The 284,774-nt window shown below is 46.2% G+C and overlaps 9 protein-coding genes and 1 long non-coding RNA gene across 27 annotated transcripts; 5 read left to right on the plus strand and 5 right to left on the minus strand.

The window, feature by feature from the left end:
- The first annotated feature begins 634 nt into the window (after positions 1–634).
- On the plus strand, positions 635–19,512 carry Hspa12b (heat shock protein family A (Hsp70) member 12B). Of its 2 annotated transcripts, none has more exons than XM_052723972.1 (14): positions 635–821; positions 6,050–6,111; positions 7,815–7,874; positions 9,574–9,671; positions 10,618–10,742; positions 12,050–12,152; positions 12,425–12,529; positions 12,817–12,933; positions 14,893–15,067; positions 15,764–15,850; positions 16,205–16,309; positions 16,417–16,675; positions 17,091–17,194; positions 18,063–19,512. In XM_052723972.1, exons 3-14 carry the CDS (start codon positions 7,832–7,834, stop codon positions 18,713–18,715), a joined length of 1,974 nt encoding a protein of 657 aa, XP_052579932.1. In that variant the 5' UTR covers positions 635–821; positions 6,050–6,111; positions 7,815–7,831; the 3' UTR covers positions 18,716–19,512. The 2 variants fall into 2 exon arrangements, with proteins under 2 accessions (XP_052579932.1, XP_052579931.1); XM_052723971.1 differs by having other exon boundaries at positions 637–821; positions 11,966–12,152.
- On the minus strand, positions 6,377–16,322 carry LOC128101136 (uncharacterized). The gene is made up of 3 exons (XR_008215001.1): positions 16,187–16,322; positions 11,599–11,692; positions 6,377–6,663 (listed from the first exon to the last, which is right to left on the minus strand). It is a non-coding gene; the product is annotated as an uncharacterized LOC128101136 (long non-coding RNA).
- A 353-nt stretch (positions 19,513–19,865) lies between the features above and the next one.
- On the minus strand, positions 19,866–34,391 carry Adissp (adipose secreted signaling protein). 4 transcript variants are annotated; one of them, XM_052723976.1, is made up of 6 exons: positions 34,262–34,391; positions 27,002–27,118; positions 25,146–25,288; positions 21,764–21,902; positions 20,727–20,849; positions 19,866–20,523 (listed from the first exon to the last, which is right to left on the minus strand). In XM_052723976.1, exons 2-6 carry the CDS (start codon positions 27,018–27,020, stop codon positions 20,423–20,425), a joined length of 525 nt encoding a protein of 174 aa, XP_052579936.1. In that variant the 5' UTR covers positions 27,021–27,118; positions 34,262–34,391; the 3' UTR covers positions 19,866–20,422. The 4 variants fall into 4 exon arrangements, with proteins under 4 accessions (XP_052579936.1, XP_052579933.1, XP_052579934.1 ...); XM_052723973.1 differs by having other exon boundaries at positions 20,727–20,852; XM_052723974.1 differs by having other exon boundaries at positions 20,727–20,852; positions 34,212–34,325.
- Positions 34,392–44,158: 9,767 nt separating this feature from the next.
- Spef1 (sperm flagellar 1) lies at positions 44,159–50,577 on the minus strand. The gene is made up of 7 exons (XM_052723449.1): positions 47,902–50,577; positions 46,338–46,449; positions 45,704–45,860; positions 45,501–45,540; positions 45,319–45,376; positions 45,015–45,138; positions 44,159–44,907 (listed from the first exon to the last, which is right to left on the minus strand). Exons 1-7 carry the CDS (start codon positions 48,008–48,010, stop codon positions 44,800–44,802), a joined length of 708 nt encoding a protein of 235 aa, XP_052579409.1. The 5' UTR covers positions 48,011–50,577; the 3' UTR covers positions 44,159–44,799.
- A 116-nt stretch (positions 50,578–50,693) lies between these two features.
- On the minus strand, positions 50,694–53,358 carry Cenpb (centromere protein B). The gene has a single exon (XM_052723443.1). It carries the CDS (start codon positions 53,281–53,283, stop codon positions 51,457–51,459), a length of 1,827 nt encoding a protein of 608 aa, XP_052579403.1. The 5' UTR covers positions 53,284–53,358; the 3' UTR covers positions 50,694–51,456.
- A 265-nt stretch (positions 53,359–53,623) lies between these two features.
- Positions 53,624–73,754, plus strand: Cdc25b (cell division cycle 25B). Of its 4 annotated transcripts, none has more exons than XM_052723445.1 (17): positions 53,624–53,801; positions 61,959–63,055; positions 63,793–63,905; positions 64,729–64,780; positions 66,716–66,757; positions 66,892–66,928; positions 67,157–67,279; positions 67,371–67,493; positions 67,916–68,050; positions 68,419–68,499; positions 68,584–68,757; positions 68,978–69,070; positions 69,498–69,560; positions 69,724–69,822; positions 70,007–70,140; positions 72,115–72,226; positions 72,382–73,754. In XM_052723445.1, the coding sequence occupies exons 2-17, from the start codon at positions 62,856–62,858 to the stop codon at positions 72,520–72,522; spliced, it is 1,722 nt and encodes a 573-aa protein (XP_052579405.1). In that variant the 5' UTR covers positions 53,624–53,801; positions 61,959–62,855; the 3' UTR covers positions 72,523–73,754. The 4 variants fall into 4 exon arrangements, with proteins under 4 accessions (XP_052579405.1, XP_052579406.1, XP_052579407.1 ...); XM_052723446.1 differs by having other exon boundaries at positions 53,624–53,785; XM_052723447.1 differs by lacking the exon at positions 66,716–66,757.
- Positions 73,755–86,221: 12,467 nt separating this feature from the next.
- On the plus strand, positions 86,222–90,072 carry Ap5s1 (adaptor related protein complex 5 subunit sigma 1). Of its 2 annotated transcripts, XM_052724467.1 has the most exons (3): positions 86,292–86,824; positions 87,408–87,618; positions 88,997–90,072. In XM_052724467.1, the coding sequence occupies exons 2-3, from the start codon at positions 87,443–87,445 to the stop codon at positions 89,421–89,423; spliced, it is 603 nt and encodes a 200-aa protein (XP_052580427.1). In that variant the 5' UTR covers positions 86,292–86,824; positions 87,408–87,442; the 3' UTR covers positions 89,424–90,072. The 2 variants fall into 2 exon arrangements, 1 of the variants encoding a protein (XP_052580427.1); XR_008215081.1 differs by lacking the exon at positions 87,408–87,618 and having other exon boundaries at positions 86,222–86,824; positions 88,997–89,107.
- A 20,151-nt stretch (positions 90,073–110,223) lies between these two features.
- On the plus strand, positions 110,224–139,847 carry Mavs (mitochondrial antiviral signaling protein). Of its 5 annotated transcripts, none has more exons than XM_052724591.1 (7): positions 110,224–110,336; positions 114,695–114,875; positions 116,415–116,592; positions 118,044–118,213; positions 119,252–119,405; positions 121,663–122,156; positions 138,519–139,847. In XM_052724591.1, exons 2-7 carry the CDS (start codon positions 114,759–114,761, stop codon positions 138,759–138,761), a joined length of 1,356 nt encoding a protein of 451 aa, XP_052580551.1. In that variant the 5' UTR covers positions 110,224–110,336; positions 114,695–114,758; the 3' UTR covers positions 138,762–139,847. The 5 variants fall into 5 exon arrangements, with proteins under 5 accessions (XP_052580551.1, XP_052580547.1, XP_052580549.1 ...); XM_052724587.1 differs by lacking the exon at positions 138,519–139,847 and adding an exon at positions 122,875–124,464 and having other exon boundaries at positions 110,225–110,336; XM_052724589.1 differs by lacking the exon at positions 138,519–139,847 and adding an exon at positions 122,875–124,464 and having other exon boundaries at positions 110,247–110,336; positions 114,728–114,875.
- A 12,238-nt stretch (positions 139,848–152,085) lies between these two features.
- Pank2 (pantothenate kinase 2) lies at positions 152,086–189,563 on the plus strand. Of its 6 annotated transcripts, none has more exons than XM_052726059.1 (7): positions 152,086–152,104; positions 165,958–166,310; positions 170,324–170,577; positions 173,979–174,155; positions 179,294–179,417; positions 184,449–184,574; positions 189,322–189,563. In XM_052726059.1, exons 2-7 carry the CDS (start codon positions 166,203–166,205, stop codon positions 189,370–189,372), a joined length of 840 nt encoding a protein of 279 aa, XP_052582019.1. In that variant the 5' UTR covers positions 152,086–152,104; positions 165,958–166,202; the 3' UTR covers positions 189,373–189,563. The 6 variants fall into 6 exon arrangements, with proteins under 6 accessions (XP_052582019.1, XP_052582020.1, XP_052582015.1 ...); XM_052726057.1 differs by lacking the exon at positions 152,086–152,104 and adding an exon at positions 152,718–153,032; XM_052726058.1 differs by lacking the exon at positions 152,086–152,104 and adding an exon at positions 152,727–152,905.
- Positions 189,564–192,040: 2,477 nt separating this feature from the next.
- Rnf24 (ring finger protein 24) lies at positions 192,041–238,570 on the minus strand. Its single transcript, XM_052726061.1, has 6 exons — positions 238,408–238,570; positions 202,281–202,430; positions 201,558–201,600; positions 198,865–198,906; positions 197,947–198,026; positions 192,041–197,324 (listed from the first exon to the last, which is right to left on the minus strand). Exons 2-6 carry the CDS (start codon positions 202,421–202,423, stop codon positions 197,186–197,188), a joined length of 447 nt encoding a protein of 148 aa, XP_052582021.1. The 5' UTR covers positions 202,424–202,430; positions 238,408–238,570; the 3' UTR covers positions 192,041–197,185.
- Positions 238,571–284,774: the final 46,204 nt, after the last annotated feature.

The raw sequence follows: 284,774 nt of genomic DNA on the forward strand, positions 1-284,774 counted from the left end.
TAAGATCTGGAAGCAGCTGGAGCCTTTGTGGGCTCCTGAGAACAGAGGCCCTGATGCGTCCTGGGACAGGACAGGGTAAGTCAGCTCAGGACAGAGCTCCAACAAGCACCTGACTACCACCCATGGCTTCCCCTACTGTCTCCTGACAGTGAAGCCAGGTCCTGGCATCACCGGGAGGTCCTGGGTTGATACAAGAAGACTATGAGCCCCATTTGAAAAGCTGAGGACTTATCCCCACTGAGGCAGAATGGGTGGTCTCTGGCCAAGCATGAGGTCCCAGTCTGGAGACCTAGGTTCTGCCTTCATCCTCTATCCCATATGACCATTGAGGACACCCTCTAGGAAAGTGTTGAGGAAAGAGTGGAGAGACTTCAGAGATCTGGAATAGGGTCACCCTCCGTGGGGACCAGACTCTGGGCAGCAGATGCCAGGGCCCAAACCCAGGGTGGGCAGCTGGGGAAGTGGGAGCAGAAGGCCTAGGAGGGTCTGGAAATCTCCTCCCACCCTGCTCCTCCCCCTCTGCCTTCTCCCATCCCACCCCTTGGGCTGCCCTCCGAGCAGAGGAGGCGCCGCTGGCCCGCAGTGCTGCGAGAAGCTGGGAGGGGCCCGGGACGCGGGACCAGGCTGGGCCCCTGGGCTGAGCTCGGCGCAAGCAGGCCCCGCCCCGGCTCACACATCTGGGCGGTGAGCGCTGCCATCCGGCCTTGGGGGAGGGTGCAGAGACGGGCCTGGCGCACGTCGAGGGCCACAGCAGACTTTGCCGCTGGCTCTGAGCTAGCATCCAGGCGGCCAGACCCGGCGGAGCTGTCCGCAGGGCGGAGGTGAGCTGGGGAAGGACCTCTGGGCTCCCCTGGGAGACGCAGAGGCTCCTCTTTGGGGCTGTAAGCCCATGAAGTCGCGGGCTGGGTGGGAGCAAATCTGCAAGCTCCTGGAGGAGGCGGGCCCGGGCCGGGGGAGGCAACTGAGCTCTGGCTGTGGGACCCTCACCGGAGGCTTGATCTGGAGCGACCCAGTGCATGGGGAGGTGGGATGGGGGCTGGTAGGAGAGCCGCTGTGAACTGGGGCCTGCCCGCTTACCCAGTTGTGGGGGACCTGCTGCCTGGGCTAGAGGTGAGACTGGGGGGGTTGAATATTTGTGTGTCAAGAGGTGCCTCACGAGGCTCCAGTCACTGAGGTCCAAGGATGTGGGAGAGCATCTGAGGGGCCAGTGTGTCAGTATGCAAGAGACTTTAGGCTTCTCTCAACGAAGCCAGGGTGGGGATCCAAGTTGGGTGGGGTCTGGGCTTCTACAGGGTTGGAGGAGCTGTCTGTGGAGTAAATCTGTCCGGTGAAGAAAGGGGAAGGCGGGAACTCTTACTCAGGCTGCCGTGAGCAGATGGGGCCATGGAAAGTGAAAAACTTCACTGGAGACAGTGGGCAGGGGTGAGAGGGCTTCAGGTTTCAGTGGGACAGAGATTGTGAACTAGTTATTCCCACGATGAGTGCCCAAAGGGGTGGTACGTATGTGGAAAGCAAAGCTGAGGTAGAGATTGGGGACATCGGTGGCCATTTCCATCACCCCTAGCCATTACAGGAGGGAGTAGCCTCCTTACTCCACAGCCTTTTCCTGGTCCCCTCTCCTTGAGGTCATCTCCCCAGAACAGGGTGGGGCAGCCCTTTGGGTGACGTATCTGATCCGACCCTGGGCCCCTGGTTGAGTGGTCCAAACTAGCTTGGAAGAAATGTCTGTAACCTCAACCTGTTGACAGTCCTGTTGAAATAAAGGGCCAGCAGGCTGCTAAACAGGCAGCACCAGTCAGGAGAGGCAGGGTATTGCAGGGTCCTGGAAGGCTGAGGCACAGGCCATGCTGTTCTTTCTCCTGGTCTGTCTCCAGCTTCCAAAACCACGAGGGAGCCAAGAGAGAGCCACATACGTGTATCCCAGGTCTTAAGGGTCCCCAGCGGCCACTCAAGGTCATAGGCAGGTGTGACAGTTACCTGCTACCTCACTAGGGGTGGTGCTTCAAGGTCATAGCTAGAACAGCTACCCACTACAGCAGGGTCCCAGAGAAGAGGGACCTGTTAAGATCTGCATGGGTTCTTTGTTCTCATGGGCTTCACATAGAAACAGGAAATCCAGCAATACCACACACCTCCAGGGTTCTGAAGATCATAGGTACCCACCTAACCACCCCACTCAAGAAGAGACCCTTGAAGAATTGTGTCCATCAGGCAAAAAAGTTCTAGGTTATTGTGAGACCTGGGGAAGTCTCTGAGTTCCCACTTGGCAGACCCTGTCCTAGTCTGCCGTGATTGACAGACTGTGCCTATTAGATGATAATCGGAACTATAAGTCAGGGTGAATCTGAAGAGTATGAGCCATGAGGCCAAGAACTAGGAGTCAGCCATAGACAGGGTTAAGGGGTTATCCACAGGTAGAGTAGTGATCAGGCTGGGACCTGGATTTGGCATGCAATTTCCATCCAGAAATGGAGTTACTTTCTGTAAACCAAGTAGTTCTACCCAGTGACTCTCAAACTCAGATGTTACCACCCAGAAATTAGAAGTCCTTGGGATGGGGGTCTGCCTCCATCTGATTCTATCCCTGTACTCTACCGAGACCTAGCTCTTGGGAGCTGAGTTATCCTAAGCTCCTTAGGCAGCAGTCTCCTCAAATGTTTTTGGGTACACATGCATGATATGGTGGGAAGATCACATGTATGTCCCTGTACAGCTGCTAGCCCCTTTACCTCCATCTCTTCGGAATCTGTGGAGACTCCTTTATCACAGTTTGTCTCAGTTCCTACCTCCTTCAAAAAGAACTCAGGGTAGGTACAATAAAATTCTCAATAAGACCCAGTACTAAAGCCAAATCCACAGAGAAGCTAAGAGCACTGTCCACACACACCCAGCTCCCTGCCTTTCCCAGCACTCTCCATACCTGGACTTGGTCCTCACAAACCCAATACCACCCATTGCGCTGAGGTACAGAGAGGTGACACACTCTTAGATGGTACCATAATGGGTCCTGGTGGAGGTAAAGGCATCTGCTTGTGACATGGAATTAAGCCTTAGAGTGACAACTCAACTCTTTTTCCCTTGGAAGTTCAAGGTTATTTTCTGCTATCCAATAAGCTTGGCCCGGAAAATCCATTTATTTATTTGTTTGTTTGTTTGTTTATTCATTCATTCATCAAAGTGGTTCTCAGCACCTAACTCAAGCCTATGACACAGAAGTGCTCAGTACATGTTGTGGAGGGCTTTGATACAGTGGCATGCCAGTAAATACAGTCAGTTCTCTGTTCGCCAATTTCTGCAGTGTAAATACTCCTAGCCACGGCTGCTTTCAAGCTAACATCACATGTCAGTGGATGTAGAATTAAGAGACAGTGCCATCTCTGGAGAGTTTGTGGTACCCAGCTCTAGTTTATCCTTCTCATCTGAGCTAGGCTTCTGCCCTGATCCCAGGGTTCTTACAGGTCCCTCTATTTGCTTTGCCTCTCTTCAACATCATCCCTTAGCTACAGTCAGCCCTCATCCTTTCCCTAATTTTGGCTCCTGGTACAGCCAACTGTGCCTCTCCAGTATCATGGAAGCAAGATTGTATGTGTCTAGAAATCTCCATGGTGCTGGCTACACAGGGGTACCCTGGATGTACAAGAGTCTGGCTGTCCTTCCCTGATGCTGGGTGTGTTCGGATAGTGTGTGAGCAAGGGAGTATCCTTGTGTGTATGGGTGTGCCACTGCCCGGCTCTATGTCTGCTTGTGTTCTGTTAGCAAAACTTCCTGATCAGGCTACAGAGAGGTGCAGCCTCCACCTTTGTTTAAAGGGATAGCCAGGCTCACATGTAAGAGCAATAGCACCCATGATTTGCAGACTACGGAGCAGCGAGAACACTTGAATATGGCTTAATCTATAAGGAGAATCTGAATTACCTTGGGAATCTCATTAAAATACATGTTCTGGCCAGGCGGTGGTGGCACACACCTTTAATCCCAGCACTTGGGAGGCAGAGACAGGAGGATCTCTGAGTTCAAGACCAGCCTTGTCTACAGAGCACGCATTCCAGGACAGCCAGGTCTACACAGAGAAATCCAGGGGCGCGGGGGGGGGGGGGACAGAAAAAGAAAGAGAAGCGGGGAGGGAGAAAATAAAGAAAAAGAAAAACACAAGGTCAGGGTGGAGGAGTCTGAATTTCCACAGCTCTGTGCGGCATGGTGATGCCGGGACTGCTGGACCTGAGGCCACACTTTGAGTAACAAAACTATTGATGAGTTGGAGGCATTTGCTTAGAGCTTGGACCCCAGAACCTCACAAATTCAAGTTCAAACCCCTCCCATGTTAGGAACAAAAACACAGCTAACCTTGGTTTATAACAAACGATCAACTTGAATCAGCAAGCTGGCTCATGGGTAAAAGCACATGCCATGCAACCCTGATGACTGGAACCCACATAAAGGAGGAAAGAGGGAAGTGACTGTCCTCTGACAGCCGCACAAGCACCCTAGATGCCTCCATCGTCAACTTCTCCCCTCCAGTAAAATCATAATTAAAAAATTAAAATGTGTTTAAAAATGAAAACACATGAACACATAACCTTCCTTGCCTCCCTCTGGGAACTTGTACCCACCCTCCTCAGCCAAGCTTCTTTTGCCCAGCTTTACCTGGGTTTATCTGTCTTGGGCCAGTCGGACAGATATTTGCGATCTTAAGGACTTCTTTAAATTATTTTTTAAATTTTGTTTGTATGAATGTTTTACCTGCGTGTCTGTCTGTGTCCCACACGTGTGCCTAGTGCCCACAGAGGCCAGAAGAGGGCTTGGATCCCCTGGAACTGGAGTTGAAAATGGTTGTGAGCCACTGTGTGGGCGCTGGGAACAGAACCCAGGTCCTCCTCTACAGGAACAGCAAATGTTCTTAACTGTTGAGCCATCTCCCCAGCCCCTTTGTTCGAGGACTTCTCAAAATCATCTAGCTTCACCCTCTTCTCTTGCTGGGGTTGTCATGGAACCACAGGAGGGTCCTTGGTCAGCCTACTTCCACCTGCCAAGCCTTTAAATGTCCTTCTCCCTTCCCTCCCATTCCACTTCCTCCCAGACTCCCACGACAATGACTCTCTAATGTATACTCAGGGACTGCTCCCTATCTCCAGACTACACATCTGATGGCTAGTTTGGTTTTGTTTCGACCTCCGCGTGACACAGCATCCACACTCTGCCCGCTCCTGCTGCCCACCTTCCTTCTGTCCTGTCTTCCCTTCCATCCCCCAGCTTAAGTCAGAAGAGTTTCCTCCTAAGGCCCACTTAACGGGCCTGATCAGCTCTGCTGATTTACACTACCACCTCTGAAATGTCTGCACTTGTGTCTGAGGTGCACAGTTCACGGTCATCTCGAGCCTGGAAACCTATAGCGCCCCGCTGATTTCCCACTTCCATATTACTCTCCAGCAATTCACTCTCTCGGGCAGCCAGAAGCATCAGAGTGCAGGCATGGTCGGTCATGCTCCACCTGAACCTGCAACTTCCAAACCTCGAAGATTTCCTGTTGCCCTTCACATAAAACCCAGTCTCAAGGAGGGTCCAGCCCAGCTCTTTTCTCCCACACCGACGCCATCTTCACATCCTTAGTATGCTTGGCATTCTCAAAGTTACTTTCATGCTTGTCTGATCGAGAGTGATCACCTAAGTCCCCAGAATAGGCACAGGTCATTTCCTAAAACATGGCTGGTGATCCCATTGTGAGGACACCTGACTAAGCAGGTAAAATGAAAATTTGGCAACAAGAAGTCTGCTGAATGTTCAATGACCAAAAATGACGTCAAAATCAAAACTTGAATAAATCCAACTGTCTCTGGCAGGGCTAGCCTGTGTCGCGCTTGTGTGGCCCACAGCAGCCTTGGCTCTGAGCACACAACACGGCCCCTTTGCACTGTGCATGCCCATCGACCACGAAATATCCACAGAAGCTGGCAGAAACACCTTAGTTCAGATTTGAGACTGGTCTGTGTTAGGAACTGCCGTGTTTTACTGTACATACAAAATGACGGAACTCTTCTCTGGCTCCTTATAGGAACATGCTGGTTTAACAACGGAGAACAAAGACTTCAATATCCCCCCGCCATTCCTCAACATGTAGGTATCATTGAGTTGTATCATGTTAGAAATTGTTTTGTATTATGTTAGTGGGTTTCTTGTTGTTGTTTTTGTTTTTTTTAAGAATGTTTGATTTTTAGCTGGGCGTGGTGGTGCACACCTGTAGTCCCAGCATTCGGGAGGTAGAGGCAGGCAGACCTCTATGAGGTCGAGCTTGGTCTACAGAGTGAGTTCCAAGACAGCCAGAGTGGTTACACATGGAAACCCTGTCTCAAAAAACCAAAATCAAACAAACAAACAAACAAGAATTTGACTTTTATTTTTATTTTATTTTATTTTATTTTACTTTATTTATGGGTGTTTTGCCTGCATGTATGTCTGTGCACCACTTTCATGCCTGGTACCTCCGGAGGCCAGAAGGGCATCGAATCCCTTGGAACGGAAGTTTCAGTTGGTTATGAACTGATGTGTGGGTGCTGGGAATTGAACCCAGCTCCTCTGGAAGAGTGCTCTTAACCACTGGGCCATCTCTCCAGCCATGAGGATGTTTGATTTTAAAGACTGCTTTTTGAGTTGCTGAGTTGAATTTCACTGAAAAAAAAAAAATTAAATGAATTTTGACTTGAGATTAAAATAGAATTTCCTGAAATTTCTGAAATGGCCCTAGATATACTTCTGTCATTTTGAACTATGTACTTATGTGAAGCAGCATTCTCAGCTCGACCATTATAAAAATCAAAATATCAGTCAACTCTGACAAATGTTGAAGAGATGTTACATTCTGTAATATCAGATATTCATCCAATATTTATTTATTGGTTTTCTTAAAACAGGGTCACATGTATCCCAGACTACCCTTCCTTGTGATATGTAGCCAAGGTTAACCTTGAATTCCTGATCTTGCTGTCTCCACCTCCCAAGGGCTGAGAGTAGAGGCATGAGCCACCACACCTGGCTAAGACTTCATTTTTTAATGTAAAAAAGAAGCAAGCACATCCATCTCACTACTATTCAAATTTTCACCTATCTTTAATAAGTGGGAAAAGTACATATATATGTGTGTGAATTGTTTTCAAAATAAAGTTCTATATGACTTACTATGAATATTTTATTTACATTCCTATTTTATATGATTATAATATCCTGGATTATATACCCTGGATTGCATGTAAAATAGGGTCTCAAATGAAACAAGGTCACAAGGGGAAAGTTTAAGGATCCCCACTGTGGGGCTGCAGAACTTGTTCAGCTGTGAGGGGCCCTGGCTGCTTTTCCAGAAGACCCAGGCTCCCAGCACCCACTTGGCGGCTCACAGCTATCTGTAACTCTAGATCCAAGGAATCTGAGGCCTCCATGGACACCAGACACACACATGTTATACAGGCATGCTCATGAGGCAATAAAAATATTACCAGCACAAAGTGAGCACCAAACACTGAGGAGGGTCGTGGTTCCTACAGAGCCATTTTTGAGCAAGCCAGGCCTGTGGAGACTGAGCTCCAGCTGAGATGAAGGGATTTGGTTAGATATGCTAACAGAATTGTGATGGTGGTTTTCAAAAATGTGACGACATCTTTATCTCCAAGAGAGACACCCTGAGGGGTTTGTAGGTGAAAGAGTGTGATGTCAAGGATTAGCATCGAATGACTCTGGATCAGAGTAAAGAAACAGCACAAAGAACACTCCGGGAAAGAGCCAAGAATGAGTAAGTCTCATTTTGCTTTGTCTGTTCTTGTTGACAGCTACAGAGACTGCAAGGATGCTGACTGTCCCGGAAATGGGCCTGCAAGGGTTGTATATCAGTAAGACCTCTGCTGCCCCTCCCTGCCCACCACCCCACTTGCCTTGGCATGGAGACTACTAGCCACTGCCCCCAATTGCCTCTCTCAGCACAAGTTCCTGAGAACCATTCTATACATTCTACACTCTGTGTGTGTGTGTGTGTGTGTGTGTGTGTGTGTGTGTGTGTGTGTGTGTGTATGGTGTGCACACCTGTGCATGTGTGTGCAGTGATGGTCCGTACACAGAAAGTATCTGTTCAGAGAGCCCTGTGTGTGTGCATATGCTTATCTGTGTGCAAAGGACTTGCATATGCTTTGTGCAAGTATGTGCATGGGACCCTTTGTGCGTGTGTATGTAGGGTCCCCATGCACAGGACCTTGAGTGGTCTGCAGGGGAGCCTGTGTGCACTGATCTCAGCACATCTGCTTTCATCCGGGTGTAGGCTTTGTGCTCTCTGCAGGGTGGGAGACCAGCAGGCAGGCAGGACACTCCTCAGGAAGTCCATTCACAAAGACCTGGTGGGCTGGGCCCTTCCTTCCTGCCTCCCTTCCCAGGCTCCAGCCACAGCAACTGCCTTTCACATTAGAGCTGATAGCAGGGCCTAGTCCATACTGGATGCCCAAGGAAGGGAATCTTGAACTGTAGCTGCCCTGACCCTGTTTTTCTAGTACCCAGAAACACTGCAGCTGCGCCCAGGCACTTCCTATAGACCCTCGAATACATCCCTGGGCTATCCCAGGGCCACTGTCAAGGATCACAGACAAGCTGAGGGAGCACACACAGATGTCCCTGTCCCAAAGTACGGTCAGTCAGACCTGCTGACATGGGCCTTCATGCCAGATCCCACTCTCCTCCTGTCAGCCTCTCTAACCCCATCCATTGGTGTCAGGGTCTCAGTGCCATCCCTTCCCATGACCCTTAGCAAACCTTAGTGTGCTGGTGACTAGTGACTTCGATGCCACCTTTGGGTGTCCTGCCAGTCTGGCCTTCCTGTCCCATGAGTGTCTAATTCAAGCCATACCCGGGGCCCTCCTGGAGGTTGCTCTGTTTCCTAGACCCTAAAGCCCAGCTCAGGCCTAGGCCCTCAGGAAGATCTCAGTGACCCTTCTGCCCCCAATGCTAACTTGAGTGTATGTGTGTGTGCTGGGACAGGTGGTCAAAACTCCTGGTGCTGAGGACATCCCCAGACACAGAGCTGGGTTGGGGATAGGTGCTGCCTTCCCTTTCTGGTCCTGTCTGTGCCCTCTGGGAATGGGGGAACTCCCTCAAGTCCTGATTAGAACCATGTGACCTGACGTAATGGCAGAGAGGAACAGCCTGCCTCTGGGCCACATGTCCCACCTCACAGCCACTTACATCTGTAGCCCCCTCTGGCCCTGCCACAGGAACCCATCTGCCCACTGCTCCTCCTACCCATCTCTAGACTGTCTTTCTACCACAAAATGCTTCTCTGCCTCCTTCTGTTCTCCTGCATGTGCTTAAAGGGGACTTGGGAAACTGTGCCCAGGTGACACACACAAGTCACCATGCAGGGGGACAAGTGCATCTGACTGGTCCAGGAAGGTGCTTAGACTCAACCCTGCGTCGTGCATGTCCTTCCTACTCCCTCCTGTCCCGCTTCCCCTCACAAATGGCCCTTTGCCTCAGCCAGGCTCAGAGAGAACAGATAGACCTGCTTCCCAGATCATTCGAGGGTGACTTGGCCTCTCTTCTCTACAGGCTCTAGCCCAGACAGATCCCCAGTGCCCAGCCCACCCGGCTCCCCGAGGACCCAGGAAAGCTGTGGCATTGCCCCTCTCACACCTTCACACTCTCCAGTAAGCCCTGATTGGGAATTTGGGTGGTCAGTGGCCTGGGTGGTATGGAAGAGGGTGGCCCCTGGCAGAGCTGTGGTGGGGACTGGACTGAAGAAAGGTACAGAGGCATGCCACCAGGCCTCCTACCCCGGGCACACTAGTCATGTGTCCCCATGGCCTTGGACTATAGACGTAGCGATTCTACTGAAAACATAAGCTCCAGGTAACTCACTTCTACTGCTCTCTATAGCAGGATGACTCCCAGGAGCCACTGTGGCTGACCTGCTTAGGCAGGCATACGACTTTTCTAGGTCCTCAAGCCCTGTTCCTGCCAACCAGAGCCCTAACACACTCTAAGTCCTATCTCAGGGAAAAGTATACTGTTTAAAAATATTTAGAAACTTCACAATTGAAGTTTCCAAGCCCTAGCCTCTGATCTCATAGCTTTCCTGAGTTACCTACCCTATATGGCCTTGTCCTGATCATCCAGCTTGGGGTCCCCTGTTCTCAGGGAGCTCAAGTCGAGCTTGGGAGAAGTAGGGACAATTCCACATATGCATTGGGGCCCCTCCTCTCTTCTACAAAACCAGACTCTGGTTTGTGTTACACAAAGTGTGCACATCCGTGTATTAGAAAACCGCCCAGAAAAGCCAAATTGCTCCCAGCTGGAGCAAGGCTAGCAGCAGGCTGTGAAAATGGCGGGAGAGGCAGATGGGCCGAGGGGATCTGGGCAGCAGTCAGGTGAAGTGGAAGCTAGCAGTCATTTTAAACCCCAGCTGCTGTGGCTTCCTGAGAGGCCTTGGACCGTCCAGGCAGGTGGCATGGCCAGGTCTCAGCCTGGAGGAGGTGCGGTGTAAAACCGGGAAGGTGGGCCAGTGGGTCTGGGACAAAGCTGCTTTGGGCCACAGGCAGTGAAGGGGAGGAGTTCCTCTTAGCCGTTGGCTGACGTTAGGTCTTGAACTTGCAGAAGCCAGAGGCCCGTGCCCCACAGCCGGCCTCCTTCTCTGTGGTGGTAGCCATCGACTTTGGGACCACATCCAGTGGGTATGCTTTCAGCTTTGCTAGTGACCCTGAAGCCATCCACATGATGAGGTGAGGCAGCTGGGCTGGGAAGCTGGGCTGGGGAGGTACCTCACATTCTGTACAGGCCTGGCCTTAGAAATAATCACGGGGCATGGTCTTATCAGACTCCCTTACATCTCTAGGACTCCTCACTGGGACGGAAGGCTGGAGAATGGACTTCAGGTCTTGACCTCCAGCCTTATTTGGAGTCCTCTTACCCACGACAGGAATGTTGGACTTAATTTATTTATTTGTTCATCCGTTTATTTATTTACAGTGCTGGACATCGAGCCCAGGGCCACAAGCATGCTACACAGGTGTTCTGGGGTTGTATCCCCAACCAAGGGCTTTATTTTGGGGATGTATGTTTTGATTTTTTTTAAGTGTGTGTGTGTGTGTGTGTGTGTGTGTGTGTGTGTGTGTGTGTGTGTGTATGTGTGTGTATTTGTGCATTTGTACATGCATATTAAGGCCAGAGGTTGATAAGATCTTCCCCTGTCGCTCTCCATCGTCTTATTGAGACAGAACCTCTCATTGAACCCAGAAGAGCTCACCGATTGGCTAGACTAGCTGGCCATGGAGCTCTAGAGATCCACTCATCCCTACTCCCCACCCCGACCCCCCAGTGGCAGGGTTATAGGTGCCACCATACCCAGGCTCTAAAAATAACAGAAAGGAAGGGAGGGAGAAAACAAAGGAAGGAATCACCAAAGACATTGCAGTAATTTGGCCCTGGAAAACAGCCTTGAGAAGTACAGTGCCTGGGCCAGAGATGGCTTCCCTAGGGTCCCAGGGAAACATATCAGGAGGCCAGACACAGGCCGTGGAATAATAGCTTGCTGTTGCTCATAATAATACAGAGAAGAGTTCAAATGGGATACCCTACCCAAAGGTCTCTCAGGGCTCCTTGGATAGAGAGGATCCTGGGGGGAACATTTGTAGAGAGGGATGTAAATTGGCACCATTTCATCTCCATGAAACTGTAAGAGATATGTACAATTATTATTCTGAGGGGTGGGGTGGTGTTTGAGAGATGGTCTGACAATCATCCCACCTCAGCCTCCTAAATGCTGGGATTACAGTCACCACTCCCATATCCATTATTTTCATTTTACAGACGCGGGGGGGGGGGGGGGGGGGGAACGGAAGCTCAGGGAAGTTGTGTCATGCTCGTGGTCACACAACTGGCCCCTGAGCCAGCACCCAACTGTAGGAAGGTTGCCTTTGGCTCCTGACTGCCTTTGTCTTTGCAGGAAATGGGAGGGAGGGGACCCAGGCGTCGCCCACCAGAAGACCCCTACTTGTCTGCTGCTGACCCCAGAGGGTGTCTTTCACAGTTTTGGCTACACCGCCCGTGACTACTACCATGACCTAGACCCTGAGGAGGCTCGGGACTGGCTCTACTTTGAGAAGTTTAAGATGAAGATCCACAGCGCCACTGTGAGCCAATGCGGCCAGGCTCCTGCTGGGGAGGTGGAGCCCAGAAGGGAGTAGGCAGTGTTAGTGGAGAGCAGGACCTATCGAAAAGACCAGAGGAATGGCCAAACTAGGGGCCTCGCAAGGGGTGGGATAATGGAAGTAACAGAAGGTGAGCAAGACTGACTGTGAGCTTGATGTCGAGGCGGGTTAGAAGGCCGTGTGCAGAACTAGAGGATGGCTGTAGTTGGGGCAGAGCTATGGCCTCCCGCAGAGTGGCCCTGTGTCTCTGCCAGGATCTCACCTTGAAGACCCAGCTGGAGGCCGTGAACGGGAAGAAGATGCTGGCCCTGGAGGTGTTTGCCCATGCCCTCCGCTTCTTCAAGGAGCACGCCCTCCAGGTGTGCGGCTAGTCCCAACCCACGGACTGGGGCAGGGACACCCCCTCCCTTCTATTCCCTTCCTCTGCCCTAATCCCACCCTGAGTCCAGAGGATGAGTGGTCACAGGCCATCTCCAGTTCCTGTCCTGTCTGTTAGAACTTGCACTTGGGCCAGCCAGGTGAAAATCAGACTTCTCACCCCAGCAACAGATCTTCCCAAGCGGGGCTTGATGAGTCCGTCCAGCTCCCAGAGGGGTCTGGAATTGCTTCGGGCCAGTTGTTGCCTCACTGTCCTCCCCTGCTGCAGGAGCTGAGAGAACAGAGCCCAAGTATGCTAGAGAAGGACACCGTGCGCTGGGTGCTGACAGTGCCCGCCATCTGGAAACAGCCGGCTAAGCAGTTCATGAGAGAGGCTGCCTACCTGGTGAGGATGTGCAAGTGGAACTGTGCCCCACCCCAAGATGGCCCTGGGGGTAGCCCACACCTCATCCATCCTTCAACCCTGAGGACCAAAAAAAAATCATTGTGTGAAGATAGTCACCCTTGCTGGGATTTGGGGACGCTGCTGTCCCCAGGAGAGGGGGTGGGTCTGCAAGAACAAGGACAGCTGGACAGGGGCACAGGCCATCATAGACAGTTAATGTCCTGTCAAGTTCCTGAGAAGCAGAGCCCGAGATAGGGAGTACTGTGTATACAGTCTGTTGAAGACAGACTCTGGGGACAAAGAGGGTGGAGGACTCAGGACTGGAGAGGGATGACCAAGGATGCGGTCTTGCTGGAGTCGAGCTTCAACTCCGTTCTACAGGAAGCCCCGGAGGGAGGACTGTGGCAGGAGGACTTGGCCACAGGGAGGCGAGGGTCCGTAACTGCCTGCCATTGCTTGCTGGCGGGGTGGGAGGGGCATTTGTCCATGTGAGGTGGGACAGGTGTCTACAGCAGGAGCTGCACAGCGACAGGCAGGGGCCAGGGACAGCCACTTGGGCCCTCGGCAGCACTTCTGCACACCTCCACGCCTGCCCCAGGCCTTGCAGGTTCTCCCCAGAGGAAAAGGACTATTTAGCTACAAAGGGAGATGATTCTGGCCAAAGTGTGATGTCTTCCTACCACGGAGTATGTGGGGTTCAGACGCTACTCTCTCCAGTGGGGACAGGGAGACCTCACAGAGCAAGACAGGCTGCTTGGCTCTGCCCCTGGGGCCTTGAGGAACAGAGACTAGGACATCCAAAAGCTATCCCAAGCCTGCCTTCCGCCTCCTTGGAGATGCCAACATGCCTCCACCTGTGGGTCGGATGACAGTCCCGTGGGTGCCTGTGCTTGTCTCTAGAGGGGGTTGACTTTGAGCATAATGAGCTGCTCTGCCGGGATCAGATGTCCTCAGACAGAACAGACATGCCTGCCCTGCTTTCTCCCACATTGCTCCCTGATGTCCGCTCAGAAAGGGCTGGCTCAGGGCAGGGCTCAGGGCAGGGACCCTCCATGCCTACCTGTCCCCCTCTTCTTAACCCGGTCAGAATGCATGGAATCCCATGAACTCTAAGCTCCCTGGAGAGAGCCTTTGTCCTGCTGCAGGAAATGACAGATTTTGAGTGTTTCTCCCGTACCCCCACTGGCCTGTCGTGGTGCCTGGAATTTCACTATTTCCTTCCTGCTATAGTAGATTCTCTGGGAACAGAGTTCTCCTGGGAGTGGGGCAACCTATGGCCAATATCTGACACCAGCCTGGTGAGCTGGGCAGTGCCCCACCATCCCCTCCAGTCCACGGCACCCACCCCACTGTGCTGGAACACAGGAACTCCACAGCCAGCACTTAACCCCCACCATCCCCTCCAGTCCACGGCACCCACCCCACTGTGCTGGAACACAGGAACTCCACAGCCAGCACTTAACCCCCACCATCCCCTCCAGTCCACTGCACCCACCCCACTGTGCTCGAACACAGGAACACCACAGCCAGCACTTAACCCCCACCATCCCCTCCAGTCCACGGCACCCACCCCACTGTGCTGGAACACAGGAACTCCACAGCCAGCACTTAACCCCCACCATCCCCTCCAGTCCACTGCACCCACCCCACTGTGCTCGAACACAGGAACACCACAGCCAGCACTTAGTTAGCCAGCTCTGCACCTGGAGAGGGAAACTTGCTGTAACCATGCCATTTCTTTCTGCTCGGTAAGCCGTTGGCTCCTTGGCCCTGGCCCTCCCCAGCCTGACCTCACGGCGCCTGTGAGGCATCTTCAGCTGTGTGTAGCATGAAGGGGCCTGGCAGGCCCAGCATGGCTGGTGTGTGATGGGAGAAGAGGTGGGAGGCCCCAGGCCCCAGAGTGCCATCTTACATGACAGTCTATGGTGCTGCCTGGTGCTGGCCACCACCTATCCCCAGGCTGGCCTGGTGTCTCGAGAGGATGCAGAAAAACTACTCATTGCCCTGGAGCCTGAGGCTGCCTCTGTCTACTGTCGAAAACTTCGCCTGCACCAGCTCATGGACCTGAGCAGCCGGACTGCGGGTGGTGGGCGCCTGGGCGAGCGCCGTTCTATCGACTCCAGCTTTCGACATGGTAAGCTGTTCCAGGGTTGCTGCCTAGTGCTGGGTTCGGTGGCAAGTGCCCTTGAAAGGTTGGGAGGTTAGCGATGTCTAGGATGGAAAAGGGGGAGTCACCACCCTGGGGGAAGCTAGGTAGAGTTCAGTGTGAGGAGGACACAGCCCTGGCTCCAGGACCCCAGGTGGAGGACAATCTCACCTTGACCAGGGAAGAAGAGTCTGAGGGTCAGGGAGACAGACTGCCTTGGGACAGGGGCTCAGTGGACACTAACAAGGGAGCAAGCTGGGCCCCAGCCTCCTCTTCAGAGGCTTTTCTTTAAACAGCCTCTCCATCAACTGTTACCCCACATCAACCCTGCCCCGCCTTGCCCCTTGCAGCCAGACCCAGGCACTGAGGCCAAGGACAACTGTAGTCCGTTTTGGCCATCCTCCTAAATGTGATCTCCCTGGCAGGGAGAGGCCCCAAGTCCCGAGATTCCCTGGGACACTTGGAGACCTCTCCCACCCAGATCCTTCAAGGCCTCTCAGGCCTGAATGTGCCAGGACCTGCTCCCTCTGGGTCAAGAAAAAGTCCTGTGTCCAGCCAGAAATGCTTCTAGTGCCTGGGGTTGGGATCAGTATTGCCGCAGTGCCCGGGACAGCCTTGGTAAGGAGAAGAGTTGGGAGTGGTAGCTAGCTCCTAACCTCACTTTGCTGTCGTGCCCAACCCCAGCCCGGGAGCAGCTGCGCAGGTCTCGCCACAGCCGAACGTTCCTGGTGGAGTCTGGTGTGGGAGAACTGTGGGCAGAGATGCAAGAAGGTGAGGCAACAGGGTATGAAGGAACACCCCAATTCCTGCAGGAAACTGCAGGAACTGGGGATGGGTACATCTGTGAAGCCTACATCTTCCCTCAGTCATCCTGTTTACAGCGGCACCCTCTACTCATCCCGCCAGGAGATTCTGTTCCATGTTCAAGCCTCAAATCCGATCCCTTCCACACTCAGCATCCTTATTTGATAGCCTGAGATGAAGCCCTTCATCTCCCTCCCTGCTTCCATACTGTCCCCCAAGGCTAGGCTTGGTGTCTGGAGCAGGGTTGGGGGCTGGCGGTTGGGGGTGCAAGACTGAAGGCGAGAGACGGGCCTTTAATGTTACCTGTATCGACCGGTGCAGGAGACCGCTACATGGTGGCAGACTGTGGGGGTGGCACTGTGGACCTGACTGTACACCAGCTGGAGCAGCCTCATGGCACCCTCAAGGAGCTCTACAAGGCTTCCGGCGAGTAGACCCATAAGTACCCTTGCCACCCAGCTCGCACAGGACCTTCCATCGTCCCCTGGTGGCCTATCTGGCAATGACACCCTCTGTCTCCTACCCTTCTGCAGGCGGCCCTTACGGCGCAGTCGGGGTGGACCTGGCCTTTGAGCAGCTGCTCTGCCGCATATTCGGAGAGGACTTCATCGCCAAATTCAAAAGGCAACGGCCAGCGGCTTGGGTGGATCTAACCATTGCCTTCGAGGCCCGCAAGCGCACTGCAGGCCCACACCGCGCAGGCGCACTCAACATTTCGCTTCCCTTCTCGTTCATTGATTTCTACCGCAAACAGCGAGGCCACAACGTGGAGACGGCCCTGCGCAGGAGCAGGTGTGCCCAGGGTCAGGGCTCAGGCAGCGTTTGCTAATGCGGCCTGCCCTTGCAAGGGAGAGTCGGAGGCCTGGTCAGTTCCACACATACACCATGCCAGCTGAGACAGTGACAGGTGGTGGGGTGTGAGTACTGGGTGGTGGGGCAGGTCCACCAGCGGTCAGGAATCAGCAGTCCAAACTGCACGTTGAGAGTGTCATAAGGGACAGAGGTTGCAAATGCTATCTTCTCCCTGCCCCACCCTGTTACTCAATGCTCTTGGCTCTGCTACGCTGAGTGAGCCGAGCAGACAGCAGGGTGGGATTGAGGATAAGGGCAGGTGTCCACCCTGTGACACGTGAGGACCCCTGACTAGAAGCCGCAGCAAACAGCTGGACTGACCCGTGGACTTGTGTGTCCCCTTCACCACCTGCAGTGTGAACTTCGTGAAGTGGTCCTCACAGGGGATGCTCCGGATGTCCTGTGAGGCTATGAATGAGCTGTTTCAGCCCACAGTCAGTGGGATCATCCAACACATAGGTGAGTACCTGGATGCCCCATTCATCATCAAATCCAGGTTCAGAAATAATTCCTGTCATCTATGCCTGTAAACCCCCACACATCCTTACCTTGGGATGAAACCCAGAATCCTCCATAATACCTGGAGCAAACAACACATGGTGACTATGGAACTGTTTATAGTCCTGCCAGGTTCAAGAAGGGCTGGTGCCTCCATGCCCCCATTTGTAAATGGGACTAAATGAGCTAATAGTGTGTAGAGTGGACACGCTGCCCTGAACAGTGTAAATGCATTCCTGATTCTTTACCCTTCATGGGATGGTAGCAAAGTAGTAGGGTGTTGGGGCTGGCAAGCCCAGTGAGGAGTGCCAGGAACCTTCAGTGAAAGAGCTCTTTTCTATCAATGCCCGGTTTTTAGATGCTTTTAATTAAGAGTATCGGTGGGGCCGGGCACAGTGGCACATGCCTTTAATACCAGCACTTGGGCTGGGCGGTGATGGCGCACACCTTTAATCCCAGCACTCGGGAGGCAGAGCCAGGCGGATCTCTGTGAGTTCAAGGCCAGCCTGGGCTACCAAGTGAGTTCCAGGAAAGGCGCAAAGCTACACAGAGAAACCCTGTCTCGAAGAAAGAAAAAAAAATACCAGCACTTGAAAGAGAGAAAGAGGTAGATCTCTGAGTTTGAGGCCAGCCTGGTCTATAAAGCATGTTCCAGGACAGTCAGGGCTCTGTCATACAGAGAAACCCTGTCTCGAAAGACCAACTCCCCTCCCCCTCCGCCCTCCCCCCAAATACTGGTGTGGGCAGCAGAGCCACTGGTGGCCTTTAGTGACTCTGTCTCCATCCCTCTCTTCCTGAACCCCATCCCACACCGGTCCCTGCCCTGCAGAGATGTTGCTGGCTAGGCCTGAGGTGCAGGGCGTGAAGTTGCTGTTCCTGGTGGGCGGCTTTGCGGAGTCGGCCGTACTGCAGCATGCGGTGCACACAGCGCTGGGCACCCGTGGCCTGCGCGTTGTGGTCCCGCACGATGTGGGCCTCACCATCCTCAAGGGAGCCGTGCTCTTTGGCCAGGCCCCCGGTGTGGTGCGGGTACGCCGCTCCCCTCTCACTTACGGCGTGGGTGTGCTCAACCGTTTTGTGCCCGGCCACCACCCACCTGAGAAATTGCTGGTTCGGGACGGGCGCCGCTGGTGCACTGATGTCTTCGAGCGCTTCGTAGCGGCCGAGCAGTCAGTGGCCCTGGGAGAGGAGGTGCGGCGCAGCTACTGTCCTGCGCGCCCGGGCCAGCGGCGTGTGCTCATCAATCTGTACTGCTGTGCTGCGGAGGATGCACGCTTCATCACTGACCCTGGTGTGCGCAAGTGTGGCGCACTCAGCCTGGAGCTGGAGCCTGACGGCTGCCCGGAGAACACAGGCCCGTCCCCCAACCGCCGTGAGATCCGCGCTGCCATGCAGTTTGGCGATACCGAGATTAAGGTCACTGCTGTGGATGTCAGTACAAATCGTTCTGTACGGGCGGCCATCGACTTTCTTTCCAACTGAGGGCGCCCCTTCCGGTGGGGACACAAGAACATGCTAGCCTTCACAGCAGCGCCCCTTTCTCCCTACCCTGAGCGAAATGTGAAGGACACATGGAGACCAGCTTTGGTATTGGGTCTTGGTCTGCTGACTGGAACACTAAAAGTCCCCTTGCTCCAAGAGAGCACCCAAGAGGCGAGGTGGTATAAGAGATTTCTAAGAGGTTTGTTAGAGGGTGAGCGCCGCTTGGCAAGTGTGTGACCACGAAGACAGACTGCAACAGAGGACTAAACACTGGGGGTGAGGGGAAGGGGAAGGGGAACTGCTGAGGAGCCGGTGAGGTGCAGAACCTGGGCCTGAAGGTTAGAGTTCACTAACTGTTGTGCTTTAGCCACAGGAAGCCAAGAGCAGTTTCATGCGGGGTAGGGGGTTAAGCCCATGCTAAAGGGACAGACAGGTGTAGTAGTACCTGGATGTGTGACTGTTAACCGCGGAGCAGTGGCTGATGGGAGGAGGGTGCACTGCCACAGTGAAGGCAGTTTGGAGGGGATGTAGACACAGCATGCTCTGAGGACCCACGGGCAGCCTATAAATGACCCATTTGCCCCCAACTCAGCCACAGGACAGAGTTATGGGGTGAGGGGCAGGGGGTGTCCCAGCTCTGCCACTTAATCAGTATAGCATACCATTAAGATCAACCATGGGCCTCAGTTTCTCCAAGTGTGAAATGCCAGGCACTTCCAGCCAACCATGGCATAGGACAACTTTACCTGCCTGAGAACTTACCCTAGGTGAAAATAAAGCATTTGTGGTCAAGAAAAGTAGTCTTCTAGAACCACTGGAGTGGGGACCCCCCATAAGTGGGGGCACCGTATGAGGTACAAGTACTGGAGAGGAGCGAGACCGGCCTCAGCTGCACAGATGAAAGGGACTTACTCGGCAAGGAGCTGGTGCTTCCTCGCTGTCGAGCATCAGAGTCCCTGAAGACTGCTCTACGGCCTAGGCAGGAGGCAGCTCCCCACCCAAATTAAGCAGCGAGCCCCAGGCCTAAAAGGCCTCCATCCCCTGACGGTGCCGGTGCTACGGTATCATGCAGTACCCCTTCCTCCTGATGGAACCGGCTCACCTGGGAAGGATGGGATAGTCTGCCAAGCCCAGAGAACAAAGCCCCCACTGGTATCTACTGGAACTTTTATTTATTAAGGTCTCTATCCCAACCAGTCATTTAAAAACCAAGTACCACAGACCTGAGGGGTAGGCGCTGGAAACTGTACCTCCTCACCACATGAACCGCAGTGGGGAAGATGGAGGGCAGCAGAGGTGGGGGGTGAGACGACCGTAGCAGCAGCATGGGGCATCAACGTCAGGAGACAGAGCCACTCCGTCCTCTCCCAGTCCCTAGCTAGAGCCCCTATGGCTTGGGGTAGAAGAGGTAAATCCCACCCCAGGTCCCTCCTCCCAGACAGCCTCCTTGGGACTCAACCCATTTCTTCAGTCAGGAGACTCAGGCACATGGGAGAGGAGGAAGTGGGCGAGGACACCACAGGAGAGGCAGGACGGTGGCAGGAATGAAGGCAGAAGTGGGAGGCGTGAGCAAGGTCTAGCCCTGCCACGCCCACCCAGGGGAGAGGTGAGGAAGCCACACCATTACGCAGCATGTCGGGGAGCAGGTGGAATTTAAGGCTCAGGGGCTCAGGCAGGCAGGTAGGCAGGCAGGCAGGGCCCCAGGCCTCAGTCGAAGCCGTGCCAGTCACTGTGTTCTGAGTCGTACTCCAGCTCGGCGCCCACGCACTTGACACCATCCAGCAGCATGGGTGTACCGTGGTGCCGGTCTGCAAGGCAGGTGCCACAGTTAGTGTGCTGGCTGGGTCCTGGTATCACACAAGGTTGATTCAACAGGGACCTCTCCCTCACACTGGCTGGGGACTCGGGAGGACTCTGCCAAGGAGATGAGAGCCCCCTGCCAGCTTCAAGAATCTCCTGAAGCTAGTCTCGTGCCTCCTTCCTCCAGCCAGACCTACCCACTCTCACTCACCCATGACCCGTGCCTGCACCATCACACGCACACAGGTGCCTGGGTCACCTTCGCAGGCCAGGAGCATCTCCTCTTTGAGGACGCCCTCTTTGTGTGCTGAGTACTCACACTTGATGCTGTAACCTGCTGGAGGACAGGGATGGATGTCAGTCAGTACCTCCCAGAGCTCCTCTACATTGTCCCCAGTACTCACAGTTCCCCACCGGGTAAATCTTGCTCAGCCTCTTCCAGAAAGAGGCCCAGATTCCTCCTCCAGAGACACATCCCCACAAAGCTGGCACAGAACTTCCAGAAACTTCCCATTATTTCAAGTAAGGTCAATGTGTCTCTGGCCTGAGAACTCAGCATGGCTCTAAAGGTGGAAGCCAGGGTCCAGTTTATCCTTCTAAGAAAAAGGTCCCATTGGTGCCACACGGGAAGGCAGGAAGAAGGTGGTGGAGAACAAGGAGAGGCCATCAGAGTGGGCTCTGAGCAGATGGGATGACAAGAGGAAAGGACTTGCTCAGCTCAGTGCTAGGAGGCAGTAGTGGTGGGCTCATGGAACTGAAGCTGGAGCTCAGCAGCATCCCCTGAAACTGACAGTCTAGTCTCTGCCAGGGTAGGGATCAGGAGTGGAACAGGACCAGAAGCCCGCTGGAGAAGCAGCTTAGAGCCCGAGGCCTAGAACTAGTAGGTGCTAGGCATTAGCCATTAGTTCCTACAGCTCCAGCCTTTTTATCCAGGAAGATGAGAGAGAAGGCTGGGGGCGCAAAGACAGTTCTCAGTAGCTCCCATCTCTGGGACCTCTCCCCTGAGGGTACCATCAGCCAGTGGGTAGGTGCAAAACTGCAGTGTGTGTTAATGGAATGGACTTCTCTGTCCAAAAATGGAGGCCCGCGGCTGAAACTGTGTGCTCCCACGCTGTAAACTCAAGGAGGTGCTATGCCCCTGACTTTTGCTGAGCTGCCTATTCACCCTACCTAAGGAAAGGGCAAAGAGCCTCATGTTCTCACTCCCACTCACAGCAGGCCCTCAGGGGTGCCCAGGAGAGGACCTACCTTCAGGGATGGGGGTGACACTGAGGAGCTTGAGGTGCAGGCTGTGGACTGGGGCGTCACGGATGTCTTTGCTCAGCCTGCGCACTGGAGGCAGAGTGAAGGTGATCTCATACCTGTGCAGGATCTTCAGAAAGCCAACCTGCAGCAACGAGGGGAGAGAGAGGCACTCCACTGCTGCTTCTCCTAGGGCATCAGGGTACGCCGCCTGCGCTCCTGGAGGGGCCCAGCAGCTGCTTCCCTAGGAGCCCAACTCTCATTCCTCTCCAGCTGTTCTTCCCTCATGGCTCCAGGCCTCGTAACAGAATTCCTTCCCCTTCAGGACAGCACCATCCCCAGCATCTGTCTCAGAGGCCCCACAGGCCTCAGTGGTCAGTTTTATAGATAAGAATATGGAAGTCAGGAAATGACCACCTAGAGGTCACACTGTAAACTAGAGAAAAGTCCTTCCTAGACCTCTTGGTCACTCCTGTCCTGTGTAGTACACAGGAAGAAACCAGCCAGTGCCAGGGAGAGGAAGCTTATCATCCATGCCTGTCCAGATCCAGCCGCCAGGGTCAGGGATGCTGGTGCTTCTGGTGCTTGACAGCATGGGATTGGGAAGAGGACGGGACTGGAGAAATGGACACTAGGGTTTGGAGTACAGCTCAGTGGTAGACTATGTACTCAACACGTGTGAAACCCTGGTTTTGATCCCAAGAGCCAAACAAAAACCACAGTAAAACAGCTATGGGGGTCCACAGACGGCCACAAGGCAAATATTAACCACTGAACCTGTGATCCTATCTGCTGACACATGATAATGGACGCCTGCCTACCTGCCTACTCAAAGGTACCATGTGACCGGTGACCTCTGCTCATGGCCCAAGCAATTTCTGTTGTCCAGATACACTGCTTGGCCAACCAGTGCTATCCCTCTGGGACAGATGCCTTGGGAAATTTTGGGTGTGAAGGGTCATAAGCTGAAATGGCTGCTGAGCAGCATGGCATTCTGGGAGCTTTGAGCCAGGCACGGTCGATCACATCTACTCCCAGCACTAAGGAGCTGAGGCAGTAGGACTACCACAAGTCTGAGGCCAGTGTGAGCTACCTAGTGAGTTTTAGGTCAGCCCAGCTACACTCTCAAAACAAAGAGCTGGGTATACAGCTCGGCTGGTAATGTGCCTGTCTAGTATGCATGACCCTGGGTTTGATCCCCAGCACCAAATCAAATCAGGCATGATGGAACATACCTGTAACCCCAGCCCTCTAGAGGTAGAGGCAGAAGGACCAGCAGTTCAAGGTCATCCTTGGCTACACAGCCAGTTCAAGGACAGCTTGGAGTACATGAGATCCTGTCTCAAAAAAAAAAAAAAAAAACAAAAAAACAAAAAAAAACACAGTTGTTTTTTGTTTTTTTTTTTAAATTGGGGTTTTTGTTTTTCATTTGTTTATTGAGGGTGATGGGGTGGGCTTAACACACATGCTGTTGTGCTGTGGAGGTCAGAGGACAATTTGTAGGAGTTGGCTCTAACCTCCACTACGAAGTCAAGCTGCACAAGTACGTTTACCTGCTAAGCCATGTCAATGGCCCTCAAAACATGTTCAGGTCCAGTGAGCTGGCACAGTGAGTGGGTCAAAGGGTGTTTGCCACAGCCCTGACAACCTGAGTCCGGCCCCCAGAGCCCACAGAGTAGAACTGACTCTTGCAAGTTGTCTTCTGGCTTCCACATAAATACTATGGTACACCTCCCCCACCAAATAAATAAATGTAAAAAGTTGTTTTTTTTTTTTTTTTTTTAAAAATGGCTTTTGGGGGCTGGTGAGATGAATCAGTGGATAGAGGCACTTGCCACACAGGCCTTGGACCTGGGTTCAGTACACTGTGGAGGTGGAGGGAGAACGGACTCTTCGAAGTTGTTCCCTAACCTCTACATGTACACTATGGCACATGTAGGATGATGTGCACACAGAGTAATCATTTTAAAGACATTTTAAAGACTTTCTGGCTATACTTATCTGCTGTGACCTGGGGCCCAGCTGTGGCACTTACAGAATTTGCCAGGGAAATATTCAGAGATGCTAAGACAATGCTTATCAGCACCTAATTTATAACAGGAATGGAAACAACAGGAACACCCAGGAACACAGAAGCAGCCATGACATATGCCAAATACCAGATGAGGGTGAAATCCCATTGAAAATTATTTCCTAGCAGGCAGGAAACAGTTTGCAAACAGAAGCACGGACAAACCACCATGTCCACTGTGATACTAGCTCTTGGAAAGGAAGCTTTGAAAGCGACCAGGGTCATTTCTGGGTGCTGTGACGATGACTATGGCTACATTTAACTTTCCAGTTAATTTGTTTAGTGCCTTTATTTTGTTTATTTCCCTGGGAACATCAGCTGCAGAGGAGAGAATGAAGACTCTAGAGTTGGACAGAAATAAATGCGAACCTGGGACTGACCTCTCACCACAGGGCACTCCTGCTCAACTCTGGGACCCTGTCTTATTGACCATGCGGAAGGCCTCAAGCCTCATTTTCCCCAACCCAGCCCTTCCAACAATTCCTTCCTGTCCCTTCTAGTGAGCGTGGAACCTAACAGCATCCAAGCAGTTGAAGGGACCACACTGCTGGGTATGTGAAGTTTGGCCGTGAATAAAAGTGCTCCATTAAGGAGAAGATTCAGGGTAAGGCTGACACAGCTCAGTAGTAGTGTGTTTAGCATGCACAAGGCCCTAGGTTCATTTGAGATAATTAATACCACTACAAAGAGGCAAGTCTGGCAAAGAGTAAAAACTAACACCTCATCATCACCATACTTCGCAACATCACAAATGCACATCCTTTCGTTCTCACACCGACTTTGAGGGGCGTGAACACCCAGCTAGTGAGACGGCTCAGCAAGTAAAGATGTGCAGCCAAGCATGAGGACCAGAGTTTGAGCCTTGAACCCACAAAGTGGAGGAGAGAACAGACTCGTGCAAGTTGTCCTCTGACCCCCATATGTAACCATGGCATGCATGCTCCCCCAAAACAATTAAATGGAAGAAACAGAGACAGACAAAGGGAGGGAGGAGATAAATGGGGGCAAACTGCCCAAGGTCACAGAGCCAGGACAGTATGCCTAGGCCTGATCCAGGCCCATGATACCACAGCCTCTAACCAGCCTTCTGTGGCTCTTGTCTGGATTAGGCCACAGTAGCCTTGAGTCAAATGACATTTGTTTAAATCACTCACTGATTCCCTTACCTCCCATTGTACAGATGAAGAAATCAAGGCTCAAGAGAGGCAAGGCTGTGCCTGTGAAGCCAGCTGTGGAGGGGTTATACGGATAGGAGTTTCCAGAAGGCAGGAAAGAGGAAGGTAGAGTGAGGCTGATGAGAGGGAGGAGTTCACGTACCTTGACCAGAAAGCTGTTGTCACTCTCCTGAGTAACCATGACCACTGAGTCATGCAGCTTTTCATCAAAGTGGACATGGCTCTGGGAGCCTTCTGCATCATGGCCTGCTGCAAATCGGATACTTCGGACTCTGGGCTTATTGCCTAGGAAGAGGAGGAGAAGGCTCCAGGGGCTGCTGGATTCCCTTACCACCAGGAAACCCCTCCTCCTCGTTCCCTCCCCGTGCCCAGACTGCTCTTGACATGACCCAGCATACACCGACGAGGGCCCTTCCAGGTAGATACTGTTAATCTTGAGGCTTGAGCACCCCCACCACACACAGCTCCCTGTGAAGTCTCCCCACAAATGTGCACGCGCACACACACACACACACACACACACACACACACCAGCATAAATATAAGAAAGATTCAGGGGCTAGCTGATATGGCCTCTCACTTGGAGGGAAAGAGGCTGGCACCTTCCCTACCAGCATGCAGTGCAGAGATGGACCCTCCACAGCACCACACTCTCCATCCCGGGCATTTTTTCATGTGTGTGTGTGTGTGTGTGTGTGTGTGTGTGTGTGTCTGTCTGTCTGTCTGTCTGTCTGTCTGTCTGTATCTGTCTGAGTTGATATGCATAATGTGCAAAGCAAGAAGGCACTGGATTTGCCAGGTGTAGTGGCACAGATCTTTAATCCTGTGGGAGGCAGAGTCAGGTGAATCTCTGGGAGTTCAAGGCCAGCCAGCACTACATAGTGAGATCCTGTTTCAAAAAAAAAAAGGCAACGGATACTCAGGAACTAGATTTACAGGCGGCTCTGAGCTACCTGATGTGAGTCCTGGAAACTCAACCCAGGTCCTCTGCAAGAGGACTGCTGAGCCACTCCTCAGGTCCTCTGCAAGAGGATGCTGAGCCACTGGGCAGTCCCACTGACACTGTCCTTTTCAGGCTTGTTAGTGTATGCGACAGGCCCAGCCTGAGACTCCTGATAATCCCGACCACCTGGGGTACAGCAATAAGAACGAACTCTAGGGAACCCATTTGCAGTGGGAGAAATAAGGTGGTAAAGTCACACTTTTGAAAAACAAACAAAACAGCTGGCCATTTACAGCTGCCACTCACTATCAATGGTCACTAGTAACTAAGAAGCGGAGAAGCCTCCCAGGCCACCCCACACTGTTTCCTCCTCTGCTAGCATAGATGAGAGATATTAGCTATCACTGTGATGTGATGGGAGTCCTAAGGCCAGAAAGGGCAGGGATTAAGACATACTGAGTGGCTGAGAGATAGCCAAGAGCCTGGACATTCAGCCTATGGGAAAGGAAGGGCATGACCCCAGTCCTCTGTGAGCCTCCATCAAGGCCTTAGGCCTCCCAAGAGTCCGATCCAGAGTCATTTTGGTGGGAAGGCCTGGACTGGCATTGGCCTCGGTTCTTGAATACTCAGCAGAAGCCATAGGAGCCAGTCAGACACAGCCACCATCCCTGTTGAGCCCCATCAACCTGATTCTCATTCCTAACAGGGTTCCTTTGCCTAAAGCCTTCCAGATTCATGCTGAGGTCCTGATCCAGGTCATGACGTTCACCCCAGCACTACATGTCCTTTAAGACTGCCAGCAGTCTAACAGAGAGACTGACATATGGGGACACAAAAGCATATACTTCCACAGGATGGAAAACCAAAGAGCAAGCAGGGGTCCCTGCTAGGACTTGGGTGATCCACTGAACCCAGGACACGCACTGGCATATTCTGAATAACACTGAGACATACCATATTCAGGGCTAAAACAAGCCCAACATGTGACAATACGCCACCTGCCAGGCGCTACTCCAAGAGCTCAGGCAAACTTACAGACCCAGGAAAGCACTTACCTCTGTTGGCTGCAGCCATGGACACCTCCCCTGCCACTGGGCAAGACACACAGCTCCTGCTTGACACTGCCACTCAAGCTCAGTAGCCTGCCATGCTCCAGAGACAGTGGCAGGAACCTGAAGGATGAGGAATAAGGAAAACAGGGGTCAGGACTACCCATCAGCCATGGGCTGGTGGGTAATCAGAGGGCTCCCTTTGGGAGAGACTTAAAGCCTTGTTGCTTTCAGAAAGTACAGGGATATCTACCTGACCCTTGTAGCGCGCACACACACGCGCACGCGCGCACACACACACACACACACACACATGCACGCACGCACGCACGCACGCACAAACATAAGCAAGTGTAATAAAATATAAAAGAATAACCATGAGGCACTCTTTGGAAGCCTCTATGGGTAGGGTGGAGGCCATTTAAACATCAAAAGCATAGTGAGGGCACCTGATACAGCAGACAGACTACACTAAACCAGGACACACACAGAGACTACAGAAAAGGTAGAACGCAATCAAAACAAACCCAAACCCTCCTGGCACCACTGAGGGCAACCGTGCTCAACTCTCTGCTATGGAAACAGGCAATTAAAGAGAAATAATCCAGCCTACATCTTGTAAGTGAACTGCCTTCTTTACAGGCAACTTCCTGCTAATAACAAAGGATCAAATGCCAAGTCATTCTGCACTCCTAAAGAAACAAGTGCCAGAGGCAAGGACACTCAAGATGCTGAACCATGAGACAGTACACAGATGCCCAAGTGGCACTAACAGATGACCTGGGGGTCCTGAGGGAGGACGACACAAGACTGCAATAGGGAGCTATAACATCGCCCCTCGCTCACGGTGGGACAACATTCATGCCTCCTGGTGTGAGAGAGCCTGCATGGAGCACAGCATCGCTGACGAAGAAGACTGATGAAGATGCTCACACTAGACTAACTGAGCCTCTATGCCCAACTTCTTAACATGAAAAACAGGGGATTGTGGGACGAATGAAGTAACTGTGAGCACACAATGAGACCATCCAGAAGGCAGGCTATGCCACAGGACAACTGACCTGTTTCTTTCAAACTGCAAGGGGAGGAAAGGGGGAGACTGCTCTAGATAGGAATTGGGCCACAGCCTTTTTTTGTTTGTTTGCAAATAAAGTTTCACTGGGTCACAATGCCTCTTGTTCATTTGCAGGTCATTTGTGACAGCTTTTGCCTAAAACAAAACTACTTGGAATAGCTGTGACAGAGACCATATGGCCTACACAATCTAAAATGTTTATCTATCATCCTGTGTTAGATTAACACACATGTAAGGCACCAAGAAGGCAGAAAAATCCTACAAGAAAACCGACCCTTTTCACCTCATCAGCTACAAGAAATGGTGGAAGGAATTTCTAACTCCCTATTAAAAGAAGACATTTGGGGGGCTGGATGTCTCAGCAGTTAAATGTACTGCTTTTGCAGAGGACCTGAGTTCGAGTCCTAGAACCCATGTCAGGCAGCTCACAGTTACTACCAGCAACTCCAACTCCAAGGGATCTGAAAACCTCTTCTGGCTTCTCCTGGCACCCGCATTCATGAATACATACTACATACCCCACCCCCCACCCCCCCACCCCCCGAGATACATACATACAAATAAAAATGAGATAAATCTAGGAGGGTGGACATCTGGAAGCTGAATGTGGTGGCATGGCTTTAATCTCAGTACTTAGAAGAGGCAGGTGGATCTCTGTGAGTCTGTGGCCAGCCTGATCTACATAGCAAGATGCTATTGAGAGAGAGAGAGAGAGAGAGAGAGAGAGAGAGAGAGAGAGAGAGAGAGATGAATATTTGGAAACCTGAAGATGTAACTCAGTAGCAGAGTGCCTGCTTAACATCTGGCAAGGCCCCAGCACTGCATAAATTAAATTTAATTAAAAGATATAAGAAGGGCTAGAACAATGGTTAAGAGCACTTGTTGCTCAGCTCCCAGCACACAGCAACTCAAAACCAGGGGACTGATACCCTTCTGACCTCCTCAGCTACATAGAAAGCTTGAAGCCAGTGTGAAATACTGATTTTATTTGGTGAGGTAGTGGAATTGTACTATAAATGTATGTCCATATTTTTCAGAGAAGCACACTGAAGTGTTTAGAGATGAATGACCCAAGAATGACCTTGCATAGTCCAGACAATGAAGAGAAACCACAGGTAGCGTTATAGTCAGTGGCTGGACCTGTCCAAAACATGAACTCAAGGTCCCCTGAGTACTGAGCAGCCCTGGGAACCCCTGGGAATGAAGTTGGCCTTTCCCTCTTCCCTATTGTTGCCAGACAAGTCTACCCAGACCCCCACCATGGTTAGAGTGTTCATAGACTGGGTCTCACGACAGCCCTGGTAGAAAGGCGCCTGGAGAGATAAATGAAAGTCCAAGATTCCAGACTCCGGAATGCAGAAGCAAGCCGAACAGGAACAGTCACCATCAACCTCCCTCACAGAAGCTAGTCCCCAGGCCCTGGAATGAAGAGAGGCAAGCTATGCCCTACTCACCTCTGGTGAGGGTGGCTTGTGGTCAGCTCGCCTCCAGGGAACCTAGCCTTAGAAAAGAGTTAACATTCCAGCCACTTCCTAAAGTGGTAGATTCTAGGCTGTGACAAAGGACCAGGGTATGTGGCCTTCTTTCTCACAGCGGCTGTTCCAGACACACTTTTGCAGCCCTGGGATAGTCACAGTCCAGTGTCTACAAGGTTCTCCCATATCTCAAGATACTTCCTAGAGCTGTGGATGAAACTTGACCAGCAAAGGCTCCAATGAGCCCATTGAACAAACAGTCTGACCTGGAGTAGTCCCCGTCTACCTTTGCTCAGGCCCTCAGCCAGAAATTCCCAACTACCATCTACAGCTAAGCTCAGCCCCAGCCCCAGCATCTTCTTTTTAGGAAAGCAACACACACACCACTCCCAATGCCAGGGAAGGCCTAACAGCTTCCCCCCTCACTCTCTGATGACTTGTTTTCAATCTTTCTTACCATAAAGGGCAGTAATTGTAGCTTTGGCAAACGTCCTCGGTATCCATCAGAGCACCCGAGAGAAAGGTAAATTCAGTCTACATTTGTCGGCTGAATTAATATGTTGATGAATGGCATCCCTAGGGAAGCCCCACCAGGACAGACAATATGGTGTGAGCAGGGCCCCACCAGGACAGATGATATGGTGTGAGCAGGGCCCCACCAGGACAGATATGGTGTGAGCAGGGCCCCACCAGGACAGATATGGTGTGAGCAGGGCCCCACCAGGACAGATATGGTGTGAGCGGGGCCCCACCAGGACAGATATGGTGTGAGCGGGGGCCCCACTGGGACAGATATGGTGTGAGCGGGGGCCCCACTAGGACAGATATGGTGTGAGCAGGGCCCCACTGGGACAGATATGGTGTGAGCAGGGCCCCACTGGGACAGATATGGTGTGAGCAGGGCCCCACTGGGACAGATATGGTGTGAGCAGGGCCCCACTAGGACAGATATGGTGTGAGCAGGGCCCCACCGGGACAGATATGGTGTGAGCAGGGCCCCACCAGGACAGACAATATGGTGTGAGCAGGGCCCCACCAGGACAGATATGGTGTGAGCAGGGCCCCACCAGGACAGATATGGTGTGAGCAGGGCCCCACCGGGACAGATATGGTGTGAGCAGGGCCCCACTGGGACAGATATGGTGTGAGCAGGGCTCCACCTGGACAGATATGGTGTGAGCAGGGCCCCACTAGGACAGATATGGTGTGAGCAGGGCCCCACCTGGACAGATATGGTGTGAGCAGGGCCCCACTGGGACAGATATGGTGTGAGTGGGGCCCCACCGGGACAGATATGGTGTGAGCGGGGGCCCCACTGGGACAGATATGGTGTGAGCGGGGCCCCACTAGGGCAGATATGGTGTGAGCAGGGCCCCACTAGGACAGATATGGTGTGAGCAGGGCCCCACTGGGACAGATATGGTGTGAGCGGGGCCCCACCGGGACAGATATGGTGTGAGCAGGGCCCCACTGGGACAGATATGGTGTGAGCGGGGGCCCCACCGGGACAGATATGGTGTGAGCAGGGCCCCACTAGGGCAGATATGGTGTGAGCAGGGCCCCACCAGGACAGATATGGTGTGAGCAGGGCCCCACTAGGGCAGATATGGTGTGAGCAGGGCCCCACCAGGACAGATATGGTGTGAGCAGGGCCCCACTAGGGCAGATATGGTGTGAGCAGGGCCCCACTAGGACAGATATGGTGTGAGCAGGGCCCCACTGGGACAGATATGGTGTGAGCAGGGCTCCACCGGGACAGATATGGTGTGAGCAGGGCCCCACTAGGGCAGATATGGTGTGAGCGGGGCCCCACTAGGACAGATATGGTGTGAACAGGGCCAGTGACTCTCAGGAACTTCTCACCGTAATCTCTTAGCCAACTCCTGCTCTGGACAGCAACCTCCTCCCCACTGAGGAAGGCTTCCTTCCACCTTTCTTCTGAGGGGTTACGACAGCCAGTTGGTTCCCTGCCCGTACCCACCCTGAGATGAGCAAGCTGCTGAAAGCAAGATCTCCATTTCCTGCAGTGGCCAGAACCTGAAAGAGAGCCATCACCCAGAACTGTCTGTAACCCTAGGAACCATAAGGCAAGTAACTGCAGGGACCCACAAGAGCCTGGAAAAACCAAACCTTTCACAACAGACAACCTGCCAGTGTCTGCCCCATGGGAGCTACACTCATCCACACAAATTCCTCATTAGAAGCAAGAAAAGAGGTCACTGGGCCTCCCCCACTGTAGTCCTGTCCACGGGGAACTGCTGGGCCACCTTACAACCCCTAGCCTTGCCCTGCCTCCAGGTACACCTGTGCAAGCCACATTTCCACTGTCACCCAAACCACACAGACCCCCCAGGAGCAGCAGTCAATCAAATTCAGATTCTGCCCTTGCTGACTGCATAGATAAGCCATTTTATTTCTCAGGGAGTGTAAGCAGTGGCCTGTTCTTCCCAGGACTTGGTGCAGCTGTGCCTACGACACTGTGAAAATGCCCCCACCCCCTACTCTCCCACCTCAACCTCCAATCGCTGCACAACCAAGGCTCTGGGGGCCTGGTTCCTAGAGCAAAGGCAATTTCACTGGAAAAAAGGCCCCAGAAAACAAGCACTTCCGGTCACTCTTGGAGGAGCCCACAGGGAGTTCAGCTTCTCCGAAACTAGCTAAAAGGTTAAAGGGGGCATCTCTTCCCTTCCTTGTTTCCTTTCTTCCATTCTCTGGGCAGTCAAATTCTCAGATGGCTATGGAGAAGCCTGCTGAGCCTTTCCTACCTTAGCCCCCTCATGTGGCAAAGCAGAGGATGTGGTTGTCCTTAGAGGACTGTCAACAAATCAGGAGTGAGAGGAGTGAAAACTGGGTATGGCAGCAGGAAAACTCGGGAAGTAGAGGCAGGAGGATCAGGAGTTCAAGGTTATTTTTGGCTACATAGTAATTCTGAGGACAGTCTGAGCTCTATGAGACAACATCTCTAAATAAATAGACAAAAATAAATAAATAAAACAAAAGCCATGCAAATCTGGAGTGATATCCTGGACAGTTGCAGGATGAGGAAGATTGAAGAGCTGAGGCCCTGGGGGATGTTTTCAGATGCTCTTAGGGAAACTGGAGTAACAGAAAACCCAGACAGAGGAAGGCTGCTTTGAGGCTATATTTCCCAAGAACTAGCATGTGGATAAACAGCTGGGTGGTTACAGAAAAAACCAGGGTCCTCAGCACCCTAAGGCCTTGCCTGAATCCAGTCCTGGCTGCAACTCCAGGCTGCCCTGTTCTAGCGCTCAAGCTCCAAGCTAAGAGCCAAAGATGGTCTATCCATGGCAAAGTGGAGCTCTTGAACTGTGACTCTCTTCTTCCTGAATACATACTTCTTCATCCAGAAGCAGGCCCCAAACCCCAAGGTATCAACAAAGCCAATTTCAGCTTGATCTGTGCTGTGCAGCTGGGAGCACATTCCCAAACCTTTTGGGGCCTCCCTTCTCAATCATTCTTCAGTCACCATTCTCAACCTACTAGGGGCCTTTCTCTATTCCAGACCAGACCCTTCTTCCTATTCTTCTTACTACTTCCTCCCTTACCATCCTGGGACACAGTCACAAGCTCAATCAGCCCAGCAGAAGCACCTACTTTTGCCTCCCCTTAAGAGCTCAAAAAAACAACACCCATTGGAGTCTCAGACAGGGCCACGTGGAGGTCAAACGTGGAAGCAATCTTCCATCAACCCAGCCTTGGTCTGTCTTCAGATCCCCCTTCCCCAAAGCCAAAGATGCAAGGACAGTATGGGTGTTTTTTGTTTTCTCTCGCAAACAGTGGAGGGAAAGGTTGACCTGTAAAAAGGGTGTTACCATGCCTCCTATCTACCAACAAGTGCTGCCCTCCTCTGCCCAGCATCCTCTTCCCACATTGCCCCTGCCCTCAGCCAGAGGAGGATTCCTCTGGCCTCTAGACTGACTGCTCCACCCAAGAAGCAGAGGCCAGTGGATGACAGCTGCTCCAGATCCCCCTCCCACCCACCACCCACCCACACCTCCCCCCACCCACCCCGCACGCTCCCTGGTGCAGAGCAATGCCCCATCTCCGCATCCCACCGCCAAGATTAAAGAGGGAAAGACTCAAGCTGTCCAATGGATCTCTGTACACTAACAAGAAGAGCACTGGTCCAGAACCTAATTCAAACCATTTCTGAGAGGTACTGGGGAGGCTCTGGATCTGGCCCTGTGTCCTTTCGTACCGCCATCTCTGTGGGTGTGGCACTCCCCACCCCACTGATTGTCTTCTCGGGGGACAAGAGCAGCAGGACGGGCCTCAGACGTACCCATACCGAGCGCAAGGCCGGGGCTCTGTCTGTCTGAGATAATGCCCTGCGCTCTGAGCTCGCCGGGCTGACGCAGGAGTCTCCCGAGCCGACACTCCCAACATCAACATCCTCCTCAGGATCGTGCCCAGGCACCGGAGGCTCAGTGGCTACACTCCCAAGGTCACACAGAGACGAGGGGGACCAGGTGGGAAGGGGATGCCAGCCCCATTTACGCCCCTGCCCTCAGGTGCCACTTGTGCCCCAACAGCTAACCGTCATTTGTGCCCAGGACCCCACATCCCCCACCCCATCCCGCTTCTGCAGAGTTCCCCAGGCCAGAAAGCAGAGCCTCCAGCTCCAGCACAGAGGGGGATCTCATACCCGAGAGCCGACTCCGGCGCACTATGTGGAGCCGGGAGGGCCCATCTCACCTTGCGGGCGAGCCCCGCGGCCAGGCGGGCAGGAACCACCGCGGAGACAGCGGCAGCAGCGGAGCAAGCTCTACAGCGCGAGCAAGAGCCCCGCGCCGCAGCAGCCCCGCGCCACGCCTTCTCCTCCTTCATTGGCTGGAGGGGCGGGGAGGGGCGGGGCTATGGCACTTCAGACCAATGAGCTGGTCCTGAGAACCACCAATGAGCGACGAGCTCCCGTGTCACGTGCGCGCGGAGGCTGCGCCCCACGAGTCGGCGTCACCCCAGCCGCACGAGCTCTGGCGGGGAAGCGGGCGGGCAGCTGGAAACCGCTGGGGGAAGCCGACCGGAGCGGCCTTCCCCACGAGGCTCCCGAGCTGCGGCAGTTTTTGTCTAAACAATCATCTGTCCCACACGGCTGAATCTGGATTTCGGTGTCTTCCTTTCCCACCCCATTCCAGATACACATGAGAACAAAGAAGGCATGCGGCGTGGGAGTGGGGGAGGGAGGCTATGCGGGCGCCCCCGGGGACAGGAGCTTCTGCTCTGGATCTCCAAGGAGGCGGTCGCCATGGCAGCGGGATGCGCCTCGACCCGCCCTACCGAGTGTGGGCGTTTACATGAGGCACGTGGGCAAGAGGCACAGCCAAGGGTTTTGGATTTTTGGCACAGGCCCACCTTTCGGTGCATGAGTTTCTCTACTCTTACATACATTGACGAGGACAGGTGACTTACAGTGCCGAAGGAGCAGTCCAGAACACACAGGTTCTCTCTGTCCTACTTAACTAGTGGGGACAGGGCTTGGAACAGTGAGAGCTTGCTTGCTTTTCCGATAGACTGTGGTCCCTGCCTTTGAAGAGTCTCCAAGGTCCCGACTCTCCCCGCGTCTTTATGTCCCTTAACCTTCCGACTGCTATTGTTTTCATAGTTCCCTTGTTGCTTCCGAGGGCCTAGTGCTTCCCGCTGTCTCCAGCAGAGCTTCTCAAACTTTTATCAGTGTTTTGGGTGGTACGTGCGCTCCCTACTGTTGAGAAAATTCTGTCCTCTGCCGCGGACACTGAGAACTTTTCATTCCAATCCCAGCCTACTCAATCCCCACTCTCACCCTTCTATAAGCCCTGTCATGTATTCCATATGTGCTCTTTCCAAGTCAGCAGACAGTGGGTCCAAAGTAGTGTGGCGGGCCACTGCGCCAGGCAAAAGTAGCCTGCAGATGTATAACCTTCAGAGACTTTTATAAATAATTATTCCTCCCGTCCGATTGCCTCTCGTGCTACTTCTTCACGAAGGATTCTGATTTCCAGTCTTCTTTTGAAATATCAGATCTAACAATATATACTCACATTCACATTCCAGATAGGACCCAAAGGCTTTGAGGTAGTGCTCTCTGCCTCTTGGGAAGACATCAGTTTACCATAGTTCCCTCTGATCTCTTGTTTCTTGTGTTTATTTTACTGCCGAGGTTTGTGTTGACTTTCAGCTTCATGATTCCTTTTCCCTCTTGCTGCCTTTCACTTGAAATCTGTCCCTTGGTGAGAAACACGGACTAGTTGATAACAGTTTACTGTCTGGGGCCATTTTTCTAATTGCCGACTCCTTTCAACGTATTTCCTGGATATGTAAGATGAGCAAGTTACTGTGCTAGGCTGCTCCCAGTGCAAGGCACCCACAGCTTACTGTGGGAACACCACACGAAAAGATCTGTGATTTCCTGTTCTTGCCAGCACGCCCCACAGTCCCAGACTCTGAGCATCTTGGCTACCTGGGAAAACCTGTGATATGGAGCTGCCTGTTATTAGGACATGCTACATGCTTCTAGAAAAGGTTACAGATGGTTCTGGAAAGCTTCCTGGAGAAAGTAAGACTTCAGGTGCCACGCGAACACCAAGTTAGAAGTTATCTGGCTGCTTCATTGCTTCTCAGTGGGCCTGCGCAACCAAGAAGAAGGTATGCCAACATCAGAAGTGCCCTGGCCTATAAGATTCCTGCGCCCAGGGCCTTATCCAAAGAACACTAGGCTCTATGGAGTTGAGGGCAGTATATGAGAAGGAATGAGCAACTCCGGGTTAGGAAAACATATAAGGCATATGGAAAACTCCAGAAAACTTTGAACTTCATTAAATAAAAAATTAAACTATAATCACTCTCCTTGGAAAACAGATAATATCTAACAAAGTTGACAGATGCTTGGGGGCTAGAGAAATGGCTCAGTAGTTATGAGCATTTGCTGCTCTTAGAACCAGGATTTGAGCCAGGTGAGCTGTAGTGGCACACGCCTTTAATCCCAGCACTAGGGAGACAGAAACAAGCAGATCTCTCTGTGAATTTGAGGCCAGCCTGATCTACAAAGAATAGCCAGGGCTGTTACACAGAGAAATCCTGTCTCAGAACACAAACAAACAAACCCAACTGGGATTTGGTTCCCAGCACCCACAGTCACAACTGCTTGTAACTCCAGCTCCAGGAAATCTGATGCCCTCTTCTGGTATCTGTGGGCTCTGTGCACATGTGGTACACAAACAGATAAGCCCATGCACACACACATATAAATAAAAATAAATTTTTGATAGATGCTAACAATATTACATTATTTCTCTCTCTCTCTATATATATATATACGTATATATATATATACATATATATATGTATGTACATATAACAGCATTTGTAAGGGGCCCAAATGGAAATAATTCAAATATATATTGACAATAAAGTAAGTAAATTAATTACACTGTATTTATACAATTATATCAGTGACAACATGCTGAATACATGCAACAATATGGATGATTCTATAAGATAATATTGAGCAAAATACACAGAAAAAAGTATACCCTTGTATTTTAGTATGTTTCTTTAGTGACTACATGTATGTATTTCTCTTGAGTTTGCAGCTAGGATTTGCTGGTACATAGCTTGTGGTAGCTTTGTAAAGTGCTACCTAGCAAGCATGAATTTTTCAAATTTCCTTTTTCAAATTCTCTTTCCCATATGTTTTGAATAAGGGTGGGCCACAGCAGACATTTTTGCATGAGATTTAAAGATTGGAAGAAAAATAGCAGCAATATAGAATTTGACATTTACAAGCTCCAAAGAAGAGATTTGTCACCCACACACTTTGTTGATCTGCTGACTTACCTCGCTGACACGGAGTAGCAGCTATGCCTACAAGGACTCTGTGTTTTCCTTATCGTCCTTCAACTCCTGGGTCAGATGACAAAGTGGGCCTGCTGATTCTGTAGTTCACCCACAAGAAGACTGAAGGCAAAGAGAGCTGACATGAGTTCCACTTTGCTCAAGAGCTTTTGCTCTTGGATTCCACTGTACCCCACTTTATGTCCATCCTCCCTTCCCAACTCCTAATCTGTAGGCTTGACACTCCAGCATTAGATACAAAAGCATTGACTTTACTGGGGCTGGGTGCCATTTGGCCTATAATCCCCACTGCTTAGAAGACGGAGGCATGAGGATCAATAGTCATAGGTCTGACAGTGCTACGGAGTGAGTTTAAGCCAGTGCACAAATTAGTAGGATCTTATCTCAAATCTTTAAAAACTAGTTGAGTGTGGGAATATAGATCAGTGCTTGCCTAGCATGGGTAAGACCCTGTGCTCATTCCCTAGTATCACAAAAGAGGTAGAGAAGCCTTACAGAGACTGTTTAATCATCTCCAAAATTATCTGTATTTGAATCCCTGTAAGAAATTCCCAGCCGGGCAGTGGTGGCGCACGCCTTTAATCCCAGCACTCGGGAGGCAGAGCCAGGCGGATCTCTGTGAGTTCGAGGCCAGCCTGGGCTACCAAGTGAGTTCCAGGAGAGGCGCAAAGCTACACAGAGAAACCCTGTCTCGAAAAACCAAAAAAAAAAAAAAAAAAAAAAAAAAAAAAAAAAAAAAAAAAAAAAAAGAAATTCCCTATGATGGTTGGAGACATGGCTCAGTGGTTAAGGGTATGTGCTAGCCTTACAGAGGACCCAAGTTTGTTTACTGGAACCTACTTCAGGCAGCTCACAATAATCTGTAACTCCAGCTCCAAAAGGATCTGGTGCCTCTGGTTTCCACAACACCTGCATTCATGTATACACACACACACACACACACACACACACACACACACACACACACAAACATCCCAGACATGGTGGGGCACACTGTTAGTCCCAGCACTTGGGAAGCAAAAGTATACAGATCTCTGTGAGTTCAAATCCAGCTGGGTCTACATAGTGAGTTCCAGGGTAGCCAGAGCTAAATAGTGAAACCCTGTCTCAAAAATAATAAATAAGCCGGGCGGTGGTGGCGCACGCCTTTAATCCCAGCACTCGGGAGGCAGAGGCCGGCGGATCTCTGTGAGTTCGAGGCCAGCCTGGGCTACCAAGTGAGTCCCAGGAAAGGCGCAAAGCTACACAGAGAAACCCTGTCTCGAAAAACAAACAAACAAAAAAAAATAATAATAATAATAATAAAAAATAAATAATTTGTTTTGGGAGGGGTGGGGTACAAAGAAATAAAATATAAAAAATAAAAACAAATTTCTTCTGTTTTTCTGGTGAGACCCTGACATAAAATAGAGCCATCTGTTTGTAGGAAATCCCCAAACTGTTATCTGAAATGTTTGTCCTTACTGAAACTCCAATTAGCACGGCAAAAGAGCCAGGGGCTTCGCATCCTCATCAATAGAAAAATTGGCAATTTATTTCTTGAAAACACTGCACAGTACAAGCAAACAAAGTAAGGCCGTAGGTTGTCAATATTTGCCTCTGCTATGAGTCAGCTATGCCCTTTTAGGAACAATGTCACTGGGCGGTGGTGGTGCACGCCTTTAAAACCAGTGCTTGGGAAGCAGAGGCAGGTGGATCTCTGTGAGTTCAAGGCCAGCCTGGTCTACAGAGTGAGATCCAGGACAGGCACCAAAACAACACAGAGAAACCCTGTCTCAAAAAAAATCAAAAACAAACAAACAAACAAAGGAACAATGTCATAATATCAGGACTACAGATACACTCATTTATTTTGTTTGAGGCACAGTCTCTCTCCAGCTAGCCTGGGGCTTGCTATATAGACCAGGCTCAAATTTGTGGAGATCATTATGCCTCTGTCTCCAGAGTGCTAGGATTATAGGTGTATGCCACCACACCCAGCATATAACACTCTTTAACCTAGCAACCCCAATTATAACATTTATCATCCAGATAACCCCTTACATAATAGGTATGAGCCTATTCATTGCTGCATTACCATTGTTAATAACAAAAATAGCAAATAAGTATCCAAGTGTAGGATGGATTTAACAAGAAAATCTTATGTAGCTAAAAGAAGAAATTTTCAACATAGCAATGTGGAAGAATCTTGTGTCAGAAAAGCAGAACCGTTTGAAGTCAGCCCAAAAGCAGAACCGAAAGAAAGAGACTGAGTGATCGCTTTGTTATAAGGAGTTGGCTCACACAATTATGGTGGCTGGTGAGTCCCCTGGTCAGCAGGGTGACTTGATAGAGGTACGGGCAAGATAAATGATTCATTCGGTTCCTGTGCAGGTTCCGAGGCTTGAAAACTAGGAGAGCTGGTGGGGTAGTTCTGGTACAAAGGCCAATCGGTTTAGGCTCAAGACTCAGCAAGAGCCAGTATTTCTATCTGAGTCTGAAGAGAAGATGGGTGGGGCTGAGGTGCCAGTTCAAAAGCCGTCAGGCTATAAGAATTCTCTCATTCCTAAGGGATGATTAGCCTTTGTGTTCTACTCAGCCCTTCAACTGATTGGATGAGGCCAACCTACCCACAGAAGATAGGGCAATCTGCTTTACTCCTCTACTAATACCCCAGAACACTCTCACAGAGCACTTAGAACAATGCTGATACCCTGTGGCTCAGTTAAATTTGTTCATAAAATTAATCCCCACAGATCTACAAGAGGTGAAGAACACAGAATGCATCACACTTCTCTGTGTATAAAGAAGAAGAAACAAGCCGGGCGGTGGTGGCGCACGCCTTTAATCCCAGCACTCGGGAGGCAGAGCCAGGCGGATCTCTGTGAGTTCGAGGCCAGCCTGGGCTACCAAGTGAGTTCCAGGAAAGGCGCAAAGCTACACAGAGAAACCCTGTCTCGAAAAACCAAAAAAAAAAAAAAAAAAAAAAAGAAGAAGAAACATAGACAACCACAAATGCACGAAGTACACAGACCTGCTACAGTCCCACTTATTGCTGGGATTATAGGTGTGATGGGTGGATGTCTGTAATCCCAGAACTCAGGAAACTGACACACAGGATCTTGGGTTGAAGACTACTCAGAAAGACCCCGTCACAAAAAAATAAAAAATATTCTAGAAGGATGTCCAATCATCCTTTTCAGTTTTAAGTCCAAGCAGACCTTTCATTTTTATTTTTGTGTGTGCTTTTTAAATCATGGGTATGCTTAATCTATTCAAAACATTAAGTAACAATTTTTAGAAATCATTTATATGCTTTTTCTTCTACAGGAGTGTCAGCCTGTTTTTGTTTTTGTTGTTTTGTTTTGTTTTTGGGTTTTTCGAGACAGGGTTTCTCTGTGTAGCTTTGCGCTTTTCCTGTATCTCGCTCTGTAGACCAGGCTGGCCTTGAACTCACAGAGATCTGCCTGGCTCTGCCTCCTGAGTGCTGGGATTAAAGGCATGTACCACCACCATCCGGCTTGTCAGCTTGTTTTTAACTCATTTTTAAACGTTTGGGGAATTACAGAATGAATAAACCAGAGGAAATCAGAATTCATGAATGCAGAGGACAACCTGTGGCAGTCAATTCCCCCTTCTATCATGTGGGTCCCAGGGATTGAACTCAAGGTGCCTTTACCTGATGAGCCTTTTCACCAGCCTGATTATTTTAATTTGTTATTAAATTTTTGTTTGGCTCCCAGTTAGTGGGACTGTTTGGGAAGGATTGGGGTGTGGCCTTGCTGGAGTGGATGTGACCCTGTTGGAAGAAGTGTGGCCTGTCATTGAGGAGGGCTTTGAGGTTTCAAAGGTCATTGCCAAGGCCAGTCTTGGTCTCTCTCTTCCCGAAACTTGCATATTACGTGAGCTCTCAGCTACTGCTCCAGCGCCATGCCTTCCTGTCACCAAGATCCCCACCACGGTGATCACAGACTCACCCTCTGAAACTGTAAGGAAGCCCCAATTAAATGCTTTCTTTTAAAAGTTGCTTTTGCCATGGTGTCTCCTCACAGTGACTAAGAGAACCCCTAACTCCAACATTTTTCTTTTTTGAGACAGGGTCTCATGTAGCCCAGGCTGGCTACGGATTTACCCTGTGGCCAAGGATAATATCGACTTTTCAGTCCTTTTGCCTCTATCTCCCAAGTGAGGGGTTGCACGTATTGGCAACCACACCCTGTTTATGTGGGACTACAGATCGAACACAGGGCTTTGTGTGTGCTAATATTACTATCTTATTATTGTTTAGCCATTGGCTCCATAAATAATTCACATAGATAAACCCACCACCTGCCCCAAGAACCAAATCATCACAAATAACGTAAACCAAGTGAGTTTCTTTCGTCTCTCTTCAGCCTCCTCTCAACAGGAACTACTACTGCCCTTGATTTTGTTCTTTCATTACCTGCAGAGGCAGGAGGATCACAAAAGGAGAAAAGGCTCCAACAATTCCCCCTGATGTTGATGCCAGTGCACAACCCTTCCCTAAATGTGGACTGGACCCAATGACGTGCTTCTAATAAGCAGAATATAGAAATGTGTTGGGATGTCACTTCTATGATTACATTAGATGATTGTAATTTCCATCTTGCTACCCATTCTTTTAAAAAGTGTCTCTGATGATGTGTATGTGTGTGAGTATGAACACATGTGCAGATGCCTTCAGCGGCCAGAGGTATCTGATCCCCTGGAACAGGCAATTGTGAGTTCTGGTCCTCTTAACCGCTGAACCTTAGCTCTGGCCCTTTAACTTTTGTAATTTATTAGTTGAGACAGGGTTCAAAATACAGCCCTGACTGGCCTTGAACTTGCCATGTAGACCAGACTGGCCTTGAACTCACAGAGATCAGACTGCCTCTGCCTCCCGAGTGCTGGGATTAAAGACACGCACCACCATGACTGGTTTGCTAGCCCACTATTTACTTTCTCACTTGCTGGCATTGGTAAAATAAGCTTCATGGGGCCAGTGAGATAGCTCAGCGGATAAAGGCATTTGCCACAACCCAAGTTGTAATGTGTGGGTCAGAGAACAACTTGTGAAAGTCAATTTTCTCCTTCCACTGTATGGTCTCGGGTTCTCTGACCTACACAACACACACACACACACACACACACACACACACACACACACACACACGCACGCACGCACTGTGGCATACATATGCACATTTACATAAATGTAAAATGTAAATTTAAAAAATTTTAAAGTAAGCTACTATACTGGAAATGGTCAAGGAAATTAGAGCAGTCATAAGCCAACAATCATCAACACTGAAGCCCAACCACCCACAAGGGACTGATCTGTTAACAGAGTGTGCCTCCTTCCCCAGTTGAGCTTAAGCCTGAGGACGAGGTCACAGTTCTCGCTGATACCTCGGGCCTTAACCTTGTAAGCATCCTGGAAGCTGAAGATCTAGTTGAGTCATGCTCATATTTGACCCTTAAAAACTGCTGTGGGATTTCTTTCTGTACGCTGTGAATATGTGTTGCTCTGATTGGTTGATAAATAAAGCTGCATTGGCCTATGGCAGGACAGATAATTCAGACTGAAGACGAGATGAAGAAAGGTGGAGTCAGGGGAGATGCCAGCCCTCCACCCAAGGAGCAACAAGATGCCAGCAGACAAGTAATGCCACGGCCACATGGCAACATATAGATTAATAGAAATGGGTTGAGTTAAGTTATAAGAGCTAGCTAGCAAGAAGCCTGACCCTACAGTTTGTAAGTAATATAAGCCTCTGTGTGTTTACTTGGGACCAAGCGGCTGTGGGATGCAGGTGGGAGAGATTCGCCTGATCACTGGGCTGGGCAGGACTGGAGAAACTTCTGGCTACAAAAAAACAAACAAAAAAGTCAAGTCATGTGTTGATTTAAGCCTTTACATTGGTGGTAACCTGTTACACAGTAATAGATAACCAATACAAGTTCCTTTGAATTCTTTTTCTTTTTAGATTTATTTTAAGCTTATGTATATATCTGTGCATCACATGTGGGTCTGGTGCCTGTGGAGGTCAGAAGAAGGTGTTGGAGCCCTTGGAACTGGAGTGATGAAGAGATGTGAATTGCCATGTGGGTGCTGGGAATTGAACCTGGGTCCTCAGCAAGAACAACAAATGCTCTTCACAGCTGAGCCCATCTGCAGCCCATCGTTTCAGTTCTGTATGATTGTCGTAGTGTGTCTCCCAGAACACAGGGCACAAGAGTTTCTCCCATGCAATATGCTGAACGCTTGCCTGTGAATGGAATTGCCATACCTTGGGATTTACAAAAAAATATTCAGCATTATTATCAGTCAGCAAATCATTAGAGTGAAGGTCATACCATGTTCAGGGTGTCTTGCTCAGGGTTTCAAGTGACATGGAGCCACTGTCCATAGAATTGAGATCAGTGTGTGGACAGGGTTGAGAGTCATACAGTAAGCTAATTTAAGAGAGTCTGTGGGCAAGGTTAGGAACACAGTTGGCCACAATTGGTGGAAATCTGCAGCTTGGGTTTGGGCAAGATTGGTGGACTCCAGAGGGAGGCGAGAGGGCTCACCTGGTGCTAGAAGCAGGCTGTCACACTTCACAAAATCTACTCACGGGCAGTATCGTCAATCTAATAAGCAGTGGGACCCAAAACATGAGACCCATCCTGCGTCCATAGGGTCTTTAAAAGGACAGCTGGTGAAAGAGATAAAGGACAAGGCAGGAACTCGCTGCCTTTGGGACCCATACAGGCAGAAAAAAAGACAGGCACAAGGAAGAACATACAACACTACCTTTAATAGAGACAACTCTGCCCGTCTTCCCCAGGCACTCCTTATATCGCTCTATGAGAGGAGGGCTATTGCACAGCTGCATGCCTCTCTTACTCCTGACTTCTTCCTTCAGCCTCTTATCCCTTCCTCTCTAGCTGCTGTGGTCTCCAGCCCTGAGATGGGTCCCATGTAAACACCCAGGAGGGGCAAGAGAATCCCTTAGCTTCCGGGGATAGCTTCTCGCGTGTCCGAGAACATGGAGAATTAGCACGGATGGAGATGAGGCTATCCTCCGAGCTGAGAAGGAGCGAACCAGAGGACCGCCTCTCCAGGCCCAGCGCCGGGAGCTTCAAAGTGGACACCGTTTGGGAGGTCATGCTGTGTGTCCGTACAGGTTTTCTGGGCTGTGGAAAGTGGTCTTTTCTCCTAGCCCGGATGGAGTGTAAGGAGGAGGATCAATCCCAGGCCTCGGCTTCGAGCACCCCCACATTCGCCCGAACCCTCCGCAGCTGGGCGGCGCAGCTGCAGGGGGCGCCAGTGAGCAGCTCGCTCTGCCCTCCCAGTCCTGCGTCGGCAGGTGAGTGGGGAGGTCGCGGCGTCTGGGCTCCGGCGGGTACTGGGAAGCCCTGCGCAGCCCCGGCACCGCTCACCGCTGCTTGCGCTCGGCCTGCTGGAGCCTCCGGGAGAGGTCATCGATGCGCACATTCTTGAGTTGGAGCAGGTGTTCCAGACGCTTCACTTTCATCTGCAGGACCTGGGTGGGGGTGCAGAGACATCAAGCCTGAAGGCCTGATGCCCTGCCAGTGTTTTGCCTCCTGCAGACCTCAAGCTGCCCCTTAGGCCTCAGGGTCCCCTCCTCACCTGCACTGTCTCTTGAGAGGCCAACAGCTCCTGCTCCTTTTCAGCGATCTGAAGGACGAAGCTCGGATCGCCCTGCAGCGCCTGGTTATACCCAGGGGGTCGAGGCGCCAGCGGCCGGCCCCCTCTGCAGCAAGTGGTAGCTTAGCAGAGGCCTGGATGTCAGACCCCGCAACTCTCTTGTAGCACCCGCGACCAGGCCTCCCCTTTTCGCCTTCTCACCACCTCCCCAACGACCAAGGCACTGCCACACTAGTCTGTGTGGGTGAGTCCCCCAGCCTGGTGAGGTCAGCACTCTCAACTTTACCTGGACTGCTCTCCTCCCAGGGCTGGGGCACCGTCTCCTCGAGTCTTCTGGGACAAACCTAAGACAAAGCAAGTGGAGGAGTGACCTTGCTGGAGTCCCATTCTCCTGTCTCCCCCTGACCCTAAAATTAATTGAAGGGACATGGGGGAAAGCTTTCCTGAGATGTGGGAAAGCCACCTTACCCATATCCATGTAGCCACTGCCATCCTGAGGAGCCAGCTCCTGAAAGAACAGGTGTGGTCTCCTATGAGCCTGGGCTCATGTCTCCAAAAAGCCCTGTTTCCCTCCCACAATCCTGCAGGCCAGGTTCTCTTAGTTAGGCAGGGCTCTCCACTATCTGGGGAGCACCCCTTGCGCCCCAACCAGCAGGCTCAAGCAGCAGCACCTGTAAGGAGCCAGCAGCCAGCTTCTGGCGCCTCTGCCGCTCCTCCAGGCGCTGCCGCAACGGAATGAGCACCAGCTCCACTACACCGGGAGAACACTGCGCAATCTTCCGCATCACATCGTCGGGGACCGAGAAGTTCAGCTTGTTCAGCACCTTTCTACGGAGTGAATACGAGAAGGGTGGAGTGGGTCCTGGGGAAACGAATGGAGGCCAAAGGGAAGGAAGTGGACATAGCCCCAGGGGACTTGATGGGCAGGCATCTGAACCTCCTCTGCTTGAGTGTGCCAATTTCCTTGTTTCCATCCCAATAAAATAATTATTTGATTTTATTACTAAATGGATTCTGTTGTGTCTCCCTCTCCCCCCAGCAGTCTCAGCCTGCCTATCAAGACCATAGGAGGTTTCTTGTTGTCTTGCTTTTTATTTATTTATTTATTTATTTATTTATTTATTTATTTGTTTGTTTGTTTGTTTGTTTTTGGGTCTTGTTTTGCATTGCTAGGGACCAGCCCAGGGATTCTACTACTGAGCCACATCCCCAGTCAAGGTCATAGGAAGTTGAGGCTGGAGCAGCCCGTCCTGGGAAGTGGGCAGGGACTGCAGAGTTTACTTCCACATCCAGGGGTTCTACTACCTGTTCAGGGTACCCCAGTTGCTGAGCTTCTGCTGGAGAGAGTTGGCAGGGACATAATTGTGCATCTCCACCATCTTGGGGAAGTAAAACTTGATCAGCTCTGCAACCAGGACTGAGGGAGTAGGGTTGGGAACAGACAAGAAAGGCAGGGACGTGGGTCGGGGAGAAGGGGTGAGGATAGGGAAGAAAGGAAAGTGATAGAAAAGAGACAAAGAAAGCAAGATCAATGATCAGATCAAGATCCTACATTCCTCAAAGAAACAGCATCTTTCTTATTATTAGCTCAGGGCAGAGAAAAACTGAGAGTCTCCAAGAGGGCCCTACAGGAGTCTGCAGCCTTATCCTAGGAATTCACAAGGACACACACACACACACACACACACACACACACACAGAGAGAGAGAGAGAGAGACAGAGACAGAGACAGAGACAGAGAGAGAGAGAGAGAGCGCCAGCCTCAGGAGAATCACAGATTTGCATAAGCAGAAAGACAAGCTCCTTCTACTGCGTTGGTAGTATAGCACAGTTGGTAGTGTGCATGTATAACATGTATGAAGCACTGCTCTCAATCCCCAGCACCATATAAACAGGCTGTGGTAGCACACACCTGTAATCCCATCACACAGAAGGCAGGAAAATAGTGAGTTCTGGGCTACGTAGCAACCATGTGTCTCAAAAATGTCCCTCTACAGGTATATAGAGGGCAGAATGTATAGACACACAGAATAAATAAATGCCAGACACATATGGTGCACACATAGAACACACACAAACATAGAAATCACATATACACATAGCCTCCTCAATTATACACATAGAAATGAAGACATTCTGCCTACAGAACTATGCATTTCTTAAATACGGGAGCCTTTCCTGAAAAATAAACAAACAAAACAAGCACACAATCACAAAAAAACACATACACATTCAGGATAGCACATGTCAACACAAAAGAACACAAGGTAGCGATGTAACTCAGTTGGTGGTGTGCTTGCATAATATTCCTAATGCCCTGGGTTTGACTCCCTAGCACCACATTAAAAACAAACACCAGGAGTGGTGGTGGTGCATGCTTATAATCTCAGAATTTGGGAGATAGACACAGGAATGTAGTAGAGGTAGGAGAGGCAGAAATTCAAGACTCTCTCTCTCTCTCTCTCTCTCTCTCTCTCTCTCTCTCTCTCTCTCTCTCTCTCTCTCTCTCACACACACACACACACACACACACACACACACACACACACACACACACGACAGACTACAGAACTGGAAATATGAGCAAGCATAGGTTCACAAATACATACCCAGAAACCAGACACATCACTTAGTCCTTAAAGCCCCCGAAGTGAGACACACAGACACACTCTATGCACACAAGGTATAATGGACATACATTGTTCACACACGAATAGAAGAAACATGCAAGAGCAGTCTTCCACAATCAAGTCCCAAAACACAGATCCCACCCGTTCTACATACACATATAACAAAAATGACTGCATACACACAAGTCTGTTATACACACATAAAGACAGAACATTTTAAAATACACAACAACGCACACCTCCGTCACTGAAGTCCCGGGAGAGGTTTCTCTTGGGTCGGGACAGAGGGATGTTGTCTACCCACAGGTACAGCTGGTGCAGAGCCTCCTCATCCACGCCGCTTGCCATTGGCTCCTGCGCAAGGCCTCACCGTTCCCCACAGAGCCCAACGCCAGCCCCAGGACCCTTCAAGTGCCTCCTCTCGCCACTCAGATCAACGTTTACTTCCCTACTCGGCAGACTCAAATCCCATCTGGGAGCAGCCATATTGTTTTCCGAAACCATAGCAACTGTCGCTACTTGCCTGGAAACAGAGACTTCTGGGAGTTGTAGTTTTTTCCATATTACCTTCCCCTGGGCCCCAGCTTTGAAAGGGCAGTTATTGGTACTTAACTTCCTTTCTCCCCAAGAAGGCATCACCTGTTTGCCCACATCACTTGCTGACCAACCACTGACCCATTCTGGGCTTTGCCGAACCCAACTACGTCCCTAGAAGCCATTCCCCTTCTTTGCCATTTAATTGTCAGTCCTAAAGGAAGCATCTCCACACGTCAGCGTCAGGGGAGGGGGAGGGGCGCTCTGCTAATCGGATACCTACGGAGGACTCTGTGTGATAAGTTGTCTATTCTTGAATAATTGCTTTATTTTTATATGTGTTTGGATGTTTCACGTGTATGTGTATCTGTGTACCACGTGTGTTCTTGAGTCCTGCAGGACAGGTGTTGGATCCCCTGGATCTGGAGTTACAGATGGTTGTGAGCCACCATATAGGTGCTGGGGACCAAACCCGGGTCCTCTGGAAGCACAGCCAGTGATCTTAACCACTAAATCACCTCTCCTTCCCCTAAGCTGTTTAATAGTGCTTCCTCACTAGCCCCCTCCCCAAAGCTCTGTAGACCTAGGGTCACTGCCATTTCCTCACCCCAGCAATGTATCCTACTGGGACACTTAATATGAAACCCGGATTCCCAGGGAGAGCAGTTCAAGGCCATTTTCTTGGGCAAGGTCGTTTAATCCCTTTACCCTATTTCCTCCTTTGTAAAACAGAAATGGTTTTCATCTACTTGTCGCAACGGTGTACTTGGGAAGAAATTTACAAAATGGGAAAAAAATATCAGCAGCCTGTAATTGTATGGGGATTGGAAATAAGAAGTCAGCGGTAAACATGAAAGCAGGAGCTCCAACAGACACCATCATACCCATCATCTTCCTCCGAAGAGCTACTCTATTATGGACTGAAAACTGATTTCTGCAACCAGGAGGGTTAGGAACTTAGGTCCCTCCCTCCTTAATGAAGGAATACAAAGTACTAAAGGGATACTTCTAGAGTCTGCCTGGAGAGAAAGTTTGCTTCCAACAGGCTAATGATGTGGCTTTGGGCACATTACTGAACTTCTCTGCCTATTTGTCGTGGGTTTTGTTACCTCATAAGGGCATCTGAGTGTTTGACACCTAGCACAAAAAAAAAAAAGGGGGCCCAATTAGCATCAGCTTGTGTTAAATACTGGGACCAGTAAAAGAGCTTCTTAGTGGCAGGAGACAGATCAAAGTGATTTGCCTTGGTACTTGAGATAAAGGACCTGGACTGTCCAGGGGCATCTAGAGAAAAGGTCACTGCACCATCCAATGTACCCCAGAGCAGGCCCAGACTTTCTGGTCTCCTCCTCCAAAGTTCCAATTAGAGAAATGGGTGAATGCCAAATGGAATCCCAAGTCCTTTGTTTGACTTTGTCTCAAAACTTTCAAGGGGGAAGTATGGCTCAGCGTGAGGCTCTTGCCTAGGTTGCTACTGGCTGTGAGTGCATCCCTACCTTAGTACAAATATAAACAAAACTTGCATTTAAAAAAAAAAAAACAAGAACAACTAATTTTCAAGGCTTGGAGATAATCTCCTAGTGTAAGAAACACAAAAGGCCCAAACATTTATGGCCAGTCTTTTTGGAAAGAACCACACCCAGGTCAAACAAGGCACAATGGATGACTTGGACATCCCCCACCCCCTTACATTCCAGTGTCGGGAGAACTTGGTGGCTGGGGTATGGGAAATTACCAGAGGTAATATGCCAGTCCTAAGAAAGGTAGGAAAACCGGTTTGGGACTCAGAGTTACCTACCCTGCACAGGTCTTTCCTTGGCTGGAAACTGCGGGCCCCAGTAAGGGAGAGCCATGAGGGGAGGGGCTGGGCTCTGAAAGAAGGACATGCCCTCACCTTTGGACTGGAGTGGGGGAGTGGCCCTGCACACTGAGCTACCAATTCGTGGGGGTGCAATGTTTCCTAGTAACTACACCTTCCTGTCACTGTCCTCAAAGGTGACTAACAGACTTGAAAATGCCAATCACTTGAACAGCTTGAAGAACTCCCTATTAAGATAAAACAAGGGTGCCTGGTATGCACCTCCAACTCCATCCTGGCCCACGCAGTCCCAAAGCTTTCTCATTCTCGCTCTACTCCTGCAAGGACCTTCTTTAACTGGCTTTGGTGGACAGGTCATCAGGTGCACATTGCCTGATCTGCCCCATCAGACTCCTGGCTCCCTCTCTACTGGTCCACTCCAGGACCCAAGCTTCTCACTAACATCAAAAGAGTTTAAGGCTAGGGTTCCTGGAGTCTATCAAAAGATATAAGACTAAAGACCCTCCCTCCTCAGAATTCTCTAACATTTATGTGGGTGTCACCGCCTGCCACTCACCCCAGCCATGGCCATTTGCTCAAATTTTGCTTCCATGTCCCACTACAGCAAGAACCAAGGGGAACCTGGAAAGGATGTGTCCCCCAAGACAGACGCAAGCCCAGACCATGAAGGATGCATCCTTGGCTGTTAAAACATTCACTCCCACAAAAGGGGAGTGGACAGATTTATTGAATTCAAACTGGGAAGGGAGTACCTGGACGGCTGGACTCTGGGCCCAGCCCCAGGCCCCTCTGCCCAGGATGGGAGCCTGCAGAGGATGAGGCACAAGGCCTGCAGCTGCCCAGATTGGAGGTGCCTGCTGTCACTCCCCAAGAGGGCCTCCTGGGGACCTCCAATCTGGAAAGAAAACCAAGGGCCAAAGACTGGGCCAGAGAAAGGGATTTAGGGAGGTGGAAAGCAGGCAGAGGCAGGCTAAGTTACACTGTGCTTCTTCAGGCAGCCTAGAGGTGCAGGAGGGGGGCAGCTAGTTTCGTGGGCGCCTAGGCTGGACCTTCCTCTGGAGCCCTTTCCAGAATGGCTTTGGGATCCCCCACCAAAGACCTGGTTGGGTGGCAAAGGGAGAGGCACTCTCTGGCCAAGAGCTTCCAGGACCTGTCCCTGGCTGCTGCTGTGGTCTAGCCCACTGATGGCATGGTGTGGTAGCACCGGACAGCTCCCCACCTACCCAGTGCCCTGAGCCCAGGGACTAATAGGGAGGAAACAGGATTCTGAGAAAGAGGCAATAGCAGTGAGGCAGACCTCAGTCCCCGGGTCTGTCTCAGGGCCAGGCGAAGCGTTACTGAAGGCCCGGGGACTCCTCCAGCCATCCCCAGCAGCTGCCAGAGTTCTCTGCCTTGGGCAGGTGCTGCCCATCTGGGCTGGAGCATGGCTAGGTCCAGCAGCTCAGCTTTGATGTCCAAGACCCCGAACTCCCGCCTGCCTGGCATGGTTCTTCCTGGTCACATGGACCAGATCATGTTCCAAGTGTAGGATGTGACTCTGCACGCGGTCATCAATGGGAAAGGAGGTCAGGTACCTCTTGACCATGGCAAAGTACGCCATGGCCTCCCCAAAGCTGGGTACAGGGACCTCATCACCATCCTCATCATCATCCTCATCTTCATCTTCCTCATCCTCCTCTTCATCTTCCTCCTCTTCATCACTGTCTGAGTCAGAGTCCTCCCCACCTTCCAGGAAATGGAGGGTGGGGCACTGGGCCTCTTCCTGGACACTGTAACCCCCAAAACCACCACTGGCCTCCACTACCCCCTGGGCCCAGTCTTCAGCCTCTAAACCCTCAGAGGAGCTTTCTTCCTCCTCCTCCTCCTCCTCCTCTTCATCACTGTCATCGACCTCACCCTCCTCTTCTACCTCCTCTTCCTCTCCCACCTCCTCTCCTTCCCCTCCTTCTTCCTCCTCCCCTTCTTCTTCCTCTTCTTCCTCCTCCTCTTCCCCTTCACCCTCCTCTTCTTCTTCTTCCTCCTCCTCCTCCTCCTCTTCCTCCTCCTCTTCCTCTCCCTCACTCTTGAAGGAAGTGGTAATAGTGGCATTAAGGCCACCTCCAAAACCGGCCTCGCGAAAACAAGTTGCTATGTCCGAGGGCTCCACTGCTTGCCAGGCCGCAGCCACAAAGTGTAGGGCCTCCACTAGGCCCAGCTGCAGGCCTGAGGGATCCTGACCCTCGAGGGCGGCCATGGCCTTGAGCAACATGGCCTGGCGGTAGTGGCCCTTCACCTGTTGGACCACTCCTCGCTCCAATGGATGCACAGTGCCGGGAGGGAAGAAGGCCAGCTGCACGTGCCGCAGGCCCGAGGTGTCCAAGGACTGGGCAGCCAGACGGCCGGCCAGCAGAAGGACCCGACGAGATTCTGCAGCCATTCGGGTGTCCAGCGCTTTCAAGTACTTAGCCAGGGCCTGGGTGGTGACTCCACCCTTAGAGTTGGCAGTGTAGTCGCAGGGCAGGCCACCTTGGCCTGCACGGGGCTTGGCGGACTTGCCTGCCACCAGCGGGGGAAGCTTCTCGCTGCCATCGGCGTTGGCACACAGCAAAACGCTAAGGCGCTGGGTGGCCTGGCGAGCCGGTCCGTCACCTCCCCACAGCCCCGAGGCCTGGTCGGACAGAAAGTCGTACCACAGGCTGGTCTCGGTGGCGCTAAACACGTCCTGCGAGGCGTAGCCCTCAGCCACCGACGGCGGCTGCTCCTCCCGCGTGCGCCAGCCTGGCGTACTCCCACCGCTGCCCTCCGAGGGCACCGCGGCTGGGCCGGCAGGTGCCGCTGGGGCCCGGGGGGTAGAGCTGCGCGCCCGGGAGCGGGTCACGCCGCTGCAGGCCACTACACCGTGGCGCCGGCGGAAGCGATCCAGCCAGCCGTTGGAAGCCGTGAAGTCGTCCATGCCCAGCTCCTCCGCTATCCGTAGCGCCTTCTCTTTCAGGATGATGCCCTTGACCGGCAGGCCCGCGGCGCGGATCTGCTGGAACCAAGCGATGAGAAGCCCCTCCAGCTTGTCGTACGGGGACAGCTTGTTGGTCTTGCGGCAGGTGGAGGCCACTCCGTACTTGCGCTCCGACGCCAGGATGGCGCGCTTGTTCTTCAGGATGGTGCTCAGCGTGGACGGCGGGATGTTGAAGCGCCGCGCGATCTCGCCCTTGCGTAGGTCCGGGTTCTCCTCCACCTCCTGGATGATCCGCGACTTCTCCCGGAACGTCAGCTGCCGCCGCTTGGGGCCCATCCCGGCGCGCCCTCCGCCCCGGGGCCCGGCACCGCCGTCGCCGCCCCGGGGCGGGGGGCCCGGGCCCGCGGCGGGGGGCACCTGGCGGCCTCTCCGCGCGCCCCGCCCGAGACAAAGCGGCTCGCGGGGCGGCGGCGGGCGGTGGCAAGCGGCGCGGGCGGCGCGGGCGGCAGGACGTGCCCAGCGGGGAGCGCGGCGCGGCGCGGGGCGGAGCGCGCGCGGGATCTCGCGGGAAGCGCGGGGACGCTGGGCGCCGCCTCCCCTACCCCGCGACGCTGCCCCGACCCGCCGCCGGGGGCGCTGAGGTCCGGACCGTGCGCCTCGGCCACGCGCGGGAAAGGTCATCTGCGGAGACAAAACGCACAGACACCTGGACAGATGCACAAAGGACGTTTTGATGCTCTCGCTTCTGCTCTTTGCTCCAGACGCGGCCAGCTGGCATCAGGCTGCTTAGACTGCGTTTTAACTGGCTGGCGTCAAGCGATTAGGATTTTCACGATGTGTAAATACCACTGCCAGTATGCTTCTTTTTAAGTAATTGTCTTTATGCATGTGTATGTCTGCCTGTGTGTATGCGCACCTGCATGCAGATGCCCGAGCGGACCAGAAGAGGGTGTCAGACTAGAATAGGATTACAAGTGGTTGTGAGTTGCTATGTGGGTGCTGGGAACCAGACTCGGGTTCTCTGCCAGAGCAGCCAGTACTCTTAAGTGCTGGGTCTTTCCCCCTAATATGTACTTTAAAGGTGTGAATTGTTCCAAATGTGAGAAGGCCAATCTATGGTTACACATTTAGGTTATTGTAAAGACAACATGGCATTTAAATCCATTTGATGGTGCTAAAGACGTTTTTAAATTTCTAGTAATCCACAATCCAAAAACACTAATAACATCTGGGTATCAGTGGATTTTTTCATGCACGTAGTCATAAATCCAACTACAAAAATATGTATGTACATATACATATGTACAAATAAATTTTTTTTTCTTTTGGTTTTTTGAGACAGAGTTTCTCTGTTTAACAGTCCTGGCTGTTCAGGAACTCACTCTGTAGACCAGGAGCTGGCCTCAAACTCACTGAAATCCGCCTGCCTCCGCCTCCCAAATACTGAGATTAAAGGCATGCGCCAACCACCGCCGGGCTTGTACAAATAAATCTTAAGACTTCTTCCTGCAGCACCGAACACGTGAAAGTGATGAGCCCTTAAGACTGTGTGCGCATTGTAGTGTTTTGCTTGCCAGTTTGTTTGAGCAGTGTCTCACTGTGTAGCCTTGGCTGGCCTGGCACTCTGTGCAGCCTAGGTTGGACTCAAACTCGTGGAGATTCACCTGCCTTTGCCTTCTCAATGCTGGGACTAAAAGCATGTGCCACCATGCTAGACAACCCAAGAAACGCACATACACACACAGCCCTACAATAACAAAATCAAAATAAACATGAAAAAGACCAGTAAGGCGAAAAATGCCCCAACATTTTTCAAGCAAAATGAGACAAAAAGCCTACAAAAATATTGTTGAGTTCATTTTTGTGTTGCCCAACTACTCCTGGGCATGGAGTCTGCCCTGGAGTGTGATTGATATACCCAATGACACTCCACTGAAGAAAACTGCTTTCCCTTCGCCAGTAGGTATCAATTGCAGATAGCTTCTTGGTTTGGGGTGAGACCTGTGCCCACCTCCCCCTCTCAGTGCTGAGACTTGGTCTGGCTTGAATCTGTGTAGGCCTTGTGCATACTGCTATAGTCTGTGAGTTCATGTGTGCATTAGTCCTGTCGTGTCTGGAGAACACTGTTTCCTTGGAATCATCTGTCACCTCTGGCTCTTAAAATCTTTTCACCTCCTCTGCATAGATCCCTGAGCCCTTGGGGGAGTGGGGTTCTGATGAAGACATGATGAGTGAAGTTGCCATGTTTTTGAAAGTCTTGAAGATCAGCATCCCAGAATGGCAGGCTGAGGAGCTGGGGCTAGAGGAAGCTTCAAGTCAAGAGACAAAGAGAACCAAGGACAGTGTCCTGGGAGCTTCCAGGTTAAGGGCTCTAGAAATTACCAACAACACACTCATGAGGAACTGATAAAGACAAAATCGGAAATCGGTTCAGTGTGATGTTCTGTAAAGCCAGAAAAGAAACTGTGACTCTCTGCTCTTTTGATACACATTTCTCTTTCCGTGTGTGTGTTGGATCCTGAGATTCTCAGCCTTTGTCCACATTTCTCACTCTGGTCTTTTCCCCTGTGTGTGCCATAAAGGTCAAACTTAGGGCCTCATGCATGCCAATCACATGTCCCACTCCAACCCTATTTTCCTGATGTTTAAGAACTCTACAAGTAGCCGGGCATTGGTGGCACACACCTTTAATACCAGCATTAGGAGGCAGAGACAGGCTGATCTCTGTGAGTTCGAGGCCAGCCTGGTCTACAGAGTGAGTTCCAGGACAGCCAGGGCTACACAGTGCAACCTTCTCTCCAAAAAATCAAATCAGAACCAAACCAAGCCCTCTCCATGTGCTCTGAGCATAAATCTTTGATAAGTGTACTGCACCATTTCCCTTCAGTTGCTACTTGTCTTAGCTCAGAATATCTTTTAGATAGGAGATACTTGTAATCTCCAAGTAGGCAGCTCTGACTCTATTTTGCTTTATTGCTTCTGATTTTGTGTCTTATGTAGAGGCCTTTATTAAACAAAATATAAAAACCATTCTTCTAAGCTAAGTATAGTGGCACACACTTTTAATTCCAGCACTTGGGAGACACAGGCAGGTGGATCTCTGAGTTAAAGGCCAGCCTGGTCTACAGAGTGAGTTCCAAGACAGCCAGGACTACACAGAGAAATCTTGTCCCGGAAAAACAAACAAATTAAAGCATTCTTCTAATCTCAAATTTCAGAATAAAATTTGAGAAACTTTCTCCCATAGGATCAATGCTTAGTTGTGGTGTAAAGGTAAATGAGGAGCCATATGCCAAGGACACCATCTGAGCATCTTCAGGGTGCTTGGCCTACATTTTGGAGTTTTCGTACATTTGTACGTATGGCTCCCTGCCTCCTCGTATATATGTTGACTTATAATCAGTGGATGTTTGGTGACTGGTCTATGGATGGACCTTTTCCCCTATGTTGTTGAATTTTTTCAAGACACTTTGCTTGCCTGCCTGCCTTCCTTCTTCCTTTACTTTTCCCTTTCTTTATTTTCTTTTGCAATACTAAGGACTGAACCCAAGGCCTTACACATGCTAGGCAAGCATTCTACCTCTAAACACCAACCCCCTTTATTCTTAACTATTTGAGATAGAATCTTTCTAAGTTGCACAGGCTGGCTTTGAACTTGTGGTCCTCCTGCCTCCGTGTTCAGAGTACTTAAGACTACAGATATATACCACCATGCCTAGCCAAAGTTTTCTTTTACAAGAAATACTACTCTTGGGCTGAAGCAATGGCTCAGTAGCTAAGAACACTTGTTCTTCCCAAAGACCCAGGTTCAATTCCCATTACCTACATGTCAGCTACCAACTGCCTTTAACTAGTTTGAGGGGGTCTAAAGACCTTTTCTGGTCTCTGTGGGCACTGCATGTGGTGCACATACATACATACAGTCAAAACATCCATATACATAAAATAAGTTAAAAATAAAATACTACCCTTTAAAATGAAAAAAGAGAGCCAAGCATGGTGGTGGAGGTCTGTAATCTTAGTTGGGAGGCAGAAGCAGCTGGATCAGGAATGTGGGGCCAGCTTCAGCTACACAGCAAGTCTGAGTCCCACCTAGGCTACACAAATCCCATTTCAAAAAATAAAATCATTCCAGATGTAGTGATGCCCACTTTTAATTCCAGAATTTGGGAGGCAGAGGCAAGTGCATCTCCATGAGTTCAAGGCCAGCCTGATCTACATAGTGAGTTCCAGGATAGCCAGGGCTCCATAATAAAACTTGTCTCAAACAAATAAAACACACACAAAGAAACATTTAAGTGGAAAATAAAATAAAATAAAACACACGTGCATATTTGCATATTTACTTACACACATACGTACTAAAAGGAAAGGAGAATGGAAAGCTCACTGGTGGGCATGAAGGATGGGTTAGATAAGAATAATGGGTATGAAACTTATTCTGCAGCTCCAGGTAACCTGGACCAACAGAAGAGCAGGTGGACTGTGAGTTCCCTAATAATCTGAAAGATGAAGCTTACAGAAGGAGGTGGGGATCCCAGAGCGCCACATAGATGACAGAAGAAAAGTCATTTCAGAGAGGGTAAAAAAAAAACACACCTGTATACTCTTATAGGATCAGGTAGACCTGATGTCTGGAAATAGCTATGCCAGAAGCACATGTATATGGTTGTGTAAATACCATTCTGTGTGGCACCAAGGAGGGCCCTGAAAGGGAGTAGAGCAGATGATATTAGTGGGATGGGAGATATCTAGCCATGGAGGTATTACTAGACTTCCAAAGCACCTAGACCTGAGAGTCCTAAAAGGAATGTTCCATTTGCCTGTGGTCTCTCAGATAACAAAACTTTAGTTCATATACCGTAACTGTACAACTCACCCAGGGGATACAGCTTACAGATATGTACAGCTACCAGTGCAAGTCAAGTTTAGAATGTTTTCCTCACCTTAAAAGAAGGTGAGGAAGCCAGGCATGGGGGCACATGTCTTTTTTTTTTTTTTTTTTTTTTTTTTTTTAAAGATTTATTTATTTATTATGTACACAGTGTTCTGCCTACATGCATGCTTGCAGGCCAGAAGAGGGCACCAGATCTCATTATGGATGGTTGTGAGCCACCATGTGGTTGCTGGGAATTGAACTCGGGACCTCTGGAAGAGCAGCCAGTGCTCTTAACCTCTGAGCCATCTCTCCAGCCCCATGGGGGGGGGGGGGCACATGTCTTAATCCCAGCACTCGGAGGCAGAGCCAGGCGGATCTCTGTGAGTTCGAGGCCAGCCTGGTCTACAGGCACCAAAACTACACAGAGAAACCCTGTCTCGAAAAACAAAAAAAAAAAAAAACAAAAAAAAAAAAAAAAAAAAGGAAAAAGAAAAAAAATGTCTAATGCTACCACTGGAAAATTTTTTTGTTGTTGTTGTTGAGACAGGATGCTGGCCTTGAAATAGGTATGTAATAGAAGTTGATTTTAAACTCCAGGTCCTTCTGCCTCTACTTTCCAAGTGTTAGGATTATATGTATGATCCACCTACAATCAAAGAAAATTTTTTTTTAAATTTTGATTTATTTATTTTTTAAATTACACTCATATTCATTAATTACACTCATGATATTAATTATATTTGTGATATTCATTGATACATTCACAGTATTCATTCAATAATTATATTTATGATATTCATTAATTACATTAATTGTAATGATTTATTACATTCATGATATTATGTCCTAACACTACTGTCCACTTGTGGGGTTTTTCCATCACACAAAACAGAGATTCTGCACTTAGGAAATCATTGCTCTATATTCCTTTCTTCTCTATCTTGAGATAACATCTAATCTTTCTGTCTCTAGGAATTCATATATCAAAGAAAATTTTTCTAGGTATTTTCCCATACATATTTTGTTACTGCTGGTTGGGTTTTGTTGATGTTTTTGTGATTTGTTTTGTTTTGTTTGAGGCAAGGTCTCGCTGTGTAGGTCTGGCTGGCCTGGAACTCTGTGTAGACCAGGCTTGTCTTGAACTCCAGAGATCTGAGTGCTGTGACTAAAATCATGAGCCCCCATCCCTGGCTTTGTTTTTGGTTTGTTTTTTTTTTTTAAGTTAGAGACTCAGTATGTAGTCCAAGATACCCTCACTCTTATAATTCCCCAGTCTTAGCCTCCCAAACGACAAATACTGCTTTTTGTTTGTTTGCTGAGATTTTCTTATTTTATGTGTACTGTCTTAGCCACTGTTCTTTTGCTGTGAAGAGACACCATGACCGTGGCAACTCTTATAAAGGAAAGCATTTAACTGGGACTTGCCTGCAGTTTCAGAGGTTTAGTCCACTGCCATCATGGTGAGGAGCATTGTGACAGAGGCAGACATGGTGCAGAAGTAGCTGAGAGTTCTCCAGGCAGCAGGAAGAGAGAGAGCCACTGGGCCTGGCTTGGGCTTTTGAAACCTCAAAGCCCGTGCCCAGGGGCACACTTCCTCCAACAAGGCCACACCTACTCCAGCAAATAGTGCCATTCTTAAGCATTCAGATATATGAGCCTATTTGGGCCATATTATTCAAACCACTACATGAATGAATGCTTTGATCACATGGATGTCTGCATCATGCCTAGTCGTCTGCGGAGGTCAGTAGAGGGCAGTGGATCCCCTGGAATGGGAGTTACAGACAGTTGTGAGCTGCCATGTAGATAATGGGAATCAAACCTGGGTCTTCTGGAAGAGTAGCCAGTGTTCTTTAACTACTGAGATGTCTCTCCAGCCCCCACACTGACAACCCAGGACCACCTGCCTAGGGGTAGCATCATCCACAGTGGGCTGGGCCCTCCCACATCAATCATTAATCAACAAAATGCCCCACAGACTTGCCTATAGGCCAATCTGATGGAAGCATTCTCTTAATTGAGTTTTCTCTTTCCAGATGACTCTAGCGTGCATCAAAAAAATTAACCAGCACAATAATATTTTTAATGTATTACATTAAATACAATACTAAAGTTAAAATATAAAGATAAAAATTACATATTTTTACTGTATTTATTTATGTTTTTGCTTTGTTATGAACTGATTCTAGGCCTTTGCACATGCTAGGCAAATGGCCTACCACTGAGACACACCTCAAGCACACTTTCTACTTTTTGTTGTTGGTAGTTTCAGTTTTTTTTGAGACAGGGTCTCACTCTACAGCCCAGACTGGCCTCAAACTCTCAGTGATCCTCATTCCTCACCCCTCCCCCACCACGAGTCCACAACCAAGGCCAGCTTCCCTTTTGCTTCTTGAATGTGGCTTCTGGGAAATGTTTAATTCTCTTTGTGGCTGTCGTCCATGTCTGCCATCATGTTTCCTTTGGATAAGTATGAATCATCTTCAGGGGATGGTGCAAGAAAAGAGCATTCTCATAATGCTGTTTCTGAAGATTTGGGGCAGGGGGGGAGTGTACCTCCTTTTGTATCATTTAATAGTCTCCTTTTTCTGAATTTTTGGTAGAACATAAATTTAACATGTCATAAGCTATGAAAACACAAGCCATGAAAAAAGGTGTGTGTCGGGGGAGGGGACAGTTAGGGGAAATAAAAAAGGGCCCTAGAGAGATGGCTCAGAGGTTAAGAACACTGGCTGCTCTTCCAGAGGACCCGGGTTTGATTCCCAGCACCCACATGGCAGCTCACAATCATCTGTCTCAGGGGATCTGATGCCCTTTTCTGCCCTTCACAGGCACCAGGCAGACAAATGGTGCACAGACAGGCAAAACACCCACACACATAAAACAATAAAATAGATTTTTTTTAATGGATTTTTTTTAAAAAGTCTCTAAAAGGTGATGCCGTGTGGGAAGTCCTCTTACCCTGCAGGTTGCAAATATTTTAACATGCCAGTTCGTGGTGACTCATACCTGTAATCCCAGCACTCAGGAGGCAAAAGCAGGTGATCACCACGGATTTGAAGCCAGCTTGCTCTATGCACAGAAGCCCAGGCCAGCCAGGTCTACATAATGAGACACTCCCCTCCTTAATTTCAAAAAGAGCAAATCTTTAAACTGGTCTTTAGGGACCAGTTGTGTTGTTGTTTCGGTTAAGTGCATCGTCTATGATCTAAGTGGTGAATTAAGTTCAGAAGCATGTGAGTTGATATGTGAGGTGCTCAGGGAGGACTCCACTGGGGACAAGGAGCACCTCCAGCTGTGGGATTTCATTTTAAGTGATTTTTAAAATCAACACAGCAGAACCCCTTCTCACCCTAAGAGTGTGTGCTGGGGTAGGGGTGGGGGAAACCTGCTGTGTTGGTTTTGAAAACATTCTCCTTGGAGCACTTTCATTCCAGTCTTTGGAATGGAAGGCCGCGCCGGGGCACACTTCTCTCCTGGTCCTAGCACTAAGGGCAGCCAGCACAGGAGGCTGGAGGTCTGGAGCTTGACCTGTGACCGGAACAGGAAATAAGTCCCTAACTACCTAGTAGTATATAGTTCCTGGTACAGCACAGGAGCTGGGCAAAATGCTGAGAGAAAGAAAGGCTGTTGTTCCTACGTTGGTCACTTCACTCAGGTGTGGCTAGTGTCCTCTTCCTTCACACACACCTGAACCTTCTAGGCCCTATCCCTACCTTACCTGGTGGTAGGTCTGGGGTGGTGGTTCAAACAGCAAAGGCAGATGTGCAAGGCTACTCTTGGCTCCTACATCTTGTACTGCACCCCAACAATCAATCAACCCAGAAGCCACGCCTTCCCTTAGGAGAATGAATTTGAAAAAGCTCTCAACTGCCTATTTGGTCCTTCCCAGCTCATTCCAGGAAAACAGACCTGGCTGGAAGGTGATTAGATCATTAGAAGACGCTCATTGTAAACTAATAGCAAACTCAGCCTCTTCCACCTTCAAAGAAACACTAAATACGGTGCTATTAACACCAAATTAGCCAAGCCATAAGTGGGTGTGAGATTTTTCCCTAACTGGGTTCTCTGGTGACATGTCACAATTGCCTGCAGCAGAAACCCATGCCTAAATCCAAATGTTGATTCTCAGGGATTACGGGAGACTGTTGGGTCCAGTGGGATCACGTCTAAACTGGGAGCCCCGGGGAAGCCTGCCGATCCGCTCTGCCGCGCACCGAGGCGCGTGCCCAAAGCGCCACCTGAGAATGACCGCAGCGACTCTACGCGACCCAGTGGGGCGGACAGGGAAGCTGGAAGATCAGAGGAGCCCGGGAAGGAGCATCTCTGTCTCCGCCACTCAATCAAACCCATGGCCTTAAACGAGTTAAGGAACTTCTCAACGTCCCGGTCTGTAAACGGGACAGGGAACGCCGCAGACCTCACAGCACACTTGGAGCTCAACTCAGGCAGAGCGTCGCACTGTTCCTTACTGGTGACCGTGCGTGATAGTAAACGCCGTCGAGGGATCCTTACGAGGCCACCCTAGGGGGTGGGTGCTCCTTCTAGGGGGTGTGTACCTCCAAAATGTGTCCCAGGAGGCAGAATCCCGGAGACCAGGATCCTCGTGTCAGAGGGAGCGGAGGGTTATGTGTGGGGCATGGGGTTAAGCCAACTCCCTGAGTCACCCTAAGAAGCCGGGCTGGCAGAGCTAGCTGGTCCAGCCTTAGCCCCAATCACAAGCGCCCCGCCCTCGGTCCCGCCCTCCCGGAACCGGCGCCCCCATTGGTGGCGTCCGGCGGCGCTGCCGCTGTTATTTTTCGAATATATAAGGAGGTGGCGGTGGCAGCTGCCCAGCTTTGCGTCCTCCCCTGCTTCCCTCCCCGCACCCCTCTCCTCATTCCCAGGCCCACTGCTCTTCCTCCCTTCCTTCCCTCCCTCCTCCCCCTCACCCCAAGCTCACTCTCGGAGCCGAGCCAGCTGGGTTGGCGTCTGCTCGCCCTCGTGCTTGTGGCCCTGTAGCTAGCTAGTTTTTGCCCACCCCGCCACGATGGAGGTGCACCCGCCGAAGTCTGCGCCGGGCTCGGCTCTCAGTCCTGCCCGCGTGCTCGGTGGCGTTCAGCGGCCGCACCACCTCCCAGGCTTCGGGTTGGAGCCTGATGGCTTCCTGGGGTCTCCGGAGCGAGCGGCTTCCTCCTCTCCGGTTACCACTCTTACTCAGACCATGCACGACCTCGCTGGTCTCGGCAGGTAGGATGCCCCACGGGTACTGGGTGTGGTGGGATGGAGTGCCCCGAGTTGGAGGAACTAGGCACCGAAGCCTAGGAGTGCTGAGCACAAACGGCTTTACCCCAGCTTCAGGGACCTGGCACAAGGGTGCTGAGTCAGAAGTTGTGCGACTTACACCATCCAGATGGCCAGCTAAGGATCATTTACCGCCACCACCACCGCCCCGCTCCCTTACTGTGCCCATGTCACACTACCTCCCTAATTTCTGCCTTAGGCAGAGGATCATTGAGGTTGGCATAGGAGTGGGTCATACAAGCCCCTGCTCTTTGCAACCTGCATCTCCCAAACTCCCCTAAGGCAAAAACTGACTAAAGACTGACTGACTTCCCTAAACGTTCTTGTGGGGTCCCAGCTGGGTGGTCCAGCCACAATAGAGACCCAGGTCTTGGCCTTTGCCTCCAGGAAAATGCATGGATAGGTGGGTCTGTGAAGAGCAGGGAAAAGTTCCACAGAACTTCCCTGCTGCCTCCTGCCCACCCTTCTCACACTTCTCCAGTCAATCCAGAGAAGACCCTCTAGGGCCTCCGTGGAATGAAGAGCATTGACCTGAGATACAGGATAGTCCTAGAATGTGATCATCTCTCAGTAATGGGTGGGCCCTTCATAGCTAGGGGATACATGGAAACATGGACCAACCAGCTTCTAAACTCAGCATTCTTTTTTTCCCCTCCTTTCCTGTGCCTATTCTCTCTTCCTAGTGAGACCCCAAAGACTCAGGTAGGAAGCCTGTCATTCCAAAACAGGCTGGTGGGCCTCTCTCTGTCCAGGCGTACCTCCTTGTCATCCGTGTCCTCAGAATCTTCTGATGCAGGTAAGGCCCAGGGTCCTGGGTGAGGTCCCCTAGTGTCAGAAGAGATCAGGGAACTGCCTGGGCCTCCTAACTTCTCAGCCCATCAGATGAACGTCCTTTCCACGGCTGGGTGGGCCCAGAATCTTCTCTCATCTTGCCTTCAAAGGTGAAAAGAAAACACACCTCTGGTGGGTCTTACCACACCCAACCTTGACTGGGGAGCCTGGGGAAGTCTGGCCCTTGGTAGGAGATGCTATCATACCGATTCGAAACCTAGTGATGCAGTCACTGAACTGCAGCCCCACCCGGAAGGCACTTACTACCAAAAGGTGGTCCTTGTGAAACATTCTCTTAGTCTGTAACTTTTCTCCTTAGGAAACATTATCTTTTCCAAGTCGTTTTAAACTAGCCTAAGAAAAATGCTTAGAAAGCATTGTGCCTTTAAAAAACTGTGTTGAGGACAGGCAGTGGTGGCGCACACCTTTAATCCCAGCACTCTTGGGAGGCAGAAGCAGGCGGATCTCTGTGATTTCAAGGCCAGCCTGGTCTACAAAGTGAGTTTCAGGACAGCCATTCAGTTTCACAGAGAAACCCAGTCTCGAAAAAACAAACAAAAAACAAACAAACAAAAAAACTGTGTAGAGACATTTCCATAGTAAACAAATAATGTAGCCCTGGCTCCTTTGAGGGGCAGTGTCCCATGCTCAGGGTCCAGAAGTAGGTTTTGTTTCTTTTCTTAAAGTGTGTCTTGATCTCAAATAGAAAGAGGTTTCTTCTTTCTTTCTTGGGAAAAAGTAAGCAGGAGAGAATGCTACTTGCAAGCCAAGGTGCTCTGTCCCACCAGGTCTCTGCATGGACTCTCCCAGCCCTATGGACCCACAGAAGGCAGAGCACGCGTGAGTAGAGAAGAGAGGGATCCGAGGAGTTGGCGCCTGCCCTTGGAAATCGATTTTCCTTTCTTTTTTAAGATTTATTTATTTTTTATTGTGTGTTTGTTATGTGTTTCTCTACATGGGGATATGTGCATGTGAGTAGTCAGGCCTCCTACAGAGGCCAGAAGAGGCTTGGATCCCTTTGGAGGTAGGGTTCCAGGTTGTTGTGAGTTGCCCTATGTGGGTGCTGGGTACTGAACTCAGGTCCTTTGCAAAAGTGGCGAGTGTTCTTAGTCACTGAGCCGTCTCTCCCGCCCCTCCAGAATCCTGCATTCTTACAGAGAAATCAGAAAGTAGGCAGACCCCTCAGGGCTGCATCCCCAAGCCTTGAGAACTGGCTTCCTGTTTGGAGAAGGGCCTGCTATCATAGAAGCCAGGTGAGAGTAGGTTCAAGACCAGAGGTCAGAGGAACAGTGGCTAGCATTGTCATTCAGAAATACAAATCTAATGTCCCATTTTCCTGTTTTGCCTGTACACATTTTTGTGCACATGAAATGTTTTCCCAACCTGAAAAATATGGTCCTGCTGGGTGTGGCAGCTCATATCTGTAATCTCAACACTCAGGAAGCTAAGGCGGGAAGATAGAGTTCAAGGCCAATTTGGGCAACATGGTGAGACCATATCTCAAAACCTAGACCAAACAAAAGCAGTGTCTGCCTCTGGCTTGAACACTTGCCTGTCCCAGCCAACCCAGGCCCTTTGCAACAGGGAGTGGAGGGAGAAAGCTGGTCTTTGCTCTGGGCAGATACCTCTTCCTTGCCTATGGGCACAAATTATGCCTTCTAGAGTGCACCTGTTCCCATCCAGCTGCTGGAGTAGCTGTCAGGCATTAGGAGGGACAGCTGAGCACTGCCCACCAGAGCTTTTGGTTTAGAGTGGCGGTTACTGTTTCCTCCTGGTGCCTTTGATCGGACTGTGCTGAGTTCAGGGTTTATTCACAAACAGGAAACAAGAATTGGGTGGGGATGGGAGGAGTGTAGGTTGGTTTTTAGTGACAACACAGATCCCTCACCCCTAAGGCCCAGCTAACAAATGATGCCAGGCTGATTGCACACAGGCCCCTTGAGGCCTGTGTTTGTTTTTGACTATTTTTAGTTTCTCAAAAAGAAGAAGCTGGGGTGTGTGTGTGTGTGTGTAAGCAAGCTCCACTTGACAGGTGGTCTCCAGCAGCATAGTTGTAAGGCAGAGCTGTATGCAGAAGTTGTTGCCTCAGCCTCAAAAGGAACATCTGTTGGAATTCCTTGCCGGCTGGCCTCTTCTAAGACAGCAGGAGGGGGTGGAACGGAGGTTGGGTCTTAGAAAATTCCACAGGAGGGAGGAGAGGATGTAATCCGTATACTTGTCACTAGAAGTTTCTGCTGGGCTGATCCAGAAAAACACTAAAGTGGGGGCCCCTGTCCTGGAGAGAGCCAGGCCACCTTCTCCTAGTGGAAAGGACAACCCAGCCTTCCTGGGATCCAGCCCAGAGTCACCCACATTGCAGGGTGCCTTTAGCCTATTGTCATGGGATGGATCAATGCCTTTCACGGTGGCCATATGGCCCCACTGATGTAATTTGCATACAGGTGGAAGGCCTGTGCTAGCTGGTGCAGGCTGGCGAGACTGTTGCCTTGGTGATGTCTTAATGACCCTGTGACCTGCCCCAGCTGGCTCCATCACTGCCTTTCTCCAGGCCTGCTTCCATTCAAGGCAGCCTTTAAAATCCCAGACTGCCTCAAATCCTTCATCCTTGGTACCTGGTCCCACCAGTAGTGGGCTTTTTTTCTACCCTCCCCTTCCCTTAGCCTGACCACAGGCCCTTGCTCTCGTGGCTGGCCCTTTAGGAATGGGCCTGGCTGGGGCCTGGTGCCTGAGGCAGAGGTTGGGCTCCAGAGAAAATGGGTCACTTCTCTCTCCTAGGTTTGAACAGGCCATTCAGGCAGCCAGCCTGGTCATACAAAAGTGAGTGCGCTCCACCCCTTCCCCTACTCACCTGCCGCTGTCTCCTGCAATGTTTGGGAGCAAGGAGAGCCTGCCTGCTTTAAGTCACTGACCCCCATTTTCCCAGCTCTGAACTCTCCTTCTTTCTTTTACAGTGAGCAGTTTACCATAAAACGCTTCCGGTCCTTGCCAGTGAGTGTCCTCCAAGGCCTGACAGGGAGTTCAGGCATGAACATCTTGGGAGCACCTCTCAGAGGGTGTGCTTGAAGTAGTCAGGCATTGCTGGGCTGGTTGGGGGAGATGGGGTTTTATCTGGTGGCTGAGTGGCCTGGGAGTTGGAGCAGGGTGACAGAAGGTAGGGCCTGGGTGATAACGGTAGTGTGCAGCCTTCAGTGGTAACTACCCTGTCTGATTTCCTAGGTGAGGCTGCTGGACCACAGCCCCGTGCTACAGAACATTACCAACTCCCAAGCACTGGATAGCCGTGAGAAAAATGAGGCAGGCTACAGAGCTGCCAGCAGCCCTGGGGAGGACAAAGAGAATGTGCGCTTCCAGACACAAGGGTGGAAGAGGTCTGGGGAGAGAAGGGTGCCCTGGGGTTATCCTGACGTCTCCTCTCCAATCTTGCCCACAGGATGGATATCTCTTCAAGATGCCATGGAAGCTCACTCATGCCAGCCCTTCCCAAGCTCTGGCAGAGTGGGCCAGCCGCAGAGAAGCCTTTGCTCAGAGGCCAAGCTCAGCCCCTGACTTGATGGTACATGAGGAGAACTGACCTCCTGTAGAGCGGGCCCTCAAGAAACAGCTCAGGGGAGAGGTGGGGACTGGAGAGATGGTTCAGTGGTTAAGAGCACTGGTTGCTCTTTCAGAGGACCTGGTTCAATTCCCAGCACCCATGCGGCAGCTCACAGTCCTCTATAGTTCCAGTCCCAGAGGACCTGATACCCCCTTCTGACTCTGTGGACACTGCTGGTACATGGTGCGCAGACATGGGTACAGGCAAAACACCTGTATACATAAAATAAAGGTTAAAAATTAAAAATAAATAAAAGCTAAAAAGAAGAAAAGAGTGGTCCAGACCCCCCACCCCCCACCCCCAAGTACTGGAGACAAGTATCCTCAGAAGGGCTGGCAACCCCCTACCTCTTGAGTATTCTGTTCTTGTTGTGATTTGGACAGTGTCGTACCCCCGAACGGAAGATGGAAGTAGAGGAGCTGAGCCCCGTGGCCCAATCTTCCTCTTCCTCGACCCCCATTGAAAGGGCTTCTGAAGAAGATGATGGATTTGTGGACATCCTGGAGGGTGATTTAAAGGTAAACAGCCTTGGTCCACAAGGCCCCTACTTGCTCCCCATTCAGCTAGAGCTCTGGCTTCAGCAAGACTACGACCATACCCCAGTGTCAGACGCATTTAAGGGAACTGAGAACCAGCCTGCTATTGGCCAATCAGAGGAGACAGGTGGGCGGGTGCTCCAGAGGAATGGAGGCTGGGCATGATGAAGGTACTTCTCCTTGCTCAGGGCATGCCCCTGCAGCAGGTGGGTCCTTGCAGCTCTTTAGGTCTCTGGAGTCAGCAGGGCTGGGGACAGCCCAGCGTTTCTGGGAGAGTAGGTAAGGGAAGACTCTGTGAGGTTTATTCCATGCTCGTGTTTATGATTGTGTCCTTGCTGATTTGACCTCAGGATGATGATGTGGTCCCCCCAGGCATGGAGAACCTCATTAGTGCCCCACTGGTCAAAAAGCTGGATAAGGAAGAGGAACAGGTGAGCCTCAGTAGTGCCCCCTCAGAGCTTAGAGATGTGGGGTTGAGGGACTGTGTTTTCTAACTGCCATGTTACCCTTGCCAGGATCTCATCATGTTCAGCAAGTGCCAGCGGCTCTTCCGCTCTCCATCCATGCCGTGCACCGTGATCCGGCCCATCCTCAAGAGGCTGGAGCGGCCCCAGGACAAGGACGTGCCTGTCCAGAGCAAGCGCAGGAAAAGTGTGACACCTCTGGAAGAACAGCAGCCTGAAGAACCTGTTAGTTTCTTCCTCCTGGGGCTGGGCTGTCACTGCTCACCTGGGGGTGTGTTTGGGCTGAAGATGGTCTGGGATGTACTCTCTTGGCCACATGTGTAGCGGGAGGTGGGGGAGTAGTGTACAGGTAGTTGTTTATGTGGCAGGGAAAGAGGGTCTCAGGCAAATGGCACCCAGAGGCAGGCTCACCCCTGACCTGGCCTCCATCTGCCTTGCCTTCCAGAAGGCCCGTGTCTTCCGCTCAAAGTCCCTGTGTCATGAGATTGAAAGCATCCTGGACAGTGACCACCGTGGACTGATTGGAGATTACTCTAAGGTAGCATCCCAGAACCTCAGGAGGCTCCTTCCGTTATCTGCTCTGGATCCCTAGTGTAGGAGCACTGTCCCCAGAGACCCCCTTTTCTCTCTTGTATCTTTTCAGTCTTGTTCTCATGCAGACTCTTCCCTCTGGTTCCCCTTCTCCCGATGCCACCTCAAATCTGTCTAGGCATCTGACATATCTCAGCCTTGAAAACCATTTCCAAATGAGTCTCTGGTATGCAATCTCCTGCCTCACCCCTCAGCTTTCAAACCCCTAGAGCAGGAAGCAAGACGGTCCAGGGCTTCTCCATTCTGTTTTTACCCTTTGAAGGCTGTTCCCTGGGTATGGGCCTCCCGAGGTTCCACTCTGAGCTGAATCTGCCCGTTCCAGCCTTCTTGTCTGCCGCCTTTTCTTCCCCTGACTGACTCATCCTTCCCTTCAGGCTTTCCTCCTGCAGACTGTGGATGGCAAACACCAAGACCTCAAGTACATCTCACCAGAAACTGTAAGCAGGGTTGAGCCACTCTTCAGGTGCATTGGGGACCACCTTTTTTTTGGCTCTTGTCCTCCCCTGGGGATGGGCTGCATGTACAGACCATCACAAGAGTGAGGGAAAACTTTGGCTACCCGCCTCCCCTGCCGGCACCAACCCTGATGGCCTCCTGCAGATGGTGGCCCTGCTGACAGGCAAGTTCAGCAACATTGTGGAGAAATTTGTAATTGTGGACTGCAGATACCCCTATGAGTATGAAGGCGGGCATATCAAGGTGAGACAGCTGCTGGTAAGGCCAGGCCCTCCGTTCAGATTCCTCGCCAAGAGGAGGAATAACCTTCCGTGGAGTATTTCTCATGGGGAGGGTTTCTCCCAAAAGAGGTGGGGTTACTTACCTGGGAACTGAAAGAGAAGGGGCCAGGTGCAGGCTACGGCTTGACCCCCACATGCTCTGACAGAACGCTGTGAACTTGCCCCTGGAACGGGATGCCGAGACCTTCCTGCTGCAGCACCCCATCACACCTTGTAGCCTGGACAAGAGAGTCATCCTCATTTTCCACTGTGAATTCTCATCTGAGCGTGGGCCCCGCATGTGAGTCCTGGCTCCGTCCTGTTAGTCAGCTAGTGCGCACCTTTTGGCCTTCTTTGCCCAGAACTGAATGCTGGAGCCTCTTGCTGCATCTGATAGTTTAGAACTAACCTTACTCTTGCTATGGACAGCACATCTTCCCATCCCCTTCTTTCCATCCACCTCATCAGACCATCCTTCATCCTTTGCGGCACCCCCACAAAAATTCATGCCAAGTCTAGCAGCGTCTTTAAAATCTGAGGACCCTGTTCTAAGCCACATTCTCAGTGACACTCAGGCCTTTGGTATCCTGTTCCCATGCTGGCTACCACTGGGGCCCTCAGCCTCCATTCGTGATCTTTCCTGGTTATTCCCCTGCCTCCTGGTCCAGGGTGGCCACCAGCTCCATCTAGTAGCTGTTAGCTTCTTAGTGTGCTGGAATCTGTGTTTCCCGTTCTCTGTGTAGGGGCCTCACCCCTGCTGCTCCCCTTTCCTCTGGGGTTCCAGCACGTGGCCCCTGCTGGGCAGTGGACCAGTCAGTGAGCGTCCCTCTTGATCCTTCGCTTCCTTCTTTGTCTTCTTCCCTTGGGTCCTTACCGCATGCGGTCCAGGAGACTCTGGAGCATGTGTGCTCTTTCCCTGTGTGGCCGCACCAGTGACCGAGCCAGGCCATCACATACAATAGGGAAGCACTCTACCAGGGAGGGGTGCTCCCAGCCCTCTCTTTACTTTTCATTTAGTTTTTATTTTGGTTTTTTTTTTTTTAAATTACCATGTGTATGTATGTTGTATGAAGGCATATGTACATGGGTATGACATACCCCATATGTATATGTGGATGTCAGAGGGTGACCTTATGGAATCAGTTCTCTCCTTCCGTGTTTACATGACTTTCAAGAATCGAGCCCAGGTTGCCAGGGCTGTGCGGCCTTTACCCACTGAACCATCTCACTGCCCCCCCTCCCCCTTAAAGAAGTTTATTTTTATTCTTTAAAATTTGTAACTAGAGTGATACTTTATTTTATATGAAGGTATTTTGCCTGCACTGTGTGTGCCCTTGTATGAATGCTTGGTGCCTACAGACATTGGAAGAGGGCATTGGATGCCCTCGATTGGAGGCCATGATAAATGGCTGTGAGCCACTATGTGGGTGCTGGGAACTGAGCCTAGATTCTTTGCAAGAGCAACAAACTCTTAACTGCTGAGCTTTCTCTCCAGCCATTGGTCCTTTAAAATATATATATATAATCAATCATGAGTGCCTTTGTGTGGTATACATGCATGTGGTATATACATGTGTGCATATAAGTACATGCATGCAGAAAGGCCAGAGGTGGATATTGCATATCCTGCTGTATACTCTCTACCTTATTCCCTTGAGACAGGGTTCTCACTGAACTTGGGCTTGGTGGCCTTCAGTCTAACTCCAAGTGATCCTCCTGTTTTTACGCAAACACACCCAATGCTGGGGTTACAGGCTTCTTGTTGTTCGGGGGATTTGAACTCACGTCCTCGCGTTTACTCCGCAGATGCTCTTAGCCATTGAGCCACCTCCCAGCCCTACCTTTTATTTTGAGACAGGGTCTTCCTAAATTGTCCAGGCTGGCCTTAAGCTCTTTGTGTAGTTCAGGCAGGTTTTGAACCTGCCATCCCTCTGCTTCAGAATCCTATGTAGCTAAGATTACAGGCTTGTGCCACCAGGCCAGGCTCTGAGTGGACCCTGTATTCACTGGTCCCCTTTCTTGCTTCCTCTTTCCTGGTACATGTCACAGAGTGCTCTAACCAAGGTTATGCAACTGCCTTCCAGAAACAGTGGCTGTTCCTGCTTTACATCTGTCTTCACCCCAGGGCCTCCTACCTAGTCGCCCATCTTACCTAATGGATGCCATGTCTATGCTCTGAAGCTTGTGCTCTTGGAGACCCTCAAAGCAGCGCGTAGAGTGTATGAGTCTCTTTCTGAATGTCTCCTGCCCTGAACCCCCTCGCATGCTGCTCCAGGTGCCGGTTCGTCAGGGAACGGGATCGTGCGGCTAACGACTACCCCAGCCTGTACTACCCTGAGATGTATATCCTCAAAGGCGGCTACAAGGAATTCTTCCCACAGCATCCGGTACCATGGGTGGGGTGGCCACAGCTCTCCTAACTGAAGGGACAGAGCTCAGTCAGGCTGTAGGCCAAAAAGAAAGAAAGGCTTTCCCTGGCTCCCCACGGCTGACTCTGTTTCCCATACTGATGAACTCTTTACATCTTCTCATCCTCCTTTAGAACTTTTGTGAGCCCCAGAACTACCGGCCCATGAACCACGAGGCCTTCAGGGATGAGCTGAGGACCTTTCGCCTCAAGACACGCAGCTGGGCTGGGGAGCGGAGCCGGAGGGAACTCTGTAGCAGGCTGCAGGACCAGTGATGAGCCAGCACCAGTCCGGCTGCCATCTTTACCTCGTGGGGCCTGGGAGCCAGTGGGTCCCAAGGGTCTATGAGGCCACCTACCTGCTAGAGGCCTCAGGTGCTATTGGGGGTTGGGGGAATGGTGTGGTGTCACATCTGTCTGTCCCTGTCCTCCATTCTCCTGTCTCACTCCACTAATTTTCCATACCCTGGTGCCAGTCCTGTCTTGAAGAGCCCAGCCTGATGGGTGGATACCAGCTAGGAGGAAGTGCTTTGGGTTCGTGGACGCCTTTTATCGTCTTCTTTCCTTGTTTGTGTTAACTCTTTGTCTTCCCGTGTTCAGAAAGCCCCCTTTGTGGGAGAGCTCAGCCCTCTGGGATGAGCACCGCCGCTCCTTGGGTGGTCTGGAAGCTGCGTGCTATGCCTGCTTCTGCACCGAGCTGTGTCTGCTGTCCTCTCCTGGCCTCTGCACAGACACCTCCGTGGGAAACATAAGCGCTTACTTGTTCCTGTCCTTTGTTGTCTTACCTGCAGCTCTTACTTGTGTTTGTCTGACTCAGCCTGTTTCGGGGCACACTGGCAGCTGGGTAGACTCCTTCATACGTCTGGGGGTTAGAGATTCAAATATCACTTGCTCAGTAAGGCCTGGCTTTTGTTAGCCCAGAAAGGGCCTCTTCTCCTTCAGTGCCCCCAAGGCAAGGGCAAAGGCCTGATTCAGGAGCCTCTGGGAGCCCCATCCGGCTGCTGTGAGCTGCAGTCTCTCTGGTCAGAATTTGCTGCTGGGCAGGACCAGTCATTGAGCTTTGCTTTTGATCCTGTCTTCTTCCTCCCTTTCCTCCCTTGAGTCCTTACCACTCTGGTCCAGAAGACCTCTTGAGTATTCGTGTTTGTTTGTTTGTCTGTATGTTTTCTGTGTTGCTGTACTAGTGACTGAGCCTAGGCCTGTTGCAGATGGACAGGAGGCTGGGTGGTCATGGATGCGCAGTGCCTTGCACACATGGATGCACACAAATGGGGTGGAAGGATTTTGGTGAGCATGGTGACCTATGGCAGGAGTGTATGTGTGTGTGTGTACAAAGTCTTTACACTTAGCATTTGGAAATATTAAAGGAACATTGTCATGGAAGCAGCTAAATAAAAAACCAAGCAACCTCTGGGTTCAGATCTACATATGAGAAGGCCATGCTGGAAGGCCCCTGTGAGTCCTCTGTTAGGGCCTTGGTTCAATAAAGCACTGAGCAAGTTAAATAATCTGTTTGTTATGCGGAGCCTCTGACCATAGCAGACCCAGGGTAAAGACAGACCAGGACAGATTGGGGTAAGGACAGACCAGGACAGATTAGGGTAAGGACAGACCAGGACAGACTGGGGTAAGGACAGACCAGGACAGATTGGGGTAAGGACAGACCAGGACAGATCGGGGTAAGGACAGACCAGCAGACGAGGGGAGGCTTTCTGGAGAAGGGACTATACCTCAGTTCTCCTCTGAAGTTTCTCATGCTTTTGAAATGGAGGACAGGGGTCCTCTTACTATGTAGCTCAGACTGGCGTCAAACTCATGGCTGCCCTGTCTCGACCTCCTTAGGGCTGGGGTTGTAAGCATACACCATCCCTCCCAGCTGGTGAGTCTCATGCTCACAGTCCTGCTAGGGCTTTGGGTTCATCTCTCTCACTCGGCTACCCAAGCTCTCCTGAGCTCACCCTTCTCCAAGCCTGCAGTATGGTAAGAGTGACCCATCACACCACAAAGAACTGTCAGTACCCATTGTCCTCAGGCTAAACTGCAAGGATTCCTGCCATAGTCCTTCAGATTTAGGCTTCCCCAGCCTTGTCCCCTCAGAAGAGGAAAAACAACAAAAAAAAAAAACACCCCACTAATCTGGATGAACCAAGTCTCTCAAGAAAAAAAAATTATGAAACAGAGTCTCATTATGTAGTCCTGGCTAGCCTGAAACTTATGATGTAGATCAGGCTGGCCTCAGACTCAGAGATCTTCCTGCCTCTGCCTCCTGAGTGCTGGAGTTAAAGGTGTGTGCTAGTGTGCCCTTCTTCACTAGAAATCCTTTTTTGAATACCAGTGCAGATGACCCATAAATATGAGCTATGTGATTGTAGGCTCTTTTGATTGAGAGTGCACACACACAGGCATGGCTCAGTAGTAGAGCATTGCTTGGCATGCCTGAGGCCTTGGGGTCGGTTCCCAGTAGTCTGGGGAGGGTGGGAGGTAGTATTTCAGAGTGCACACACATCGGGTATGGGTCTCATTTTCTATGGGGTTTGTTGTGAAGTAGGTAGAGCAATGATTATCTTTCCCATTTTGCAGTTACCCTTGGTCCAGAGTGCCCTGGAGGGCACAGGAAATGGGCTATGCTGGGTGGTGGCTTGGATAGTCTAGGCGCTGGGCTTTGTGGATGGCGGGAGGGTCATGAAAGCATCCCTACTAAACAGACAACTGCTATCAAAACAAGCACCTATCCGGGAAAGGAAGACACCCCAGGAGAAGGCACATAATGGTATACTGACCAGAAAGTAGGTAAGGGACAGGAAGCTCCTGCCCACTCTGAGCCCGGGTGGTCTGGTGTCACAGGAAAGCGACTGGATGCTGAGAGAAGTCAGAGTGGCAGCTAGGGCCAGGCTGCCTTGATTGTACAGCCATCTGTCCATGTTGTCCCTGGACAGGAGGGAACCTATAATGACCAGGCCTCATGCAACCAGGTGATGTCCCTGTGTTGTATGACAAGACTTTTCCTGGGGAGATGAAACACACCTGTCCTACTTAGGGTTTCTGTTGCTGCATTGAAACACCATGACCAAAGCACCTTGGGGAGGAAAGGGTTTATTTGTCTTACACTTCCACATCACTGTTTATCATCAAAGGAAGTCAGGACAGGAACTCAAATAGGGCAGGAACCTGAAGGCAGGAGCTGACGTAGAAATCATGGAGGAGTGCTACTTACTGGCTTACTCCTGGCTTGCTCACCCTGCTTTCTTATAGAATTCAGGACCACCAGCCCAGGGATGGCACCACCCACAATGTCCTGGACGCTCCTCCATCAATCACTAAGAAAATGCTCTACAGTTGGATCTCATGGAAGCATTTTCTCAATTGAGGTTCCCTCTTTTCAGATTAACCTAGCTTGTGTCAAGTTGACATAAATTAGCCAGGACACTCATCTATTCACCCCAGAGAGAAAACCCACCACAAACAAAAGTACATACACCACCAAGGTCCAACTTGGTGAAACAATGAGTTTTATTGGGGTTCCTTACAGGTGAGGGGTTACTTACAGGAGCAGAAATGACTCAAAGACAATTGCATCACCAAGGCCCACCCCAGCATGAGTAACAGTCCACAAAGCTACGAAACCTGGAGCATGCTGCGCAGCCTGCATGCAGTTCAACAGGTTGGAGAGTGTCCTTTTAGTTTCCTCGGTCTAAATCTCTTCCAGGCAGGTCTTCTTGCCTGAGAGGCTTCTTTGCAGCTTTAGTCCCCTAGAATCTTCCTTTCAACTCAGCATCACTTCCTCTGAGAGGGACACTCAGCTTTTATTTTTTAACTCTGGCAGGGGTGCCTTGACTCTGCTCAGTTTCAGGGACTTCCTGAAGCTCTTTTGAGTTGTTCACCTTCCTGCTTAGGGAGTTTCCCTGCAGGGTGGAATGTTTCAATCTCAGAGGAAACCATTACACAACACCCTGGTGCTGTGGGATGGTCTGTATGTCAAATTGCTCTGATTGGTCAATAAATAAAACACTGATTGGCCAGTGGCCAGGCAGGAAGTATAGGTAGGACTAGCAGAGAGGAGAATGGAGAGAACAGGAAGGCAGAGGAAGACACTGCCAGCCGCCACCATGACAAGCAGCATGTGAAGATGCCGGTAAGCCACGAGCCACGTGGCAAGGTATAGATTTATAGAAATGGATTAATTTAAGATATAAGAACAGTTAGCAAGAAGCCTGCCATGGCCATACAGTTTGTAAGCAATATAAATCTCTGTGTTTACTTGGTTGGGTCTGAGTGGCTGTGGGACTGGCGGGTGAGAGAGATTTGTCCTGACTGTGGGCCAGGCAGGAAAACTCTAGCTACAACCTGGTCATATGGGTCCCCACTTAAGCCATAGTTACAGCTGCAATCATGGGGCACTTAGTATGTTAGACACCTTTAGACATGCTGTCTTTCTTCTCAGCCTCCAGCAGGGGACATTCAGCTCATTCTGTCTAAGAGCTGAGAGGTGGTGGGGGAGGTAGAGGACACTGATAAAGACTGGAGATAGAGGCTCTGCCCAAGAGAAGTCTTGTCATCCATCCCAAGGAAGACAGGCCCTAAGCAATCATGGGGTTGCCTCTTGTCTTACCTCAGGATACACCTTGCCATGGAAAGCTGAGTTGGGGGCAGAGGTGCTTATCTTCCCCTCTCCTGGGGGAGCTGCTTTTTTTTTTTTTCCCCTCAAGACAGGGTTTCTGTGTGTAGTTTTTTTTTTTTTTTTTTTTGGTTTTTTCGAGACAGGGTTTCTCTGTGTAGCTTTGCGCCTTTCCTGGAACTCGCTTTGGAGACCAGGCTGGCCTCGAACTCACAGAGATCCGCCTGCCTCTGCCTCCCAAGTGCTGGGATTAAAGGCATGCGCCGCCACCGCCCGGCTCTGTGTGTAGTTTTGGTGCCTGTCCTGGACCTCGCTCTGTAGACCAGGCTGGCCTCAAACTCACAGAGATCCGCCTGGCTCTGCCTCCCGAGTGCTGGGATTAAAGTCATGCGCCACCACCACCGCCCAGCTGGAAAGCTACTTCTTAAAGTGAAGCCATGGGGCAGGAGATGAAGTGTTTAAACTCCTGGATGCCAACCAACTCCAGTGGTTTTGCTGGAATCAGGGCAGTCTGGAGTGCCAGCTTGTGGGGAGCCTGGGAGCAGCCATCCCTGTGCTGTGGACAAGTGCTGTCTGTAGTGGCCTGGGGAGGCAACAGGGAGAATCTTCATGTGCTGCGTGGACTCTGTGAACGGCTTCCTCAGTGACTCAATAACAATTTTGTTTTGTTTTGTTCTTGTTTTGTTTTGTTTTTGGCAGGGCCTTGCTGTGCATCCCTGACTGACCTAGTCCTCATTATGCAGGTCAGGCTGGTCTCCTGACTTCCAGAGATCCTCCTGAGCATTGGGATTAAGGGTGTTTATCACCACACCTGACTCAACAACAGTGTGGTTTTTGTTTGTTTGTTTGTTTGATTGGTTTGTTTTTCAAAACAGGGTTTCTCTCTGTACCCAGGCTATCCTGGAACTCACTCTGTAGACCAGGCTGGCCTCAAACTCACAGAGATCTGCCTGCCTCTGCCTCCTGAGTGTAAGGACAAAGGGAACTTGACTTCTGTGTCCTTGTTCTAGAGTGGACTTGGCAAGGCTGGTCTAGGGCTAGAGTCAATAACGCCTCTTCAGGAATCAAGGTTGCAGTTTCTGGGGACCTGACTCTTCCTCCTGGGCTGTTATCAGTCCTAAGGGAGCTGTGTCTGAGGAATCCCTTGTTCTCTTTGTCAACATAGTCTGACTTAGCTCTCTGCTGACCTTTCCCACCACCACCTCCACCCCTGCAAATAGTTTATAAGATGCTATACTTCTAGGTGATTCTAATCTCATTAAGCTAATAACTGAGGTCAGTCACTAGAGGCAGCCATCAAATCAATGCACTCCTGGTCCAGGGAGAGTTTTTCAATGGACTTTTTCAAAAAATAAGGTCGAACTAGGCAGTGGTAGCGCACACCTTTGATCCTAGCACTCTGGAGGCAGAGGCAGGCAGACAGGACAGCCTAGGCTACAGAATGAGTTCCAGGACAGCCAGGACTACACAGAAAAACCCTGTCTCAAAAGCAAAAAAAAAAAAGAAAAAGTTGTACAAATTATAATTTTCGTCTGAATTGCAATGTTATTCCTGTATAGCAAAGAGGGCAGGTAGCTGTCAGAATTGAGCCCACAGACTGCCATGTGGCCTAGAGAGGTGTTTAAGCACCTGAGACCCAACCCAGTTTCTGACTCTTCCACACTGAGAGTGAGGTAATGTTAATCTAAATCCCACTTTTCCCCACATGAGTTCTGTCCATCTAAGACTCTTTTGGATTACCTGCTAACTCTAGGTTGAACTCTTCTGTGGACAATAGCCGACATATATCTATAAAACATTTCTCAGGAGTACTACATCCCTTGGACACCCATCTTTTGACAGGCGGTGAGGCTGTTGGTAAACTGTGTGGCACACCTATGATCCTAGTACTTGGCAACTGAGGCAGGAGGATAGCTGCAAGTTTGAGGCCAGTCTGTTCTACAATAGTGAGTTTCAGGCTCCATAGCTACATAGCAAGAGAGACCCTGTGTCAAAAGAGAGAACAAATAAAACAATCCAGCTGGGCAGTGGTGGCGCACACCTTTAATCCCAGCACTCGGGAGGCAGAGCCAGGCGGATCTCTGTGAGTTTGAGGCCAGCGTGGTCTACGGAGCTAGATCCAGGAAAGGTGCAAAGCTACACAGAGAAACCCTGTCTCGAGAAACAAACAACAACAACAACAAAAATCCAGTCCCTTTCCCCCAAAACTAACCAACCTAAAATCAAACCTGTTGGTTCTAAAAAGAGGTTTGGACAGGGAAGTCCAAAGGCACATGAAATCTGGAAACAATCAGAAGGCAGCTGAGTAATGATAGAGAAGTTGCTGCTGGGGGGGCGGGGGGTGAGGGGGAGCAGGGCAAGGGAACCTGATATGGTATGAGATTCTGCACAATCAAAAGAGACAGGCAGCCACAGTACCTGTATGGAGTAAGGAGCATGCTTCCCCTCTCCACACAGAAGTTTGTGCAGCTGCCAAGGAGCCCCACCCTCAGCCCACACTGCCGCGCACACCCAGGGGTGGGGTGGGGTGTGAGGGTGGCTGGAGCTGCTAGGCTTGGAGTCAGCACGTCTGTGCAGAGCGAGGGGAAGGGAGCTCACGTGGCTGAACTTAGACTGCCTCGTGGAGCCTCCTGGCTTGCAGCCCTACAGGAAGCAAGGCTGTTTGAAAGGACAAATCATATACATCTTTGTCATCTTGGGGCTGTGCCATGGCCGCTTCCCTGGAGGGAGGGCTTGGGGAAGGCTCCTGGCGTAGGATTGGGAGGTGTGGTGAAGAAAAATATCCAATCCTGGACGAGATGGCAGTTCCCATGACTGGGTAGGCAGTGGTAGAACTAGTGGAGGTGTTAGGCCTTCCACAGATCTAAGGGAAGGGGGCTAAATCAGCTCATGGGGTAGCTCATGGGGTAGGGAATAAGGAGAGACCCAAGAAGTGTAAAGAGACGAGCTGAAGTCTACTGACACATAAAACATCAGGATAATTCATTCATCTCATTGGGCCTCTATTTCCTCATCTGTAAAATGGGGCTAAGAAAGTCCCTGGGGATAGAGAGATGGCTCAGTTGTTAAAAGCACTGACTGTTCTTCCAAAGGACCTGGGTTTGATTTCCTGCACCCACATGGTGGTTCACAGTCTTCTGTACCTCCAGTTCCAGGGGATCTGACACCCTCTTCTGGCCTCTGTGGGCACCAAGCACACCAGAGGAGTACATACATACATGCATGTAAAATACTCATATACATAGAATAAAAAAAATATAAAAAAATAAAGCCCTTTCAAGGGCTAAGGATTGGCTTGGCTGACTAGGTGAGATGCATACAGCAGGTCCCATTGAGAGTCTCCTCTGGCTGTTGCTACTCAGGATCAGTGTAGGAACAAAGAGAAGATGGGGGGGGGGGGGGGGCGTGTAAAAAGGATGACCCTAGTCGGGTGGCAGTGACACACACCCTTAATCCCAGCACTTGGGAGGCAGAGCCAGGCAGATCTCTGTGAGTTCAAGGCCAGCCTGGTCTACAGAGTGAGATCCAGGACAGGCTCCAAAGCTACACAGAGAAACCCTGTCTCGAAAAACAAACAAACAAACAAAAAACAAAAAAAAGGGGGGGGGGATAATCCTAAAACATTTAGCTGATGGGGCCAGCCTAAGAGTTTCCTCGCTTTTGTTCACCTGGACAAGCCCCGGGTTGATGGTACCAGGGAGGGAGCTCAGCTTTGGTGTGCAAGTGGTGGTGGTTATTCTGCTCCAGCCTGAGCAGCACGTAGGAGCAGAGTTTCAGAGAGAAAGGGAATGGGAAAAAGCAGCCTCGGTGGCCCAGGGGGAGCTCCCGGTACAAGGGCATGCACAGGGAGGTGGCGCAGAGAGGTGGAGCCCAGCGATGCACAGACCAGGGGCTGAGTTTTGCCTTCTTTTATTAGGAGAACTGTAATCAGCTCAAATTCAGCTGGCACCAATTCTAAAAAAAAAAAAAAAGCACAATCCACCTATCTCTTAGCTCCTGCAAGCCCTTATCAGGAAGCCAGTAAAGAAAAATCCCCTGCCTGAGGCTGGTAGATCCCACTAAATAACCCTTCCTACATCCAGATGCAGGCAATGATAGCCTGAGGTCTCAAGAGTTTCTAGCTGTCAAAAACAAATGGGACTGTCACTATCCCCAGCAGGTGTGAAGCCTGAACTTGGAGAGATGTCTGGGATAAGCAACACGGCTTACCAAGCCTGACTGCAATTCTAGATCCAGCTGAGCAGCTGGAGAATGGGCTCCACTTTCCTGTCTGAGTCTGCAGTAGCCGATTCATGGGAAAGCACCGAGCAGACGCCATAGCAGCCTGCTCAGTCTTCACTCAGAGATCAGGCCTCAATTTCAGTTTCCTGAGACTTGAACGAACAAGCAGTTTCTGGGAGGGCCATGAACAAAAGACAATTAATCACTGATGCCCCTGCCCGCAGGGACAGGGAGCTAGGACACACCAAACCTGGGCCACTGAGCCAGCCCCCACAGTCAGTACGTGCTAGGCCAGCCAGCCAGCCTCCACAGCAGCTCAAGGACAAAGCCTGGGACTTGTTGAGGCCAGCCCCCCAAAAAAGTAACTTCCAGCTAACCCTAGCCAGTTAAAAGTTACTAACATGATTGCCACTCGCATAAATCAATCCTGAGTCTGTTCCTATACAGTCTGAAGACCCCAAGACACCCCCCCCCCTTTATCTTACCCCCCTATGAATACCCTGCCCCAGGTATTGCTACTCAGGGTTTCTCCTGCTCGCTGATGCATCAGATGGATGAAGAGGCCTAGGCTAGCTCACAACAGTATGAAGACTCTTGGCTTTTGCGTCAGATTTGGTCTCTTGGTGGTCTCTGGGGGACTGAGTGGCGGCGTCAGGGTGGCCGTGGGAAGAAGTTTTGGGGATGTGCAACAGCTGCAGGCAGGCAACCCTTAACTTGGAGGACCACTGCAGAGAGCAAGGCGGCGGCGGCGGCGGCGGCGGCGGCGGCGGCGGCGGCGGCGGCGGCGGCGGCGGCGGCGGCGGCGGCGGCGGCGGCGGCGGCGGTGTGTGTGTGTGTGTGTGTGTGTGTGTGTGTGTGTGTGTGTGGAGTGGTGGAGGCCTCTACAATCCAAGAGAAAAAACATGGGGTGTGGCTCTCTGCCCCATCTAGGCTGATAGGCTGGGGCATGGATCCAGCCATCTGTCCCCTTCAAGCTCCTCCGTTTTTGTAGTAGTAACTTATTTATTCTGTTCCTTTTCACCTCCTCTGCCTGTTACACTCACACGGAATTCCACACCTGAATCTCTAGTGTGCCCATCCCTGCCTTAAGTGCTGGGCTAATATAGAGCCTCACACAACCAACATGCAACTCATTGCCCCAGCATACCCAGACGCTACTGCTCTGTCCTCGGGAGAGGGCCGGCCATAACCCAGCATGTCTGGCCTGTCCCACCCCATCCCACCGCTAGTCTCTGAGCTGCCACCAATACCTGTCTATCCAGGGTTAATAAATGCCTCCCTCATTTGCCTCGGGGCCACTGAGTCCCTACTAGGTGCTAGGCTCCCCTCTGCCCACTTCCCATGCTGCACCGGCTAGCGGTGCTTTTGGCTCCATGTGCAGGAACCCATGAAGTGGTTTTATCACATATGTGTCTGTGATCATCACGTAGCATGACTCCAGCACTTCCAGGCCCCAGCTGCTTTCCACTACTATCTGCAGCTAGGTCTTTCCGCCTCAGGGGTCACAGATGGCTGAGGGCTGCAAAAAGTCAGATAATGACACCACAAGTCCCACTACGTGAACAAAGCTACAGCTTAAAATTTATTTATTTATTTATTTATTTATTTATTTATTTATTTATTTATTCATTCATTTATTTATTCTGGAGCTGAGGATTGAACCCAGGGCCCAGCGCTCTACCACTGAGCTAAATCCCCAACCCCAAAAGTTATTTATTTTTATGTGTATGAGTGTTTTGCCTGCATGCATGTCTGTGCACTTCATCCATGCAAGATTACACTTTGTTTGAACCCTACCTCAGGTGGTGCCTTCAGTGCCTCAGTACTGGGGAGAAATTTTTCATGGGACTCTGGTCCTTGGGATAACACAGGAAGGTTATGGGAGTCTGAATCTTGGAAGCCTGGCTTCTTAGTCCAGTATCTGTGGACTATTTGCTACAACTTAGTCCATAGATATTACCTCCTCCGTGCAGTCTACACAGATTGCTCCTGCAGGGTCAATGCTTGGATTCTTCCCATCTGTGAATCTGCTGCTCCTCTTTCTTTACTTTGTGTGTGTGTGTGTGTGTGTGTGTGTGTGTGTGTGTGTGTGTGTGTGTGTGTGTGTTGAGACAGAGTTTCTTTGTGTAACAGCTCTGGCTGTCCTGGAACTCACTTTGTAGACCAAGCTGTCCTTAAACTCACAGAGATCCGCCTACCTCTACCTCCTGAGTGCTGGGATTAAAGGCGTGCGCCACCACCGCCCAGCCAGGCTTGTTGCTCCTCTTTCTTAACTCCTACCTGCTGTGACTACTGCACTTGTCTGCATAAAACCTGCTAGAAGTACCCCGAGGACTATCCTCAGCTCATGAATGGATAGATAGCATGCTTTACTCTTCCTCCTCAGTTTTAGACAGTGTCTTCAGTAGCTCGGGTTGGCCTCAGATTCACTACGTAGCGGAGGCTGGCCTTGAACTCACGATCTTCGTGCCTTTACCTCCTGAGTGCTGTAATTACAGGCACTCGAACCTGCTGTAGAACGCTCTCCTCCATGTGTAACAGCATCATCTTCACCAGACTTGCAAGAGACTCCCAAGACCAGGCGCGTCGATGGTTGGCGTTCCCACAGGGAGTGGAGGAAGTCCTGAGTGAATGTGTGTTTTGACAAGAGCACGGCCTGTCAAGGACTCCAACTGACTCCTGGGAAATTTGCAAAGCCCATATGGACCAGGCACAAGAGAGATGACAAACCTTTCCCGAGGAGTCAATGTCTACGTGTTTATGAATGATTGATCAGTGTGTGCAAGGACTGGCAACTCCGGCATCCTCCTCCTGGATGTGTACAGCCTGAGACTGTTCACCTACAGAGACGGCCTCTCCCCCTGGGCTGTCCCTAATAAATAGGCTGGAGGAACTCATTCTTCCCCCGAAGTTGGGCTCTGGCGGAATCTTTCTTTGTTTTGACGTCATGCTCTGTACAGAAATGGTACAGGCTTATTTGTGTCTCCCCAGGGAACGCATTCTTGTGATGGTACCACACCAGGCTCTCCGGTCTCTTTCAGATCATGTCTGTCCTTCACCATCTCGGTCAAGTTCTCCCCTCTTCCTCTCTTCGCTCCATGTTGGCTGCTGTGGGAAGCGGAGCTCACACTCCAAATACTTTCCATTCAGCACAGTGATGTGTGACGGAGTCATCTGCCAAAGGAGAGACTATGCCCAAATTCCTTTGTATATTATAAATCTGAACCATACTTAACTCAAATCTTGTATCTTCCTACTGCAGGGAAAGGATTCTATCACATTCTTAGCTTATTTATTTTTGAGAAAGGTCTCCCTGTGCACCCTTAACTGGTCGCCTCTGCCTCTCCAGCGCTGGGATGCACTTTCTGGCTCTTCGTTCATTTTAAAACCAGAATTCAAGAATTCAAGCCGGGCAGTGGTGGTGCATGCCTTCAATCCCAGGCATGCAGATCTCTAAGTTTGAGGCCAGCCAGGGCTACACACACACACACACACACACACACACACACACACACACACACACACAGAGAGAGAGAGAGAGAGAGAGAGAGAGAGAGAGAGAGAGAGAGAGAGAGAGAGAGAGAGAGAGAGAACAAAAGGATTCAAAGTAAATGATTATTTTAGTGGATTTTCTAGATGGTAAAGTGCATGGCTAACATGAAGTAGACACTACTGAATGTTTCCAGGGGGCCCAACAGGTCAAAATCAGAAGAGGTCAGCAGCCACAGGGAGAGGATCTCCCAGGGCACTCCCACAACAGCCCTTAGCAAGACTCTCAGGTGAGACCTCCATTGTTGCCTGCCCCCAGTGCTCACCAGGGAAGCCTGTGCTACCACATTCATCCGGGTCCTCCAGGGTTATGGCTCAGTGCACTCTTCCCACACACCCCACACAAGGTCAATTCTCCAGTGCTTTTGAACTTGACATGGACTGCCTGAGTGGTGAACAGAGGCCAGGATATCATGTTCCCAATGCCCCCAGCAGCTGCAGACCTCTGCCAATTCTTTGTTACAATCTGCTGGCAGACATGAGGCCTGGCCCAGAGTGATAGGGACTGGGGACCCAGAACTATTGCCAAGAATGGAGCCAATATCATTCATTCCCGAGCTCTCTGATTGAGGCCCCACACTGCCTCTGGGCCCATCCTTTCATCTGCCCCTGTCATCAAGCCCCCACACCCTGGGCACTCACTACCTGTTCCCCTGCAAACTGTCCATTCTTACGGCCTAACGGATTCAGAATGCAGTCCTTCATGGAGATCTTTCTTCAGAACCCCGGCCTGGGCCACTCTGCTCCTTCATTCTGTCCTCAGACAGTATTCAAGTAACTACCATCCTAGCCTTGGGGAGCGAAGATGGGAACCATGGCAGAGATGTACCCCGAGAGAGACAAAAGTTTTGGTCAGATTCATTTAGAAAGGGAAAGGGGATTCTACTCTGAGGGAACAGCCCTGGTGGGGACTTTGAGGCACAGAACACAGGGGCATACTTAAGGAAGCCTAAGGAATTCACATGCCTTGCAAGAGGTAAAAGAATGTGGTGGGCGGGTTGGGTATTTAGCTCAGTGGTAGAGCGCTTGCAAGGCCCTGGGTTCGGTCCTCAGCTCTGAAGAAAAAAAAAAAAAAAAAAAGAATGTGGTGTGCATCTTTGCCGCAAGCACCTCTTGACCATGTTTCCAGACTGGACCTTCACAGCTGGAGGCTGGCACCACCTGGTTCAAACGTAAGTTTCAGGTCTCTTAAGTTTTAAGTACCTCTGATGGCCTCCCTGTGAGGAGTTAAGCAGCGACTACAAAAGAGGAAAATAGCCTTAAACAGCTTGCCCCAGCTGTCACTATATGGGGTTTCACTGGGGCCTAACAAAGTTGACAGACCTGCCAGGGATACACTACGACAAAGTTGGGACTGGAACTGGAATCCTATTGTCAAATCCAGGACCAGCCTTAACTCTCTGAAGGAATCAACAATAAAGAATCTTCACAACTGCTTACATATTCGAATCTCCTTCCAAAGTCATCACATGCTGGGGTAAAGTCACATTCCTCACAGTCTGATGTGAGTTTCTGCAGGAAGGTCTCTGCTTCTGCCCCCCTCCCCCGGTCATTACATCCCACGCAGCGTAACTTGCGGGTAGCCTCTCCGTGAAAAGTTCCGCTCATGTCGCGGCGGCCTCAGCGCCCCCTGGCGGCCACCCTCGCGGTGGCCAGGCCGCAGCTAGTCAAGGGCTTCCAGCGCCTCCAGAGAAGCTCGCCGGCGCCCCGAACCCTCCAGGGCGCTTTCGCAGCCAAGGGGATCGGCGGGTCAGAAGCCTGCGCGCCCTCGGGAAGTAGGGCGTCCCGCCGGGACCACAGACCGAGGGCTGCGCCCGCACTACAACCCCCAGAGTGCAGCGCGCCGCTGCCCGCGCGCCGCAGTGACGCATATGGGGCCGGCAGGGGAAGCGGGAGCATGTTGGCCGGGGATGATGACGCGCCCTCCCGGCGGCGGAAAGGTGACCAGAGGTCAAGGCCTACAAATCTGGGTTCCCTTTCTGAAGCGGGTTTGCGAACCTTCCTGTTGAGTAACTTTGAATTCTTGGTCTGTTTAGCCTTAACCGGGGCTAACCACTGTCCCCTCAGCCTTGCGACCCCGGGGTCGCCACTGTCTCACGTTGTCCAGAGCAGCCAGGGACTCCCCCTATGTATCTGTGGCTGACTTGAATTTCTGATCCTCTTGCCTCCACTTCCCGAGTGCTGGGATTTCAGGTATGTGCCACCATCTCTTATTTTTGAAATAGTTTTGGTTAACTAAATAGATCCCTTTATATAAGGTTTGCCTCACTCGCTCTATACTTTCTCTCCCAACTGATCAGTTGCAGATGCAGCATTTAGAGGTATTTTCTTGTGTGTTTTCTAAAACAAAGACATGTTCCTACATTCAAAACCAAGTGGCGTTGATCACGACTTCCGTCTCATACTCCATACTTAGAAGTTGTCTTAATGGTGCACAGTATGGAGTCTGGGTTATTTTTGTTCCAGGAACAGGCATTGCATTCAGCTGTGGTCTCTTGATTTCCTTCAGTTCGTTGGTTTTTCCTGCACTCTCATGACCTTGATGCTTTGGGAGATTCCCGGATAGTTTTGCAGAAGTAGATTTAATGTTGTGTGAGATTTCTCCAGTCATGGTCCTTGTTCTGTGATGCAGACCAGACATTACATTATTCAGAGGCTAGGTGTATCTAAGTAGATAGGTGATCAGTGTCCAACCACAACACTCTCTGGACACACTCCCAGGCCACACCCTTCTTGAAGGTGCCTCCTTAGTAGGGATTTCACTTTCTCCTCGTAGGTTTCTGGCTTCTCTGGAACACCCACCCTGGAGCCATGGTTCATGCCTTCCTCATCCATACCTTGAGGGCCCCAAATTTGGAAGATACAGGCCTTTGCCGAGTGCTCTACTCCTGTGTCTTTGGTGCTGAGAAGTCACCCGATGATCCACGGCCACATGGTGCAGAAAGGGACAGGCTCTTCCGCAAGGAACAGATTTTGGCCGTGGCCAGGTAATGTCACAGACCAGCCCAAGCTTCATCAAACAGAGCTGATTATGAGGGGCGCTGGGGTAGGATAGTGTAGGAAGAAGACTAAGAATCCCCTGGTCTCCCATCACTATTTGTAACTATTACTATGAAAAAGAGTTAAAGAATGCAATTGTCATGATGGTTCTCGGAATTTCATGTGTATTATTTAATCCTCACAGTCTTCTGAGGTGACCATAGTTATTATCTTCACTTTACAGGAGAATAAACTAAAATACGGAGTGTTTAAGGCACTTAACCTCCCCGAGGCTATGCAACTAAAAAATGGCTAGAAATGGAGATTTGAGTATAGGCAGGCAGACTCATGCAAATGAAACATGCTTTACAGTGGAGATCTTCAGAAGACAGAGAACATGATATATTAGGACTCTACTCAGGGCTGCTGAATGCCAGAGACTCAGAGCAGTTTTGGAAACACTGTATAAGAGAAGTGGATAGACTGGGACCTTCCCACCCCAGACCTACATGAAGTATGCAGCTCTTTGCCAGCTCCCGCCACCCCCTTATTCTCAGCCGGATTCCCTTCTTGCAGCACAGACAGAGAACTAAACAATGGCCTTTTAGAGATAGTTGTTTTGTTTTGAGACAGAGCCTAATTATCTAGTTCAGGCTGGCCTCCACCTCTCTGTATTCCAGGCTGACCATAAACTGATCCTCCTGCTTCAGTCTCCCGATGCTGGGATTATAGGCATGCATCACCATACCTGGCTAGACAAATGGCTTTAAAGCCAGTCTGTGAGTGACCTAATCTAGAACGTGGTTCAGGAAGCAGCGGAGGCAGCCTTGGCAGTTACGTGGGAGGTGCTCATGACTTGGCGAAGGGTGAGTGGTTGAGAGGTCAGATGGCCCCGTTGATGCCTCCGTTCTTCTCATTACTTATGTGCCTCTCTGTGGAGGAGGCTTCCGTGAGGCAAGTGAGACAAGACCTCAGCTCCTCGTCCTTTTCCAGCCTGGGAAGCGGTGTTCAGATCCTGTCTTCTCTTGGCCATTTAGAGTAAAGTGGTTCAGAGCCTACAGGCTGGAGCCTGGATTTCTGTATTATCACATTTCCCTGGCTCTGTGTCCCTGGGCAGATCACTTAAGCTTTCTAAGCCTAAGTTTCCTTACCCAAGAAAAGAGGTATTAGCAGCTCCCAGCTACAATGGAAGTTGTGGAGTTGACACAAGTGTCTGTGTCCGTGTCCGTGTGTGTGTGTGTGTGTGTGTGTGGGTCCGTGTGTGTGTCCGTGTGGGTCCGTGTGTGTGTCCGTGTGTGTGTGTGTGTGTGTGTGTGTGTGTGTGTGGTGCCTTGGTGGTCGTCCTAGGCCTCTCAGCTGGCCAGACTGACCTGACGCCTCTTCCAGACAGGTGGAGTCACTGTGCAGGCTGCAGCAGCAAGCATCTGGATGTCCCTCCACAGACCTGCAGCCTCAGTTCTCAGATGAGCCTGTGTCCTTGCACGAGGCCCCTCATGGAGCCTTCTACCTGGGAGCTGGGGACCCTTTCCAGGAGCCACAGATAGTGGTGTGGCTGGGTGTGCTCTCCCTAGGCTTTGCCCTGGTGCTGGATACCCAGGAGAACTTGCTGCTGGCTGAGAGCACCCTTCGGCTGTTGGTCCGCCTCCTTCTTGACCACCTCCGGCTGCTGACACCAGGTAGCAACTTCTTGCTGCGGGCTGACCGCATTGAGGGAATTCTCACCCGCTTTCTGCCGCATGGGCAGCTGCTTTTCCTCAATGACCAGTTTGTCCAGGAGCTGGAGAAGGAATTCAGTGCTGCTTGGCCCCGCTGACCCTCCCCTAGAATGAGGCTTCTTGAAAGGACGAAGAGGGAGGGTAAAGATTACATACTTCAAGAAGTTTGGCATCTGCCTCGTGCCCAGGCTGCTTCCTAGTCTGATGTATGGTGGCATTCAGGACAGATTGATTGGCCAAGCTGGCAGAAGAGGCCTGAGTAGAAGACAGGAGGCTGGCTGTGCCTAGTCTCAATTCAGTGGAATTGCACACTGGAACTGCCGTGTGCCCTCTTACACTCTGGAGTGTCACCACGGTAGTCCTTGACTCCACTTCCTTCCCGCCCTCCTAGCTGCCTGCACTGGAGCAGTTAATGCCTGCCAAGACTTTAGCTCACCTTCTCTGTAACCCCAGCACAAAAGGAGTCTTTGAGACTCCCTTCAAGGGGAGGGAGCTGGGCTGGTACCCTGACAAGCCCTGGGGCCCTGCCTTTGTCCATCATCAAGGATTTTGTCAGCAAGGCCTGTTCTGCATCCAGCTCCACCACAGTTCAGAGCAGGGAGATTCTAAAGCTCCTTATGTGCCAAGCCTATATATATATGCCAGGCAAGCTGAGAGCTAACAGCTTTTCTTGTCTGCTGGCTGGCAAATGCCAGGCATCTGGCCCAGGTGATGTCTTACTTTGAATTAAAAATAATGGCTGTCTGACTTGGTCTTCTCTTTTTGTGCACCTGGTGGATGCAGTGCCCTCCTGTGAGTGAGCATCTGCCTGAGTGACCCCTGATCTCCTCAACCCTGCTGCTTGCTCAGTCACCCTCCTACGAGGCTCCCTTTTGAGGCCTCCGTGGCTCCTCAGTTGTTTCTCTGTGCTCCTTTGGGATGGTGGTACTTGCTCTTCACTGTAGTGTGTGTCACAGGTGGTTGGTCAGTGTGGATATGGGAGAAGCAGAGGCGGAGGCATTTCTGGAGGGCAGTTCTGACCTTCCACTGTGGGACCTGAGGACCAAGCTCAGGCCACCCAGCTTCCTGGCAGGCACTTTTATCAGCTGAGCCATCTCACCAGGGCATGAGGTGTTTTTTTCCAAAGTAAAGTGAAGCCCTTTTTTATTTCAGAAATGTTTTCCCAACTTAGGTCGTTAAGTAGCTATTGTGTTTCATTGTTCCATTCAGACAGTCCAGTTGCGCAGTAGGTAGATCTGTTGCTAATCTTTCCCTGCCCTAAGTGTGGCAGATATTAGAAAGCTCCAAGTTACTTTTGGAAGATGGCTCTCTTTGCAATGAGGAAGGAGTCACAGAGCAGTTCTGCAAGGAAGGCACAGTTTACCTTAACCACGGAGGGAACCTGCAGGCTGCAAAATGAGGCTCAACTGTGTCCCACACCTCTGCCATCTAGATAGTTCCAGATCATCCATCCAAGGGGGTTGGCTCTCACAGCATTCAAATGCAGTTTCTTCAGCCCCCTCCTCTCTGCAGTGAGATGCCCGGTACTCAGTACCACCCCAGCATCTCAAGATCTCATGGAACATTTGTGTCTCCAAAACATCATTTGCTCTGCATTTCTGATTCTGTCGTGTTGTCAGTTTCACTTAGTCTCAGAACATGTTATTCTTTCTGCTTTGCTCTCTAAGCATGTAACACATGCTGTTTCCACTGATGCTCACTCACAAAAAAAAAAAAAACCCAAGCATTTGCATTTGATTATAGCTGACTATTGTGAACATTTAGGGAGATAAAGTTATACAGAATAACAGAGAAAAAAAATCTCATAATTGATTATTATAGCATCCTGGTATTTGTCAGTTATCAAACACTGTAATGAAATACCTGAGGCTGGAAACATTTATAAAGAAAAGAGGTTTATGTAATGTAGGCATAATTTTCTGTCCTGCCAACCAGCTCCCAAGTAACCACCCAGAGACTTATTATTATAAATGCTCAGCCAATAGCTTAGGCTTGTTACTAACTAGCTCTTGCAACTTAAATTAACCTAATTGTTTACCTACTTTCTGCCATGTTGCTCGGTACCTTTCTTCAGCATGGCATGTTCATCTTGCTTCTTGAGTCTCCTTGAGACTCCGTCCTCTTTCATCCCAGTGCTCTCTCCCTGTCCGCAAGTCCTGCCTAACCTCTTCCTGCCTGGCTATTGGCCATTTAGCTCTTTATTAAACCAATGAGAGCAACACATCTTCACAGTGTACAAAAAAACTATTTCACAACAATTTAATTCCCAGTTTTGAGTTTAAAGTACAGCACTGGCATCAGCTTGGCTCTGGTGATATCCTCATGTTGGGTGGCAATTCAATTGTAGGGACATGGGTAGGGAGAGGAAGAGAGAGAAGGGAGCTGGCCACACAGGAAGCTAAGAAACAGACAGGAACCAGTCATGACCTCACAGCTCTACTGTAGGTGACAGCTGGGGGTGCCTTATTCCATATTCTAAATTGTAAGAGCCTATTTGTATGTCTTTGGAAGGAAAGTGCACATATATCCATCTACTGGTTTGTTCTGAGTTAACCTGCAATTTTGATGTCTCAGGATGAATGCAAGACTTTGTGGCCTTGGTGTCAGTGAGCACCCCCTGTATTCCACACACAGAGTGGGAGGGAAAAGCAGAACTCAGATTCAAGCCCAACCACTTGAGTGAGACCAGACTGGACTTTGGAGTGATCGGTTGTTTTGTTTCCCCTTCCCATGTAATCAGCCTGCTAATGATGAGGGCAAGACAGACTTGAGGACTGATAATCCTGTCTTCTCAGACTGACTTCTCTGAATGGAGTGCGGTTTAAAGATTCACTCTTTTTTTTTTTTTTTTTTTTTTTTGGTTTTTCGAGACAGGGTTTCTCTGTGTAGCTTTGCGCCTTTCCTGGATCTTGCTCTGTAGACCAGGCTGGCCTCCAACTCACAAAGATCCACCTGCCTCTGCCTCCCGAGTGCTGGGATTAAAGGCGTGCGCCACCACCGCCCGGCAAGATTCACTCTTTTTTTTAAAGGTTTTTATTTTATGTGTATAAATGTTCTCTGTGTGTGTGTACCATGTATTTGTGTGCAGTTCCCTGGAGGTCAGAAGAGGGCATCTGAACCCCTGGAACTGGAGTTATAGATGGTTGGGAGCCGCCATTTGGGCGCTGGGAACCAAACCCAGGTCCTCTGTAAGAACAGAATGTGCTCTTTACTGCTGAGCCATCTTTCCAGCCCCAAGATTCAGTTCTTGTCTCTGTTCACTGGCATCTGTAAGTGTCCAGCAATGAGGTCTGAATTCAGATATTTGGGTTACCTTAACTACCTTTGAAAGGTCTGCCGTATACCAGTACCACACTTCTGACCCAGATCCCAGAAGTGAACCTGAGAGACAAACCCCAGCACTTTGATTCCCCAAAGTTCCCAACCATTCTTCCAAGGGGGTTTTAATCATTCCTGGTTTCTGCTTGGGGCCTTTGCCTCCCATCAATTCTCAGGTTGTCACTTTTCTTTTTTTAAAGTTCGGGGCTGGGGAAAGGGTTCACTGGGTCAAAACACTTGGAGTACAAGCGTGAGTACCAGAGTTTGAGTCCCGGAACCATATAAAGCCAGACTCAGTAGCCCACATCTGTAATTCCAGTGCTTCTGTGGTCCAAAGGGAGGCAGAGACAGAACAGTGCTGTGGGCCGGCTCATGCAGTATATATACACAATGGCAAACAATAGAAAAGAGAGCCGTTTTCAAACAAGGTGGAAGGCAAGGATGGACCCCCAAGATTGCCCTCTGACCTTCAGGGTGCCTCGTGCCACACACATACACGCACATCACACACACAAATAATATCTTAATTAAAAAAATGGTTTTTTGAGGGCTGTAGTGGAAGGTCAGGCCTTGAAATCAACCCAGAGTCCTTCAGAAAACTGTGGTTGTGGGTGTTAGGAGTGTGTTGCTAAGTAGCATGGGTACATAGCAAAACCTGACCTCAGCATGATAAGGAACAATTAAATATATGCAGTGTTGTTTCTTTTATGTAGCTAGATAAACATCTACGGGCTTAGTGGACATTGAGGATGGACCTCTCTCCTTGTACCCTAGACACTTTAAGAACCAGTATAAAGCCCGTCTTGTCATGTCAGTCAGAGCAGTGGCCCCTCTGGTCATTGTCCACTTTTTACCCTGAGAGTGCTTCTGTGTATTAAATTTTTTTACTGTAATCATCCATCTACACTATGCACTGCATGTCTCTTTCAAATTAATTTAATAGCGGGTATAAGAAGCCAGACAGAGAGCAGAGCAAGACAAAACTGGGGTCAGTTTCTATTTCTAGAATGTTATCATTTGAGAGAGAAATCCTGCTTTGTGGCCGGTGGTTTCTAGGGAATCCTTGGGGCTGGGAACTCTGAAATTTCACCATGTGCCAACCTTTCCCCCTCACTACTGGATACAAAACCCAGGGCTTTTTTATGCTTAGCAGGCATTCTCCCACTAAGCTATACAATGAGCCCCATGCAGGGATTTTCTCTCTCCTGAGATTCAGAAACAACCAGCTCAGAGTCCTGCCTCCAGGAGAGCAAGTTCTTCCTTCTGCTGAGTGCTCCAGATGAGGCTAGAGCTAGAACTAGACTTTAGTACACACTCATGATTTCTGTCCTGAGGGAAAGCAGGTGAAAAAGTGGCCAGAACGCCTCTCAGGAACAGTCACCTGATTTATGGTGGCAAGGTCAAAGCAATGTCAACCAGGCCTTGCCAGCTTAAAGGGCCATGAGCATTTGGAGCAGCAAAGATTTCACCTGAGGCTGGAGAGAGGTAGCATCTGGACATTGCTTGGAAATCAACACTTGAAGGACCAAAAATGTTATTAAAAGCCTTTGGCAGTCCTCCATTTCATATGGTCTTGGGATGTCCACGTGATAAGAACAAAGTGCTGGCAGGCAGAGCAAACTTCAGCCTCAGGGAGGCCCAGGCAGAGGCTGAGAGTAAGAGGTAAACACACCGCAGCAGTTTCCTGGGTCCACAGATAGTAAGTCAGTAAAGAGAATGAAAGGAAAGATCCTAACCACTTTAAAGAGCAGAAACATAAAAGCCTCACGGTCAGGCATAATTGAAAATAAAGTCTGCAAAGACCTCCACACAGCCTGGAGATGTAAAACTAGAGAATGAAAGGTCGATGGGGAGCAGGCTCACAGTACCTTTCCCGGAACACGTGGTCCTCAAAAAACAGTGATCAGTACTCCTACAGGTGGGAATGTTGGGGCACAGCCTGGCCAAGGGATCAAAGTGAAGTTCCTTAGTAACAGGACTGACATGCCCATGCTGCAGCACATGTTTCAAGTGTCAGGAGGGCCACACCTGAGCAGGCTTGGTGGCACATGCCTGTGATCCCATAGGGAGGCAGAGAGGCAGGAAGAGTGGATGCTTCAAGCCCAACTAAGACTGTCTCAAGAAGCAATCAATCAATCAATAAATATTTAACTATTTAAAAACTACACCTGAGGCAGGTGAGGTGGCTCAGGAGACCACTTAGGGGGAGACCCTGGATTGAATCTAGCCACAAAACAGAAAGAGACAGACAGACAGACAGACCGACACACTGCATCTGAATCTGATCAGGAAACCTCAGACAAACCTAAACAGAAGGAAATGTTTTGAAGGCTTTGACCTGTTCTCAGCAAACAGAGCAAGGCAGTGAAAGCCAAGGAGCTGCCACTGTTTAGGAGACCAAAGACTGTTAATTCAAAGCATTGTGGGATGGGGTTAGGGATGCAACCTGGAACCCACAGGCAATTTAGGAGACTCTGCAAAGTTGGGTGGGGAAATGCATCATACTTTCCACAAATCACTAATGGAAATGATATTTACTTTTTTTTTTTTCCAAAGACAGAGTTTCTCTGTGTTGTTTTGGTGCCTGTCCTGGATCTCACTATGTAGACTAGGCTGGCCTCAAACTCACAGAGATCCATCTGGCTCTGCCTCCTGAGTGCTGGGATTAAAGGCGTGCACCACCACCCTCTGGTGTTTTTGTTTTTGTTTTTTTTCTTTCTTTCTTTCTTTCTTTCTTTCTTTCTTTCTTTCTTTCTTTCTTTCTTTCTTTCTTTCTTTCTTTCTTGTGTTTTTGTTTTTGTTTTTTCTTTCTTTCTTCCTTCCTTCCTTCCTTCCTTTTCTTTCTTTTTAAAGATGTATTTATTTTATGCATATTGGTGTTTTGCCTGCATGTATGTCTGTGTGAGGGTGCCAGATCCTCTGGAACTAGAGTTACATAGTTGTGAGTTACCATGTGGGTGCTGGGAATCTAACCTGGAAGAGCAGCCAGTGCTCTTAACTACTGAGCCGTCTCTCCAGCCCCCAAATGGAAGTTTCTTTATTCGATAATGTGTCATTGTGCTACCCTCACTGAAGGGTGTACCCTGGGAAACAGACCTGGTGTCTCTTTAGGCACTAGGAAAAAGCAGTATCTAGATTTCAGAGTGCCTTACCACACCTGCAGTGGTGTGGTCTGGACAGACTCCTTGGGCTCCAAAATTAATTTAGGCCTCAACTTTGAGGTAGGTGGAGACTGGTCAGCCACAAATGCTGATGTTATTTCCAGAATCTGAGACTTATTCGGCAAGAGACATAGGATTCTCCAATAGAGAAACAGGCACCAAGGCAGCTTTGTGCCGGCACTGACTTGGCCACCTCACAGCCAAAGGCTGAACCCTGAGCACAATGGGGCTTTGCCTTACATACACTTTAGACCTTTTGTCCTCTTATGTAGTGACATACATTTTCACTGGGGTTGTGATACTCAAGGTTACATGAGTGGGATGGGGTTGCTGTAGCTCGAGTTTTCCTGCCTGGCCCACAGTCAGGATAAATCTCTGCCACCCGCCAGTCCCACAACCGCTCAGACCCGACCAAGTAAACACAGAGACTTATATTGGTTTCAGAGTGTATGGCCGTGGCAGGCTTCTTGCTAACTGTTCTTACAGCTTAAAGTAATCCATTTCTATTAATCTATACTTTGCCACATGGCTTGTGGCTTACCGGTACTTTACATCTTCCTTGTCCTGATGGCGGCTGGCAGTGTCTCCCCTCCCAGCTTCCTGTTCTCTCCATTCTCCTCTCTTTTAGTCCCGCCTATACTTCCTGCCTGGCCACTGACCAATCAGTGATTTATTCATTGACCAATCAGCAACACATTTGACATACAGACCATCCCACAGCAGGTTGCCATGGCATTAAGGTTGCAGGGATGACCTAAAGCTGAGCATGCATGCACCAATGCTGATTATGCCATGCTGTCTTATCTTTGTTCTGTAGAGGCTCATACCACACCTGTGGTGGTATAGTCTGCAGGGACACCTTGGACTGTCATTTAGGTACTTTATTATTATTACTATTATTATTTTTTTCTGAGACAGGGTTTCTTTAGGTAGCCCTGGCTATACTGGAACTCACTTTTTAGAGCAGGCTGGCCTCAAACTCACAGAGATCTGCCTGTCTCTGCCTCCCGAGTGCTGGCATTAAAGGCATGTGCCTCCACTGCCTGCCTAGACACGTTAATATTAAGTAAATGTAACATACCTTAGCTAGTAAATTCTGTTACAGCATGTGGAAGTTTTTGGTATCTTTCTATAATTCAAAGACATTATTCTGGCTTATTCACTTTATCAGACAGCCCCAGAAAATACTGATTCAAACAAGGGATCATGTCTACAGAGTGAGTTTCCAGGATAGGCTCCAAAGCTACACAGAGAAACCCTGTCTCCAAACAAACAAACACCAAAACAAGGGATCACATCGGTGAGGCAAAAAGAACAACAGAGGATAAGAATCAGACCTGGCCAGGCGGTGGTGGTGCATGCCTGTAATCCCAGCACTCAGGAGGTAGAGGCAGGTGGATCTCTGTGAGTTCGAGGCCAGCCTGGTCTACAGAGCTAGTCCAGGACAGGCTCCAAAGCTACAGAGAAACCTTGTCTCAAAAAAAAACCAAAAAAAAAAAAAAAAAGAATCAGACCCGGAGCTGGGTGTGATGGTACACGCTTTTAATGCCAGCATTCAGAAGGCAGAGGCATGAGGGTCTCTGTGAGTTCAAGGCTAGTCTGGTCTACATAGTGAGTTCTGGGACAGCCAGAGATGCGTAATGAGACTTGAAGAGGCCTAACTTAACATTAATGCAGCCATGGCAGGCTGCAGACTAACAATACCAGGACTAGACCTCACCATTACAGTAACCAGGAAAAGCCACAAACTGTACCCTGCGGGGGACCAATCAGAATTGTACAAGTACTAGATGCTCCAAGGCATAAAGGATAGCTTACATCACTTGTATATAGGTTGCCAATTTCCTTGCAGCAACGCCAGTACCAATCCCTGTTTGACAAGACTTCTGTTGCCTCACTGCTGCCCAATCAGGAGTTCAACCCCCACTGAATCCAGAATTCCCTTACCTCTCATCCTTTATGCCTTAAAAACCCTGCCTCAGCTGAGCTCAGTGTTCTCCCTGATCTGACAGCTGTTTCAGAATGGACAGAGAGCCCAAGCTCAACCTTGCAATAAAGGCTCTTTGCTTTTGCATATGAACTTGGACTCCTGGTGATTTCTGGGGGGCTCATGACATGGGCATAATAAGACTGTCTCAAAATAAATAAAAATACAATATAATATAATATAAAAGACAATAAAGCCCTGGAAACACATTCTTCCTCCTCCAGGTTGGCCTCAAACTCCCTGTGTAGTAGAGGCTGACCTTGAACTCCTGATCCTCCTTCCACCTCCCAAGTGTGGGATTACAGGCATACATCACCACATTGTATAAACGGATGACATGACCACTCCATGGTATGTTAAGGGGAAAGTTTTTATTGTAGATATGAGAACGAGAACCACCAGAGGCATCTAGAAGAGTCCAGATCAGAGAGAAAAAAGAAGCAGACTGGACATGGCCAGGGCTATCTTCAAGAGAGAGAATAGCAGGAGACAGAGACTAGAGAAAACACAGTGAGAGAAGCAGGAACACACCTCCCACAATAATAAATAACAATTAAAAATAGAGAGTCATCCCAGCTCAGTCCATCTGAGACGATCAGCTCCTAACCGAAGAGACAACCGACTGCAAAGTATTGAGAGGACCAATATCGGCATCAGGCACGAGACACCCCAAGACCGTTCTCAGCACAAAGGGGGTTTATTTGTCCCAGAGGGACAGAGGGCAGGAAATAAGAGAGATGAGAGATAAAGGATGAGGGAGAAGGGGAAGGGAACAAGGAGGGGATCTGTTTGCCCCAGAGGGATGAAGGACTGCCTCTGGATAGAGAGGAGACAGATGGGCCCTATAGGCAAATGGCAGTTTATAAAGGTAAAAGGGGAAACCCTGTGTTAGGATGAAGTGTTTCATTTTGGTTGGACATGTTAATTAGGTGAGCCGAAGCGGACTTTTGATTGCTGGACTTCAATACTTCCATAGTTGGACCTTGGTGGTCAGCCTCAGGAGGAGGAAGTGGCCAAATAAGGGAATAGACCTTGGTTGTTAGCTTTAGGAATGTCATCTAATGGTTTTTAGCAAGGCAGAGGGAACTGGGGAGAAGGGCAAGGCCTGCCAGAGTTACGTTTGCCGCGCTTGAGCCTACTAGAGCCCTTCAGGTATGGGTGAGCCCAAGTATTGTGTAGCGGTCTCCTCTGAGATAAAATGTTCAGAGTTAGACAGAAGCTTACTAAGACAGAGGATGTCGGGTCTGAAAAGATGGCTCAGACGTTAGGAGCACTGGCTGCTCTTTAGAGGACCCAGGTTCAATTCCCAGACCCTACATGGTGGCTCACAACCAGCTGTAATTCCAGCTCCAGAAGATCAGACACCGCTTCCTGGCCTCCTCAGGCACCAGGCAGGCATATAGTTCATAGACATACATGCAGGCAAGACACTTATACTCATAAAAAAAAATTTAAAAGACACAGGATATCTTAAGATGAAAAAGCTCCATCCTGAAGAGATGCTGTCTCCAAGTCTTCAGGAAGTCCCCGAAACTGACCAGGCTCGCTGGGTCCTTTGCTTCCCAAGCATATATAAGCAGTAAGGACTGCTTATAAGCAGCTGCAGAGAAGAGGTTACTCTCCAGCCTGCTCTGCTGCCTGAGGGCTGTGCAGTGTGCTCCATGTTCACAGCTTTCCTGAGCTGTCTGTCACTCATGATGGGAGCACGTTGGTGATGCAGCTGTCTGTGAGTTCCTTCTTGTAAGTCACCCCAATAAAACCCACTGGTTCACCAAGTTGGACTTAGGTGGGATCCTTACTTCAGAGTCTAAAGTTCAGACTGTCATAGACTCCCTATCTGGAGTGTGTAGACGAATTTCTAAAATGGTCTTATTAAATAAAACACACGGAGCCAAATATAGGGGTGAAAGCCTTAGATCAGGGAAATGGGGAAAGCCACCAGCCAACCTTACCTCACCAACTCTGCAGCTTCCAAAAGTGAGTTACTTCCTGTCTATTCACACCTTTATTGCCTTGCTGTTCTGCCCTCTCATTGGCTCTCTTAGCCCAGCCACCTCACTTCCTCTTCCTACACAGCTCCATCACTTTCTGTCTGTCTGTACAGACCTCCAGGCCTCTATGGTTGGTACTGGGATTAAAGGCTTGTGTCACCACACTTGGCTCTGTTCCCTAGTGTGGCCTTGAACACACAGAGATCCTGCCTGCTGAGGGATTAAGGGCGTGTGCTGCCTGACTTCTTGTTTACTTAAAATGGCTTACTATTCCCTCCGATCTCCAGGCAAACTTTATTGAAGCACAAATAAAATATAATATCACCACGGGGGTGAGTAGAAAGGAACTAAAGTCCATGTCTCCCAGGAATAGCATCACAGCAGCAGGTAAGACCAGAGCTGCTTTGACTGTGAGCGGAGTAAGAGGTGCGATTACCACAGCCGGCTGGCTCCCTCTACCTTCTTCCAGGGTGGAGGGCCGGGAAGCCAAACACTACCACCTCCCAGACTTGGCGGCTGAAGCTGTAGATATGATGTGAGTTGACAATTAGATGCCACATGAGCTATTTGAGGGACAGAGGACATTTTCCTGCTGTCACTTGACAACAGGACTCAATGACGCTAGGGTCTAAAGCCAGCCCCCAGCATTCTTGCCTCTTCAGTATTGAAGAGGCTTCTCAGAGCCCTGTGGATGGGGGTGGTAACAGCCATCTCCACTTTTGACCAAGGTTTCATGAGTTTTTGTTGTTGTTTTGTTTTTTACCATTAATTTTTAAAAATTTTTTATTTATTTTTATTTCATGTGCATTGGTGTCTTGCCTGAACATATATCTGTGAGAAGGCGTTAGATCCTCTGGAACTGAAATTACAAACTGTTGTGAGCTGCCATGTGGGTGCTGGGAATTGAACCCTGATCCTCTGGAAGAGCAGCCAGTGCGCTTAACCATTGAGCTGTCTCTCCAGCCCCCAAGGTTTTGTTTTTTATTTTATTTTGTGTTATATATATATATATATAATTTACTTATTTATTTATTTATTATTTTGGTTTTTTTCAAGACAGGGTTTCTCTGTGTAGTTTTGGTGCCCGTCCTGGATCTTGCTCTGTAGAGCAAGCTGGCCTTGAACTCACAGAGATCTGCCTGGCTCTGCTTCCCAAACACTGGGATCAAAGGCGTGCGCCACCACTGCCTGGCTTGTTATATTATTTTTTGAGACAAGGTCATACTATGTAATTCAGATACCCTTAAGCCTGTCCTCTCCCTGCCTCAGCTTTTCGAGTGTTGGGGTTACAGGTGAATACCGCTGCAATAATGTGTGTTTGAATCCATTCAAGTGGCAGTGCCCTTACTCTCACAATTCTGTAGTCAACAGTATTTGTGCATTAAACTCCTTGACCAGAAAAACATGACTGTGCCAAGTGCTGGTGAGGAAGTGGACCAGACTGAAATGACTGACACTCCCACCGTCCTGCTGTTTCGAGCTGTTATGCAGCCTCTTTGGAGAACTCTGGAAACTGCTGATAAAGCTAAATATAGCTCTGTCTTCTGTCAGGCAATTAACTCAAGGGAAATGAGCACATAATCCCACAGAAAGACTTCCTTGTGGATGTTCATAGCAGCTTTATTCCTACCCATCCAAACCCGAGAGAGCCCAAATGTAAGAACAGGAGTACTCGCAGGAGAGATGGCCCAGTGGTTAAGAGTACTCGCTGTGAAACAGTGAGGACCTGAGTTTGGATTCCAACACCCTCATAACAGACTGGGTGTGATCCTCTGCCTCCTCTTTCTTGAACCAGACCATCTCTCATCTTCATCCTCAGTTGAAATAAACCGAAAGGACCGGGTATAACCTTCAGAAGCATACTTTCCAGTGACCTACTTCCACAAGCTAGGCTCCACATCTAAAGTTTCCAGAACTTCCCAAAATAACAGCATTCATTGGCTGGGGTCCAAGAGTTCAAAATGTAAGCCTGAGGGGGAATTCACATTCAAATCCTTAACAGTGACAGACTCGGAAAAGCGATTGGGTGGTAGAGAGTAATGGGAGTGTGACGGTGTTAGCACACTGGTAATCTCAGCATATGGAAGTTGAAAGCAGGAAGATCAGAAACTCAAGGTGGGGGCCACAGATGGATCGGGCGGGAAAGGCACACGCTGTCAAGCCTAATAACCTGAGTTTGGTCCTTTGGACCCAACATGATGAAGGAACAGAACTTTCCTAGGTTGTCCAAAAGGGAAATCCCCAAGCACTCTGAAAAAGGGCAGGCCCCTGACGTGGTCCAAAATGATAGTATAGGCTCAGCTCAAGTTAGACTGTAGGATTTGGGGCAGACAGATCAAAGCCTACAGCCAGCATTCCTCAGGAACCTGTAAAATGGGTTTCTGCCTGTGAGAAAGGGCCAGTTCCCTTGGCCTATACCTGTGGTTACATACCAAAGCCCAAAGCTAACCTCCAGGCTCCCTTAGTCTCTAGTGACACGTACTTGTTAGGAATATCAATCCCCCCACACCAGCCTTCTGGTTCTTCTTTCCCCTGCCCCTCCCCCACTCTGCTAGCTCCCAGGCTGCTCCAGATTACAGCTCACTTCACTGCCCTGCACAGAGGCTCTGCCCTCTTATCATGGCAAGGTCACCCCCTCTCCATAGTCTCTTACTTCACCCTGCTGTTTTCTCTGCTCCCAAGAGATAACCCAGCCATGATGGACAGTCTGTTTCTTTTTCTCTCTGCTCTGGACTCTTCCAGATGCTTCTGGCTTCTCTCTTTCATATTTACAATAAAAACCTCCCAAACCATGGAGGAGTGGTCATTTCTATTGTTTCTTTACTGTGTCCTAGCTTACAATCTCCACGGATACACTGTGAATCACGAGCAAGCACACACACACACACACACACACACACACACACACACACACACACACACTAAATGTAATGAAAACTTACAAGAGAAAAGAAGTTCAAGGTCATCCTTTGTTACATAGCAAGTTTGTAAGTGTCAAGTTTGAGGCCAGCCTGGACTATATGAGACCTTCTCTCCCCCTTTTTAAGTGTGGGGGAGGAATTTTTGGGCTATGGAACATTCCAGATTTTATTATTTTTCGAGACAGCGTTTCTTTATACAGCCTTGGCTATCCTGGAACTCGATCTATAGACCAGGCTGGCCTTGAACTCACAGAGATCCACGTGCCTCTGCCTCTGGAGTGCTGGGATCAAAGGTATATGCTACTACTGCCCTGCTCGTTCTAGAAAGCCTGGAGCTTACAGCTGCAAACAAGAAAGGAGAGAGAGAGAGACCCTGCCACCAGACAAGGTCGAAGGTAAAGATTACACCTGAGGTCATCCTCTGAGTTCCATGCGTGTGCTGTGGCATGCTTTTGTGGCACGCACACACTCATATACATCATGACTGATGTGGTTCACTGAAGGTAAATTATGCTTCAAGCAGCCAAGTCTTTCCATGCACGAACTGTCCAGAGTGACTTCTATTTCCTGAACTGAACACCTGACACTGAGAAAAGGACTCTAGACCAACAGGCAGCAAGGGGGCTGAGGGCATGCATGGCCATGATGGGAAGCTGGATCCCTGGAGAGGCATGACCAGGGAAAGGTTCTTTGGGTAATATGATTGGCATCTTGGAGTAGAGCTTGCCCTCACCCGCTTAACCCTGCAGCTAACTGAGCAGAACAAAACAGAAGTTGCCAGGTCTGTGTTAATGATAATGGAGTTAGTTAGAGGATGGGCATGGGGGTGGGAGGTGGGGGTGGGGCTGCCCTCCCCCAGCCACGAGTGATCTTGGGATATACTAGAGTTACAAGAAGTGGAAAGTTGACTGAAAGGGGGCTCCAGAATGCAGCTTCCATGAGGTCATCATGCTGGGGTGGCTCTTCATAGTGATGCAGGTGTTTTGAGGTCACCTATAAGTTACCCCTTACCTGTGCTCTAAGTGACAGATGAGTTCATTTCTGCACTTAGGAAGAAGGAAAGGCTAACAGAGAGGGAAGTTTTGGGTTTTAAAGGCTGTCATTTAACATTTTAAAGTTTAAAATCCTCTAATAATCTCTGTGCTATAACATCTGATTGTATTTAGTTTCATTCCTCCACAGAGTATAAGGAAAGATGTTTATTTTTATGAGTATAGGTAGGTACCTGCATGTATATCTGTACACGACTTGTATGCCTGGTGCCCACAGAGACCAGAAGAGGGTATGGGATATTCTCTGAAACTGGAGTCATAGACGATTCTGATCTACCATGTAGATGCTGGGCATTGAGTTTAGGTCTTCTAAAAGAGCAGTCAGTACTCTGAACCATGAAGCCATTGCTCCAGCTCCCCCTCATGAATTTTGAATAGATGTCAAGTATGTAAGGGCTACAGCTGATTTGCCCAGAGGAATAAACGTTCTGAATTGGGATCCAGTTGGTAGCCTTTATAGAAGTTGGTGTTGTCCCTTAAGGACAAGGAAACCTGGGCGTAAGGAATCTCTCCCCATTTGCCTTTTAACTGTAAAATAGATCTAGCTGTAGTGAGGCATTAGAATTTAAGTTACCATCCAAGGGCCATGCTTTTTCACCACAGCTCATACCTGAGCCACACTGTGTTTAAAAAAACATAATAAATGAGCTGGGCATGGTGGTACATGCCTTTAATCCCAGTCCTTGAGAGGCAGAGGCTGGGAGAGATCTGTGAGTTTGAGGTCAGCCTGGTCTACAGAACAAGTTCCAGGACAGCCAGGGCTACACAGAAAAACCCAAGTTGTAAAGTCACAGATAATTTTATTTTTCGGTCTAGGAGAGCTCCCTGAAGGACTGAGGCATGTGGGTACTGCCCTTTTTGAGGCCCTTGGTCACTGTTTCTGGGCCTAACCACTGCTCTCTCAGGAAAACATAAGCTGATTACTGTGGAGTCGTCATAGCGGGCTCAGTCTTCATGGAGTCCTGACCTGGACAACAGTGAATTGTGGCTATGAAATAGGGGAATAGAACAAGCAATAAAACAAAGTAATACAAATAACCAAAGTCCATAAACTGTTCATTTTATCTTACTTTATTGTTTTGAAAGAATTTCAGACTTACAGTTTCCAAGGAACACAAGTGCCTCTTGTGCAACTTCAGTGCATCAGTCAGAACAGAGCAGAACAGTAACACGATAGAGCCATTAACTGTCCAAAAGCTCAGTTCAGATCTCACCTTTGTCCCACTAGTGTCCTTTCCTGTGTGTTTGGGGACCTGGTCTAGGATGGCAGCTTGCATTCAGTTATCATACTACTCTGGTCTTCTTTAGTCTGGAATAGTTCTCCGACCTTCCCTAACTTTCATGACCTTGATGTTATTCTCCCCCCCCCCCCCCCCCCCCCCCCCCCGCCCTTTTCTTTTTTGAGACAAGGTCTTGCTGTGCAGCCAGACTGACTTCCAACTTCGGATGTTCTCGCCTCTACCTCAACCTCCTAAGTGCTGGGGTCATAGGCTGTATCACATGACCTTAACATTTTTGAAGTTATTCTGTAGACCAGTGCTATCTAGTAGAATTTTTTAAGATAGAAATGTTCTGTACCTCAATGGTCAATACCCAGATGGATTTCACATTTGAAATGTAGTCAATGGGGCTCAGAATGCCAGAGGCATGCCATTGTCCCTTTTCTAGACTTTTAAGAGCTGTTGACAGGTGATTGGGAACCAGGCAGGCCAGGAAGCTGGATTGTTTTGATGCCCTTTGAAGTCCAGCAAGGACAGGGCTATCTATAACCACTTTAGAAGAGAGTCCTTATAGGCCTGAGGCTCTTTTTACAAGAATTAAGTAAGAAGTCATAGCTGTTTGCAGCAAGACTAAATCACCAATACTCACCTTTAAAAAATCTGTAGCCTATCCTGGAACTCGCTCTGTAGCTAGCCTCGAACTCACAGAGATCTGCCTGCCTCTACCTCTCGATTAGAGTCATGCAGCAGCACCACCACCCGGCTGCTTTTTACATTTTCAAATTTGTTTTGTAGTCAAGGGGACAGATGTGGAGACCAGAAGACAGCTATCGGGAGTTCTTCCACCATGTTGGTCCCAGGGATCAGACTTATGTGTGATTTGCACATGCTGGAAGTTGTGAACTATCTACACAACTACCAAGAACAGTGCGGTGATCTGAATGAAAATGGTCCTCATAGGCTCATAGGGAGTGGCGCTATTAGGAGGTCTGGCCTTATTGGAGGAAGCGTGTCACCAGGGGTGGACTTGGGTTTCAGAAGCTCAACCTAGGCCCAGTGGCTCACTTTCCCTTCCTGCTGCCTGAGGATCCAGATATAGAAAGAATTCTCAGCTTCTCTCCAGCACCATGTCTGACTGCACTCTGCCAAGTTTCCTGTCATAAGGATGATGGACTAACTAAGACAAACAGTAATAAAATCTCAAAGAGTTCTAGAATTTTTGTTATATAACTAATTCTGTTTGGCAGCAGCTCTAACCTCAGCGATCTCCACAGAATCCCTTAGGCTTCTCTTTAAAAATTATGCTAGATAGGAAAGTGTAACATCAAGAACGTCATTGAGGGCCAGGGTGGTGGTGGTGGTGGTGGTGGTGGTGGTGGCGGCAGCAGTGGCAGCGGTAGCTAGCGGTAGCACATGCCTTTAATCCCAGCACTCAGGAGGCAGAGCCAGGCGGATCTCTGTGAGTTCGAGGACAGCCTGGTCTACAGAGCGAGATCCAGGACAGGCACCAAAACTACACAGAGAAACCCTGTCTCGAAAAAAACAAAGAAAGAAAGGAAGAAAAAAAAAAAGAACGTTATTGATGCATTTTTCAAATTTTTTCGTGTTTTCCATTTATTGGCGGGGGGTGGGGGGGGTGGGGATAGCTGCCAATGCTTTTGGGAATCGATCCTCCTTCCCTCGTGCAGATTACAGGAATCACACTCAGATCATCAAGCTTGGCAGCAAGTGCCTTTACCTGCTGCGCCAGCTCACCAGCTCCTGTTGATACACTCTTATATGTGTTCAAGCTTGTACTCACCACCTACAACCAGCTATAGGGTATTTCTACCCTCTAGGCACACCGAGGTAACTAATATGATTTCTTCTTCAGTACGTTGAAGAGGTCACGTACAATGGCAAGAAGCACCGCCTCCTTCGAGCCCTATAGCCCAAACTCATGGACAGAGCAAATAAATACCACTACATTTCCCCTTTTTGTCTAAATAAGGTTCTAAACTTAATGCAAACTATATACAATAAGATTATCAAGTATTGTCCAGGAAAAAAAGGGTAATAACATAAACAAAAATGGAACTACAACCAACAAGAATAACAACAAACAAGAAAGACATGCTAAATGTCCAGATCATAGGTAAATGGCAAATTACTGAGATTATTCCAATAGATGTCCTATCCTGAAGATTCTAACTCTAGTACTTAATATGTTCTAGCCAAGATACGAGAAGATTGTAACTGTAACTATCTAGTCTTCAACTCTATCAAAGACCTGAGAAAGAACATATCTGAAAAAATGGAAAGTGCAAGCAAGCAATTTCCGAAAATCTTGCGAGAATAGACAGAGACAGCTGGCAGCCTGGACAGTCATCTAAAGTTTCTTAGCATCACTAGGGCATCCAATTTGGCTACAGGCCTAGAATATCTGACAGACCATTTTCAGAAGCAGGAATTTTGAAAGACCATCTTACACTGTCTTGGCAAGGTTCACTAGTTGCTTTTCCTTGTGTCCTGCTCATCCGGAAAGGACAGCGTTCATATTGTCAGCAGTCGAGGCAAGGGCAGTTTTTTGCCCAGTAGGCAATTTTGTGCCAAGAAGAAGACAAACTTCCAAATGGAAATATCTTAGAAGCCCAACATTCTCTCAGGATCAGATCGGTGGGCCAGGAGCAATCATGTTTCACGTCAACAGAATTCTAAGTTATCAAAACATTTAAATGCCATATTCTCTAGGTCTATGAAGTGTTTGAAGATTACCTGTCCATCTGACATACGTTTCTGTAAATCTGGAGAACCTAACTAACATAACTATAGAGATGACAAGCATGAGTGACTATAGCTCAGTAAGTCTTCTCTACTAAAATAACTTAAGGACTAAGGCTTCACATTAACAAGATAAACAGTCTGTAAGCAGATGTATAAGGACAATGACCTTAAAACTATGACAATACACAAAATATCTTTTTTTAAAAGATTTATTTATTTATTATGTACACAGAAGAGGGTGCCAGATCTCATTATAGATGGTTGTGAGCCACCATATGGGTGCTTGGAATTGAACTCAGAACCTCTGGAAGAACAGTCGGTGCTCTTAACCTCTGAGCCATCTCTCTAGCCCCCAACACATAAAATATCTTAAACAGAGGTAGAAATGTATAATGCAATATGCAATATGACAACAATATCCTTAATATGTATCAATATACAAAATATCCTAAACAAAGGTAGAACATACATATAGTATGACAAATATAATTTTACATTTGTATCAATATATAAAATATTTCAAACAGGAGTAGAAATATATGTACGATACAACAAATATAGTTTTGTATTTGTATCAATATACAAATTATCTTAAATAAGAATATAAGAATAGTTTACATTTGTATCAAATGAACAAGAGTCCATATCAGTGCAAATTATCCAAGGCTAGTAGTTTGCTAAATCAGTTTACTAGTAGATACAATAATCTACCTTTATATATTATACCTATCCATTCTCCTTTTTCTTTTCTAAAGGAGAATACTGTGTCTAAATTTAATTGTTCCACCCCCAACCCCATAACCATCCATCTATAACCCTGAGAAAAATGAAACCTTTGGGAGAAGGGTGTCGTTTTCTTAGAATGGCTTCCTGCTATTTAGGGGGCAAAAATATCTCTGTGGGGTCCTGTAAGAAAGATTGTCTGAGATTCTGGCTAGAAGTGTAGTATGATGGATCATCTCATCTTGGAACTGTCCTCAAGAATTATCAGTCCAGGGCTGACCATTGAGTAATGTTCTTAGGTACAACGGCATCTTTCTGGACCAAGTCAAGTTGTTGTTGTGGGACCCCATCTTCCTTCTGTAGACTTCAGAGATTGCTATTGGGAAGACTTGTTTTTCATTGTGGAAAACTTGAACATTATTAATATCAAAATGGAAAGTTTGGATTTTAGGATGACATGACATGTGAGGAAGGATTCCCAGAAATCAAGGATAAGCATGGAAAGAAACAGAATCTTCACAACAATGGTCCCTAGATTATTTGGTTTTCTTCTGTCTCATACCAGTCGGCTCTTCTAATATGAGACAGAATTTCCTAATTTTTCTTTTAGCAACATGCTTGGGTTTAGAGGAGGGGACAGGTGGCTCAGCAGTTCAGAGTGCTGACTGATGTTCCAGAGGAACCAGGTTTAATTCCCAGGTCGTCTGGAGTTCAATCATGCCAGGATAAAAAATAAATATGTAAATGAAAGGAAGAAGAGACCACGTGACCCTGCTCTCTTTCCCTTTAAGAGGTCATGAACAACGGCCAGAAGCACCTGCTCCTTCAGGCCCTATAGCCCGAAGTCATGGGCGGAGCAAATACCACTACAGTACATTAGTTTTTACTTCTTGTTGAAACGTGACTGGAAGCACAAAGCATGCATTATTTTGTCTCTGTTAGCTGAGCACCATTTAGCCATGGCACCTATCCCACTATGGTGAGATCTTATCCCTGTTACGTGCATCAAGAAGTTGTAACCTTTGACTGCTGTGCACTAGTCACAGTCTGCCCACTCATTTTATGGACATCTGAATTGGTTTCATGATTTGCTTATTATGAATAAAGCCACTATAATCTTTTCTAGTGGATGTAGTTTTAAAAAATATTTTAATCTTGGTTTTAATTACCTGGGTATGTGTACATTGAGTACAGGTGCCAGTAGAGGTCAAAGGTGTTGGGTCACCCTGGTGCTGGGAGGTACAAGCGGTTCTAAGCCGCCAGACACGGGTGCATATCTCAAAGTCCTGCTGCATCATATTCCCACGGTCCCCACTCATGTCGCCTGGCTAGGCACTCACACCCCTGTGACATCTGCGTGACACCCCACTCTTTATGCGTGCCAAGTACTGGAGACCCTCTCTCCTCCAGTGCTAGAAGAGCTGCTTTGCTTGAGGAGCGTCGGACAGAATCCAAGAACGCCAGTTTTCTGGGCTTCTGGACTTCCCCTGGAAACTGCTCTAGACCAAGCAGGGAGAGAATGATCTGCTCCCTTCACGCCTCGACAGGGAACCAGAACGGTCCCCAAGCAAGGCCTAAGAAGCACTTGCAGCTAGACCCGAGGCTCGGGTAACTCGGGGCTCACCCAACCGCCCCACGACCGGCTTGGCCCTGCTTGGCCCAGCCTCTTCCTGCCCAGCCAACAGCAACGCCTCCTACCCAGCCCGTCCAGGCCCTGCCCAGCCAATGGCCGAGCTTCCGGCCCCACCCTCGCTCCGCCCTACGCCCTGACCAATGGCCGCGCGGCTCGCCCCGCCCCGCCCCGCCCTCTTCATCTGGGAGGGTTCTGCAGGGTTGCATGCGGGTCAACCTGTTGCCTAGTCTGGTTTCCTTTCGGTAAGTTTGCAGCCGGGGAGTGGGTTCTCAGGGCTCAGTGCTCAGCAACGTCCTTCAAGGAGGGGGCCTTGGCTCGGAGTCCGCAGGAGCGCCCCGGGCTTGGGCACGCGGGGTCCGGGAGGCTCCAGAACGGGATTATGGGAGAGCGCGGCCCGCCCCACTGGGATTCGGGACCCTGGGAGTTCCTCGAGCCGCATCCAGCACCCTTAGTGAGCAGGTAGGTGGTGCAGAGCGTTTGCCCAGGCTGGACAGGAAGAACCTTGGAGTGCCTCCTGCCTCTCCCTGGCCCTGGTGACTCGAGCGAGGCATGGCCGCGCTCAACGACCTGTGGCAGTTGTGCCAGGGAGTAGGCCTGCCAGTCCGGACTGCGGTCTGATCCCGGGTCTGGAAAGTTGTGGACAGTGACACCTGTTCAAAACAGCCTCCCTGCACTTGGAGATCTGGGTCCCGCCAGGAATCTAGTTTGAGGCCAGGAGACCTGTCCCTCGGGAGTGTGGGTATTTCTTTCCGTGACTCGGTCAGAAGCTCCATGGGAGCCAGGTCGGAAGCTTTGCAGTGTCCAGGACCCCCCTGCCATCTCCTTTTCTCTGCGATGGTAAAGAAGTTTTAGAATGAGGATGAAAACACAGGAAAGCAAAGCAAAACAAAACAAAACCCAAAACAAATCTTCTTTGGATGTTGCAAAGCTTCAGAAACTTGAAGGGCATTTGGCCTTGATCTCAGAACTCAAGTGAATGTCAGTGAGGGCAGCATTAACGCCAGCTGTGTCTGGGAGAATTTAATGTTTTCAAAGAGCTTAAATGCTGAATCTTCTCACCCTCAAGTCCCGTCCCCAGGCAGTGACCTTGGCATAAAGATGGACTGTGTGGCTCTCCTGCTGCTGGGGCTTCTATGCTCTGTTAGTCCACGGCAAAAAGTCTGGGTTCAAGTCCCCCATGGTCAGCTGCGTAGCACAGTATCACTTCCTTCTCACTTGTGATTGTGTGAAAGGACCGTAGGCTGCTCCTGGTAGCAGTGACCCTTCAAGAAATGAACAAATGTGAGCTTCCTCTGCTTTTGGTGAGGCTCCATGCCACCCTTCTGTGCAGTCAGTGTTGTGACTGGACTGCAGAAATTGCTGATTTGATTGCCTCATAATATCTTTCTAAGTGACATGGGTAAGGAGGGGGAAGGGTTTCATCAGCCTGTCTGTCCTCCACAGAGCTATTCTTTTTCATCTCCTGAAGGCCCTAATCTTTCCTCCCTGATCTCCTGACCTTCCAACTATAGCTCTTTGTAGGAATGTAGCTTTTGGTAGTTAGCCTGAAGGTGGTAGCATGGGGCTGAGGTCACAAGGCAGAACTGGTACTTCATCTCCCATGTGGCAGGGGCCTGCACCTGCAGCAGCTCCGCTGTCTCCCAGAGGCCTCATATTCAATAAAGAGCACTTGGTTCCCTCTTCCCCTCCTTCCGTCTTCTCTTTTGAACAATCTTCTTGGAATTCAACAGCATGTTAAACCTGTCGAGGTGCCGTCTTCCCATGGCTCTTCCATGACTTCCCTGGTGTAGTAAATGGCGCCTTCCTTGCCCCAGCTCCCAAGAAACAGTGTTTGATCCTTTCCCCCACCTCTGTGGTGGCCATTCTGGCCACACCCCTCATCATCTCCACTTGGTCTCCTGACTTGTCCCCCTTGCCCTCCTCCTTCCATCCTGGGCTTCCCAAAGGCCTTGGAACCTCCAGAGAGTTCTGCAGTACCAAGTCAGAGCTTCCGCTTTCCAGTGATCCCCCGTTTCACACCAAATAAAACCCAGAGTCCTTCCCACAGCACCTCACGTGTTAGCCCCCTCTTTGACCTTGACCTCCACCCCTCTTAGCTTTCCAAACCACTTCACTCACCTACTTTCTCTTCACACACTCCAAGCTCTGAGGACTTGGAGTGTGTGAAGAGAAACACACATCTTAGAACTTGCATCTGCTTTGCCTTCTGCCCAAGACTCGAGTCTTTTCGCAGTGAAGAGCCCTCAGCTCAGATGTTACCAGTCAGAGGGCCTTCCTCGATCACCTCAGTTCAAGCAGGGTATTTCCTCCTGGAGTTCTGTCCCGTCATCTCGTTTTCCTTTCTTCATACGCAGAATTACTTTCTGGACTTGTCATCTAGCTGTGTGCCAGCTGATCCGTGAGCAGTGCCACTCCAGTAGAACACAGATTGGGTGTGGAGGGCACAGACCTTGTCTTTCTTAGCCCTGCTGGGGAGGGCAGATAAGAGACAAGTAGACAAACACATGCGGAATTGCAGGCTGTGGTGCTGCATAAGTCATGCTGGCTTGCATGTAAGGCCCTTTAAATGTTTAAATGTAGGGCCGGTGAAGTGGCTCTCAGCAGGTAAAAAGAGCTTGCTGTGTAAGCCCCGTGACCCGGGTTCAAGCCCTGGAACCCAAAATGGAAGAAGAGGATCAACTCACAAAAGTTGTTCTCTGATTTTCGTATGTGTGCTTGTGACATGTGTGTACACACATTCACATACCCATCATATACATACAATAATAAATGAATAAGAATTTCAAAGTGGCTTATTTAAAAAATTTAAGCTTAAGGGGGCTGGAGAGAAGGCTCAGTGGCCAAGAACACTGGCTGCTTTTCCAGAAGATCCAGGTTTGAGTCCCAGTACCCACAGCCATTTGTAACTCAGTTCCAGGGGATTGGATGCCATCTGCTGGTCTCTGTAGGCACATGATGCATAGACATACACTCAGGCAAAACACCCATGAACATAAAATATAAATAAATCTTGGGGCTGGAGAGATGGCTCAGTGGTAAGAGCACTGACTGCTTTTCCACAGGACCTGGGTTTGATTCCCAGCATCCACATGGCCATTCACAACTGTAACTCCAGTTCCAGGGAATATAATGTCACCTTCTGGCCTCCATGGGCACCAAGCTCAAAAGTGGTGTGTAAACATACAAGCAGGCAAAATACCCATATGCATAAATAATTTGAAAAATAAATATTTTAAAAAATTTAAGCATATATGCCTGAGCTACTGTGTTGCAAAGCTCTTTGAACCATTTTTTAAAAGATTTTTAAAAAATTTATGTGTGCGTCTGTCTGGGTGTATACCAAGTGTGTGCAGACTAGAAGAGAGAGTCAGATTCTCCTGCAACTAGAATTATGGGTAGTTTTGAGCCACCAGATGTGGGTGCTGGGACTTGAACTCAGGTCCTCTGGAAAAGCAACAAGTGCTCTTTTCCACTAACCCATCTAAACCAATGGTTCTCCAAAAGACCCTTTCACGGAGGTTGCCTAAGACCATCAGAAAACACAGATATTCATTACGATTCATAAGAGTAGCAAAACTGCAGCTATGAAGTAACAACAAAAATAATGTTATGGTTGGGGTCATCACAGCACGAGGAGCTGTACTAAAGGGTTGTAGCGGTAGGAAGGTTGAGAACCACTGCTGTAATCCATCTCTTCACTGGTGCTCTCAAGTAAGTTCTCTTTTCCACTAAACCACTAAACCATCTCTCCAGCCCCTCTCCAAACAATTTTACGGAAAAGGCTGGTAATTGCCCTGAGCCATAAAGTGACTTCAGTGTAGTGAACTCAGTTTTCTCCCGTGAGAACATACATATGTGTACATGGCAAACTGGTTGGCCTGCATCACGATCCAGAAACAATCGGATCTGAGGGCCCTTAGTTGTTTGGGCTTCAAGTAGCTAGCGAGCCGCCCAATTTCTTGGTGCTGCATTTTCTCCATCTTTACAGTAGAATTATCCTGTCATCATATTGGACTGCTCCTTTTGCTTGTTTTCAGTATGCCCAAAAGCAGCAGCATTTATAGGTGACTCTTGTACTGTTCTTCCTTAGATATAGAGGGGATCCAGTACCTTCCACAATCTTAGCAGCTGATGGCACAAGCGATACCAAACCCTTAGAAAATGATTAAACCCAAAAGGCAGAAGTGGGCCCTAGGTGGATGGCTCTCTGCTCATCAATTCACTTTTAAGGAAAATTTTTGAGAGCCTCTGGATCCAGTCAGTAATAACACAGGCTGTTTAAAGAAATGAAAGATTAGGCCTGGAGAAGTGGTTCAGCAGTTAGGAGAGTACACTGCTGTTCAGAGGACCAGAGTTCAAATCCCAGCTCCCATGTCTGGCAGCTTACTGCCTGTAATTCCAGCTCCAGGGGTTCCAGTGCCCTCTGCTGGTCTCCCCAGGCACCTTCCCCAATGCACGTACCCACACCCATACCCACACACATACACATAGTTTTTAAAATTAATGAAAGAAATCTTTAAAAAAAAGAAAGAAGTGAAAGTTGAAAAGGTAAAAATTCTAAAAGCTGAGAAAGAATTGCCCTGTGTGATCTTTCTTCCAGTCCATCTCTCTCAGCCCATCCCACCCTTCCTAGGGCCGAAGTCTACTCCAGAAGCTGAGCAGCCATGACATTTGCTGAGGACAAGACCTATAAGTATATCCGCGACAACCACAGCAAGTTTTGCTGTCTTGACGTTCTGGAGATCCTGCCTTACCTGCCCTGCCTCACAGCCAGTGACCAGGTGAGCCAGGGATGCCACAGCTGGGCCAGAGCATTGGGTGCAGGGCTGTGCCATCCATGTTCAGCCTGTCCCAGCCCTTCTCCCAGGCCAGGGCCTCTGAGGCTGCTGCCTGCCCTGCTTTTCTGACTTTAAGATCAAGCGTATTCACAGTGGCTTTTCTAACCTTGTTGATCTCCCTTCGTTTTTTATGTTGCACTCAAGAACCTGGCACCAGATCAGCAGGTTTCCAGGCTCTGGCTCCCTATTTTTCAGAACCTTCCTTTGCTTGTCTTTGGATCTTGTTTTGATTCATTCTCTGATCGCACCTTATCTTGGGATAGAGTCTGGAGTGTTAGTTCTGAGGACTCCGCCAGTGTCTTGCCACACCAGGACTTACTGCGGGCTCCTGCACTCACCAGCTAGTGCAGTGGTTTATATTCTGGTTCTTCTCAGATGGCACGGGCTTCTGTGCTCCCAGCAACTTGGCCTGTGTGCTGTTGGGGTCTCCCGTTTCTGGTGTCTCAGGAGTACCGTTGTTTCCTGTGCAAATACTGTTACAGTGCAGGTCTGGACAGTAGAGAGTGCACTGGCCTCACCTTGTGTCGGGCATTCATCAGGACACCTTGCCGTCTGGTTTGCGGTTAATATTTCCCATGGATTGTCCCTTGTTTTTCTTTTCTTCTCCTCCTCCTCCTAGTCCTCTACCAAGTTTTCCTCTTCCTTTTCTTCCTCCTCCTCCTCTCCCTCCCTCTCCTCATTCCTCCTTCCTTTCTCGTTCTTCTTCAGACATGGTCTTACGATGTAGCCCAGTCCGGTTTCAAACCCGTAATCCTCCTCCCTCAGCCTCTCTGGTGTTGGGACTACAAGCTGGTTGATGGTTTTCAAGTGGGAATCCAGTGAATAAAAGCACTGCAGCTGCTGCCATATTTCTAGAGTTCCCCAGTACTCTCAGGGCCTTGCTTCCCACTCTTGGTCCCCTCCCTTTCTTCTCTGTCCCTTTCATCCCATTGCTGGTGGGCCCCTTTTCCTTCCCAATTCATTCACTCTTCTCTTTGCCTGATTCAAGGTTGGCGCCACCCCCTTGCTGCTCTGCTTCCGCTCAGCCTCTGCCACCTCCTCTGTAAAGTAGGGATGGGACGACCGCAGACCTAGACATGGCCATAGCCCTTCCTGTTGTTGATTGCTCCTTCTCACTCTGTACTTGGGCTGCCACCCCGGCCTTGGTCTGCCTCTCACCCGGTTCTAAGTATAGCTGCCTTCCCCTTGGGGCTCTCTTTGTTTTTTGGTTTTTTTTTGTTTGTTTGTTTTTTGGTTTTTCAAGACAGGTTTTTCTCTGTGAAGCAGTCCTGGCTGTCCTGGAACTCACTCTGTAGCCCAGGCTGGCCTCGAACTCACAGGGGTCCGCCTGGCTCTGCCTCCCGAGTGCTGGGATTAAAGGCGTGCGCTACCACCGCCCGGCCCCTCGTGGCTTTCCTAGTGTCCCCTTTGCAGTAGCTCTCGTCTGAGTAGAGAAAAGGCTAGACCACCTGGCCTGAGTAGGGTGGCTGTGCTGTCTTCCAGGATCGACTGCGGGCTTCCTACAAGCAACTAGGGAACCAGGACACACTCTGGGAACTCTTCAATAAGCTCCAGCGTCGTGTTGGCTGGGTCCAGTGCTTCATCCATGCACTGAAGATCTGTGAGCTGCCTGGGCTAGCTGAGCAAGTGACTCGAGTTTATCAGAGCTACCTGCCTCCTGGTGAGCATCCTGCCCTAGTCTCCTGCCTGGGTCCCTGCCTGTTTCTCTGGCTTGCAATCTCCCTCTTCCTTTGCCTTGTACTTCCTGCCTTTCTCCTTCTTTTTTAATTACATGTTTTTTAAAATTACATGTAATAACCTCCTGACTTTCTTTTTTTTTTTTTTTTTTTTTCGTTTTTCGAGACAGGGTTTCTCTGTGTAGCTTTGCGCCTTTCCTGGGACTCGCTTGGTAGCCCAGGCTGGCCTCGAACTCACAGAGATCCACCTGGCTCTGCCTCCCGAGTGCTGGGATTAAAGGTGTGCGCCACCACCGCCCGGCCAACCTCCTGACTTTCTATCTCCATCACGCTGCGTCGTAGGGTATACCTGGGTTTAATCCAGCTGAGCCACTCACTAGCTCTGTTCCTTTGGCCATATCCCTGAATTTCTTAGTCTGTCACAGTGGGGTTAATGGCCACACCCCTCACGTGTGGCTGCAGTAGATGGACACCACTGGGTGATGCTGTTGAGTGTGTAGCTGGGGTTCCATGCCTCCCCTATGCCCAGCACAAGGCACCTGCTGTCAGTTTTGTAGCTCTGGTGTTTGCCTGCCTTCTTGGTCCTTGCTTTCTCCCCGGTCTCCTTTCTCTACAGTGTAGAGTGTAGAGTCTACACCCAATCACTCACCCACTCTTCATTTCTCTTTTCCTCCCCACAGTTTCTCTGAGAACATCTGGGTTTCTAAGCCCAACACCTCGATGCCCAGTTGCTCCTTAATTCCTCTTAATGACCCTGCCAAGTCATGTGACGGGGTTGGGGTGGGGTGGTAGTTGGGCCTGAAGAGAAGATCCAGAAGAAAAATCAAGCCAATCTCGAACACACCGTGTTTGCTTTTCTTTCTCTTTTCCTCCTTTCTTTCCAAGTTGGTCTCTTCATTCATGGAAGTCGACAGTGCTCTCTCAAATAGAAATGGCAGGGTCAGAGATAGGCCATGGCAAGGGTCAGTTGGGGATGACAGCAGTGAGGAGAAAGCTTTGGGACAGAGAGGAGTGACCACTGACAGTGTGCCTGGGCTCATGTCCTCCCTCCATGTCCCTTGCCACCTTTCCTGTCTCCTCCAGCTCCTCTCCCTCCTGCCCCCTCCCCAGTGATGCTTATCACCTCTATAGAACTCATCCCACTTCAGGTCAGCTTTTGGAGTTATTTAAGGGAGACTAGACATCCCAAAGCTTCCAGGCCTCTTCTAGTACCAGGATACTTCTGATTCTTTCTGGACATCAACATATCTTTGTTCTTTTTTTTTTTTTTGGTTTTTCGAGACAGGGTTTCTCTGTGTAGCTTTGCGCCTCTCCTGGAACTCACTTGGTAGCCCAGGCTGGCCTCGAACTCACAGAGATCCACCTGGCTCTGCCTCCCGAGTGCTGGGATTAAAGGCGTGCGCCATCACCGCCCGGCCATATCTTTGTTCTTTAGGGACTTCACTCCGCTCCCTAGCCCCACTGGAATGCCCAGCAATTCCTCCTACAACTTCAGGACCTTCTGCGTGTGCTCCAGGCCACAGCATCTCTGACAGTGACTACCAAGGGAAAACAGGCTACCCCAGGCCTGTCCAGGACACCCAGCCACCAAAGTCCCCAGAAGAGGTAGGTTCTCACAGTCTACTTCAAGTCCCTGCTTTTGTGTGCTGCCTGCCTGCCCACTTCTGCCCACCCAGCTTTCCAGAAGCCCCTTCCTACCTCTTGAAAATCATGCCTCTTGCTAAGAATATTAGGGTTCCCTCACTAGCTACCTGACTGCTGGCCAGGCCTGTGGCCACCTCAGCACTCTGTCATCAGCTACCTAGGAGGCCATGGTTTTGAGGTCTTTGTAATGGTCATGTGACATGTTGAGCTGGGTAAAAGACTGGAAGGTGACCAGATTGGAATGTGAGGGAGGTGATGAAGGCTCAGGAAGTCAGGGGTGGATGGTGACAGGGCTCTTACTTGTCAACAGTAAAGTCAGGTATGGGAGAAAGATAACTAGTTCTATTGAGATGAAGTGAGTCGGCCATGGGATAGAAGAGACCCCAGATTGTGGGTCTGAAGCCATGGGGTCTGTGCAGAAACTGCTGGAAAGAGCTATATGCAGTGGTTATAGAGCCAGACACAGGCACATGGATAGGGAACGTGGGCAGGGCATGGTTTTTTGTTTTTTTTTGTTTTTTTAAAGCACTTGAGGTCATCCTGGAAGGCTGGGATGTAGCTCTCAGTTGGTAGAGTTCTTGTCTAACATAAATACAACCCTGAGTTCAATTTCTAATTATAAACTGGGCATGACGACACACGACTGTAAGTCTAACACTCAGGAAGTAGAGGCAGGCAGATCAGAAGTTATTCTTACCTATATAGTGAGTTCAAGGCTAGAGTGAGATACATAAGACCCTATCTCAAAACAAAACAAAAACAGTAACAGCAACATCAAAACCAAATAGATTCTGGGGACTCAAGACTTATAATAGGCAAGTATATTATTGATGAGCTACCCCTGGTATGTGAAGGTTATCTATGGCCAGAAGCAAGGCAAGGGTTCCCAGGATCCTGGGAATAGGAGCTGAGGCTGGAAGGAGATGCCCCATAAATATCTGCTGCTCTTTGTCAGCTCTTGGGAGAAGCAACTGCTTATTACCATTTCCTCTATTGCAGAATTCAGAGCAAACCCCACAGGCCAGCTTTGGGGCCATCCCGAGGACGTCTGGTGGCTCTTTGATACCCTCACCTAACCTGCAAGCTGTCAGCTCTCAGCCCTCCAGAGAGCATCATGGTCAAGAACCGGAACTGAGTGGCACCTATACAGCAAGTATGCATAGAATGTGCTATTGCGGGGTCTCTTAGGCCTTCCAAGTGAAGGTTAGGGTTACAGTACCACTTGGCCTTTCTTGGACAGGATGCAGGATAGGAATAAAGGGTATTCACTTCAGAGTGTGTGTGTGATTGTGTCTGTGTGTGTAAGTGGAGTAGCAGCAGCTTAAATTGCAGTCATTTATTAGCACATGGCTCAGCTGGGTAGGTCTTCTGTCTTGATATCCTCTCATGTATTCCCTGACATATGCATTTATTCTGCTACTATCCATTGGCTGGTGCCTCTTCATTCTCTCATCCTCTAGCACACAAACCCAACTCATGGCATCTGGGCAAGGCTCTGGGTAAAAGAGAGGCAGGGCTGTGAGGCATAGGCTCAAAACTGGTCTTATTACTCCTGCTTTAATCTGTGGTCAAAAGAAATTATAAGGCCAGCCCAGATTCTGAGAATGGAGAAACTGGCAAAATCACATTGGAAAGTGTGATTGCTGTGTAGGTGTGTATTGCCTTACATTCCTGCATGAGAGGGAGAGTTAGGGCTATTTCTGCACTCAGGTAAAAGGGCCTGGTAGCAATTGTCCAGGGCCTGAAGAAGGGAAGGATAGCATAGGACTAGCTGATAAAGGAGCTCTTTTTCTCTTTTTTCTTTTTTGAGACAGGGTTTCTCTGTGTAGCTTTGCGCCTTTCCTGGATTTTGCTCAGTAGACCAGGCTGGCCTCACTCACAGAGATCCGCCTGCCTCTGCCTCCCGAGTGCTGGGATTAAAGGCGTGTGCTACCACCGCCCGGCAAGGGAGCTCTTAAACACCACTGCCCAAGATCTCTAGTTCCCAGCTGTGGTGGTTGAATGACTTCTGGAGGCTCAAACATGTGTATACTTAGTCCCTAGTTGGTGAAACTGTAGGAAGAACTAGGAGGTGTGGCCTTGTTGGAAGAGGTGTGTCCAAGAGGTGGGCTTGGAGGTTTCAAAAGCCTGTGCCATCCCCACTAGTTAGCGCTCTCTCTCTCTCTCTCTCTCTCTCTCTCTCTCTCTCTCTCTCTCTCTCTCTCTCTCTCCTGCCTCATGCTTGTGGATCAGATGTAATCTCTCAGCTACTGCTCCAATGCCATGCCTGCCTGCTGCCATGCTCCTCACCATGATGGTCATGGACTCTAACCTAACCCCCCTGGAACTGTGAGCCCCAAATTAAGTGATTTCTTTTATAAGTTGTCTTGGTCATGATGTTGTCATAGCAATCGAAAAGTAACCAAGATATCAGTAAATCACTAAAGTGTTTCAACTCCAGATGAGTCAGTCAGGGGTCAGAACCCGGTGCTCCCCTCAGGACTATACTCTATCCACCCTGGCTTTCCAGACTACAATGGCTCACCTCTACTTTCCTAACTCTGTTCTGTTTGTCACTGGTGCCTGGTCAGCCCTCAGGGCCCTAGAATTGCTGTGTGAACAGTTAAAGGTTGGGGGAAATCATCTTAGTGCTCCTGACTTCTTTCATCCCCAAACAGCCCTCAGTCACTGTTTGTGCCCTGTCATGTCAGCTTGTCACAAGACACTTATCAGGAAATACTGCTGTGAACCATGAGGGTAAAGGGCACTTCATTTGTAGCATGTTGTGATCACAGGTACCAGGTGATTTTCTATTAGGTTTAGGGGGAGACATCAGACATCACTTCTGATGTTTGTCAGCCTTGGCATGTGTATCCTGAGAGGTCTGTGAAGAGTCTGATGTCATCACCCTTATGTACTGTTACCACCTATTTCTGGGTTTTCCAGATCAAGCTCCCTTTCTGGGACTACGAGGTCCTTATTCCTCGGGGCGTATGCCTATGGTTCGATTGACTGTGTTAGTGGTTCTGTTGAGCCATCCTGCTTTTCGTGATTCAGGACTGCTCCTGCTAGAAGGTAGCAGGGAACATCAGTGAGGGGAATGTCTCAGGACACTAATGCTTATGCCCAGGACAAGGTAGAAGAGGCAGAAGTCGGAGAAGAGGCAAGTGTCCAGGGTGTAAGGAAAAAAGAATAACTTATGAGCATCAAGCTTTTGGGTGTGAATGAAGGTAGAGGCCATTTTATTTTGGTGATAGGACAGACTAGGGTTCTATGTCAAGGGCTAAGGGCAAGAGTCTTCTCCATGGATAGGAAATTGGGAAACCGGATGTGGTAGGGACAGTGTAACCAAGGGCATGGGGACCCTTCTCTAGTCCTCAATGTAAAACAATCCTTTGGGCTTGTTTCTGGTTTTGTCTCCTCACCTGTAGGTGTTGACTCCATTCCCACACCACCCCATGGACCTGTGTCTCCAACTGTTTCCTTCAAGCCCCTACCACGTACTGCCCTTCGGACAAGCCACTTGCCTGGGGTCATGGCATCGGTTCCATCTCCTGACACCTCCTTGTCTTCCTCTTCCACTGGATTGGCTTTTACAAAGGGAGCTGGTGACCAGGCCAAGGCTGCCACCTGTCTTAGCACTGATGGGGAAGTACCCATCAATTCTGTGACCACCAGCTCAGTGCCTTCTTCTACCAAAGTGGTGCCGGTGACTACCATGTCTTCCAAAGTGTCCTCCAAGTTGCCCATCAGTACAAAGTCCACTGCTGCTGCAATGCCCTCTACTGTGCCCACCAGTACAGCACCATCAAAATTACCCATCAACTCGGCATATGCTGGCACAATGCCATCCAAAGTGCCTGCTAGTGTGGCCAAAGCACCTGCCAACATAATGCCACCCGACAGGAGCAGCAACCGAGCCAAGGTGAGTTTTTGTTCCTCCTAATAGTGACTCGGTCCACTTTGCCAAGACAAGCTGGTCCTCTGCTCTGCCCTCAGACCCTTTTGGTCTCCTCTGTGCTGTCTCTGGTCTGGTTCTCAAGGTACTGGGACAGGGAATCAGCCTCATCCAGCCCTTACCCCTTGTTTTCCAGGAGGAATGATAGGCATGAGAACTTCTAAGCATGGACCTTCGGCAGGGTGGGGCATGGGACCGCCCCCACTGACATGTGTATTAACTCATTGGGAGCTCAAGAGTAAGCTCAGCAGTAGCATTTTGTAGACAAGTAGTGAGGAACGGATCATGGTGGCTCATGTGCCCTGTTCATTGGACCGTGGTCTCAAGCATCCAGCTTGGAGCAGCTCCTACAGCCCAGTCACCTCTCTAGCCACTTTCCCAGTCTTACAGCTGTTCACCTAAAGGAACCAAGTTCACAAGCCTTGGGACCTTGTGGCTGCCTTGTGGCTCTCAGGCCCTAGATGGGTCACACACCAGCAAGGGCTCCCTGGCAGTGACACATTAGCTCAGTGAGTGGGAAGGGCTGCTCTGCAAGGGTTACTGCAGGGTCTTGGTCACTTCCGGCTGTGTGTATGTGTCACTGATGTCTCAGCTATTGTGGGAGGCTAGTTCATGCCCTGGCCACATAACCTAGCTTGTCCACCTGTCACCTGAACCCCTTCTAACACTCTCCTTGTGTTTCCAGGAGACCCTAGAGCTTCCAGCAACCACAGTCACCACTAGAGGCAGCCTGCCCGGACCTGAGAGCTTGCACTCTAGGCCAGAGATGAGCAAGCCAGGTGTGTTGGTGTCCCAGGTGGACGAGCCATTCTCAGGCTGCTCTCTGGACCTTGCCATCAGCCCTAGCAGCTCCTTGAACTCAGAACCCAATCATGGTCCAGAGGAGAATGAGTATTCGTCCTTTAGGATCCAGGTGAATGAGGACCCCAGTGCTAACCTCCTGGCAGGAAGCCCTGGGCCACTAGTCACCCAGGAGCCCCCAGAAGAGGAAGAGCCTTGTGTCAGTTCACTATTCTGGCCTAAGTGGCTTGGGGCAGCCAGTGCACTCTTGGCTGCATTCCTGGCAGTGATGGTGTACCGTAGTAGGCGCCTGGCCCACTGAAGCCTCAGCTGTGTGCCACTCACTTGCTCAGTTCTGCCAAGCATGTTCTCTAGGCTTGGGCTGCTGGAGGCTGAGTCGGGAACTTAGAGATGGGGAGGTCCATTGGGCTATCTGGGTGGGAGCTGCACCGAGGCTCCATCCACTGTGGGGTAGGGGAGAGACATTCTTTCCATCCTAGTTCATGCCCTCTTCTGGTCTTTAGCTTTGGGGCACTGAATTACCGCCACTACTTCCGACCTGCCCACGTGGCAGTATAGGATTTCATGCTGTGTGCACCTAAAGAGGTATCCCCACCAGCTCATCTCTGTTGGCCCAAGCCTGAAGATCAGGAGATATCATACTCTGTTGATAGTGCTCCTCATCCTGCCCAGGTCTCTTGAAACAAGCACAGGCGTATTGGTGAAAACTACCATAACAACTAGTGCCTTCCACCAGCAACCCAGCCTAAGGCCTTGGCACTGGAGCCTAGGAGCAGTGGAGTGGCTGGTTTCTAGGGAGCTTTGAATCATCGGTCTCTGGTCCCCCTCCACAGCCAGGCAACCCTAAGGGAAGGTCTGAAGGTTCCCTGTGGATTCTAAGAAAGCCAGAAGCAGCTGTCAGGCCTGAGGAAGACTCTGGGAGCCCTGTTCTAGCCTCCTTACCCCACCTCTTCACTTCCTCCCTCCCTCCTGGTCTCCTTTCTCTTTGGTTTCCTATACTGGATGATAGAACACCTAGTGGGCGGAGCTCAGGCTGGCCTTGGATTTCAGTTCCACTCTTTTTCTGGCTTTAGCAGACATTTAGCTTCTCTAATCTTTTACCCAGTGTGGACAGTGAGTAGCCCTTTCTTTTACTGGGCTCGTCTGAGACTGAAGGATATAGATATTTCCGTAGTGCCTAGCCCAGAGGGTATGACTACCAAGTACTTACCCTCCTGCCCAGCCTGGTTGAACTAAGGTGAGCTTGAGAGGCAGAGTACATGGTGGTAATGGCACAGTCTTTGGCTTTGAGAAGAAGCCTTGGCCTACATAGTGCTTCTGTCTCTAACACTATGTAGTCTGCCTGTGATCTCTGACAAGGTGTAAACCTCTGTGCCTCACTTTTCTCACCTGTGAGATGGGGCGAATATGTATACATATGTGCTAATATGTTCTAATATTATCAAGATAATTAAATTAAAAGTTTATCTGCAAATATTGTGAGTTCTGCATTTCTTAGGGGTTGGATACATGTTAACATTTACATAGAAAGGTGCTGGGGCTCTTGGCTGCACTGTTAGAGACAGGTGCTAGCATGTTCTTTCCTCCTCCATGGACAGGAAGTTTAGTTACATCTACATCAGACATACGATGAGGTTTAGGCTGGGTTTTGGTGGCGCACACCTTTAATCCCAGCACTCAGGAGGCAGAGGCAGGCAGATCTGTATGAGTTCAAGGCCAGCCTGGTCTACATAGCAAGTTCCAGGCTACCAGAGCTACACAGTGAGACCCTGTCTCCAGAACAAGAAAAGAAATACAGTGAGACGTATTGAGGGTATCCTTATGGGTTCTTTTAAGGTGCCCTTTGCTGGATAAGTGATAGGCATGGAGCCAACTCCATCTCTGGGCTCTGTTGTGAACACAAACCTTAGAGGCATCAGGGATGGGGGATACTATCAGTCTCCTGGCATGCCCTAGGGAAAATGACCTAATGACCTGTACTTTCTACACTTCAAGGTGCACTTCAACCTGTGCCATAAATCTAGATGTAATTTGTCCCCAAGTTGTCTGTGCTACTTTTTTTTTTTTTATTGGAAAGGCTTTTTATCTCTCCACCCCTGGAAAAGGGGCCCATCAGTTCTTTCCCTGGGTATCAGTGCCAGCCACATCCACCAAGGGCTCTCATTCTGATAGTCTTAAAAGCATCCTATCATGGCCCCGTCTGTGCTACTTTTTAATCACCTTTCTTTCTTTTTCTTTCTCTTTCTTCCTTCCTTCCTTTCCTTCTTTCTTTCTTTCTTCCTTCCTTCCTTCCTTTCTTTCTTTCTTTCTCTTTTCTTCCTTCATTCTTTTTTTTTTTTTTTTTTGAGTTAAGGTTTTTCTGTGTAGCCTTGGCTGTCCTGAAACTTGCTCTGTAGACCAGGCTGGCCTTGAACTCAGAGATCCACCTGCCTCTGCCTCCCGAGTGCTGAGGTTAAAGGCGTGCACAACCACTGCCTGGCTCACCTTTTGTTTCTTACCAACCTGTGGACCCCCTACCCTCTCCCAGGTGCCATGCTGGCTATGCTAGTGAAAGAGACATCTCAATAATACCATATGTAGAGCTCTGAAAGAGACATCTCAATGATACCATATGTAGAACTCTGAAAGAGACATCTCAATAATACCATATGTAGAGCTCTGAAAGAGACATCTCAATGATACTATATGTAAAACTCTGAAAGAGACATCTCAATAATACCATGTGCAGAGCTCTGAAAGAGACATCTCAATAATACCATATATAGAGCTCTGAAAGAGACATCTCAATAATACCATATGTAGAGCTCTGAAAGAGACATCTCAATGATACCATATATAGAGCTCTGAAAGAGACATCTCAATAATACCTTGTGCAGAGCTCTGAAAGAGACATCTCAATAATACCATATGTAGAGCTCTGAAAGAGACATCTCAATAATACCATATGTAGAGCTCTGAAAGAGACATCTCAATAATACCATATGTAGAGCTCTGAAAGAGACATCTCAATGATACCATATGTAGAACTCTGAAAAAGATATCTCAATAATACCATGTGCAGGGCTCTGAAAGAGACATCTCAATAATACCATATGTAGAGCTCTGAAAGAGACATCTCAATGATACCATATGTAGAGCTCTGAAAGACATCTCAATAATACCATGTGTAGAGCTTAGAAAGAGATATCTCAATAATACCATATGTAGAGCTTTGAAAGAGACATCTCAATAATACCATATGTAGAGCTCTGAAAGAGACATCTCAATGATACCATATGTAGAGCTCTGAAAGAGACATCTCAATGATACCATATGTAGAACTCTGAAAGAGACATCTCAATAATACCATGTGCAGAGCTCTGAAAGAGACATCTCAATAATACCATATGTAGAGCTCTGAAAGAGACATCTCAATAATACCATATGTAGAACTCTGAAAGAGACATCTCAATAATACCATATGTAGAGCTCTGAAAGAGACATCTCAATAATACCATGTGTAGAGCTTAGAAAGAGATATCTCAATAATACCATATGTAGAGCTTTGAAAGAGACATCTCAATAATACCATATGTAGAACTCTGAAAGAGACATCTCAATAATACCATATGTAGAGCTCTGAAAGAGACATCTCAATAATACCTTGTGCAGAGCTCTGAAAGAGACATCTCAATAATACCATATGTAGAGCTCTGAAAGAGACATCTCAATAATACCATATGTAGAGCTCTGAAAGAGACATCTCAATAATACCATATGTAGAGCTCTGAAAGAGACATCTCAATGATACCATATGTAGAACTCTGAAAGAGATAGCTCAATAATACCATGTGCAGAGCTCTGAAAGAGACATCTCAATAATACCATATGTAGAGCTCTGAAAGAGACATCTCAATAATACCATATGTAGAACTCTGAAAGAGACATCTCAATAATACCATATGTAGAGCTCTGAAAGAGACATCTCAATAATACCATGTGTAGAGCTTAGAAAGAGATATCTCAATAATACCATATGTAGAGCTTTGAAAGAGACATCTCAATAATACCATATGTAGAGCTCTGAAAGAGACATCTCAATGATACCATATGTAGAGCTCTGAAAGAGACATCTCAATGATACCATATGTAGAACTCTGAAAGAGACATCTCAATAATACCATGTGCAGAGCTCTGAAAGAGACATCTCAATAATACCATATGTAGAACTCTGAAAGAGACATCTCAATAATACCATATGTAGAGCTCTGAAAGAGACATCTCAATAATACCATGTGTAGAGCTTAGAAAGAGCTATCTCAATAATACCATATGTAGAGCTTTGAAAGAGACATCTCAATAATACCATATGTAGAACTCTGAAAGAGACATCTCAATAATACCATATGTAGAGCTCTGAAAGAGACATCTCAATAATACCATGTGTAGAGCTTAGAAAGAGATATCTCAATAATACCATATGTAGAGCTTTGAAAGAGACATCTCAATAATACCATATGTAGAGCTCTGAAAGAGACATCTCAATAATACCATATGTAGAGCTCTGAAAGAGACATCTCAATGATACCATATGTAGAACTCTGAAAGAGACATCTCAATAATACCATGTGCAGAGCTCTGAAAGAGACATCTCAATAATACCATATGTAGAGCTCTGAAAGAGACATTCAATGATACCATATGTAGAACTCTGAAAGAGACATCTCAATGATACCATATGTAGAGCTCTGAAAGAGACATCTCAATAATACCATGTGCAGAGCTCTGAAAGAGACATCTCAATAATACCATATATAGAGCTCTGAAAGAGACATCTCAATAATACCATGTGTAGAGCTCTGAAAGAGACGTCTCAATGATACCATATATAGAGCTCTGAAAGAGACATCTCAATAATACCATGTGCAGAGCTCTGAAAGAGACATCTCAATAATACCATATGTAGAGCTCTGAAAGAGACATCTCAATGATACCATATGTAGAACTCTGAAAGAGACATCTCAATAATACCATATGTAGAGCTCTGAAAGAGACATCTCAATAATACCATGTGTAGAGCTTTGAAAGAGATATCTCAATAATACCATATGTAGAGCTCTGAAAGAGACATCTCAATAATACCATATGTAGAGCTCTGAAAGAAACATCTCAATGATACCATATGTAGCCCTACAGAGTGTCACCCAGATGGTGAGATTTCAAGCACAGTAACTGGTCGCTAGGCATCTCTTAGATCAAGTATGTGTAGGAAGTGTCAAAGGCTTTCCCTGCACTTTGCAAACTTTGATGACTAGGCCTGCATTTAATGACCTTCATTCATCTCAGCTGTTCTCAACTTGGAGGCATCTCAAATGCCAGTGTCAGGTCCCAGGGGTCCCATGTTTGTGTGTTGCTTTCAGCTGCAGTGGATTCATAGCTGTGTAGAAGGAAGAGTTGGGGCAGGTGACCCTTACAGCCATGGTCTGTACAAGATGAACCGGAACCCAGGCATCTGTACCCACGGGTGTCTGGGTACACATACCATGGACCTAAAGAAACACAATTTCTTTTAGGGTGGTCATTGTTGGCTGGAGGAACCAGTGCTTCCTAAGCATCCACGCACAGATTCACCTGCAAAAGAGCCCTGTCCATCTTCTTTCTCTGGTGAAGAATTCCCCAAAGCCCTAGAACTCTTTTGCTCTATGCCCAGCAAGTCGCAGTGGGCTGTGATGAATTCAGTACAGTGCCATCCCTTCACTTCCTTCCCCTTGCTAGATCCCCTCATTATGGGACTGTCAGAGATGAGAGACACCCAGCATGGGTATGCTCCATTACATCAGGGACCTTATCATGCCACTTCAGGCCTGGCAACCTTTCTAGCAGGCAGAAATTCAAATGCTGTAACATGACTCCTTATACCTCCTAGGAATAGAATCACTCAGGCCCTAAGGTCCATATTTTCCATAGATGTACTATCATAGAGCTGAGGGCTGAGACACCCCCATCCAAGGGAAATAGATGGAGGGTTCTTGATCTAATGTGTCTGTTAGAATTTATATCTTTCCATAGAGGACAATCATACTCTACTGTGCTCAGTTTTCTGTTTGTATCTCTAGCCCAAGGCTACAATGGCTATAGGACCTGTTAGATATAGTCACTAAAGAATTAGCCACTGACTGGGCGGTGGTGGCACACGCCTGTAATCCCAGCACTCAGGAGGCAGAGGCAGGTGGATCTCTGTGAGTTCGAGGCCAGCCTAGTCTACAGAGCTAGTCCAGGACAGGCTCCAAAGCTACAGAGAAACCCTGTCTCAAAAAACCAAAAAAAAAAAAAAAAAAGAATTAGCCACTGTTCTTGCTACTAACAACAGCAGCAATATGGTAAAGGGCCCCATTTACCCTATACCTCGTTCATGTTCCAGACTCTATGCCCAACACTTACCATATATTAGGTCATTTAATCCTCACATTGACCTTGTGAAAGAGACAGTATTATGGACTCAATTTATAGCTGGCTTGTAAGATGGAAGGAGGAAAGATCTGAGGGGACAAAGATCCCTGAACCCCAGATATGGATGCTTCTTATGTCAGTGAACTTCAGCTGACCTGGTGTCTATCTGGAGCCAGGACCACATTCAAAGTGAGATTTTCACACCAAAACATTTCCTGCCCTGCCACAGACTGGCCCATCGGGGGTACCATGACCGTAGGGGAACCAGGGCTTGGGTAGTCAGGAAGGCAAGGATTTGGCGAATGACAGACAGATAACACACTCAGAAGCGGTTTGAATCTGCTGTAACTTTACTTCTGCAAATCAGTAGTTTATATACAGAAAACTATCAAGTCATACAAGGAACAACAAGAGCTTGGCAATAATTTAATTACATTATCTTTAAAAAAAACAGCAAGCACACAATTATTAATCGGTGCTAGACATATCCCTTCACCCACAAGAACTTTATGACCCAAAGAGCAGTCTGTGTTTTTTAAACTTAGTACAGTCCCTAGACTTGTGAAGGCTTCTTTGCGGTTGCGGCTGTGTCCTTCATCTTATCTAGTTTATTACGCACTTCTACTTTTCTGGTTCTCATGACCCACTTAGCCAATTTGGATGCTGCAGATCCTCCCTGAGTCTTTCTTCAGTTTTTTGTTTATCACATATCTCTTTAATATAAAACCTTTTTACCTGCTGGAATATGGACTCTTGTACTTTTACGCCTGTAAAGGGAAGGGGTTCTGCTGTAGTCCTTAAGTTTCCCATGCTGAACTTGCTCAACGGAGGGGCCCACCATCCGCCTCCTATGAGATAACATCTGCCATAAATCACTTTAGTTGGGATTCCTAAAGGATTCCTAGTGGGTGAGTGTTCATTCCCTAGAAGTGCCTGAACCTTTATACTTTCTTTATCTAGCGGCTTGGGGTCTTAAAAAATAGCTCATTCTGCTATATTTAACTAAGATCCATGTCCAGCTTCCCCTCTCCTCCATAGTTCACAACCCAAGCATTCATTAATTTTTGCTGTGCTTTATAGATTAATTAGAACATTATCAGAAAAGCAGTTATACAGAACCCATAGCCCCGGGAGTTCATGATCCGTGAAGCATGTCTTCTTTGAGAAGGAGGCATAACACGGGCACTCTGCCAGGGACCTCCAGGGAGCTTATTCCCCGTGGGACACGTATCTCCTGTCCGCTATTATTGACATAATTGTTCATGTCACATGGACGACACTGGAGTTGGTATGGCACTGCCCAATATGCCAAGATCTATCATCTGTCCTAAGAGCAAAGTAACAGTCAATAATTAATATAGTCTCAGGGATGACATGACCATGTGACTATAATCTCTGTATATGTGCTCAAAGTCAGAACCCTGAGGCTAGATGTGATGGGGTAGGGGATGTGAACCTATAATTCCAGCCCTTAGGAAGTCCATTGATTTGGCAGGTACTGGTTACTTATTAAAGGAGTTAATAACCTTGTGCCATGTTCAAGGGGTAAGGGGTAATGTTAGGAAGACACAATGGATGCATTCAGCAAGCTGGGAATCACAATATGTGATATAGGGAAGTAAGCTTTCTCACTATTGGGTTTTTTTGTTTGTTTGGGTTTGGGTTTTGTTTCTGTTTTTGTTTGTTTTTTGGGTTTTTTTTGTTTTTTTTGTTTTTTTTTTTTGAGACAGGATTTCTATGTGTAACAGCTCTGGCTGTCCTGGAACTTGTTTTGTAGACCAGGTTGGCCTCAAACTCCCAGAGATCCACCTGCCTCTGCCTCCCGAGTGCTGGGATTAAAGATGCACCACCACCACCAGGCATTGTAGCCGGAAGTTTCTGTGTCCTGCAGCTGCTCCATCCCAAGTAAACACACAGAGGCTTATGTTAATTATAAACTGGCCTATTGCTCCGGCTTATAACTATACTAGCTCTTAGGCTTAAATTAACCCATAATTCTTATTTATGTTTAGTCATGTGACTTGATTCCTTTTCTCAGTCCAACATTCTCATCTCACTTCCTCTGCATCTGGCTGGCAACTCCGTCTCTGCCTTTCCTCTTCCCAGCCTTCCCCTAGTCTGGTCACCCTGACTACACTTCCTGCCTGGCTACTGGCCAATCAGTGTTTTATTAAACCAATAGGAGTGACAAATCTTTACAGTGTACAAGAGAATTATCCCACATCCCTGGGGTTTTTTTGTTTGTTTGTTTTTGGGTTTTTTTTTTTGGTATTTTTTTTTTAAGATTTATTTATTTATTATGTACACCGAAGAGGGTGCCAGATCTCATTACAGATGGTTGTGAGCCACCATGTGGGAGTTGGGAATTGAACTCAGGACCTCTGGAAGAGCAGTCGGTGCTCTTAACCTCTGAGCCATCTCTCCAGCCCCTTTTTTTGGTATTTTAAGACAGGGTCTCTCTATTATAATCTTGGCTGTCCTGAAACTCACTATGTAGACCAAACTTCCTTCAAACTCACAGAGATCTGCCTGCTTCTGCCTCTGGAGTGCTGAGGTTAAAGGTATGGGTCATCACACCTGGCTTCATATTACTCTTTCATGTGATTGAAAAAAAATACTTACTTTGTACCCACCATGTCAAGAGCATTGGGATGGGTTTTGGTGACACTAAGTAACAGAGACCCTGCCCTAAGAGTTATCCCCTCTCGCTACTCACTGTCTCTAATACAGTAGGGTCTAAGGAAATGTCCCTAGGGCATGAGGGCAATGAGAGAGAAGGGAAGTTTGTTTTGACATGCTTTCTACCCTTACTAATTATAGTAACTAAGCTAGGCATGGTGGTGCAGCATACTCATAATCCTGGCACTCAGGAGGCTGAGGCATGAGAATTGCTGCAAGTTCAAGGCCAAGGCCCCATCTCAAAATATAATAAATTTATAATAATGTGATGATTAATGTGTGATTAATGTGTAATAATAATACAATAACATACATAAATAGTTGTATATAATAATGGATGATTAATGCATAATACTGTGATGATTAATCTTCATTGTCAACTTGACTGGATTTAGAATCAGCATGGGACGCATGCTTCTGGGTGTGACTGGGAAGATGTTTCCAGGAGGTTCGCCGCTGTGACTTACTTCCCTGCATGATGGGCTGTGCTCTCACTCAGGCTGTGAGCCCGAATAAACCCATCCTTCTTGAGTTGCTTTTGTCATAGACATTTTGTCATAACAATGAGAAAAGTAATACAATAACTAAATATGGAAGAGCTTGCAAGAGAATAAGATCAAATGTTGAGAAAAACATAGAACAACTGGCACTCATAAATTTGGGAAGAATGTAAGTTGCTATTATGGTCTGAATGAATGTTCCTCTCCCCAAATTCATAGATTGAAACCCAGTACCAAGGTCATGGTATTAGGATGTGGACCTTCGGGATGTGACTAGATCATGGTGGTGCCACACTTATGAATGGAATTCATCCTCTCAAAGAGGCTTGAAGACAAGTGAGATGGCCTCTTGCCATCAAATCCAGTGACCTGAGTTTGATCCCAGGACTCACATGGTAGAGGGACAGAGCTATCTCCTCTTCACACATCTTCACACATGCACCGTGGCACACATGCACATGGCACACTTGCATCGTGGCACACATTCACCATGGCACACTTGCACCGTGGCATACATGCACATGGTACACATGCACATGACATACATGCACTGTGGCACACATGCACATGACACACATGTACACACACACTGTAATTTTAAAAAAAGAAGCATGGAGCTCTTCTGCCCTGCTACCATATAAGGTAGCAGGGAGAGGGTATGGTATCTTGGATGCAGAGAGCAAGCTGAATTTGCTGGTGCCTGAATCTTGGCTTCCAAACCTCCAATAATGTCAGAAATAAATTTCTGTTGTTTATACACTGTCTAGTCTAAGGTGCTTGTTGATAACAGTACAAGTGGACTAAGACAGTTGACGTAACCCTGTTGGAAAACTGGGCCTAACCTACGGCCCAGAAATTCCTTTCCTTGGCATGGTCATGACAGAAGTAAGGACTTGTGTTCTCCAAGAAGTGTAAAATGTTTCTAACCAGCACATTATCCATAATAGCCCCAAACTGAATGACAGAAGTAAGGACTTGTGTTCTCCAAGAAGTGTAAAATGTTTCTAACCAGCACATTATCCATAATAGCCCCAAACTGAATACAACCTCAAATGGCAATCTACAGTAAAATGGTGTTATGGTTTGGTGATGAGTGGCCCCCACAAAATAGTTCATGGATTGAATGCTTCATCTGCAACTGGTGGGAACCTTAGCTGGAGGAAGAAGTCACTAGGGACCTGCCCCTGGTTCCTGTGTCTTATTCCAGTCCCCCTACCCAAACCATCTTTCTGTTCACCATGAGGTCAACATCCTCCTCCTCCACGCATTCCCACTGCCATGACAGTGAGACAATCTGCCTGTCCTAGGTAGGGTTACTTTTGCTATGATGAAACACCATGACCAAAAGCAAGTGAAGGGGAAAGGATTTCTTTGGCTTACACTTCCATATCATTGTTCATCACTAAAGGAAGTCAGGACAGGAACTAAAACAGGGCAGGAACCTGGAAGCAGCAGCTGATGCAGAGGTCATGGAATGTTGCTTACTGGCTGGTTCTTCATGGCTTGTTCTATTTTCTTGAGAGCCTAGAGGTTTGTTTGTTTGGTTGGTTTGTTTGTTTTTGTTGTTGTTGAGACAGGATTTCTCTGTGTAGCTCTGGCTCTCCTGGAACTTGCTCTGTAGAACCAGGCTGTCTTCAAACTCACAGAGATGCGCCTGCCTCTGCCTCCTAAGAGCTGGGATTAAAGGTGTGCGCCACCATGCCTGGTGAGCCTGTTTTCTTATAGAACCCAGGACCACCAGCCCAGGGGTAGCACAACCTACAATGGTCTGGACCTGCTCTGTCAATCCTCAATTAAGAAAATGTTCTATAGGCTTCCGTACAGCCTGATCTCATGGAGCGATTTTCTCAGTTTAGGCTCCCTCCTCTCTGATAACTATAGCTTGTGTCAAGATGACATAAACTAATCCAGCACATTGCCTTAACACAGTCTGGGAATCAGTGGAGTCAGGATTGTGGACTGACATCTCTGAAACTGAGTTGAAGTAAGTAATTTCTCTCTGTAAGTTGTTTAGACAAGTATTCTGTTACCATTATGAGAACATTAACTGTCACAGTAATATTTAGCAATGAATATGAAAGAATTTGCCATACACAGTGGTATGCATATAGCACTTGTACATGAATCTCCCAGATGTGATATTGAGCAGGAGTCAGTACACACAAAAGAGTAGTTAGTTACCAAGTACAGAAACAAGCAAATTGACCTATGGGGGTAGGAGTCAGAATGGTGAGCCTAGGAAGGACAGAGCTGAGAAAGGGCCTCCTGGGTGCTGGTCTAGTTCCTCATCCGTGTGCTGTGTCCTGTTTGTGTTCAGTTCCCTGTTGTGGAAGTAAAGACCAATAAGAACAGAGAAGCCGCCGGGCAGTGGTGGCGCACGCCTTTAATCCCAACACTCGGGAGGCAGAGGCAGGTGGATTTCTGTGAGTTCAAGGCCAGCCTGGTCTACAGAGCGAGATCCAGGAAAGGCGCAAAGCTACACAGAGAAACCCTGTCTCGAAAAACAAAAAAAACAAAACAAACAAACAAACAAACAAAAAGAACAGAGAAGCCATTTAGTCAGAGCTTGAGAGATAGTCACTGTGCTGGCTAGTTTTAAGTCAGCTTGACACAGTTGGAGTCATTTGGGAAGAGGGAACCTCAACTGAGAAAATGCTTCCACAGGTTAGCCTGTGTTGCATTTTCTTAACTAGTGATCGATGTAGGAGGGCCCAGCTCACCGTGAGTGGCTGAGTAAGATGTGGGGAGCGAGCAAGCCGGTAAGCAGCACTCTTCCATCAGTTTGTATCAGGGTGGGCCTCCAGGTTCCTTCCCTGCTTGAGTTCCTACCTTGACTTCTCTGGATGATGGACTACAGACTCTAAAGTCAAATAAACCCTTTCCTCCTCATGTTGCTTTTGTTCATTTTTTTAATCATAGTAATAGAAACCCTAAGACAGTCTCTGTATTTGGCAGGGACTCAAAAGCAGGCAGTGGCTGGGAAATGTTAGGGGGAGGGAGATTAAGGTCCTATCCTGGGGGGCTGTTGGTATGGGGAATACAGAAATGACATCTCACGACTGGCTGGGGAACGTACTTGGCTTTTTTGCTTGGTCCTGATTGTGAGAGGTGGAGAAGCGGTTGGTTGGAGGTTGGGAGCTGACATCTCTAGCTCTATATTGATTCCTGCTCAGGTTGAGTCCAGCTTCCTTGGCTTCCCAGAATGCTCACTGCCAGGATTTGGATCTGACTTCTATTGCCAGTTAGAAACAGTCGGTTTCCACTTGGCAGGTTCATTTTCTGAAACAGAAGGGCATGAGCATCTAGAACGGCTGCAAGGCTGAACTAGATGGCACATCCCCATTTCCTCAAGCTCTTCACCCCTCCCTGAGGTCAGAGGTGCCTGCCTGTGCAAATGAGTCTATGGCCAGCAGGCTCTCCTTCCAGCTACTTAGAGTCCACATCCATATCCTAAATGCTTCAAACAGCAGAAAGGCAAATATCAATTACTCTGCACCCATTGTCTCCAAACTAACATGTGAGGATTCTGTGACTAAGGGAATCTTGTACCTGAGCCTGCCACCTGGCTGGTATGGGACCTGCGTGCTAGTTCAATTGTCACGCCCTTTACTTCAGTTTATAGTTCTTCCTTTTTTAGGAAAGCTAATTCCAGGAAACTTGCTCAGACTATCCAAGCAGTGTCTTTGGAACTTTGCTAGACAAGCCTATAAAAAAGCTTCAGTAGGATTCTATTTCTCTTTTAAATTGTCAATTAGACACTGATTTACCTGACTTCATTCACAAAGCTTCCAGGTGCTTGTTCCTTTTGCAGGAGTCTGATGTAAACAAATGACTAATTACAGTTACGTCATCCTTCTACAGTACATGGTCCAGCTAGTTGTACAATTGCAACCTTACGTTAACTCGGTATTTAACCCTATACACTGTTAATCTTGTAAACATTTTTTCCTCATTAACTTTGTCTCTTAATGTTCTCCACAAGGTTGTGCAGTTACTACCTCCTGACTTATGTTCTGGATCTTTGCATCTGTTATGTTTTATTGTAGCTCCCTGGATGGACTCTCCTCTGAGGCTCTTTGAAGAGAGATCAGGGGCCCCCAAACCTTTGAAAACAGTTTGGGTGACCTCTGAAAGGGGGACTAATGGGCCACAGGCCATTCACTTCATCACTCTTTTTGCCACTCTGGGCATTGTTTTTTGAGACTCAGAACTAAAACAGCTGGGTTGAAGCTGTCTTTGCAACCGATAACCTTTCTGTCTCACCAGCACTCAGAGAAACCTCAGAGAAATCTCAGATCAATTTAACATCCTTCAGAACCAACTGGATTCTTTGGCAGTTGCAGTACTCCATGACTAGATGTGACTACTGAGGATGGGATCTGTAACCTCCTCCAAGAATGATGCTGTGTCTGCGCCAATAAATAAATCCTAACTGGTTTGAGATGGGGGTGGTCTGTGGTAGTTTGAATGTAATTAGCCTCCCTAAGTTCATAGGGAGTGGCACTATTAGGAGGTGTGACTTTGTTTGAGTAGGTGTGACCTTGTTGGAGGAAGTGTGTCACTGTAGGGGTGGGCTCTGAGGTCTCATATGCTCAAGGTACACCCAGTGTTGGACACAGTTCACTTCCTGTTGCCTGTGGATCAAGATGTAGAACTCTCAGCTCCTTCTCTAGCACCATATCTGCCTGCACACTGTCTTGCTTCTCATCATGATGATAATGGACTGAACCTCTGGAACTGTAAGCCACCCCAATTAAATGTTGTTTTATTTTATAAGAGTTGCTGCAGTCATGGTGTCTCTTCACAGCAATAGAAACCCTAACTAAGACAGGGTCCAAAGACACAGGTGTGCAGAGCCAGACCAACCCAAGACTTTCTCAGAGGCCCCGATGAAAGGACAAAGGGAACTTCAGTTCTGTGTCCTTGTCCAGGAATGGATTTGGCAAGGCTGGTCTGACGCTGGAGCCTGTGCCTTAGAAGAGTTGAGACTGTGGTTTCTGGAGACACAAATCCTCCCCCTGGGCTGTGTTATCAGTCTTAAGGCAGCTATGTCTGAAGTATTTTGTGTTCTCTTTGCCAACATTGTCTGACTTAGCTCCCTGCTGACCTTGCTGCCCCCCCCAGTATAAAAGGTGCTGTACTTTTTTTCTTCTTCTTTCTTTTTCTTTCTTTCTTTCTTTTTTTGAAACAGGTCTCTCTATATAGCCCTGGCTAAGTAGACCAGGATGGCCAGAGATCTGCCTGCCTCTGCCCCTCAAGTGTGCATCAAAAGGTGTGCATCACCACATCCAGCTGGCGTACTTCTTAATAAACTTGCTTGATATAAGAAAAGGTTTGTGAACAAAGCATGGTAGTGAATGTCTTGTACTCAGGAGGCAGAGGCAGGCAGATCTCTGAGTTTGAGGATAGTCTGGTCTATAGAGAGAGTTCCAGGACAGCCAGGGATACACAGAGAAACCCTGTCTCAAACACCCCACCCTGCTGTGGAATAATCTTTTTGTACACTGTGAAGATGTGTCACTCTGATTGGTCTAATAAAGAGCTGAACAACTGATAACTAGGCAAGATTTCCAGGCACAAAGGATGCTGGGAAGAAGGGCCGAGTCACCAGCCAGACACGGAGGAAACAAGAAAGCAAGATAGACAGTAAGTAGATGAGGTAAATGAGCCTCAGGGCAGTACATAGATTAATAGAAATGGGTTAATTTAAGTTGTAAGATCTAGGTTTAAAACAAGCCTGAGCTATTGGCTGAGCTTTCATAATTAATAATAAGTCTCTGTGTTGTGATTTGGGAGCTGACAGGTAGGACAGAGAAAGACTCACTACACCACCCCCAAAGAAGAAAAGGTTTGTGCAAGACCTCCTGACCTCAGCTTCTATCTTCTCTATTTTTATCATCCCCTGGCTCCTCCTCATCAGGACCCTGTCACTGAAGAATGGCCTGCTGGTCCAGATCACACAGGGACCAGACAGAAATTCGACCACCAGCCTCCTCCTGTGTATGGGCTTTTGGCACCCTCCACTCTGGCTCCTCCTCATCAGGACCCTGTCATTGAAGAACGGCCTGCTGGTCCAGATCACACGGGGACCAGACAGAAATTCAACCACCAGCCTCCTCCTGTGTCTGGGCTTTTGGTGTCCTCCACTCTGGCTCCCCCGTGATCACTTTCCTCCTTGTTATCCCCACACTTAGGTTTCACCCTGCCTTTTAAATGTTTTACTTACTGAACTCCCCCTATACCCAAACAAAATGTTCCACATAGGCTCTCCCATTGGCTCTCACCCTACAACAGCTCCATTTGCTCCGGTTGTTACTGATTCATCTGCAAAAGGAACTTTCGGATGCTGTGGAGAAACTCTGGTTACAATAGACCTGCATCCCTTCCATCCCAGGCCAGCTACAATTCTTTACATTAGTCCCATTTTCTTCCATTCCCTCCCTTCAATGCTCCATAGCTCCCTGATGCTTCTGCTGGCTCATTTTGGTGCAGCACTCTTGGCAATGGGACTAGTCACTGTCACCCTCAATCAATTCTAGAAATACCTCCTTTCATGGGCTCTCTCTACCTCTCGCTTCTACTCCTCCCCCTCCCTCCAACTTCCTGAACTAGCTTTCAGTTCACTCTAACCAAATCATCTGCTTACAGCCCTGTAATGATTTCTCAAAACTCTCCTCCTCCTAACTGACAGAGGACCTCCTCTACAACAACCTGGAAATAACTCCCTCTGACCACAGCCCTCCTCAACAGGAAATAGCTAAGAAAGAAGCTATGCTCTCCACCCCTTTAGCGTTTGAAATGGTGGAGTGTTTCTTCATTAAAATCTTGCTGAACCTTGCTCGGTTATCTGCTGAGAATGCCTATCCTTCCTTGGGCAAGCAACTCTGGAAGGCTAAGTATTGCAGTCGTCTCCCCTCCCACTCCCCCTGCCCCCCCATAAAGGATCAAGCCATCTTTTTCCTCCGACAGATTTTGCATCCTGCCTATCTGTTGAAGGTCAGACACCTCTGTTTCTCTGCCTTTCATCTCTTTAAGCTGCCTGAGAAATCTAACATCCCTCCCTAACCCTTCTCTTTTCGTCTGGGTCTTACTCTGTAGCTAAGGCTGGCCTGGAACTCATTATGTATCACAGTCTAACCTTGAACCTGCAGCAATTTTCCTGTCTTGACCTACTTAGTATTGGATTATAGCCATGAGCCATAACAATGGCTAGCTTGAGGTTTTTGGTTTGGGGCTTTTTTTTTTTTTTTTTTTTTTACAGTAAATAACAACCCCCACCACCAAACAAACAAACGAAAAACCAACCAAACAAAAACCAGAACACAGCAAAACAGCAAACCTGGGCTGGCTGTTAATGTAACTTAGTGTTGTACGGCAGTTTCTCTAGAACTGAACCACTTCCTCTTGGAAGAAGGGGAAATTTCATGAGATTCGGGAAGCAAACAAACTTTGCTTGTCTGGGAAAAGCTGAAATTGACAAGGTTCTGTCCGGCTCAGCCCCAATCTTATGGAAGCAGTGAACAGGCCGTCTGAGCAGCCAGGAGGAGACTCTGGATCTCTTCTGCACGTGTGTATTCCAGGGATGCAGTTTCATCAGCGTTGAGGTGGGCTTCCAATGATGCTGCTGCACTTCAGCCATCTCTTCTCTGTTAGTCATTCTATCCATGTTCCTGTGAGTGAGTTCAATAAAAACTCACTGCTTCACTAAGTTGGCCTTGGGTCTCTCAAGGGTTTTCCTAACAGGGGTGAGTAGATATGTATTGTGTTTCCCCAGAAGTTTTACACAATTGGTAGAATGCTTATCTATCCCTATGTTTGATCCCCAATGTGAAAAAGCATTTTTTCTCTATCAAAAGTAATTAGTGTAAGAAAAATGAGGCAGAGAAGCAGATAGACTTGATCTCAACAGGCTGAGACTGCATTATTGTAACAGTGTAGGACCCCAACCTTTCCACAGGATGAAGGCTGAGTGCATTTAGAGGATCTGATGGACATACATACACGTGTGTGTGTGTGTGTGTGTGTGTGTGTGTGTGTGTGTGTGTGTGTGTGTGTGTGTGTGTATCAAGAGGAAGTTACATCTATTTTTGTGGTTTGACTGGGAGCAGGGTGGGTTGTTTTCGATACCTGGGCATATTGTTTCTGTAGGCGGAACAAGACTGTCAGTCTGGGGCTAAACAAGACCGTCAGTCTGGGGCTAAGCTGTTCTCGTGAACTGAGGTTATTACCCAACAGCTCAACAAGGGCCTGTATTTCCTGAACCTCCCCCTTTGTGCCCATTAGCCAATTAAGTCAGATTGTGGATTTGAGCTCCTATCAGTGGGAAAAGTGTTTAATTGAGCTTACAGTTTCAAAGGGTCAGAATCCAGGATGATGGAGAGACTGCATGGCAGCATGAACTATTGAGAGCTCACATCTCAAACACTGCAAGCAGGAAGCGGAGAGCACACTGAAACCTTAAAGCCCACTCCTGGTGATACACTTCCTCCAAGACCACATGTCCTAATCCTTCCCAAACAGTTTCACCAACTAGAGACCAAGTATTAAAACATAAGAGCCTATGGGGCTATTCTCGTTCAAACCACATATCCTCCAACTCAAATGTCTCCCATGACTTATTGTTACAATGAAGATTTAGAATCGTTAGTCCATGGCCACTCACGTGCAGCAATTCTGCCATTATTACTGCTAAAACGTGTTTACCTGTACTTTTGAGTGTCCATCCTGGCCAAATGCTGCTTGCAATGGGTTTCAACCTGGGGGCAAGGTCTGGAACCTCTTCCTCTTTGCTCCCTTGTGTTCTTTATGGGGTTAGGATATTCTACTCAAAGACAAACTCCTGGATCTTAGGGGTGTGGCAGGCTGGGCTGTCATCTGCATCCTAGGATAGCTCGGTGGATCCCTTCGTTGCCATAGAGCCCAGGGCAGTTAGTTTTCTCCCATGAATTCTTAGCTTCTTTATTGCTAGTCCCTTTAAAACAATTTATTTATTTATTTATTTATGTTTTCAAAACAAGGTTTTGAGACAAGGGTAGCCTTGCCTGTCCTAGAACTTGCTCTGTAGACCAGGCTGGCCTCGAACTCATAGAAAAAAAATTGTTTTATTTTGTCTTAGATAGGGTTTCTTTTGCTGTGCTAAAAGACCATAACCAAAAGTAAGTCCAGGAGGAAAGAGTTTATTTCGTCTTACAACTCTAAGGTCCCACTCCATCACTGAGGGAAGTCAGGACAGGAACTCAAGACAGAAACCTAGAGTCAGGAACTTAGGCAGAAGCTACTTACTGGCTTGCTCCTTATGTCTTGCTCAACCAGCTTTCTTTCTTTTTTTAACTTATGTTGGTTTTTAAAATATTTTTATTATTTCTAGTTATGTATAGGTGTGTGTGTGTGTGTGTGTGTGTGTGTGTGTGTGTGTGTGTGCATGTGGGTATGTGCACATGAGTGCAGATGCCCTTGCTCACATCAGATTTCCTGGGAATTGAAGCTATATATGCTTGTCATCCATCTGATATGGGCGCTAGGACTGAATTCAGGTCCTCTGGAGGAGTAGCAAGTGCTCTTAACCACCGAGTCTTCTCTCTAGTCCCTCCTCTAGCTTTCTTATACCACCCAGAACCACCTACCCAGAGATGGCACCACCCCAGTGGATTGGGCCCTCCCACATCAATCATTAATCAAGAAAATGCCCCACAGACTAGCAGACAGGCCATCTGGTAGAGGCATTTTCTTAATTGAGGTTCCTCTTCCCAGGTAATTGAAGCTTGTGTCAAGTTGACAAAAACAAAACAAATTAAAACAACAACAACAACTTAGACATAATCACATGGTTAATATGTAAATGCATATAAAATTCTGAGTTTGTCAAATTTCGATAGAAATGCAAGTCCTTTGGGAAATGCAGGTTCTGACTTACTGAGTCTTGGGTAGGGACTGAGACTGCATTTCTGAAGAGCCCCCCCCCCCCCCCGCTTTTTTTTAAATAAGAGCAAAGAACAATGATTGAAAGTGGATGTTCTTTATCCCATTGAAATTGGATATATCCCCGGGGCTGTAGAGATGGCTCAGCGGTTAACAGCACTAACTTCTCTTCCAGAGGCCCAGGGTTCAATTCCCAGCACCCGCATGGCAGCTTTCAACTGTCTGTAACGCCAAGATCTGACACCCTCACACAGACATACATGTAGGCAAAACACCAACATACATAAAATAATAAATAAATTAAAAACAAAGAAATGGATTTTTGTTTGTTTGTTTGTTTGTTTTTGAGACAGGGTTTCTCTGTGTAGCTTTGGAGCCTGTCTTGGAACTCACTCTGTAGTCTAGGCTGGCCTTGAACTCACAGAGATCCACCTGCCTCTGCCTCCTGAGTCCTGGGATTAAAGGCGTGCACCACCATTGCCCGGCATGGATGTATATCTTATAGCATGCCATGATGAGATCTTGCCAAGCTTGGTTGAATTGAGTTTAGTTTCTGACAATAAATGCCATGGCATACAAATAATTTGGTCTCTGTTTCAGTTGATTGAGAACCCTGTGGCTTAGGGTTGTTAACCATATGCAGGATGAACCACCTAAACCACTGAGGAAATGGAGAACAGGGCAAACCAAAGCCAGTATCCCACTGGCCATATGACATTATCCCGAATTTACAAATCAGCATTTTCCCTCAGTAATATAATACCCTTCCTAACACCAGTATTGAGGTTACACTGGTAAGCTTTCCATCACAATAATGCAATCTTGAGACAGCTATAAAGAAAAACTAACAGTTCATTTGGCTCATGGCTTTGGCGGTTCCGGTCCATGATCAAGTGGCCACCACAGGCTGGGACCTGTGGGAATAAAGTGGGAGAAGGAGGACAGGCATGCTTTGGACCTCTGGTCAGATGGCACATCATGAGAGGAATATGTGTCAGAGGTCCTACCTCCTGTTTGCCCATGTATCTCCCCAAATGTGATGGTCAACTCTGTCAACTTTGATTTGGCTGAGAGCTGCTGTAAGTGCACTTCTGGTCTATTAGTTACTTTTCTTATTGTTGTGGCAAAATGTCTGACCAAAGCAGCTGAAGGAAAGAAGGGTTCATTGTGGCCTAGTTTGAGAGTGCCATGGCCAGGGAAGCGTGGAGGCAGGAGTGCGAGGTGACTGGTCATACTGTCTATAGTGAGGAGAAAGAGATAAATGCTGGTCCTCTGCTAGGTGATTTAAACCTGTGAGTTGACAATGATTATCAGCAATCAGTTTATATGAGTGCGTCTTAGGGTTTCTATTGCTGTGAAGAGACACCATGACCATGGCAACTTTTTTTTTTAAGATTTATTTATTATCATGTATACAGTGTTCTGCCTGCATGTATGCCTTCATACCAGAAGAGACTGTGAGCCACCATGTGGTTGCTGGGGATTGAACTCAGGACTCTGGAAGAGCAGTCAGTGATCTTAAATTCTGAGCCATCTTTCCAATCCCCATGGCAACTCTTATAAAAGGAAAACATTTAATTGGATGGCTTATAGTTTCAGAGGTTTAGTCCATTATCATCATGGTGGGACATGCCAGTGTGCAGGCAGACATGGTGCTGAAGAAGGAGCTAAGAGTTCTACAGCTTGATCTGTAGGCAACAGGAAGTGAGCTGAAATACTGGGTGTGATTTGAACATATATGGGACCTCAAAGCCCACCTTCACAATGATACACTTCCTCCAACAAGGCCACATCTACTCCAACAAAGTCACACCTCCCAACAGTGCCACTCCCTATGAGCTTATGGGGGCCAATTACATCCAGACTACCACAGGATGTTCCAACCTATTGGAGTTGACAATGAAGATCAGCCACCAGTTTGTACGGGTGTTTCCAAGAGGCTTAACAAGGGAGAAGCCTGAAGCACTGGCTTCACCGTTCAGTAGGCTGGAACCTGTGGGAATAAAGTGGGAGGAGGAAGACAGGCATGCTCATTTTGGCTTCCCTAAGGCACATGTTTTCCCCGTAACTTGACATTCTGTCGTGTCTCCTGTTCAAAGCAATGGATCCACCCATGCTTAGACTGAGATCTCTAAAACCAAAAGTCAAAATAAATCATTCCTTCTTGTAGTTGGAAAGTTTCTCTCTGGGTCCTGCCAAGTCCCCACAGTTCTGCAGCCCACTTATAAAATTATCACTCAGAAGCTTATATTAATTAAAATTTCTTAGCCATTAGCTCAGGCTTATTATTGACTAGCTCTTACACTTAAATTAATCCATAATTCTTATTTATGTTTAGCAAAGTGGCTTGGTACCTTTTTTAGTTCTGTCCTTACATCTTGCTTCCTCTGTGTCTGGTTGGCGACTCCTGACACAGCCTTCCTCTTCCCCAAAATTCTCCTTGTCTGTTTATCCCGCCTATACTTCCTGCCTGGCTACTGGCCAATCAGCGTTTTATTTATCAACCAATGGGAACAACACATTCACAGCCTACAGAGCAACATCACCAATCACCTTCTTGTAAACTATTTCTCTTATTTACCCCAGCAGTGAGAAGCTACCTAACTAACACATCAGGCACAAGGCTTTAATACCTCAGCCTTTATGGGATGCTCATTCAAACCATAGTAGAGGTGTACCTGTAAGTACTACAGCACTGGAAATTATGCCAACTTCCCCCTTAAAAAAAAACCCCAAAACACCACAATTAGTACCTCAATAGTTTTTATGGGTTAAGATTTCAGGTGCAGGTTAGCTGGGTCCTCTGGCCCAGAGGCTTTCGGAAGGCTTTTCGGAAGGCTGCATCAATTTGTGTCAGACAAACAATAGCGGTGGGAGCAAGAGCCATCATCACGTGGTAGAGATGCAGGGAGGTAGAGATGATGATGGTGAAAGGGATCCACTTACAATCTCAGCTTGGCTCCATCTGTTAAAGGTCTCACAGCTTCCTAATACTGTCACCCTAGGGGCCAAGCTTCTAATACAGGAATCTTTGGGGAACAAACCACATCCTAACCTTAGTAATTTTCTATAAAGAGAGAGAAGGAGGGAGTCTGGAAACTGGGCTTCTCTGAATATAATACTTCTATATTGATTTTATGTTGGAATCCATGTTACTATTCTACATAATTATAAAACTAAATTTAAATATTGTTTACTTATTTATATATTTATTTATTCATTTATTTATTGAAACAGGAGCTCATGTATACCAGGCTGGCCTTGAACTCACTATATAGTAGACAATGACATTGAACTTCTGAGCCTCTTGCCTCTATCTCTCAAGTACTGGGATTACAGATGTGCTCCACCATGCCTGATATGTGTGGTGCTGGGAATCTAACCCAGGGCTTTAGGCATGCTAGGCAAGCACTCCTCCAACTGAGTTGCATTCCCAGAACTAAATTTAAACATCAAATCCTTATCAAATTGAATTGAGTTGAAATAGAAAACAATTTTGTGTTGATTGCTGATCTCCATGAAGAGGAATAAATTCAAGTGACGTTCAAATATAACAATCCTCTCTGTGGTATGTCCTAAGGATGCAAAGAACTGCAAATAATATTAATATTTTAATTCTGAAACCATTACCTATTTATTGATAAACAAGATAAGTGCTAATGTTGTTAGAACTTGAAGTTTAGGGTGAGATAAAAGAGAAATAAAAGTCAAATACAGTGAAAGTCAGCAACTATGAAAATGAATGGGGAAACACTAGCATAAGTTTATGATGTGTTTTTCTATTCCAAAATGGAGTCTGTGCCCAGCCCCAGGGAGTTTTCATCCCTGCTGAAACCTCATGAGCTGTGAGCCTCCACTGTCCATACATCTCTCAGCATGCTACTGTCCAAACTCCTACCATCGTGGCCCATCACTCTCTGCTTACAGCATTCTGGAGCTTTTCTAGATAGAAGTTCCAAACTCATCCTCACTCCTCTTGCAAGCCAGGCCCAAAGCCTGTGAACCACACAGTCAGATTGATCACAGCACTGCTTCTTCACTCGACACCAGCTTTGCACATTAGTTACTTTTCTTGCTGTGACAAAATACCCAGTGAAGGCCGCTTCAGGAGAGGAGGGTGATTGTGGCCCACAGTTTAAGAGTACAGGCCTTCGCCAGGCGGTGGTGGCGCACACCTTTAGTTCCAGCACTCGGGAGGCAGAGGCAGGCGGATCTCTGTGAGTTTGATGTCAGCCTGGACTACAGAGTGAATTCCAGGACAGCCAGGACTGTTATACAGAGAAGCCCTGGCTTGCAAAACCAAAATAAATAAATAAATAAATAAATAAAAATTAAAAAATTTTAAAAAATGGAGTCTGGGGCCTCCAAGATGGCCTAGTCAGTAAAGTGCCTGTAATGCAGGCGTAAGGACCGAGTTCAGATCCCTAGAACACACAGAAAAAGCAGGACATGGTGTTGCGTCTCTATCCCCCTTGCCTTGGGGTTGAGGTGGAGACAGGTGGATCTCTGAAGCTCATTGGCTGGCCAGCCAAGCTGAATCGGTGAGTTTCAGGTTCAGTGAGAGACTGTCGCAAAAACCAAACAAATGTGGAGCTCAGTTGAGGAAAGACATCCAAGGTCTACTTCAGCCTCCCTGTCCCCATGTATATGCTTACACATACACTCCACCACATACATACATGCTTACACATACACTCCACCACATACACACATGAATATTTGTGTGTGCATACATTCTATCTGTAGAAGGGTCTAGAAATGACGAGGAACCCTGTATTCCTTTCCCATTATGATAAAACAGCAGGACCAAGGAAACTTATGGAGAGAAGGGTTTATTTGGGCAGAAAGATAAGGGTCTTTAGGCTTCTGCTTACCCAAGCCAAAGTCCTTCTGTTTAGGACATTGTCCCCAGCACTGCTGTTTTGGAGAATGCTGCTTTGGTTCTAACAAACAGTAATTAAGACAATATCATCTTTTACTCCACAATGATGTTCTAATTTAGCTGCAAGGAAATTCAGTGGAAACTCAGAGGTTTGTCTGATCACTCTTAGAAGAGAGATTAGGAAGCCCAGCGCAGATTGTGGGCTCTAAGGTGCTTCTAAGAGTTCTCTCTTCGCTGGTAGTTTTGTGTGATACAATCCATATAGCTGGCCTGTTCAGTAACAGGATATTGCATAGATAATGGAGTATGACCTTCCAGCTTATGTCACAGAAGACACTGTCACCTCTGCCTGTTTTCTCACAGAACACTAGCTCTGGAGAAAGCCAGTTGCTATGTTGTGAGGGCAATTCAGTAACACTAGAGAGGCCCACACTTTGAGTTGAGGCCTCCTGTGAATCACCAGTACTACCTTGCCAGCCTGTTTTCATTGACAGTACTTACTCTTAATTTTATGTGTATGGGTGTTTTGCCTGCATGTCTGTCTGTGTACCATGGGTGTGCCTGATGCCTGCAGAGGTCATAAGAGTGTTCCATCCTCTGGAATTAGTTATGGATGGTTGTGAACTACCACATAGGTGCTAGAAACAACCCTGGTCCTCTGCAAGATCAACAAATGCTCTTAACCACTAAGTCATCTTTCTAGCCCAACTGTACCTTTAAAAGACCCTAAGACTGAACCTGCCAGCTAAGTTACTCCTAATTTCCTTACTCAGAGAAACTGAGAGTCACTGACAGTTTGTTTAAACATTCCTTTAACCTAGCAATAAACAACTAATATGGTGTTTCAGCACAGAAGTAGCTCTAGCTTATCAAATCGCTTCTTTTGGAATTTGGTCAGTTCCTCTGAAGGGTTTACCAAGTGCCCAGTGCTGCTTGCTCTGGGTTGTACAACAGAAAACTAAGGGAGACCGAGAGTGATAAAAACCACAATACTGTTCTCTCCAAAAAACCCATCCTAACCACAGAGAAGGGAAACGTATTGCTTTTTTTTTTTTTTTTTTTTTTTTTTTTTTTTTTTTTTGTCAAGACAGGATTTCTCTGTGTAACAGTTCTGGCTGTCCTGGAACTCAGAGATCCCCCTACCTCTGCCTCCTGAATGCTGGGATTAAAGGTGTGTGCCACCACTGCCCTGCCCAGCTCTTACTTGCTAATTTCATTTTACTTTTTGGAGGTAAACAGCTATGCTTAATCATAGGTTTGTTTATTCCATTGCTAATACTCAACTTCTCTTTTTAAAAATGTTAACACAGAGACTATTACACAAATCACAAATGAACACTTGATGAAATATTACATAGTAAACACATGCAACCACTCAGACCAAGAAATATTACCAGTCTCACAGGCCAGTGGGCAAAGCATCTGCCTTGGAAGCCTATGACCTGAGTTTAATTCCTGGGACATAAAAGATGGAGAGAAGTGACTCCATAAATTCATCCTCCGATTTCCATGCGGGCACTATGGCACAGGCACATGCCCCCATAATAATAAAAAAAAAAAGTTACTAATCTCCTAGAGGCCTCTGTTTCCCTTTCTGCTTCCCCCCAAAGTAGCGGTCATCTTCCTCATATTTTATATTAATATCAAAAAGACTGGCCTCCAGCTACATAAGGGAGACTACCTGCCTTAACTCCTGATCCTCCTGCCTCCCAAGTGCGAGGACTCCAGGTGTGCACCACTGTGTCTAGCCCTACTCAATTTAGTTATCTAATTAGTGCCAGGTGGGGATGGTAGTGGCCGTGGCAGCAGTGGCGGCGGTGCACCCCTTCGATTTCAGCTCTTGGGAGGCAGAGGCAAGCAGAGTACTGAGTTCGGGGCCAGCCTGGGCTACAGAGTGAGTTCTAGGACAGCCAGGGCTACACAGAGAAACCTTGTGAAAAAAAAAAGAAAGAAAGAGAGAGAGAGAGAAAGAAAAAAGAAAAGAAAAAAACCAAAATACTTAACTAATTAGTAATTGCAGTGCTGAGGATTCAGGGCCTTGGGAATATTAGGCAAGTCCCACTGAGATAGACCTCAGCCTCTGAACTTAGTACACATTCTTTGTCTCTTTCTTTTCTTTTTTCTTTTTGAAACAGGATGTCACTATGTGGCCCAGGGTGGCCTCAGACTCACAGAGATCTACCCATCTCTGCCTCCCAAGTGCCAGGATTGATTACAGGTTATGTGTCACCATGCCCAACAATTTGCATTTTTGATTTAAGATTATAAACATCTGTAGCTAGAGTTTTCCTGCCTGGCCCACAGTCTAGACAAATCTCTCTCACCTGCCAGTCCCACAGCCGCTCAGACCCGACCAAGTAAATACAAAGACTTATATTGGTTACAAACTGTATGGCCATGGCAGGCTTCTTGCTAACTGTTCTTACAGCTTAAATTAATCCATTTCTATTAATCTATACCTTGCCACATGGCTCGTGGCTTACCGGCATCTCACATGCTGTTTCTCATCGTGGCGGCTGGCAGTGTCTCTGACTCAGCCTTCCACTTCCCAGCTTTATTTTCCTCCTTGTCCCGCCTACACTTCCTGCCTAGCCACTGGCCAATCAGTGTTTTATTTATTGACTAATCAACAACACATTTGCCATACAGAACATCCCACAGCAAACATCCTATTTTGTTGTCATTAAATCTGATGATACCATAGATTGTCAGCAAGTTCACAAATATAAACAATGTGAATGTTGAGAAATATGAGACAAAGTTGAGCATGGTGGTACACACACACTCCAGCTCTAGGAGGCTGAGGTAGGAGCATTGCAATTTCAAGGCTAGCCTGTTCTACCTAGTGAGTTTGAGGCCACCAGAACCATGTAGTTAAAAAAACTGGCTGTTTCAAAAACCTAGGGGTTTTAGTAATTTATTGAAACTTCAATCTGTGCTGTTCCTTTTCTTCTTGAGACAGTTTTCCTATATAGCCCAGGATAGCCTTGAACTTAGGAGCCTCCTGAGTGCTGCAATTACAGGCATGGACCACCATGTTTGGCTCCAATCTGTGCCTTCTTTTAATTACAAAGGCAGAGAATAGCTTAACTTCTCCTTCTCCCAAGATGGGAGCCTGAATCCAAGGCTTCCCTACGACGAGCAAGCACTCCCTAATGGGGCTATATCCCCAGTTCTCTGTCATTTTTTAAATCTATGTGTTTTTAGATAATTGCCTCATCACCCAAATCTAAGTCTTGATTTCCATAATTTACAAATAAAGCTGGCTGAATTGGTCGAGACTTTGTAATTAGTCAAAATCCCAAAATCATGCCTGACTCCTCAGACTCTCCCTTGGCTTCAATTTTGGGTGAGGCCGCAGAAGCAAGAGCAGCAGCGATAGCTGTTGCCACAGGGGCAGCAGTCACAAAAGTAGCTGGATTAGCTAAGAAGGCCTTAACCTTATCAGCGAGTGGGGAGGTGTGTTCCATTGCCACAGATGAAGCCAGCATGGAGGCAACAGTCCGATAACCAATCTGCACACAACACTGGAAGCAAGAATGCAGTTTCCTCTGTGATAGCAAGCACTTCTGGCTTGTAGATCCAATGAACACCACCAGCTGGATGATCAGGAGGAAGGGGGCATGCTATGTTCAGTAGTATGGCTTTGATGGCTCTTACTGTGTCTCATCTACGTCTCGTCTTTATTGGTTGCACATAATTCAGAATTCCAATTATGTCTGAAGATTCTAGTGGTGATGCCTAAAGTCTGGAAGGAGCTCTTTTCAGGCCCTAGCCCAGTGCTTTGGGTTGGCATGGTGGCTACACATGGGACAGAGACAGGGTGTCTTGGCAGCATGCATCATCTTACTATCAGCATGTGGGTGCCTGGTACTCCAGGGGGGCGTAGGAGAGTGAAATCCCCTGGAGTTACTGAAGGGTGTGAGCGCCATGTGGGTGCTGGGAACCAAATCCTGGTCCTCTGCTCTTAACTGTCTCTCCAGCTCTGCTATGGGTGTTCTTGATTCTTGTTAGATCTGTACGGAGTGTTTTCCTGCAGGAGCTGGAATTTCAAGTTACGAAATACGGTTTCCAGAGTTAATCCTACACCGTGGGGAACTAGTTTGGAGTGAATATGGGAGCAGTATTCGACAGACACAAAAGAAGCTCAGCCTGGTACTATTAATGATGGAGGAAGTGAAGGTAAGGGGGCTGTTACTCAGGGGACACTATCGCCTCTCGGAAAAGGCACTAGGAAATTGTGAGAAAGCCCCAGTCACTTAAAATTGAAGGACTCTCTTAGGGGTATAGCTGGGTGGGGATACTTTGGGGGTCAAGGCAGCCTTTGGTAGTGGGGGATGTTGGGAAGAGCCTTTGGTATGAGTGGACCTCATGATCCCTGTCTTCTGCAAAAAGACAACCCAGGGGGCTGGAGCTACTGTTCAGTGATTAAGAGCACTTGCTATTTTTGCAGAGGGCAGGGGTTAGGTACCTGGGACCCTTATGGTGAATCCCTCGGCCTTTTCTGTCCTCAGCGAACATTAGGACGCACCTGGGACACAGGCATGCAAAAAGCTCACACACACACAGCTCTCTCTCTCTCTCTCTCTCACACACACACACACACACACACACACACGCAAAAAGCACACACGCGCGCGCGCGCGCGAGCGCCAACCCAGCTTCCAGGCCTTCACACAGTTCACACAGCCTTCTTCAGACAGGAGGTAAGCGAAGGATTTAGAATCCACCTCCTCCCGCCAGTTGCCATGGAGACCAACCCCAGTCTTTTCATTCCTTCTGGTACCGGGAATGAAGGGTAGTAGCCCAAACACAAAGAGACGGTGCCTGTACAGTACGGATGGTTGTGGGGCCCCTACTGCAGCTACAGAACTAGACCCAGAGACAAAAGCTAAGGTTAGTCTCGGCTCAAAGTCCTTCCTTCTGCTAACACTGGCTACTAGTGGCTTCGGAGGCTCTACTGGGCCGAAGGAAGGCGCGATTCACGAGCGCCGGCACCCGGCAGCGAGGAGAGACTAGGCGACGTCCCGGGAGAGTTCTAGGGAGGAAGGGGAGCCGACCGGCCACCCTTCCCGTGGATGCGCAGGAGGGGGCGCCCCTCGCTCGAATCGTCGGGGCGTCGCCGCCATCGCTCCCTACCTGCTCCACTTAGTTGTCCGGAAAGCCTGTCATTGGGTGGCAGCGCGGGCCCTTCGGCTCGAGTCGGGGAGCCGATTGGACGACAGCCCTGTCACTCGCCGGCACTCGGCTCGGATTGGCTCGCTGCACGTTGGCGCAACGGAAGAGGCGGCAGCCCGCGTGCGCCTGCGCTCCGCCGGCTGCGCGAAGACAGCGAGGCGGCGCTGGGGGGCTGGCTCGGGCGGCAGCAGCGGCTGCTGCGGATGGGAGCGGGCCGGCTCGGCGCGCCTATGGAGCGCCAGGGCAGGGATGCCGCCACCTCAGCCGCGGCCGGCGAGTCGACGTCCGCGGACGCCGAGGCGCGAAGGCGGGAGCCGCTCAGGCGCCGGGCGAGTAGCGCGGCGCCGCCGGGGTCCGGGGCGGCGGAGGGCGTGAGACGGGAGCGGCCTGGCTCCCTCAGCGGCACCGCCTCGGCCGCCCGCCCGCGCGGCGAGGGCCTCCGGAAGAGGCGGCCGCGTAAGTGCCCCGGCTGGCCGTCGTTGGTGCGCGCGAGCGGTGCCCGCGCGTGGGGTCCCCGCCACTTCCCCTCTCCCCACCTCCTGGGGCGTTCTTTTCCTGAGAACGTCTCCGTTTTCTTCCTGAGAAGGCGCCTCCTCTCCCCGACCCTTTGGCTCCCCAGTCGCGTTCACAAACTAAGCCTTTTATTTGGCGATTTCGAGCTCACTAGAAAGTGGTTAACTGTCCCCTCCTGGAAGCGCCACGGGCCTAAAATTCGACTCGGCTCGGTACGCCTCTTGCTTGCTTTTCTTCCCGAGAGAATTCAGGTCATCTCGCACCCAGAGGTTTCCCCCATTTTCCTTCCTCCAGTTCCCAGGAATTTCGGTTTCAGCTGGAGCATTCTGTGCATTAAGGCCTTTTCTTTGGAGGGGTGTCGACTTGCTCCTCAGTTTTGCCTAGGGAGTTACTCTTTCTAGAGAATCGGTTTCTCACTTTTACCAGTTTGTGGTTTTGTTTTGTTTTGCCTTGTGTACTTTCTCTCCTTCAAGACTGTTGTCCAGCAGCCATTACTACTGCTTAAAGTGTCGGTTGTCCTGATACCGTAATAGGAACTTAACAGCATAGCTGTGTTTTACATGTGGTTAAGACTTGGTTGTCAGATTACTATATGACTAATGCAGGCTGAGAGTTACGGAAAGTGGCCTGTGAGGTCTGTGTTGGATAGTCTGCCCAGCCCAACTGCCCAGTTGCTTTTATCGGTGATTTGAGTGATTGGATGGAGCTCTGTTTTGTCATGGAAAGTTTGGGGAGTTTTCGAGATATAGATATATTCATTCTCACCTTACAAGAGATTTGATAATATCGGCTGCTTGGGAGGTGAAGGCAGAGGGATCTGAAGTTTAAGACCCTGTCTTTAAAAAAAAAAAAGGAAAACAACCTTTCAAGCTATTTCTGTTGTAAAGACGTTTACATGATTTAAATTTTTTTATTTTATTTGTCATGTGAATGTGTGTGTGTGTGTGTACTCTGTATCACAGGACAACTTTCCCTAGTCCTGGGGATGGAGGGCAGTCACCCGCTGAGCCATCTCACTGACCCTGATGTACCTGGTTTTTTTTGTTTTTATTTTTATTTTATTTATTTTTATGTGCATTGGTGTTCTGCTTGCATGTCTGTGTGAGGGTGTCAGATCCCTTGGAGCTGGATTGCAGACAGTTGTGAGCTGCCATGTGGGTGCTGGGAATTGAACTCTGGTCTTCTGGAAGAGCAGCCAGTCCTCTTACTTGCTGAGCCATCTCTGCAGCCTCTGCTTGCTTTTTATTTAAGACAGGGAGTTGCTGTATAGCCAAATTGGCCTCATACTCAGGACATTCTTTCTGCTTCAGCCACGTTAGTGCTGGGGTTACAGATGCACCACTACCATGCTCTTCTTAGACTTTCATTTTCTTTCTTCCAATAGTGGGTTTGAGAACAGGGCTTTGTATATGCTGCTGGTACATGTTCTGTCACTGGTCTATATATAATATCCCCAGTCCAAGCACCTGAGTTTTGTTGTTTTGAGACAGTCTCATGTAGTACAGGATGGCCTTGAACTCCTGATCCCCTTGTCTACCTCCCAAATGCTGCAATTACAGGCACCTACCTGATTTTTAAGCAACACAAAAACATTAGTTCTTTTGTGGGCTTGTATTACATTATTTGACATCAGTGTCAATTTTAGAGGTTTAACATTTGTAGATGGTTGTTTGTGGCCACTCGTCACAGTATTTGGAGTATTATTTAGGATTAGTTGTGTGGGTCCAGCACAATTCAGCCTTCAGAGCACCTGTGAGATATGTGGTGGTAGTCTGTTTCACTGATCAGAGAAAAGGTGCCCAGTGACAATTGGTGACTCTGGTGGAATATAAATGCAGTTTAGGAATTTTAGCCTTTATGCTTCTGCTCTATTTTACTGAATTGTTTATCTTACTATTTTTTTTGGTTTTGTTTTTCATTGCTTTAGGCCAAACACAAACATGATCTTTTGTGTTCAAGGCTGTCTTGAGGGAAAAAATTGTGACTACCAAGTACTGAACATAAAAATAACCTACGGGGCTGGGGAGATGGCTTGGTCCATAAATTGCTTGCTTCAGAAGTATGAGGACCCAAGTTGAAGTCACCAGAACCTAGGTAAAAAACTGGATGCAGTGGCATGTGCCTGTAATACAGTGATGGTCATGTAGGCAGATTCCTAGAAGTTCATTGGCTAGTTAAGCCTAGCCTACTTGGCAAAGTTTCAGGCCAATGAGAGTCACTGTCTCAAAAAGTAGAAGGCACCCGAGGAGCTACACCCATGCACACACTTGAACTTTACTTTGTACTTGCACATTCTCATGTATGAATGATGTAGAGAGAACAGATTTCAGGGCTCATTTCAGTGGCTGGAATAAGAATTGGAGCCGGGCGGTGGTGGCGCACGCCTTTAATCCCAGCACTCGGGAGGCAGAGCCAGGCGGATCTCTGTGAGTTCGAGGCCAGCCTGGGCTACCGAGTGAGTTCCAGGAAAGGCGCAAAGCTACACAGAGAAACCCTGTCTCGAAAAACCAAAAAAAAAAAAAAAAAAGAATTGGAAAGGTGGTTCACACCTTTAATCCTAGCACTCGGGAGGCAGAGGCAGACAGATCTCTGAGTTTAAGGCCAGTCTGGTCTACAGAATCAGTTCTAGGACAGCTGCACAGAGAAACCCTGTCTCAAAACAAAACAAAAAGAATCTGAAGAGGTGTTGAAGAAGCTGCCTTAGCTGGGTGTGGTGGCCCATGCTTTTTAGTCGACAGCACTTGGGAGATAGAGTCAGGTGGATCCGTGTGTTTGAAGGCCAGCCTGGTCTACAGAGTGAGTGCCAGGACAGCCAGGGTTACAGAGAGGAACACTGTCTTGAAAAGACCAAAAGAAAACCCTGCCTTATAAACAAAAGACATTCAGATCCAAACAATTCAAAGACAATTCTGAAAAATATTGGGCTGTGTATGTTATATTCAAGTCGTCTCAGAACTTTTTTGAAGGCACTAGGCAGACAGACGTTGCGTTTATTTATTTTTGGGGGGCCATGTTTCTTGTTTCCCAAGCTAATCCTTAGCTGTAAGACCTTGAACCTGATCCTCTACCTCCTGAAGGCTGGGATTACAGATTTTTGTCATTATGTATGCTTTATCTGGTGCTGGGGATTGAACCCAAGGCTTTCTGCATGTTAGGCAAGCACTCTGCACACTGAGCTACATCCTCTTTTTTTTTTTTCCAAGTTTAAACAAACCACAGGCATTTATTTACTTATTTTTATATTTATTTACTTATTTATTTTGGTGTGTTGGTATTTGTATGTGTGCATGTGAGGGTACATATGCGGAGTTCAGAGGACAACCTGTGGGAATTGGTTTTCTCCTACTAGGTGAATCCTGGGGATTGAACTGGGTCAGGTTTGGAAGCAGGTGTCTGTACCCGCTGAGCTATCCTGACAGCCTCTGACTTATTTATTTTTTTAATATGGTGTCCGATACTGACCATATTCCTTTTCTTTGTTTTCTCTGATTGTCTGATAAATCATGAAAAACTGTGTTTCAGATAATGAGCCTGCTGAAGAAACAATTTTTTTGTTATTGTTGGAGATATGGTCTCAGGTGTAGCTCAGGCTACCCTTGAACTCGTGGATTCTCCCACCTCAGCTTCCTGAGTGCTAAGATTACAAGCAAGACCACCACTCCAGGATTCAAACAAGGTTACATCCATTTGATCTTCTGTATTACCCAGGGATACCCTGCTACATGGAGAATGCTGCTTGTTGGCTGCTGAACTCTTCCAAGAGTGTACTTTAGTCCTAGCTCTGAGAGAGTTCACTGACAACTAAATAATTATTTCTATTGGAAAAGCCATCAGAGGTTAGAAACCCTTGTTTTATAGTCTTTAATACTTTTCTTTCTTTCTTTTCTTTTTTTTTAAAGACAGGGTCTCTCTACATAGCCCTGGTTGTCCTGGAACCTCTGCCTCCTGAGTGCTGGGATTAAAGGCATGTGCCACCATGCCTGGCTTTATATTACTTTTCTAAGGCAGTTGAAACTAGTAGGAGCTAATTTGTTTTGTAACTTGTTATCCTGGTTTATAGTAATGGTCTAGCCCACGTGTTGCTTGAACAGTGTTGTTTCCAGACTGGTTTCATCCTAGACTTCTTGCTAGAAGGGAGATGAGGGGCTTGTGTAAGAAATGTAAAGTATTTTTAAAATTACATTTAATTTGGGCTGGAGAGTTGGCTCAGCAGTCAAGGGCATTGTTGCTTTTGCAGAGGGTCTCCTAGCACCCACATGGTGGTTCACAACTGTCTGTAACTCCAGCCCCAGAGACTCTGCCTTCTTTGGAACTCTCAGGGCACTAGGTACACATGAAGCTCACCTATACACATTCAAGCAAAACATTCATAAACATGAAATAATAAAATAAATCTGAAAAAATAACAGTGTTGTATGTGTTTGGGCACATGTGCTGTCATGCATACGTGAAAGTCAGAAGATAAGTTACAGGAGTTGGTTCTAGGTGGTTGTTAGACACCGTGCCCTAGGTATTTTATTTAGGTCTCATTATTCAGTGAGGTACGGGTTTTTGTGTGAGGGAGAGTGTGTGTGTGGTGCGTGCAAGTGAGAATTTGGGTGCATGTGCTCAAAATGTACACATGGTCCTGAGCAGGACTTGAGGTGTCTTCTATTGCTGTGTGGTTGCTTGAGTCAGGGTCTCTTACCCACAGGAAGCTTACCCTATCAGCGAGGATGAGTAGGCGGTGAATTCTGGGGACCCACTGGTTTTTATCCCCTCATATTGAGGTTAAATGCATGGATGGCTATGCTGAGGTTTTTTTTTTTTTTAATGTGGAATCTAGGGAGTTGTGCTTTCAGAGCGTAAGTCTTCATTCACTGAGCTATCTTCCCCCTCCTTTCAATTTCCAGGTGGAAAAATAGGCTTAATGAAACTTGAAAAAATTGTTTGAGATATAAGGACATACAGTAAAACATCATTTTGGCAATATAAACACAGTAAAATGTACAGGTGTGTGGGAAGTATGGGAACACTGGGGTCAGAGTCCCCCTTAGTATTGTGGAGGGAAAGCTTTTTGAAGATGGCTCCTTGTATGATGTAGCACATGAGGGAGCTCTTTGGAACTTGGTGATTTTTGGACTCATTACCAATCATGGAATATCCTTAAATTTCATTAATGTCTAGAAAACAAAACTTTTTTGTAGCTTGTGGATACTAATTTAGAAGAGAGGAAAAGAGGTTCCTTGGCTTTTGGGGAACATTGGTGTTGGTTGAGTGGAGCTGGCATGTTTTAAGTGTCCCCAGGTTTGTTTGGAACCAAAAGGGCTTGCCTTTCCTCCCCTCCCCCCAGTGATTTTCAGTGCTTTTCATTTTCATGTTTTTTTTTCCTTCCTCATTATGAACTATTTAAAAATCTTTTGTGGCCTGGCAGTGGTGGTGCACACCTTTAATCCCAGCACTCGGGAGGCAGAGGCAGGCAGAGCTCTGTGAGTTCAAGGCCCGCCTGGTCTACAGAGTGAGTTGCAGGACAGACTCCAAAGCTACACAGAGAAAACCTGTCTTGAAAAAAACAAAACCAAAAATCTTTTGTGTATATATGATTTGTGTGTGTGCATATGCACATGTTTGCAGGCATGTGTGGACTGTGACATGGGGTGGAGGTCAGGTGACAGTCTTGGGTGGGTGCTTGTCTTCCGTTTTGGTTGAGACAGGTTCCCTTTGTTTGCTAGCTGGCCCATGAATTTTTGAAGATTCTCCTGTCTCCACCTCCCACTTATCTTTAGGAATGCTGGATTTGTAGATGGGAGCTGAGGTGCTCAGCTCCTTACATGTGTGCTGGGGACTAAGGCTTATATCTTCATGTTTTTACAGTAAGCACTTTACCCATGGAGTCAGCTTTTGTCCCTTGAGCTAACTTTTTATGGGTTTTCCCCCACTAGCTAATCTTAGAGTTCTAGGTTTAGTGAGAGACTCATACAGTAAGGTGGAGAAATGATTGAGCTAGATACTCAGTGTTGATTCCTGGCTCCCATGTGCATACCCAGTCATACATATGAAGCTAATAGTTACTAGAATATCCCACCCTCACCCCTATGCTGTAAATTGAACTTAGAATCTCATGCATTTTAGGCAAGCACTCTACCACTGAGCTCTATATTCCCAGCCCAGTTATTCCTTGCTTACTTGCTTTGTTTGTTTGCTTTTTTAAGACAGGGTTTCTTTGTATAGCTCTGATTGTCCTGGAACTTGCTCTGTAAACCAAACTGGCCTCACACTCAGAGATCTGCCTGCCTCTGCCTCTTGAGTACTGTTTATTATTATTATTATTTTAAGTCAGTAGAAATATAGACAGTTTAAGAAAGAGAAGACAGTCTCAAGAATGGGAGTGGGTTAGTAGGCTTATAAAATGCATGCACTCAGAAGCCTTTTTTCTGTTTTAATGGCTTTTCCAAGACTTCATTTTGTTTATTGATCAGCAATACTGTAGCTTTATGCAAGATATTTTTTTCTGTTTTCATTTATATCTTCCTTTTGGGGTGTGTGTGTGTGTGTGTGTGTGTGTGTGTGTGTGTGTGTGTGTGTCCCCGTCCGTCCGTCCGTCTGTCCGTGTGCGCCTCTACAAATATGGAGACCAGAGGAAGATACTAGGTGTCTTGTTCTACACTCCCTGCTTTTTTCTTTTGAAACAGAGTCTCTCACTGAACTTGGACCTAGGCTGGAGGCCAGCAAGCCTCAGTATCCTCCTGTTTCCACTCTCCACAGTGATGGGGGAATAGACATTCATGCAGCAACAACCAGCTTTTTACCTGAGTGCTGGGATACTAATTCAGATTCTCCTCTTGTACAGCAGGTGCTCCAACCATTGAGTCATCTTTCCAGCTCTTGGTTTTTATTTTTCTGACAGTTATGCTTTGTAGCTGTCGCTGGCCTGGACATCGTGGCAATACTCCTGTTTAGCTTCCTGAGTGCTGTGACTGCAGACATGCATTAATATGCCTGGCTTGCTTCTGCCTATTCTAGGTCTAGTTTGCTTTATTTTTCTAGCGTTTGAAGTTGTACATGACATTGTATACATAATTTTTATTTGATGACATAAGCTTACACTATATAGCCCAGGCTGTCCTTGAACTTGTAGTCTGTAGGTAGAAGTTTCTGTCCCACCTGCCAGTTCCCAAATAACCAACACAGAGGCTTAATATTAATTACAAATGCTCGGCTGATAGCTCAGGCTTATTACTAACTAGTTCTAACAACTTAACCCATTTCTATTAATCTGTGTATTGCCACGTGGCTTATGGCTTTACCTGTCCTTCAGCATGTCTTGCTCCTTCTGCATCTCTTGGCGACTCCACTGACTTCACACCCTTCTTTTCTCCCAACATTCTCAGTTTGGCTGCCTATACTTTCTGCCTGGCTACCAGCTAGTCAATTCTTTATTAACAAATGAGAGTAATATATATTCACAGTGTACAGAAGGATTATTCCACAGCATTTCTCCCCTTTTGTCTAATAAAAAAGGAAGGTTTTAAACCTTAGCATAGTAAAACTATATATAACAAAGCAGTTATTAAGTAAGAATTACAGTTACAATATTCAGTCCATTTGTATTTGGCAAATTTAGAGAAAATATCTTATTTTTATGACTCTAAAGTTTTATACCTAGTTTACCTTTTATTATAACTAGAGGAAATTTAACTATGACTATCTAGTCTTCAACTATGTCAAAGACCCCAGAAAGGTAAAATGTTACTAACAACAGGGACATCAGGCTGCCTGGACCATCACCCTGGGTTCTTCTGTAACATTGGGGTACCCATCTTTTGCCAACAGGCCAAGTATATCTGACAGACATTTCTGTAAAGCAGAGAATTTTGAAGGACTCTCCTACCTTGTCTTGGCAAAGTTTGCCAGTCACCTTTTTTGCATCCTGCTGGTCCAGTTTGGACAGTATACTGTCAGCAATTGAGGCAAGGGCAGTTTTTTAGCTTTTTCCATAAAGAAAGTAAACTCGCCGGGCGGTGGTGGCGCACACCTTTAATCCCAGCACTCAGGAGGCAGAGGCAGGAGGATCTCTGTGAGTTCGAGGCCAGCCTGGTCTACAAAGTGAGTTCCAGGAAAGGCGCAAAACTACACAGAGAAACCCTGTCTTGAAAACCAAAAAAAAAAAAGAAAAAAAAGAAAGTAAACTCGGTTTCTTTGATGCTCATCCTCTTCTTTGAAGTAGATTGGTGCCGTCAGGAGCAAATGTGTCTCACTGTCATGAAAAGCCTTAGGTTATTAAATATATTAAATGCCATATTCTGTAGGTCTTTGAAGTATTTGAAGACCGTCTATCTAACTATCTATCTATCTATCTATCTATCATCTATCTATCTATCTAAATATATCTGTGTATGACCTTGAAAACATACCTAACATGACTGTAAGTTTGACTATAATAGATGACTATTAATCAGCATTTCTTAATTATACATTACATTTTTAATTGAGTTGGCATAAGCACAATACCCCAAACAAGAGTAGAAACATACATGTAGTATAGTAAAAATAACTTTAAATTTGTACCAATAAACCAAAATCCATACCAGTTTAAAATATTTTGACATTAATAGTCATTTTTTGGTTTAAGCCGAGCATTTTTTACGTATCTGTTGGATATTTGGGAACTGGCGGACAGGAAAGGAAAGTCCTACAGTCGTCATCTTCCAGCTTCAGCCTCTTGAGCACTAAAATTACATGCTTGTGCCACTCTACCCAGCTTAAAATTTGCTTTTAGCTGTGTGTAAAAATATTCTTTATTCCTGTTTACAGCGCCCTATGTGATGTTTTGACTCATATATCCATTGTATGTTTAAATCATTGTTAGTTAGCATATCTACTTAAGCAGTTTCTCTGTGGTGAAAACCTGCAAAATCTTTTAGGGCTAGGGATGTATCTAAGTGGTGGGGTGTTTACATCACAGTATGTGAGGCCCTGGGTTGGATCCCCAGGCTATCCCCACTCCCATACAGTAGACTTATTGCCTGTATCTAGTTATTTGAAAAATCTTATGTTCCTTTTCTCTTCCAGGGCTGCTTTTATTTATGTTTGACATGAGGGTCTCATTGTGAAGTGGTAGCTGGCCTGGAACTTGACATGTAACCATGCTGGTCTTGAACTTGCAATGATCCCCCTGCCTCTGCCTCCTGAGTCCTAGGATTACAGCTATGCACTACCACTACATGTTTTGTTTTGTTTTAAAGCGTCCCTTTTCTGTTCTTGTCTCCAGCTGCTCAGTCTTGTCCTCTTTCCTTTCCCTACAATACAGACATGCTGCGTTCACTTCCTACTCCTTTCCTCCTTGATGTCCTTTGTTGAAATTGTGTAAGTATTTTAGATCTTAAAGTCAGCATGCATTTATTCCTCTGCTTATAGCTTACGGATTAAAATCTTTCTTACAGCTCTTGGAAATGTAAAATTATGCTGCTGTGCATCTACATGAATCAGAAACTCTTTGAGTGGCAGTCCTTGTGTGTGAAGTTTCTTTTGGATTCCTGCTTGAAAGCTGGTTGACTGGATAACACATGTGACCCTTTTTCCTTCTGTCTTTGAAGCCTGTGTGCCTTTGTCTTCTAACATTCACATTGCTGATGAAGAGCACTGCTTCCTTTGTGTGATTTGTGTCTATTCCTAGAAACTTTGGTTCTTACGGTTTTCTGAAATTTCAGTAAGATTTTTTTTTCTTTCTTTATTTTTGTTTTTGCTTTTTCAAGACAGGATTTCTCTGTGTAGCTTTGGAGCCTGTCCTGAAACTCACTCTATAGACCAAGCTGGCCTCGAACTCACAGAGCTCTGCCTGCCTCTGCCTCCCGAGTGCTGGGATTAAAGGTGTGTGCCACCACTGCCTGGTTCAGTAAGATTTCTTTACTTATTTTATTTTTGATTTTTCAAGACAGAGTTTCTCACTACCAGCCTTGGCTCTACTGGAACTGGTGGCCTCAAACTCACAAAGAAATCTACCTGCCTCTGCCTCCCAAATGCTGGGATTAAAGGTGTGCAGCACCACCACCTGGCTTCTTTTCTTACTTTTCTTTATTTTTTTGAGACAAGGTCTCACTGTGGAGCACTAGGTGGTTTGGAACTCATAGAGATCTGCCTGTGCTGGGACTAAATGTGTATCACACCATACCTGGCTTCAGTAGGATTTTTTTAAAAAGTCTTCCTTTAAAAAGTCTTTCCGGCTGGGCAGTGGTGGCGCACGTCTTTAATCCCAGCACTCGGGAGGCAGAGCCAGGCGGATCTCTGTGAGTTCGAGGCCAGCCTGGTCTCCAAAGTGAGTTCCAGGAAAGGCGCAAAGCTACACAGAGAAACCCTGTCTCGAAAAAAAAAAAAAAAAGTCTTTCCACTCTGTCCCAAGAAATTTCTAGAACTTGTGGGAGATAAGGCTTATGGTTCTATCTCTATTTCCAACTTTTTTTTTTTTTTTTTTGCTTTTTTGAGACAGGGTTTCTCTGTGTAGTTTTGGTGCCTTTGGTGCCTGTCTTGGATCTCACTCTGTAGACCAGGCTGGCCTGGAACTCACAGAGATCCGCCTGGCTCTGCCTCCCGAGTGCTGGGATCAAAGGCGCACGCCACCACCGCCCGGCCCAACTTTTTTTTTTTTTTTTTAACTTGAGAGGCATTCTGGGAGGATTTCTTAGTTTTGTGTTCTACTTTGTGTGTCTGCGCTTCCATCTTACTGTTTAACTGTATTGGTTTGACTTAGATTATGTACCTCTATGACTCTTACATTTCCCCCACCGTACAGTTTAAGATTTGGGCCACCACTGACCTGTACCTCTGAAGTCTTTCTTCTCTTTACCAGTATGATCATACAGTTGGCTTTCCCTCCTAGCTGCAGAAGTGATTAGTTTGTATTTCCTAGAGTATATAGCCTTTTCTGCAAGGCTTCTTTCACTCAGTTTGCTTTTGAGTTTCGTAGATAAGTTTATGCTTTTTTTTTTCTAGAGTGAGTGTTGAGCATTTTCCCACTCCATGATTAGGAACAAACTATTCATCTCTTTTGTTTTTGTTTGTTTGTTTTTTTTTCCAGAGCTGAGGACCGAACCCAGGGCCTTGTGCTTGCTAGGCAAACACTTTACCACTGAGCTAAATCTCCACCCCCCACCCCCATCCCCACCCCCCCTTTTTTTTAAGGATTTATTTTCTTTTAAAATTATGTGTATGCGTGTTTGTGTGTCAATATATGCAGGTGAGTATAGATGTCAGAGGAAGCCAGAAGAGTGTTGAATCTTTTGGAGCTGTAGTTACATGCAGTTGTGAGCTACCTGATGTGAGTGCTGGGAACTGAACTCTGGTCCTTTGCAAGAGCAGTATACATTCTTTTCCACTGGGCCATCTCTCCAGCTCCTGTTCATTAGTTTTACACAAGCTTATAAGTATCTGGTTCTGTTTACTTTTTAAAATCATGCATTAATTGTAGTTTTGGTAGTTTTTAGTTTCTAGTTTTTCATAGATGTCATGTGTCTGAAGACATTTACTATTTATTATTGTTGCACGCTTTCCTCACATACTTTTGAGAATTGCTATTGATCTGTCAGTGGCTGTAGATTCTGTTTATTGTCTCCTGGGATGGAGTGTAGTGGGGAGATGGGATATATGTATGGCAGGTGTGGAGGCTGTCCTTCCTTTGGGTGGCAGCACCTAATTGGATGCCATCCTGACTCTGTGTCTCTGGTCCATGTACTCAGGGAAGAGATTGTTTGTCTTTGTGATGGTGAGAAGTACTCTTGGTAGAGAGGAATTGGTGGTAGCCTGTCGAGTTTCTCCAAATCTATTTCCTGACCATATCAACATGGCTGCTGAAACTTGCTCCTGTGTCATCCTGGCAGCCATTCCACCTCATGCTTGAGTAGAGCGTCCCTGTGTGCTTTCCCACCTTCACAGTTGCTTCCAGCTTTATTAGTGTTCCTTTGGATGCTTCAGAACAGACACTGGCTAGATGTGTGTGTGTGTGTGTGTGTGTGTGTGTGTGTGTGTGTGTGTGTGTGTGTGTGTGTGTATGTGTGTATGTGTGTGTTTTCCAGAATTATTTTAGGGAAGAATGTTAGTAAACTTAAGCTTTTATTAGTCATTTCTAGATTTAGGGTTGGGAAGACATATATGTCCATCTTTATGTTCCTGAAGCTACTGACTAATTATTTGTTAAAATTTTTATATGTATGGTTGTTTTGCCTACGTGTATGTCTGTGCACCATGTATGTGCCTAGAGCCTATGGAGGCCAGAAGAGAGGATATCAGATCCCTGGGACTGTAGTTAAATACAGTTGTGAGTTGAGCCACCAAGTGGATGTTCTCTCTGCCCCCTATTTTTTTAATTTTAAAGTGTTTTTTGGGCAGCAGATAGCTTGGACTTAAAGTCCTTTGAAGCCTTTTATTTTTAAGTTGCCAGTGTTTCCCTTTTTTGTCTACCCAGAGAATAAACCTAGGGCCTGCTATAAGTGGACAAGTACTCTATCCCTAACCTGTACAACTAGCCCAGGGTAGTGCGGAGAGGAATTGACCCTGGAGAGTCTTCGGTAGGCTTCGCTCTCAGTGTGAGTACTAGAGCTCTGTAAAGTCTCAGCGCTCCTTCCTTTGTGCTGGAGGCAGGGTGAAGATGTTCATTCACAGTCTTTGTTTTTCAGGGTTGAAACTTAATTTGTTAGCTTTTAAGTACTTCATAGTATAGTTTGGGCATACAGAAAAGTTAGTTTGTCCTAATACTTTGATATTTTTGATTCACATTTCTTTTCCCCAAAACCTTTTAGTTTATTCCTTAGAAACCATAGCCTGTGGAATAAGTTGCTAGTCAAGTAATATTTTTAGAAAAAGGTGTTTTGACATTTTTTTTTTCTTTCCCATTTAGTTTTTCCATGGTTTGGCTTGGATATTGGTGGAACCCTAGTCAAGCTGGTTTATTTTGAACCTAAAGACATCACTGCTGAGGAAGAAAAGGAGGAAGTGGAGAGTCTGAAAAGCATTCGCAAGTACCTGACCTCCAATGTGGCTTATGGATCCACAGGAATTCGGGACGTGCACCTTGAGCTGAAGGACCTGACTCTGTGTGGACGCAAAGGCAATCTGCACTTTATACGCTTTCCCACTCATGACATGCCTGCTTTTATTCAAATGGGCAAAGATAAAAACTTCTCGAGTCTCCACACTGTCTTTTGTGCCACTGGAGGTGGATCATACAAATTTGAGCAGGATTTTCTCACAGTATGCATTTTTAGCTTATATACAATTTATGGTAATTTGATTGTTTAAAATGATGCCAATTACAAGTGGTAGAATCATTTTCATTTTTAATGGAGCTTAAATATTCCTGAGGGAAATGAACATTATATATAAGCTAGTGACAGTGAGGAGTTAGCTTTCTGGCAATTGTTGGGTTGTGTGCTTCTTACCTGGTTGAAACATGTCGATGTGTATCAGCATAGCATTTTACCATTTCTTTAGTATAAAAACTTTGAGTATGGGATAAGCACAGTAAGTGTCTATGAGGAGTACCATTATTACATCTCATTAAGGAGTTAAAAATAAAAATGAAAAATTTAGTCCTGGGCTAAGGAGATGGCTCAGTCAGTAAAGTGTTTGGAGGACCTGAGTTCGTTCTTTAGAACCCACATAAAAAGGCTGTGTGTGGGCTGGAGAGGTAGCTCAGCAAGGACCTAAGTTCAATTCCCAGCACCTGTGTCAAAACAGCCCATAACTGCCTGCACTCCCAGTGCCAGGGTGTCCGATCCCACTGTGGTCTTCTTGGAAATGGACACACACAGACATAAAAATTAAGTTGGCTGTGGTGGTCCATGCCTTTAATCTCAACAGTATGTAGACGAATTGCTAAATGGTCTTAAAACTTGGAGCCAGATATTGGGGTTAAAATGGAGAGATCAGAAAAGCAGAAAGAAGCCAGCCTTGTTCTCACCACTTGGAGATCCTCAGCCAAAGAGATCTACTTCCTGTCTACCCACGCCTATATGCCTTTCTGTTCTGCATCTCATTTCCTCTCTCTGCCCAGCTACATCACTTTGTCTTCCTGCCCAGCTCTGTCACTTCCTGTCTGTCTGTACAGACCTCCAGACCTTTATGGTTAGTGCTGGGATTAAAGGTATGTATGTACCACCACACCTGGCTCTGTTCCCAGTGTGGTCTTGAACTCACAGAGACCCAGACGGATCTCTGTTTCCCGAGTGATAGGATTAAAGGCCTGTGCTACCATTGCCTGACCTCTATGTTTACTATAGTGGCTGGCTTTTCCTCTGATGCTCAGATAAACTATTAGGGTGCATAATATATTGGGGACATAATACATCATCATAGCAGTACTCAGGAGTCTGAGGCAGGCGGATCTCTGTGAGTTTGGGGTTAGCCTGGTCTACATGGCAAGTTCCAGATCAGTCAGGGATATATAGACCCCATCTCAGAAACAAACTAACAAAAAACCTGGATATTTTCCCAGCACTAGGGAGGCAGAGACAAGTGGATCCCTGGGGCTCATTGGGCAGCTTCCATGGAAAACTCCAGGCCAGTGAAGAATCAGGAAAAAAGTAGATGTCACCTGAGGAATAACATCTCAAGTTGTCCTCTGATCTCCACATGTGCACACACACTATATGGCCACAAAAATGCTTCTAATCTTGTATACCACATAGTTTCTCTTCTGCCACCTCAGGTATTTTCTAGCATGTCTGGTTAAAAGTGTACTTTTGGGGGTATGAGGGGCTGGGGAGATGGTTGAGTGGTTTAGAGCACTGGCCGCTCCTCTAGAGTACCCAGGTTTGATTTCTAGCACCCACATGGGGGCTTACAACCACGTGTAACTCCAGTTCCAGGGGATCCTGCTATATACATGTGGTATACATACATACATGCAGACAAAACCTCATATACATAAAATTTAAAATAAAAATTTTAAAGTGATCAGGCAGTGGTGGTACACACCATTAATCCCAGCATTTAGGAGGTGGGGCAGGGGGATCTCTATGAGTTCAATGCCAGCCTGGTTTACAAAGCGAATTCCAGAACAGCCAGAGCTGTTACATAGATAAACCCTGTTTCGAAAAAGTTTTTTTGTTATTTTGTCTTTTTTTTTTGGAGCTGAGGACCGAACCCAGGGCCTTGCGCTTGCTAAGCAAGTGCTCTACCACTGAGCTAAATCCCCAACCCCCCCCCCCCCAATTTTTTTAAAGTGGTTCTTTTTAGGCATTAGAGCTGACAGCAGAGCTGTGGTGCACAAACTAGGCAGATACAGCCCCAGCCTGCAGTATGCTTGCTAACCAAGTTTCTCCACCATATCTAAACTCTTAAGGCCAGTATACCACTGGGCATTAGGTTTTGCTTTCCTTTTGTGAACCCTGCAAGATCTTGAGCTAGATCTTTTGAGGGTTGATGTGGCAAAAGTGTGTGACCCTAACAAGCTTCAGGGTGCAATGTATACAGACTTAAAATGTCTTCAGTAACCTCTTTCCATGTTACCAAATGAGGATATTTGACTGAGGTAGGTTTTTGCCCTGAACGATGTGAATGACATCTTTGTGGAAGTGGTTGCAGAACAAAAGCTGTAAAGCAGTGCCTTTCCAGATGCATTGGTGGAGACATCAGTTGGCAGGTGCTATAGGTTTTCGATGTTGTCTAATGACGTTCTTAAGTTTAAGTAGTGGTCTGTTAATACATTCCAGAGATTTTAGCTGATAGTCTAAGGGGGTGTTAAGTCTAAAAGTTGGCGATGGCTGTTGAGAGTACTAAAGAACAATTAAGAACTAACCAGTTAGTCAGTATGTGGAATTTCCAGCATGTACCTGGCTTTTCCAGGGACTTGAGTTTACATTGTTTTTATGTCTCGTTCTTTTCCTGTATATGTCACTACATCGTTTATGGCCTTGTTCCTTTCTGATTTCTTCCCCCCCTGGAACTGGCTGTTGTAATCCTAGCATAGAAATGACATGCACTAGCTAATAAGGTTTCGTATTCTGTTTTTTTTTTGAGACAGTGTTTCTCTATGTAGCTTTGAGCCTGTTCTGGAACTCACTCTCTAGACTAGGCTGACCTTGAACTCACAGAGATCCACCTGCCTCTGCCTCTTGAGTGCTGGGATTAAAGGTGTGTGTCAACATGCCCGGTAGGTTTCATGCTCTTCCCTTGATTTTTCTTATTTGATGGTTTTCAATGTTTTCTTTTCTATCTGTGATTGAGGTAAGGAGTGGAATAGCAAGTACTCCTTTGTGAGAGTCTCCCAGTGGGTTTCTTCTTGTCATGTTCTCATGTTACGATGAAAACTACATGGAATGAAGGATGTTAGGAAAGTGGTGCTGTGGGTAAAGTGCCTACTGCTCAAGCATGAGGACCTGAGTTTGAATCCTTAGCACCCACATGAGAAAGCCAAGTGTGTGCCTGTGGCCTTAGTGCAGGGAATAGAGATGGCTGGCTAGCCAGTCTAGGTAGTCAGTGAATACTAGCTTCAGTAAGAGAGACCTTGACTTCAAAGATGAGCTAGAGAGCTATTGAGAAAGACTTGATGTTGATCTCCAGGTCAACCTTAGTGTTGATCTTAAGAAGCTGTCCACATGGGCTCCTTGATTAGACTAGGCCATCTGGACAGAGAGCTCCAGGGTTTCCCCTATCTGTACCTTCCCAGCACTGGATTATAGGTGTGTGCCACCACACTCGGCTTTTTCTGAGTGTGTGGAAATGGCAAAACTTTACCAACTGAGCTATCTTTCCATCCCAGCATGTCACTCTTTATGGATTCTGCCATTGTTACTAGGTGCTGGGTACTCTGATAAGCCATGGCCTCAGTTACATCTCTGCTTCACCGTCCCTCCCAACAGAGGTTCTGTTTCTGCTGCTCACTTGTGACTTGGCACACAGCCCCACAGTTGCAGTGGTTTGGATGGTGACTCTTTGGGTCTGTGGAACCAGAGTTTGTCTTGGCGGTCCCTTCTCCTTTTCCCTTCCCCAGATCTGCTGCAAATTACGTATAGATGCTACACATCCATGGGCACGCTTTTATGGTTCCTTCAGTGTAGAGATGTCTTTTTAAGTGGAATTGAAAATTTTTCTGTTGGTTGCCAGATGTGGTGGGTCACACCTGTAGTCTTAGCACTTAGCAAGAGGGGGTAAGAGGATTTGAGGCCAGCTTTAGGTTACAGTGAGACTTTGTTTCAGAAAACCATATTTTAAAAAATTGTTGGCTTATTAGAAAGTCTGATCACATTCTTACTTTATTACAGATAGGTGACCTTCAACTTCACAAACTGGATGAACTGGATTGCTTAATAAAAGGAATTTTGTACATTGACTCAGTTGGATTCAATGGACGGTCACAATGCTATTATTTTGAAAATCCTGCTGATTCTGAAAAATGTCAGAAGTTACCATTTGATTTGAAAAATCCATACCCTCTGCTTCTGGTGAACATCGGCTCAGGGGTTAGCATCTTAGCAGTGTATTCCAAAGATAATTATAAGAGGGTCACAGGCACCAGGTAAATCCTTCATATAAGTCATTGTTTATACTTGATACAGGTTTTCTGAATTCTCAGGTATCACAGAACTATACCTATAGCACCCATTAAAATTTTGTGAAATATTTAAATTTTTGACACTATGCAAGCACATGTTGCTTCTCTTTAAACATTCTGACATCATGAGCTCTTTTAATCTCTTTTGCCTAGGATTTTTATTATCATTGTTTCATTAAGCGTTGCCTCAATAGACTCATTGCATCCATAGTTTATGGTGTGCATATATAAAGTAGCTGAAGTTAACCAGGTAGACCTTTGGAAGAGAAGTTCTTTCTTTGAAACCTGTAGACTTTGTATATATTCATGTATACATGCTTTAGCATGTTCATACATGCATTTATACCAGAGGATGGTATAAGGTGACCAGGGGATGCCATAGGGCAAGGGATATTGATATTCATGGGATGGTGTATGTGAAAGTTTGAATGAGAGTGGCGCCCATAGGCTCATAAGTTTTAATACTTGGCCCCCAGTTGGTGGAAATGTTTGGGAAAAGGAGGTGTGTTACTGGGGGTGGGCTTTTAGGTTTCAAAAACCCCAGCCATTCCCAAGTTTCTGTTTCATGGTTGTGTCTCAAGATGTGAATTCTCAGCTACTGCTCCAGTATCAAACCTGCCTATCTGCTTTCATGCTTCCCACCATGATGGTCATGGACTCTTAATTATCAGCCCCCAGTAAATGATTCTAAAAGTTGTCTTGGTCATGGTGTCTTACCACAGCAATAGAAAAGTAACTAAGACAGAAGTTGGTACCAGGGAATGGGCTATTGGTGTGACAGACTTGTGGTATGTGGACTTTGGGACTTTGGATTAGGAAAGTGGTTAAATGCTGTAAGCAGGGCTGAATAGGGCCAACCTAGTAGGAGCTTGGAAGACTAGTTCAGAGAGCAGTGTTGACTGTGGATGCCCAACTCAAGAGGTTTCAGAGAGGGGGTCAGTCAGGTGTGGTGGCACACACCTTTAATCCCAGCACTCAGGAGGCAGAGGCAGGCAGATCTCTTGAGTTCAAGACCAAGTGGTTCTCAACCTTCCTAATGCTGTCTGACCCTTTAGTACATACAGTTCCTCATGTTGTAGTGACTCCTGACCATAAAATTATTTTCTATGCTAATTTTGCTAATGTTAGGAATCGTAATGTAAATTATCTGTATTTTCCCATGGTATTAGGTGACCCTTGTGAAAGAGTCATTTGACCCTTAAAGGGGTTGCAACCCTCAGGTTGAGAAATGCTGATATAGAGGGACCCTGTTTCAAACAAAAAATGTTTCAGAGGAGAACAATATTAGCAGCTGGGCTAGAGATCATTCTTGTGATATTTTGGCATGAATGTGGCTGCTTTCTGCTCTTGTCCTAAAAAGTTATCTGAGGCAAAATTGAAAAATAATGGATTAATTTTCTTGGCTGAGAAGATTTCAAGACAGCCTAATACTATGTCATGTGGTTATTAGCAATAACTGTTAGGCAGATCTACAGTGCAAAAGAATAAGGGGACAAAAACATACAAAAGGCACAGTTTGAAGTGGAAAAATAGCATTAGGAGATTTAATGTTGGAACCAAGGCCTCTGTTGAAAGATAAGGTAACTAAAATAAAAGGGATGGGTGCCCTCAGGGCAAGACACTGCCCAGCTAAGCTTTCAACTTGTAAGAAGGAAATGCCTGAGAAATTTTCTGCTCAAAACAAACCACCACCATCAAGAACAAAAAACCAACAACAAAGGAAAGCTGTTGCAAATGTAATTCAAAAAGGGGCCAGGTCTCTTCCCAAGCAGGCAGCCCAAATTGGCAGAGTTATCCACATGGTTCTGGCTTTAGACTCAAGAAGAATATATGAGTAAAGTGGTTGTGGAATCTTCATGATTAAGGAAAACCACTTGAGGCCAGGCATGTGTCAGGGGAGTAGGGATGTGGAGGCCCTGAAAGGCCATTTTGTGAAGCTGTGAAGGTGAAACCTGGATTGCCTTGGAGATCCCAAGATGTTGGAGATGCCAGAGCCATGGGATACCTGCTAAGGAGGACTACAGACAGGCTGTGGAACCAGCCCAAGAGAGAGAAGTGTGTAATAGTTGGCAAAGCTAGAAGGGGAGAGCCATCTAAGTCCTTTGTCATCAGACAGAGATAGTGGATTTGGAGTTTGCCCTGCTGTTTTTCAATCTTGGTTTGGTCCAGTATTTCCTCACTATGCCCCCTTTCTTCCATTTGGAATGGTAATATATATTCTGTGCATTGTATGTTGGGGGTATGTGATCTGCTTTTTGCTTTTGCTTTTACATGGGGTTTTATTGGATTGCCTTGAATCTTGGAAGAGACATGGATGGACTTCGAAACAGTATTGAGATTGAAATACTATGGGGACTTTTGGAGAGGGACTAAGTGCATTTTGCATTATGATATGGCTACAAGCCTATGGGGACCAGGGTAGAATGAGAATGCCTTCTCATAGGCTCATATATTTGAATGCTTGATCCCAGTTGATGGCAATGTTTGGGAAGGCTTAAGAAGGGTGGCCTCATTGGAGGAGATTTGTTACAGGGGGTGGGCTTTGAGGTTTCAGAAACCCAAGCCATTCCCAGTTAGCTCTTTCTGCCTCATGGTTGTGTCTCAAGATGGGAGCTCTCAGCTACTGCTTCATTGCCTACCTGCCTGCTGCCATACTCTGCCATGATGATCATGGACTCTTAGCACTGAAACTGTATGCCCCAAATAAACTTGTTTCTTCTATAGGTTGTCTTGGTCATGGTGTCTTACCACAGCAATAGAAAGGTAACTAAGACAGTATGGATCTAGAAGTTGAGGTACTGATAACTAGAAAAATGATTTGAAAAGGGAGGATTGGATGAAAGAAGAGAATGAATATTTTGGCTAAGGTTCAAAGGTTGAGGAAAAAAAGGAACTGAGGATTTGAATAACTCTTTACCTAATAGTATTAGCTAACAAATGAGAGTAGTTTGGAGAAGAAAGAGGTTTCAATAGAGGAGTCTGGTGGGTTAGAGTGACAGGTGTTTGAATGATGTCAGAGCTCATTCTGTACTTGAAGACAGAAAGTAGGTGCCAACATGATGCTGGGTATGTTGGCCTTACTTATGTGTACCTGGGGCTTTTCATACTCCACAAGAGTAGACTGCACTGGGGATGTGTACAGGGAGATGGGCTATATATATTTTCTACTTTGTTAGCTCACATGGATGGATGCATTTTGTGTTTATGAGGCACTTATATTTATCTTCTTGCAAACTTATTGGTATCATGCATGATTTAATTGGGGCAAGAGTAGACTGATACATGAATATCATTTTGGGGTTCATAAGTCTTAACATCCCATTCCTGTGTTTTAAAAATACTACATTGTTTGCTTTTAATCATAGTCTTGGAGGAGGAACTTTCTTTGGTCTCTGCTGTCTTCTTACTGGCTGTAGCACTTTTGAAGAAGCTCTTGAAATGGCGTCTCGTGGGGATAGCACCAAAGTGGACAAATTAGTTCGAGACATTTATGGAGGAGACTATGAAAGGTTTGGATTGCCAGGCTGGGCTGTGGCTTCAAGGTAAGGGAGTATGTACCTAGTAAGAAACATGGGACTAAAATCCTATTAGGTATATGTTTTATATTAAACAGTTTCATTGAAATGTAATGTATTAAGTTATCTGTTTAAATTTGGGGCTGAAGAGGTAGTTCAGTTAGTAGAGTATGTACTAGTGTGTATGATCCCCAGCACTGTATAAACTGGGTATGTACATGCCTATAATCCCAGTCCTGGGATGGAGACAGGAGGATCAGGAGTTCCAGATCATTCTCTGCTTCATAGTGAATTGGAGGCTAGTCTGGTATACACAAGCACTTGTCTTTGAAAAAAAAATATGTAATTTAGTGGTTTGTTTTATATTTACAGAATTTTATAGCTATTACTATAATTCAATTTCAGAATATTTTCATCATTTTAGAAAGAAACCTTGCAGCCTTTAGCTGTCACTTTTTCATTTTACCTTCTCAAAGCTGCCTTTTTTTCTGTCTCTATGGATTTGGTTATTCTGAACATTTTATATATATGGTATCATATAGTATGATCTGTCATGACAAGGTTCATGTCACTTAGTGCAATGTTTATAGAATTATTTCTTTTTATTGTTGAGTGATCTATTATGTGAATATACCATATTTATGTATTTATTAGTTAATAGACATTGGATGTTCCCATTTTTTTTCTGGCTGTCATGAATAGTGCTGAAGACCTGTGTACTTGTCTTTGTATGGACATTTAATTTTTTCTTTTTTTAAAAAATTTATTTATTTATTATGTATACAGAAGAGGGCACCAGATCTCATTACAGATGGTTGTGAGCCACCATGTGGTTGCTGGGAATTGAACTCAGGACCTCTGGAAGTGCAGACAGTGCTCTTAACCTCTGAGCCATCTCTCCAGCCCCCAATTTTTTCTTTTTTTTTAAATTTTGTTTGTTTGATTCAAGATTTCTCTATCTAGTCCTAGCTCTCCTGGAACTTACTCTGTAGACCAGGCAGGCCTTGAACTCGAGAACCGTCTGCCTCTGCCTCTGCCTCCCAAGTTAAAGGCCTGTGCTATTATAACCTGCTTTAATTTTTTTTATCTCTACCTAGGATTGAAATTGGTATGCTGCATGGTAACCTTAGTCTTTTGAGGGAACTACTAGACTGCTCTTCAATGTGACCATACCATTTTACATCCCCAGCATCTTAAGAGAGATTAGTTTATTCTACATTTTTGTCTTTTTATTTAGGACTCGCCCCCACCCACCCCTTTTTATAAACTGCTTTAGTAATTTCATTTTTTCTATGCAAATGGTTAAAACTGTATTATTGACACTGGGCACAAAGGCAGCCTGTAGTTAGAAGCTGGCATAGCAGCAAGGTGTAAGGAAAAAGAGAACCATGGGGATCCATCCCAGTGTCAGTTGCTTGGAAAAATAGCAGAAGTCATACATAAGCAGAATTCATCCTGATGGTCATTGCGAGCAGAGGACTCCCACAAAAGGATACACAGACAGTCCCTCCACTGTAGCTTCCTTAAGTTTTCTCCTCATGTCTCTCATCTACTCCCTGAATTTTCCATTCATCTCTACATCTGGGCCTTTCCTTTTCTTCCTTTGGTGGAGCTATGTCTTCCCTCTGCAGAGGCCAGAGTGGCCTTGAATTTGTAATCCTCTCTGTATCAGCTTCCTGACTGTTGGAAATAACAGGGATGTGCCACCAGGCCATGGCTTATTGTAATCTTGAGTTTTTTTTTTTCTGTTTATCATTTAAGGAATATGTCTGTTGAAGCCTTTTGCTAATTAAAATTATTTTTTCTATTTATTGAGCTTCAAGAATTTTTTGTTTGTTTTTTGTTTTTGAGTCCTGGCTGTCCTAGAACTTACTTTGTATTGTAGACCAGGTTGGCCTCAAAGTCACAGAGATCTGCCTGCCTCTGCTTTGCTACTACTGACTGGCTGAGCTTTAAGTATTCTTTACATGTTATAGATAAAAGTTCTTTATTATGTGTGTGTGTGTGTATACACATATAACATACACATATATACAGATACCACACACACACACACACACACACACACACACACACACGTACAATTGATACAACCCTCTTCTTTCTTTTTACTTCCTTGATGGTGTTTGCAGTACATACCTAACTTTTATTTGGGGTGGGTGGGGGAAGGGGGGCGAGCAAGGTCTCCCGTCTCTCAAACTGGCCTTGACCTAGTTATGTCCTGGCTTTTTGTCTCTACCTTCTGCATACTGGGATTACAGGTCTGTGCCAATACATCCAGATTATTTAGTGCTAGGGATCATGTTTAGGGCCCCATTCATGCTAGGTAAGCACTCTACCGATTGAGGCTACACTTACAGCCTCATTTTGTTTTTTTGAGACTGAATTTCAGTGTGTGGTCCTGGCTGGCCTCAGATTTTTATTCCTCTTTCTGCTTTTGTCCCCCGAGTGCTGGGGTTATAGGTGAGTTCTATCAAACCCTGCCAGAAGCTTATAATTTTGTTGAAGCCTCTTATTTATGTGTTTATCTCTTGTGCTTTTTTTTTTTTTTTTTTAGTGTAATTTGCCTCATCCAAGATTGTAAAGATTTAACTTGTAAGAGTTTTATAGTTTGGGCTTTGGCATTTATGTCTATGTCCCATTCTGTGTTAGCTTTTCTGTATGGTACATGATAGAGCTCCATAGTCTCTTTTGCATGGTGTTTTTCTCATGTTCTAGCTGATCCATCTGCTGAAGACTGTTCTTTCCCTATTCTTTGGAGTCCTTTGTCACAATCAGTTGACTCTGATGTTTCAGTTTATTTCTGGATTCTTAACTTCCTTCTGTTCTGTATATTTGTCTTTAGAACAGTACCACATTCCCTTGTTTATGTCTACAGCCTTGTACTAAGTTTTTAAGGGAGAAGTGGTAAACATACAGGACACAGCCCTTTAACTTGTTCTTCCTTTCCAAGATTATTTTGAATTCTTTGACTTCCTATATGAATTTTAGGATCAACTTGGCAATGTCTGTAAAGAAGATAGCTGGGAGTTTGATAGGAACAGTGTTGAATCTATTTACCTGTTTCAGGAGTATTGCCAACTTTTATTTTTAATTATTATTTTTAAATTTTATATGTGTGTTTCTCTTGGATGGATGGATGTGTACCCAGTGTATGTCTGGTGGTCATGAAGGTCAGAAAAGGATATCAATCTGGAAATACAGACCATCATGAGCCATGTATGGGTGCTTGGAATTGAACCTGGGTCTTTGCAAGAGCAAGTGCTTTTAACCACTGAGCTATCTCTGTAGACCTGAGTATTGCCAACTTAACACTGTCAAGTCTTTGGTTCAAGAAGATGGGCTTTTTTCCATTTATTTAGGTGGTGGTTGTCTTTCAACTGCAAAAGATTTCAGTACACAAGCATTCTGTTTCTTTTGTTAAGTATATTTCTGTAGCAGGAATCTCTAAAGGGTCTTATTAAATAAAACAAACCCGGAGCCAGGTGTTGGAGTGAATGCTGAATGATCAGAGAAGCAGAACAAGCCACAGCTTCCTCACCTTGACAGTTCTTCAGCTGATCCTGTTTCCTCAGACTGGAAGCCTCTGAGTCCTCATATCCAAATGGATCTCAGCTGAATGCTGCTCAAAGCCTAAAAGCTTAACCAGCCAAATGCTTGTAGTTTCTGGTCCTCACGCCTTATAAACCTTTCCACTTTCTGCCATCACTCCCTGGGATTAAAGGCTCACTTCTTGGGATTAAAGGCAGGTGTCACCATGCCTGGCTGTTTCTAATGAGGCCTTGAACTCACAGAGATCCAGAGGGATTTCTGCCTCTGGAATGCTAGGATTAAAGGCATGTGCTACCACTGCCTATCCTCTATGTTTAATATTGTGGCTGTCCTGTTCTCTGACCCCAGATAAGTTTATTAGCGTGCATAATATTTCGGGGAACACAATACCATGACATATTTCTCTTTAATTCTCTGCAGAATATGGAAGTCTTTTCTTCCTCTTCCTCTTGCTGTTTTTGAGACAGGATTTCACTGTGAAGGTCAGGTCTGCCTTGGTCTTTCAGGTGCTGAGATGCTGACTTGTGCTACCATGCTCAGCTTGGGACTTCCTTAATTTTATTTTGTTTGTTTTAATTTTTTAAAATAACTACTTTTATGTGTATGAGTATTTTGCCTGAATGTATGTATGTATACCATGAGCATTCCAGGTGCTCACAGAGGCCAGAAGAGGGCATCAGATTCCCTGGGACCGAAGTTAGAGACTTACAGATGGTTATGAGCTGACATGTGGGTTCTGGGAATTGAAGAGGTCCTCTGGAAGAGCAGCCAGTGCTCCTAACCACTGGGCCATTTTTCTAGCCCCCTTGGGAATGTAATTTTTGTTTCTGTGTTAGAGCACATGTGTGTTGTTTTGTTTTTGAGATAGGTCTCACTATGTAGCCCTGACTGGCCTTGAACTCTTAGAGATCTAACTTGCCTCTGCCTCCTAAGTGCTAGTATTAGAGGTATGAGTTACCATGCACAGAAGGGCACTTGGTTTTTAATAATAGAAAAAGCATTCATGTGCAAGTATTTGCTGAGTAAATCATGTAGATTCTGTTTTGTTTGTAGCATTTGATCACAGTTCATCACTTTTTTATTCTTGGGTGTGGGTCATTACTAATGTAGCACTTCTGCTGGTCAATAAATTTGAAGCTTTTTATTTACCTTCTAGGGCAGCCTGGAACGTCAGTAGCTCACTGTGGGACTCAGCTATTTTGTACTTTGTGCTGATAAAATGAGTTTTCTATACTAGATGTGACTGGACCATCTAAGTAGGACACTTGCACAGTAGGGATGACCTGCCGATAAGAGAGGTCTTCCTGGAACTCTAGTGGCAGATCAGGTAGTGTTGCCTCTCAGTGGATCTGCAGGATGCTGCTGGGATAGTAAACTATCTGGTACCAGAGTTGGATTTCAGTAGAAGACAGGGCATGTTACCTGTTCATTTAGAGCGCTTTGTGGACTTTTGTTTGAAGCTGAGCTCTCTTCAGTAGATGTTTCTATCGTTCTGTAATAAAAAAATGGAAAGGCTTATTGTAAAGTCATTTTGTCATAGTAACGTAACATTGAAGTTCTCTTGGACTTTGTTGCCTATGTTTCAGCAATGAAATTTTTTTTCTCTACCACAGTTTTGGAAACATGATGAGCAAGGAGAAGAGAGAGTCTGCCAGTAAGGAGGACCTTGCCAGAGCAACTTTGATCACCATCACCAACAACATTGGCTCCATAGCAAGAATGTGTGCCCTTAATGAAGTAAGGGAACATGAGATTGTTCTGTTACTCTAAGGGGAAATGTTGACTTTCCTAAATGCGTCCCCCCTCAGCCTTACACAGTGTCTGTCTTCTTACAGTAGTGCCCAAATGTAGTTACTCGGGGTAGACTTTAAATATGAACTTTACACTCTTGAGGAACAGATTCATCTTCATTGACGCCCCCCCCCCCCCCCGCCCCCCATCTTTTTTCTTCCTGAAGAGGAGTGCTTCTCTTTACTGCTAGGAGCAAATGGCTTCTTCTGAGGAAAAAGTAGAAGGGGTTCAGGAAGGAGGCCAGAGTTGAGCTGGGGGTGCGATGAATGATGGGTAACAATGCTGAATCTAGATGCTGTGTTTGCTGGGTGCTGTTGAGGTGTGGAAAGGAATTCACAGGAAGCCACTGACGCTGGGAGAAGACTGAGCGGTCAGAGGAAGGCCCACCTTGGTTCCCCTCCACCTCAGCAGAGCTGTCTTCGTGCTTTCAGCTTCTTTACAGTGCTGCCTTGTAGCATTCAGGTCAAGCAGCATTGTACAGGGCTATGAAAGAACCAAGAATGGGCTGCCCTTAGGAAGGAGTATCTAGGATCCAGTTGGTGCAGCGTTATGGCTTGTCCCTATTGACACACTTTGGTTTAAAGTTACTCTTCAAATAATTTAGACATGTACCTTAAAAGGAGACTTCAAGGCCCAAAGGATTTGCCTAAATTTTAATTTAGAAGATACTATATACCAGATTAAAAAAAAATACTTCATTTGAGTAACATTTTTTCTTTTATCACGTACTTTTTCTTGTGCTTAAGTATTTTAAAATTTTTAGTTGATGTGCATACATTGTGTTTTTATTTTTTTATTTTTTTTTTTTAAGATTTATTTATTTATTATGTATACAGTGTTCTGCCTGCATGTACACCTACAGCCAGAAGAGGGAACTAGATCTCATTACAGATGTTTGTGAGTCACCATGTGGTTGCTGGGAATTGAACTCAGGACCTTTGGAAGAGCATCCAGTGCTCTTAACCTCTGAGCCATCTCTCCAGCCCACATTATGTTTTTAACCTGAAATACATGGTTTATAGCTGAATTTTGTGTATGTAAGTGCATGTGTGTACTTGCACAAGTGTGAAGGTCAGAGGACAACTTAGGGTGTTCCTCAGGTTCTATCCACCATGGATTTTGTTTGTTTTGTTTTGTTTTGTTTTGAACTGGCTATCAAGACCGGGCTGTCCTCAAACTCCTAGAGATCTGGCTGCCTCTGCCTCCCTAGTGCTGGTATTAAAGTTGTGTGCTACCATGCCTGGCTCACCTTAATTTTTGAGACAGGGTCGCTCACTGGTTGAAACTTGTTAATTAGCCTAGGGTGACTGGCCAGTGAGTCCCTGGGATCTGACTGTCTCTGCCTCCCCAGTGCTGGGATTATAAACTTGCCATTGCCCCTGCTTTCTTAGGTGGATTCTGGGGAACTCAACTCAACTCTTCACACTTGCATGGCAGATACTCTACTGACTAAGCTACTTTCCTAGGTCATGGCTGTATATTTGATCAGATTCTTATTTTGTCATAAATTATTCAAATAGAGCTGGGCATTTGGTTTTTTGGAAGTGGTGACTGTGGTAAGTATTTTGAAGTATGAACTTGTTCTTTGGTTGTTTCATTCTTGATACAGGGCTGACTTGGGGGTGACCGTTCTGATCATCCTGCGTTGTGATTATACTTGTGGATTCTGGTAGAGATTGCTGAGGAGCTTTGTACAGGGATGTCCCTTTTGCGAATCTTTAGCATTGATGGCTGGACAGCTTTACTGAATGTGAGGGTGGAATTTCAGGTGGGCTTTGTTAGACAGCTCTGAGACTTTGCTTATTTGGTTCATAGCTGAAGCTGAACTGTTTTTAGCTGTCACATACCTTGCATAATTTGCTTCTCTGTGTCAAGCCCTCTTTTGGGTTAGTTATTTTCTTCTTGACCAGATACCTGACAAAAGTACCTTAGCAGGATTGATGTTGGCTCCCAGATTGAGAGTCTGTCGTGGTAGGGAAGGTGTGGTTGTAGGAGTGACCTGTGTGGAGTGGGGCTGCTCATTTACATCTGGATATGCCAGGAAACAGATGAAGGCTGGTTCAGCTGACGTTTCAGTCTATAGGATGGTGTCGCCCACACTCAAGGCAAGTCTTTTCTTAATTACTCCTCTGGAAATGCCCTTGTAGACCAAAGGTGTGTCTCACTAATGCTTCCTACTCCAGTTAATGCTGACAATTAGTATTGCCCATCTGGAGGTTATCCCTTGTCAACTTGTCACCTAAGCACCTCACTTTAAATCTAACATTCCACCTCTTACCCTTAATGTCTTTTTTTCCTCTCATGTTCATCTGAGTGTCAGCAGAGTCTTCCTTTCACATTACATATGCTCCTCATTATCAGCTGTTTTTGTCTTCCTCAGAACCCCTCCCTCCTTTTCCCCATATCCCCCATCTACCACATGTCTTTTTTTTTTTTTTTTTTTTTTTTAATTGTTGTTGTTTGTGGCCCACTGCATTTACTCAGAGTTGCTTGCATGAATGAGGCCTTATTTACTTGAGTACGGTGGCTTGGTTCTGAAGCTGGGCGTGGAGAACCATGCCTTTAATCCCAGTACCCAGGTGGCAGAGGTAGGTAGGCAGATGGCTGGTCTACAGTGTGATTTCCAGGCCAGCTGAGGCTACATAATGGGAATCTGTCTCAGAAACAAAGCAGAACAAAGTTGGTTCTGAGACTTCCCTCATAATGGTGAGGTTCTGTCAAATCAAAATGTAGAGTACAGTTTCCAGTATAATGAGGCAGAATAAACATTTCCATTCTGTAATGGAGGTGCAGGTGCATAGCAGGAAAACATCGGACTATGTAACAGAATAGGATAAATGCCAACCTTTGCAGCTCCGTGCCCACCACGGGGCTCCTGATGGCATCATTTAGGTTTCTGCAGGCTTTCAGAATTCTCTTCCCGCTATGGTGGTGGCAGTTGTAGTTTCTCTCTTGAGCTGCCTTCACATGGAGTCTACAGTTTTCCTTGGCAAATATCCCATGCTCCTGGCATCTCCAGTGTTTTAGAGTCTACATTGCAACTTAGACTTCACCTAAACTGTTTCACGTAGTCGCCTCTTGGAGCCTCCTTGGAGGGAATTCAACCCAGTCCCACATTGCTTGGCCCCATTAGCTTTCTGGGGCCGTGGTGCAAACTTCAGTGACCCCATAACTCTTGGATTGTCCCAAAAACTTTTATTCGTTTGTTTGTTTATTTGTTGTGTGTGTGTGTGTGTGTGTGTGCGCGCTTGCATGTCAAAGGTTGTGTAAAATCAGAGGATAGCTTTTGGGAATTGATTCTATCCGTCCAACATGGTGAATCAAACTCAGCTTATCAGGCAAGTGTCCTTACCACTGAGCCATTTTAACAACCGATGGTGATGCCTGCCAAACAGTACTACATGGAACCCCTGCTGACTCCTGCCTTCAGCTCTAGATGTAGCTATGCCTCATCTCTAATAGTGACAGAAGTCTCTGAGTGGCTGCGTGGCTGAAACCTAGGAAAACACTGTCCTGGGCAGGCAGCCCTTGGAGGCCTTGTTCAGGCAGTCATCTTTTAAATGAAAGTTTTTCTAATAAGTTTGCACTGTTGTGCCCTGGAGCTTTTGAAGGTGCGGGTCTTAACCTCAGAGTACCTTTCTGTTGTCTTGGTGCACTATCCCTGGTTTCTCTGTAATGGCAATAATCTCTCTAACAATTAGAGTCATTTTACCTGGATTCATGCTCTTTTCTTTGAAATTGCCCATTTTTCACATCTCTTGGGTGCTTCAGGTTCCAGACTCCTCCACATCTCTCCAGTGGTCTAGAAGGCCTATGTACCACGGTGTTATTACAATAATGGCCTCATTTCTTGGTACCAATTTCTTTTAAAATATAATTATTATTGTATATGTGGGGTGGAGTGCCCGTGTGTGATGGCATGCTTGTGGATGCTAGAGGGCAACTTGTGGATTGGTTCTGGTCTAGTTTTATGTGGGTTGGTTCTGGGATTGAACCCATGTCATTAGGCTTTGAGGTAAGCGTTTTTACCTGATATGCCATTTCACTGGCCTGTTGGTACCAGTTTTCTGTATTGCTTTCCTATTTTGTTTTCCTCCTTTTTTCTCTCTCCCTCTTTTCTCTTTGTTTTTTCCTCTTTTCTCCTCTGTCTCTGTGTCTCTGTCTCTGTCTCTCTCTCTTTCTGCTTATACATGTGAATGTGTAGATGTGCATATCCATGCTCGTGTACATGGAGACCAGAGCAGGACTCTGCATGTCTTCCTTTATCTTTCTACATCTACTGCCTTGAAATAGACTGAGCTCTCAGGATCCACTGTCTTGGACCCTGGTGCTGTGGTTACAGGCATGTGCAGCCAGTCTGGCTTTTCATGTAGATGCTGTGTAGGCCCTCCCTCACACTTGCAGAACAAGCACCTTCTCTGTCTCCCTGGCCCTTGGTGTCCTTTTTATGTTGCTGAAACTAAATCCTGGCAGGAGCAACTTAGGGGAAGAAAATTTACTCATGGTGGGGAAGGCATGGCCGTAGGAATTGCTTGTACTTGTGGCAGTGTGAATGGGAGGCTCTTGATCACAAGTGGATGGACCAGGACTGAGAGGGAGAGAGGGAATGCTGCTGCTCGGCTGGCTTTCTCCCCTCAGAGTGCCGTCACAAACTTAGAGTTGTGCTCACTATGCCATAGGGTGTCTAATCTAATCGGGTGGACAGAATCAGTCATCGGCTTCTATTCATTTTCTTTAGCTTACGGTTACATTTTCCTTGTTTATCACATTTAACATGGTCTTTTTCATAATCTTTCGGTGGGGCAAGCTTGGAGTGGGCCCAGAATTGTCTGAATATCAAATCTCATTAGATAGGAACCAGTTGGGTTGAATTGGATCCAGTCAGGTTGCTCTGAGAACTATGTGATGCTGCTGGGTGGAGCTTTATGAGAGAAGATAAGTCAGAGCGTGAACTCACTGCCACTTTTCTGTGCTCAGAACATTAACCAGGTCGTGTTTGTCGGCAATTTCCTGAGAGTCAACACAATCGCCATGCGGCTTCTGGCATATGCTCTGGATTACTGGTCTAAGGGGCAGCTGAAAGCACTGTTTTCAGAGCATGAGGTGAGTGACTTGTTTCCCGGGACTGTCACATCAGTACAAGGACTGACCTGGGCTGCAGTGTTCTAACTGTGCAGTGGTCTGGGCTTTTACTGTTGTTTCTGAAAACTATTTCTTACCAAATGTAATAAGGGAGGTGTTCAGCTAGTTTAAGTTTAAGCAATTTTTTGTTGTTGTTTGAAACAGGGCCTTCCTATGTAGCCATGGATGTCCTGGAACTTGCTATACAAATCAGGCTGGTTTGAACTTTTACAGTCTCCCTAACCTCTGCCTCCCAGTGCTGAGATTACGGGCATGAGCAGTTTAAGTGGTTTTAAAGAAATGGGTTTTTTTTTGGTGGTGTCAGGTCGGACGCAGGGCTGTGCATATGTAGGCAAGGGTTCTGTCATTCGGCTGTACCCTTAGGCCAGAGGAAGGAGTACCGATGGACATTGCCCGCTATCACTGATGCTCGAAACAAGCCATCTGGTCAAGTATCATTTACATATGTATGTATATTCTAGAAGTGAATAGATGATAATAAAAGCATTCCACCCTGGAACCACACTACAATGAGAATGTAACACTGGCCAGGCCGTGGTGGCACACACCTTTAATTCCAGTACTCTTGGGAGGCAGAGCAGGTGAATCTCTTGAGTTCAAGACCTGCCTGGTCTACAGAGTTCCAGGACAGCCAGGGCTATGCAGAGAAACTCTGTCTTGAAAACAGAACCACAACATGACACACGCACACGGCTAGAAACCAGGATGGAAAGGAGTTGGGGTGCTCAGCATGAACTCCAGTCTTGGGAAGTGCCTCTCTCCCTCTTCTTCCCTTTTTGGGGACAGTTGGACAGCAGCCCTGGACGGGTGTTTCTCTTCCTTCCCTTTGGTGGGTGGGTAGTTGTTTTAGTTCATGTGTTGTTGGAGCTTAGATAATAATGTGACCCCAAACATTAGTGAGATTTTAATATGTGCATATTTAAATGTTTTATTACTTGATAAAGGCTCTTTAAAGTTATTTTAAAACTTGCTTACAGAAATCCGCCTGCCTCTGCCTCCCAAGTGCTGGGATTAAAGGTATGCTACCACTGCCCAGCTAACAATTTTTATTCTAATATAAAGCAAAATAAAATAGGTCAAGTATCAGCCGGGCGGTGGTGGCACACGCCTTTAATCCCAGCACTTGGGAGGCAGAGGCAGGAGGATCTCTGTGAGTTCGAGGCCAGCCTGGTCTACAAAGTGAGTTCCAGGAAAGGCGCAAAACTGCAGAGAAACCCTGTCTCAAAAAACCAAAAAAAAAAAAAAAAAAAAAAAGGTCAAGTGTCATAGAAATAGAAATATGGGAAGGATTATAAACTGTAAGAAACTTAACAACAATTAGTACCAATTTACTAATATAATAACCTTATGAATTAAAAATGCTGAGCACAGTAGCACATGACTGTAATCCCAGCACTCAGGAAAGGAGGCAGGAATCATTACAAGTTCAAGGGCAACCTAGTCTACACTTTGAGACTATGTCGCCATAGTGAGTTCCAGGACAGCTAGAGCTGTTACACAGAAAAACCCTGTCTCAGAAAAAAAGTTTGTTTTATCTTAGTGTCATTTATCTCTTGCACAATTTCTACCAAAAGATTGAACCTTTTGCTAGGTAAAACATGGAAATTAGTTTCATAGGATAATATCCCATCCGGGCTAAACAATCTCTGGGCAGCAAATTTGAAACTTTGAGGGTTTTTTGATTAGATGTGGTACAAAAGTAAGTCTATGCAGCTACTTTAAAGTCTGGAAGATTCCCAACCAGAACCGTGTCTGGTCCCTAGCACTTTGGATAAGGGACTCAGCCTGTAGCCACACCTTCACGGGATTCTGTTCTGCTGTTCTCGCTGCCTGCTCATTGTCCCTTCCCCCAACTTGGGCCGTTTGTTCTTGGCATCTTTGCTTACAGTCGGTCGGGCTTCTGACTTGCATGTTGATGCCTGTCCTTCATGATTTCAGCCCCTCTGGGTCCTGGGACACTTGTGTGCCCTCTCATGACATGACAAAGTGGTTGCTTCAGCAGTTGTGGAGGTGTGGTGTGCTTTCTTCTCAAGCCTCCCCTTTCTTAATAATTTCCAAAGTGCTAAATAGCCTACTGTGACCTTTTTCTTTTTTATTCTTTCTTTTTAAAAAATATTTTTATTTTATAATTAATTTAATTTTACATATCAGTCACAGATTCCCCTGTCCTCCCTCCTCCCACCCCCCAGCCTTCCCCCACAATCCACCCCCGTTCCCACCTCCTCCAAGGCAAGGTCTCCCCTGGGGTGTCAGCCCAGCCTGGTAGATTCAGTCGAGGCAGGTCTAGTCCCCTCCTCCCTGCACCAAGGCTGAGCAAAGTGTCCCAGCATAGGCCCTAGGTTCCAAAAAGCCAGCTCATGCACCAAGGACAGGTCCCGGTCCCACTGCCTGGGGGCCTCCCAAACAGTTCAAGCTAATCGACTGTCTCACTTATCCAGAGGGCCTGGTCCAGTTCCATGGGGGCTCCTTAGCTATTGGTCCACAGTTCATGTGTTTCTACTAGTTTGGCTATTTGTCCCTGTGCTTTTTCCAATCATGGTCTCAATATCTCTTGCTCATATAATCCTCTCTCTCGCCGGTTGGACTCCTGGAGCTCCACCTGGGACTCGGCCGTGGATCTCTGTATCCACTTCTATCAGACACTAGATGAGCAATCTATCGTGACAGGGTGTTCGGCCATCCAATCACCAGAGTAGGTCAGCTCAGGCACTCTCTCGACCATTGCCAGTAGTCTATAGTGGAGGTATCTGTGGATTTCTGGAGACCTCTAGCACTCTGCAAGCTGGGCAGTGGTGGTGCATGCCTTTAATCCCAGCATCAGGATTAAAGCAGAGCCAGATGGATCTCTGTGAGTTCAAGGCCAGCCTGGTCTACACAGTGAGTTCCAGGACCTTTTTCTTTACTCAGTAGTAGGTCCTGTGTTTTCCGTGGAACTCAGCATCATAGAACTTGGTTGTGTTGTTTGTCTTTCTTTCATTTGTTACTTTGTTCTTTCATTATAAAATAAATCTCAGACACAGGGAACTACTTACTTAGAAGCTGCATCACTTAGCACTGAGTACCCTTGGGTTTGGAGTGATGGGTTCCTGACCGTTGCTGAGTCTGTCCCCACTTGGTTAAGTGACTCCTACAGTTTGTTGCCTTCCTCCTTTTTTAAAAACTGAGAAATAGAGAGACAGGGACCTTTTTAGGTATAATATTTAGTGTGTTCTTTAGAATCCACCACCAGGACTTGAGGATTTTCCTGTTTCTCTTTCCGTTTTTGTTGTTGTTTTGGGGATTTAACCCTGACCTTATGTTCTGGCCTGATGGCCTGCCACAGAGCCACAGCCCAATCCAGTTGTTTGTTCTGACAACACTTTAATTTCTGACCTCCTGCTTGGAGACTGATGCGGTCTGTCCTTGGTGTGATTCTTCCCATTCCTGCTGCCATTCGCTTTCTGTTGTTGAGTGTTTTGTCTCATTTAATATTGTTTGTCCTTTGTTTTTTGGTTTGGTTTCAGGTTCCTGTCTGAGCCCACTCCTTACTGCTGGAGACAGTAGGGCATGTACCTTTTTTTTTTTTTTAATTTTTTATTTTTTGAACTTGGTCTCACTAAGTAGCAGGGCTGGTCTGGAACTCTGCAGACCAGGTTATTGAACTCACCTTCCACCCTTATCCCCTCCTGTCCAGGTAGATTTGGACTCTTTCCACTTCTCCCTCCCTTTCAGACCATTCAGGCTTTCAGCCTCTGGGATTAAGCTAAGTGTCTCTTCTCTCCTTCAGTCTTTGGCTGTTGGAAATGGACAAGCCTTTGCCCCAGGACAGGACAGCCACCATCTGTCTTGTTAGGGTTTTATTGCTGTGAAAAACACCATGACCAAAAGCAGCTTGGGAAGGAAAGGTTTATTTGGCTTACATTTCCCTGGTAACAATCCCTCGAGGGAAGTCAAGGCAGGAACTCAAACTGGGCAGGAACTTGGAGATAGGAGCTGATGCAGAGGCCATGGAGGATGCTGCTTACTGGCTCGCTCCTCATGCTTGCTCAGCCTGCTTTCTATGGAACCCAGGACCACCAGCCCACCCAGGGACAGCACTGCCCACAGTGGGCGGGCCCTCCCACACCAATCACTAATCAAGAAAATGCCAGATAGACTTGCCTACAGGCTAGCCTAACTGGAGGCATTTTCTCAGTTGAGGTTCCTCTTCTCAGATGACTCTAGCTTGTGTCAAGTTGACAAAAAACAAAACAAAACCCCCAAAAACTAACCAGAACAAAATCCTTGCCAGATCTGAGCCTTGCTTCCCTCAGCTGCCCTAGTGCCCACTCTTCTTGTTGGGCATTTCCAATATCCAGCCCTCCCTGAAAGGGCGTTCCTTAGGGTTCTCTAGACTGGATGTGCCCTGTGCTCAGGAACCAAATGGGTCAGGTGTCAAAGGGACATGCTAGCTTTACTTAATATAGTAATTATACTTGTGGGAGTTAAAAATGACCTCATGCGGTTGGAGGGATGGCTCAGGGGCTGACAGTACACACTGCTCTTGCAGAGGACCTAAATTTCATTCTCTGCACCAATGGTGGGTGGCTCACAACTGTCTAACTAACTCCAGCTCCAGGGGATCTGACGCCTCTGGTTTCCGTGCACCTGTACTCACATGCACACTTCCCATACATATTTAGAAATTACTTTAAAAATGATCTGACTTGTGGTGTATCATTTTTTTCAGGGTTATTTTGGAGCTGTTGGTGCACTCCTTGAGCTGTTGAAGATACCCTGACTGTTACCCAGAGGACTTCCTGAAACTTACCACAGGGCCATCTGTGGACTTCAGTTTTTTTTTTTTTTTTTTTTTTTTTTTTTTTTTTAAGAGACTTATGTTTTATGATCGTGTACTACCCAAATCAGAGCAAGAAACAAATGTATTTTTCTAAGTCATCAAGATAAATTCTTAAAATTCTGTCTAACCTAGCAACCAGTAAGCAATTTTTTTCTTTTTCCCTGTCTAGACAGTATGAAGAGTTGCTGTTTATAAGCTGTTGTTCTTCGGGGTAGCACTATTAACTCCAAGGTGCTTTGAACTCTCAGCATCACCCACTGGGTATGCAAAGGAGAGTTGTCTGTATTTCTGCCAGCAGCTGACTGTTTGTCCTGCTGAAATGTGTGCTAGAATCTAACCAGTTTCGTCAGTATGCCGCTTGGAGGTGTTAGCATACTGAAGATGGTTTATTTCAAGGTTCTGCAAACTTGGCAGGTTTGTTCTGCACCTCATGCTCAACAGGAATTTTGGAAGGGCACTTCCTATCCTTTACACTGTTACCCTTAGGTCTGTGTGGAAAGACAAGACTTCTGGTGGAATTCCCTTGGGTAGGTGATTAGGCACCTGATGGAAGTGGTAAGAAGTGCCAGTCCTTTCATACTGAGTGGCAGAGGAGGAACAATGTTTACCGAATGACTTATGGTCTTCAGCATGCTGGCATGTGGGGTACTTGTGGGGAGTTGACTCAGAAGATTGCTGAGATGGCCGGGCCGGGAGTCACTCTTGATAGGGGCTGGACCTTTCTTCTGTGCAAAATTTAAGAAGCTCTCCCTGCTTTCATATTGTGTACACTAAGAGCTGCATTGAAGCTGAAGGCAAGGAAGGGGCTGTCCACAGTAGCCTTGCAGCTGGAATGGAGACCTTAAACTCTGGCTAGGAATATGTGTCTGCCATTCAGCTGTGGGTTCTGATGCCAGCTTTAGGGCAACAGAAGGCTCTTGTTGGTTTGGGCCATGGGAGCTGGCTCGTCTCCTTGATGGTTCCCAATTCCCACAGGGACATCTGCCTTTTAACATGTGCTTTGGCCCATTGGACTTCTTGTGCCATTGGGCTGTTGCAGGGATGGCTGAGACTCCTCAAAACGGACTCTCCACCTACCATTAGTGCCAGGAAGTTTCTCCATTTGTGCAGGGTCCTAGTTTACCCTACCACCCCCTTGGGTGACTCCTGTGAAGTTACCACTGCCCAGGGACTGGGCTGGCTTACGAAGCACCTGAGCTGTGTTGTCTACACCTTGGCTATTTGACAGTTGTGGCCAGTACTTTGTATTCGTTACTTCTGTCTTCTTACATTGAAGAGCAAGCCAAGGTCACAAGCAAGGGGATGAATGGGACTGTTCTGTTCTGCACCCCTCACTACTCATCTGTTTCTTCTTCCCTCATGTTCAGCCCAGTGTCGTTCCATGGAAGGGTTCTTTTATTTTTTGAGACAGTGTCTCCTGTAGTCCAAGGTAACCTCAAGCTTGCAATAGTGCATTATAGCTGAGGCTGGCTTTGAATTGCTGATTTGATCCAGTTGCTTCCAAATCTGAAGTGCTGGGATTATAAGTGTGCACCACTAGTACAGCTCCACTGTAAATACAGAAGGTGTTTGAGGGCCTCATCTTAGCTAGTTCTAACCTGCTTCCCTGGCAGCCGTCTCCTGATTGACTTACTCTGACAGTTCCACTCTCAAGCTCAACTGGGTCTCTAAGCTGTCCTCCTGTTGGTCCCAGCATCGTCTGCAGAAATGTACACATTGCATCTCAGGGCCACCTCTGACCTGTCAGCTGCACCCAGTGGCTGTTGGAAGCATCTTTTCTCTCATCTGTCTAGTCCTGTAGTTCCTTTGGTGGCCAAAAGTTCCATCTCACCCCTCCCAATCAGGTAGAAAGGAGGGTTTGTGACCACGGAACACAGAGAAAGATGGGAGAAGGATGGCCTGTGTGAAGAGGAAATGCTTTGTGGGCCCCAGGGGCTGGATGTAGGAGGTAAGAGACAGGAGGTGCTGAGGGCAACTAGGTTTGATTTCAGAGTGCCTGGTTTTGAGAACCCCCAAAGCAAGAGAGGACATTTGAATTAGAGACAAAGCAGAGGATGTGAATATAGGTAGGAAAGTGAGGAGTCAGTGAACCCCCAGAGCATGAGAAAATGTGGAAATGGGCAGTGAAGGAGCAGGCTGCAGGGAAAACAACCTGGGGTAAGGAGACCTGGGAATCAGAGAGCAAGGTGCTAAACAGGCACTTGATAGGAGGGATAGAAGGGTTACAGGGTTGCCTAGAAGTAGGTCCAGGATTATATGTGGCCTTGGTAAAGGCATGGGCTGAAGCTGAGCAGCAGGGAGCTGCTCACTGCCTTGTGAGTGTTAAGGGAGGAAACAGCCACTTTGCAGGACTTTGAGGGTTAAGGTTGGGGCAAGTTCTAGAAGTGTTGCGGACTGTCAAAGGACAAAGCTATACATCAAACCACCCCAAGTTCTGGTCGTTACAGTAGGTAGATGGTGTGATCTGGCTTCTTGCTGTCAAGGCCTGATGCAGTTCCCCCCATCAGTGTGCCCCACCTTATCTCACACCAGAGGACAGGTCAGAGGTTGTTCAGTCTATCAGTTTCATGCCTACCAGTGCATAAGTTGACAAGCACATAATACAAAGTATTTCAAAATCTGCCCTTTATTTACAGTGTTTGGGTCAATTACATACATGCATGTTTTATTTTTAAACAAGTGATTAGCAAAAAATGCATTAAAGTTTTAAAATAGCAATTAAATATACAAAAATATAGCTTACAAAAAACCAATGTTTAAAAATATTCTGCTGCAGAATTCTTAGTGTACAAACAGTCTATGAAACCTGAGGTTCAGCATTTCATAAACCTTTTTTGAGGGAGTTACATCTAGTAAATAAGCCCCAAAGGGCTAAACTACAAGACTAAAGTGCCACTCTCCCACTTTCCTGGTCATGACTTGTCAAAAGACCCAGAGGCACCAGTTCCAGGCCATCACCAGGAAGATGCTCTGCTTCTCCACATCAGCCAGGCTGGAGTGGAGTGGGTGGTGCTGAAGTTTCAACCGCACAAGTCCCTTAACACTGATGGGGCCCGTGTTCTTAGCTACATCGTGTCTTTCAAACAGCAGGGGTATTTTCCCTGACCCCGGGAACAAAGGAACTAAGAATGTGGATACTTGCTTGGTCTAACTAGAATAAAAGCATTTTGCAGCAATTTGGATTCTAAAGCTGAACTTGAAAACAGGCTGACAAGTGTTCAACTCAATTAGTGTACCCAAGTCCTGTTAATCTTATTAAAAAGTCTTTACCTGGCATTTCAGGTCCTCATCTCTAAGATTTAGTCAGATACTGTGATGCTTCCATTGTAGGCATTTTTTTTTTTAAAGGATTCATTTTTATGTGTATGAGTGTTTGCTTGCATGTATGTGTGTGTACCTGGTGCCCTCAAATGCCAGAAGAGATCTTCGGGAACTGAAGTTACAAATTGAAGTTGTGAGCCACCATGTAGGTGCTGGGAACTGAACCTGGACCCTCTGGAAGAGCAGCCAGTGCTCTTAGGTGATTAACCAGGCTACAGGTTGTGTGAAGTACCAGAAGGATAGGTCTCCTCTTTTCAAGGTTCATCTTGGGTGAGCACAGGCACACTTTATTCACTGGGCTGCTGCTTGGGCTGCAGGGAAGCAGGTGAGTGGGCAAAGACTTTGGGTGGTGGATGCTGAAGAGCAAGGCACATGTCTGCTTTTCCCCTTATGGTTGCCTGGAGGAGGCTGCTTTAATTTTTACCTTAGAAGAGGGCAAAAATGAACTTAGAAAAAAAGCAATTTCTGTTAATCAGAAAGTTGGCTGAGGGGATTATTCTGTAGGAAGTATTTGCTTCTATAGTGTCTCATTTGCAGACACTTAGATGTAATGACTCTTAGCCCTGGGGACTTAGGAGACCTCTACCTGGATACATGTTCTCCTAAGTGACCAGAGTGGCTTGAGAGGCAGCTGGTCCAGGCACCTGAGACTGTTTGGTGCTAAGGGGAAGTCTGTCATCCTGGAGAGAGTATGTAGGGAAATCAGCTGTGCTGTTTTATTAGGGGTAAGGGACGGAACTGTAAAGCAATCTACACAAAAGGAATGTGAATGCAAGAACAGCCTCCGCTTCTGGCTCACCTCTCGTATAGATTCCTTAACTTCTGGGATGGCTTTCTGTATAAAGTCTCTCAACATGTGTGCGTGTGTGCACCATGCACACCCCCCCACACCCCACCCCTGAAAGGAGACAAAAGGAACAAATAATGAATTGAGTGCTCATGGCATAGAGTTTTGCAAGGAAGACAACTACTGTGGTATGTGAGTTTGTGGAGGATTACCTATTCAAAGACTCAAAGGAAGACTGAGCAACCATGTCAAGATTCAATGTGGAGGCTAGGCATGGTGTCCCACCTTTAACTGCAGCAGATGCAGAGGAAACTGATCTGATTTTGAGGTCAGCCTGGTTTACAGTTTCAGGACAACTGGGAGTACATAGAACCTGTTTCAAAGATTGACTGCCCCATAGTTCAGGAAGTTCTTGAGTTTGTCACCAGGAAGGTATGTGCTATCAGCAGCTCCTGGTTCCCCCATGCCTGTGCCCACCAGACTGGACTGGCATGTCTTCTAGGAACCTTGCTACAATTTCTGGATGGTGGCTAAGGAAAGGAGGCTCTGAGAGGCTGACTTGAAGAAAAGCACAAAGCAAGTGAGCAGTGAGTGGACAATTCAAACTAGTGCAAGTCCTTCTGCATAGACCTCCCTGGAACCTCTATGGACATCTCAAATTCCCAGAAAATAAGTGCTGGAGGTGTTCAGCACAGCTGTTTGAAGTCAGATAGCATGCTTTGGAACAGAGCCATGGAAAAGATCTTTTGTCAAGTCTTGTCAAGAACAGTATTTGGCAATGGTGGGAGGGCGCCTGTATTCCTCAGTATAAACCTCACCCGGAGGCCATCTGTCCTACTTGGCTGTTTTGTCCTGCTTCCTGGTTAGGTAAGCACATGCTACAAGAACCTTAATGGTCAGAGATAGGCCAAACTAAATTACACTTGGCAAAGCAAAACAGATGCCAACTTCTCATAAGTTAGTGACTCAAGTAGGAATCTGGTTACAGTAGGTTTTGTTTCATTTCCAGTGCCAGCTGCATTCAACTGACTCCCAGGTAACAACGATCACATGAAGTCCAGCTAGGGCTGAGTTATGCTCCACTAACCCATAGCCCTTAAGACACTTGAGTTCAAATAGTCCAAGAGTAGACCCAAATCCTCATACATCCACATAAAGATGACCAGAAACTTAGGAAATGATGGCCTCACTGCAGGTTTGGGCCTGAGCAGAGTATGGCTCAGCCAACTGCAGATGCACAGGAAACACTGGTGAAGGGACCTAGACATCAGGTGTAAATGTTGGGTTGCTGCGGCTAGCAAGGGCCAGAATGACTGGGAGAGGTATGGCTGGGCTGCTGCAGCAGGAGGTGATCACCAAGCCGAGGAGGAGATGAGAAGCATACTTTGCACAGTTGCAGCTTGCAGCTCAAGGAATGGCTTAGGAAGCAATCACATGGACAGCGGCTGGGCAGATACGGTTAGAGGACCTCATTCAGGCCCAGCAGAATGGGGGTCCTGGTGCAGAGCAAAGCACCCCTAGTACTCCTCTAATGCTAATTCAGGTTGCACACCAAGCACCTCAACCTGTCTGGAGGTCTGAGGAGCAATTTTGCCTTTACAAATACAGAGCTTTGGTGAAGCTGGCTTTTTAGCAGTAAGGACAGGGATAGAAAAGGCTGCAGCTAAAGGTCGGGATTCTGTAAAAGCTGTGAGTAATAATTTACAGTACTGACCATACAGTAATCTTTAAGGGGACATTTCCTTATTGTATCCAATTATGCAATATGAAATGATGGATATAGCCTATAACAAAACTAGGCCAGAAGAAGCCCACTTCTGGCATTGGTCATTGAAAACATTTCACTGTAAACAGTGTTTGGGCATTTGACTCTGGTGCTACAAACATAACAGAAGCAAGAGGAACACAGGCATGAATTCTTGGGGCTAATCAGGCTAAGGCTCTCAGAAAATGGTTCTCACTTCCTTGCTCTATATAGGAATCCAGATGGGGACAGGCAATTCTCACCAACCAGATTTGTAATTTTCCAAATGGACTCTGCCAAGAACTACCCCCTAGTCCCCTTTTGCGAAGAGGATCTCACTATGAAGCCAAGGCTGGTCTCAAATTTGTGACCTTGCCTGCCTCAACTGGGACTATAGGGTTGTGTGTACCATTTGGCTTCCTTTAGCACTTATTAGACAAATAGGAATTTTCTTCCCCATCTGACCTCAGCTACTGGAGGCAGAGGCAGGTCCCCTCTCATTCTAAGATTGGGTAAATGCCAAGAACAGTAGCAAAGCCCCCCCCCCCCCCAATCCTCTCCATGCCAGACTGTACTTCCTGCAAAACTTCCTCCTCACAACTGGGACAGCAGGGCAGAGCAGTTGATGAGGCATTACAGTGGCACTGTTATGACGAGGGAGGGGAGAGCAAGCTGTGTAAAAAGAATGTTCTGTGCTTTACACGGCTAATTTACAGTGTCCACAAGGCCTATTGGAGGCAATTATCTCTAGAAAAGTTGGACAGAAAAAGCCAAAGAGCAGCATGCATTTCTCCTATAAAAACACCTTCAGTTAGGAATCTGAAGTCCAAATAACTGAGGTACACACCAATAGAAGGCCAGCCATGCAGGAGCTTGCTCAAACTATTTACAACTCCAAGTGGCTCACTGGCTTCAGGCTTCAGAATTATAGGGAGCTTATTTGGGATAAATGTTTAAAAATGTAGCAAGACATTTTTCTTATGAAGAGAAGAGGAGAGAAGCAGAGTGTCGGCGTCCTGGTCATCCAGGTGGGTAGGGACTGGCCTTGCTGAGAAGGCAGCTCCTCTTTGGAGCCATCTGAGGGGCCCAGAGAGACTCCTCAGCAAGTGGGGCTGAGGACAGCAGCTATAATGAAACCATACTGCATTTGTGGGGTACGTGAGCAGTACCCTGGCTCCTGGGTTACACAAGACAGTGGAGGTTCTGGGTCAAGCTCCTTCGGGTATTACTGATTACTAGTAGGGAGACAAGAGGAATGGCTCCTGACCAGGCCTTTCCAAGTGTATCTAATGGCTTCAACTCGGAAGATTTGACAGCAAGTGTGAACTCTGTGTGTGTCGAGAAGTTCTGCTGCTGCTGTTCCCATAGTCTTCAGGTTCCAAGAAGGCCTTATTAAAGGAATAGAACCTGAAGAGCCTTGCAGAGGCTGCTTCACCGAACACTAGCAGCCAGTTGTGCTTCAGCTGATGGAACAGCTGGTTTAACGACTCAGGATGCCAGGAGGGTTTGTGGCAACAGATGCAGGTGTTCTGCACAGCAGCTTACAGGTCCACAGGTGGGTATGGCATTAAAGTCCCATTCTCAGTTCCGTTCTCTAAGACCTGTGTTATCTTCCCTTCTGGTTGATGTGGAGGTGCCTGGGAGACAGCAAGAGATGCTCAGGAAACCGGAAACCAGACCTGCAGGCTCATCCACTCCTCTTGGCCTAGGGTGATGTCAGAGTGCTTTGGTTGTCACAAGATCCAGATGCCTAGGGTCTCAGCGTGCCTGGCTCAAGAGTTCTTAATGAGGCAAAGGACGTGACAGTGGGTGCCCCAGGCAGAGAGCAGCCTAAGCAAAGTCTGTTGTATTCCTCCTGGCTCCACACTGATGTATCCAGCAAGTCTGATCCTTACAGCGGGCTATACAATGTTCTCTGCCCCGGGGAGGGGCTCTTGAGGCGGACCACGGTCCTGTTTACTGTGCAGCTGGGCCAGCTGCAGCACTGGCATGTTGCACAGGGGACACACTTTGCGGACTTCCAGCCACTTAACAAGGCACCTGCAGAACAAGACAGCCAGGTGGAAGACATCAGCTCCAGACTTAAGAGTACACGAGGAGTCTGGGGTGGGATCTCGGCCCTATTGTCCACATCACCCTCTGACAAGCCAGAGCTTTCTATCTCCCACAAAGTAACAAAGGTACCACAACCAGCTCATGACACTGTGAGTCATGTGTGTCTTCTATAAAGTATGCTGATGAAGGAAAGCAGAAAAACAAAAAATTCTAATAAAAGAAACCCATTTTTTCTGAAGGAGATAGGAATGTGTCTGTAGAAAGGAAGGTGGCCCTACATCACCATGTATAGCCACACTATTGTGACTTAACTGGTTTTGATTAAAATACAGCGTCAAGAGATGGAGACAGTTGTTGGAGTGTTCCAGCTGGAGACTGTTTATAGAGGTGTAGGATGGGCTGGATCTCTGCCCGAGCCTGCAGTGGTAGTCACGTTCCATTCCCTGGTCCCTCCCAATGTCACATCCACATGCCTGTGCCCCACCCTGTGCAGTGCTGTCAGCTTTCTGCATTACAGACCAACTGTGAAGCCGTCAAGCCTGGCTGGCAATGCCCCATAGCTCACAGTAAGTTGAATCACACTAAATAACTCCATAGCAATACTCACTTTCTGTGGAAGGCATGCTTACATGGGCAAATCCCCAGCTCATCTCGAGGCTTGAAGTCCTCTAGACACACAGCACAGAGCTGAAAGGTAAAGTCACAAGTGAGGCCAGTGTCTACCACAAAACATGGTGTGGGGTCCTAAAGTTCAGCTAAGCAACAGGACATAGGACTTCCCTAAGGCTCCTAGTGAGGATCAGGCCGCACACTCTGCTACGTCTGTAGTTAAAGTCAGCATACAGAACAGTATTAGAAGCAGTCCTTAAAGTGGGCATGTTGAGTTGTGCCTATAAGCCCTTGGGAGGCTGAAGCAGAATTGTGAATTCAAGGACAACCTGGGCTACAGATAAGAACCTATCTCAAAAACAGCCTCTGAAAAAATCTTGAGACTTTGTGTAAGGGTTAACTACTGACTGGCTTTTAGAAATCAGTCTAAAAGCCTATCAGTCTATCAGGCTTTTAGAAATCACCTAGGATACACTAGGTATTTCCAGAGAGGTCTAACTGAGGAGGAAGACACACCTTAAGTGTATACCACACTGAATATAAAGAGAAGGGGCAGGAAAGCCTGGTGAGCATCAGTGTGTGTTTCTCTGCTTCCTACTGGAGTCCACAGTGTGAGCTGCTCGTGCACCTACAGTTGCTCAAGCTTTTCTGGCTGCCAGGCCTTCACCATGCTGAATGAATACCCAAACTGGGAGCCACAATCAACTCTCTCTCTAAGTGCTGGCAGGTGTTTGGACACAGTGACAATACACGGTGTACCTTACGGTAGTATCACAGAAGAGGCTAGGATGTAGGGAGAGGGAAGGAGGAAGGTGCCCATCTTTTTCAGCTTCTGGAAAGGAAGGTATGCAAGCACACCACGTGTACTAGAAAACCAAGGCTCAAGGAAGGATTATAATACTTAAAAGCAACTTACCTCATGTAAATTCAATTCTTTGACTTTTTCTTTTAATATAACCTGTAAGATAAAAAAAATGCTCTTATGCCCACACACATATGTAGGCATGTACCTTTACCCAGTGGTCACAGTATTTGCCTAGCATGTACTAAGCTAGGGTTTCAATACCACTGCCACATGCACAGAAGTGATTGAAGAATTTCTCAATTCTGCTAAGAAATATATGCATATTTTATATGTGTATATTACACAGGCAGGTAAAACATGTATATATATAGCTCATTTTTCTCACATTCAAATTACAATCTCTTTTACATTTTGAAAAAGAATAACATTCCTTTTTTTTTTTTACACAGGCAGGACTAGTCTGAGATTCACTAGGTAGATAGGACTAGCCTTAAACTCATGGGGAGCTGTCTGCCTCTTCCTGGGTACTGGGATTAACAACATTCTTATAAATGCTCTAAAAAGCACTTTAATTTTATTTTTTTAAAGATATGGTCTCGTGTAGCTCAAGCTGGTCTTGAACTCACTATGTAGCTAATAGTGACTTCTAACCTCGGGTCTTCTTGTCTCCACCTCCTGAATGGCTGGGGTTACAGGTGTGTATCTACGCCCAGTTTAGGTGGTACTGAGGAGTGGACCTTGTGCATGCTCGGTAAGCCTCTGCTAACTGAGCTACATCTCCAGCTCTACTGAATCTTTTTGAGAGTTGGAAAGACATTAACACATGCTCATCTGGATTGTGATGAAATGAGTGGAAGCAATAACCACAATTTGGTAAAGCAGCACTGGCTGATGAGAATTAGTAATTCATAAAAGATTAAAATGTAAAGTGAATTTTAATTTCGGAAGCTTTCTTATTATTATACACCCATCTCCTCAGAAAAATTTCATCTTGATTTGCCCTGGGTGTGTGGTAACAAACAAGCATCAGCCAAAGTGAATGTGACATGGCTAGGATTCCATCAAAAAAGAAAAATCTGAAAACAGACTCATCTTTTAAAAAAATATTTTGGGGCTGGAGAGGTATTAGTAGTTAAGAGCACTGACTATTCTTCCAGAGGACCCAGGTTCAATTCTCATCACCCACATGGTGGCTCACAACCTTCTATAACTCCAGTTTCAGGGGATCTGATGCCCTCATGCCCTCTTCTGGCCTGAGGGTACCAGGCCTGCACATGGTGCAGACAATCATGCAAGCAAAACACCCACACATGTAAAATTGTTTTATTTTGATGAGCATGGGTTCTTTGCTGGCATGTGTATTTGTGCACTATGTGGGTGCCTGTATCTATGGAGGGCAAAAGACCATCAAATCCCCTGGAACCGGAGTTAGTCAGAAGCCATGAGGGTGTGGGAATCAAACCTGGGTCCTCTGCAAGGGCAGCAAGTGCTCTTTGAGCACTGAGTCCCCCAGCCCAGAATAAATTATGTTTATCTTTTTTTTTTTGGCTTTGTGGGGGTTGGTTGAGACAGGGTCTCTGTTGCTCTGACTAGCCTAGAATTCACTGTGTAGACCAGGCTAGCCTCAAGCTCAAAGAGATCTACCTGCCTTTGCCTCTTGAGTGCTGGGATTAAAGATCTGTGCCACTACACCTGGCTATTTAGGTTTATCTTTTTCCCCCCCAAGACAGGGTTTCTCTGTGCAGCTTTGCGCCTTTCCTGGATCTCGCTCTGTAGACCAGGCTGGCCTCAAACTCAGAGATCCGCCTAGCTCTGCCTCCTGAGTGCTGGGATTAAAGGCGTGCGCTACCACCGCCCACCTTATGTTTATCTTAAATGGGAAAATCAGATAAGTTAAATTTGGTGAAAATGTCTGAATTTTGAATGTTTGACATTCAAATAGAAAATGGTTTTGAAGCAAATCACGTTTTCAGAAATTATAAGCAAGCCTACCATCCCGCCACAGAATGATGTGCTAAAAATCTTATTTATCTTAGGACCACGTTTACTGTTCACCTCACTTGATTAGTTCCCAATCAATTTCACCTATTAAATGACCATAAAGGCCAATTTTACTCTATAGTTAACTTATATGCAAACATCTTGTAGATATTCAAGACTATGGTAGAATTGAGACAAAAAGATTCACTCATTTAGACAACTACAACATTCAACTGTCTTAGACTGCCATGATAGTGCTGGAGAGAAACACAGTGGTCATGAACAGGTGTACAATGAGCTCACTTCAGAACCTGCCACCACTACCACCAAAAGCCAGCTGGGATTGTAAAAAACATGGGCGAAAGGCTGGTGACTGAGGAAGAGAACAGTGACTGACGGCTGGTGACTGAGGAAGAGCACACAGTGACGGCTGGTGAGCCGGAGAAAGAGGGCAGAAACACAACACACTGGTCTGCTCTGAGCAGCTGCCGTGCTGTTCATGAAGGAGGAAGACCCATCCGTGGGATGTGCACTGTTAAGTCAGTGGTAACTTGAAGGGTTACAGATGACAACATTTTTCTTCAGCAAATATGGGCTGCAATTCTGTCATTTTATTCTATCATTTAAATTTTCTATAGCTTCAAATAATCCTAATAAAAGAAGATCACATGAGAAAATCAAATTGATCTATTCTGTGCTGCAAACTGGCAAATGAAAAGCTAAGAGGAACCCATGTTAAGCTAATCCCAGTTTAAACTATGGAATCACAGTCTCAAAGTTTATTGAAAAGCACAATAAAAACTAATTGTAATTAAATTTCTCACCTGTTTGTAGGCATAAAATTCTTTGTGTGCTTGATGTCTTAGCCTAAAAGACACAAATGAGCAGGGATATTGAGATTTCAGAGAAAGCAGCTGCAAACCATGGGATAGCACCCGTTCTAGTAAAATCTCACTGAAACAAGGATCTCAATACATCAGATATTCTAATGAAGGTAAGAATTCTGTATGTTAAGGAAAGTCTACTTAGTTAATTTGTCTCATTATTCTTAATTAAAACCAATTTAAGACACATTCAATAAAGTACAAAAATTAAGCACACAGTTCAGAAATTTAAAAAATGCATCTGCTGGATTTTGTATAATAACCACATCACAATATAGGTTATTCCTAGCATCCCTGAAGCTTCTGAAATGATCCCTCCCAATTAGTGTCCACCCTTCACTGGCCCTATTGGGCCTTTTATCACTGATCAATGTAGATTAGCTATGTCTGCTTTCAGGCTCATGCCTGGGTTGCTTGGTGCACCCTCCTTTGTGTTTGGTTTCTTCCAATCTACAGTCCCTAACTGGGATTCTTTTTGTATCTAGTTACAGAAATGTCTGCCTAGCCAAAGATTAAGAAGTTAATTCTCCTGAAGCCAGTGTTTGAAGACAAAAGCCTGTTATCCCAGCACTTAGGAGACAGTGGCTGAAGGATCAAAAGTTCAAGGTAGAAATAACTGTTTAATGTATTCTGAAATACCAGAAAACAATAAAAATTGCTCACCTAATCAAGTAGCAACAGAAGAGTAAACTAAGGATGAAGACAAATACCGCAGTGCCAAAAACCACAATATATATGTTGAGAGGCAGATTCTGGAATCCAATATTAGGCATCCTGAAGTTGTAATGTGGGAAATCTGAGCTCATGGATGAACTGTGGAAAAGAAAGAATGGAAAAGATTTAGGTGTGGACAGACGTGGTAGTACATATCTGTAATCCCAGCCCTTAGGAGAAGGAGGCAGGAAGATTGCTATGAGTTTGAGGTTAGCCAAAGCTACATAGCAAGACGGTAAAAAAAACAAAAGAAAAAACCGAAACATACCAAACCCCTCAACACCCCAAAACAAACTCCCAAACTCTCTTAGAACCAAGATAGCATTATATATTCATACATGAAGAGGCAAAGTTTTCTAATGCTTGACCTGAACTAAAATAAGCTAAAGTACTAGTATTCTTGTCCTTCCTTCTTTATCACACCAAATATTTACCAATTTTATTAGATAACATAAAGCATTTCATGAAATAATGCCAGTAATTAATCAACACAAAAGCCTCAAAGTACAAAAAAAAAAGGAACACTTCTCAGATTATTTAACCCTAACCCTTGTGGAATTCAAATGGGGCCTATTTGGACTCCCTGCTGTGGCACACGACATGCACAGTAACAATAACCCACATATTTCTCAGAAAGACAGGATTAAATAATTATATAGCATCAAATGTTAGTTTGGTAGTTTCTCAAAAAAAAAAAAAAAAAAAAAGAGTTGGGCTTGGTAATATGCACCTTTAATTCCTGTGCTCAGAAGCAGAGGCAGGTGGATTTCTGTGAGTTCAAGGCCAACTTGGTCTACACAAGGAATATCTAGGCTATCCAGCAATACATAGTGAGAGTCTACAAAAACAAAACAAAACAAAATGAAAAGTTAAACAGGATTATCATGTGATATATCCCAAAGTTCTAAAAACAAAGTCACTATTCACTGTTGCTCAAAAGTGGAAAAGCCTAGATGTCTATTGAGATGAAAAGGTAAACAATTGTGTTGTCACTTACAATGGAGTTGTAGTCAGCCATAAAAAAAAGTGGACTGAATTCTCTGGGAACCCACCACCCAGGGAAGCAAGTAAGCTAACTGTAGATCTTCACCTCTCACTCCTCTCCTCCAAACCCAATCACTCAGTCTCACCCCAGCTCTTTAGGAGACCATCTGCTGTGGCCTCCCTTCCCTCTTTGTGCCCCTGACTGATCTCCAGCACATCACACAGATCTTCCCCTCCAGCCATTCCCCCTACTATTCTCTTTATCCCAGCCCTAAGTACACCAGGCATTTCCTGGGAAACTGCAAGCCAAGCCTGCCAGAGAAGCAAGTAGGCTAACTGCTGATCTTCACTCTCTCTGTCTCCTACAAATCCAGTTCCCCAGTCTCACCCCCAGCTCTTTGGCAGACTACCTGTGTGGCCTCCCTCCCTTCCCAGGGAACTAAGCAGACCCTAGTGGAACACCTTGCTTTCTTTCCTCCTGTGGACCACTTCAAACCACTCCCCCAAACCCATCCCCATTCCCAAGTGGCAGCTTCCAATGCCTAGAAACACATTTACTTGGAACCTCCAGTGGTCACACCTAGCAGGATCCCAGAAGAATTTCCTACTAGGCAGCACACAGACATCACACTCTCCTAAGAACCAGAGAGGAAACAAAAACCAAGGAACAAACACCTACCCAACAAAGACAAGGTATTGGCACCTAGAATTACAATCATCACAAACCCAGATGCCTAGACACCACCATAAAAACACAATCAATAACAGCCAGGACAATAGGTCTCCACTACAGCCCACCAACCTTGCTACAGTAGGCTCTGAGAACTGCAACACAGTTGAGACACAGACCAAGGACTTTAACAGCCTTTATAAATATGATAGAGGATCTTAAAGAGGAAATGAATAAATTCCTTAAAGAAATCTATGAAAACACAAACAAAAAGTAGAAGGAAATGAGTATAACAATTCAAGACCTGAAAGTGGAAACGGAATTGTAGATGTAACCAACCTTCTTATTAAATAAGAAACACAGAACCAATGCAAAGAAGAAAGCCAAGAGGTCAGAGCTAAGAGCTAAAACCTTACCCTTCCTCCTGCAGTGGTCCTACCTCTCCGAACCAGAGCTACCCCTGTGTTAAAGTCTTTATATAGAGTTCCTGTTCTGCCTTCTCATTGGTTGTAAACCCAACCACATGACCTCCTCGTCACGGCCTGTCTGTATAGGCCTCCAGGTTTTCCATGATTGGTATTGAGATTAAAGGCATGTATGTGTATCCAATAATGGCTGTATCCCTGAACACACAGAGACTTACCCAGCTCTGCCTACCAAGTGCTGGGATTACAAGCATACGCCACCACTGCCCCGCTTTCCTATGGCTTGCTAATAGCTCTGACCCCCGGGCAACTTTATTTATTAACATACAAATAACATTTTAATACAAATAAAATATCACCATACGAAATCAATAAAGAAAGCTCAAACTGAGAAAAATCTGGAAACGAAAAATTTAGGAACATGAACAGGTATCTCACAGTGACAACCCTCACCAACAGAATATAAGAGAGAGAAGAGGCATTGAGGGCATGATAGAAGAAATGGATACCTTGGTCAAAGAAAATGTTAAATCTAAAAAAAAAAAAAAAATCCTGGCACAAAATATCCAGGAAATTTGAGACACTATGAAAAGATCAAATCTAACAAGATTAGGAATAGAGAAAGAAGGAACCTGGGGCAAAGGCACAGAAAACAGACCAGACAAGAAAAGAAATTCCCCTTGGCACACAATGATCAAAACCACTGAATATATAGAAAAAGAAAGAATATTAAAATCTGCAAGGGAAAAAGATCAAATATAAAGGTAGACCTATTAGAATAACACCTAACTTCTCAGTGTAGACTTTAAAGCCTGATGTAGAACAAGAAGATGTTTTACAAACTGAGACCACAGATGCCATCCCAGACTACTATACCCAGCTAAACTTTCAATCACAATAGATGGGGAAAATAAGACATTCCAAGATAAAACCAAATTTAAGCAATATCTATCTACAATCCAGCCCCATAAATGATGCTAGAAGGAAAACTTCAACCTAAAGAGGTTAACCACACCCAAGAAAATACAAGGAATAAATTGGAATATTCCTTTATACTGTGTGAATATATGTTGCTATAATTGGTTTAATAAACAAGCTGACTGGCCAATAGCTGAACAGAATAAAGTTAGGCAGGACAGCTAGATTAGGAGAATGCTGGGAGAAAGAAGGGCAGAGTCTGGAGTTGCCAGGCAGATGCAGAGGGAGCAGGAGATGAATGTGCCATGTTAATAAAGGTACTGCCATGTAGCAGAGCGTAAATAAGGAATATGGGTTAACTTGAAATGTAAGAGCTAGTTAGTAATAAACCTGAGTGCTGTGGGATGTTCTGTATGTCAGATGTGTTGCTGATTGGTCAATAAATAAAACACTGATTGGTCATTGGCTAGGCAGGAAGTATAGGTGGGACAAGGAGGAGAATAAAGCTGGGAAGTGGAAGGCTGAGTCAGAGAGACACTGCCAGCTGCCATGATGACAAACAGCATGTGAAGATGCCGGTAAGCTACGAGCCATGTGGCAAGGTATAGATTAATAGAAATGGATTAATTTAAGCTATAAGAACAGTTAGCAAGAAGCCTGCCACGGCCATACAGTTTGTAACCAATATAAGTCTCTGTGTTTACTTGGTCGGGTCTGAGCGACTGTGGGACTGGCGGGTCAGAGAGTTTGTCTTGATTGTGGGCCAGGCAGGAAAACTCAAGCAACACCTGAGCTATTGGCCGAGTATTTATAATTAATATAAGCCTCGGTGTGTTTATTTGAGAGTGACTGCAAGGCAGGAAAATTCCGCCTACACTGCTCCATCGATAACTCTCAACACCAATGGTCTCAATTCCTCAACAAAAAGGCACACACTAACAGACTGGACAGAAAATAGGATCCATCCTTCTGCTGAATCTAAGAAACACACTTTAACATCAAGGATAGACATCACCTCAGAGAAAAGGGATGAAAAAAAGATATTCCAAGTAAATGGACCTAAGAAGCAATCAGGTGTAGTCATTTTAATGTCTGACAAAATAGACTTCAATCTAAAATAATCAGAAAAGATAAGGAAGGACACTACATACTCAAAGGAAAAATCTACCAAGAGGACATTGTAATTCTTAACTTCTACGTACCAAACATAAGGGCACCTAAGTTCATAAAAGAAACACTACCATAGCTTAAATCACACATTGACTCTCATACAGTGATAGTGGGTGACTTCAATACTCTACTCTCACCAATAAACAGGTCATCCAGACAAAAACTAATCAGAAATATTGGAGCTAAATGATGACATAAACCAAATGAGCTTAGCAGATATTTCTAGAACACTCCATCCAATCACTAAAAAATATACTTCCTTCTTAGCAGTTCATTGAACACATACTTGGACACAAAGTCAAGTCTCAACAGATACAAGAAAACTGAAATAACACCCTGCATCCTCTCTGACCACCATGGATCAAAGCTGGATTTCAACAACAACAGAAACAAGAGAAAGCTTACAAACTCATGGAAACGGAACAACTCACTACTGAATGAAAAATGGGTCAAGACAAGAAATTAAAGAAATGAAAAACTTTCTAGAATTGAATGAAAATGAATATATACAACATACCCAGACTTATGGGACACAATGAAGGTGATTCTACAAGGCAAGTTCAAAGCACTAGGTGCCTACATTACAAAAAAGGAGAGATCTTATACTAGTAAGAGCGCACTTGAAAGCCCTAGAACTGAAAGAAGAAATCATACCCAAAAGGAGTAGATGGCAAGAAATATAAAACCCAGGGCTGAAATCAATAAAATAGAAACAACAGTAATAATAAAAACAATACTAAGAATCAATGAAACGAAGAGTGGGTTCTTTGAGAACATCACTAAAATTGACAAATTTTACTTAGCCAAATTAAAAGGCAGAGAGAGAAGAAGCAAATTAACGGACACCAAGGAAATCTAGAGAATCCTAGGGACAGACTTTAAAATCCTGTACTACACCAAATTGGGCAATCTAAAAGAAATGGATAACTGTCTTGATGTATACATACCACTACTGAAGTTAAATCAAGATCAGATAAGCAATTTAAATACACTGATAACCCCTATTTATTACTTCTATTTAGAAGCAGTAATTAAAAGTTTACCAAGAAAAAAACCAAACCAAACAAAAATGGGGCCAGATGGTTTTAGTTTAGAATCCTATCAGACTTGCAAAGAATTAATAACAATACTTCTCAAATTATCCCACAAAATAGAAACAGAAGGAACTTTGCCCAATTCATTTTATGAGGCCACAGTTACCCTGATACCCAAACCACACAAAGACTCAAATAAAATTACAGACCAATTTCCCTTTTGAATACAGATGCAAAAATTCTCAGTAAAATACTTGCAAACTGAATACAAGAACACATTAAAAAGATCATCCACCATGATCAAGTTGGCTTCATCCCAGAGATGGGGGCGGGGGGAGCGGGGAAGGTTCAACATATGTAAATCCATAAATGTAGTCCATTATAAGCAAACTGAAAAACAAAAACCACATTATCATCTCATTAGAATCAGAAAAAGTCTTTGACAAAATCCAACACTCCTTCATGATAAAGTCCTGGAGAGATTAGGGATACAAGGGACATACCTCAACATAATAAAGGCCATTTACAGCAAGCTCATAGCCAACATCATCTTAAATAGAGAGAAACTCCAAGCAATTCACTAAAATCAGGAAGAAGACAACGCTATCCACCTCTCGTATCTATTCAACATAGTACTTAAGTCTTAGCTAGAGCAATAAGACAACTGAAGGAGATCAAGGTTATACAAACTGGAAAGAAGTCAAAGTTTCTTTATTTGTAGATGATATGATAGTATATGTAAGTGGCCCTAAAAATTCCACTGGAAACTCCTACAGCTGATAAACACTTTCAGCAAAGTAGCTGGAGACAAAAATCAACTCACAACAATCAGCAGCCTTTCTATATACAATTGACAGACTGAGAAAGAACTCGGGGGGGGGGTGGTGGTGGTGGTGGTGGAAACCTTTCACAATAGCCTCACATAACATAAAATACCTTGGGGGTAACTAACCAAGCAAGTGAAAGACCTGTATGATAAAAACCAAGACACTGAAGAACCTGAAGAAGATAGATCTGTACGGTTAATACAGTAAAAATGACCATCCTATGAAAAGCTATCTACAGATTCAATGCAATTCCCATCAAAATTCCATTCACAGGTCTTGACAGGACAATTCAGTTTCATATGGAAGCACGCACACACCCACACACACACCCCATACACGCACGCATGCACAACAAAACAAAACAAAAACCAAGGATAGCTAAAACAATCCTAAATAATAAAAGAACTGCTGCAGGTATCATTATCCCTTACCTCAAACTGTACTGCAGAGCTATAGTAATAAAAACAGCATGGTATCGGCAAAAAAACAGACACATTGATCAATGGAATTGAAGACCCAGGCATAAATCCTCACACCTATAGTGACCCTCATTTTGGTAAAGAAGCCAGAAATACACACAGGAAAAAGGCAGCAACTTCAACAACTGGTGCTGGTCAAACTGGATGGCTTCATGTAGAAGAATCCAAATAGATCCACACTTCTCACCCTGGATAAAACAAGATCTCAACATAAAACCAGATACACTGAACCTGATAGAAGAGAAAATGGGGAATAGCCTTGAATGTGTTGGCACAGTAAAGACTTTCTAAACAGAACACCAATAGCACAGGCACTAAGATCAACAATAAATGAAACTGAAAAGTTTATGCATGGCAAAGAACACTTTCATTTGAACAAGGTGGCAGTCTACAGAATGGGAAAGATTTTACCAATTACAAATTTGATAGAGGGCTAATACCAAAATATATAAAGAACTTAAAAAAAAACTGGATATCAAGAAAACAAACAACCCAATTAAAAAATGGGGTCCAGATCAGATCTAAATAGAGCATTCTCAAAAGAGAAAAATCAGATGGCTAAGAAACACTTGAAAGAAATGTTCAACACTCTTAGGGAAATACATATCAAAACTACTTTGAGATTTCATCTTACATCTGTCAGAATGACTAAGATCAATAACATGCTGGCAAGGATGTGGAGCAAGGGGAACACTCATTCACTGCTGGTGGGCCTGCAAACTTGTACAGGCACTACAGAATTCAGTGTGGTGGTTCCTCAAGAAGATGAGAATTGACCTACCTCCAGATTCAGCTATACCACTCTGGGTTATATATACCAAAGGACGCTCCATCCTACCAAAGACACTTGCTCAACCATTTTCATTTCAATAGCCAGAAACTGGAAAGTTATCCTTTCATTTATACTATCAATTTTAAAAGGACAGAAAAAGGGCTGGAGAGGTGGTTCAGTGGTCCAGAGCACTGGCTGCTCTTCCAGAGGTCTTGAGTTCAATTCTTAGCAACCACATGGTGGCTCAAAACCATCTATAATGAGATCTGGTATTCTGGCATGCAGACATACATGCAGACAGAAAACTGTATGCATAATAAATCTTGGCGGTGGTGGCGCACGCCTTTAATCCCAGCACTTGGGAGGCAGAGGCAGGCGGATCTCAGTGAGTTCGAGGCCAGCCTGGGCTACCAAGTGAGTTCCAGGAAAGGCGCAAAGCTACAGAGAAACCCTGTCTCGAAAAACCAAAAAAAAAAAAAAAAAAAAAAAAAAGTATCTATTTTCTGTCACTGACCACCTTAAGCATCCAGGCAAGCACTCAACAACTAAACTGCATTCTTACACAGCACAAGACTGCTTGGGGCTGCATGGCCATTCTGCAGGCTGCTGTACTGTTGCATAATTGGGTGGGTGCCATTTTTACAGTCTACAGAATGTCTGTGCATCTGAGCATATGCCAGTAAGTTCCCATTAGTCACAATTTTCACCACTTCCTGTCACTTCCTGTGTTTGCATTGCTACTTTTCCCTAAGGAGATAAATATTTCTACCTGTATTCAAATAAAAGGGAAGAAAAAAGGTGTTTGCCACCATGTCCAGATAGATAGATTTGTATATTTTATTCAAACAAATTTATATTTTTACACACACACACACACACATTTAAAATTATATGTAATATTTTCTAAGCTGGTTGTTTTGACATAGAAGAAGGCTACTGTTTTTTCTTAGCCTACCCTAAAAGGTCAAAGACAAATGCAGCTACTGCTGCTATCGAGGAAATCTAAAGCACCTGAAGTTTACTTAGCTCTGAGCAAGAGAAGCTAGCTGTAAAACACACACAAAAGCAACTGAACATAGGGCTTAATGTGTGCTTTTTACTTACATGTTATTAAAAATAATTACAAAAACACATCAACAAGTAAAACTACTTTTAACTTGCTGATCTGTAGTTCATCTTCCTGACAAGTAAACCAGCAGTTCCAGACTCTGCAATTTCTTGTGTTCTAGCTTAACCCAAGGTAGTCTTAGTAACCAATGAAAAGAGAAAACCAGGCCAGAGCCCTCCGGGTTTATGTTGTTAGTGCAGGAACAAGTGCAGAAGAAAACATTCACTCTTGCTGACACCTGGTGATGGGCCGGCCACACTGCAGTGGATAGGCTGCTACCTGGCCACACTACAGTGACCCGAGCCTTCCAGAATCAGGTAGCAGCTCTTGGTCTGCCTCGATTAACTACTCCGTCTACAGCCAACTCTTCCACAACAGAGGCCAATAAAACACATGGATTGCTACATAGGCTTGGCACTATTTCACTAGAGAATATAGAAATTTATTTGAGTTTTATTTTTATTTTTGAGGCAGGGTCTTGCCCAGGTTGTCCTTGAACTTCAGATCTTGCTGCTTCAGATACCCAAGCACTGGAATTATAGGCCCATGTGGATTATGATATGCACAGCTGGAACTGACTTGGAATACAGACAAAGCCTAGAGGATATAGATAAACTGAAAAAACTGATAGCATGAACTGCTTTGTTGAGAAAGTAAGAAACATGTGCTGGTTGGTTCTGTCAACTTGACATGAACTCAGACATACCTGGAAAGAGAGACTCTTAATTAAGAAAATGCTTCTATAATATTGGCCTGTAGGCAAGTCTGTGGGGCATTTTCTTGAGTAATAATTGATGAGGGAGGGCCCAGCCCATTGTGGGCAGTGCCACCTCCGGCAGGTGGTACGAGGTTGTGTAATAAAGTAGGTCAAGCAAGCCATGAGGAGCAAGCCAGTGAGCAGCACTCCTCCAGGGCCTCTGCTTCAGGTCCTGCCTCTCGGTTCCTCCCTTATGTTCCTACCCTGACTTCCCTGGACGATGGACTACAAGCTGTAAGAAGAAATAAACCCTCTCCTCCCCACATTGCTTTTGGTCATGGTGTTTATCACAGCAACAGAAATTCTAAGACAATAGGGAAGTATATATATTCTTTTGTATCTTGAAATTGGTATGCTACAAATACAGTTTCAAAATGCACCATTTTAAAGTAAAAACAATCAGTGATGACCAGTATTTGTTTACATCTTCACATAGAAGACAGACAGCTCTGGAAATCATGTGTATGAAGTGTAAGTTACATGTGTTTGACTAAACATACCTTTCTGCCATGCCACCCAAATGCCAAAAACTCCAAGTTCTCCAGAAAGCACCTCTATACTAGGGAAGAAATGCTTTCCTTTACTTTAACCCCAAATTCACTTAGATTATGTATGCTAATAATTCTGTTTCTCCCAAGAGAGTCCCCTAAGGAAATAAGTGAAAAATCTGAGGCCCAGCTCTGTGATGTAGCCCCTTCAGAGATGGTTCTGCACTGGCAGGTGCTGAGCCAGTGCCTAAGATGGTGTCTCTGGTGGCACCAGGGCCACATATCTTTCCAGATGCGCTAGTCTCTACCACTTGAAGTTCAAAGATCTCCCTCTGCATTCCAGATTTTACAATCTCCTGTATTATTACTTCCTTTCTGGACACAGAGATCAGGTTCTATGGGAATAAGATTTCCGGTAAAAAAATATTTTATCTCCCAAGTGCAAGCAGCTAAGCAAGACAATTGCCTGATATTGTATAAACATTTCTCTACGCTGAGTGGGTCTGAGGTCATTCTTCTCTTATTCTTTCTGGTGAAGAAGCTGACATACCAACTTAGTAGTGCAGGCCTGCAATCCTAGCACCTCAGTGCAGCCGAGGCAAGACAGCTGTGAGACTCAGGCCAGCCTGAGCAACCCAGTGAGAGTGGGTTCTCAAAAAGTAAAAAAAGGGATAGGGAAAATACAGTTTAGCGGTAGAAGGCTGTGCAAAACTCTAGTCAATCTCCAGTATTTAAAACAACAACAAATGATGGACATCTGGGTGCTCTGTCTTCAGGTGCCAAATCTGGAAAAGAAAAGAAAAATCAGGCCCGCCACAGACTCAGTCTGCAGACAGAGGGCTTTTCTCTGCAGCAACTTACTTCTGTGACTTCTCCACTTGCATTCCCATCCCATCCTCATTGTTTAGAGGAACAAAAACCTGCACTACTGCAATGTAGATATTTGTCTCATCTCTAGTTCAATGTGGATCTTCCCATTTTACCTCACTCATAAATCACCTCATTATTTTGATTCTACTTTTTTCATTAAAAATGCAGTAAGGGGGCTGTTGAGACGGCTCAGTGGGTAAGGTTGCTTACTGCCAAGCCTGGGCTCGATCCCTGGGACCCACGTGGTGGAAAAGAGAAAACTGACTCTTTTTAAGTTGTTCTCTGACCTACACACACACACACAAATAAGTAAGTAAATGTAAAATAACAGTAACAATGTAAAAAAAGAATGTTATAAACGTTTTATTATTTTATTTGTATTTGGCTTTTAAGAAAAATTAAAAATTCTAAGCAGAGCTGGCTGTGAGGCAAAAGGCTTTTAGTCCTAGCACTCAGTATTAGAGCCAGGTGGATCTCTAAAGTACAGGCCAGCCAGGGCTATACAGTTAAGAGCCTACTGAAAGAAAGAAAGAAAGAAAGAGAGAGAGAGAGAAAGAGAGAGAGAGGGAGGGAGGGAGGGAGGGAGGGAGGGAGAGGGAGAGGGAGAGGAAGGGAGGGAGGGAGGGAGGGAGGGAGGGACAGACAGAGAGAGAGACATGATATCCTTATATAAACCTCAGCCTTAAACTCACAAGCTTCCTTCCTACCTTTTCCCAAGTGCTGAGGTGTATACTTCTATGCCTGGCTCTAAGTGCAGAATTTTTAAAATTCCATCCATCCATCCATTTTGAGACAGGTTCTCTCTATATAGTTCTGGCTGGTCTGAACTCAGATATGCAGACGAGGCAAGCCTCAGATGCACAGAGATCTGCTTTCCTCTGCTTACTGAGAGCTTGGATTAAATGCATGTGCCACCACATATGATCTAAGTGCAGAATTCTTAGACTGGTCAAAGCAACAATAACCACCTGGTACCATCCTGTAATGCTTAAACAGCACAGAGCACAAACTGTAAAGGAGGGTTTCGCAGTCAGTTACACAAAGGACTGAAAAGATCAGAAAGCTGTTGGTTACTGTTATAACCATTATACTACCACTGCACTAGTCGGCACATCTTGCCAGGCATATGCCAGGTCCAGTGATAGGGGAGACGTCTGATGCATTCCTTCCCTAGCAGCTGGCCTAGCATCTTCTGGCACAACGTAAGGTAACCATTTGAGAGTGTCCTGGTCATAGACTTTATGGATCCACTGGTATCTTGGACTTTATATTTTATATCTGAGGCTTTCATATCTGCAATTCTCTTTCTAGTGTCATGATTGTCAAAGCCCTAGACACTGGTTTGAGCAGGTTAAAATAATGTATACATAAAATCTCTGTAGTAAGTAGACTACAATATTCAACTTAATGCTTCATGAGTCTTTATCCTATTGGTTCAAGTTCACATGGCTAATGAATAAAATACTGAAAATATCATAAACACAGTTATAAATATATCGTTTATGGCTTCTGATTGCACTTAATGCAGTTATATAGTTAATCTAGGAAAGGTTCCAAAGAGAAAGAGAGCCAACTTAACCTGTAATCCATAAAACTGACAAATCTTGCCCAATGGTGGTGATGGTGGCGCATTTAGTTCCAGCACTGAAGAGGCAGAGGCAGGCGTGTCTCTGTGAGTTTGAGGACAGCTTGGTCTATAGTATAGAGTGAGTTCCAGGACAGTTAGGGCAACACAGAGAAATCCTATCTCAAAAAGCCAAAAACAAACAAACAAAACACCCCCTCCCAAAGACAATCTTTTTTAAAATATCAATTCTTTTTCTTCATTTTTCCTTTATTAAGAAATTTTCTACTCACTCTACATACCACCCACAGATGCCCCCCTCTTCCCTTCTCCTACCCCCTAGCCCTCCCTCCCACGCCACCCCATATCCCCACATCCCTCAAATCAAGGTCTCCCATGGGGAGTCAGCATTTTATCAATTCTTTAAGATGGTAATCAGAGTGAGCATTCTGCATAGTGCTTTATAGTTTATGACTAGGATTTATATGTGGAAGTTTTTTTTTTTTTTTTTTTTTTTTGGTTTTTCGAGACAGGGTTTCTTTGTGTAGCTTTGCGCCTTTCCTGGAACTCGCTTTGGAGACCAGGCTGGCCTCGAACTCACAGAGATCCGCCTGCCTCTGCCTCCCAAAGAGTGCTGGGATTAAAGGCGTGCGCCACCACCGCCCGGCTATATGTGAAAGTTTCTAAGTCTTCATAATCACCACAAATTGAATACTGTATTTTCCAGTACTGAGATTTAAACAAACAGACAGGCTCTAAGAGTAAAACTGGCTGCCCAGACTGAAGCCATCAGTGAATCCCACACCTGGACCCAGACCTCGTACTTGCCCCAAGATCCTACTGCCCCGTGGACTTCATAAGCTTGCATGAAACTGTCAGTGTTGGAACAGATGCACCAATGAAGCAGCCTGTGACTGGTTCCTGTGGCAGTGAGCAGACTGATACACCCTAGGTCATTTGCACTGTATTTATACAGCCTCAAGAAAGGCCCATATCCCAAGTTTCTAATAATAATTCTGAATGAGGTATATATCTAAAACTTTTCCAAGGCCAGGCATGGTTGTATACACCTTTAATTCTAGCACTCAGGAGGGAGAGGAGGGTGCATCTCTTCAGTTGGAGGCTAGCCTAGTCAACATAGTGAGTTCCAGGACAGCCAGGGTTATTTGGAGACCTTGACTCTGAGAAAAAAACAAAAATGTTTTCCAATAATTTTATGCTTACAGGAAAGCTGCAGAGTTCCCATACTCTTCCCTTAGCATCACCTAATATTAAATAACATCTCTCATTAGGAAAGGAAAGGAAGACTGGTACAATCCTATTAAATAAACTATAGACTTCATTCAAACTTGACTGGTTCTTCCATTAATGTTTTCCCATTTTAGGGATCTAATCCAGGATCACACCTTGTATTTAGTTGTCACTCTTTAGTCTCTTCCAGCATATGACAAAGAACTATGTCTTTTAAATAGAAATTAATCAAGGTTCATTTTATTCTGAAAATATGGCATTTCTTCAGGAAACATCACTGAACACTAAACACTATCCCTGGGAATTACTGGACCTATGTGACAACTAGGAAAACGTTTCGAATTAAGAGCCAGGGTGGCTATAAAGACAGAAAAAGAGCCCTTCTTTAATGTTGTGTGTGCACTGGAGGGGATAACTGTGTGGGGTTGTCTGTGTGTCACATTGTGCACATGGAGGTCAGGACAGCTTTGTGGAGTCAGGTCTCTCCTTGCACCTTTACATGGGTTCCAGGGATTGAAGTCAGGTGGCCAGCTTACACAGTGAGAGCTTTTACACTCTGAGCCATCTCACAGGTCCCTGAGAGCCCTTCTCTAAGTAAAGAAAATGGACTGTGATAACCTGAATATGTCAGGTGTACTTAAGACACCTGTCAATAAAACAAACCAAACCAATAATTAGTCATAAGTTCCTCGAAAAGCACAGGTCACCAGATAGAAATCAATATTTAAACTTTGTTTAATGAAGCAGTCATGAAAGATTTAATTTGTTTTTAAATTAAAGGACTTGACTTTGTTCAGTCTCTAGGCAAAGTAAATTAATAATTTTATTAATAACTAATTCAAGTATACAAAGGATATTAAAAGGCACTGGGTTTTCTCTCCATGTGAACTCCCTTTTCTTACTGATAGCATCAAAGCTTGCTGAGCTAAGTGATTCTATTTAAATTCTGAACCCCAGAGAAAGTTTAGTCTTTATATAATACTCAATTATTACATATTGAATACATATACATTCAAGCTGCTTTAGAAGTGGTAAGATCTTCTATGAAGCTCACTAGGTTCTCTTATTCTTGAGGCCGAGGGTCTAGCACATCAAGTTCAGGACTTTACTGCTGAGTCTCCTTTCTGATGATTAAACCCAGGGCTTCAAACATGCTAAATGCATTCTGCCACTAAGTTATAATGCCAGCCTCACTGGTGAGTTCTCAATTCCTAGAAAAGATACTAGTTTTTCAGAATCCATTACAGGACATGAAAATCACTAAAGAGGAAAAGTACTAGAAGAAATAAAGCATATTTACTAACAGCAATATAAAGTTTAATAAACTATAACCACATTTAGAATGGTACAAAAACAAAAAGTTGAAGAGTCTGTCACTGAATAGGCTTTAAAAAGACAGATAACAATGTGACCAATGTTTTAGAAATTCATTAGCAGAATAAGGTAAATCAGTGTAAGCTTCATGGTAGTACTTAGAATCCAAGCAAGGGTCACAATAGTGACATGCATTAACCTCCCAGGCTCCAGCTTCACTGTCCCTCCTACCAGGATGGTAGCCACAGGGAAGTGTCCATTTCCTACCCACAGAAGAGGATAGCTACAACATCTAGCCAAAGGATGTACCTCCTAAATGGCAAGCATTCATCATGGCATCAAGGTTAGTTTTGGTTTAAATGCATGGCTGGCTTTTTGGGTAGGGGTGCGGTTAAATGTAAAATTTTCAAGTTAGCAATCATGTTGGCTGAAGTCACATCTTCCTGGCCCACTTTGGGTCACAAATAGACTTCTTTCTATTTTTTTAAAATTTATTTTATTTATTTTTTTTTTTTTTGGTTTTTCAAGACAGGGTTTCTCTGTTGTAGTTTTGGTGCCTGTTCTGGATCTCGCTCTGTAGACTAGGCTGGCCTTGAACTCACAGAGATCCACCTGGCTCTGCCTTCAATTAAAGGTGTGCTGCACCACCACCGCCCAGCTTAGACTTCTTTCTAAAGAAACTGGCTTAGAGTATTAATTTTGAGGCACAGATATTAACTGAACATTTTTTTCCAACAAGTTCTAGACAGCTGATGTATATAAACTAAAAACATAACTGTTTTTGAACCTTAATTTGTAGAAGGAAAACTGATGAACTAAAGCAGCCCATGACTAACTCAGTAATCCTCAAATGTCTCTCTCTAAATCCAAAGTATGAAGGCTGCTTTTTGTTGTTTTTTTTCGAAGCAGGGTTTCTCTCTGTGTAGCCCTGGCTGTCCTGGAACTCACTCTGTAGACCAGGCTGTCCTGGAACTGGAAGATCCACCTGCTTCTGTCTCCTGAGTGCTGAGACTAAAGGTGTGAGCCACCACCACCAACTGAGGCTGCTTTTTATTGTACTTTGACACTTAGTGATAATAACCTCAAATTTTTAAATATTAAATCCTAGGTACTACACCCAAATATCTCCTTCTTGTCTGCTAGAATCACTTTGTTCTTTTACAAAAGATCTAAGGAGATTTTGTGTGTGTGTGTGTGTGTGTGTGTGTGTGTGTGTGTGTGTGTGTGTGTGGTGCTGAGGACTGAACCCCAGATCTCTTATATGCTAGGTAGGCACTGTACTGAGCCACAAACCCAACCTAACTGTCTGCTTAAGACAATTTCAGGCAGAGTATGGAATCACTGGGACAATGAGGTAGGGATGAAATGCATTTCTTCTGGGAGTCTGGTTCTGCTTTTATATTTTAAAGCATCCTGAGAAGGTGCCAATCATTCCAGAATGATGAACAATCTCTCTCTAAACAGCTTTTTAATGAGTCAAGTCTTGCAATGTCATTACTCCTGGAAGCTTTCTTCTCTTTATATAATAAAAACATTTATATGATTGGTATTATAACCATCATCACACAAAGCACTATTATTTGGATATATTAGAAAGTTCTGAGTTCCTCCTATTACAAGACTATTAGAACTGATGAAGCCTTAAAGGCAAGTGCCCCAGTAAGGTAACTATCTGGGTTGGGTCTATTCTCTACTGATTATTTTCCTTAGGAGTTACTGAGCTCCGTGGAAAGTTCACACAGTTATTTCATAAGAGGCTGGCTCATAAATCATATCAGTTCTAGGAAGTGTCTTTCAGACGTATTCCTTACAATAACCCAACTACAGAAAAAGGAATGATTTATTCTTTTTGTGTTTTATTTTTGAGACCAGGTCTTGTCATGTAGCTCTGGCTAGCCTAGAACTTGGAATATAGATCAAACTGTCCTCAAACTTGCTATTTTCTCCTTCCTCATTCTCACAAGTGCTGGGACTACAGGGGATAGACACCACATCTGAGAAGGACATATTCTTTTTGTTTTAAGATTTATTTTTATTCCTTCTAATTACATGTATGTGTACATGTGTGCACATTCACACATTCACAAGTATAGTGTCCATGGAGGCGAGATACCCCTGGAGTTGGAGTTATAGGCAAATGTAAGCCAAATGACACACTTGAGAATTCAATTTAGATGCTCTGCAAGAGCACTACTTACCCTTAACCACTGAGCCCTCTCTTCAGTCCTGGGAATGGCATACTAAGAGATATTTCTTAGACTAAGTTGGGAGTCTTTTTTCTCTAAAAGAAAATCAGTATTAGGTATTAGAAATAGAATCCTTCTTTAGAGGAAGAGGTATAATGAAAAACGTCCTTGGTTTTCTCTTACGATTAACAAGATAGTGGCATGGGCTAGAGAGAGGGCTTAGCAGTTAAGAGCACTGGCTGCCCTTCCAAAAGACTAAGTTCAAGTCCTAGCACCCGCATGCAGCTTACAAGCATCTCTAGCTCCAGTTCCAGGGGATCAAACATCCTTGTTCCATCCTCTGCAGGCATCAGGCATATATGTGACACAGACATATATGTAGGCAAAACAGTCATACACATAAACTATGTAAATAAATAAAAAGATTGTGGCAGAGAATGGTAGTTTGCTTGCCCTCCTCTCCCGCCTCCTGCAATGTTTGTCTTCCTTTCCTTCCTGGGATTAGATTTTTATGTGGGCACATGTCTACCCCTCCCAACTCTCCTTGCAGTTGTCCATATCTTAGTTAAGATACATGGAATGGATGCACAGGAAAGTGTCTAGAAATCATGCTATGCTTATCAAAGCACTGACAACTGTCTTCTACTTTACACTTCATCCCTTTCTTTACCTTGTGTTCTGTAATGCAGATGCCATGTCACCAATCTACTCCAAGAAGGGCTGGAAATATAGTTCACTGGTCCAGTGCTTGCCCAGCAGGCACAAGTTCTGGGCTCCATTCATAGCATGACAAACAGGAAGAGGATGGGGTTACCCACAACTTGAAGGTGGAATGGCAAGAAAGAAATGGGGGTGTTTGGTATTAAAGTCTCTTGCTCCATGATTCTTCATACTAGACCTGTGACAACTTTTACATTCATAAAGAATTTTTTTTTTTTTAATTTTTCGAGACAAGGTTTCTCTGTGTAGTTTTGCTCCTTTCCTGGAACTCACTTTGTAGACCAGGCTGGCCTTGAACTCACAGAGATCCACCTGGCTCTGCCTCCCGAGTGCTGGGATTAAAGGCGTGCGCCACCACCGCCCGGCCATAAAGAAATTTTAATTGTTTTTTTAAACACTTGTTTTAAGAGTCTTTTTTTGTCACTGATAGCAGATCCTATCTCATACACTTATCATCTAGGTCAGTTCTATTTTTAAATTATTTTGTATTCACAGACTTCAGGAAACCAGATCATAGATCCTAATCTAGTTCAGAAAAACACACTTTTTGCTAAGATCATATATGTTCCCTAGCCCCATGTTCTGACACATTATATAACTAATTAGAACACAGAAAATTTGATGTTACAATGATTTTAACATGATAGTGGAGGTAGTCTGGAACCATCAGCAATATATTTACTAATTACCTAACTACCTCTATCTGACTCACATATATCCTGATCCCAAAATCTCATGCATGCTGCAGGTTGAATATCACTTATCTGAAATCATTGGTACCAGAACTGTAACAAGCTTTGGATTTTTTTTTTTTTGCAGATTCTGGAATAATCTCCCCACCCCATCTCTGTGTTAGGTGTGTAATATGAAATACTGGGGATAAGACACGTCTTAAAAAGTCACTTGTATTTCTATATATTGAATAGACATAGCTAAAGCTGATTTTATTCAATTTTTTACAGTATCTATAATGTGACTGTGACCAGTCACATGAGGACTTGTGTCATTAAAGAAGCCTCAATTTTTGGAGCATTTCAGATTTTCAGATTAGGGATACTCAGCCTGTCATACACAATAGTTGGTTGTTCAAAATAAAACATTTGAGTTCTCATCTCATAAAACTCAGTAACTAGAAATGTAGTATGTAAGCCTAGAAATTATATCAATAATGTCTAAGTTATGCAGAACAGTGAACAGAAAAACCAGTTATAAAGGAGGGAAACAACAAATAAAAATGGTAGTGGTGCAACAGAGTCTCACATTATTACCTTGTATATGGAAAAATATGCTGACAATCGTGACATTACTCTTTTCTATTCTCTACCAGAACACCATTCTTTATACCTATAGCAACTATTTAGAGAGCATTCCTCATCATTTGTGACTGAAAGTGAGTCATGGCACACAAGTCAATTTTCTTTATTGACAAAAATCATTCCATCTATTCCTCTTATAGGTCAGTGTGCTTCTAAGAATCTTAATATTTCAAAAAGGTAACCAAAATGAACCTTGAAAACATCATTGGTAAGTCAAATGAGCCAGTCCCAAATTGCCACATAGTATATGACTCCATTTATATGAAAAACTGAGAATAGAAATAGAAGACTGGCCATTGCTTAATGTAGAAAATATAGAGAATAGCTAGAGGAATGAGGTTCCTTCTTAGTTCAATGATAGTGTTCCCAAATTATGGTGGTAATGCCCAACTCTAGGAACAAACTAAAATCCAATGAACGTACATTTAAAGATTTTACTTATTTGTATATGTGTGCCTATCGTGTATGCAGGTGCCCACAAAAACCCAGAAGGTGCTGAATGCCCTAGAACTATAGTTATATATTGTGAGCTACCTGAGGTGGGAGCTTTGTACCCAATATGGGTCCTCTGCAGGAGCACTAAAATTTTTTTTGGTTGTTTTAATTTTTTTTTTCCCAAGACAGGGTTTCTCTGTGTAGTCCTAGCTGTCCTGGAACTCACTCTATAGACCAGGTTGGCCTCGAACTCACAGAGATCCGCCTGCCTCTGCCTCCCAAGTGCTGGGATTAAAGGTGTGCACCACCACCGCCTGGTTTAAATTTTTATTTTATCTATGAGTGTTTTGCTTGCATGTATGTATGTGTACCACATATGTTCCTGCAGAAGTGAGAAGGCATCAGATTCCCTGGAACTGGTGTTATAGATGGTTGTGCCACTATGTGGCACTAGAAACTGAATCTGGGTCCTCTTAAAAAAAAAGCAGAAGATGCTCTTAATGGCTAGGCCATCTTTCCAGCCTAAAATTGAATCATACATTTAAATAAACAAACCATGAAGGTGTAAATTTTATCTCAAAGTTATTCAAAAGAGGGGGTGAAGAACAGACTTTAAAACAACTATTAGAAATGATATATATAGAACCTCCTAAAAAGATGAAAAAGGATGAAATGAAGCTAAGTAGGAACAATTTTTCAGACCTCTGATCAGGTACATCTTGGCAGCCTGGCAGGCAAAGCTAGTCGTATATTTGCGAAGGCTATCTGTTCTGTGTTCATTCCTTCCAATGTATTAGCCCTCATACAGCAACAATTAATTATTAGGACAGTACTTTATTAAGGGAACTAAATTACATTCACAGTAACTCGATTATTTAATTGTAATTACTTCCATCTGAGGCTAAGAACACAGTTAATAAGTAAGCCCAAAACTAGTTCAACTACCATATGCTGTATCACTCTGCTTTTTTCTGTTTTCAACAACAACATAAAAATCCATGGAATTTACTGAAAAAAAATGTGTAAGTTTAGGAGAGTTGGGAGTTAGCTAATAAAAGTCAAATGCAAGCTCTACTTGATTTCACTGCATTTATAGGAAGTTAGCCTGTGGAAAGTATTGAAATGCCAAAGAAGTTCCCATTTAAGTTTTATAGGAACTTTTCAGTCAGATCATATGAAAAATGTCAGAAAAAGAATATTAAAATGACAACTGGCAAATCTAATAAATATTGAATTAAACTGTAACTTAGTGACTCATAAAGGAGTTATCCATTTATAAATTCAGACTAGATGCTACCTGGCATATAAAAGATGATAAATGAGACATGAATAAAGATAGTAAACTCAAGTAGAATGTTCAATGGAACAATGGGACCATTCTTTTTTATAGTAATTCATTAAAACTTATGAATTGCTTATGTATTTATTGTGTATGGGAGGAAGCACAGGAGTGTATGTCAAGGTTAGAGGACAACTTGAAGCAGTTGGGTCTCTTTACCATGCGGGTTCTGGGGATCGAGAAGTCACAAGGCTTGGTGGCAAGTGCCTTTACCTGCTAAGCCATCTCACTGGCCCAACTGACATATCTACCTTAAAAAGATAAAAAATTACACTTGTTTTTTGTAAAATGTACCAGCTTTGTGGACTCCAAAGAATTTAAGACTGCTAAATATTGTGGTCCACTGCTTTATAGACCTCCTGACCATAAAAACAAACAAACAAACAGTAGGACAGACAGAGACTGGATGGTGGGGTCTACACCTTGTGGGCTCTGGCTGCACTAAAAGAGACATGAGATTGCAAGGACATGAGGCAACAAAGTGGTGACACAATTTCTTAGAAAGGAAGTGTGTCTTATCTGAAGGCATGCAGTGAGCCCTCTGCTCAGTGCCTCGGCACAGAGAGTTGTGCACCAGGGCTAGTCTAAAGCAACTGTTGAACTCAGGAAGTAGAAAGTTCATTTTCTGCACTAAATCACTTTGGCTGAGATGAGGAATAATGATTACCTGTAATGCTTGGATCACCTGATTAAAAACAATTATGCTGATTTCATCTATGGGCTTAAGTGAGAGGATGTTTTGTTTTTCTTTACTGTGCTAGGGATGGAACAGGGCCTCCTACATGTTAAACAAGTACTCTACTACTAATACTCCCCAGTTCTTATATATAGTCCTTTTTTTCAATTTTAAAAATTAAAATATAATTACATTATTTCCCCCTCCATCTTCACCCTACAAACTGATGGCCTCTGTTTCCTTTAATTTTACACACACACACACACACACACACACACACACACACACACACACACTTGCTGAGTTGCTTGTATGTATATGATTTCAGGGCTGACCATTTGGTATTGGATAACCAATTAGGGGGCTCATCCCAGGGAGACTCATTCTCCCTCCCTCAGCAGTGATTAGAGGCTGCCCTCTTTCATATGTTAGCTTGTCTATGGTGTCATATTGTTCAGGTCTTGCTAAGGCAGCCACACTGTTCAGGTATCATGAGTATAGCTTCCCTATCACTTTTAGGAGACACAACTGTGCAGCCTGCTGATCCTCCAGCTCTTAAAATCCTCCTGGCCCTCTTCCAGGAGCGTGCCTGAGCCTCAGGCACTGGAGTTTGTTGCAGATGTCTCACCTGGGCCGGCTACTCCACTCTCGGTTCTCTGGACTGGGATCAGTGGTGGCTTTGGGCAATGGTCCCCCTCTGCCTGCAGTCTTTTAAGGCATCCCTTTATAATGGCATGCTTCACTTTTAGGGCCACACTAACAATAGGTAAACAGTATAGCACAGCAAAGGCTCAACTATGGAGAAACCACACTAGCACATACTTTCAATGACCAACCTTCTCAAACAGTATAATTAGAGACTGTCTAGAGAAGGTTACTAACCTGTTTAATTTTCCTTTGAAATCAAGACTACTTTCCTGAGAACAAGGATTCAGGAAACAAATAAAAAGAAAAGGTTAAATAAGGTAAATTGGAGCAGAATAAGACTAGTGAGGCTCCCTCAGCATTAAAAGAATTTATCAAAGGACTATGAAGTTAAGAATCAGGAGATGCTGGGCAGGCGGTGGTGGTGCACACCTTTAGTGCCAACACTCTGGAGGCAGACAGATCTCTGTGAGTTAGAGGCCAGCCTGGTCTACAGAGCAAGTTCCAGGGCAGTCAGGGCTGTTTCACAAAGAAACCCTGTCTAGAAAACAAACAAACAAAAAACAAAAAGAAATAAACAAAAAAGTATCAAGAGAAATGATCAAAGAACTCTTCAGCATAAATTTAATTTTTTTTTTTTTTTTTTTTTCTGAGACAGGGTTTCAGTTCACTGTGTAGCCCTGGCTGTGCTGGAACTCAGAGATCTGACTGCCTCTCCTGAGTGCCTGGATTAAAGGTGTGTGCCACCCAGCTCATAAAGTAAAAATGTAAATAAAAATATTAGTAAAAGAATAATCTCTGCTTTAAAAATTTAAGTGTGTAACCTTCATTTTCTTTAACCTATACACAATTTAATAAAAACACAGTATTTTAGGAGAAAAAGAATATAAAACATTACAAAATATGTCCTATGGCTTTTATTTCTATGTTTATAGAAGATATGTACCTCACAGATCTGACTAGTCAAGCTCTTTGTACATAACAGATTGAAACCAAATTAAAATGAGGAAACAAACTAGCTAGAAACTTGGATCAGATTATATTCAAGCTAGCAGGCCTCCAATAGTCCAAGTCTTAGAGTATTTGAGGATTTAGAATCACTTCATAATATTTCCAAGAAATCATAAAAACTGGACAAGTGAAGTTCTTCAGTATTATACTTTAAAAATTATTGGGGAAGTAGAGACTTTTGTAGCCCAACTAGCTGTAGATTAAAGGTTTAATTCTCTAAAAATAAAATCTTGCTTAAGAAATAAGTAGGTCTGGAAGACATGTTTAATCCCAAGTGTGTAGAATAAAAGTTTTATTTTTTTTCTTAAAAAAAAATAAGAAGAAAAAGGAGGAGGAGGAGGAGAAGAAGAAGAAAAAGAAGAAGAAGAAATAAGTAGGCCTAGAAAGATATGCGAGTATCACTGTTTTTCATGATTGGGGAAATAAATTTAAAAAAACGTCATCTGTGGTGTTTATTTCTTCATCTTGTTTTTGATTCCAGATTCATTATTTCTTGGGAACTTAGTAACCCAAGTAACATTCACCCACAGAGCCGTGCATGAAAAATGAGTGGAATGGGTGGGCATTCAGTTGCATCTGAGGAAGGACTGGGTCAAATCACCTTTTGGGAATCCCGACTTTGTATCCTAACCTAGTAGGCTTTCCTTCCATTGCTTGATTAAAAAAGGCTTTCATATATTTCCACCTTTAGCTTGCAGAGGTATTAGAGTGTGTGTCAATTCTAAAAGAAATAATTCACATCTTGATATGGTACTCAAACAAAGGTTGCACCACTAAAACAAAAGATTAAATCCTCAAGTCAAACAATTCAATTCCCTTCCTTATCTGATTAAACTTATTTTTTTTTTACCAACTATACAGTAGTATAAAATTACAGTGGCAGTCTCTCATGTAATGTGAATTTTATGGTTACCCTAAAAAGCTCTTTGGTGAGATAAAGATCTTACAGAATTCTTGCTAACAAATGTAGAAGAGACAGCAGAGTAAGGAAAGTCATCATTACACCACAGATGATATGCCTTATACTGTGGGTATCACACTGGTCTTTTAGCAACACCAGGAGTGGGGTAGACAGGTACATAAAGCCTCTATGTGTGATACAGGGTTGAGTGTGATTCAGAGAACAGTAACAAACTGCACCACATGATGAAGAAGCAGACAAAGCTCAAATGTGAGAGTCACAGGACCAGGACCCACCCAGCTCCTGTGATGAGTTCATAACATCAAACAAAAAGAAGAGGAACTGCCCCAAATAAAAAGAGACAGACAGAATGACCTGGACTTACCTTTAAAATATCTCAAGCAAGGGAAAGTGAAAGAGAAAAGGCTAAGAGAAACAATTGTGACAAACCCTAACTCAGTGCTTCTCAACCTTCCTAAGGCTGTGACCCATTACTCTAGTTCCACATGCTGTGGGGACCCCCTCAACCATAAAATTACTTTCATTGCTACTTCATAACTATAATTTTGCCACTGTTATGAATTGTAATGTAAACATCTGTGTTTTCCGATGATCTTAGGTCACAGGGATCATTTGACCCACAAAGGGGTCTCAACCGCTGCTGGAACCACTGAGAAGGCAAATGGGAGCACTCATACTACTGAGTATGTTTACAGCTCTTCCTAACAAAACCTAAGCCCCTTGCAAACAGCAGTTTGAAAAGCAGCATAGTTGAGCTGGCTGTGCTGGCCCAGGCCTGCAGTCCCAGCACTCAGGAGGCAAAAACAGGCGGAGCTCTGCTGAGTTCGAGGCCAGCCTGGTCTATGCAGCAAGTTCCTTTTTTTTTTTCTCTTGGCCTTGGCTTTTTTTTTTTTTTTTTTTTTTACAATTCGGTTCTACATATCAGCCACGGATTCCCTTGTTCTCCCCGCTCCCTCCCGCCCCTCTCCCCTTCCCCCCAGCCCACCTCCCATTCCCACCTCCTCCAGGGCAAAGCCTCCCCCCCGGACTCAGTCCAGGTAGGTCCAGTCCCCTCCTCCCAGGCCAAGCCAAGCGACCCTGCATAAGCCCCAGGTTTCAAACAGCCAACTCATGCAATGAGCACAGGACCCGGTCCCACTGCCTGGGTGCCTCCCAAACAGATCAAGCCAATCGACTATCTCACCCATTCAGAGGGCCTGATCCAGTTGGGGGCCCCTCAGCCATTGGTTCATAGTTCATGTGTTTCCATTCGTTTGGTTATTTGTCCCTGAGCAGGCTACATGGTGAGACTTTATCTCAAACAACAACAAAACAAAACAAAAGCAACAACAACAAAAAAAAGCAAAGTAAGATAGTTGAGTCTAACAAATAATACTAATCTCAGGCAGAAAATAAAGGGAACCCATGGCTAAAAGCCACCTTCCTGGTTTTTCAGTGTGTAGAAGTAGGCTAAATATGGGAAACACCCTTTTCTCTTTGAATAAAACAGCCACATAGCTATAGAACACAAATATTGTTTTATACCTGAAATACATTCTTTTACTGAAAAATCTATAACACAGAACAAGCAGTTTTACAGAACACACACACACACACACACACACACACACACACACACACACACAACACACACACACACACCCCAAGAAGAGGCAGAGTCTCCAAATACAAACATACATCCATCCTTTTATGGATGCAGCTGTCCACTCCTCAGAACTGTCAAGCTTTCACAGAACTGAGTTGTAAATGGGTGGTGGCAGTGAACTGAAACAGAGAACTGAGACACACAAAATAGAAGTCACAGCCACATTCCAGAACTGAATGATGCTTTTCCTCTTGTTTACATTCGATTACTTCACATCTTCTTTGAGATAGTATCTTAACACACAACATTCGCAACATATTCCACACATGGTGCTGACTTAAGGGTCTATTGAGTTCACTTTGTAAATTCTCTTCCCAGGAGGTTCAAAGTAAAGCAGAAAGAAAGAAAAAAAAAAAATCAATAGCCTTCCAGAAGTAGCTTCAAATCACAAAACATTCTGCTTCTAATCAGAACAATGGTTTTGTAGTTCTGGGGATTGTTTAGGCAAGTGTCCCACCATATATAAATATATCTCCAGTCCTATAGAACTGATTTAACCCCTCCCCTTTTTAAAGAGCTATTTCTTTCAGAAAATCTATAGAAAAAAATTTCTACAGGATTGGAGAGATGGTGCAGTGCATGGTTAAGATCAATGGCTGTTCTTCTAGAGTACCTGGGTTTGATTCCCAGCACCCATATGGCAGCTCACAACTGTAACTGTTCCAGGGACTATGATAATTTACTTCTGTCTTCTGTGGGCACTGCATGTAGGTGGTGCACAGATATGCACACAGGCAAAAAACATCCATACACATAAATATAAACACTTTAAGAATCTACAACCAGGCGTGGTAACTCATACCTGTAAGTCTAATAAAAGGTGTGCTGCAAGTTGAGGTTTGAGCTATAGAGTGAATTCAAGGTTAAGTGCTGGTTATAGAGTAACCTTCTCTCTTAAACAGAGGCTAAGCATAGTAGTACATGTCTGTAATCCTAATACTTGGCAGGCAGAGGCAGGAGGACTGGTGCATGTTCAAGACTAGCCTGAGCTAAATAGTCAGACCCTATCTCAAGGCTAGAGAGATGGCTCGGTGGTTTAGAACATGTTCTTACAGAGAACCAGGGTTGTGTTCCCAACACCCCTATGACAGCTAACAACAGTCTGTAACTCTAGTTCCAGAGGATCCAATACCTCTTCTGACCTTTGCATGCTCCTGCATGCATGTGCTACACACATATATTCAGGCATACACATGAAATATTTTAAAAATCAAATAAATGCAACAAACAAACATCCCTAGATATTCTCTGCAAGGCCTTTTTAATAGCTCTGAAGACCTGTTAGAAACTTGTTAACATGTTCTCATGGGCAAGCAACTCCAACTATGAAACAAATTCATCCACCCAGCACTCAGGATCTTATATGAATTGGCCCAGATTTGAACCTTATTCTCCTGCACTATTCTTCAAATACTGCATCGTAGTATTTGTGGTTCCTTAAAGATGCCTTCCTATCTTTGTTTTTGATTACTTCTACTATCTGCACATCCTGAGCATCCCCAATCATTTGATGAAAACCTGTCGCCTTTCATGTTCTGTCTTAAACAGCTCTCTCCCTGCATACATATCTGCCTGATTCCCTAATCCTTCCTATGAAGTTCAGTCTTCTTTCTGTCCTTCTGTCCTTTCTCCACCTTTATTGGTCTGCTGGATACCTGTCTAATCTGAGGTTCTGTGTGACACAGCATTGACACTACAAATTATCAAAGAAGTTGTTATGTTCTCATGGCATAAATAGTGAAATGGTGGGGAAAAAATTCTGTCCCAGAAACCTAAATGTGACCTTAGGACAAAGGTCTTTGCAGTTGTAATTAGGGATCGGGAGCTGGTTGTGGTAGTTTAAATCCCAGAAACTGCAAAGTGGAAACAGGAGAATCAGTGCAATTCAGGCCAGCCTGGTCTACACAGCAGTTCTAGGCCAGCTGGGGCTGCAAAGCAATTCTGTCTCAAAAACCAAAAAGAAGTTAAGGGTTCTGAGACTAGATCTGTTTAGATTGTGTAGATTATACATCTGTTGACAAGAGTTTTCTGAGGAAAATCTAGGGAAAAAGTTAGGAAGGATTCTTCCTAGAGGCACTGGGGGAGCTCAGTAGTCTTGCTGTCGCCCTGATCTCTACCTTCTGGACTTCGGAACTGTGAGAGCGTGCATCTCTGTTGCTAGAAGCATCAACTCTGCAGTCGTGTTACGGTGACTCTAGGGAACCCATCATTCTCTTTGTCCCATTTCCACTGTAATCACTTTTCCTCACACGCTTTACCTGTCGCAGTGGTTCTGCAGCTGTCTTTGCACAGGACTCTGAGCTTCCTTCACCCACTGCAATGCATCTGGACACTCTCCTGAAGCTGGCAGCATAAACTCTGATAAGTGATGGGCTATGGAGATGTCTGTTCTGGCCCCTGACTTGTTAACCTCAAGAAATTACTTCTTTGGGGCCTGGAGAGATGGCTCAGTGGATAAGAGCACTGGCTACTTTTTCGGGACCCCTGTTCAATTCCCAGCACCCACATGGCTCACAACTACCTGTCACTCCAGTTTCTGGGGATCTGACACCTTCACACAGACATACATGCAGACGAAACACCAATGCACATGAAATAAAAGTAAATTACTTTTTTAAAAGAAATTACTTCTTTGATCTTTAATTTTATCATCCATGAACTGTTTTCAGAATAGTTGTAAGGAGGAAATAAGTAATGCCTGTTATGCTATAGATACACAATGTTTTCAGTGCAGGCTAATTCATGTAAAAGTTAGCTGTAGCTATTGATACTGCTTTGTCATTTAAAGAAAAAAATCTTAAAAGTTTCCTTCTGGACCAGATGTGATTGTGTATACCTTTAATCCCAGCACCTGGGAGGCACTGAGTTTGAGGTCAGCCTAGTCTACATCTACAAAGAGAGTTCTAGGACATCCAGAACTACATAGTGAGACCCTGTCTCAAAAGTAATATATATATATATATATGTATATATATATATATATATTACTTTTGACTTGTTTTCATACACAAAATTGAAAAGCCAAAAGACTGAATTTTTTTTTTTTTATTTTCCAGACAGCATTTCTCTGTGTAGCCTTGGCTGTCCTGGAACTCAATCTGTAGACCAGGCTGGTCTTGAACTCACCGAGAGATCTGCCTGCCTCTGCCTCCCGAGTGCTGAGATTAAAGGTGTGCAGCACCACCACCCGCCTAGCAGATTGAAGAAACTTTAATTACAGTCATGCACACGATTCAGTTCAAGCTGCAGAAACTAGATCCTATTTTAAGTTTAAAGCACAAAGTATAATTTCACATGCTCAGATTTAGGAGAGAATAAGAAAGAAATGTAGGTAGTTCATAATGGTTTTGGTTTGTTTAGATGAATTTAACAAACAGGTAATAAGAACCATCCAATCTCCAAATCAAAAAAAAATTAAGGCAACACACTAACTATTGTAAGAAAGTTTTTTTCCGTCTAAGGTAGTTTGCTCCAAAGCATTCCATAAACCTCCACATGATAAAACTTTTTGTTTTAAAACAAACATGCCAGGCAGTGGTGGCGCACGCCTTTAATCCAAGCACTCAGGAGGCAAAGCCAGGTGATCTACAGAGTGAGATCCAGGATAGGCACCAAAACTACAGAGAAACCTTGTCTTGAAAAAAAAAACCAAACAAACAAACAAACTTTCGTTTCACACAATATCCCCACCACACCCACACCCTTGCAATTCCAGAACTTGATCGTTTGAAGTGTTGACCCCTTTCTCCTTTTCATCATTTCCTTTGCACCAATTTTAAAACTAGCCAGTCACTAAAGACAGAAGTCTGGGGGCTGGAGAGATGGCTCTTCCAGAGGTCCCGAGTTCAATTTCCAGTTTCCAGCACCCATATGGTGGCTCACAACCATCTGTAATGAGATCTGGCTCCCTCTTCTGGCCTGCAGGGATACATGCAGACAGAACACTGTATACATAATAAATAAATAAATCTTAAAAAAAAACCCAAAAAAACAAAAACAGGGGTTGGGGATTTAGCTCACTGGTAGAGCACTTGCCTAGCAAGCGCAAGGCCCTGGGTTCGGTCCTCAGCTCTGGGAGGGGGGTTGGGGGGTGCGGACACTGAAGTCTGAATGAAGCTATTAATGTTGAGAATATAAAGATACCATCATAAGAGGAGATGCATGCTCATACTGGCAGTACCACACTTATTCTTTTGCTCTTAATTAAACTAATAGATTAAATTTGCTAAAAGAAGTAAGGAACTGCTTCATACAAGCACCTGTCTAGTTAGGAAAACATTGTAAATTAAATGAGACAAATTTTAAGACAACATATAGAATTAGCCCTTTACTGAGGCCTATGGTTCATAAAGCAAATTTTATAAATAAGGTAAAAAATTTTACTAATCCAAGTGACCCAAATTTTATAAAATAAAAATGAAAATAACAAGCAAACTTCATTTTAAGGGATGCTAATAAATGAAAACAGGTAAATTGGAGGAAGTACCAATATAAAAACATTCACTTTTATTGACAAGCAGTTCTTCGATCCTTAACATTAAATTCATAAAAATTCAGGTTGCATTAACTTTCCCACAGCAATTCATAACACAGGGTTCATTTGCAATACTAAATGGCTTCCTTTCCCTTGACACTGTAGGCTGACTTCAACTCCATAGACGGAGGCCTGGAGCAACTAACTCTTTGGCATGACTGTCCTTAGGGTAGATGGAAGGCCCAGGCTGGCTTTCCGAGAGTGGCCAACCCAAAATGAGGCCACTGGCCAGCTATTCATGGGCCAGCTGGCATGGAAAAAAGTGTCTAGTTCTTACCTCCAGAGCAGAGAAGGTTTATCCAGCTGGATTTCAAAGGATGGCACTAACTGGAATGCTCACAATTCCTTTTCAACCATCTGGCATTCTTTTAAAACCCTCAATTTACACAGCATCACATTTTGAGGTCTGAAATGCTCAGATTATAAGAGTTCCCATTATGCATCTAGATAAGAAAGTAGAGTAACTGCCAAATTAATTCAAGAAACAATTTCTAAAACTAAAAACTACCCTCAGTTTTAGCTTTAAAAGGCCCATGGTTAAGTAAATTTCCAAAATAAAAAAAAAATCAAGACAAATAATAAGAAAATAAACTAAACAACAACAAAACAACTTAACACATAGAAACACATTTCGTAAGTCTAAGTAAAGTCTAGCCCTTTCTAGTGGGATTTAGACAGCTTGTCTATATCCTTCATGTGGTTCTCAAAGGAGGTTGAACTGCTACATACACTGCCTGCCTAGCTTACTAGCAGGTCAGTTACCTGGAAAAAAAAAAATCTGTTTGGCAGGTATGTAACACACAAACACATATCTGAGGGTGTTTTTCTATAATCCTAGCCTAACTTGCAGAGGTAGAGCCTTGAGGTAGAGCCTCAAGGTCATCTTCAGCCCCTAGTTAACTAAGTTCAAGGCCTGCCCGGATTACATGAAATACTGTCTCAAATAACCAAAATAAATAAGTAAAGCTATTTGATGACAAACTGGGCATCTGAAAGGTTGTTTTTTGTTTGTTTGTTTGTTTGTTTTCAAGACAGGGTCTCTCTGTGCAGCTTTAGCTGGCCTGGATCTCGCTCTGTAGACCAGGTGGCCTCTAGACCACCTGTCACTGTCTCCTGGGTGCTGGGATTAAAGGCGTGCACCACTGCCACTACCTCGGCTAGAATTTGAAAGTTTTAGCATACAACTATAACCTTACCATACAGGTGATGAAAGAGGTCTGTCAAGCTGGAGGCCAGCCTGGCTGACACAGGGAGATCCAGGCCAACCGGAGCTACACAATAGTGAAACTGACTCAAGAAGGAAAAGGAAATTAGTAAATAAGATAACAACATGGAGTAACTTGAAGAAGGAACCTTTGAGCCAAATAAACAAATAGGACTTGGCTCAAAATTAAACCATTTTATCAAATGATCAATTTACCAAACTGCTAAGAAGTGGTATAAACTGCTCATTTGTTAACTATAGGTCTTTTTGGTTTTTCTTTTGGTTTTTTTGGACAGGCTTTCTCTATGTAATAGCCTTGGAACTCTCTTTATAGACCAGGTTGGCCTGAAACTCACAGAGATACCCTGGGTTTAAAGGCATGTGCCACCACCCCACCTGGCCAACTACAGATCATTTTACTAATCTATCACATGATATAATCTGGGGAACAAATGGGCACAAAATGGGAGCGGGAGGAAGAAGAGCAAAGAAAAAAAGACCGTATTTATGAGCAATATATCTTCTAGACAAAAATATTAAAGAGAAGGCTGGTGAGATGGTCCAGAGGGTAAAGTTGCTGGCCTACAAGCCTGATAACCTGAGTTCAATCTCCTGGGCCCTGTAGACCAGGCTGGCCTCAAACTCAGTGATTCCCCTGCCTCTGCCTCCCAGATGCTGGGATTAAAGGTTTATACCATCACTGCCCAGCAACTTTTAGTGTAGAAAAAAATGAATAAAACAAAAATCGTGATTTTCTTATTAGAAAAATTTAAAGGCAAGAGCTACCTGACCAGGCTGAAAAGTGACTTACAGAATAGATAAGGTTCTTGCCTTCCTGTTGCTAGCATTCTAGTGGGGCTAAGAGACAAAAAGTAAGTCAACAATACCAGTTAGGGATGACAGGTCCTACATAAAGAGACAGGCAAAGCGTGTGCTTCTCACTTGAGACATTTAACTATCAGGTAAACAGGACAAACTGATGAGAGATAAAAAGAAGTTTATTAAATTTGGTATTCTGTTTTTAAAGATGGACGTGAGAACATGCCTGTGAGCCGAGAGACCTGTGTACAGTTAATGATGCAAGAGAGAGGGTACAAATACAGGAACTGTGAGTAGTGAAGGGATATGAGACAAAGAATGGGGGAGGAAGGTGGTTTCTGGTATGAAGAAGTCCAGAGTCCTAAGGACAGGTTTCCAGAGTTGGTGAGAGGAAGAGGAGGGGCTTCTGTCTGAGATCTTCTAAACCTTTAGAGTCTTAGGAAAGAGAGAGAGAGAAAGGGAAGGAGGGAGGCAGGCAGGCAGGAAGGAAGGGCTAAGTCATTCTTGAAAAATTAAAGTTCAGCCAGGTGTAGTGGCACACAGCTTTAATCTGGCAAAGGCAGGCAGTTCTGAGCTGAAGGCCACACTGGTCTATAGAGAAACTCTGTCTCGAAAATAAACAAATTCTACACTGTAAAACCCAAACCTATCAAATCATAAAAGTTTACCTTCACTAATTTAAGGTCTTTAAAACAACAACAACAACTTCTTAGTCCTCCACGGCAGGGCCATCTTTCCATTTGCATCCCCTTTTACCTGAGAAATGTTTTTATGTGTCCTCAGGAATACAGGCATATAAAACTGGTTTAAAATCAAACCAAACATTTACTGATAATGAACTTAAAGCAATTTTATTTTAAAATAACTCTTTGGCATACACAATTTTACCACTTATTAAAGACAAGGGGAAAATCTGTGTATTGATACATGGACATGTTTGTTGACTTTTATATAGAGAATTAAATTGTGGCTAAATATTTGATACTGCACAGAACATCCCTATTTTCAGAGGTGACTGATCTTTTGACTTTATAATGTCAATGCTGAAATGCCGCTTTATATCAATATATAGTACAAAATGGAAGAAGTGTGCTTAGGACCTATGATGATTCATGTTGATTTTCAACTTGATGGGACTTAGAATATCATAAAAACACACCTCTGGGTGTGTCTATAAAGGTATCCCCTGCCCCTAAAAGGTTTGACTGAAGAGGAAAGACTGGGCTAGAAAAACAGTCCAGCAGTTGAGAGCATTGGCTGCTCTTCCAGAGGACTGAGGTTCAATTCCCAGCATCCACACAGCCACTCACAACTGTCTGCTACTCCAGTTTCAGAGAATCTGATGCTCTCCTCTGGCTTCCTCTGGCACCAGGCAAGCACGTTGGTACACAAACACACTTGCAGGGAAAACTTCCATACATATAAAACAAAATAATAATTTTCAAAAAAAAGGGAAGCCCCTGAATGGGAATGGTGGTATCCTCAGATGCTGGAAGGAAATGGAGCATCAGCATGTATCATTCTCTGCTTCTCCATAAGACACAATGTGACCAGAGCCTTATACTCCCGTCTTAGACTCCCCTACCATGATCCCCTCATGCTGTCAGCCCAAACAGACCTTTAGCCATTTGTCAGGTATTTCTGCCACAGCAAGGAGGGAAAATAACTAATACGAGGCCATTTCTGAAGTTGCTGGAAATCTAATCCCAAACCAAAACTCAAACGATGATTTTTTTAAAAATGAAATTCAAGTTAGCAACTCAAATAGCTTTGTTTTGAGATAGGGTCTCACTATGTAACCCTGGCTGGTCTGGAACTCATTATGTAGACCAGGTTGGCCTTGAACTCAGAGATCTTTCTGCCTGTCATTGCCTCCTGAATATCCTGGTCTATATAGTGAGTTCCATGTGGTAAGATCCTCTCTGAAAAAAAAAAAAAAGAAAAGAAAAAAAGAAAATTAAACACGGTATTGCGCATGCTAAGCAAATATGCACTATCCAACTAAACTACACCTCCAGCCCCTTGAATTAATTTTTGACCACTGAACATTCAGAAACTTCTGATTGTTAATTACTTGTGACTCCCACATCCAGTTATGCAATCCCATCCATGTTGGGGTGTGACCCACGGTTTAAGAAAAAATGCATAAGGCAAGAATTTTATTAAGAATAACTGACTGTCATCCAACCAGTGGAAAATTTCCTTCAAATTAAAAGCAAATGTTTTAGGTAGGGAGTCTATACATAAACAGATTCTGTGGAGGTTAACATTTCATTTTGTACTAAAATTTTACTAGGAATGAAAATATATGTGACTCAAAAATAAATAATTTTGAAGAGAATCTTAAAGAAAACTGAACTCACAATTATTCATATATAAACTCCTCAGTTTTTTTCCACCACCACTATTGTGAATCAAAAGACCGTAACAAAAATATTTCCAAAATGTGCTTTTTCACTCTGTAAAATTAGAAGGGTAAAAAAGAAACCAAAATATCATTATCCAACTAGAGTAATAACTATCTTATAAAATTTAAAAAAATCTATCTTAAAGCAAAATAACAAGATATAGCTTGCTTGTTTGTTTGTTAAGACAAGGTCTCATTATGTAGTTCTGGCCTGGATATTCCGATATAGATCAGACTGGCCTTGAAATCACAGAGATCCTCCTGTCTCTTCCTCCCAAGTGATGGGCTGAAAGGCCTTGGCTGCCACACCTGGCTAGTACTAGCTCAATGACCTCTTTTTGGCTGTTTAAGTGAACAGGCAGAAGGCCCTTCAAGTCAGAGTCTATGGGACCCAGCAGTGCTTCCCACCCTCTTTGTGGGATGAAAACAATGAAAAAAATAAAAGGTGGTGTTTTCTGGTAGTCATGTAAGATGAGCTGTTGAGCTGGGTTGCACAACCAAACACACGAGAATTCAGATCAAAGCCAGGGTGCATGCAAGGATAATATGCAATAAAATCCTTTGCCAAAGCATTGGGGGGGGGGGGGGGGGTAGGGCACGGGGAGACCGGACAAACAAGGAGGTAGAGAGAACCTGCTGGACCACCTCTTCCTAAGGCAGGGAGGCAAGAAATGCAATCCACCTGTACTGAAGAGTGGGTAAAGCAGTGCCCTAGATACATGGGAGTATTCCTATAGATATGCATACAACGACCTATTATCAATCAACCAAGTCCAGAAAGCAATGTTCTGGATGTTGGCGTATCCCTGACACATAAATATATCGCCACTAACCCCAAAAGCAATGTGTTCTAAATATACAGCGACATGAATACAGACTCACACTTTCAATGAACAGACCCACTGGTTTTACAACAAGAAACACCAAAAAAAAAAAAAAAAAAACCCAAAAAACAAAAACCACCTCCCCCCCCCCCCCCCGAAATAACACCAGGGACGGACGGGTAAAGATGTGAAGTTATCCTCACACTTCTTTTCCGTATGCCCTTTTAGACGATCTCATTTGACAGGACACACACCCCTTGGGTCTCCGGAAACAAAGCGGGGGTCATTAATTCTCTGGCCTGTGGGTGCACACACGCCCCCCCCCCCCATAGATGATGAGGTCGCCATATGACTTTCACTAGTAAACAAGCCAGTGCAGACCACTGCCTTGCACAGTGTGACAAGCAGGCACGAGACAAGCACCACAAAGGAAGGAGTGGCTCGGGACCCGAGAGAAACCCACTGCCACACCGCCGTCGCCGAGACGCGCGTCCGTCTCTACCACCAAGCGGAGGCAGCGGCTCCTCCATCCTCCGCCCATCCCGCCTCCCCCGCCCGGGCCCAGCCCGAGGTGACCTCCCGGTGACAGCCCGCGCCGCCCTTTGTGCGGGTGTGTGGGCACTGCCCCGCGGCCCCCGCGGTCTCGGGGCGGGTGCGAGGCCGGCGCGCTGCCCTCAGCATCCCAGAGCCCGACCTGCGGAGCCTGCGCCTCAGCCTGCGCCCCGGCCGCGCGGCCCCCAGGCCCGTCCTCCCCTCACTCACCCGGGCGGTGGGCAGCAGGCGTGAGGGCGGCGGCGCCCGGCGGCAGCTTTCGGGCGGCGAACTGGTAGCGAGCGGCGTCCGCGAGTGCGAGCCGCTGAGCTGGCGGTGGCGACGGCTAGCTGCGGCCCCGGCGAGGGGCGGGCCCGGCGGGGGAGGGGCGGGCGCCGCGCCTCTCATTCATGCCGCGGAGGCGGGGTGTGGGACCCGGATGCCCGGGCAAGCCCCGCCTCCTCGCTGAGGGCGCGCGGCTTCACTGTCTGCAATGCGCAGGCGCGGCGCTCCAGCGCGAGGCTAGGCTGCTTCCCTACCCTGTAGGTAGGGTGGGTTTATGATGCTGAGCTACAAGGTTCTTATCTTCTCAGCTGTTTGGTGTTTTTCCGAGTCTCTGAACATGTTTAACAGTTAAAAGAATGAGACGTGGCTTATGGCGTAGCATCCGGCCCAAGAGTCCTCAAAGGTGGGGTACCCCCAGTTAGAGGTTCCACAGATGCAGACTCAGTGCCTGCACGGACGGTGGAAGTATATTCAAGAAACAGTGCGTTCCTTTATTTAATTACCTTTAGTTATTTATTTGCCTATCCATTACTCTCGGCCCCCAGCTCCTGTTTTACACTGTAGACAAGAAACTGACTCAGGACCGGGGGCTGTGAGCCCTTCTTGTAATAGCAAGGCCCAAGTTCTAGCAGATCAGTGGAAGCATGCAGCAGTTCTCGTAGCCATCACCGCAGGGTGTGTGGGCACTTACTTCAGGCCTCCCTTACCTTACTCCCCATTTCCCCATCTGAGCTATTCCCCCACCCCCACCCTACCCCGATCCTTCACATAAACCTTACATAGTTCGTGGCTTAATTCATCATGGAAAACGCCTAGCAGCCCATCCCTTCTGCTTTGGCAAACCATAAACCTCCTAGGAAAGGGGAAGTAAGAAGAAGGATCAGTGAATGTTAGATTACAAGCCCTCTACCCAACTTCCTCTCTCCCGGAATCAGGCTACACCTGCCTGCAATCTCCCCTCCCATGTCCCACCCCACCCCCACTTTCCCCCCTCTCCCTCTGCTCTCAGGAGCTCTGCTGTGCTGTGTGTGTGGTCTTGCAGCTCTTCCTCTTCACTGTTGCTAGCATAAAGGCCTACCTAATTCCTTCACCTTGGCACATAAGCTAAGGCAGATTGTTACCCGAAGTTAGGGTCCAGTGTTGTTGGTCTTTTATTCAAGGAATTGAAATAAAAGCCCACACAGACGTGCAAAAGTAGCAAGAAAGCTTTGTTTGAAGATAAAGAAAGAAAGAAAGAAAGAAAGAAAGAAAGAAAGAAAGAAAGAAAGAAAGAAAGAAAGAGAGCCGGGCGGTGGTGGCGCAAGCCTTTAATTCCAGCACTTGGGAGGCAGAGGCCGGCGGATCTCAGTGAGTTAGAGGCCAGCCTGGGCTACAGAGTGAGTTCCAGGAAAGGCGCAAAGCTACACAGAGAAACCCTATCTCGAAAAACCAAAAAAAAAAAAAAAAAAAAAGAAAGAAAAAATGTTCAGAATACACTGCAAGGGAGCAGCAGGCCACTGGGTGAAGATTCTCCAGTGCCTGGTTATTGTCTGAGGCCTTATTTTATGGGGCACAAGAGAAGAAGGGGCGTGGCACACAAACGAGTCTTCTGGGGAGAGGGAACCTCAGCAGAAGAATTACTGTATCAGGCTGACCTGTGAGCACATCTGTGGAACATAGTCTTGATTAATGATTGATGATCGATATGGGAGGGCCGGGCCCCGTCCCCCCATCCCGCCCCCCCTCCTTTGTGAGCAGTGTCACCTCTTACCTGTGTAAAGCTATAAATGTCAGGAATCTCCCTTGAAAAAGGTTGTGTGGCTGTTTTTTTTGTTTTGTTTTTCATTTTAATTTTTTTGTCATCTTCACATAGCTAGTGCCATCGGGGAAGAGAAACCTCAACTGAGAAAATGCTTCCATTAGATTGCTTGTGGCAAGTCTGTAGGACGTTTTCTTGATTAATGACTGATATGAGAGGGCACAAACCACTGTGGGTGGTGTCACCCCTGGGCAGGTGGTCCTGGATGGTATAAAAAGGCAAGCTGAGCAATCCATAGGGAGCAAGCCAGTAAATAGCATTCATCTGTGGCTACTGTATCAGTTCCTTCCTTCTGATTCCTACCTTGAGTTCTTGTCCTGACTTCCCTCCATGATAGACTATTACTTAGAAATGTAAGCCAAATGATCAAAAACACTAATGACAGTCAATGTTGGAGAGGATGCGGAGCAAAGGGAACACTCCTCCACTGTCAGTGGGAATGCAAATTTGTACAACCACTGTGGAAATCAGTATGGTGGTTTCTCAGAAAATTGGGATTCAATCTACCTCAAGACCCAGCCATACCACTCTTGGGCATATACCCAAAGAATGCTCAATCATACCACAAAGATACATGCTCAACTATGTTCATAGCAGCACTGTTCATAATAGCCAGAACCTGGGAACAACCTAGATGCCTGTCAACTGAAGAATGGATTAAGAAAATGTGGTACATATACTCACACAATGGAGTACTACTCAGCAGAGAAAAACAACGACAGCATGAAATTTGCAGGCAAGTGGATGGAACTAGAAAATATCCTGAGTGAGGTAACCCAGACCCAGAAGGTCAAACATGGTATGTACTCACTCATAAGTGGAATCTAGATATAAAGCAAAGAACAATCAGACTGCAACCCACAGAACCAGGGAGGCTACATAGCAGGGGGGACCCTAGGATGACTGTGGCTTATAATAAGTTTTGGTTTTATTCAATTACTGAGTAAGCCTCAATGAAACATTTCGCTATTAAGATAAGAATTTATACTGTATCAAGCTGATAATAGAAAAATTAATTAATTAATTTTTTAAAAAAGATATATTTATAGTTTAAAAAAAAAGGAATGTAAGGCAAATAAACCCTTTCCTCCATGTTGCTTTTGGTCATGGTGTTTTAGCACAACAGTAGACTACAAACTAAAACAATGGTCTTACCTAGCCCAGGACCCTACATGCTACTATAGTGATCTGTCAGTTAAGATCTTTCCACTGCCGCAATAGAGGTAGAACTGTTGCGGTTTAGCCGAATACTTTCTGGTTGGACCTGAGGCCTGCCTCACAGGAAGGACTCCATACTTGACACTGTAAACTTGATCAAAAGCCCATGGCTTAGGAGGGGACAGGCCCTAGGGGGAATCTAAGTACTGTTCTGCTAAATGTTCAAGTTGTCACGCTGCCTTCTAAATATTTATGTTTGTACCCATAGATGAATGCTGCTCCCAAGACTGGACAGAGAGCCTTCTGTTTGCAGTTAATGCAGATTCCTAAGTGGTCAAAGAGTTAAGAATAAGTGACTACTGAATGCTTAGTCCTAAATAGGACATCTGTTATTACCCCAAGGCTCAGGGAGTAGCATGTATGAGGGGCAAAAAGAAGGCAGAGGCCAGTGGATGGGAAGGAACGCTGTGAAATATTTTCTTCTGAACATGGCATGGCATGGCGCTTGTGAACTCACAATAGTTGTGCTTACATGAACAGGATTTAGCCAATGAACATTCCAGCAGGGATGGAGTGAGGTTCAAAAGGCCCCACCCCTAACTATGAAGCTATTGGCAGTTGATGGCTGTTGGGGAAGGGGGTGTCAACTTTCTTTGGGGATGTGTCTGCTAATATGTTGCCCATACTGCAGTGGATGGCACCATACCCATGCCCATGTTGACAGTACTAATTAGACCCAGTGAGTTGAAAGAGAAAGGGGCGAGGCATGTAGGTGGGAAGGAGATGGATTGGAGAGTTTAAGGGGAGTGGGGAGAGAGGGGTAGATATGATCAATATATATTGTATACATGTATGAAATCATCAAAGAGAAAGTAAAAAATACTGTAAAATTTCTCCCTTGTTTGGGGTTATCTGAAGACTCCTTTTGGGATGTCTGTCGTGCTGTGCATAGCAGCTCTGTTTTCTATTTTTCTATTTAAACTATCTCTACTGGCTCCTCTCCAAGTGTTGGGACGAACTTCCCATCTCTCTTCAAGGTTCGGCCGTGTTTCTGAGATGATGCTCTGTCCCTGCTGGTGCTCTCTTGCGATAAGCCTGAGAGTGGCCCTACATGGTCTTGAGGCTCTCACTTCTAATAAAGCTTATTCTGAACTAACCTGCTGCGACTACTTCCTCCCTCACTCCTCAAGCCAGGGAGCTGGGCTATTCCCCTCCCTCCTTGCTCTTTTTTTTTTTTTTTTTTTTTTTTTTTTGGTTTTTCGAGACAGGGTTTCTCTGTGTAGCTTTGCGCCTTTCCTGGAACTCACTTGGCAGCCCAGGCTGGCCTCGAACTCACAGAGATCCGCCTGGCTCTGCCTCCCGAGTGCTGGGATTAAAGGCGTGCGCCACCACCGCCCGGCCCTCCTTGCTCTTAAACCAGCAATTAATCCAGGAAGGCCTTTTGGACATAGGTTTGCTGATGATCGTTCTCACTTTGGTATAAACCAGACCTCCCCATCTTTCCTCTAGGCTGTTGCAGACTTTTCAATCCATTCTCATGCAGACCTATTCTCTCTCGCTTCAAAAAAAAAAATATTCTCTTGATGTGAAAATCTGTGTCTGGCCTTTGCATTTTCTTGGCTCTGTCTGGCCCTTGAGCCTTATTTTACTGCTGTTTCTAGAACAGCACCACGCTGTTTCACTTTCTGCAACTGTTGCTGCTGGTCCCTCTACTCAAAAAACAACACTTACCTAGCAACACAGAAGAAAACCTGTCTCCTCTTAAAATCCACAGAGAATTTATAGAGCACTGGAAATACCCTTTATGATACTGTGATGGTAAATACAAGTCACACATCTGTGCAAACCTGTAGAATTCATGGCAACAAGAGTGAACCCTAATGTAAACCATGGTTTTTGATGATAATGACAGATCAATCATCAGCTATAATGAACTTACCGCTGTGGTGGGGGAGCTTGGTGATGAAGGAAGATATATAAGGTACAACTTCCCAAAATGTGGATAGTGATCCACACTGAATGTGGGGATCATGAAAAAATTGGCAACAGTAACAGGTTTCTTAATGTGCAACAACTGATAATTCCTTCAAAAGCAAACACATAATGAATCTGGAATATTTCTGGCATCCCTAACCCATGTTGTACCGTGATTAGCCAGGCACTTGGGAGGCAGAGACAGGTGGATCTCTGTGAGTCCAAGGCCAGCCTGGTCTACAGATTGCATTCCAGGACAACCAGGGCTACACAAAGAAACTCTGTCTTGAAAAACAAAGCAAAGCATGGTGATCAAGGCAACTTAAAGAAGATTTTATTTTGCCTCAGGATTTCAGAGAGATAAGAGTGATGCATAAATCTAATTAATCTTATCAATAAACAGCAGGAGTCAGATATGGGGTAAAAACCTGAAAGATCAGGGAAGCAGCCACCAGTGACTTTCTTCCTCTTCTGTTCCTCCTACCAAAAGGGTGAAATCCTGTCTCAGCCTCGCTTTACCACTTCCTGTCTATGGTTAACTAGTTGCTAGCTCCGCCCTCTGACTCCAAGCAAACTTTATTTCTCAAAACACAGACAAAAGATCACACAAAATGAGAGTCCATCATAGCCAGAAATCACAGCAGCAAGCAACAGGCATTGCAGCTTGAGCAGGATGCTGAAAGCTCTTGTGATTCACTGTAAATGTGAAGAAGAAAGTCAGGATTGAAACTCTTTAAACCCTCAAAACCCACCCCCAGTAACATACTTCCTTCAACAAGGCCACATCTCCTAAGCTTCCCAAATAGTGCCACCAACTGGGGGCCAAGTGTTCAGATGCCAGAGACTAAGGGGGGGTCACCTCATTCAAACCACCTCAATAAGTAAGACTTAACTGTTTCTCAATTACCTTTCACCCAGTTCTCCTGATTTTGGCTCGCTCAATTCCAAAGGCCTCTAAGACTTAATTCAAATCTCCTCTCCCCATCTCACCCCCTTTTCCATGAAAATGAGGTTGTTTTTAGTCTTTCCTTGCGTCTTAGCTTTCTTGGAGTTTTGAAGTCAATTGTCATCCATTCTTGTTTTCTAGCTTCTAACACCTGTTGCAACTGTCCCTTCTGTTTTCTCTGTCCTGCTGAACCCATGTTCCCACCCCACTACCAGTCTCATTATAGTAGTTTTGTGGGAACAAGGAGGGACAAAAAATAGATGTATGGACTAATTTTATCGCCTTAGCCTGGGATAGTGTGGAGGGGACAAAACTCCAGGACTGTTTGGAAGGATTTCCCTTTTGTGAGATCCTTGGGATGACAAGCAGGCAAGTAAAAACTGCCTTATATTAGAGCCAAAGACCTGAGACGAAAGTTGTGTCTTCCTGCAGAGGATCCTGTTCCCTTACAGAGTCTTCTCTCAGTCATTGCATAAGCCAACTTTTGAAGACACAGACGGCTGCCTTTCCATTTCGATCATGTAAGATGGAAGAGCAAATGGCCAGCTCTGACGGAAACCCACCTAGAGGGGTGCTGCAGTGGCTGGAGGGCAAATCGGACAGCTGTCTGCTTTCTTCCCCTCCTTTTCCCTTCCCCTTGCTTTGGAGTGAGCTGGTGGTGACGTTGGTAGATTGGACAGACTAAAATCGAGGAAGAAGAAAACTACCATACTTCTTTTTCGTAGAGTAAGCTGTGGACAAAAGTAGCATCCCACTCCATTTCCTCTTCTGAACTCAACCCAAGAACCAAGTAGGAAGGAAAGGCCTTGACGATTGGATGGAAACATCAGGGGAGGAAGAAACTGTGGTGATGGTGGTGGTCTGAGGTCGTAGGAACAGCATAGCCAATGCTAGAGGAGCTGAGCTGGACAGCATGCTTGGCTTCCACAGCCCAAACTCTTAAGTTCCCTGATGATCACCTGCACTCAAAGGAGAGATTGAAGTCAATGGAGGCTAGAGTTATCCTCATCATCGTCATGAAAATGATGCTGAGGACCTCTCCACAAAGTTGCTTAGTAAGTTCCCTGAGGGACCAAGCCCCAGTTGGGCATAGCAGTAAATGGACCATGAATGTCCTTTCACGTTGTTGGCCTCATCCCCTTCTATGTCTCCCTCTTCTGCTTTCTTCGTGCCTATATCCTTGGATCACTTACCAGATAAATTCTCTGCATCCAAGTCCCTATTTCAGAGTCAGTTCTTTGGAGAATCCACAAGAAGGTGAGTGTCTGTTTCAAAGATGAATCTAAACAGTTTGTGTCACTCCTGGGAGACTGTATCATCACTGTTCTGCATCCGTAGCTGGTTTTGACTCGCAAGAACTCACATCTGATCCTGCCCACATTATGCTTCAGGAATTCTGAGTTCTTTTTAGATCATTGGATCTGTGTGTATACCAAGAAAGCAATGTGGTTTGTTGATGACTGGGGAAACAGAATCCCTGTCTCTGCCCTCTTCTGTTGGTCTGAAGGTAGACACACAGCCAGGCCCAAAGATATGGTACACATATGTGTCTAGGATCCCTGTCCATTGTTAATGCTTCAGTCACACACACACACACACACATATATACATATACATATATGTATATATATACATATACACACATATACACACACACATATACATATACATATATATATATATATATACACATATACATATATGTATATATATACCTTACACTGAGAAGCAATTACAGTGAGAAGCAATTACTCTTGCCGGGTGGTGGTGGTGGTGGTGGTGGCGGTGGCGGCGGCGGTGGCGCATGCCTTTAATCCCAGCACTCGGGAGGCAGAGCCAGGTGGATCTCTGTGAGTTCAAGGCCAGCCTGGGCTACCAAGTGAGTTCCAGGAAAGGCGCAAAGCTACACAGAGAAACCCTGTCTCGAAAAACAAAACAAAAAACAAAAAACAAAAAACAAAAAAAACCCAACAACAACAAAAAAAAGAGAAGCAATTACTCTCTCTGGACACAAAAAGTAGCAACCAGCAGGAGGTCCATATGGCTTGTGAGGAAGGCAGCACCCTCAGAAGGGATTTTTTGGAATTCTCAGAATGCAAGGACTTGGGGAATCCAGAGCATAGACCTTGCTCTCACAGAAAAGGTGAGTGTATTCAGGCAACCCCAGTCTAAGAGGTTAACACATTGTATGATTGGCCCTCGAAGAGATCATTAAGAACCCTGGATAAAGCCTGGTGGGGGCTGTGGCACACACCTTTAATCCCAGCACTCAGGAGGGGGATCTCTATGAGTTCCAGGACAGCCTATTTACAGAGCAAGTCCCAGGACAGCCAGGGATATACAGAAAAACCCTGTCATGAAAGGCCAAACTATCATAACAAAAACAAAAAACAAACAAACCAACCCTCTGGGTAATTAAACAGCCAAGCGACTGTAAGGAAGGCATTTTTCTAAAGTAGTGGCGGCATTTTTCTTCCTGTTGCTGTGGTAAAATATCATGACTAGGCAACTTATTCCAGGAAGCCCTCATCTGGGTGTATGGTTCCAGAGGGATAAGAGTCCACCGTGGCAGGGAGGTATAACTTGGGAAAAGGAAGCCGAGATCACATATTTTACTGCAAGCACAAAGCAGAAGTGAGGTAAGACTTTACACTCTAAAAACACACACCAGTGACCTACTTCCTTCAGCAATAACCTCTGCAAACTGTTCTACCAGCTGAGGACCAAGTATTCAAATACATGAAACAGTGGGGATGCATCTCTCATTCCACACCACCACTCGCTGAGATGGAAGGCCTCCCAAGTGCTGGGGTTAAAGGCACATGCCACCACTGCCCGGTTGGTCACAATGTTTTATCGCAGCAACAGAACAGTAACTAATACAGTTAACATCTTCCACACTTAATGCTTCAGACCCTCCCCCACAATCCTAATCATCTACCCTCCATCCCAGAGCAGAAAGCAGGATATTTAGCCCCTGGAAAGGATTAAAAACAAATGATCCAATTTTTTAAAAAAGGGGTGGGGCTATGAATCTAAACAGAGAATTCTCAATTGAAGAAATAAAAATGGCTAAGAAACACCTCAGAAAGTCCATTGGCCTTAACAACTAGGAGAATGCAAATGAAAACAACTTGGAGATTTTATCTCCCTCCAGTCAGAAAGGCTAAGACAAACAGAACAAGAGACAACAAATGCTGGAGGGGGTGTGGGGAAAAGGGAACCCTCCTTCACTGTTGGTGGGATTGCAAACTGCTGGTCCAGCCGTTCCGGAAATCAGTATGAAGAATGCTAACAAAGTTAAAACAAACACATCTACTGTATTACTTAGCTCTAGCACTCCCTGGCATGTACCCAAGGGATTTGTCATTCTCCTCCACAGACACTTGCTCAGCCGTGTTCATTGCTGCTCTATTCACAATAGTTAGGAAGTGGAAACAACCTAAATTTCAACCTATGAATAGATAATAAAACGTGGTACACATACACAAAGGAATAGTATTTACCTCCAAAGAAAAATGAGATCATGACATTTCCAGGTAAATAGATTATGTTGACTGAGGTAACCCAGACCCAGAAAAGACAGATGCGACATGCTCTCTCTCATCTGCAATTCCTAGCTCCAAATTTTCAGATGCAAGTATACAACATGAAGTAACTGCAGAAACCAGGAAGGTGAAAAGGGACCACTGGGTTTGAAGAAGAAGGCAAAAGCAGGATACAGGTGATATGAATTGGGAAACAGACAAATGGGGAGGGGTTTGTAACTGGGGAGGGAGGGGAGGGCAATAAAAAAGGAAAGGGGAGGAAGGACACATAACACTGATGACATTTTATAGTCTCGAGGAATTATTATATATTTATTTACTTAATATAATACTATATATGTTTTTACACACACACACACACACACACACACTACATGAAGTTAAGTCATTGGGCTGGCGATGTTCACCACAAGAGCCATTGACTATCAAAAACCCCAGAACTGAGTGTGAGAAGCTCTGTTCAAGTTGTTGGTCAGGGTCGCCCAAGTGACTCCCCAGACAATATGAGCTATTACTGTTGCCATTGGTTTTCTCTCGCAGGTTGAGAGTAAGTTCCTGCTGCTGAAGACAGAACACACTTTGGACACAGGACTCAGAAGATTCCTGCTAGTTGTAACCTGAAATCTTTCCTCCTGTGGTCTAGCTTTCACAGTACCAGAAAGTACTATGTAAGCTGCCAAGGGAGGAAAACTACCAAGCTGTGATGGCAAGACATCCCTAAAGATGCAACAGAGGCAGTCATATCTTGGAGGTAACCAACAGCTGTCTAATTGGACTTAGTTAAGGCCCACTCAACAGGAGGGGAGTCATGCCTGGTACTAGGAACCTAGTTAACTTCCCAGGGCTAGTGAGGTCGTGGGTCTTAGAAGAAAACCTATTACTGTCACTTTATGAGACCAGCATAATTTTTTATATCCAAATTCTCTCTCTCTCTCTCTCTCTCTCTCTCTCTCTCTCTCTCTCTCTCTCTCTCTCTCTCTCTCTCTCTCTCTCTGTGTGTGTGTGTGTGTGTGTGTGTGTGTGTGTGTTTATGTTTGGTTTTTCAAGACAGGGTTTCTCTGTATAGCCCTGGCTGTCCTGGATCTCACTCTGTCGACCAGGCTGGTCTCAAACTGAGAGATCCACCTGCCTCTGCCTCCCGGGTGCTGGGATTAAAGGCGCGCACCACCATATGTACAAATTTCTACAAATTCCTTTTGCAAATTAGTTGCAAAGGTCTACAAATCATATATCAGGTAATCACAGAGAAGGCCCCACTTCTAGGAATTATTTTTTCATTACTTGCTTTTATGGTCTCTGTGAAAACATGCCTAATGAAAAGTAATATAATAGAAGAATAATTTATTTTGGCTCAGAGTTGAAGAGGACACAGTCCATCATGGTAGGGAAGGCATGGTGGTGAAGGTGTAAGACACTGAACTAAACATGCTGTGTCCATAGTCAGGGAGCAGGGAGAAATGAGTGGCAGAGCTCCGTTTACTTTCTCCTTTCCACTTTTTATGCAGCCCAAGCCCCAGCCATGGAGTGGTGCTATCCATATTCAGGATGAATCTTCCTTTCTCAATCGAATTTCTCTGGAGGCACCCTCACAAACATGTGGGAGTGAGCCCCCTACTTCCAAATCCAATCAAGGCAAAAATGAAGTCGAACCACAACTATGCCTTAGGTTACCTGGAGATGGGGCATGCCATGCAAGTGATTTACAGAGGGCGGGGACTCAGAAGCAGCTCACCCTTTTGCTCTCAGAAGTCATAGAGAAAGGAGACCATGGAGGTGGCTTTGATTGAAATTTGGACTCAGCCTGATCCACAGGGAATTCTGAAATAGAAATTATATCAGAGTTGATATCATCTTGGATCAAGAGGACTGATTTCTTATGTACAGATATTATTAGATCTCTGGTCACTGACTGCCAAGAAAGAGGTCACAAATTAGGGAAGGCGGTTCCTGGTCAAAGACAACTCTCTAGAGAAAGGAGAACGGCCCATTGGCATCCAGACACACAACAGCTGGGCATGGGTAAGACACCAATAATATAGTATAGATTATTAGATTACCAGATATCTGAGGAGATTCGGTAGCACAGAAGATAGAGAACAAAGAAGTAGCAATTCCACATATTAAAATAAAGTAATAAGGGGAAAAAGCAACTTAGAAAGCGTCACGACTTATTCTCAAGGATGAGATACTATAACCACAAAACAAGAATAAGATGCTATTTTAAGACAGGAAATAGAAAGCAGTTTAAAATAAATATACATTCATGCTCATAGTACCAGAAATGAAAAAGTCAGTAGATGTGTAGCAAAGTCTGAGACAGTTCATAGAAAACAAATGCAAACCACGTGTAGGAGGGATAGTCAAAAATAGTAGGTTTTCCAGAATGGGAGGGAAGATAATAATGAATGAAATAATTCAAGAAAAATTTCTCAAAGTGGGAAACATAAATTACCAGGTGGTGAGGCTTCACTGTGTTTAGTAGATAAAACAGGCCCGACTAAGACATGAAAACTGTGTAATCTCAGAATTTGGCACAAAAAGGTTCCACAAACTTTAATGGAGAAAACTAAGCCATATACTAAATCTCAAGAACCAGAACAACTCTAGACTTCTCTTCTCCACACTGTTGCCAGAAGCAGGAAATTCACTGGCGTTTCTCAGTGTGGACTGAGGAGTCCCATACAGGCTCTCAGGGGGACCTTGACTCAGTTGTACCTTGACCCTTGACATCTGCTGCAGGAGAGATTTTTCAGGACAAGTCAGAGTATAAAGCAAAGTGAACGAATTACTGATTGAGCAAAAAGACGACATGTTTGTCGGGAGTCCATGTGAGCGAGCATGTGGGTCCGTGTGAGCGAGCATGTGGGTCCGTGTGAGCGAGCATGTGAGTCCGCGTGAGAGAAATACAGAAGTGCCTCAGTGGAAGCTGTGTTTGTGACTTTGGAACTTTTGAAGCTTCTTTGCTGCAGGCCGCAGGAATATATCATAAGAACTCAGCTGGTTATGGCAAAGTCACTACCTGGAGGAATCAGGGAACTCCTCCAGAGGAAGCCAAATCCCAAGGAGTTTTCGGCGTTACTTGGCTTGTTATATATCAGCTGTATTCTGTTATGAAAATCATGTGTGCCTTCATAGTTTTCCCAATTGACTTTTCCCTAAGAAGGGCTAACAGTGTGGACTGATCACTCTCTGGACATACACATTCCAGGAATTTGGAGAACAGCCTCAGGAAAGGCTTTCTCTGGAATCAGATTATCTCCCTTAGCCACTTTCAAGGACTACAGGAAACATCATCCAGGTTGGCGCCCAACTTCCGAGGATAATAATGATAACAGCCCACCTGCAAGTCTCCTGACTCAAATTCCACAAGGAGACACCGCCCAGGGGGGCGTCCAACTTCCGAGAACTAACAATGATAGCAGCCCACAGGCAAGTCTCCTGACTTAAGGTAAATTCCACACAGAGACATCACCTAGGAGAGGTGGACGTTAAGTAATAGCTTTACACAATTTAGCTCGGACCCTCCCTTTATATACCAGGACTTCCAGGGCACAGAACGGAGAAGAGAAAAGAGAATGGAAGAACTAGATGGGTAAGAACTTGAGAGGAACAAACTGAGATGGGGAAGAACTAGGTTGAAGGGCTAGAAGAGAGGACTAGAGGAACGAGATGGAAGATGAGGAAGAGACAGATGGGGAAGTACTAGCTGGGTAAGAACAAGCTAAAAAGGACCTAGATGAGGCAGAGTTAAGATGAGAGAATTAAGATAGACCTTAGAGGGAACAATAGATAAGTAAAGAGAGAAATCAGCCAAGAAAGGAGCTAGACATGAGAGCAGAACTGAAGCTGTGTATAAAGGATGTTATGCCAGAGGAATTAAAGCAAGTGGACTATAGAGCTCGGTGTGCTGAGATTCTATTTCCTGAAAATAGTCCTCGCCGTTAGTAGTTCTCTCTCCTGAGCCCCTGGGATGTATAATATTAAGGCTGGTCCCTCTAATATTATACAAGACTTCTTAATTTGCAACTCATTTTAGATTTGTTAGGGAAAGTAGTGTACTCCTTTTCTTTTTCACAGAATTTTTTCCTTGAAGAGGAATATTTTCAGGTACATTGGGCGGCCTGCAGCCTGAGAGAGAAGGGCTGGCAGAAGTAGAACACCAAGCCGGGCGGTGGTGGCGCACGCCTTTAATCCCAGCACTCGGGAAGCAGAGGCAGAGGCAGGCAGATCTCTGTGAGTTCGAGGCCAGCCTGGTCTACAGAGCAAGTTCCAGGACAGGCACCAAAGCTACACAGAGAAACCCTGTCTTGAAAAACCAAAAAAAAAAAAAAAAAAAAAAAAAAAGACCAAGTAGAACACCAAGAAGACATCTTACTCATGTCCAGGTCCCAAAATGGTTGCACTTAAGGTGTCATTCTTTAGCATTTGAAACAATCTCATTTGTGATGTTTCTCACAGAAGGGAGTGCAGCTTTCTGCACGTGGTCTTGTCAGTCATACATAAAAACAAAACAAAACAGGAACAAGAAGCCTCCTGGTCTGAGGCAGTGACCCAGTGGTGACTAAGACTGATAGCTACTCTGTCATGAGGACCAGAGTCTGGATCCAAGCACTTACCTCTGGGACCTCACAAGATCCCAAGGGATCTGTTCCAAGGGATCTGACACCCTCTTTTGCCCTCTGTAGATCTCTCCCCCCCACACACACAAACACACACCTTTAAAAATCCTTTAAAAAAGGAATTATACTTCAAGGGACTGAAAACAATGTTAAAAAAGGAAAAAATCCTGGTTATTAGCTAATGAGAAGAAGAAAAAAGAAAATGTTAGAACCAGGAGAACTAGGGGGTAGGGGAAATGCTTTCCTTTCCCATGTCCTTTCCATTTTCTAACTAGCTGTTATGCCTCAGAACTATTTCTAGCAATACTGGAAGTTAAAATATTAGAGTAATAGCTTCAGAACTGTGAAGGGAAATTGTTTTAATCTGGAATTCTATACCTTATTAAACTACCAGTCAAGTGTTGAGTAGCACAAAGATGATTTCCAATATGTACAAATTCATGTTTCCTTTTATAGAAGTAAATGAAAGTTGTGCTTGCCAAACCAAGAGAGAAAACCAGAGAAAGACTGGGGGGATCCAACACAGGGGAGGGGTGTAGGGAGTTCCCATGAGGCTAACATAGGATCAACCCAGGAAAACTTCAGACACTTGTTAAAGACTCCAGTCACCAAGAGGACTACTGTATTTGTCCCATTGTCATATCAAGATTTTTAAAAGCAGATTTATTTTTACTGATTTAAAATTATGTAGGCATGTTTAAAATTGTGTGGATATGTGCACGTGCATGTAGATACCCATGGATGACAGAAGAGGACATCAGATCCCCTGGAGTTGGAGTTATGGGCAATTATGGGCTGCTATATGAATGTTTGGAACTGAACCTGGATCTTCTGAAAGAGGAACAAGTGCTCTTAACTGATGAGCCATTTTCCCAGCCCTATAATCATGCATTCTTAGAGGTGCAGACCTTCAAGCAGTACTTGGTCTAAAAGAAAGTGGTCCCAGTTATTGATGGAGTTATTTAACTCTATTGTTAGAGTTAAAACCTTTCTTTTTTATTTAGACAAAAAGGGGAAAATGTGGAACATTCCCTTACACTGTGTGAATATATGTCACTGTGATTGGTTTAATAAAAAAGCTAAACAGCCAGTAGCTAGGCAGGATTTTCAGGGCAGAGTCTGGGGAGAAAAAGGGCGGAGTCTGAGGAGTTGCCAGCCAGACATAGAAGCAGCAGCATGGAAAGTACATTGATGAGGTAAACGAGCCTGGGGGCAGCACATAGATGAACAGAAATGGGTTAATTTAAGTTATAAGAGCTAGCTAAAAACAAGCCTAAGCTATTGGCTGAGCTTTCATAATTAATAAGACGTCTCCATGTGGTTATTTGGGAGCTGGTTGGCAGGACAGAAAAAGTCCAACTACATGCTGTAGTACTATTGAGACTTGGCTTCCAGTTTTGGCCCTGTCTTGAAGTAGATGTAGGGCTTGCTTTCAGGATCACTTGCTTTCAGGATGTCTCTGTAAATGTTCATAGAGGCCTAGTGAATTCATATGTCATTAAGACTATCTGCTCTTCTAATTTACTCTCTGTAGTATTCACTTCTACAAGTTTTGATGTGATGTTTCTGGCTAATTGGCTAATTGGCCCCTAAACTTTTGTTTACATCCACCATACATTGCTTTTTCTGGTCTTGGAAAATTATTTTTTGGGGTAGTTGGTATTTACTGCAGAGATCATAACTGGTCAAATTACTGAGAATAAGTGACTATTGCTGTGATATAGAGGCCGAATGACCAATCCTAAATGGGAGAAAAACAATCATGCGTGTATATTACCCCCTCCAAGGCTCAATAAAATTGCAGAAAACAGCCGGGCGGTGGTGGCGCACGCCTTTAATCCCAGCACTTGGGAGGCAGAGCCAGGCGGATCTCTGTGAGTTCGAGGCCAGCCTGGGCTACCAAGTGAGTTCCAGGAAAGGTGCAAAGCTACACAGAGAAACCCTGTCTCGAAAAACCAAAAAAAAAAAAAAAAAAAATTGCAGAAAACACAGGGTGGCATGTAAGAAGCAGAGGAACGGTGGAGAGCTATGGAATTACATCTTTCAGGTGTGACATGTACATTACCATCTTGAAGTCAGAGCAGTTTTGGTAACCTGCATGAGACCTTTAGAAGACCAGGCATATTGATATGCCTTAATAAAAGTGGTTGATATTATAGCTTCTCCATTCATCTTGCTCTCTCATAGATATAAATGGTCTCAGGGGTGTCAGGGTATATTGGTTGGAAGGTTAACTGCAGCAGAGGGAAGACTTCATCTATTCAGCCTTTGGGAGCCTGTCATTCATGTTGGCTGGGACTTTACGGTGGTGCAGCTGTTTAGGGATTACCCACATTTCTCTAAGTAACTCTTCATCCCCAGTCCTGTAAGTGAGCCCAGTTAACTGGTTGGCTCACCAAGGTAGATGTGGGTGCAGTGATTTCTTTGGTCTTCCACTGCTGTCCTATCTGAGTGAATAGGTATTTATTCATATTTTCCAGAAAATCATCCAATGGCACAGATGAATGTTTGCTCTGAGATGTATTCCCACAAACTGTCAGTCTACACCTGTATTCTTTTAGGTTTCCTTCTAATGAAGTTTCTTTGAACTAATATTTTAATTTTGAGATAGAGACACGTGAAGTTATAAGAGATAAAAACAACACTTCTGTGTATTTGTCACCCAATTTCTCCCAGTTGTGGTAAATTATAGCATGATATTATAGCTGAGAAACTGACATTGCTACAGTGCACAGATCTCATTTCACCATCTCCTGTGTGTGCATTTACTTCTATGTAGCTTATCAGTAGTGGTGGTCTATGTAATCACATCAGTTGAGTTGCAAAATAGGGGTGCATGTGCTGCCCTTTTATCATGATTCTTGTTTCCTTTCTTCCCACCTCTATGTTTCAATGTCCTGGCAGGGTTTCTCTGTGTAGTTTTGGTGCCTGTCCTGGATCTCGCTCTATAGACCAGGCTGTCCTTGAACTCACAGAGGGCCACCTGGCTCTGCCTCCCAAGTGCTGGGATTAAAGGCATGCACCACCACTGCCTGGCCCTGGCAGATACTTAATAGGCTCATAATGTGTATGTGTATAATTGAGTCATTTCAAATGGATCCTATGAATGAAACCACCCAGTGTATAACTCTGACTAGCTTTATTTACTCAGAATACTTTCCTGGAGATTTATCAGTATTGTGGCATGAGTCAACAGTTTGTTTCTTTTTATTGCTGAGTTGTTTTCCATTGTATGGATGGTACATTTTTTTCTTTATCATTCATTTACCTGTTGAAGGACACCTGACTTGTTTCCAATTTGAACACTATAGTCTGTGTACTACGAGAGAAACATTTGTATAAAGGTTTTATGTGTTTATAATTTCTCTTGGGTAAATGCCCAGGAGTGCAATTACTGATTGACATGAAAATTTGCATATTTAGTTTCATAAGAAATTGCCAAATTGTTTCCTAGAATGGCTGTACAGTTCCCACAGGCAATGTATGAGTGATCCAGTTTCTCTGACTTCTCATTTTATGTTCTTGGGAAGTGTCTTAATTACTTTTTAGTGTTGTAACAAAGTACCATGACCAAGGCAACTTAGAGAAGAATGCGTTTAATGGAGACTTACAGTTTCAGAGGGTGACCATCATGGTGAGGAGCATGGCAGCAGGCAGGCAGGCATGGCATTGGAACAGTAGCTGAGAGCTTGCATCAGATCCACAAGCAGGAGGCAGAGAGGGGAGAAAGCTAACTGTTGCTGTAGGTATCCTGGATATTCTTTCAGAGTATGTTTTCTGGGAACAGTTGCCCTCATCTGAATGATCTGATTCCCTCTCATTCTGTAGTCTATTTTAAATGAATATAGAATTCTAGGTCAAAAGTTCACTTATCACCTAAAAATATCATGGTACTTCCTTCTGCTGACTGGAGGATCTGATGGAGGATCTGTTGTGATCCCTTACAGATAGTGCATCATTTCTCTCTGTCTGCTTTTGAAATGTTTACATTCTGTTTTCAGGTACTTGTCTGTGATGTCTTGGTGTCCATTACTTTGGATTTAGTAATTTAGGATATTGTTCATCTTCTTGAATTTGCAGGTATACAGGGTTTTTATTATGTGTGCCAAATTTGAGAAGTTTGGCCATTATTTATTTGAATACTTTCTTCTTTAAAAAATTTTAAATTAGCCAGGCAGTGGTGGTGCTCACCTTTACTCCCAGCACTTGGGAGGCAGAGGCAGGTGGGTATCTGTGAGCTGGAGGCCAGCATGGTCTACAGAGCAAATTCTAGGACAACCAGGGCTACACACAGAAACCCTGTCTCAGAAAAAAAAAATTAAAATGAAAATATAAGTGTATAATCTCCTTTGCCTTTCATCCCCATGTTATGTTTTCATACATAATGCAGGTCTGTCCTCCCTCCCTCCTCTCTCCTAAATACACAACACATTTGTTATCACATATCCTTCTAGGGTTCTTTTGCCCCCTCTGTTGTGTGTGTGTGAGGACCTGCTACGGTGTGGAAGAGTTTTCCCAAATGCTCACAATTAGAGGCTTGTTTGCCAGCCTGTGGAACCTGTAAGAGGTGGTTCTAGTGGTCTACACCTTTAATCCTAGGTAGAGCCAGGTAGATCTCTGTGAGTTCAAGGCCAGCCTGGTCAGCATATTAAGTTCCAGGCCAGCCAGGACTATATAGTGAGACCCTTTAAAAAAAAACATGAGGTGGGTATAGTGGGAGGAAGTTAGGTCCTCTTAAAGGGGACATTGGGACCCTGGTTCCTTCTTGTCTCTCTCTTTCTTTCCTGGATGCCACGATATAAGTAGCCTTCTTCTCTCACATGCCATGCTGTGATATACTGTGTCATCACAGCCCCCTAAAACAAGGCCAAGTAGTCAGTGGCTGAAGTCACCAAACTGGTAAACCAAAATAAACATCCTCAATATATAAATTGATTATCTTGGATCTTTTATCACACTAAGGGAAAACCCACCAACACATGGGGATAAACCCCTACAATAACAAGACGAACTTCTCCTCGCAATCCTTAATCACATCCTGTTACTGAGTTTCATAGGAATGCCGTGAAAGGTTCTAGAGATTTGGATGAGGACATCTTGAGGGGTCATTGCTCTTTTTGCCTCAGTGCCCTTGGCAGCGAAAGGGGTTCTCAGTTCCAGTGACGAGGAAGGGAGGGTGGTGTCGTAAGGGGCTAGGATATAAAATGGAGAAATACATAAAGAAGAAATATACATAATTTGTTGGTTATTTAGTGTGTAGGCATGCGGATGAGGAGATCATAGGTCTATAAGGGAGAGGCAGGTGGAAGAGGTGAGCTATTGTAGTTACTTCCTATCACTGTGAAGAGACACCAAGACTAAGGCAGCTTGAAGAAGAGTTTTTTGGGGCTTGATTATAATTCAGAGGGTGAGTCTATGACCATCATGGCAGGGAGCATGGCAGTAGGCAGACATGGCACTGGAGCAGTAGCTGAGAGCTTATATCTGACCCATAGGCAGGAGGCAGGAGAGAGAGAATTAACTCAGGAGAGGCATGGGCTTTTGAAATCTCAAAGCCCACCCTCAGTGACACACTTCCTCCAAAAAAGCCACACCTCCTAATCCTTCTCAAACAGTTCCTCCAATGGGGGTGGGGGGTTGGAGGGGCATTGACTAAGTATTCAAATATATGAACCTCCAGGGGCCATTCTCATTCAAACCATATGAGGGTGGAGCCTGGGAAGAATGTAAGGTCCAGATAGGGTGGCTCTACTTCTGAAGAAGTGGCCCCAGATGGGCAGATGAAGGCATAGGTGTAGTCCATGAGGCTTTTGTTTTTAGACGAGGTTTCATGTATCCTAGGCTGGCCTTGAAGCGTGACCTTGAACTTCTGATCCTCCTGTCTTCATCTCCCAGTGCTAGGATTTCAGGGATATTTCACCACCCCCAGTTTATATGGCACTGGAAATTGAACCCAGGGCACTGTGAATGCAAAGCAAACACTCTTGTCAACTGAGCTACATTCCCACCCCTACAGGGCAGAGTCTCAAAGGCTGCCAAGAATGTGTACATGAAGTAAAGAGAGAAAGAGGAATTCGGCTCAGACTAGAGAGTGGGTAGTGCCTGTCTGGTGTGTGATCATTGCAGAAAGAGAGGACTGGCCATGGCTCTGTGAGTAAAGAGAGGAAGGAGGTTTGTCCTGGGAAATGTGGCTTTGGCTTCACACTTGGCACTGAGTACACGTGTATGGTTTGTGGTAGGCTGGGGAGCAATCAGAAACATAGAGTCCTCTTAAAGACTTTTGTGACTTTTAAAAACTAATATAAATAAATTTATCATTATTATTATTACTCTCTCTCTCTCTCTCTCTCTCTCTCTCTCTCTCTCTCTCTCTCTGTGTGTGTGTGTGTGTGTGTGTGTGTGTGTGTGTGTGTGTGTGTGTGTGTGATGATTCTCTCTTTCCCCCATGGGTTCTGGGGACCAGACTCAGGTGATCAGGCTTGTGTGGTAAGCTCTTTCTCCACCGAACCGTTTCACTGGTTCCCTTTTGTGTCTTATTAAAAAATGCTGTGTAAAGCTGGGCAGTGATGGCGCACACTTTTAACCCCAGCACTTGGGAGGTAGAGGTTGGCGATCTCTGAGTTCAAGGACAGTCTGGTCTATCAAGTGAGTAGGGCTACATAGAGAAACCCCTGTCTTAAAAAACAAAACAAACAAAAATGTCATATATATAAGTGGGATTCTCTGTAATTTATTCAACAAATACTGAGTTGATAATATACATTGAACAGTGTTCTTTGTGCAGAGATTCATTTAACAAACAAAATATGTGACTCCCATTGGGAATTAGACAAGAGGAAAATAGACAAAGCTAGGAAGGACTAAGTGGGTGGGTGGATGCTGGAAGCAGAGAGAATTCTCCCAGCAGGGGAGGATGCAAGCCTTTCAATATTCTTTTCATTTACAGAGAGACGTTGGCCTAGCTCCCACCCTCTAGCAAGCCTTCCCTGGGGGAGGCTTTGAGGTGAATCTGCCTCAGAGTTCATCCTTCTTTCCTTTCTTCCTTTTCTTCCTCCCTCCAAATCTCTCTCTGCACATACGTTTAGTAGGGTCAAGGTTAGAGAGGATGGGGACTGTGGCTTCTTTACTTTGTCTTCATTTTTTTCTTTCCATTCTTTGGACCCCATACAAAATAACCAAGATGAACAACGACCTACTGTATGTCTGGACTCATGGATGGAGCTGGGACTGACTCACGGGAGGCTGAGGGCAATCCACCAGTGAGGGAGTGTTTGGAGCATTGGCAACCAATACACACAACAGCTGGCTCAGGGCTGTACCAGCTTGAAGGGTTTATGTGAGGCACTAACATCATTCCATATAACAAGGATGTCAACTAGCAGATAATCTTATACCTTTCTTGTAATCTTACACACCTTGCTAGCTAGTCACACACCCTGCCTTTAAATCTCATACTCAGATGCAAGTTGGTATAAACCTCTGTAAAGGATTTAAGGATACAGTTTGATGGTAGAAAGCTTGTCTAGCATGTGCAAAGGTCTGGGTTGGATTCCCAGCACCTAAAAGAAAAGGAAAAAACTTTGGAAAGCAATGTCATAATATAGAATGGAAGACACACATGTCCTATTGTCCAGCAATTCTACTTTCAAACATATACCTTAGGGAAACTTGATATATAAGAGGAGAAAGTACACAAAAGTTCACTGTTAGCCGGGTGGTGGTGGTGCATGCCTTTAATCCCAGCACTCAGAGGCAGAGCCAGGCGGATCTCTGTGAGTTTGAGGCCAGCCTGGGCTACCAAGTGAGTTCCAGGAAAGGCGCAAAGCTACACAGAGAAACCCAAAGCTACACAGAGAAACCCTATCTCGAAAAACAAAACAAAACAAAACAAAAAAAAGTTCACTGTAGCCATTTGTGACAGGGAATGCTGGCAAAACTGCCATGTTCATCCTGTAGGCATCTGGATACATTCACAGAATGGAACGTGTCGGGTAAAGGAATCAAGGTTGTGTTGTCGGACCCACCTGTCTTAGTCTGGCAGCTATTGCTATGATAAACACTATGGCCACAAACAACTTGCGGGAGGAAAGGGTTACCTTCACCTTACGACTTTTAGACCTTTATGAAGGAAGTCAGAGTAGGAATCTGGAGGCAGGAACTGAAGCAGAGGCCATGGAAGAGTGCTGCTTGCTGGCTTGTCAATCATGTCTTGTTCAGTTTGCTTTCTTTTTTTTTTTTTTTTTTTTTTTTTGGTTTTTCGAGACAGGGTTTCTCTGTGTAGCTTTGCGCCTTTCCTGGAACTCACTTGGTAGCCCAAGCTGGCCTCGAACTCACAGTGATCTGCCTGCCTCTGCCTCCCGAGTGCTGGGATTAAAGGTGTGCGCCACCACCGCCAGGCTCAGTTTGCTTTCTTATACCATCCCAGGACTACCTGCCCATCTGTGGCACCACACACAGTGGACTACCCTGCCCCCCATCTGTCATCAGTTAAGGAAATGCATTACAGGCTTGCTTACAGGCCAGTCTGATGGAGGCATATTATCAATTGAGGTTCCCTCTTCCCAGATGTCTCAACTTGTGTCAAGTTGACAAAAAATTGACCAGCACAGCATCTAAAAACATGCTGGAGAAAGGGGTTATGGAATCCTCGTCCATGGTTAAGGAAAGCTACTGAGGCCAGGAATGTGGCAGGGGAGTCACATATATATATATATATAATGAAAGGATGGGCAGGAATTTCACATGTGTCCTTTGGGTATCATCAGGTTATTGGGTAGCTGGCCCTTTAGAAGGCTCAAAGTCTGACTTCTGACTCACAGCATGAAACTTGAGGTGAGTCACCAGGGATGGGACTCCTGAGGAGGAGTCTGTAGCTGTCTGACTAAGTAGTCTCAGGTGGGGGTACTCTTTGGGGTTCATTTGTTACAAAAGTCAGTGTTGGTGCTCAGTCTTGGGCCCCACCACTCGCCAGCCCTGTGACCTTGGGCTGGCTACTAGCCTTCCCTAAGCCTTCATTTCCATCTTAGGGCAGACGTGGTAGCTTGGGAGATTTGTTTGAAGATGGCCTGGCTGCCCAGTAATTCCTCCCTCACTCTGCCCACCCCCCCGCCCCCGCCAAGAGAACAATGTGGGGGTATGGTCATCAACTTCCAGAGTCAAATGGTCAGTTTTCCCTCAGGAATGTCTTACTTGGCACCCTGGCAAACTGCAGGGTTACTGATATCACAGCATCAGTTTCTCAGGGCTGGGAGGAAGTGGCTGCCAATCACAGACAGTTAGTTACCTTCATTCGCTTCTGGAGGCTCAAAGTCCATATGACAGTGTTGGCAGGGGCTGCTGTCTCCCAGGCTCCTAGAGGGAATCCATCCATCCCAGGCTCCGCTCTGAGTTTCCAGTGCCACCAGCAATCCTCAGTATTGCTTAGCTTGCAGCGGTGTTACACCAACCCCTGCCTCTGATGTCATGTGGCATTTGCCTGGGTGACTCTCTTCCTATGGCTTTGTGTGTAGATGAACCCAAGTTTCCTCGTTGGAAGGAAATGGGTCACATTGGATTAGGACCCACCACAACGGCTACCCTTAGCTTGATGGGATTGCGCCGATAATATTTCTTTTGGAGACACAGTTTATGCCATGATGACTCAATAATTCTACCTTTAGGACTATAACAACATCAAAAAATTCTTGGTCCCCACAAAAATATGTAACAGAGCTTTCCTAGTAGCCTCATTTTTTCTATAGTCACAAACTGAACACAAGTCAAAGGTTTACCAACAAGTCCACTTTCAGCTGGATTTTATTCACAGACAGACTCGTACTAAAAAGCAATAAGAAGGCAACTGCTGATAACAGCCACAACATGAACAAGTAGGCCCTGTAAATCTATTTGTGTGATGCTCAAGAAGAGGTGAGCTAGACTAAGAGGCCTCAGAATACCAAGGAAGGCACCAAAGTTTGGGGGTGCTTTGGGGGTTGTGCTGCATGTGAAGAGATTAGCTAAGGCACTGAGTAAGCTCTACAAACTATGAAGACCCTTAGCATTAGGAATAGGGCCAAGGAGGTGATTCAGGGGGTAAAGACAGTTGCTCTGCAAACACAAAGAGCTGAGTTCAGATCCACAGCACTCATATAAAAAGCCAGTCATGGCTGCCCATGCCTGTAACCCCAGCACTGCCTGGGGTGACAAGACAGGCAGATACTGAGAGTCTGCTGGCCAGACAGCTTGGCCAAAACAGCAAGTGTCTGGTTCAGTGAGTGGCCCTGTCTCAAAGTGGTAAGGAGGAAAGCTGTAGAGAGAGACACCTAAGGTTCTGTCTGATCTCCACAAACAGGCATGCAAGTGCACTTACCCATACACACACTCTATACCACAGGCACACACCATATACCATATATACACCACTACCACACACACCATCATATACCACACATACCACATAACACACACACACCATATACCACACACACACCATATGACACATGCCATACACACACACAGTATATAATACATACACTTCCTACCACACACACAACATACATCATACACACACCATATACCATACATACACACCACAAAACACACACACACATACCATGTGTCACATATACATATTATACATCTACCACATAACACACACACCATACACACACATACCACAAAACACACACACATACCATGTGCCACATATACATATCACACATCTATCACATAACACACACTTATACCATACACATGCACATACCATGTATCACATATACATGTCACACACCTACCACATAACACACCCTTACACCATGCACACACACACACACATTTATACCACACACACACCACTGAACACACACATCATATACCACATACACATGTCACATAACACACACACCACATACCAACCAACATACCACACGCACACACACGGAAACCAACAGACTTCTACAGCTTGCTTTCCACCTGCCTCACTGGATCTTGATGTGTGAAAGTGGGTGAGCTCTCATAAGTATTCTACTGAGTTAGAGGCCCAGTGCCTACAGGGCATGGCCTGTGCAAGAAATAAACTGTCCAGTGAGGTCCTTGGGACACGTCTCTGCTGTGCCCGCCTTGGACAGGATTTCACATCATCAAGTGGCTCTAACTCCAGTCCAGTGCCCTATGTCCTGGAGAAACGTCTGCGTGCTCTGTGCTCTCGCTTCCTCATCTCACGGATACTCACACTGCAAGAGTAGTGTGAAAAGCATCCGTCGATGTGTGTCCTGATGGCAGATGGAAGGCTGGGAGCCCACCGAGTGGGGAGGAAAGCAGACTGCTAACTGATGGCAGATCACCGGGGTCTGCATATCCCCTGTTGAGATGGCCCTGGGCCCTCAGCGTCCCCACTCTAACTTGGGAGCACTCTAACCGTGCATGAACTGTGGGCTCTGACCATCACTGCCCGTTTGGGGCTTCCCTTTGTTCTGGGTACTCATACCCTCAACCCATGTCCCTACCCTTCGGGTGGAAAGGTGAGGAGGTTGGAGTGAATGCTGTGGGAATGGCAGCAGGCGCTGCAGGGTGAAGCAATCCAGAAGGGACTCCGGGGAAGGCAGGCTACCTCTCAAGACTGCCGCCCTAGTGGGAGGTCTAGTGTCCTTTAAGTGTATTTAGGGGGTACACAAGAGCAAGCAAGCCCTTGGGCCAGTGTCATTGAGCCCTAGGTTACAGCCTCGCTCTTCTTTTCTTCAATATTATCAGAGTTCTCCAGAGAAGCAGGAGCAACAGAGCCAATGTATCAAAGCACTCACTGGTTGTGAAAGGACACAGATCTTTCTGTCCCGGTCGGCATCCGTCTGTCTCTGTCTCTCCCCTGGCTCAAGCTCGGGCTTGTTCTAGTCAAGCTGATTGGATGAGCCCCAGGGGAGGTATGTTACTAAGTCTGACGTGTGTGTGTGTGTGTGTGTGTGTGTGTGTGTGTGTGTGTGTGTGATAAAATATTTGACATAAACAACTTAAGAGGAAGAAAGATACATTTTGGCTCACAGCTTCTGACACTTAGTCTGTGGTCACTTGACTCCCCTGCTTCTGGGGATCGATGATGATACAGCAGATCACGGCACAATGGATGTGGCAGAGCAAATTGCTTTTTCACTTCACCACAGACAGGAAGCGGGAAAACAGTGGAGAGGAAAGGTCAGGGACAGGATACAGGCAAGTCCACAATGACCCACTTTCTCTAGCTGTGTCTTCCTCCCTGCGCTCTCTCCACCTCCCAATGATGCCATTGAATTATGGGCCAGCCCATCCGTAGAGCAACCCAGCCATAGGTCAAGAGTCCTAATGATCCAATTACCTTTCAGTGAATAGATCTAATGATTAGAGAGCAAGGTTTTTTGTGGTTTTTTTTTTTTTTTCCGCTTTTTAAAACAGGGTTTCTTTGTGTAGACCTGGCTGTCCTGGAACTAGCTTTGTAGACCAGGCTGGCCTCGAACTCAGAGATCTGCCTGCTTCTGCCTCCCGAGTGCTGGGATTAAAGGCATGCACCAATACCGTCCGGCTAGAGATCAAGTTTTTAGCAGATGAGCATTTGGCAGAGGCAGGGCATTTTATATTCAAACTTATAAAGGAAGACAATCTGCTTTACTCAAAGTAACTTAAATATTAATCTTAAAAAAAAATTCTCACAGAACCATCCAGAATGCTATTTGATCAAATATCTGGGCACTGTGACTCAGCCAAGTTGACACATAAAATTAACCTGACTGAAATGACTTCACGATGCAAAAGGAGTAGCGGCAGACACAGTTACTGAGGCCCTCTTGCGTTGGAGCTTTGTTCTTAGTGTGGTGACCTAATCCAGGACACCCCAATACCACCCTGGGACACCTGCGTGCTAAGTTTCTCGCTCATTTGGCAGAGGGGGCAACTGAATCATGTCCAGTGTAATTGGTAATGGCAGTGACTCACTTAGACCCTTTTCCTGGCCATCATGGCCCTCCTTGTGGCTGCCAGGGCTGTGGCTACAGCTTATGTCGGAGACCATCCTTGGAGGGTTCCCCTAGTGGTGGATAGTCTTCATTCTAAACCGATAGAAACTTACATTCGCTTCTTCCATCCTTAGCTCCCTGTCTTCCTGCAGATGACTGGCTGGCACAGGTGCACGAATTGTCTGGCCTCAAAGACAGCACACTGAAACTCAGTGGTTTATAACTGGGTGGCCGAGGTGAGCACCTTTTTGGAGGAGGAAGTTCTTGGCTGAGGGGAGGGCTCCTCATCTTCAGGAAGGTTTTTGTGGCTCTGTCTTGTCCTCTTTTGCATTCTCACCCCTCACTCCTGCTTCATTCCCCCCAAAGAGCAGCATTACCAGCTCTATCTGGGCCTTAGGGGTCGGGAGTTGAGGACCACACTTATTATTGGGAGGAGAGACTCTGGCTTGGTCTTGAGTCCCACACCAAGATCTGTCGGAACAGGAAACTGCCACTTTCTGAAGCCAGATTAAGTGCTGATGAGAATAGCCGGTCCCTGGGAGAGGGTTAAGAACCAAAGCAAGCTGGCTGCCCGGTCAGCAGGCACCAGGCCTAGGCTGTGGTCTGTGGTCCCCACTGCAGCCTGGGCCTATGGCGTGCTGAGTCACCCTGGAAGGCCTCAGTGGGGTTTTTCCATAACTTTGAGGTTTGGAAGTGTCCCAGTCTCTCCTGCTTTAGTCAGAATCTCGTCTCTGGCATTCCCAGTGGCTTTCGGCCCTCTCTGGGAAACAGCTGCTCAAAGACAGAAAGTAAATGGAAGCCCAGGACCAAGGTGGGGTGAGAGGGCTTAGGGAGAAGGCCTAGCAGAGAGGGATTATGGAATGGAGAACGGCTCCTTGTTGCTCTCAAAGAACCTTCTATTCCACTTTGTTGGAGAAGGATAGCAGGTCATTAGTTAACGGTTTCCTTCCTTCCTTCCTTCCTTCCTTCCTTCCTTCCTTCCTTCCTTCCTTCCTCTCTTCCTTCCTTTTTTTTTTTTTTTTTTTCTTGTGACAGGGTTTCTCTGTGTACACCTGGCTGTCCTGGAACTCGCTCTGTAGCCCAGGCTGGCCTGGAACTCAGAGATCTGCCTTCCTCTGCCTCCCAAGTGCTGGCATTAAAGGCGTGCACCACCATCATCGGGCCAACAAAGGTTTCTCAACAGCAAGGCAGCAATGACAGGGTGTTTAGCTGTTCCCTGAGGAGAACTGCTTACGACTTTCTTCTCTGAGAAGGACTTAGGATGGGGGTTTTGGTGTCAGAGAGGCCTGGCTGGAAACCTTGTTCTGTTCTTACACATTCTGTGGTGCGGGGGAAGTTATTCCCAGCTTAGAACCTGTTTCCTCATCCATGGATAATCATGCCCACTGTGCAGGTTTGCTTTCTGGAAAGGGGCAAGGAGGCAGCCAGAGGCAGAGAAGGGCTTGGTAGGACATGAGTGCTGAGGAAAAAGCCAACTTCACCAAAATAGCCATGGTGGTAGATTTAGGGCCATTGCAGCTCCCTCTAACGCTCAAGACGGATTTCACTCTTTATAGCCCACACCCTAAGTCTGGATGGAACCTCCAGCTGGCTCTTATTAAGTGATCAGAGATGGTGCACAGCACGCATCTTTATTTTGAAGGGATTTGTTTTTTACTGTACTAGCTAACATTTGCTTCTATCTTCCTTCGTACTAAGCTGGACACTCAGTCTGGCTCAATACATGCCATGCCTCTCTCCAGCCAAAAGGCCTTGCCAGTCATTGCTTTTGGGTTTTTGTTTGTTTGTTTGTTTTGTTGGTCAGGGATGGAGGTGTTTTCTGAATGGGCAAAGGTCTTGCTGTGGTGCGGTTACTTGAATCACTGAACAGAGAACAGGTTTGGCTCCGAAGTGCCTTTGGGGAATAACCATTAGCTCGGTGGGCTGGTTTCACCCAGGGTGGCAGCAGACTGGGGATAAAGGTCCTAGTGCAGGTAGTTTAAGTTTAAAGAGATCTTAGGACCTTCAGTAGGAATGTGAGGAATGAGCTGCGTAAGAAAGCAGTCAGTGAGCTGGGTTACTATGTTACCATAACAAGTCACTATGTGAATAAATCAGCTTGGAAAGATGGAAGGAAGTCTGTAGTCACTTGGCCCCACAGCTTTGGGCCTGGGCAGGGGTGTACATCGTGGCAGAAGTGTGTGGTGAGGTTACTGGCTCATTTCATGGTGGCTGGGAATTAGAAAGGAGAAAGAGATCATGTCCCGCAGTCTCCCTCCAGGGCACCCCCCCCCCCCCAGGGACTTGGAGTCCTTATTAGTCCTTACCACTTAAAGGTTCTGTTACATTGACACACCTGAGGAGCAAATCTTTAACACATGGGCCACTGGAGCCATTTCACACCTTATGACAACCATGAGTTGTTGCTGAACAGGCTCCTGGGGTAGGATGTTAACTCCTGACTACAGATGGACAGAAGGAGATCAACAGGCTGGAGGAAGTGCAAAGACTCATGGGAGTTGGTAGTAGTTGGAAGTAGTAAGAACCAAAAGCAGTATTCGCTACTCACGTGGTCATGAGGCCCTCAGGGGTTAGGAGGGAGGGAGTTTCCGTTGGAGAGCTGGGCCATAGGCTGTCTTCTAAGCAACAAACGGGGTGGTTTAAAGATTTTCTTGAATTCCAGAGTTTGGCAGGTTCCTTGTCAAGTTCTTCATTGTCACGTAGCGAGATGATTATAAAGTGGTCCCCACTCGCTGCCCCAGTCTGAACTGATACCCTGTACCCGGGGGTTTTATGGCTGTTTCCAGCTATAAAGTGGCATCTGGTTTGAATCTGTAGCTTGCTTTGGCTGGTGGAAAGTGTTGGAAGTAATGCTGAACCCTTTTTGAGTTTAGGCTTTGAAAGACCAAACCGCCTGTTCTCACATGGTCTCTTAGACATTGCCATGTGAACACGGTGAGCCTGTGGGAGGGGAAGAGACCTCAGGGAGCTCGAGGTGGGGTTTCTAGCTCAGGCCTTATTAGCCCAGCCACTAGCAGGTGCTGAAACAAGCCAGCTAGCCCAGGCAATAGCAGAAGGTGCCTCCTTGTCTCGTAGCTGATCACGGACACATGCTGACCCCGATAACAAAAGATTGCTTAGCTGATGTAGACTCATAAATTCATGACACCCAAGCCTCTTTATTTTGAAGGGATTTGTTTTTTACTGTACTAGCTAACATTTGCATCTGTCTTCCTTTGTACTAAGCTGGACACTCAGTCTGGCTCAATATTGAAAGCACCTTGCAGCCTACTTAAGACTTCCACAAAAGGTTCTCTTTTGCCAGCTTGCATTTTGGTTTCTTCCTTATTGATGGGGCTCCTTGGGCACTCTATCTCTGTCCTGCATTTTTCTTTGAGATCTCTCTCTCTCTCTCTCTCTGGGCATGCATGTGTCTATATGTATATTTATACACCCATGCCCTCTAAAGTGTTATCATACTGTTCCTTTTTTTCCTTTGTGTTTGTGCAGTCTGGGAATGGAGCCGCAGGCATTGCATATGCTAGGTGAGTGATGACTCTTGAGCCATACCCTCAGCTCGGATCTCACATCAGAAGGTCGGTCTGCTCTCCTTTAAAGACATCTCAAAGCCCAGATTGCACTTCATTCCCTGCCCCGCTTTCCTTGAAAGCTGTGCCTAGTGTTCACTCTAGACTATGAGAATCCAGCTCTGTGCATTTGGTTAAATACCAGGGACTAGCCTTGCCTTATCCCTGAATACAGCAAGAGTAGTGAGCCCCAGCCCCCCACATCCAGAGCTAAAATTAGTTTATCTGGCTGGGTCAGCTTTCCTGCCCTTTTCGGGCCCCTCCCTACTCAATGGCTCGCTCCCTTGTGACTTGAGCTGGTCATGGGACCATCTCCCTCTCCCTATCTAGAACCTGATGAACCAGAATGACTTAGGACACCACCCAGGTCTCTGGTCTCTTCATCACGGCATTTACTGACCAAGACATTTGGTCACCAATCACAGACACTACTCTTGCCTAAGTAGAGTGTGTGTTGGTTGGTTACAGGGTGCCTTATGGGATTCATCAGAAGGACCCATCAAGAGAACGTGCTTGTAGACTGTCACGGGCATTGCTCCTCGTGGCTGTGCACTGAGCTGTCCAGACTCCGTGCTCTGGAAGCATGACTGAGGGAAGGCTGAGCTTGGCTCTGGGCCTGTGCCCTCATCACCAGAAAAAAAAAAAAAACAAATCATTATGCTGGATTCCTCCACATGATGGGAAGGATTTGAGATGTTCAGAAACAGAAAGTATGACAGTACCTCTCCCTTCTGTATACCACAGCATTACACCTTCTGAATCTGTCATGAGCAGCTGGGTGGTCCAAGCAGAACCTGGCCCCAACAGTCATCTTTCTTTTTAATTGGAAAAAAAATCTTTTTTCACACAGTAAATTTTGATTATGTTTTCCCCTCCCCGAATTCCTTCCAAATCCTTCCCACCTCCCTACCCACTCAACTTTCTGTTCTTTTTCTTTCTTTAAAAAAAAAACAAAAACCAAGAAAGACATGCAAAAACACCACGAAAACAGAAATCAAAATAAACAAACGAGAGACTAATAAGACAAAAAAATGCTCAAAGAAAAATGAGACAAAAAGTCTACAAACCATTGAGTTCATTTTGTCTCAACAGCCGTTTTCACTGTGTCGTTCTGCAAAAGAGATTACATCTTAGTTCACATATTGTAAAATATATGCATCTGAATGATTTTTTTCTTGCCCATTTACATGCTTGTATAACCACCACCCAGATCAATGTATAGGATGTTTCCAGCATCCCAAAGAGACCTTTCTTCCCTCCTTGTTCATTCCATCTCTCTCATCAGAGGAGACACTTCTGATCACAGAAGTTTTGTTTTGTTTTGTTTTGAGACAGAGTCTCTATCTATAGTCCCAGCTGTCCTGGAGCTTGTTGTGTGGACCAGCCTGGCCTCGAACTCACAGATATCCTACTGCCTCTGCCTTCTGAGTGCTAGGCTTAAAGGTGTATGCCATCACCTGGCCAGTTTTGCCTATTCCTGAAGTTCATGTGAAGAAAATGAAAAATCAGAAAAGCTGGCTCATCCATGTTCATTGCTGAAGCAGAGGCCATGGAGGAATGCTGCTTGCTGGCATGCTCCTCATGGCTTGCTCAACCTGCTTTCTTTTCTTTTTGGGTTTTTCAAGACAGGGTTTCTCTGTGTAGCCCTGGCTTTCCTGGAACTCTCTCTGTAGACCAGGCTGGCCTGTAACTCAAAGAGATCTGCCTGTCTCTGCCTCTGGAGTGCCGGGATTAAAGGTGTGCACCACCACCATTCAGCTTCAGCCTGATTTCTTATAGAATGAAGGACCACATGCCCAGGGATGGCCACACCCACAGTGGGCTGGGTCCTCTTATATCAATCATGAACTGAGAAAACATTCCACAGACTTGCCTAACGGCCATTCTGATGGAGGCATTTTCTCCTTTGAGGGTCCCTCTTCCCCATTAGCTCATGTCAAGTTGACAAACAACTAACCAGTACACTGCTCCACCGTGGAGCTTGATCTCTCCTCTCTACTGTCCCTGATCGCTTTTGCCCTTTCTTCTTTACTTACTGTGTTTTACAGATTCAGAGTTAACTGTGTCAGGCAGGGGATGAAGGTATGCAGAGAAGTGCTGTGGAATAATCCTTCTGTACAGTGTGTGAATATATGACACTATGATTGGTTTAATAAACAAGCTGACTGGCCAATAACCGAACAGGATAAAGTTAGGCGGGAAAGCCAAACTGAGAATGATGGGATGAGGAAGGGTGGAGTCAGAGGAGTTGCTAGCCAGATGAAGAGGGAGCAGGAGATGAGTGTGCCATACTAATAAAGGTGCCTTCATGTGGATGAACATAAATAAGGAATATGGGGTAACTTAAAAAGTAAGAGCTAGTTAATAATAAGCCTGGGCTACTGGCCAAGCATGTATAAATAATATTAAGCCTCTAGAGTGGTTGTTTGGGAGCAGGTGGTCCGGACAGGAAAATTCTGCCCACAGACAAGTCAAACAGTGTCAGTTGTTTGAAGCTTTGAAAAGTCAACGCAGGATTGCATCAATGTTAGGAATAGTTGAAACTAGAAGATTAACAACAGCCTAAGTGTCTACTAAAAGGAAAGTGACTAAACCATGGTTTGTTCACATTCTAGGATAAATACATGGGATATGAAAGAAAGCTCCAGGCAAGCTGGTAATGAAAATGCATGTTGCAGAACACACTCTAGAACATGAGCTCATGTATATGAGACAATACCTAAAGTGACTCAGTGTATGGAAGAGGTGACTGCCTCAGGGGAAACAGGGACAAAGGAAAAGGATCTGAGGCCCTATCTGTAATAGTCTATCTTTTTATTTTTTATTTTTTTTGTTTTTTGTTTTTTTGAGACAGGGTTTCTCTGTGTAGCCCTGGCTGGCCTGGAACTCGATTTGTAGACCAGTCTGGTCCCTGCCTCTGCCTCCCTAGTGCTGAGATTAAAGGTGTGTGCCACCACACCTGGCTACATAACTGAATCATTGAAAATCTAATATGGTGAGTTGGATAAATGGTTCTATGGTTAAGAGTACTGGCTGCTCTTCCAGAGATCATGGATTTGATTCCCGGCACTCACATGACAAGTCACAGCTATCTGTAACTTGGCCTGGGTCTTCTGAGGGAGAGCTTGAGGAAAAGATTTGTGAAGAAGCAGTTTGTGTGAGAATATGACTCCAGGACACAGGAAAGATGGACAGGGGACTGAATTCTAGAAGAAAGCCTATATAAGGTGGGTCACCGAGCTGGCTAACGCTGTGGGTGTCTAGGGCTCCATGCCATCATGATCTTCCCCATGAAGCCTTCTGAAATACCTCAGAATTCTCTTCTGGAGAAAAAGCATTTACCCATTAGCTCCCATGTCCTAATGGTCAAGGGAGACCCACAAACTCTGAGTTACCCATACTTATGAGCTACATATGCTTCAGAGCTGTGCCCCCTTGGTTATCCTACGTATCTGTATTTGGGAAATGTGTTCACTAGGTTTTGGTCAACTTGACACAATCTAGATTCATCTGAGAAGAAGAAACCACGATTGAGAAAATACTTCCATAAGACTGGCCTGTAGGCAAGCCTGTGGGGCATTTTCTTAAGTAATGATTAATGTGAGAGAGCCCAGTCTACTGTGGGTGGTGCCACCCTTGAGTAGGTGGTCCTGGATGGTATAAGAAGGCAAGCTGAGCAAACCACGGAGAGCAAGCCAGTAAGCATCAGTTCTTGTCTCCACATTCTTGTTCTGCTTGAGTTCCTGGCCTAACTTCCCTGGATAATGAACTACAGTCTGTAAGATGAAATAAACCCTTTCTTCCCCAAGTCGTTTTTTGGTCATGGTGTTTGTCTTAGTTAGGGTTTCTATTGCTGTGAAAGAGACGCCATGACCATAGCAATTCTTGTAAAGGAAAACATTTAATTGGGACTGGCTTACAGTTTCACGGGTTTAGTCCATTATCATCATGGACTAAACATGATGTCATGCAGGCAGATATGGTGCCGGAGAGGTAGCTGAGAATCCCAAGTCTGGATCCACAGGCAGCAGGAAAAGCAAGTGAGCCACACTGGTTAGGCTTGAGTATCTGAGATCTCAAAGCCCACCCTCAATGACACACTTTCTCCAACAAGATCACACCCACTTCAACAATACCACACTTACTCCAACAAGGCCACATCTCCCAATAGTGCCAGTCCCTATGAGCCTATGGGGCCCTTTTCATTCTAACTACCACAGTGTTTTATCACAGCAATAGAAACCCAAACTAAGACAGGAATTGGTACCAAGAATTGGGTATTGCTGTGACAGAATTGACTATGTTTTGGGGAGGATTGTGGAAGGACTTTCGGATAGAAAAGTCACTGAGTGTTCAAAGCTTAATGAGCTATTGTGGGAACTTAGAAGATAATGCTGAGAGCAGTGGATGGTAGGGGCCTGACTTGTGAAGTTCCATAGGGAAGTAAAGACTAACAGAGCTATTTGAATGATATTTTGAATTAAGAATCTGAGTTCTGGTCAGCTGGAGCTGAATAATTGGCTGCAATTTAAAAAGAGGCCAGCACCACTAAGGTGAAATCTGCTTTGCTGGGACAATCAATGCCAACTAGCTAATGCTGAGAAATTAGTAGTGATTAAAAAGAGACCAACAATGTTGAGGTAAAATCTTCCGGGGAGCATTTCCTCAGGGTAAGCACACAGGAGCCATGGTTCAGAGGTGACCAAGGTTGTACTTTATGCTGGAAACTGAGCTTGGTAATGTGTAAGGCTTTGAAGGCCTAAAGGGGTCGTGGAGAGCAGCTGAGGCTTGCTACCGAGAGAGGTCAGGAGATACCACTGGTGAATGTACAGCTGCAGTTGGGGTGGATTGAGGGGGTCATGGAGAGAAATTTGGGCTTGGTACTACATGGCAAGGTCAGAGATCCTGAAGAGAGCTTATTAGTGAAAGTGCAGCCCAGTTTCAGTGGAGAACCCAGCATTTTAGAGCTGCTAATACCCATGGAATGAGTGCCAAGGACAGCAGCAGCCATGAGGGTAGCTGGCTGGAGCCTGCACGACAAGCTCCATGTGGTTTGGATCACAGAATCCACAAGTAGAGCTGCCCTAACCCTTTGCCACCCAAAGGATCATGAGTGGATCCCAGGCATCAAGCGCTGGCCTTTGGTTTTGATTTGGTCTAATTGTAAATGTGTAAATTTTCTTCTTGAAATAAGAAAGTATTTAACTTATTTTCTATGTTATGGAAGCCCATAGTTTAGAGACTCTGGAATTTTGGACAGACTTCGGATATTTTAGAAGGCCTTTAAACACTGAAAGAGACTGAGCTTTTAAAATGTTTGATTTGGGCCGGGCGGTGGTGGCGCACGCCTTTAATCCCAGCACTCGGGAGGCAGAGCCAGGCGGATCTCTGTGAGTTCGAGGCCAGCCTGGGCTACCAAGTGAGTTCCAGGAAAGGCGCAAAGCTACACAGAGAAACCCTGTCTCGAAACACCAAAATAAAATAAAATAAAATAAAATAAATAAAATGTTTGAAAATTGTGGGATTTTTAAAAACTGGAATGTTTTATATTATGATATTAATATTAACATGCCATCTTGGGACAAACAGGAAAGGAAAGGTTCAGTTGAATAGTGATATATTTATGTGTCAAGTTGGTAAGGGGTCAATTGGGCTGACTAGTTGTGTTTGGGGGTTTTATTTATTTTTTGTCTACTTGACACAATCTATAATTATTTTGGAAGAGGGAATCTCAACTGAAAAAGTGCCTCCATAAGACTAGCCTGTGGGGAGACCTGTGAGGGCATTTTCTTGGTTAATAATTGATGTGAGAGGGTCCTGGTCATTGTGAGTGGCACTACTCATGGCCAGGTGGTTATGAATGGTATAAGAAAGCAGGCTGAGTAAGCCACGAGGGGTAAGCAAGCCGCGAGGGGTAAGCCAGTAAGCAGCGCTTCTCCATGCTCTTGGCATCAGTTCCTGCCTCTACGTTCCTGCCCTGCTTGACTTCCCCAGATCTATAAGATGAAATGAACCCTTACCTCCCTAAGTTGTTTTTGGTCATGGTGTTTAATCAATCACAGTAACAGAAACTCTAAGGAAGACAGGAAGTGCCAGGCCAGTTTGAAGCCTGCCGGGAAAAGCTCCTCTCAGCTCTGGGTGGAGGGTCAGCTTTGACCCAGAGGTTTATAAGGTGGTGTCCAAAGACTGTATTGTAAGTATGCCATGTTCATCTTCCCACGAGAGGAGGCGGGCCTCCACCTCACAGGGATGCTGCATGGACTGGGCGAAGCTCTGCACCTGGATAATGAGGGTGAGGTGTTCCAGCCAAGGAACTGGAGTAACAACAACAACCAGGCCACTGCAGAGTGATGTAGATCTGGAATTGAAGGAGGGATGATTTTGAGAGGTGGGAAAAGGAGGGTGAAATGGTATTTAGGGAGGGACTAGGGGCCAGGCTAACGAGTGAAGGATGGGAAGAACCAGAACCAAGCTGGGATGCTGGGCCGTCTAGGCTTTGTAGAAAACTGTGGACAATGACCTTTGTTGGGAAAACTTGTTACCTGCAGTGCAGCATTCCCTCTGGGAAGTCTTTGACAGTCAGTGCAGGGACAAGGGTTTGTTCATTTGTTTTTGCTGTGAAACAAACCACCTGAGAATATGTGTGTATGTCTGTGTGGTGCAGATGCAGGCACACATAGGTGTACATACCTGTGGAGGCCAGAGGTTGATCTCAGGTATTATTCCCTAGGGGCAGATCCACACTGTTTTATGTTGTATATATGTGTGTATAGATGCACACACACCATGATAAGTGTGTGGATGTTAAAGGACAATATGTCTTCTGACTGTGTGGACCCTGGGATTGAACTCAGTCCATAGGCTTGATTGTGTTAGAAATAAGTTCGGGGTCACAAAGGAGGAGGAGACTACTGGTCCATCTGACGTGTCTGGACAAGGCATACTTTACTTCTTTGTTGTTATTTGTTTGTTTGTTTTTCAAAACAGGGTTTCTCTATGTTGCACTGGCTATCCTGGAACTCACTCTGCAGAGCAGGCTGGGCTCGAACTCAGGGATCCTCTCAAGTGCAGGGATTAAGGCAGGCACCACCACAGCAGACTTTACTCTTGATCAAGAGGGTGAGCTCAGAAGAATGAACACACAGAGACAGGATGTGCTCTTGTTTTTTATTCTAAATCAAGTGGTGACTGTCTTTTCTCCATTGGCTGGGGTCCCACCTCACGGTCTTAATTTAATTGGCAAGTCTGAAATGAATTGGCACACAGGAAATGAAGGAAGAGGGAAAGGGTCACTCCTCCAAGGAGAAAGGAGTCATATCTCTAGTCCCTAAAATTCATGGACACAGCAGAAGACCTTCCCGTAAACAAAGGTTTTACTGGGTGGTGGTGGTGATTAAAATATTTGAATAAATCTTTACTGGGTGGGCATGGTGTAAAAAGATTTCAATTTTTTGTCCTAAACACAACTTTCATAGCATATGATAGGAATGACTCATATTTGATCTTCCTCCCTCCCTCCCTCCCTCCCTCCCTTCCTTCTTTTCTTTCTCTTTTGGTTTTTTGAGACAGTGTTTTTCTGTGTAACATCCCTAGCTGTCCTGGAATTTGCTCTGTAGACCCGGCTGGCCTCAAACTCATGGAGTTCTACCTGCTTCTACCTTCTGAGTGCTGAGATTAAAGACATACACCACTCTGGGCCTACTTTTTTTTTTTTTTTTTTTTTTTGATACAGGTTCTGAGACTCAAGACTCACTGATCGGGCTAGATTGGCTAGCAAGACCCAGACATCTATCTATCTCCAGCTCTCCAGCACTGTGACCACAAGCACGTGCCTCCACGCCCAGCTTTTTTTGTGGTTTTAGGGATGCAACTCAGGCCCTTGTGCTTAAGCAGTAAACACGTAACCAACTGACCTAGCTCCCCAGCCTTCCAGAATTTATTGCCTTAAAACTCTAATCATCTGTTATATCTCACTAACGTATGGATCTCCTGATACTCCTTCTATCTAGGTTGGTAATCCAATCTTAGTGGCTCTTTCTCACCTCTATGGGCAGCTGGCTGGGGGCTGGTTCAGGATGACTGCCTCGTGTGGTTGGCCTCTGGCTGATCCTTGCCTGGGTCTGTGGGGGTCCCTGGGTCATGTGACTTCTCATCCTCCCAGAAGGCTCTTGAGGGCTTACTTTCATAGTGGCTGCACAGATTTCCCAGAGAAGTAGCAATTCACGTGTCCTCTTGAAACCTAGGCTCAGATTTTCAGCACATCATTTCTGTCAGGTTGTAGCAGCCAAAGCAATCCATAGGGACAGCCCAGATCAAAGAGGCAAGAGATTGCTCCCTGTCTCTTCATGGGAGACGATGACACAAAGTCACATTGCAAAGGATGTGAACACAGGGAGGGGAATAACTGGTCACTTCTGCAATTAATCTGTTACAAAAGTTCAAGGGGCCGGGCGGTGGTGGCGCACGCCTTTAATCCCAGCACTCGGGAGGCAGAGACAGGCGGATCTCTGTGAGTTCGAGGCCAGCCTGGACTACCAAGTGAGTTCCAGGACAGGCGCAAAGCTACACAGAGAAACCCTGTCTCGAAAAACCAAAAAAAAAAAAAAAAAAAAAAAAAAAAAAAGTTCAAGGGAAGTTGGTGGGAAGAATAGAAGAGTCCACGGGATTGGAGGCCTGGCTGGGAGTTGATCTCAGTGGTGACTCTCTAGAAAGAGTCATGGGATTGGCCTGCATTCCAAGATAGGTAGACCAGGGGTAGGGATGCTTTAAGGGATATGGAGGAAACAGGTCTCGGAATTTGCAGCCTCTGGGTCAGCGGAGGGCTATAACCAATCACAGAACTAAGGGTGTCAGCAGGTGGCTGCTGGACTTCTGATGATCTGGGTGATTCCAAACGCACTAGAAAGATGAGAGGCCCTGGTAGATGGCAGTTCGGGTGAGCTTTCAGCCCTGACCCCTGACGCTCCAGGCTGGGAGATCTTGTCTGGCTCTTCCTGAGGCTTGTTGATTGCTGTAGAATAACGGAAGGAATTCTAAGCTTGCAGTGGAGGCTCGCTGGGGGGAAAAGCATCTTATAAATCATTTGGACTGCACATTTATTCATGAGTTTATCTTTTTTTTTTTTTTTTTTTTTTTTTTTAAGTTTAAGAGACATTAGCTACACAGAGGAGGGACCTAGGAGAGAATGGGAAAGAAGAAAGGATCTGTTTGAGGAAAGGCTGCTATCAGGAGTTAGAGAGAGAAGAAGGATCCACAGAGGAGGTTGTCTCAGCTTCAAGAGTCCCTGTAGCTTAGGGCAGAGGAGGGCTCAGGATGGCATTGGTGTCTGGTGTTGGGCTGGAGCTGGCTCTGTCCTCATCAGGTGTTGAAGTCAGAGCTGGAGCTGGGACAGGAGTGTGGTGGGGAAGTTAACTCCCATGGCTTAGTGCTCAGGCTGCGGGCTCCTGGGTGGTCTGTACTGACGTCAGTAGTCCCACCCACCCCCCTTCCTCTTTGCTGCTCTGAAAAGTCCAGCGACATCATGGCTTCCAGATGTGGTTTCCAGATGTGGCCTGGAAGATTTCCAGAAGGACCAAAGACGCAGAGGCAGCAACAGCTAAGCTCCTGGCTTTCCCCCAACTCTTCCTCCAATGGCTACCTCTCCTTGACTTCCGTCACTAGGCCAGTGTATCAGGTACCCAGAAGCCCCAGTGGGTAGATAAATAAATACCAATTCCAAAGAAAGCTGATGTGGACAGACACATCTTTACTTGTGTTGGAAAGAATTTACTTCTGGGCAGCGGAGAACTCTCAGCTGTTTCTGTTGTGAGCAGCCCCAGCGGTTCCAGGAGGAGGAAGTGAGTTGTCTCCGGTGCTGAGGACTAGCCAGAGCACTGGGCAAGGAGCCAGCTGCCGAAAGCCTCCCCTAATGGGAACAGCCTGGGTTCTGGTGTCTTAGAGGGATGAAGGCCTAGTTATGAATGAAGGCCACAGCCACCAAAGCCAGGTGGGCCTGCTGGGTGGCAGTTCTCTGATGTTCCCACCAGCGTGTCTCAAGCAGACACATGCTCCATTTTCTAGTGCTCTTGTTAAAACGCTGACTCTGACTGGGTACATCTGGGATAGGGCCTTGGATTCTACATTTAAATTTTTTTTAATTAAAATTTTTTTATTGATTTTTGCATATCAACCACAGATCCCCCTCACATCCCTCCTCCTGCTTCCCTGACCCCCATAAAAATTTTTTAAATTACATGAAAAGTTGTGTGTGTGTACATGTGTCATGTATGTACAATGCGTGCATGTGTGGAGGTCAGAGGTCAGTTTGTAGGAGGTGGTTCTTTCCTTCCACCATGTTTGTGTTGGAAAGCAGCTGGAGAGGGCTGGCATGTGGAAACCCTTGGTTTGATCTGCAGCACACACACACACACACACACACACACACACACACACACAGAGTCAAGGAAATAAAAATGGTTACTAGTCACTCCTGGGAAAAATTAAAACAGAAAGCAGCCAGGCAGTATGTAAATGAATGGGTGTGGCTGTGTTCCAAGGAAATTTTTTAAACAAAATAAGCAGTGAGCTGGATTCGATTGTAGTCTGTTGACCCTTGGCCTTGAAGGAACACCGTAGACATCCAATCATCTTCTGAAGTCGTGAGTAAAAAAGCACATTGAGTAAAAAAAAAACGTCAAAGGCAGAGCACTGAGTAAGCTCTGAGAGCGTGAATGCTTGGGAGAATGGTGTATTAGTCAGAATCCTAACAGGAAAACAAAACCATTCCAGCAGGTAATTCAATGCAGGGAGTTGGTCATATGGGTGACGAAGAACGGAAAAGTCAGTCAAGGGCAGCCTGGAAGTTAGCGATGGGGGGGGGGGGTGTTGTTACTAATCTTTGAAGTGGGGGAGGGGTCAAGGACTTAAGTCAAAACCACTAGAAGCAGGGACCGTATAGCTCCTCGGTGCCCAGAGCCATGGGTAAGACCCAACATCCGTGCAAGTGCCTGGGAAGAAATGCCAGGCACTCTCCCTCCTTTTACCCTTCCCTCTGTCACTGGTCACCCAGTAGTGAGCCCGTGTGAGCATGTGGCAGCCAGCCCCTGCCATACCGGCTGAGCAGGGAAAGACCCACAGGCTTAGGCTCAGCTGAAAGGACTTCTGGAGCGAGCACTGGAATGTAGACAGTTGACCTGGCCTGAGGAGGGAGGGTGGCAGTCTGAGCACAGGCTCCAGGCATAGAGGTCTGAGCGGTATAGGATATAAGGAGGATGTCCCCTTAGGCCAGATGTGATATAGACTTTACAGCAGGCTTTGGCAAATAGCTGTCACGTAGTTTTGTTTTGTCTAAAAATAAAATGTAAAAAGCAGTCTTTGCTCACAAACCACACAAGCCACAGGCAGCAACAGCTGATCCGTGAGCTCTAGTTTGCTAAGCTGATTTTGAAAAACTTATTTACTGGAGACAAGGTCTCACTATGTTGCCCAGACTGGACTTGAACTACCGAGGCAACACACCCCCTGCCTAAGCTTCCCAAGTATCTGGGGCTACAGTTGTACAGCACTCGGTCTCAGTTTTACTTGGTTCTGTTTCGGGTGGTGCTAGGATCAAACCCAGTGCCTTGCACAGGCTAGGCGAGCATTCTGCCACAAAACCATACTCCTAGTCAGAAGGACCCACTTTAGGATTGGAGTAGACGGGAGACTGAGGGAGGAGACACGGAGGCTGGAATGGAGGCTTCTGATGGTCTTTGTGGAGGGAAAGGGATGAGTTAGAGATATAGAATGGGCTGGACTACGACCATCACTTATGTCAGAGAAGACGTCTAAGGTAGGTTTGGAGGGATTTCCACAAGCACATTAAGTAGTTCCCTGCTTAACTTGGAACTCCCAGTTAGTCAGTCTCTTGCTTCAGAAAGCTAAAGGGAAGTCCCGCCACTCTAGGTGACATCTTCATTAGAGCCTCCCTCACCCCACCTCTGACCTCCCTTCAGGCAGAACGGGTGGAGGAACAGGTCTCCACACTTCCAGGGGGTGAAGAGTCAGGCTGCCTGGCTGTGTGTGACTCACTTACTGCTCATTCTGGAATATGGGTGCCTTATACCGCTTGTCCTCCTTTTCAGGCCTTGGCTGCTCCTCTGGGATAAGAGGAGAAGCCTTGCCTGCATCCTCTCCTGTTTTCTTATGGGATTTGGGTCCAGAGTAGAAATGAGAGAAGGCGAGCCCCAGGCTCTAACAGTTGCCGATAGCCCCAGCATCATCCTGATCACAGGCTGCATGTGTCTGACAGGGCTGGGCAGTGCCTTTAGGCTCCGCTAGAAGCAGACACTCAAATTGGGCTCTAAGCGTTAGTTTGGTGAGATGGGGGGAAAGAGCCCATACAGGGTGTCTTGCCAAATCAGCTCCTATTGTGGTTGACTTGGGAAACTTGAGTATTCCAGGGTAATCTTGGGGGACAAAGGGTTTGAACTACAGATGGAGGATTATTCCAAGGGCTGTTCATCCCCCAGTCTGCTGGGTAGCCTTCTGAAGCTTGGGGAAACCCTCCAAGTGTGGAAATGCAGATTTGTAAATGGAAGGCAGCTGGGGCTCCCTGAAAGTTATGAGGCACCAAAGAGATAGCAGGACTTTTACGGAGTCTGTTCTAGATCTTTCTCATAGATACAACATAGGGGCAAACTGGAAAGCAAAGTTCCAGACCTTAATTATATGGCATGGGTTTGTGACAGATGGAGAGCTGAAACTTGGAGTCTGGGGGTCCTGGATCTTCTACTATGTTTTAGGCGGCTGCCATGAGTTTTCTGGAAGCTGCTCTTGCTGTGTCATAGATTGACTCTCCCCATACTTGCCCCAGGTGCCTGCTGTTCTGGTTCTACTAACCACTATCCATTCACCGTAGCCTCTCCGAGGCCAGCAGGCAGGGAAGGGGAAGCCTGTAGCATATGAACCAGTGTAAGGCCGACCTGGTTCATGTCAGACTCATAGAGTCCAGACAGGGTAAACAGAAGCCCAAGCAGAGCTGGGAGCTTGGTAGCCAGTTGGTCAAGCAATTGGAGGAGGGTGTGCTGGGCAGCAGTGAGCTAACAGTATAGAGGGAACATGGAGGGCACAAGAGGGGCCATGCAGGTCTGAGTTGCCCCCCTTGTCTTGGTTATTTGGGATGGGGACCCATTGTAGAGCTGGATGCCGATGTTGCAGGTCTCAGTATCGAGGGCTCTGTGTATCAGGCAAGAGCCACTCCTCTGTTTGTCCAATCAGAGCTCACTTCTGGGAGGCTCAGTATGTCCCAGCCATTTTTGCCAACTATTTTGGGTACATGTGAGGGATCAGACTAAACCTCTCTCAGAGTGCATAAGATTTTCCAGGTGGATTAGTGATTAGTAGAACTTTTTTTTTTTTTAATTCTCCAGTGGGTTTTGAGATGAGTGGTAGAAGATGGTAGGGGTCTCAAGATTCTAAGGCAGTGGGAGTAGGTAGGTAGGAGAGATCTACAGTCCTAAATCCAGTGGTAGAGTCCCTTCCTTCCCATAGAAACTTGGGAACCCAGTGGAGAGCAGGGATTGCTAAAAGTTCCACTTGCCTGGACAGCAGGGTGGCAGTGTTCAAAGTCAGATGCCAAAGGTTACAAATTCCAAACTCTGCTCACACCCCCTCCTTCTCCAGCTTGTGCTGGATCCCTGGCAAAGGTGCTCAGACTGGGCCCCTCCAGCGCCCCTGCCCTTTGCAGTGTGACTTTGCCACCCAGCCCATCAGGGGGTAGAATCTGGGCTAGGGCATTAGTCAGGGTTCTCTGGAGAAACAGAACCAACAGGATATGCAGGTGAATGAGAGAATTATTTTAAGCAATTGGCTCACACAGTCACAAAACTTTGCAAAATAAGCTGGCAGGCTGGAGACTAAGGAAGAACTGCAGACTCTGTCTGAAGGCCTTCATTGTACTGGAGAATTCCCTGTTGTTGGGGGAGAGGTAAGTCTGTGTTCTGTTTAGGCTGCCAACTGATTAGATGAGGCCCAAGTACATCGCGGAGGCTAATCCTCATGCTTTACATGAAGTCTGCCAATTTAAATGTTAACTTCATTAAAACAAAACTATCATGGAAATATCCACAGTAATGTTTGACCGATAGACTGTGCCCAGCCACATTGGCCTATACACTTAATCATCATATTTGGCCTAGCACTTGTTTGTGCCATAGAATGTGGCGAAAGCAGGGCTGTGTAAGTGCTGAGATCCTTAGGGACTGTGGTCAGTTCTGCTTGCTGTCATGGAATTCTGCCAGTCATCGTATATACAGTCAGGTTGCACTGGAGGATGAATGTCTATGTGGGCAAGGGATAAGCTATGCCAGTTGACTGCAGGTCCCAGCCAACCTGGCAGTTGATTGAATGTGTATGAGAAAATCCAACTAAGACAAACTGCCCAGCCCTGACTGCTGGCCCGCAGAACTGGAGGTCTAAATAGCTGTTGTCCTAGGCTTCTATATTTTGAGGTAGTTTGTTATACAGCAAATACTAACTGATACAAATTCAACTTCCATGGTGCCCTTTGAGCCTGCCGCATTAGCTGTTTTTTATTTTTTAAAGATTTCTTTATTTATCATATATACAGTGTTCTTCTTGCATGTTTGCCTGCAGGCCAGAAGAGGGCACCAGATCTCATTACAGATGGCTGTGAGGCACCATGTGGTTGCTGGGAATTGAACTCAGGACCTCTGTAAGAGCAGCCAGTGCTCTTAACCTCTGAGCTATCTCTCCAGCCCCGCATTAGCTGTTTAAGAGGATATAGGCGAACAAGTTCTAATAAGTCTCTGTGTGTATATCCATTAGTGACATATATGTAGGTACCTCTGCGGTTTAAATATAGCTCTAACCTGGCAAGATCTCACAATCATGTGCCAGAGCAGAGGGAGGAGCTGATGGCTGGCAGCCAGGAAAGCTGCATGCTGCTGGGTTGAGGACCAAAGGTCTGGGTCCTGGCACCTACTTCTGTGGGCCTAGGGGAGTTTTGGGGATAGTCATAGGATGTAGACTCGACAGAAAACGTGGGAAGCAGCAAACCCAGGCCACATTCTGCTTGTTGCCCCCAGGCCTGTGTCCTGGGCAAACTGTCTTCCCATTTAGAGCCACAGTTTGTCTAAAGGCAGAGTTAGATTCTGTGAGGCCTGAGTTGATGCGGATTGGCAACTCCCTTCAGAATAAAAACAGTGACTGAGGACGGGTACAGCAGCACATGCCTTAATCCCAGCACCTGGGAGGTAGAGGCAGGAGGATCTCTGTAAATTTGAGGCCGGCCTGGTCTATATAGGGATTTCTAGGCCAGCCAAAGCTACATAGTGAGACTCTGTTTCAAACAAATGAACAGAGAAACGAAACAAAACAACCCATGGTTGCAAAATTACAGGGATCTGGAAGGGGCTCTGCAAGCATCTGAAGCTTCAGCAGCAGCTTAGGCAAATTGTTTCTGGCTTTCTCACTAGTGTCAGGATGCTGATGCAGTGGGTCAGGAGCACTGATGCAGTGGGTCAGGAGCACTGGTGCAGTGGGTCAGGAGCACTGGTGCAGTGGGTCAGGAGCACTGGTGCAGTGGGTCAGGGACACTGATGCAGTGGGATAGGGACACTGATACAGTGGGTCAAGGACACTGATGCAGTGGGACAGGAACACTGGTGCAGTGGGTCAGGGACACTGATGCAGTGGGTCAGGGACATTGATACAGTGGGTCAGGGACACTGGTGCAGTGGGACAGGAGCACTGATGCAGTGGGTCAGGG

The sequence above is a fragment of the Peromyscus californicus genome, unplaced genomic scaffold, assembly GCF_007827085.1.
Source record: "Peromyscus californicus insignis strain IS unplaced genomic scaffold, ASM782708v3 Scaffold_7__1_contigs__length_154581171, whole genome shotgun sequence".
Taxonomy (NCBI): Eukaryota; Metazoa; Chordata; class Mammalia; order Rodentia; family Cricetidae; genus Peromyscus; species Peromyscus californicus.

What these genes read in the sequence shown, in the direction of transcription:
- Spef1 (XM_052723449.1), bottom strand. Translation starts at nt 48,010, where the DNA reads ATGGCAAGCGGCGTGGATGAGGAGGCTCTGCACCAGCTGTACCTGTGG. An exon ending in AACTGGGGTACCCTGAACAG is followed by an intron (nt 45,861 to 46,337) that starts GTAGTAGAACCC and finishes TTCACTCCGTAG; the next exon opens with AAAGGTGCTGAACAAGCTGA. An exon ending in TGGCTGCTGGCTCCTTACAG is followed by an intron (nt 45,541 to 45,703) that starts GTGCTGCTGCTT and finishes CTGTTCTTTCAG; the next exon opens with GAGCTGGCTCCTCAGGATGG.
- Mavs (XM_052724587.1), top strand. Translation starts at nt 114,759, where the DNA reads ATGACATTTGCTGAGGACAAGACCTATAAGTATATCCGCGACAACCAC. An exon ending in CACCAAAGTCCCCAGAAGAG is followed by an intron (nt 118,214 to 119,251) that starts GTAGGTTCTCAC and finishes CCTCTATTGCAG; the next exon opens with AATTCAGAGCAAACCCCACA. An exon ending in GGAGCAGCAACCGAGCCAAG is followed by an intron (nt 122,157 to 122,874) that starts GTGAGTTTTTGT and finishes TTGTGTTTCCAG; the next exon opens with GAGACCCTAGAGCTTCCAGC.
- Hspa12b (XM_052723971.1), top strand. Translation starts at nt 7,832, where the DNA reads ATGCTGACTGTCCCGGAAATGGGCCTGCAAGGGTTGTATATCA. An exon ending in TGAGAGAGGCTGCCTACCTG is followed by an intron (nt 12,934 to 14,892) that starts GTGAGGATGTGC and finishes ACCTATCCCCAG; the next exon opens with GCTGGCCTGGTGTCTCGAGA. An exon ending in GGAGCTCTACAAGGCTTCCG is followed by an intron (nt 16,310 to 16,416) that starts GCGAGTAGACCC and finishes ACCCTTCTGCAG; the next exon opens with GCGGCCCTTACGGCGCAGTC.
- Cdc25b (XM_052723445.1), top strand. Translation starts at nt 62,856, where the DNA reads ATGGAGGTGCACCCGCCGAAGTCTGCGCCGGGCTCGGCTCTCAGTCCT. An exon ending in GCCAGCCTGGTCATACAAAA is followed by an intron (nt 66,758 to 66,891) that starts GTGAGTGCGCTC and finishes TTTCTTTTACAG; the next exon opens with TGAGCAGTTTACCATAAAAC. An exon ending in TGGATAAGGAAGAGGAACAG is followed by an intron (nt 68,500 to 68,583) that starts GTGAGCCTCAGT and finishes TACCCTTGCCAG; the next exon opens with GATCTCATCATGTTCAGCAA.
- Ap5s1 (XM_052724467.1), top strand. Translation starts at nt 87,443, where the DNA reads ATGGTTCATGCCTTCCTCATCCATACCTTGAGGGCCCCAAATTTGGAA. An exon ending in CAGATTTTGGCCGTGGCCAG is followed by an intron (nt 87,619 to 88,996) that starts GTAATGTCACAG and finishes CGCCTCTTCCAG; the next exon opens with ACAGGTGGAGTCACTGTGCA.
- Pank2 (XM_052726057.1), top strand. Translation starts at nt 152,780, where the DNA reads ATGGGAGCGGGCCGGCTCGGCGCGCCTATGGAGCGCCAGGGCAGGGAT. An exon ending in TTGAGCAGGATTTTCTCACA is followed by an intron (nt 166,311 to 170,323) that starts GTATGCATTTTT and finishes ACTTTATTACAG; the next exon opens with ATAGGTGACCTTCAACTTCA. An exon ending in AAGAGGGTCACAGGCACCAG is followed by an intron (nt 170,578 to 173,978) that starts GTAAATCCTTCA and finishes TTTTAATCATAG; the next exon opens with TCTTGGAGGAGGAACTTTCT.
- Rnf24 (XM_052726061.1), bottom strand. Translation starts at nt 202,423, where the DNA reads ATGAGCTCAGATTTCCCACATTACAACTTCAGGATGCCTAATATTGGA. An exon ending in AATTTTATGCCTACAAACAG is followed by an intron (nt 198,907 to 201,557) that starts GTGAGAAATTTA and finishes TTTATCTTACAG; the next exon opens with GTTATATTAAAAGAAAAAGT. An exon ending in AAGCATGCCTTCCACAGAAA is followed by an intron (nt 197,325 to 197,946) that starts GTGAGTATTGCT and finishes CTTGTTCTGCAG; the next exon opens with GTGCCTTGTTAAGTGGCTGG.
- Cenpb (XM_052723443.1), bottom strand. Translation starts at nt 53,283, where the DNA reads ATGGGCCCCAAGCGGCGGCAGCTGACGTTCCGGGAGAAGTCGCGGATC.
- Adissp (XM_052723973.1), bottom strand. An exon ending in ACAACAGCTTTCTGGTCAAG is followed by an intron (nt 21,903 to 25,145) that starts GTACGTGAACTC and finishes TCGTTGCTGCAG; the next exon opens with GTTGGCTTTCTGAAGATCCT. An exon ending in GGTGCAGGCACGGGTCATGG is followed by an intron (nt 20,524 to 20,726) that starts GTGAGTGAGAGT and finishes CCTGCCTTGCAG; the next exon opens with ACCGGCACCACGGTACACCC.